This window comes from Equus przewalskii, chromosome 21 (assembly GCF_037783145.1).
Source record: "Equus przewalskii isolate Varuska chromosome 21, EquPr2, whole genome shotgun sequence".
NCBI classification, from domain to species: Eukaryota; Metazoa; Chordata; class Mammalia; order Perissodactyla; family Equidae; genus Equus; species Equus przewalskii.
The window spans coordinates 21,458,622-21,694,626 of record NC_091851.1 but is presented as its reverse complement, the minus strand read 5'-3'; the positions used below and the strand labels follow the sequence as shown (position 1 = coordinate 21,694,626).

At 54.1% G+C, this 236,005-nt stretch overlaps 4 protein-coding genes and 2 long non-coding RNA genes across 11 annotated transcripts; 3 read left to right on the top strand and 3 right to left on the bottom strand.

The window, feature by feature from the left end:
• Nucleotides 1-44,403: 44,403 nt before the first annotated feature.
• SLC52A3 (solute carrier family 52 member 3) lies at nucleotides 44,404-59,220 on the bottom strand. Its single transcript, XM_070589025.1, has 5 exons — nucleotides 59,088-59,220; nucleotides 49,844-50,459; nucleotides 48,043-48,548; nucleotides 46,154-46,277; nucleotides 44,404-45,597 (listed from the first exon to the last, which is right to left on the bottom strand). The coding sequence occupies exons 2-5, from the start codon at nucleotides 50,408-50,410 to the stop codon at nucleotides 45,385-45,387; spliced, it is 1,410 nt and encodes a 469-aa protein (XP_070445126.1). The 5' UTR covers nucleotides 50,411-50,459; nucleotides 59,088-59,220; the 3' UTR covers nucleotides 44,404-45,384.
• A 16,825-nt stretch (nucleotides 59,221-76,045) lies between these two features.
• On the top strand, nucleotides 76,046-87,441 carry FAM110A (family with sequence similarity 110 member A). 3 transcript variants are annotated; one of them, XM_070589023.1, is made up of 2 exons: nucleotides 76,046-76,328; nucleotides 85,872-87,441. In XM_070589023.1, the coding sequence occupies exon 2, from the start codon at nucleotides 85,969-85,971 to the stop codon at nucleotides 86,854-86,856; it is 888 nt and encodes a 295-aa protein (XP_070445124.1). In that variant the 5' UTR covers nucleotides 76,046-76,328; nucleotides 85,872-85,968; the 3' UTR covers nucleotides 86,857-87,441. The 3 variants fall into 3 exon arrangements, with proteins under 3 accessions (XP_070445124.1, XP_070445123.1, XP_070445125.1); XM_070589022.1 differs by lacking the exon at nucleotides 76,046-76,328 and adding an exon at nucleotides 82,278-82,589; XM_070589024.1 differs by lacking the exon at nucleotides 76,046-76,328 and adding an exon at nucleotides 82,565-82,942.
• A 10,066-nt stretch (nucleotides 87,442-97,507) lies between these two features.
• On the top strand, nucleotides 97,508-102,175 carry LOC139078194 (uncharacterized). 2 transcript variants are annotated; one of them, XR_011531037.1, is made up of 3 exons: nucleotides 97,508-98,121; nucleotides 99,627-100,032; nucleotides 101,690-102,175. It is a non-coding gene; the product is annotated as an uncharacterized lncRNA (long non-coding RNA). The 2 variants fall into 2 exon arrangements; XR_011531038.1 differs by lacking the exon at nucleotides 97,508-98,121 and adding an exon at nucleotides 98,818-99,009.
• Nucleotides 102,176-102,928: 753 nt separating this feature from the next.
• Nucleotides 102,929-106,177, top strand: LOC103556913 (uncharacterized). The gene is made up of 4 exons (XR_011531039.1): nucleotides 102,929-103,278; nucleotides 103,561-103,676; nucleotides 104,116-104,278; nucleotides 105,124-106,177. It is a non-coding gene; the product is annotated as an uncharacterized lncRNA (long non-coding RNA).
• A 1,815-nt stretch (nucleotides 106,178-107,992) lies between these two features.
• Nucleotides 107,993-159,753, bottom strand: ANGPT4 (angiopoietin 4). Of its 3 annotated transcripts, none has more exons than XM_008529217.2 (9): nucleotides 158,720-159,753; nucleotides 135,255-135,410; nucleotides 133,642-133,763; nucleotides 130,695-130,927; nucleotides 126,902-127,017; nucleotides 124,767-124,868; nucleotides 122,842-123,008; nucleotides 117,574-117,704; nucleotides 107,993-116,638 (listed from the first exon to the last, which is right to left on the bottom strand). In XM_008529217.2, the coding sequence occupies exons 1-9, from the start codon at nucleotides 159,023-159,025 to the stop codon at nucleotides 116,478-116,480; spliced, it is 1,494 nt and encodes a 497-aa protein (XP_008527439.1). In that variant the 5' UTR covers nucleotides 159,026-159,753; the 3' UTR covers nucleotides 107,993-116,477. The 3 variants fall into 3 exon arrangements, with proteins under 3 accessions (XP_008527439.1, XP_008527441.1, XP_008527442.1); XM_008529219.2 differs by having other exon boundaries at nucleotides 114,400-116,638; nucleotides 117,563-117,704; nucleotides 158,720-159,526; XM_008529220.2 differs by lacking the exons at nucleotides 107,993-116,638; nucleotides 117,574-117,704 and adding an exon at nucleotides 120,877-121,761 and having other exon boundaries at nucleotides 158,720-159,526.
• A 33,762-nt stretch (nucleotides 159,754-193,515) lies between these two features.
• Nucleotides 193,516-231,383, bottom strand: RSPO4 (R-spondin 4). The gene is made up of 5 exons (XM_070589021.1): nucleotides 231,138-231,383; nucleotides 203,472-203,660; nucleotides 202,631-202,771; nucleotides 199,201-199,386; nucleotides 193,516-195,356 (listed from the first exon to the last, which is right to left on the bottom strand). Exons 1-5 carry the CDS (start codon nucleotides 231,214-231,216, stop codon nucleotides 195,235-195,237), a joined length of 717 nt encoding a protein of 238 aa, XP_070445122.1. The 5' UTR covers nucleotides 231,217-231,383; the 3' UTR covers nucleotides 193,516-195,234.
• Between the last annotated feature and the right edge of the window lie 4,622 nt (nucleotides 231,384-236,005).

Below are 236,005 nucleotides of genomic sequence, written 5' to 3'. Positions count from 1 at the left end.
GCAAAGGCCAGCTTTGGCAACCCACTGCCTGGGTTCAAATTCTGGCCGTGCCTCTTCCTAGCTGTGTGGCCTTGGGCAAGACCCTTTGTCTCTCTGAGCCTCTGGCTCCTCATCAGCAAGTGGGCACAAGAATAGGACGTGCCTCTCGGACGGCTGTGTGCACTACATAAGATCACGCATGGAAAGTGCTTGGCTCAGGGCCTGGCATCGAGCAAGCACTCAAGACATATCAGCTCCTATTAGCCAAGCTCTATCTTTCAGTGCCTTGTCCTGGCTTAGTGGGAGGCCGGCTTCCAGAGACCTGCCCCGTGCCTCCTCCATTAACCCCTTTATGCCTCGTGTCACCTGATATAACTGTCAACACAGATAGGATTGAGCCCTGCTACTTCCAGTGGCGCTACAAATGCCGCTGCCACTTGTAGCTGACGTTTAACGAGCGCTTATGGCGAGCCGGGCATTGTTCAAGCCGTTTTAAAACACAGCTCCAAATTCCTTGACACTCTTCCTATCAAGAGGTGGGGTCTCTGTCCCTGCCTGTGATTGCTTCCAGGAATAAAATGTGGCAGGGGACCCTTTGTGACTTCCGAGGATAGATCTCAGGGGACACTCACTCTTGTGACCCAGCCGCCATGTGAGGCAGCCCAGGCCCGAGAAGCGGCCTCGTGTGGGTGTTCCGGCCAGAAGCCCCCGCTGAGCCAGCCTTGATGGCCAGACACGTGGAGGAAGACCCTGCGACATGATTCTAGCTCCCAGCCTTCCCCTCTTTCCAGTCGAGGCCCCGGATATTGCAGCACGCTGGACGGCATCTCCAGGGTGCTCGGTCTGAATCCTCGGCCCATAAGAGTCTGTGAGCGTAAGAAACCGTTAACAACACTGTGTTTCCTGGTGGACTGTGATGCGGCGGTGATCGCTGGAACCCCCGCACCGACTCACTGCAGCTTCACAACAACAGGAAGCAGTTGTTCCAGTCCTCTCCGTCTCATGGAGGAGGAAATGAAGACCCAAAGTGCTTCAGGAAGTTGCGGGAAGTCACAGAGCTCATAAGGGGCAGAGCGGGGCCTGGTGCTCAGGAGTCTGACTCGGGTCTGTGCACCAAAGAATCAAACGCCAGCCTACAGAGGCGACTGGACAGCATCTCGAGGGCTGTGGGGGCGGCGGGAGGGCACTGCGGTGGAATGTGTGGGATCAGGAGGGGGCGCTCAGAAGCTCTCTCGGGTGCTGCATGGAGGGTGGGTGAAAAGGCGCTGGAGGCGGCTCATGAGGATGGACGGTACCATCCTGCCATTGTCCACTGTCCTCTCTCTGCCCTGCCTCTCGAAGCCAAGAGGGCAGCAGCAGCCTGGTCTCAGGCCCCCAGGAGCTCTGCACCTGTCAGAGCTTGGTCCAGCCAGGGACACCAGCCAATTCTGTTGGGCTGACCTGGGCTGTGCCCTCAGATGGGCAGAGCTTGGCAGCCAGGGCCAGGAGCTTCAGGGCCAGTGTGAGCAGGAAGTAAAAGGCCCAGGAGAGTCCTCTGCCCCTGTACACCTCCAGGGATGCCACAAAGATCATTGGCACTAACCGGATCTGTTTGTTTTGGAGTTGGCTGTGAGTGGCAGAGAGCCAAAAGAAGAGTGACTTAAAGAAGACAAACACTGATTTCTCTCTCTTATAAACAGTCTGGAGGCAGGCAGTCCCAGGCTACAAGATGGCTCCGTCTTGTAGGAACCCAGGCTCCTTCTATCTTGTTGTTCCACCATCCTCAAGACCTCACAGTCCAAAATGGCTGCTCATTCTCCAGCCATTATGTCCATATTCCAGCCAGAAAGGGAAGGAGGAAGAGGCAAAGAATGCTCCTCCCCACTTTCTAAAGACCTCCCCCAGAAATTGCATGTGGTACACTACTTACCCACCTTGGCCAGGATGGAGACACATGGCCCCGCCTAACTGTGAGAGGCTAGGAAGTGTGGTCTCTATTCTGGGTGTCCGTGTGCCCAGCTATACCCGGGGGTTCTAACACTGAGGAAAAGGGAGGGAATGGACATGGGGAACCACCAGCAGTGCCAGCTGTCCCTGGCAACCCAGCAGCAGAGTGTTCTGAAACTCAGGGCGGATCATTTTACTTCCCTGCTTAAAACCATCCTGTGGCTTCCGCTGCTTCCACCACAAAGCCTAGATCAGGCCTCGGGGCTGCCTGGCCTCACCCTGGCCTCCTCTCCAGCCTCATCCTCCCCAACACTGAACTCAAACCACGCCCACCCCACCCTCTTTCGGGGTCTCCTCTGCGCTCCGATTATGTGGAAAATCCATCATCAGACGAGATCAGCCACAGAGGCTGATCAGTCGTCAGTCAATGACTATAACGGCTGCAATAAAGCCCCTACTATGTGTCCGCTACATACATACTTTTTCTCATTTTAATCTTCACAATGGCCCTGTGAGGTTGGTACTGTTGGGAGCCCCTCCTAGAAATAAAGAAACAGAAATGTGTTGGGTGGATCCAGGTTGCCACCTTGCTGCACGGCCTTGCTGCTGAGCAGTGTCATCAATGGGCACGGTGCTTTACAGTGTGCACAACACTTTCCCGTCCATTGTCTCATGTAGTCTTCAAGGCTACTGTGCCCCTTTTGCAAATGAGGAAATGAAGGTTCGGAGAGGGACAGTGACTACCCCAAGGTCACACAGCTAGGTGGTAGCCATGTCCCAGTGGGAACCTGGGTTTGCTTGCCCCTTACCTCCTGGCAGCTGCCCCATCTGCCTCCCCTGGAGATGAGTGTGGTTGAGGATGGGCCACACTCAACCCTCCGTGGTCCTGGTGAAGGTGGCAGGGATTCCAAAGGTCAGTTTTCAGATTAGGAATCAAAAGGCCCCAGAGGGAAGGGACTTTCCAGGGTCCTGCACTCCATCAGGGCACTGGGAGGGGACCCAGGGCTCCTGACTCCCAGTGCAGAGACTTTGCACACTTTGCTCATTCATGCAACAAACATTTGTTGAGCACCTACTGTGTGCCAGGCACTGTGCTAGCCTCCGGGATCACAGCCGTGAAAAACCAGGCAGAAATCCTTCTCGCCAGCTGCCATTCTAGGATGGGTGGGGGAGGGGCGACCGGCACCAACCAAATAAATCATCAGCAGCTACAGTCTTCCCTCCGTATTTCTTTCCTTCAACAAATATTTATGGAGAACTGTATTTCTGTAAGACAGACACGGTCCTGACTCTCCTGGAGTGAGAGTCTAGCGGTGGAGAGAGGCGCTGGATGAGGAGACACATAAATAAACAAGATAAACTCAGACTGCGAGAATGGCAGAGAAGAAAACAAGGTTATGAGTTGGGGAAGGAGGGGGCGACAACTCTAGAAAGATGGGCAGGCAGGGCCTCTACGAGGAAGTGCCTCTTGCATTGAGTCCAGGAGGGTGTGAAGGGCCGAGCAGGGTGTTCCAGGTGGAGGAACAGTGGGTGCAAAGGTGCAGAGGCAGGACCAAGCTTGGGATGTGGGAGAAACTAGGAGAAGGCCAGGGTGGCTGGAGCAGGGGGCGAGGGGCCGGTTCAGAGGGGGAGGTTGGCAGCAGGAAGGGGGCTTGAGAAAGGCCAGGGTGCCGTCGAAGGGCACTGAATAGAGAGAAGGGATGCCTAGACCCCCCCACGGGGCACCGCTCAGGGAGGCCCGTCAGCCCTGCATCTGGAGGGTTCCCAGCCAGACGCCCGAGGGGTGGGGGCGGAGCACCTGCCGGCCTGGCACTGCCTGCCTCCGCAGAGATGAAGCTCAAGCCCCTGCGCAGCCGGCACGCCATTGTGCGCTGGCTCTGACGGGCACACCTGGCGCTCTTAACAGCCTGCTGGCTGTCCTGATTTAGGGGCTCGGCCTGGCCGGTTCCAGGGCCTGTTCCCCGGAGTCCACCAGCTGGACTAGGCTGGCCGAGGAGGAGGAAGCAGGTTCTGGTGGTGGCCGTGGACGCAGGCAACCTCACCCTGGCACACCCACTGGACCAAGAGAGAAGCGTCCTGAGCATCTTGGAAACCGCAGAACTCCCTTCTCTGGCCATCCTTCCCCAGTGGCAAAGAGCCTGGGTCTCAGGCAGGAAGCAAGTTTCAAGAGCCAGTTGAACTGCTGTGCTTAGAAATTCTCTCTCCCTCTCTGGGCCTCAGTTTCCCCATCTGTATAATGGATGGGTTGACCTGGCTAAACTCATGATGTGGACTCTAGCACCAGACTGAACCTTCACTCCACCCTGTAATGGCTGTTTGAACCTAGCGAAGTGACTTTCGGTGCCTCAGTTTACCCCTCTATGGCGGTACCTAAGAGCAGCATCTATTTCAAGGGCTGTGTGAAGATTAAGTGAATCATGTGTGTCTGGTACTTAGAACAGTGCTTGTTCCCCGGTAAGTGGTATACATTTCAACTCTGATTGTTGTTACTATTCAAGTCTTTCGAGAATGTTGTGCTGGAAAGACTCGGTGGAGAGAACTGTGTCCATTTGTTTGCAAACTTTTTGGTCTTTGTTTTTAACAGAGAAGCCCTGCATTGCTCAAGAGAAATTTTACTCAGGGCCCCAGCTGTTCCGAGGGGATGGAAGGGGGGGGACGCCTGCCCCACCTGCTCCCCCGTCTCTGTGTCTGCAGCCCCCAAGGGGGATCCGGGAGCATAATTTGAAAACCCCTGCTCAGTTCGTCTCCTTTGGCTCACAGTCAGGGAAACTGAGACCCAGAGACTGGCAGTGACCAGCCCAGGCCCCACAGGGAGTGGCGGTCCAACCTAGCCTAGAACCCAGATCTCCTGGTTTCCTTGATGCAAGAGAAGGGGCAGGGGCTGGGAGAAAAGGGAGGACCAGAAGCAGCTTAGGGAACTGGGTGCATTGTGGCATCAAGTCATTAGCATGCAAATAACATGCAAATGGATGCAAAACAGCATGTTTTATGCTAATTTGCAGATTCGAGAGCGACGACATTTTTGGTAATAGGGCAGCAGTCTTGGTCCCTGGGCATTGCCGAACACGCGTCCCTTTTTTCTTTCTTTCTTTCATTATTATGATCGGGCCCATAAATCTTGGGTTTGGCTGCGATCCTGCCCCTTCTCGCCTGCAAGCCTGGCTCTTGTCACCTTCAGGGGCTCCCTCCCCAGTCCCCAGGTCCTGCCTGGGCCCAGGGACAGACCTGGGCAGTGGGTCAGAGAACCAGGACTCAGGAGCCACCAGGCAGCACCGGGAGGTGACTGGTCCTGGAAGCCGCTTCTTGGGGAGGGGCCCTTGGCAGGATCGGATGGGGCTGGGGACCGGGCAACTGTTCATCTGCGCCAACTGGCCTGTGGGCATCTGGGACATGACCACTAGGCCTCCCCAACGCCATCCCTAACCCCAAGTTTGGCACTTCCCCTGAGCTCTCACGCCTTCCGTGCCATTGTCCATTTAGGGCTGGCCTGCCTCACGGGCTGAGCTGCTCAGGGAGGCCCTGCTCTTCTTCATGTCAGGATGCCCAGGACTTGGGACACAGATATGGGATGTGTTGGGTGTCAGACAACTGAATCCGCACGCTGAGACCTGGCAGCGTCCCTGAGGGTGAGCTCGCAGTCTCTGAAACCACACAGCTTGAATTCAAATCCTGACACCATTACTTTCCGAGAAAATACTAGCATGCACAGCTAACTTTAATCGAGCGCCTACTGTGTTCCAGGTGCTTCACGCTGTGCTTGCTGTCTGTGCTCTCACTGCTAACGGTCTCCTAGAAGGTGGGTATTATTATGGCTCTGTTCTATGGAGGAGAGGTGAAATGACTTGCCCAAGGTCACATCCCCAGAGTTCCGACCAAAGGGGTATTTGTATTACCAAGAATGGGTTCCCAACCGGGCAGTGGCTCCGAGCCACTCAGCAAGCTGCTGTCCCAGGGTCCCAGAGCCTCAACCTGTGCCATCAGCCAACCTCTGACAACGTTAAATCTCCCCAGCTCTGCGCTCCTAGAAAACAGCGATGGGCAAGAAACTCCCCAACCTTGTATCTTCTGAAATCTCTCTACCTTTTCGTGTTCAGGGAAATAGCTTAGTGCCAGCACCCACCTTCCCCATACAACTCAGATAAGACCCTGTCCATCTTTCTCCTGACTCTCATAAAGCCCCACATGATCCCCTTGTTTACCAGTGACCTATGCCCTTTTGTCTGAACTGGCTGACAAGGCCAGACAAAGACCCTCCCCTTCCCATTCTTTGTCTCATGGTTGATTAGCTGAGATTAGAACTGTTTGTCTCATCTGAAACTAGGCAGAGAGATGACCATTTTCTGTTCAGCTAACTGCGGACACTTCCCCTGATGGCAAGACAGCCCCAGCTCTAAGTTCCCCGACCTGTAACCTGTCTACTCCTAGAAAACTCTGAGGCAAACCCACCGGCCCCGGCACTCTGAACAGGGGATCCCCGGGCCTCCGCCTATCGCGAGAGCTTGAATAAAATCATCTCCCCCATTGTCCGGTGTATTTTGTCTTTGACACCTTCTACCGTGCCATTTCCCCCCTAAGGCTCCTGGCCGTGTAAGCACCCTGTGTGTGACCTTGGAGTATTTCCCGAGCATCTCTGTGCCTCCGGCTCCACCGCTGCAAAAGGGGATGCTCGCTGGCCCTACCTCCTCAGGTTGAGACCGAAGGAGATCACGCCAGGAAAGCTTGGCGCCGCGCCCGGCACAGAGCGGGCGCTCCAGAAATGTCAACCATTGTGCGCGCAAGAGAGGGGAGCGACGCTCGGAGGCCGGACGCGACCTGCCGGGGACGCACGGCGGGCGGAGGCGGGGGTCGAACGCACGGAGACCTCCGCCCGTCCCCCGGCGCAGGGTGCGCCCCATGCCCACCCCCAGTTCCACGGCCCCCGGATCCCAAGCTGGGGCGGGGGGCACACTCCTCACTCCTCCCCTCCCCGTCGGCCGCCTTTGATTGTGGCGAGCAGCGAGTCGCGGAGCAAATTAACTTTTTGCACACTTCATTATGCGCCGCCCTGCGTCCCCCGGGGCCGCGGCCCCGCCCCCGCCCCACGCCGGCCCCGCGCCGACAACTTGATTGGGCAATTAATCTTCGCCCCCCCGCACCCCGGGCCTTTGTGCGCCTGATCGCCGGCCGCGGGCGCACACCCGGCCGCCCGGTCTGCTCGCGCTGATAAGGCGCCCCGCGCCCCGGCCCCCGCGCCCCGGCCCCGCCTTTGTCAGGGCGCCGGGAGGCCCGGCCGCCGCGCTGCCGTCTCGCACCCCATCCGCGCGCCCCCGCCCCTCCGGCTCGGTCCATCTGTCTGAGCTTCGCAATCCTCCAGCGGCCGGGGCTGGGGGCGGGCTCTCGCTCTTGGGCAGGGAGCCAGCACCCCCACTCCCCCCGGCCGCCCCATGTGTGAGGGGTGACCCCCCAGCCGCCGACAGACACACGCGCACACACGCGCGCACACACTCGGGGAGCCCAATTAAGCAGCGCGGCAGTAATTAAGAAGGGGGGCGCGGAGCACAGCAGCGGTGTGAGGGAGGGGGAGGGGGCTTCTCAGCCGTATCCAAAAAAACGAGGAGCCCCTGTCATCCGTCCTGCACCCCAGGTGTGCAGCACCTGGCTCCTGGTTTGGGGGTCGACGGGCTCCAATGGCCCCGGCGGCGGTGGTTGGGGGATATGGAGGGAGAGTCCCCGGGAATTTGCCTGATAAATCGGGCCTCTTTGTGCATTTTCCTGGGGTTTTGCCAGCAGTTGACCCAGCCTTAAAAAGGCTGCCTGTGATTCCAGTCATTTTGAGAGCCGGGGTCCTCAGTGGAGGGTAAATTGGGGCTATTGTAGAGGCCAACAGCAGGGTGTTCGAAAGGGGTTCAGAAAGTGCTCCCCACTCGCTGTGTGAGGTTTGCGTCAGGGAACAGCTCTGTGCCCCGGCTCTGGAGCCATGGGCTGCGACCACGTTGGCGCAGCAGTGGGCACGCAGCATGGACTCGCAAGTGTTGGTTCTTGGTATTTTCTGCGGTTTTCCCTGGACCCAGGGCTGAAAACTGGTAGGTGGAACATGGTGCTGGAAACAGGCCCTCAGTTTTATCCTGCACCTGGGCCAGTGGTGGTAGAAAGTGGTGTCTGGGCACGGGCTCAAAACTTGTGGTCTGTACAGAGCTTGGGGCTGGGGTGTGTGTATGTGTGGGTGTCTTTGGGAAATGTCTGCCCCAGTGTTGGAGGGGTGCGAGTTTGTGTAGAGCATTCGCAGCCTTCACCACTCTCACAAGACGGGCGTGACCCAGTGCGCACAGAATACCTGTGTACAGGGCGGAAAAGCAGCTTCATCCATGCAGTCCACCAGCAACACGTGATACTCTCTCTGAGTGCCCAGCAGCACCGCTAGGTACTGGGTGCAGCATGAGCAAAGCAGAAGCTGTTGGCTGCCCTCATGGACTCACTATCTGGTTGGGGAGATGGATGAGAAATAAGATACATAAGACACTGGGTTCAGTGGGTGGTAATAGCTGTAGATAAAAACAGAGCAGGGCAACTGATTAGGTGTGTGGGCCCCACTTGCTGGACACCCCCACCCCTGCCAGGATGTCCCAAGGCTACATTCCTGGGCCTAGAGACCTAGGGCCACCCTGACCCGGTGCAGCCTATCTCCCCATCTCCCCTCTCCTTGGGACCCGGCCTCCCCAGCCTGTTCTCTGGCTGTAGGGTGGGGTCCCTGGGATGATGGGCAGGCTTTAGGCTGCTGTGGCCTCTCCTCCTTATTTCTGTGGGGGTGGGGGTGGTGCTTTCCTCTGATAATGACAGCCTCCAGTCTTGCATGACCGAAAGGCCTCATGGGCCCACAGTCCAGAAGGGGCCCAGTGAGCAGGAGCTGAATTAAAATGGAAAAATACAGCCTCCCTTTCCCCAATCCCTTCCTCGCTCCCCTCATTCCCACAGCCCCTGAGGCCGTGGGTGAATAGTTTCTCAGTCCCTTTGCTTTGCTCAGCTGAGAGAGTTAGCTGTGTTTACCTCCCTATGGGTCAGGGAACTCCCAGAACCAGCAGGTGGAATAAAACAAGTGCTGTTGGACTCTGAACATCCCCTCCCTGTCCACGCCAGGTTTGGATTCCTCATCACCTCTGGTCCCTGGTTCTGATGATCTGGCACGAAACACCCCAGAATCCCAACATCCTAAGCTTCTGACTTTCTAGAATAGTAACATCCTGCGCATCTTACACGAACATTTTGGATTTCTATGGTTTCTGTCCTTATGTTCTAGAATTCCGGAGCTCCAATACTGATTTTGTCGGGGTCTACCCATTGAAATAACAATAAAGACTGCACGCAGAGTCATATAATACTAGTTATAATAACAGCAATTAACAGTCCTTCAATCATGTTTTTATTCAACAAGTATTTTTTTTGAGAATCTTCTAAGTGCCAGACACTATTCTAGGTGTTATAAAAATAAATAAATTAAAATAAATAAATAAACAAGTAAATATTTTGTTAGAAGGTGATATGTGCAGGAGAGAGGGGTAGGGAGCAAAGAGGTGCAATTAAAACTGATGGTCAAGGCGGCATTAAGAAGGTGACGTCTGATTTTCTTTCTTTCTATTTGTTCTTTCAATCATTTAGGTTTGAAATCTCAATCTGTAATTGTGGATTTATTTCTCCTTGCAGGTCTATCAGTTTTTGCTTCACTTATTTTGAATCTCTGCCATTAGGGGCATAAGCATTTAAAATTGTTATAGCCTCTTGGCTAATTGACATCTTGATCATTATGAAATGACCTTATCCATCCCTGGTAAGATTCTTTGCTCTGAAATAAACTTTGTCTGATACTAAACTAGCCACTCTAGGGCTCTTTTGATTAGTGTTAGTATGGAATATCTTTTCTATTCTTGTGCATTTAACTTGTGTCTTTGTATTTAAAGTGTTTTTTTTTTTTTTTTTTTTTTTTGTAGGTGGCATGTGTTTGGGTCTTTTCTCTTTGTATCCAATCGGACAATCTCTGCTTTTTAATTGTGGGTGTTTAGACCATTTACATTTAATGTGATTATTGATACGGTTACATTTAAGTCTGTCATCTTGCTGTTTGTTTTCATTTGTCCCATCTGCTCTTTGTTTCCTTTTTCTTTTTTTCTGCCTCATTTTTTTTCATTTAGTGAGCATTTTTTATAATTCCTTTTTACCTCCTTTGTTGGTTTATTAGTTATAATTCTTCATTTTGTTATTTCAGTGATTGCATTAGGATTTATAGTTCATATCTCTAACTTATCTCAATCTATCTTCAAGTGGTATTATACCTCTTCGCGTGCAGTATAAGAAACTTACAAGAGTGTGCTTCCATCTCTCTCCTCCTGACTTCAACGCTATTGTCATCATACATTTTACTTACATAGACGCTACAACTCCACAAAATATTATTATTTTTATTTAAGCAGTGAATTATCTTTTAAAAACATATACATGAAAAGAAAAAATCTTATATAATGTTAACATAGTTAACATTTCTGGTGCTCTTTATTCCTTTGTGTAGATCCAGATTGCCATCAGGTATCATTTTCTGTCTGCCTGAAGGACTTCATTTGTCATTTCTGATAGTGCAGATCTGTTGGTGAGGAATTCTTTCAGCTTTTGTAAGTCTCAAAACATCTTTATTTCAACTTCAATTTTGAAAGATATTTTAACTGGGTATATAATTTTATGCTGACACATTTTTTTTTCTTTCAGTAAGTTAAAAGATGTTGCTCCACTGTTTTCTCCCTTACATTGTGTCCTGGAAGAGAGCTGCCATTATTGTTATCTTTGTTCATCTGTACTTAGCAAATCCTTTTTCTTTTAAAAATATTTTCCTTTTTGTCACTGGTTTGGAGCAATTTGATCATGATAGGTAATTTTATTCCTGTTTCTTCTTCACAGGTTTGTTAACCTTCTTGCATTTGTAAGTTTAGAGTCTATATCAGATTTGGAACATTTTCAGCCATTCTTTTTCAAATATTTACTTTCCTTTGGGGATTTTGATTGCACATGTATTAGGCTGCTTAGAGTTGTTTCATAGCTCCTGAAGCTCTTCTTGTTTTTTTGATGTATTTTTTCCCTTTATGTGTTCCATTCTGGATAGTTTCTGTTTGTTATATCTTCAAATTCACTAATCTTTTCTTCTGCTGTGTTTAGTCAGCCATTAATCCCAGCGTATTTTTCATTTTTATAGACATTATAGTTTTCATTTCTAGAAGTTCAATTTGCCTCTTTCATATCTTCCATGTGCCTCTTTAACTTTTGAACATATAGAATACAGTTGGTTTTTTGTTTTTTGTTTTTTTTTTGGTGAGGAAGATTGGCCCTGAGCTAACACCTGTGTGAATCTTCCTCTATTTTGTACGTGGGACACTGCCACACATGGCTTGATGAGAGGTGTGTAGGTCTGCACCCAGGATCCAAACCAGGGAACTCCAGGCCACTGAAGCAGAGCACATGAACTTAACCACTATGCCACCAGGCCAGCCCTAGAATACAGTTTTGGTAATTGTTTTACTATTCTTGTACACTATGTTTGTGACAGTTCTGGGTCAACTTCTATTGATTCATCGCTTTCCTCATTGTGGGCCATGTTTTCTTGCTTCTTTGGATGCCTGGTAATCTTCGTTCAGATGCCAGACACTGTGAACTTTACCTCTGTTGGATGCTGTATATTCTTGTATTTCTATATATAATCTTGAGTTTTACTCTGAGATTCAATTAGGGCACTTGGAAGCAGTTTGATCCTTTCAAGTCTTGCTTTTCTAATTTGTTGGGTGCATGCAGAGCAGTGCTCTGTTGAGGGCTAATTCTTTACCAACACTAAGAAAAGACCTTCCTGAGTACTCTAACTGTGCCCCATGAATTATGAATTTTTTCTATTTGGCACTGTTTCTGGTGTGACTGCTGGGCACTGTTCTTTAATCTTTTACCATGGTTTTTCCCAGCCCAGAACAGTTTTGTCACACAAAAGTGCCAACCAGTGCTCAGCCTAATCCCCCAGGGAGACTGTCTGCCGAGCTCTGGATGTCCGTCTGTGCAGCTCCCTCCTCTCCGCCTCTGTCCTGCAGACGCTGATCTCCCTGCCCTTCCTGGGCTCTCAGCTGCACTCCCCCAACACAGGGAGTCTGCTGGGCTCCCCCTCCCTGCACTGGGATCTGGAACCTCCTCCAGGCAGCAAACAGGGGCAATCCTGGGGCTCCCCTTGTTTGCTTCCCATCTCTCAGGAATCACTGCCCTTCATTGCCTGGCACTTAGTGTCTTGAAAACTGTCATTTCGTATATTTTGCCTGTTTTTGGGGGGTTGTTTCAAGTGGGAGAGTAGATCCAGGCCCCACTGCTCCACCTTGGGTGGGAGCAGACATCAGAGAGGGACATTTGAACACAGACTTGAAGGAGGTGATGGAGTGAACCTTGAGGACATGGGGCTGGGGGAGGAAGAGGATTCCCGGGAGTGAGAACAGCAAGTACAATGGCCCCGTGAATGTGTGCCTGAGATGGTTGGAGGAACAGAAGGAAGCCAGTGTGGGTGGAGCACGGGATGCCCTGGGGGAAGGGAGTGGGAGAAACAGGGAGAGGCACCTGCTTGTGTAGGATCCTGCAGGCCATGGTAAGAACTTTGGCTTTTATACCAAATGAAATAGGAGCTATGGGAGAATTTTGATCAGAGGAGGGACATCTTTTCACTTACATTTTATAGGATCTCTGAATTGACTGAATTAACTGAAAGGGGCAAGAGCCGGGAACTGGTGCACTGGACCAGGCTGGAGATGACGGTGACTCAGACACATAAGAGGACACACTTGAGGGGGCGATTAACTAGGAGGGGGTTCGAGGGAGGTTTCTGGGGTGCTGTCAGTGTTCTGTGTCTTTATCTGGGTGAGGTTACATCATGGGCTCAGTGTGTGAAGATTCAATGAGCTGGATGTACCCTTCAGTTGTGTTCTCATCTACATGAATGTAATACCTCAATTTAAAAAAATAGAATAGAGAGATGAGAGTGGCTTGGACCAGGCTGTTATCAGTGGAGGTGGGGAGAAGTGGGTAGATTCTGGATTTCTTTTATAGGTAGATCCAAAAAGATTTGAGGATAGATCTAATGTTACATGTGAAGGAAAGGAAATGGTCCAGGATAATGCCATGGGAGGGTTTGAGAATCTTTTTTTCCATGAACAGTGTGGTTGTGTGATGGATTCTGGAGCTACTGGTGGCCACCTTTGCCTCCATGAAGTTATATCCTCCCTGAGAGTGAAACCAACAATGAAGAAATCAAAGCCAAAATGGAGGGAGAGACAGAGTCCTCACAATAACATGTCAGCAACTGGATCCAGCCATGCCTGAAGCCAGTGCCCAGGGTTGCTCAGTTATATAAATCAATAATTTCTTTTTTTTCTTTCTGTCACTGGTAACAGAATAGTCCAGATTGATACAACTTACTCACATGCTTTTCTCTGTCTATACCATCCATATATATATATATATATGGATCCATACTATAGAGGGTCCAGGGGCCCTCTATAGAAGCCACGTCTTCTCTTTACCATTTTCAACATCTGCCCTATACCTTCTTTCCTCTGGATGTTTGCACCTGTGGGTCCCTCTTTCCAGAATGTCCTTCTCTCCCTTGCCTCCTGCCCTCACATCAAAACTGTCCTCTGGTTCAAATCCACCCTAATGTCGTCAGCAGAAAGTTGGAGCTGGCAGGGCCCTTAGACAACCCCCGCCCATTGTATGGATGAGAACACTGAGGTCACCCTGTGAGACATGGGCAGATCTATGGCCAGGACTCCAGTGTCCTGACGCCTTCAGGGGCCTTCCAGGATCCTCCCTGTTCAGCCTTTTCTGTCCCCACTGTCCCTCAGGGCTGAACAGGGCTCTTCACAATTTACGTTCTTGCTCACACTGCTGGCCTTTGCACATGCTGGTTCCTCAGCCTGGGATGCCTTACCCCACCCCGTCCCTCTGGAAAAGTTCGCACCTGAACTTGGAGACGGGACTCAAGGATCAGACTTCTGGAGCCTTCCCTTATTCTGGGGCGGGGCAGTGTCCTGCCAGCTATCCTGCAGCTGCGTCTGGTGCCTCCATGAGCCATTCATCCCTCTGTGTGGCGGTATCTGTTTCCTGTCTGCCTCACCTTTTGGGCAGGGCCCTTGCAGTGGTCGTTCTGGTAAAGGAGGTTCCCAGTCAGTGTTTGCTCATCACAAACGTGGAGTGAGAAGGGGCCCTGTTGGGGGGTTCGGGGGGAGACCAGTGCTGGGCTTGGAGGCAGGAGGCCTGAGCTCTAGTCCAGCCCCCACCCCTGCCCTCTAGCTGTGTGGCCTTAGGCAAGTCGTGTCCTCTCTTTGTGCACCAGGTTTTCCAGTTGTGAAAAGGACAGCACATTTTAGTGCCTAAACCTCTGGCAGTCTGAATTTGAATCCTGGCTCTGTGACCTTGGGTGGATTACTTAAACTCTCTGTGTCTCAGTTTCCTCATTTGCAAAGTGGAGATAATAAATGTAGCTGCCTTCGAGGGTATTTGTGAGCATTAAAGGAGTGGATATTTATAAAGATTTTAGAACCATAGTGGCACATCGTATAAGCATCCCGAATTGATAATCATTAGACAAAAGAAACCCTTGCCTTCCTGAGAGACAAGGGCTTGACAAACTGTAAAGTGCTGTGTGAATGAACTGTGATCGCTCTCATTAGGAAAGCTGCCTGGGAACGACTGATTCTCACACTAACCAGCTGTGTGTCCTGGAGGAAATCATGTCGCCTCTCTGGGCCTCAACCTCCCCATCTGTAAAGTGGGGGTTGGTCCACAGTAGTTGGAGGTACGGTTGGAGTAGTTGGAGCCCCTCTGAGCTTCGTGCCCGTGTCTGGGGAGTGGGGCTGACAACTGCACGTCCGCCATGGGCTGCTGGTGAGGATGACATAGGACAGTGTGTGCAGGGCGCGCTCCAGCCATGTCTGCCAGATGCTCCATACGTGTGCCTCTCCTCATCGCCGCTATTACTCTGGCCCTGACAGTCCAGGGCTTCTGGGCGGGGCCGGGCGGGGGATGAGCTGGGCTATCACCCATAAAGCAAGGTGATAACGTGTCACCTAACTGCCAGTTCAGAAAAGTGAAGGCAGCTGTGTGACCGCTGGCCAGTATCCGCCAGTCTCTGAGCCTTATCTGCTAGGCTGTGGCATCAGTGAGAAGGACAAGGATCCCACCCACTGGAGAAAGAAGAATGTGTCACCACCGTGCCACAGGGACGGGCTGTGTCTGCTTTTGTGAGCCCTCGAAGGCCTCGGATCTCCAGAGCCGACAAGGTCCCTGCCACATGTGAACACCTCAAAATTGTCACCTGCCACCTGCTGGGGCCTGGGAGTAGGGGCTAAGGTGGGAAGAGAGCAGGGTCCGAATCCTGGCTGCTCCCCTCTGTTGCTGTGTGACCTCAGGCAAGCCTCTGCGCCTCTCTGTCTCCTGTTTCCTCACGTGTCATGTGGTGAAGCTTTGTGCCCTTTATGGGAGAGTATGTTCTGGGTCAGAAGGGACAATTGTCCCGCCGAGGCCGGAAGCATGAACTGCCTGGCGGGGCCTGTCCTCAGGTTAAGCAAGGAGCAGTGGGAGCAGGGAGGCCTCTCTGTCTCAGGTCCTGAAGGTGGAGCACAGACTGGCTGGCGTGGCCGGGCTAGTCTTGGGCTGGAGACAGATTGGCAGACAAAGGGGAGGCAGGCGGGCGGCTGGGTGCCCCTGGGGAGGGAGAGGAAGGAGTGCGAGGAGCGGGAGGCAAGAAGGCAGGGCTGTGTGCAGCCTGACAGACCCAGGCCTGCGAAGGCAGGAGGTTGGGGCTGACCCTTCCCCTGCGTGGGTGGGGAGGGGGCTCGTTGGTTCACCCCTCTGGATTCTTGGAGTCAATGAGGGAGGGACTTGGGGGGTTGGGAATGGGGGAACTGTGCTAAAACATCTCCCCCAGCCCCACGCGTTCTTGACAACAGCTCTCCCATCTAACAGCGGTTCTCAAAGTCGAGTGAGCCTGCCGGGCCCACCCCCAGGTCCGAGGTGGCGCCTGAGTGTGTGCGTGTTACAGTTCCCGGGGGACGCTGATGTGCTGGTTCTGGGGACACCTGGAGAACCGCAGCTCTGTTGGGCGCTCGCTCGGTCAGTTCCGAGGGGCAGAGGCTGCGGTGGAGCTGGGAGAGTCAGAGGTTTATGGGGGCACAATGCCTGTGACAGACAAAGCGGGACAGCGCAGAGCTGGCAGGGAGAGCTGCAGACTCCTGTATGTCAGCCCGTCAGCCCGGTGGGGAGCTCCAGAGGAGAGTTCACCCATCATAGGAGCCCCGCGGTGGGCGGAAATGGCCAGGCCTTATGTAGTTCCCCTGCTGCTCAGACATTGGCTGGGTCACCTGGGAGAGCGTGGCCTCGGCTCAAAGGAGCTGGAGGCTGCTAGTCTGCTTCTCTCCTTGCGGCTGAAGGACAAGTTCTTTCTGGAAGGGGGACCGAGCGCCTCTTCCACAGCTGCCAAGGGCGTCTACTGGATGCCAGGCTCTGGGCGGAGCATTGACCTGGACGAACGCAGTCTCGGACCCAGAGCGATCTGCCATCTCAGATGTGCTTGTCCCCATTTAAAAGATGGGAAAAGTGAGGCGCTGAGGGGTTAAATCATCTGCCCAGTCGTGAAGCCAGGAGTTGTTCGCCTCTTGTGCCATAGTGCTCACTCCCCTCAGCTTCCCCAGGAGGAGAGGAACTTAGCTGCTTTTCCAGCTGGGGACTCTGAGGTGTGGGAGGTCAGTGGCTGCCTGCCCGGCAAACGAAGTACGGGGAGCCTCTGGGATTTGAACTCTGCTCTGACCCATCTCTTCTGATTCATAGCTGCTGGCTCTTGAATACTCCCAGGGGGACTGGAAGGGGCCTCCCTGGCATTTGACCCCCTGAGGCTCAGGAAGGTAACCAGCCATGTCTCAGGGGCTCCTTGTAATGTGTGGGGTGCATCCACCCATCATTCATGCATTCAACACACAGCGACGGGCAGCTGTGGGTCAGCCCTCCAACCCGGGGCACTTAGGGTGCAGTGGGGAGGCAGACGCGGTACAGGGGAGTCTGTGCAGCCATCGGGGCTGCCCTGGGGATCAGGCGAGGTGACTGACACATTTAGGGGTGCATTCCAGGAAGCTTCCTGGAGGCAGTAGCCTGAGAGAAGTGAGAAGGGCATTCAAGGCAGAGGGAAGAGCAGAAACAAAGGCTTGGAGGTGGGGGAATTCATACTGCTTTCAGGGAATTGATGGGAACCAGCAAGTCTGGAATGCTGAGATAGTCGGGGGAAGGTATGTCCAGAAAGGAAGCGGAGCGTGGGCGTGCGGTCTGGGGAGTGTGGTCCAGCTCTGGACTTGGAACACGACTGCAGCTCTGGGCAGGGCCGGGCTACTCTCTGCAGGAGACCTTGGGTCTCCAGGGCTCTGAATTCTCCCAGTTTTCTTCTCTGACTCCTCTGTGGCCTCTAGCCCCTGAGATGCCCCGGTGATCCTCTCCTCCTGATTTCCACACCCTCGTCGAATTCTAATAAAGCTGACCCGAGTGCCCAGTAGGATTTCGTGGAAATGACGGAGGCATTTCCAAGGCTAGGTTGTAACATGGATTGCACCTTCTGCCTTGGTCTCTGGGCTTGACCACCCTGGGGAAGCCAGCTGCTATGCTGTGAAGTCACTCAAGCAGCCTGTGGAAAGGCCACATGGAAAGGAACTGAAGTCCCGCCTCCCGCTGGTACGGTGTTGTCAGTCATGCAAACCAGCCACTTTGGACGCAGGTCCTCCAGCCCCACTCAAACCTTCGGGTGAGTGCAGCCCCAGAACCTCCCAGCCAAATCACACGCTTCTTAGGCTCATTCTGTTTCTCCAGCTTCCTTCTATAAATTGTCCCCTCATTCATTCACAAATACTTATTGGACCCCTACTATGTGCCAGGCGCTGGAGACACAGGTTGCAACAGCCCCCGCCCGACCTCAGAGCCCCAGGAGTCGGGCCTGCCGCTCCACGGTGATTTCCTAAATTGGGTGCATTAACTCCCAGGCTGTTGGAGCTGAGTGTCTCTGAGCGACTCTTCACCTTCGGGGAGACTTAACCCCTTTGGGGAGTCTGATGAAAACCACACACCGTCTTCCAGAAAAGTTCAGATATGCACAGAATTAAATTGGGGTGTAATTTCAAAGGAACCCCAGGCCCTCCAAAGTGAACCTCAGGCCCCCAGGTTCCCCGAGTCCCCAGCTGGCCCCCAGTGGACACCAGCCTGAGTGAGGAAGGGAGGGCGCCTCCACCGGGCTGGCTGACCACGCCCGCCTCGGCGGCCTGGGCTCTCCCCTCCTCCCCTCTGCGCCCTTGGCAGGCGGCCCTGCGGAGACGCTGGCGGCCGGAGCGGGTAAGTTTAAGAGGAAGAGAGCGAGAGGGCCCATCGGTGGCGAACAGGCCGACTTCAGCCGGGCTGTGCGCTGCTGCTCGGCGAGGGCTCCGCCTCCTCGGGGACAGAGCGGGAGGGCGTGACGGCTGAAAGCGTGGCCTGACCGCTGGCCGGCCCGGCACCCACAGCGCAGCGGCCTGTGACCTGGGGACTGACTTCCTCTTTCCCACTCGGGCTTCTTCAACTTTGAGTTGGAGACAAGTTCCCGCTGAAGGGTGGCCCCGGGGTAGAAAGAGGCCCTCCAGGCCGGGCACGCCGCAGGGGCTCCTCGCCGGGGTTCTTCGCCCTTGACTTCCTCTCTCTGCCTCCGGCCGGCTGCTGGCCCACCAGCCCCTCTCGAGGAAGCCACTGTTTCCGGCCGGCCGGCCTCTCCTGGGGGTGGGGGCGGTCAGGGCTGTGCAGGTAGCAGCTCGGTGCAGGGGGAGGAGAGGCCACAGCGGGACGGGGAGGGCGGGGAGGGGCAGAGGGCAGCTTCCCTCCCCCGCACCCCCCCCCCCCCAGGATGGGCCTCCTTCCCTGAAGGTTTCCTTCTCCCTCCTCTTTAACTCTTTCACCTCTCTCCTCTCCCTCCTTCTCTCTTCTTTCCTCTTTGTTTTCCTTTTCTTCCTTTTCTCCCTCTCTTCACCTTTTTTTTTTGTCTAGTCTTTCTTCTGCCTCTTTTCCACACCTCTTCATCTTCATAATGATTAAGAGCACCGACGCTGGCTGTCTTAGGATCATATCCCAGCTCTACCTTGTGCTGGCTGTGTGACCTCGGGCAGGTTACTCAATCTCTCTGTGCTTTGGTTTCCTGAGCTGTGAAATGGGGTACTAACAGCATCTCTCTTGAAGGCTGTTATAAGGGGGTAGTATAGACCAGGGCTCCGCCCTATGGGTGCTGGCGAGTGTCAGCTACTCACCCTTAATCTGCTTCCCTCCCCTCTTCTCCTCACTGTCTGCGCTGGCTCCCTCCCCGCTCTCTCCAGGCCCCCTGCTCCTGCTCCTACCCCTTCTCCGCCAGGCTTCTTGGGCCCGTCCCCACCCCTGCCCTGGCTGCAGCCCCGTCCTTTCACGGCACAGAGAGGAGGGTGCGGGCTCGGGGCCAGGCTGCCCCTGAGCAGTTGCAGAGCCAGGTGGTTGGAGCGCTTCCCCGGCCCCGCCCACGACGAGCGAGGAGCTGCCTTTGTGCCACCGGGTGGCAGCCTCTCTTGGCACCTCATTTGGCAGAACCGTGCATCTGGCCTGGGTACAGCTGAAATGCTCAGCCGGCGAGGCGGCAGCCGCCGAGGGCAGGGTGCTCTGGGGCTCCCTTGTCGTCCCCCAGCATGACCCTGCATGGAGGGTGTTCCCGGCCCCCAGCTGCCACCCCACAGGGAGCCTGGTGCCCAGCACGGTGCCCACCTCGCAGCAGGGCTTCAGTCCGTGGCGGGGCATGGAGAGTGACATCAGCTAAGGCTTCCCTCCTTGCTCTGTGCCCGTCAGTCACTGCAGTATGCGCATTCCTTCCCGCCTCACAGCAGCCGGCAGGCAGGAGGGCCTCTTCTTGAGCCAGTTTAGAGATGAGCACACGGAGACACAGAGAAGTGATCGCCCAGGCTGAGTGAGAACGACATGACAGCCTCGGGACCGAAGGCATTTCACCAAGCAGGAAACCCAGACGAGTGACCGGCGCGCGGTGGCACAGGCAGTAAGCGGAAAAAAATCAGGACTTGAACCCAGGACTCCAACACAGCCTCTCACCTATCTGTAACCCCTGTCAGGACAGTGGGGCTGTGTTCAGACACGTCTCCCTCCCACCTGGGCCTAGAGCAGAGGTGGCACCACCCTGCTGTGGGCATATAGGCCAGTGTCCCAGTCCTCTCCACAGTTCTTGGGGAGTATTGTCCCTATTTACCAGGCCGGGAGCCTGAGGCCCAGAGAAGGCAAGCAACATGTCGGAGGTCACACAGCTAGTAGCTGTGACTCTGAAGTCCCACTTTCTGTCTTCCAGGGAGCAGGGTGGGAGCACAAAGAAGGAAGGGCGTGCCCCACGCCACCCTCCCTTCTGTTTCTGCTGTCCAGGCTAGATCTTGGTGCCCCTCACCCCTCACCTGCAGAAAGGCCTGTGCACAGGCCTTTTCACTGTTCCTGGCAGCCAGGGCTGGCAGGGCCACTGTGCTCATCTTCCTTCCTACCTTTTTACCAAGATATAAAATTCACACAATAAGTACCTAGAGCACACACATCTAAAGGGTGCGGTTCAATGAGTTTTTACGTAAATACACACTCGTGTAACTACCGTCCAGATTGAGATCTAGAACATTTCCACCCCCAGCAGGCTCCCTCCCTCCTGCCCCCCAGGTAACCACTGTTTGGATTTTTATCATGCTAAGTTTTGCTTGTTCTCAAAATTCATATAAATGCAATCATACTCGCTGTGCCCATTGGACACATGCGGAAAGTACAGACCAAAGAGGGGAGGTTGGCCCGCTGGCAGCCCAGAGCCCAGCACGCGTACGCATAGCTCTGAGCAGAGACATGGGCGGTGGGCCCTCCCCAGCCCACCCTACCTTCATTTACTGCATTTGTCTAATCGGGGGAAATGCGACTCCTAGCTCAGTGCCGATAGGACTGCCTATCGCCTGACATTGCTTGTCCAGAGGGTCTCCCGGAATCCTGAGGTTTTTGCAGTCCAGAAAGCCTGGGGCCAGCCGGCCAACTCCCTTCAGGACCACCAGGGAGACGCTTGCTGTCTGTGCTGGGTTGAATAACATCCCCTCTAAAATTCCTGTCCATCAGCACTCTCAGAATGTGGCCTCCCTGTATGTAGAAACAGGGTCTTTGCAGATGTAATCAAGCTGAGATGAGGTCCTATTGGATCAGGGCAGACCCTAATCACTGCCTCGTGTCCTTGTAAGATGGGGGAAATTTGGCCAGACACAGACGTATGGAGAGACGTACAGCGTGATGATGGAGGCAGAGATTGGGGTGATGCAGCTACAGGCCAAGGACTGCCAAGGGCTGTGGGCAGCCCCCAGAAGGCAGGAGAGAGGTAAGGGACAGAGTCTCTCTCGGAGCCCTCAGGGGGAGCAGGGCCATGCTGACACGCTGATTTCAGACTTCCAGCCCCCAGAACCGTGAGACCACACATTTCTGTTGTTCTGAGCCACCCGGGGTGTGGCACTTCACTACAGCAGTCCCAGAGAACTAACACAGTGTCCAAGGCTGAGGTCTCAGCACGGTCCATCGCCGGAAAGAAAACTCTAAACACACAAAGAAGCTGCGGAGGATGCCCGGGGAGAGCCCGGAGCTCAGGCACAAACGCACGGCCTGTTGGGGGTGGAAGGAAGACAAATACCTGTCTTCTCAGGTGCCAGCTCTAAAAGCAAGACCCCAAAAGGTTTCTCAACGGAGGACCCTGACCATGACACGGGCCCATTCGCGCTGTTGGCACAACCACAAAACTCACAGCCGGCGGCCGCCACAGCCTGCCCTCTGCCAGGCAGAGGCTGCTTTCGCCCGGGACAGCTCCTCAGAGTGTTGCTGTTCCCATTTTACGGATGTGGGAGCCGAGGCTCTGAGCCATTAAGTGACTGAGGCAGCAGGAGCGAGAGCCCAGGCTTAGGGACCTTGTGACTGTCGGGACGTTACTGCCCCTCCCCGAGCGTCCTGTTGCTGAACCACAAGTAACGAGATGCTCTCCTGATGGAGTTGCTTTTAAGGCCTCAGCACAACACGTCTTCACACAGCCCTGGGAGGCAGCTACGACCCGCCCCTCCTCACCATCCGAGACCCCGGGGCTCAGGAGGCAAGGGACGCGCACAGGCACATGCACAAAACTGGAAAAACGTGAAAGGGACTCTCCTCGTGCAGTGCAATTCGAGTTGGACAGGAGATGAGAATGTGAATGGGCCAGGTACACAGTAGGTGCTTAATAAAGTCTTGCTTGAGTTCTCACAGCTGGTGAGTGGGGTCACACCCCGTTCCATCTCACTCCAGAGCTGGCCGTCTAAGCCTCTTCTGTGTGAAGCCCTGAGGACGGTGCCTGGCACGGCGTGAGCCTTTGAGAAAGGTTAAGTGGGTCAAAGGATCATTTTCAGGAAGTTGAAACCGTGAATTTCGTACAGATCCGTAGCAAGCACATTACCAGGTGTATTTAACTCAGAGGAAACCAGCAAGGAGGTACAGCTGGTTCTGTGGAGGACGAGACGGCAAAGTTAGGAACAAAACTGCTTCATATCTTCCAGGGCAACAAACCCATGAGCTTATTTAGCATTATTTTTCCTACAGGGCAGAAGTCATTTGCAACTGTGCATCTTTTGTAAGTTAACATGTAACTGCACCAGGTAGAGACTCTGATCGATCATAAATGGCAAAGTCGAACAAAGGTGCATCGTCTAGAGAATCAGGTGAGCCGGCAGGCTGATCAGATGTGCCTCAGGGTGACATTGAAAGGACACAGACCCCCTTTTGTCTTTTTTCTATGTTTTGGATCTTATTTCTTTACAGCTGTTATTACTTATTCCATTTGTCTCTGCTGAAAGGGGCTCATAGCTTCCCGGAAGCCCGGGAACACACAGACCCCACCCGCCCCCATTCACACGTGCAGAGGGCAGAGCCTTGTCCCCAAGTGAACACAGTCGGGGACACGCACAGGCCAGACAGCGGGTCACACTCAGGCTGGCGGGGTGGGTGGGAGCTGAGAGAGGGGACCTAGGCAGTGCTGTTCTGTAAACAACCGTGCCAGGAAGACATCTCTGCCACCTCGCTTGTCAAGTGAAATAAAGGCAGCCATAGATAATAGGAAGCGCGGGCTTCCATTTGGGTTAATACGTGTGTGAACAGGAGCTACATGTGTGCCTGTGCCTGCAGAGAATGTTCTCTCGAGAAATACCCCCAAACTGACCATCATGGGGAGGGGGCAGGGATGAAGGGGGACCATCCTGTGAGATCCACTGCCTTGTTTAAATAGGTCACCTCCCACTGGTTTCCTGCGTTATCCTATCCTGCCGAAAACACATTCACATATGTACGTATACATGATAGGAGGTTTCTGGAAGGTTTTCTGTGGGGACTAGCAATGGGGGCGTGCTTTTCCACCGGCTCGCTCTGCACTCTGGCGTCTCATCATGGTTGTTATTTCTGCCCACGAACGCCCCTCCTGCGCCGTCCACGGGGACAGACCCAGGCTTGCAGGCGGGGATGCCGCCGGCCGCCCTGGGTCCCGGGGCCGAGCGGAGCGGGGGTGCGGCGTCGCGGGCAGCCTCGCCGGCCTCGGGGCTGGACCGGCCCGCAGCTGACCGCGCGGGCGGGGGCGGGAGCAGATGGACGGGGCCCCGACGGCTCGGGGTCCCCGGTCCCGTCCAGGTGGCTCGGGCCGACTCCGGGCCAGCTGCGGGGCTCGGGGAGGGGCAGGCCGCCCGGATGGGGAGGGGACCCCGTTTTCCATGACAATGCCGAGGCGGAGCGTACAAAGGCGCCGCAATCAGCGTTTTATTGGTTCGAGTTAATTATCTGAGGCGAGGAGGGGGCGGGCGGGGCCGGGCGATTCCCTCGGGGGAGGGGACTGGGGGGGGGGGCGAGGCCCGGAGAGGAAGGGGCGGTGGCAGAGCAGCGCTTCCCAGTCTCGCTGGCAAAGCGCCATCGCCCCCTGGCGGGCACTTCATTCATTCGCTCGCGCACTCATTCATTCGTTCACTCACTCGCCCAGTCACAGCGTCGCTGTGCGAAGCGTTGCAGAAACAGTGCCAGAGCTGAGAACAAGGCCCGGCAAGCGGGTCACCTTGCTTTAATGCCCTGTCCTGGCTGGGCGCCTCGTGGTTCCCCTCCTCACCAGCGAAATGCTCTCAGCCTCGTGCTTCAGGCAGACATGTAAACAGACGATTCTAATGCAGCCGGACAAACGCTAGAGTAAGGGCGGCATCGGGGCATTGGGGTAGGGGAGGGGCAGGGGCGGACCCTCGGGAGAGGAGGGAGTCCCGGAGGGCGTACCGAGGAAGCCCAGTCTGAGAGAAGGCCTGAGAGACAGGTGGAAATTGGCCAACTGAGTGGGCTGAGGAGCACATGAGGACCTTTTGGGAAGGGAGTCCAGCAAGTGCAAAGGGCCTGCGGTAAGAGCAGGTGAGGTGCACACTGGGAACAGCAGCTTGTTGGGTAGGGGTCTGGAACTTACCACGCAAGAGGGTGAAGGTGAGCATGAGGTGGAGAAATGGGCCGCCTGAAAGTGTGGGCTGTGGGTGGGGGGTGATGGGAACACACACCAGATCAGTGTATCATTGTCTCCTTTAGGTTTGGAGAGAGTCTGGCTGCCCCTGCCCCCACCTAAGGCCCTCCCATGAGTTCAGGCCCCATCATTCTCTTCCTTTGACCACTTTGTCTCCCTGTCTCCCTTTATTTTGCTCTTCAATCTACATGCACCTATCTCCCAAAATGACCTTTTTAAGAGCAAAGCTAATTGTAATTCTCAAAATTACAAATGCAAGGTGGCTGCATGTGGCAGAAAACCTGTTGTAATAGCGGTTTAAACAAAGTAGAGGCGTTGCTGTCTCATGTAAATAAAGTCCGGAGACAGATAGTCTCAGGCTGGCATGATGCTCCATAGTTTGGGGACCTAGACTCCTTCTATCTCATTACTCCACCACCCTCAGTACATGGCTTCCACTTCATGATCCCATGTGGCTGCTCAATACCAGCCATCACATCTGCATCCCAGATGGAGAAGCTTCCAGTCATTAGAAAGGAGAAAGGAGTCAAGAAGGGAGGGAAGTGCTTTTAAAGACCCTTTTTGGAAGTCACATATGATCTTTTTACTTATGTTCCATTGGCTAGAACTTGATTACATAGCCACACTAAGCTACAAGAGAGGCTGAGAAATATGGGCTGTGTTCTAGGCACCAGGTGTCCAGATGAAAATTGGAGGTTCTATTTCAAAGGAAGAAGTGGAGCCTGGATGTGGAAGGAAAACCATCAGTCTCTGTCACACTTAGGGGTTCCTCTTCTAGGAGTGTGTCCTACAGGTACACTCACCCTGTGACATGTGACCTATCTACAAGGTTATTCACTGCCGCATTGTTCGTGATTGCAAAAGACTGGAAACCACCTCCCTGGGGGACTGGTCACACGAATTATGGGACATCCATGCCGTGGAGCGCTACACAGCCGTCCACACAAAGGAGCGAGCTCCCCCTGCACTGGTGTGAAATGGCGTTTCAGACAGTCCACTTTGGAAAGCAGTTGGGCAGTTTCTTATAAAGTTGAACATACACCCACCCTGTGGCCCACCAACTTCACCCCCAGGTGTTTGCCCAAAATACATAAAAATATGTGTCCCCACAAGGACTTGTACACAAATGTTCATAACGGTTTATTTGTAAGACACCACAACTGGAAACAGCTCAACGTCCATCAGCGAGTGAATGGACACGAACTGGTGAATCTATATCGTGAAATATGACACTGAGTTATACATGTGTGAATTGATGACACATGCAACAACACGGAGGTTAGCTCAGGGCCAGTCTTCCTCAGCAAAAAGAGGAGGATTGGCAGATGTTAGCTCAGGGCTAGTCTTCCTCAAAAAAACCCAAACCAAAACAAACAAACAAACAAAAAAGAAAAATAAACAAACAGAAAAGACCCAGATCGGTGGCCTCCTCTGGGGGTGGGGGTTTGATCGGGAACGGGCAAGAAAGAACTTCTTGGGTGCTGGAAATGTTCTGTATCATGATTGGGTGTTGGTTACACAGATGCATTTCACTGTATGTAAATCATAGCTCAATATTTTTAAAAAGCAAGGTGCAGAACAGTGTGTAAATTGTGCTATCCTTGCTGTGTAAAAGGAAGAGAAATTTGCTTGTACCTGCATAGACTGTCTCTGGAAGAGGCTCGTGACAGTGGGTGCCTGTGCAGAGGAACTGGGTGCCTAGGGCCTGGGGAAGAGGGAGGCTCTTTGCCATATCCTGTTACACTTGTTGACTCTTAAAGAAATAGGTGAATGTTCTACCTAAATAAAAGTTAAAAGCGAAGAGATCGGTTACACGCAGATCTGGCATCAACATGCTGCCCCTGCTTTAAACCCTTCAGTGGCTCCCCATCGTCACGAGGGCAAAGTTCAGAGCTCTTCCTGCCTCATCTGGCCCCATCCAGGCAGCACCCTCTCCAGCCGTCTGCCACCTCCCTGCAGACAGCTCACTGTGCACGCTCTCTCAGTCCTTTGCGCCTATGCTGTTCCCTCAGCCTCTCTGTTCCTTTCCCATAAGACTCAGCTCCTTGTGAAGCTCTAATCAGTCTCCAGTCCGAGCTGGTCCCTCGGCCTCCGTGGTCCTGCTGCACTTGCCCTGCCCTCTTCCTCATCTGACCAGACCACTGTGTTTACTGGTTGTTGCTGTGAGCCGGACCCCAGGGTCCCTGGAGATGGATGGGAGCCCCCTTTAGGGACGAACCTGCTTCTGTGTCTGTTCCCCTCCAGACAGTGGGCTTCTCCTGCCCAGAGAGTCGTACCAGGGCCCAGTTCTTGATAAAATGCGTTCTTTTTAAATTAAGCAATGGCTGCATAGAGAATGCGTCCTGTGACAAGGCCACCAGGTCCCTGCTTTCTTGGAACCTACGGAGAAGACACTCTGTTGTGGGATTGTGTGATATGAAGTCCTGACCCCTGGTCCCTGTGCAAGTGACCTTCTTTGGAAGCAGGCTCTTCCCAGATGTAACTGGGTGTGCGGCCACACTGGTGCCACTAATGGTGTCCTTAGAAGAGGGGCTGTGGACACAGACACAAGAGCGGGGAACGCCACGTGAGGACGGAGGCGAGATTGGAGTGATGCCCCTCAAGCCAAGGATCACCAAGGACTGCTGGCGGCTCCCAGAGCCAGGAAGAAGCAAGGACGCATCTCCCCCTCCCCCCGCCCCCCGGGGACTTCAGAGAGAGCGCGGCCTCGCTGAGACCTAGGATCAGACTTCCAGCCTCCAGAGCCGTGAGAGAGTAACCGTCTGCTGCCTTCAACCACCCAGTTTGTGGTAACTTGTTACTTCAGCTCTAGGAAACAAGTGCACGTATTAAACCACCCAGTACCTAAGACAACTCCAGGCAGTGACAAGTGCTCTGGAGAAACAAAACATGTAAACAGGGCACGTGATAGAGAGTGACTGAGAACAGTCGCATCAGCTGGAGTGGTCAGGGAAGACCTCCCGGAGGAGGTAACATTTCAACGGAGACCTGCAGGAGGAGGAGCCTGCCACGTGAGGATGAGGCAGAGGCGCTGGGGGCAAGGCGACAGCTACTGGATGCAGCCCTGACAAGGGAGGACACCCTGTTGGGGGCTTTGGGGAAGTCCCCAGGAGTGAACGGGGAAGGGACTGGCCTCTCTCCACCTCTGGAGGTCTCGGAAGCTGCCCCGTGGCTGATGCGGGCTGCCTCTCGGCCTGGGCCGGCTGGCAGCCGATGGAGGGGGCCAGCCTCACAGCTGACACTCTGTGCTGTAACTGTGATTGACTACGGGGTCCTCCTCCCTGCTCGGAGCTGAGGCCGAGGGTGTGACAGCTGCAGAGTGAAGCAATGAGGCCAGGAAGGGGTTAATGGGCTGCCCCTCCATCTGAGCCCTTCAGACAATGAGAAGAGGGGGGGAGGCCTCTGGGGGGCTTTGTGGCATCAGCTGGGGTGAGTGAATGGAGGGGACAGAGGCCCTGGCCCTGGGGACAGGGCGTGAGTGCTCTATGGGGCGAAAGGTCAGAACTCTCCCCTCCTTGCTATTATTTTCATCCGTCCGCGTCGTCGCCCACCCCCACCCCCCCAGCCCCGAGCCAGAGCGCCCCAGACAACTGCCCTCTTGGCTCCAGAGAGCCCAGCATCTTCAGCCTCACGGAATTCTGAAGCAGAGTCTGAGAGCCCAGGAATCGTGCCATGTCCCCACTGTGGGGAGCTCACCTATTCCTGTCATTTTCAGACTTTTTTGCTTAATTATTAGCAGTGGAACCCAGAACCTCACCCCACCTCGTTTTCTCCCCAAATAATAAATAGCGCGCTGACTACATTGAGAACAGACTTGTCACCAGCCGGCCTCAGCATCCCCAGATCTGCCACTTACAAATAGGGCACCTCGGGGGAGGCATGACAAACGACAACTGATGGACAGAACGTCTCCGTCACCCGGAAGTCGCCTCATGCCTCTTTGCAGTCAGTAGCCTGACCCTCAGCCCCGGGGTAGTAGTTTGAATAATGGCCCCCCCCAAAGATACTGAGTTCTAATTCCTGAATTTTGTAAATATTACCTTATTTGGAAAAAGGGTCTTTCCAGATGTGATTAAATGAAGGATCTTGAGATGAGGAAATTGCTCTGGATTTTCTGGGTGGACCCTAAATGCCATCACACGTGTCCTTATAAGAGAGAGGAGGAGGCGATGTGGCCACAGAAGCAGAGATTGGAGTCATGTGGCCACATCCAAGGAATGCCTGGGGCCACCAGAGGCTGGAAGGGACAAGGAACAGGTTCTCCCCTGGAGCCTTGAGGGCATGCGGCCCTGCCGACACCTTCATTTCAGGCCTCGGCCTAGGAAGGGCGAGAGAATAAATCGCTGTCGTTTGAAACCACTCAGTCGGTGGCTTCACAGCAACAACACAGCTAACAACAGTAGCCCTAGGAAATGAACACAGCTGACAACCAGGACCTCTTGTCTGCAAGCAGAGTGTCGCCTTTGCAAAAATGTTAGATAAATGGCATCCTGCAGCACGCAGCCTTTTGAGTCTGGCTCTTCACTGAGCATAAAGCTTTTGAGATTCACCCACGTTGTTCTGTTTATCCGAAGTCGGTTCCTTTTTATGGCCGCATCGTATTCCAGTGTGTGGCCACACCACGACTTACTTATGCATTCACCAGCTGAAAGGCATTCGGGGCATCTCCAATTTGGGGGCATTCTAAAGAAAGCTGCCATGAACCTGTGCCTACAGGTCTTCGTGTGGACATAAGTTGTCATTTTCCAGGGTAGATGCCGAGAGCACAACTACAGGGTCGTGTTATACGTGTATTTAAAATTCTGGAAGAAACCGGCAAACTGTTTTCCAACATGACTCTACCATTTTTCATCCCCACCAGCACTGAGCATTGTCAGGTCTGTTTTTAATGTAGCCTTTTTAGTAAGTATGTGGTGACTGTAGGGTCACAGGGTGATCGTGAGGAGTAAGTGAATAGACTGCTAAGAACGATGCTGAGAACGCAGTAGCACGTGGCCCCACTTTGGAGGTGTTGGCTCCTCCTTTCGTTATCATGTGGGGAGGTCAGGACGTAACCAGGGATGAATGCCAGGTGGGCCAGGTGGGCCAAGTGGGCTCGGCAGGGGCCTAGGGGAGCTGGCAAGCACATGCCCTGCTTGAAGGTCAGGGTCCCGGGGAAACAGACCATAAGATGGAGATTTGGGTGCTGCTGGTTTTCTGGGGAGGGCTTCTGGGATCTTCAGGGAGTGAGGGAAACAGAGTCAGACAGTTGCAACAGAGGGCTGGGGCGTCCCGTTGGGAGCTCTGGAGCCGGACAGCCCCTCAGAGACATCACAGTCTGAGGCTGGCAGGTCAGGCGTCTGCACCCCGCACTGGCCGGTCTTTGGAGTGACTGCCCTGGGGGAGACGTAATCTTGGGTAAAGCAGTCCCCTCTCCTCGAGGTATCACAGTGGACCCTGTAGGCAGGTGGGGGCTGGTGCCCAATCCAGGTGACATCTGCCAGGGGGAAAAGCAGGCCCAAGTGGTCAGAGCTTTCAATTTTCCGAGAGTAGCCATAAATCTACATCTTGGTGTTGTTTCCCAATTTTTTGAAATGCTGGAGACTCTTTCAGACTTTTGGAGCCTGCTGTGAGGAGCTGACATGCCAGGCCCAACGGCTGGATGGGGCCGGGGGCTGCCTGCTGATGTCCCCGATAGAAAAGCTGCCCTGTCACCATCTGACATCACGTTGGAGCCTGGGTCCCCATGGAGTGAGCTCCGCAGGGTAGGAACCTTTGGGTTTTGTTCCCCACGGCTTCCCCGCACAGAGGGCAGGGCTCGACAAGGACTGAGGGTGCGTGAAAGAAGGCGGGGCCAAAATGGGGGATTTGCAGGGTGCATATTTACAAAGAAAGGAGAAAACAACAACAACAAATACCAAACAACCCATTGAAAAAATGGGCAAAGGATTTGAAGAGACATTTCTCCAAAGAACATGTACAAATAGGTCAATAGCAAATGAAAAGATGCTCAGCATCACTAATCATTAGAGAAGTGCAAGTCAAGGTCACAATCAATGAGATACCACTTCACCCCCATTAGGATGATTATTATAAAAAAAACCAAAACCCCAAAACAAAAAACAGCAAATGTCGGCAAGGACGTGGGGAAACTGGAGCCCTTGTGCGTTGCTGGTGGGAATGTCAAACGGTGCAGCTGTTGTGGAAACAGGATGGAGCTTCCTCAAAAAATTAAACATAAAATCGCCATAGGATCCAGCAATCCCACCTCTGGGTATATACCTAAAAGGATTGAAAGCAGAAACTCGAACAGATATTTACACACCCACGTTCACAGCAGCATTATTCACAACAGCCAAAAAGGCAGAACCAACTCAAGTGCCCACTGACAGGTGAATATATAAACAAAATGTGGTCTATCCATACAATGGAATACCATTCAGCCTTAAAAAGGAAGGACTTCCTGACATATGCTGCAACATAGACGAACGCTGAATACATTACGCTCAGGGTAATAAGCCACACAAAAGGCCAAATATTATATGACTTCATTTATATGAAGTACCTTGAGTCGTCGAATTCCTAGAGACAGAACGCAGCATAGTGGTGTCAGGGGCTGGGGGAGGGGCCCGGGGCATTACTGCTTAACAGGCACAGAGTCTCAGCTTGGGAAGATGAGTAAGTTCTCGAGATGGAAGCTGGTGATGATTGTACAACTATGTGAATGCACTTACTGCCACTGAACCGTACACTTAAAAATGGTTAAGAGCCAGCCCTGATGGCCTAGTGCTTAAAGTTTGGCGCTCTGCTTCAGCAGCCTGGGTTTGGTTCCTGGGTGTGGAGCCACCCCACTCATCTGTCAGTAGCCGTGCTGTGCCGGCGGCCCACATGGAAGAACTAGAAGGGCCTCCCACTAGAATATACAACTATGTGCTGGGGCTTTGGGGGAAGAAAAAGAAAAAAAGAGGAAGATTGGTAACAGATGTTAGCCTGGGTGAACCTTTCCCCCTCAAAACAAAGATGGCTAAAATGGAAACTTTTATGTTATGTATATTTAACCACAATTTAAAAAATAAAACAAAAAAGAAAGGAGAACATTTTCTCCTTAGGGGGCAGGCAGTGCCAGGGCGGCCCCCAGTGATCCTTGCCTCCTGCCAGTCCTGCCTCAGCAGGTCCCTCCACACGAACGGGGCTGCCTGTGAAACCAAGAAGAGAGTGTAGAAATGAGAGAATGTGACTTCTGAGGCTCGGTCATAAAAGACACTGCAGTTTGTGTCCTCTTTCTGCGTCACTAGCTTGGGGGCAGGCAGCCACTGTGTTAGGAAGACACCCAGCCCATGGAGAGGAACTGAGGCCCTCTGGACACAACCAGGACCCCATGAGTAACCCATCTCATTGGGGACTCCTCCAGCTCCATCATGCCTACAGATGACGCGGCCTCAGGGAAAATTCCAAGCCAGAGCTGCCCGGCTGAGCCACTCCTGAATTCCTGACTCACAGAAAGGGTTGGAGATATAAATGCTTATTGTCATCTTAAGCCATGAAGTTTTGAGTCAATTTGTTACACAGCACTTGATAACTAATACCTTACTGCAGAACATATGTAACATATCTTATTACATATAATAACAATTTCTCTCACGCTCACACATCAAATTTATCAAATTCTCTTAGTGCGTCCTCCAAAACATATCCAGAATCCAAAGCCTGCCACCTCCAAGGCCCCTTGGGTCCACAGCCACCTCCTCCGCTCAGGGGGCCCCTGCCAGAGCTCCACTCTGGTCTCGCTGCCTCTCTCCTGCCTTCTCCAGCCTGCCGCCCCTGCGCCAGAGGGCCTGCCCTCCCCGCAGTGGTGGGGCAGCAACCGAGGGGCGACCTGTGGCCTCTGGGGCTGCAGGGAGATCCAAGGATGGGGCTCCCATGGGGAAATGGGGGTGTTTAGCAAGATCCTCCCAAAGGACCATTTTCCCCCCACTCCCCACACAGAGGCGTGGCTCCTGAGTGGGCTGGGCAGACAGGGTGGTGTCAAGGCCAGATGTGGCCCTGTTCACTTCCCAGCACCCGGGGGACCTTGTACTTTGTACAGTTTGGAGCTGCCCTGGCTGAGCATATGAGTGTGAGGGGTGTGTCCATGCCTACCTGTGGCCCGCTCCCAGCAGGCCCCCAGCCGGCCGGCCCCCAGCAGGCTAGGGCAGCACAGTGCTTTAGAGCAGAGAGGCTGGAGTTAAAATCCCAGCTCTTGTACTCTGGCTGTGTGGCCTTGGGCAAGTTGTCTAACCTCTCAGTGCCTCCAATGCCTCCTCTGTAACAGGAGACTAAAAATACCAATAGCTACCTCAGAGGGCTGTTAGAATTTAATGAGTTAGCATGTACAGAAAGGCTTGGGACAGTATTAGTACATGCAGGAATTATGCAAGGATTGGCTGTTAACATTCTTTTTTTTTCTTGTGAGGAAGATTGGCCTTGAGCTAACATCTGTTGCCAATCTTCCTCTTTTTTTCTTCTTCTCCCCAAAGCCCCAGTACATAGCTGTACAACCTGGCTGTAGGTCCTTCCAGTTCTTCTATGTGGGACATGCCTCAGCATAGCTTGATGAGCGGTGCTAGGTCTGCACCCAGGATCTGAACCAGTGAACTCTGGGCCGTCGAAGCAGAACATGTAAACTTAACCACTTGGCCACGGGGCCGGCCCTCTGTTAATATTCTTATAGGCAAAGATCAAATCCCAGCTCTGCCATGGGCTTGCTGTGTGACCTAGTATGGGTCACTTTGCCTCTCTGGGCTCAGTTTCCTCACCTGTAAAATGGGATGGTAGCGGCGCCATCCATAGGCAGCTGTGAGGTTGCAAGGAGATGGCATATGGAAAGGCGTCCTCTGGCGCAAGGTTGGTCCTTGGTTATGCACATATGTGAGCCTCTGGGTGCGTCTGCCTGTGTGGGCATGGGAGGCACTCGTGTGGTCTGGACTTCTCCCTTCCCTCTGAATGCCCCCCTTCCTGGCCTGCAGGACCCCCCCCACTCAACTCTCCAGGCACAGCCCTTTCTTGCGCCCCTTTTTTCTGCTTCTTGGGTTGCAGCGGCACCTGCTGGCCAAAAGCTGCATCGCACCCAGATCCCACCGCCCGCGTGGACGGGACAGAGGGGAGGGAATACGCGCTGAGCCTCAGGAAGGTCACGCTGAGCCAGCTGTGAAGCTGGGGGTGGCGGGGGATTCGAATCTACATTCCCCGCAACCCCCCCCACACCCCAGCTCCAACACTCGCCTAAGGTGAGTTCAAGTTCTGGGGTGGACCGGCCCCTCCGGTCGACTCACAGAGGGTCCAGGAGAGCGTCCCGGTTGTCCCGCGGGGCCCAGACTGCAGAAAAAAAGCAGCTCCCTCTGGCTGCCGACCAGCAGCTGGAGGACCTTCGGAAAATCCTCACCGGTTTGTTCTAGCACTTATCATCCGAAATAGGGTTACTGTGGGAGAGCATTTAATGTGGGCGCTGGGTTCTAAAGGGAGGAGAAAATTATAAAATTAGACAAAATTTTTAAAACTCCCCCAAATCCTTTCAGTCGCCCATAAGGTACAGGATGGGCAGTTTTCTGAACACAGGCCTGTGCAGTAAGATATGCACTGAGCACACAGAGGGGCGGGAGGAGGCAGCGGAGGCAGGTTTGCACACTGTCATTTCAGATTCAGCCCTCACACGGGGGTGTGGGGACGTGAGCAGCGGGTCCATGCTCCCTCATCCTGCTCACAGCCGGGCTCACGTCCACGCCGAATCGCCCACACCATGTACATCGTTCTCCTGTCTCCTTCTTTTTCTGGGCGCGCACAGTTGCATTTCTGAAGTTACATAATAAAAACAGCTAACATTTCTTGAGTGTTTATTATGCGCCAGGCACTGTTCTGAGCCCTTTACCTAGATTAATTCATGTAATCCTCCTAACAATGCTATGAGGTAAGTACTATTATTACAGATGGGGAAACTGAGGCACTGAGAGGTTAAGTAACTGGCCCAAAGTCACACAGCCAGTGAGCAGCAGAGCTTGGACTTGAAACCAGGGAATCTGGGACCAGAATCCAGACTCTTAGCCATCACGCTACCCACCAAATGGAGGCCCGTGGGAGCCACGTGTAGGTGTCTGCGTATCTGTTGTCAGCCCACAAGCTCCGTGAGGCAGCCTAGAACCCGGTCTGGGTCTTCTTCGCATCCCCAGTACTGGTCCTTTCCATCCAGGGTCTGCTCAGGGTGTATGCTCAGTAATGGCGTGTTGAACCTGTGCTTAAGGCTCACCGAGGCCCAGCTTCTTCATCTGTAGGACGGGGGTGAGAGTCACGCTTCAGATGGCTGGAGGCCCCAAAGAGCTCATCAGTGGGGAAGCTCTGTTTGAGGGCCCTCTGACCTCCCTGGGCCACTTCCTGTTCGCCCCCTCATTGGCCTTCAGGGTGCCCAGTCTGGTGGCCCGCACCCGCTCAGGACAGCTGGCTGTGCACATCTTTTCCCAGCTCTGCACTCAGTAACAGCATGTTTGCAGTTTGAAATCAGCAACAGTGAGAGTATTTACACCACGGAAATTGGCAATGGTACGTAGTTTTTTCCTTTAGAGATACTAAACACTTACCACTATCAGGAGGACATGGATCCTCTGACGACCACGCTCAGGGAGCAGCACAGTGGCGTGATCACGCCTATTGGCTCTGGAGCTGGACCACCTGGGTTCAAGCTCCAGCTCCACCACTTACCGGCTGTGTGACCTAGTTCAGTTACTTAACCTCTCTGAGCCTCATTAGTTTAATTCATAAGACAATTACCTATTTCAGGTGGGATTCGTTCATGTAAATGCTCTCTCAACAAATGTCACTTATTAATATCATAAATCAGCTGAGGAGGTGGGGGAATTCTCTTTTTTCCCCATTCTGGGAAAGCGGGTGACAGGAACAGGACTTGCACTGTCAAAGAGGAACCTTAACAAGAGCAATGCGTAACCCCAGGTGGAGACCTTAATGGAGGGAGTCTCAAGCGCTGGCAGAGCAGATCTTCATGAGCCAGCACGGGCTGTGCGCACGGCGGTTGAGCGATAAGGGGCCTCCTCTGGACCATGGGAGGGAAGGCTGCTCTTAGCTCTGGGGCCTGGATCAGATTTTGGGGGAAGCGCGTGATCTAACCAATGACCCCCTCTGCCCTCCCCTCGCCTCTCTTCTTGCTAGTGAGCACTCCTGAAGGGAGTGTTGTGGGGTTTGTGACAATGAGATGTATTATATACAACGAGAATATTACGTAATGAAAAGGGAGAAGAAATAGAGCTATACAGAAGTAACGTTTCTCCCTCTCCCTGTAAGTAAGTTAGTAGAAATCTGAAGTAGATTCTAAGTGAAGATGCACATGGGAAAATTTAAGCAGTCATTAAAAAAAGTGAAAGAACTATTAAAGAAATTAAAATCTTACACTAAAAAATTACTCATGTAATAGAAAAGAAAGCTGTATAGGAAGAACAGAGGAACAAAACAGACATGAGACATATAGAAAACATACAGTAAAATGGCAGACGTAAACCCAACTCTTCATAATGGGATGAAATGTGAATGGTCCAATCGAAAGGCAGATTTTCTACCTGGATAAAAAACCCACCTCCAACTACATACTGTCTACAGGAGGCACCCTCAAGATTCAAAGGTACAGCGAGGTTGAGGGTTAAAGAATGGAAAAAGATGTATTGTGCAAACAGCAATCACAAGAAAGCTGGACTGGCCATATTAACATCAGAAAAAATAGGCTTTAAAACAATTTATGTTGCAAGAGATAAAGAAGGACATTTTATAATGTTAAAGAGTCAATCCATCAGGATGATATAAAAATTATAAACATATATGCACCTAACAACAGAGCCCCAAAGTATAGGAAGCAAAAGTGGGCAGAACTGAAGGGAGAAATGTACAATTCAGTAACAATAGTCGTAGACTTTAATTCCTCATTTTCAATAATGGATAGAACGACTGTGCAGAAACTCAACAAGGAAACAGGGCTAGAACAACATTGTAAACCAACTAGATCTAAAAGACATCCGTGGAACACCCTACCCGACAACAGCAGAACACGTGTTCTTCTCAAGAGCACGTGGGAAATTCTCCAGGACAGACCACACAGTAGGGAGCACAATGCAGCTCAATAAATTTTAAAACGTTGAAGTCATACAAGTATCTTCTCCAACCACCAATGCTAAGAAGTCTGCAGAAGGTTACATATGAAGATTTAGCTAGAGGATTTCATGCTGGTTGTCTGGAAGCTGGAAGCTTCTAGAAAACTTGCAAGGCATCTGTCTAAGCATTACCCACGTCACCCTGTTAACTTAGTTAACTCATGGAAAGCACTTGGAAAAGTGCCTTGCGTGCAGTAAGCACGGGGTAAATTTTGGTTGTTTGTATTCTCACAATAATTTTATGGGGCAAACTTTGTTATTTTCCCTATATTACAGATAAGAAGACAGAGATTGGGAGAGGCATAGTAAATTACCTGAGGTCACACAGCAAAGAAGCAGGAGAGCCAGATTAGAACCCACGTTCGTTAGACTTCAAAGCCTTGCCCGAGTGTACAGAGAGGCAGGTCTGAGGACTTTCATCACTGTGTTGTTTTCTGTAGTGTAAAATTGGAAACAGTGCAGCTCCTTCAACAGGGGCTGTCCAGTAAACCAGGCGTGCCCAGCCAGCTGGTTACAAGAAACGAGGTCACCCTATACATAGGGACACGGAACCATCTCCAAGACATTTTGTTCTGTAAAAAGAACATCTGAAAAGAAGTTCCCTCACCCACAGGAAACAAAGCCAAAGATTCCATAAAACCTAAGTCTGCGGGTACGTGAGTGAGTGTGGGTGTGTGCCCTACAGAGGCTCATATGAAGCAAACAACGGTGATTTAAACAATAGGATCTATTTAGAGGACCCTTCCTTTCTTTAGACTTTATTTTTGTTGAGTTTTGAAATAACACATGTTCACGGAAAAAATTTAGAGTACAGCAAAGTGTCAAGAAGAGAAAAAAACCGCCGGAAATTCGTCACTCCAGAATTAACTAGGCTAACATTTTGGTATATATCTTTCCAGTCCTCTTGCTGTGTGATTGCGAGTGTGTGACGTGTGTGCATAAACGTACAGACACACCTCATTTTATTGCACTTGGCTTTATTGCGCTTCAGAGACACTGCGTTTTTCACAAGACCCTCCGCCAGCAAAAAGATGACTTGCTGAAGGCTTAGATGATGGTTAGCATTTTTTTTAGCAATAAAGTATTTTTTAATTAAGGTATGTGCACTGTTTTTTAAGACACAATGCTGTTGCACACTCAATAGACTACAGCAGAGTTAAACACAATTTTTACATGAACTGGGAAACCAAAACTTTTGTGTGACTTGCTTTATTTCGATATTCATTCTATTGAGGGGGTCTGGAGCCAAACCTGCAGTATCTCCAAGATCTGCCTGCACACATACAGAGAGATATACATATACGAATATGAGAATTCTGCTGCCATAACAAAATGTCCCCCACTTTACAGAAGTGCAAACAATGTAGAAGTTTATTTCTCTGTCATGTTAAATCTGGGTCCTAGGCGGAACTCGGCTCCACAATCATCATGGTTTCAGCTCCTTCTATATTCTTCCTGTATTCTTATTCTCAACCTGCAGCTTCCTCCTCATGGTCTAAGGCAGCTGCTCCAGATCCAGCCATCACATCTGCATTTCTGCTAGCAGAAAGGGGGAAATGGGAAGTGAAGATCTTGCCCCTGCTTTTTAAGTATATAACCTAGAAGTTGTACACATTATTATTGGTAACGTTTGTCTGAATATTGTCACTCGCCATTCCTGGCCACAAGGAAGCCTGAGAAAATGTGGCCTTTAGTCTGGGCTACCACGTGCCCAGCCAAAAGTCAGGGGTTCTAGGACCATGAGAGAAACAGGAGAATGGACACTGCATAACGAGCAGTGCTGACAGTTGCCTGTCTTCACTCTCTCGATAATGACATCTTTCCCATCAAGAGAGAAAGTTCTGGCTCTTACATTCTAACCGTTGAACCCTGAGAGAGGACACCGCTCCGGGCCCAGCTGTGACAGAGCAGCGTGTTTTTCTGAAGTCACACCCGGGAGCCAGCTGCGCAGCCAGCAAGTTCCGCAGGAAAGGCAGAGTCCTGGCCACACCAGCCTCGCCATGCGCTCCCCCAGCCTCCACCTCTAGAGGCGCCCTGAAGAGACCCGGGAAGGGCCACCGACTGCAAAACCAGAACCGCAAGGCGAGTGTGTGACAGCTTCCTTGGCGAGTTTCAGCCCCTCGCCAGTCATTCTTAAGTGATGCGATGAGTGGTGCACGTGTCAATCATCCTGCTGCAAAGGCATGAATGTCTCATCCTCCTTTTCACGTCCAGAGGAGTTCGAGCATGCGTGTGTCTGTGTGTGTGTGTTGGGGGGTGAGGGAGCAGAGGCCGTGGGTGTGGTCTGCAGAAGACAATGAGCCAGAGGAAGGGCTGTATGTCTCTGTGGCTCAGTTTCCCCATCTGAAGCCAAGGTTTTCGTGACTGGTTCACAGGCTTTGAGTCTCACATCTCTGACACAGAAAGATCAGGTAACAGGGAGCCTCAGCGGCCTGGGTCCCAGTCCTGGTTCTGCCACTCACTGGCTGTGTGACCTCAGTGAAGATACTTAACTTCTCTGTGCCTCATTTTTTTCATTTGCAAAATAGGACCGATATTAATAGAAGTGTTTCATAGGGCTTCTGAGAGGATTAAATAAGTAAAGGCCCAGGAAGAGCCCAGGCCTGGGGAGGCCCTCAGCAGACGGCCGCAGGAGTGACCCCGTGGCCCCAGCATCTGGCCAGCCAGGAAGGGTGGCAGTGGGAGGGCTCTTTGGAGCCAGAAAGTTCGTGGTCACCGTGGTAGACATCAGTGGGGAAGGACAGGGCAGATGCCCCTTTTTCCAGCATTCCAGTGCTGACCAACCTGGAGGAAGCGTATTGGTGTCATACCCACCGAGTCTCTTTCAGACAACTTTGCGGGTCTCCTCTAAGCAGTCCCAGCCTGATTTACATTTCCAAGGTCCTGGGGCCACCTTCCTCCAGAATAAATCTGAAGTGTGGGACCTCAATACTTATGCCAACAGCTCATTACAAAGAACCCTGGATTCAGAGCAAGGATCTGTGCCCCGACTTTGTGGCCCACTTTCTGGGGGCTCTGCCCAGATCATTCCCCCATCTAGCCTCCTATTTCCACACCTGCAGTGTGATACTGGACTGCAGGGGTTGCTTGTGGCCGTTATAATGCGGGTGGATACACTTTACAAGCTTTAGCGGCTGTAGAACTGGGGAGGGAGCACCATTGTGTCAGTTTTCTGTGGCTGCTGTGACAAATTACCTCGAATGGCAGCTTAAAACAATGCCAATTTATTATCTCACAATCCTGTAGGCCAGGAGGTGGACAGAGGTGTCACGGGGCTAATATCAAGGTGTCCACAGGGCTGTGTCCTCATTGGAGACTTTAGGGAAGAATCAACTTCCACGCTCATCCAGGTCATTGGCGAGATCAAGTTCCTTGCGGGTGCAGGACTGAGATTCCTGCTCCTTGCTGGCTGTCAGCAGGGGCTGCCCTGGGCTCCGAGGGGCCCCTCCTGGTCTTTGCATGTGGGCTCCTCCTGCATCTCAGAGCCAGCAATGCAGGTCAACTCCTTCTCAGCCTCGGAATCTCCCTGACTTCTTCTTCTGCTGCATCTTCCTTCTTCCCTCCCTCCCTCCCTTCCTGCCTTCCATCCCTCCTTCCTTCCATCCTTCCTTCCTTCCCCAGCTTTATTGAGGTATAATTGACATGTGACACTGTGTAAGTTTAAGGCGTACAACCTGATGATTTGATACACGTATATGCTGCAAAATGATCACTACAGTGAGTTAACACATCCATCACTTCACACAGTTACCTTTTGTGTGAGTGTGTGTGGTGAGAGCACTTAAGATCTTCTCTCTTAGCAACTTTCAAATATACAATATTGTGAACTACAGTCGCCATGCTGTACATTAGCTCTCCAGAACCTATTCGTCCTACAGCTGGAAGTTTGTACCCTTTGACCAACATCTCGTCATTTCCCCCACCCTTTAGCCCCGGCAACCATATTCTATTCTGTTTCTATGAGTTCAATGTTTTCAGATTCCACATTTAAGTGACCTCATAGGGCATTTGTTTTTCTCTGTCTGACTTATCTCACTCAGCGTAGTGCTCTCAAGGTCCATCCACGTTGCTGCAATTGGCAAGATTTTCTTCTTTTTTATGGCTGATATATATAAATACAGCCACTCTTATCCATTCATCCATTGACAGACACTTAGGTTGCTTCCATGTCTTGGCTGTTGTGAATAAAGCTGCCGTGAACCTGGGGGTGCAGACCCCTCTTTGGGATAGTTATTTCATTTCCTTCAGCTATATACCTAGAAGCTGGACGGCTGGATCATATGGTAGTTCTATTTTTACTTTTCCAAGGCGTCTCCATCCCGTCTGCTACTGCGGCTGCACCAATTTACATTCCCACCAATAGCACACAGGGTTCCCTTTTCTCCACATCCTCGCCAACACTTGGTATCTCGTCTTTTTGATGACAGCCATTCTAACAGGGGTGAGGCGATATCTCACTGTGGTTTTCATTCGCATTTCCCTGATGATTAGTGATGCTGAGCACCTTTTCATGAGCCAATTGGCCATTTGTATATCTTCTTTGGAAAAACATTTATTCAGGTCTTCCCCCTTTTTTAATCAGATTGTTTTCTGGCCATTGAGTTGCATCTTTCTTCTTTTCTCTTTTGCTGAATCTCTTCTGATTCTCTGCTTCTGAGGGCTCATGTGATTAGATTGGGCCCAATCGGGTAATGCAGAATAACTTCCTTATTTTAAGGTCTGTAACCTTAATTCCACCAGCAAAGTCCCTTTTGCCTGTAATGTAACATATTCACGGGTTTTAGGAATTAGGGCATGCACATCTTTGGAGGGGCCATTCTGCCCGCCACTAACTAACAGTGCTGAGGCCTGGGGGGGGTCCAGGGGGAACAGTCCAGACTCGGGCCGTCCCTCATGGAGCTTGGAGACTTGAAGAGCGAGGACCACTGCTCGCACGCTGCCCCGTTAGCGGGGTCCAGGACACACACAGAGGCCCACGTGCCACATGTCTAAGGCATTAGAAGACAGAAATCAAACCACGCCCACTGCCCACCCTGCCCTCTGGGGTTTCCCTGGGAGCCATCCAGGACGTCCCCAAGGCAGGGAAGGGCAGGTCAGGGCCGAAGCCGGGCAAGGGCTGGACTCGCCTAGATCTAGGACAGGTCTGACTTCGCCAAGCTCCCCAGGGAGCACCCCCCGTCTGTGGGACCCCTCCCCGGGCCTCAGAGTACACACCCCAGCTGAATGGCGAGAGGGAATGTCTCCTGGGGACCCCACCTCGGGAATGTGGGTGGCCAGCTTTAAAGCAGAGCAGCCCCTCTGGCTCTCGTTTCTTGGGCAGAGGCTGGGACCCCACCCTTCCCCAGGCTCAGATCCCGTCAGCTCCCGTCCACTGGCCTGGGGTGCAGGAAGGGCTGTTCTGTCCTTTTCCTAGGGTCTCTTTGCTCCATCAGTCACCGACCTCCAGAAAAAATTCTTAGGAGACCACAAAGAAGGACAAGTTGCATATTTCAGTCTGTGTGACGTGCTGGCCCTTTGTGCTGCTCTCCCAGGGCAGGGTCCTCCTGCCCAGGGCGGCCGCAGTAGCTTCCAGCCTCCTGGCATCTGTTGTGGTCCCCTGCGATGTCATCCCACCCCCCACACTCACACAGGCCAACACAACCCTTCACCCCTTCAGAACGCTGCCTCTAAGGCCCCTGCCCTGCGTGCTGCCTCTGGGCTCCCCACCAGCCTCCCTTCAGGGCCTTGAATGTGGCCTGGGCCTCCCACCCCACGGCCTTTGCAAACGTGGTTTCTGCTGCCTACCAGGCACCTTTCTGCTTGTTCTGCCTCCTTCCCTCCTACCGCCTTGAGATACCAACTTGGGGCATCCTCGGGGACGCCCACCGGCTGCCAACCCCAGACTGAGTCCTGAGTCCTGATCTCCGTCTTCAGGGAACTTACTTGGTTGGGCTGTAGAGACATCACATGACTCGGGTCAGCCTCACAACTGGATCTGAGGTCGAGGAGGGCAGGGATGGCACCGGGCGTCCTGGGGCTGTGTGGACATTCTCCTGAAGTGGCAGCTGTTTAATGACATGTACTGAGCACGCCCTGTTTGCAGGGGCAGCACTAAGCACGTCGCACTTATTAGCTCAGTGGATCCTCACATCCGCCTGGGAGAGAGGTGATCTTACTGTCCCCATGGTGCAGAGGGGACTGAGTGGAGCTGACTCATGCACGCTAACCCAAAGGCTGCCATGTCACAAAGACTTCTGAGAACAGTGGGTGGAAGCAAAATCAAAGAGAAGGTCGTCGAACGGAGGTGCCTTTTCCAGATACCAAGTCACTCACCCTCTCACCTCGTCCTTCTCAGAATATATCAGCATGGACAGCACCACGCTCCGCACACTCTTCTGCGTCTACTTTCCATTTGTGTGCGTGTGTGTGTGCAATTAATCTTGGAGCATCTCCCCACGTGAGCACAGAGGTCACCTTCTTGCTCATTATCCACTCCAACATCCTTTCTGGGAGGGAACGATTGGAAACAATGAAATGCCCTTGTAAGGGCAAATGCAGACAAAAAAACGAATTCTCCCTGGTGCGAAAAGGGGAGCGAGACATCCCCTCTCCCTTTTCTTAGAGCATTTGCTTTAGAAAACTTGTCACTTCTTTCTCTGCTGCTTTCAGATATGTGCTGAGTCTTTAGAAAAGCTGAATGAGCCTTGTGCCCATTTTTACCACCCAGGACTGTTTTCCTCAGGGACCTGGGAGTGTCCCTATGGAACGTCAACATCAAGGAAGCCAGCTTGTGCCCCTCTGTGCAGCCTCAGTGGGAGGGTCGGAGCGAACGTCAGTGTTTGGCTTCGAGTTGCAAAACAACCTCCTCTCATAAAGATAGGAGGTTTTCTTTTTTCTTCCTGTAGATAAGGACAATTAGCTGACACAAATAGTAACCCCAGTTACCAGGGGAATTCAGGATGACCTGCGTGACAGACGGGGCAGCCCAGTGCTCTCACTTGAGGACTAGCTGTTGTTTGAGAACACAGATGTAACAGGTTGTATCTGCCGGACCGTGTAAAAGGATGGGCTTTCAATCTCTAGCGGGTTGTCCACGGCGTGCACCACCATCTGGCCGAACGCTTATTCAATAAAACTGTTTTCTTTCTCTTCTACTTTTGTGGAGAGGTTTTCTGGGCTGGTGGGAGATTTTGTTTTAAATTTTGTCTCCGACACCTTCAAATGTCTTCAGATGTTAAACCAAGTTGGCACCTGCACATGTGGGATACTGTGCAGTCCTGACAAAGAACGAGGACACTCCCGCCACATTCCTTGCTGGGTGGAAGTGCGTGGCACACAGTAGTTTACTTCTTCTGTAAAGGGACGCCATGTTTGTATTTGCTTATATTTGCATAAGCTCTGGAAGAGTAAACAAGCAACTAATAAAAGTGCATGTGTGTGTGTGTGAAGAGGAACTGGGCAGATGGGGGCGAGGAGAGCGATGGAATTTTTTTGCTGAACGCCACCTTATATTTTCGGATTTTTGAAACATGTGACTAGATTATCTGTTCAAAATAAATTTAAAAGAAGGGGTGGTGGCAAGTAAATAAAACAAACCCCTAAAGAAAAGAAGTACTGGCACCAGACCTCTAAGCACTTGATTCTGGTCACTTCCGAGCTCGGCTTGGACCTTAGAAAACTGATTATATTGATACATTTTTGGGGGCTCATGTTGGACTTTTTCTCAAAAGGCGGATCTTAGTGCACAAGCAAGGAATGTTTATTTAAAAAAAGTGAAAACAAAGTAACCATCATGTGGCTCGTCCCCCTCCCTCCAGTTGAGAGGGAGGGTCCGCAGAATCCGGTTCTCAGCCTTGGCGAGGGGGGAGGGGACCCACTTTCAGAGGCTTGGTGTGGCCCCTCCCCCAGTCATCTCTCTCTGCTTCCCAGGAGGTCACTTACTCTGCAAGGAGCAGGTCTTCAAGAGCCAGGAGAAGTGGCGGGAAGGGGTGTCTGGGTACAGTGTCCCTCCCAACTGGGAATCGGGAGGCCAAGATGCCCAGGTTCCACCATTAGCCATCTGTCCTCTAGAAGCTCCCCCGTGAGGACAGTGGAAAAGGGACATGGGGCGAAGGTCATCGCTCAACCCCTCCGCCACTTCTGGGCTGTGCTGATCAGCACTTTTGTTATAACTGTTGGTGGGGAGGGGCCATCAGGAAAAGGCCCAGGAGGGCTGGCTACATGCTGGGCGCTTCTCCCTTTTGCCCTGTGCTAAACCTATGAGGTAGGTGCTATTTATTAAGACCTGTTTCATGAATGAGGAAACAGAGGCACAGAGAAATCAAGTGACTTCTCCAAGGTCACACAGCTTGTAAGGGCCAGTTCACCCTCGCAGCCGTCGCCTTCTAACACCCTTGAGCCTGCCTCCAGCTGTCTCCTGCAAGTCAGGGTTCTCTCAAGAGTGGAGGAAAGTTCTGAAATGGTGGAACCCCAGGCGCTGTGCCACAGAGTTGGGGCAGGGCTGTGCTTTGCATTTCAGGGTCCCGTGGGAGGCCTGTGGCATCCCGAGCCGTTCCTACGGGGAGTCTGTGTGGATGATTCTAGTACTCAGGCTCTGCCTGCCTGATCCCCACCGCTTGCCCTGTGACCTTGAGCACGCGCCTTGCCTCTCTGGATCCCAGTCTCCAGGGTTCGGACTCGGGGCGGGGCCCTGGGAGGCACCACGGCCCTGCCGCTGGCCTAGGTGGAGCACTCCAGGCTGCAGGAGTCCCCCGACGAGAAGAGCCGCAGCACGTTGACCAGCGGAAACATGAGCAGCGCGCCGAGCAGCGAGCCCAGCTGCACCGCCGCCCCGCACCACAGGAGAGCGCTGCGGCTGCGGTCGCGCAGGATCATGCCCAGCATCACCTTCACGTAGCTGAAGCAGCCGGCGAACAGCACCCACGAGGCCACCTGCGGGGATGGGGCGGGCGGGATGCAGAGTGAAGGCAGCTTCGCGGGAGGGGGGGGGGCGGCGTTGGGGGCCGGGGGGGGGGGGGAGCGCCTGGGGCGAAGGGCGCTCGCGGGGTGACCTAACAGGGTTAAGGGAACCCCCTGGAATAACCTCTAAGTTCAAGGAGAGCCTTTGGGGAGTGACCCTGCAGGGCTAAAGGGGCCCCATGAGTTGACCCCCACGCGGGCAAAGGAAAACCCAGTGGCTTCTCTGTCCCCCATGAGCAAGGCAGGGGCATCTGAGAGAAGGCCACTGGTGATGTACACATGGTGGGAAGAGTGTGGCCTTCAGGGGAGAGGCTGGACTGTCACCTTGGACCAGCTACCTCAGCGTCCTAAGCCTCCCCTTTCAAATGAGAGGTACCCTCCCCCCGTCCCCAACCTACCCCTCCCTGGGGCTTCCTGAGCAAGCAACCACAACGATTTGGTCAACAGAAAGGGCTGCACCCGAGGTCTCCCCAGGCCTTGGCTGGGTGGGGGGCGGGATGGGGAGCGGCTGCACAGGCCAGATACTTACGATGAGGACTTCTCCACCCCAGTGGTCCCACAAGAGGGGGCAGGGGCTCATCACGGCCATGGCCATGTTGTAGGCCCCAAATCCAGTCCCGAGCACTGAGAGGACCCCCAGGAATAGCAGAGACCTAGGGCAGAGTGCGGGAGATCAGTGGAGGAGGTGGGAAGCTTGACTTCTGCCCCCTACCCACCTCCCGGAGGCCATGGAATGGTCAGCATCTCCAGGGTTAGAGGTTAGACCCATGTGGAATCTTCCAGGCCACCTGGCCCAAGTGGGTCAGTGAGGCTCTCGAGAGGCAAAGCTGGCCTAAGTCACCCTGAGCATGAATGGCAGAGCCCAGCATCTCAGCAGGAGGAAGAGAATGGATTCTGGTGCTACATGGACCTGGTTCAAATCCCAGCTCCACCGTTTAAGCTGCGAGACTGGCCCCTGAGCCTCAGTTTCCTCCCCTGCGAAATGAGTCTTGTGGGGCTCCAGGAACCTGTGGGAGCAGAGTGAGCAGGGCCTGGCCCTGGCTGTGGGTGCCACCTGGGATCTCATCTGCTGCCACTTCCTCCTATAACACTCCCAACCTCAGCCCGGAAGCTGGCTGACGAGCAAGTGGCTTTGGTCCGGGACTGGCACTGCAGGCTGTGCTGTGCGACCTTGGCTGACCCTTCGCCCGCTGGCCTCGGCCACCCTGTCTACAACGTGAGGTCTGCATGATTGAGGGGCCCTTGTGGCTGGCTCAGATGCACTCTACCGGCGGCCTTCCATTTGGCCCTGGGTCTGACAATGGAGGACACCATCCTTCATGTGAGGTCTTTGTCCCTGGGGTCTCTCTGTCAAAACTCTAGGACACCCAGACTGGTCTGCGCCCCCGGGTGAGAGCGGAGGGTCTGCCCTGGCCTCTAAGGACTCTTTTTGCTCCGAGATTCTTGGATTCTGTGACTCGCAGGGGCTGTATTCCTGACATTCTGGGCATCTTGGATTCTACAGGTCTGGAGCCTCTGGTCCTGCTTCCCCAGAAATCTCCATCCTTCTTCCACAGTGTTTAAGCCCCAAGGGAGAAAATTCAGCTTTCTGGCAAACTGACATTTTCTGTCTAACTCTCCTCATTCTCCCTTCTTCCTGGGCTGGGGGAGGTGGGTGTGAGCAGGTGGGGGTGGGCAGGGCCGGGGGAGGTGGGTGTGAGCAGGTGTGAGAGGCTGGTGAGGACAGGCAGGGCAGAGGGGTGGAGGGGAGGCCGTGGGACCTAAAGTTTCATGACTCCAAGGTAGGTGTTTCTCCTACCGGGGCCCAAGGCCCCTGGATCAGAACCACTTGGCTTGTTTATTAAAGTTTGAAATCCCAGGTCCCAACCTAGGCTGGCTCAGTCTGCATTTCATCCGTTTGCCCAGCCACTCCTCTAGAACTGCAGCTTAGGGGAGCCAGCGTGGGCTGGTGGCTGGAGGGAAGGCCTGAAATCCTGGGAATTAGACGGGGGGAAGCCCTTTCTCTGAGACTCAAGTTTCCATTTGTAAACGGGAGCCCCGGTTCCTGTGTGCTGGCTCCTCCTCATGGCCAAGGGCAGCGCTGGTCAGCACTTCCACTGGACCTGCCTTGCACGCGGCATCACTCTAAAATCTTTACAATAGTAGCTCATCTCAGGCTCCCAGAAACCGTAGGAAGTAGAACTATTTTTATCCCATTTTTCAGATGGGTATCCCGGAGGCACAGAGAGGTGGAGTGGCTGGTGCGATATCACACAGCTGGTAAGTGGCAGAGCCAGGATTTGAAGCCAGGCAGTCAAGCCTCAGAAACCATATTCTCAACCACTACACGTAGAGCCTGATCAGCGGGGTGTGGAATTCTGGGTTCTGAAAGGAAGTGTGCCCCCAGCCAGGGTTTCCCGGGGCTCGACGGGGGTGGACCTGTTAGGCAGGAACATGGAGAGGAAGCAGGCGAGGGGGTTGGCCATGGAGCTGAGAGTGGCCGACAGGTGGTAGGCAACGGGCCCGTAGGACAGGCAGGAGTAGGTCTGCACGGAGGGTAGCACGCCGTTGGTGAGCGCGTTCACAAAGGCCACCAGGATGTAGATGAAGGCCAGGTGCGCCAGGTGGAGGGGGGCCGTTTTCTCCTCCAGATGCCCCTGGCCCCTGCTGCTGTCGGCCAGGCCTGGGGGGCCCGGCTCCTGCTCTTCCCGCAGCCGGATGGAGTGGAGGATGACCTGGGAGGAGAGGAGATCCTCTGTGGAGGATTTCCAGGGCCGGGGTTGACGCTGGAGGAAAAAGAACGCGATGAAGCAGCAGGCCATCATGAAGGAGAGCAGGAGGAAGTAGACCAAAGGCGAGAAGTGGGCGGGGAGGTAGCGGGTTTCCAGGTGGGCCACGGAGGGTGCTGTCCCGGGGAGGGTGGACATCAAAATGCTGTTATCTCCCTGCGGAAGACAAAACAAGGGTCAGTCGGATCCCTGGGTGATGCTGGTACATGGGTAACAACAACGTTAATAAAGATGATATATAATAAGTAATAAATATCATGGGTTATTAATAAGTGATGAATAATAGACACATAACTGCTAGGGTTATGGTGATAATTGCTCGCGCTGACTGATTGCTCGCCAGGCCCAGCACTTTGCAGGCATCAGATCGCTGCTCCTGCTAACAGCCCTGTGCAGGGGAGACCATCATCCCTGGTTTTAGAGGGAATGGGGGTGTCTGGCCAGCTCATCTTATTGCGGGTCACTGGGAGAACGCGCAGCCAGTCCCCCCGGTTCTTTCTGACTCAGAAGCTACACCATTTCCCACTCTACTGCCCTCCAGGGCTGGCAGCCACAGTGTGTTCAGAGGAGGGGCTGGCTGGAGACCACCCAGGGGGAGAATCCCCCCCAAGGGGTCCTGTTTCCCAGTCCCACCCAATGTCGCCCTGTGGTGAGATGGCCCGGTGTGGCCAGATCTCTTTTCAAAAGATGCCATACATCTAGATTTATATATGTGAAATTTCAGAAAAATTAAATATCATCAACTAATTCAAATACTTAAAAAAAAAATGCTTGCAGGCCACGGCGGCCCGGGGCTCCTAGTTGGCAACCCCTGCTGTCCGCTGTGGTTTAGGGGACACCAGATGTACGTAAATGGTCCAACATCCAGTGGAAAAAAAGTTTGTTGTTTTACCAGCACAAGGTATTGAAGCAATGTCTAAAGTCTGTTATTCCCAGCCCTGGCTGTCGTGAGTGTCACCTAGGGAATTTTTAATAAATACAAGTTCATAATCCCTCATCTGCAATTCTGAAATCTGAAAAGCTCTGAGAGTCAGAATTTTCTCATGATTCAGTTGGCAGCAACACTTGACCCAACATGAGTTTGTTTATGGCCCTAACCTACCGGTGGGGCGTGCACGTCCCCCGGGGTTTCGGGCAGCGGTGTCCCTGTGCTGGATGGCTGAGTCATCAGCACTGTCACAGGCTGGGGCAGGCGTGTTCTAAAATCTGAAACTCCAGACCCCAAAACACACCTGACCCCCCGGACTTCAGAGAAGCCCCACCCCCAGCGGGTTTGTGTAACTGGATACGTGGGGGGCCCACGGGCGTGTTTTGGTAGCACTGCCAGGAGACCTAAAATGGGGCCAGGTCAGGAGCACTGGTCTACCGACATCTAGGAAACTAGCAGTCTGCATGACCTTGCTTGTGACCCAGCCTGGAGCACAGCCGTGCATTTGGGGGAGGCCAGGTACCTGTGTGGTGTTGGTCCCCCTGGTGGTCACAGGGTGCGGGGTGGTGCCAGATGAGTCAGTGACGTTGGAGCAGGTGGTGAGACCCGAGCCCTGGGCAAGGGCCAGCAGGGCAGGCAGGAGCCCGCTGAGTCCTTCGCCCACAAAGAAGGTGGTGACATAGCGGGTGGGCAGCCGGCTCATGAAGGGCAGGAAGGTGACGGAGGAGGTGCAGTCCACCAGGGCCAGGAATAAGGTGAGGACGAGGAAGATGATACTGTAGCTCTTGCCCTGCAGCAAGGAGGTGACATTCCAGAGGAAGGCGAAGAGGAGGCAGGTGACGGTGCCCACACCCAGCAAGGTGAAAATGACAGGCACGTCGGAAAGGCAGCCGGGCCGGAAGCGATGGAGCAGGGTGACCAGGAGGGGGCCGATGTTGGCCAGCTGGATGACCAGCGTCAGGTAGGAGGGCAGGAACCAGCCCTCGGGCAGCTCCATCACCAGCAGGGGCAGCTCTACCCAGAGCCCGTTGATGGCCACCCAGGAGCCCATCGCGAAGGTGCAGACCAGCAGGTGTGTCAGGAGGGCCATGCTGACGTCTGCCCTGAGCTGGAGGAGGCTGCTGCCTCCCCAGACCAGCCTGCAGTGGGGTTGATAGAGAAAAATATCAGGTGAGCAAGGTCAGGTTCACCGTCTAACAAAAGACGGTGCTTCTAGGTCCAGAGTTTTCTCTTATCTTTCCCCTCCCCATGGACAAGTTGGCTTTTTATTAGCAGAAAACATGGACAAATTCCTTTATAACTAACCTTCCAATGGGGAAGGCCTTCTTAACCATGACTCGTAAGTCCAGAGACCACAAAAGAAAAATTTGATACATTCAACTGCATAAATATGGAAACACACAAAAGCAAACAAATAAACAAACAAAACACTTTCTGCAAACAGTACCAAGAGTAGGATCAAAAGACAGAAGACAACCCGGGGGAAAATATCTGCAATGTCAATCACAGACAAAGGGCTCATCTCCCTAATATATAAAGAGTTTTTAGAAATTAAGAACAAAAAGACCCAATAGAGAAGTGGGCAAAGGATATGAACAGTTCAGAGAAAAAAGTACAAATAAGCCTTAAACATATGAAGAGATGATCACCTTCATTCAGCATGAGAAATGTCAATTAACACCACTCCAAGGTGCCATTTGTCACCATGAGATGGTCCCAAAGCCAAAGGTTGCCTGCCCTGGACAAAATGATGTATGTGTGAGGTGTTTATTCCTTATGGCCTATGTTGGTAAGAGCAAAATTTGGGAAATGACCCAAATGGCTATCAGTAGAGGAGGGGCTGCCGGAAGGGATGTCTAGCTGTTGGAATTGCTCCTGTTAAAGGACCTAGGATGCAGGAGAGGCCACTGGCTGGGAGGGTCAGGTCCTTGAGGCTGTTGGTAAGCGACCAGAATCTAGGTGGGCGGGCAGTGTGCTGCCGTCTGGACACGGTGGGGTGGGGGGAGGATGTGTTCTCTTTGCTTCTATTTGCACAAAGCAGCTCTGGAAGGACACACAGGAACTGCCGGGTGTCTGTGCCCCGTTATGTAGACGTTTTTATATAGTTTTGGTTTGTGAACCATGTGAACATACTACCTATTACAAAAATATGGTCCCCTGATATAAAATTCCAATCTGGCATTTTTCTCCTGAAATTAGAGAACTGCCTAGCTGGACAGGTTCCAAGAGACCACCTCTTGCTAGCCCTCCGGAACATTCTGCCATGTGTTGACCACCTTCCCAATGACCTGTGTCACGCCACCGTGCTGACATTGCCTTCCACCCACCCTCAGTCTGAGCAAAAATACGAGAGAGGCTGGGGGTGAGGCTCTGCTGCCTTCTAGCTGGGTGACCTTAGGCGAGTGCCTTTGCCTCTCTGTGCCTCATTTTCCTCATCTGTGAACACAGAGCAACGATGGTATTGACAAATAGAAATGGCAAGCAATAGGATATATTGGAGTATATGAGGAAGCCCTTTGGAATAAACCTAGTTCAGCCTGGCTTTGGTTTTCCAAAAGGGTCTGACATGGCCGTTGAGCATGCATTGTATGTCTGCTTAAGCATTTGCTATGTCCCAAAGACAAGAACAAAGGCCCATAAGATAAAGATGCAACTTCCCCCATGCTGGCATTTCCTTAAGGATAAACATGTCTCCCCAGGCTAGGAACTGATTGCTGTGCTCACCTGTGACCACTCAGCTCAAGACCACAGATCTGCCACCCTGCTGTGTCCACCGAGACAGCTGACCTACTACTTGCTGTGTCCGTCAATCGCTGTGCCGACAGAGCAGTCTCATGACTATTGTAAAAGGGACATTTCAATCACATATGAAACATCCTCTTTAGGGTATATAACCACTCTGTACACCCCACTTCTTTGGTGCCCTTCCTTCCTTGGGGAAGGAAGTCCCCGGGCTGTGGTCCTCACATTTTGGCTCAGAATAAACTCACCCAAATTTTCATTTATAGATTGGTTATGGATTATTTTCGTCGACAGTATCAAGGAGATGCCGAGATGCAAGTGAGTTTATGCTGTCTCTAACTGCGCCTGGCACACAGTAAGCACTAAGGGTTAGCTATTATCACTATGGGGCAATGCCAGGTTTGGTGACATAGTTTTTTTTTTCTAATTCATGTGAAAATTAACACATGACTATTAAAATTTAAAAAGGAAGAGAATAATTCCCCATGAGGTGCCACATGAAATCACTGGTGGTCACATGCACCATTTTGGAGAGAAATGTCGACTGGGCCAATTACCTCTTTACAGAGGGAAGCGGGGTGGGGTGGGGTGGAGGGACTCCCCTGAAGCTGTGTAGGGGACATGGAGCAGGTCCCTGGGGCACCTGGCTCCCGGACCCCCCCACCCCGCCCATGGTGACCTCTGACCCCTCAGTTCCACTCAGTTCACACAGTCTTTAACTGACACATTCACAAATGAACAAAATCTAGGTAGAGGGAGTACTGCCTCGCTCCTGCCTCTCTTCTTCTAGAACATGCCGGAGCATCCCTTGTGGGGACACCTCACCCAGGGAACTCCCGACACCCCAGTGGCCCTGGCCCAGGCGCCCACACACAGAATATTCTCTCAAGTCCCGGCCTCTCTTCCTCTTTTTTCCACCAAAGGAATCCGACCCGCCCATCCCAGGGCCCCGGCCCTTCCTCTCTGGGAGCAGCTGGAGCAGAAAGCAGTCTGACCTGCTCTCCGGCTGCTCCCTCACCTTCCAGCCGGCAGGCCGAGGCGAGGCCCTCAAGCTCCCTTCTCTCACTTGTCGAGCTGGCCTGACTACAGCCCGGGACAGCCTGGATCTGGGGCCTGAGAGGACCCCTGGAGCGGGCGGGGAGAGGCTCCAGGCCCCCGCGCAGGCCCTGTGGCTCCCGCCTTCGTCCGTGCTGCGCTCCTGGCCTGGGTCACCACCCGCTCCTGTCTGCAGCCAGCTTTCTGCAGGACTGCGTCCCCGGGACACCTCCAGCCGCCCTGCCCTGGGCCCGGGTCCCTCCACCGCAGGTTTCCTGGCGTGCACATCTGGATGTATGTAGACACGTTTCCGGGAGACGAAGCTCTGGGAGGGCAGAGGGCTGCTGTGGAATCTGGCATTTTGAAGGCCGAAGGGCCTTTTCAGATGACCTCACTTAGGATTTGTAAATTGGTAACTCACTGGCCACAGACAGGCAGCAGACGTGCTAATTTGGTTGGCTGCGTGTTTTAAACAGTTACTGAAATCCACAGGTCAGGAGGTGGCATACATGACTTGGGCTGTCTGGTTTCCTGGGAATACTGTGGAAGACCACACCAGACCTCCAGGCCCGCACGGCAACACGCGCTCTGGCCTCCTCTAACTTAGGGTCCCTGCCTGGGCCCCCCAGGCCCACAGGCACTGCGACAACCCCTGATCAAGGCCAGCCCTCAATTCCGAGAGGGAGATGTGGCTTGCCCAGGATTCCTCATTACTGGGGGTAGAGTAGGGGCTGGAATCCAGTCTTGGGCCTCTGTCCCTCCAGGCACCTTACTAGTCTCTCCCGTGGTAGCATCTGGAGCTGGATGTCTGGGTTCAAATCCCAGCTTCACCCCTTCCGAGCTGAGCATATTTGCGCCCAGTTCCTCTCCTGCAGAATGAGGAGGCTCCGGGACCAACCTCAGGACCGTAAGGACCACGGACTTGCAAAATGCTAGCCTGGTGCCTGACACGCAGTAAGAGCTCAATAAACGTGAACCGTCATGATGACTGTTTCAGCAAACATTTTGGTTGCATTTGAAAACGTGTAGTTACCCTGACGCACTTCTGGATACCACACACAAATAATTCCTGACGCCAAAATCCTGTCATCACTTCCTCCCAATCGATCCACAAGGAAGAAGCGCCGACTTTGTGCCCAGGGCTGTGAGGGATGCAAGCAGGACAGCCATGGCGCTGTCCCCAGAGAGAGGAGTGAAGACGAGGGCAGTGGGCTGCAGGCCCCGGGCGCAGTCACAGCCAAGGCAGAAGCGGAGATGGCGAGATGGCGATGGAGAGGAGGGGGAGGCGGCTGGGCCTGGACGGGAAGGCGGGGCTTCCCCCCTCCCTTGGCCAAAGTGATGGCTGCAAAACAGGGGCAGTCCCTCCCTGGAGGACGGATGGAGCGGAGGACGGAGAGAACCTTTTTCAAAAGCCAGGAGGTCGGTGCAGCTTCTCAGCTGCCTGCTCCCACCTGAGACCAGAACCTGGTATAAAGTGGGCAGAATCCCACCGGAAAAAACTGCCCGGGTCAACTCAGGCAGCGTGCCGCCTCTGACTAGTGAAACGATATGGAAGGAAACAAAGGGAGAGCATCGTATGCTTTCCAAGGCTGAGGCTGCCAGCTGCTTCCCAGGAGCCACTCTTCCCCTCTTCTTTAGTTGTTAGAGAGGCCAGAGTTTTGGGCGGACAAATGGCCACCGAGCTAAAGGGCTACGTTTCCCAGCCTCCCTTGCAGCTGGGCATGGCCATCCGATCAAGCCCAGGCCAATGAGGTTTTGAGGGACTTTGAGAAGCTTCCTTAAAGATAAGGGAGTGTGTCCTTCCGCTCTTCCTCCATCCTGCTGTCTGGAACTTGCACGTGATGGCGAGAACTCCAGCAGCCATTTTGCACTATGGTGGATGGTGTGGGGACTGGACAGAGACTAGACTTCCTTGGGACTACGTGGCACAGAGCCGCCATACCAGCCCTGTTCTGCCTGCCACTGAACTACTTTGTTTAATGTTCTTTAAGTTGTCAATAAAGTTCTATCTTGTTTAAGCCACTCTTATTTTATATCCAGCAAAACACTGGCTAAATGTACAGAGATACATATTCAAAGTTATATACTGACCAATTACAGTAACAAAAACTATCAGGTATATTTAGCACCTTTACTATTAACGCCCCGACTCAGAAACTCAGATAGTGCCCCAACTAGGATTCGATCGAAAACCAAAAGCAAACAAAATTAGTTGTTGAGACGCATCTTAAAGAGAAACCAAAATGTGAGGGATAAACTTGAGGCAAAGGCTTTCCAGAGAAATGCAGAGAGAGGGAGAGACGGAGAGAAGCAAAGAGCTCTTGATACGGAATTTGATGCTAAAAGTATCGACTGAGACGCAGCCTCTTTTCACACTGGTAAATACTGTAACCCGTCGTGCAGCCTCAACGGCAGTGACTGGTTACGTTACCAAGGCCATTCCCCCAAAGCTCGGGCGCCGACGGGAGCACAGCCAGGGGTGCGGCACTGGCTCACTTAGCAGCCTTAGCAGAGGAAATGGAGGAGGCGATAATGATACGCCTAATAAAGAGGAATAAGTAAATCATTAAAGGAAGGAGGCCAATTCGCATAAGATGGTTGCCTTTATCATCTGAAAAGCTATTAAACTAATGAGAGAGTTCAGCAACGTGGCCAGTTACACATTTACAAATACGTAGTTTTCCTGCACCGAACCAGGTAGGAAACAAGACTTGTTACTGAGTAGTAATTCGGGAAAAACAAACAAAGCTGGATCTCTTTCTTACTTCTTACTCTCCCCCCAAAATGAATTCCCACTGGATCGAATGCTTAAATATTTTTCAAATTAAAAATATAAAAATACCCAAATGTATGGGCAGAGGGAAGAGCTTCTGCACAGGCGCTGGGGGAGGAAGGAGCCGGGGCCAGGACGGCTGCAGCAGGGCCTGGTGGGGACAGGAGGGCAGATGGGGTGGCGAAGGAGCTTGTGCCAGCCTGCTGTGCAATGGGTGCCCTCCATGCCAGCCTGGGTCCCCCCAGAGCCGGGCTCTCGGGCTTCTGATGGAGCCCCACAGGCTGTAATTCAGCTCTGCGAGTCTCGGCTCCCTTATCTGGAAAACAGTCACAACCCTGGCGTGGCCCAGCATGACCAGCTCGTTTACAGCTCCCTGCCCTGCTTCCTCCTGCCACAGCGAGCGTGCAGTAAACACCAGTTAAACGAATGAACCACAACAGCAAGGTCACTGGAGAAAAAGTAGAAAAGAGAGGTATGCATCTAAAAAAACATCCCCAACATGCCCTGAGCGTTTATTGGGCACTTAACTCTGTGCAGGATGACCAGCTCTGCTCCCGGGAAAGTGTGGAGAGCAGTCAGTGAGCAAAATAGAAACAGATGTATAGAGCAAGTCAGCCAGTGACAAGGGCTGTGGAGGAAAACACAGCTGGGAGTTGGGCAGGGTGGCCACAACTGTAAATGGGGTTGTCAGAGAGAGCCTGAGGGAAGGGTGCAAGCGAGCCACGGTGGGGGAGTGGGGGAAGCAGAGTCCGGGGGCAACAGCAAGTGCAAAGGCCCTGGGGTGGGCCCTCCCCTGGTGTGTCCCAGAAACAGGTTTCATGTTGGAAGAACAGCCAGGAGGCCAGTGTGGCTGCAGCAGGTCATGTGGGGCCCTGTAGGCAAGAGTCTGGATGTCTTATCTGAGTCCAAACGCCCACTGCTGGGAGGCAGCGGGGCCAGCTCTAATTTAGTCTTTGACAGAGCCGTGCTGGCTGTTTTAAGGAGCATAATGTGGGACCAGGGTGAGAGCTGGAGTGAAACCTGTTAACCCCATTAACCCGCTAGGAAGCTGGTATACTAATCCAGGCAAAAATATAACAATAGTATCAACAACTGAGTCAATAACCACCATTTACTGGCTGCTTATCTTTCTAGAACCCACGCTAAGTACTTTACACACACGATCCATCAAACTCCAATCCTGCCGTAGGCATGAGGATGAGCTCCATTTTACAGACGAGAAGGCTGAGGCTCAGAGAGGGAAAGTAATTTGCCCGAGGTCACACAGCTGGTCCTCTGGCAGCTGAGAGTAGAGCCCAGACTTGGCCTGACTGTGGACTCAGCCCTTTCAACCAGCCTGAGTCGGGCCCTCAGGGTGAGGAGGGGATGAAGGGGCTGTTGGGGCCAAGCTGAGCAGGGCCCCTTTCCACTCATGCTTGGCCTCCCTAGCATGTGGGCTGGAAGAGGAGAAGTTGGATCCAGGCCTGCGAGCACCTGAGACGCTAGGACATCTCTGCGTCCCGGGGTCCCTTCAGCAACTGTGGGAGACCAGAAACCTAAGGTTTTGAAGGAGACACTGGAGATGCTCCCGGGACAGGTGGGTGAAACCAGAGATAAGCCCAAACAGCCCCAGGCAAGGCTCTCTCTCCTTTGCATTCTTGACTCTTGCATCAAGAGGTCAAGAGCTGGGAGGGAATGGGGAGGGAGTGGAAAGCAGTCCAGGGCCTGTGCACAGTCAGCGTCAGCGGGGCCACCTCCTCCCCGCCAGGCAGGAAGGGCCGAGGGCACCTGGACCCTCAGAGCCCAGGTGGCCTCCACCCCGCACTCTCTCCTGTTCTCGGCTTGGCTTTACTCCTTCCCAGGCTTGCTGGGCACCAGCTTGGTTACGGGCGTTTATCTGGGTCTGTCTGCTGAGGGCTGGCCCCTCCCCTTGGAGGAGAAGCTCCATGAGAGCAGGGCCCTGGCCTCTCTTCCAGGGTCCAGGTGGCCGTCTGGTTTGTCCAGGGCTGGGCCACTGCACCGGCCTGCTTCAGCCATGCAGCTTGAGTTGGCCAGGGTGGTCCCGGGCAGAGCCAGCTGGCAGCCTGGGCACCGGCCACACCCCGCTCCTGGACAAGGGTCTGAGTCTATGTTTGTCCCAAGTTCCAGGCTCCTGGAGAACTTGGCCCAGAGTCCTTGGTGAGTCCTGCAGGCCCCCACCTGGGGCTGTCACCTGGCCCTGCCCTAGTAAGGTTAGCACGGTGGGGACAGAGGCAGGCAGGAGCGGGATGGCAGGGAGACGGAGGGTCAGGACCAAAAAACCTAGAGGGAGAGATGAGGAGACAGAGAGACAGAACCAAAGCCACATGCAGAAGCAAAGAGACAGAGGCAGGGCAAGAGGAGGAGCTGAGGCAAGGACCAGCAGGAGGCAGAGGAGCAGCTGGGCTGCTGGAAGCCCGTGGGCTCAGCCTCTGCCCTTGAGGCTCACATCCATGTTTGTCGAGCGGCCTCCACCCACCTCTCCTGACTCCAGCTCCAGCTCGGAGTGTCCCCACACCTCATCCTGACTCAACGCTCCCATCTCACAGACATGGGGAAACCAAGGCCCAGAGAGGAGGCAGTGCTTGCCCCACACCCTGTCCAGCCCTGGTCACCCAGGCCTGTGCTCACTGGCTGTGTGTCCTCAGGCCAGCTGCTCACCCTCTCTGGGCCTCGGTTTCTTCAAAGGCTCTGAGGATGCCCAGCCTTGTTGGGCTTGGCTGCCAGGGAGGAAGCAAGGAGAGAGCGGGACTGTGAGTTCCCTTCCTCCTCCTCCTCCCTCCCTGGGCCTGGGAGGGCTTCAAGCCTCCCACGGAGCTGACCTTGGCTGGGTTCCCCTCCCTTCACTGCCCATCCCAACCCCCAGTCCCAGTGCCAGGCGGGTGAGGCTCCAGTCCCGCCTGGCAGGAGCAGCCATCTGGATGTCCCAGTGGAGCGGAGATGCAGGGGCACAGGGCAGTGAGGCTGCCTTTTGGCCTGGGGAGGAGGAGTCTGGGTGCACCCAGCCGGCTCAGGGCGTCCCCACTGCAACCTGATCAGCCGGCCAGCCAGGAGGAGGCCCTTCTTCCCTCCTACCCCTCCGGCCTCCGGACCCAGCACCTTGGAACTAGGGGAAAGGCCACAGGTCCCCCGCTGGGCCCGGCCCCGCGCCCGGGCTCCCTGCCAGCGCCCGGCCCCCCGCGCCCGTCGCGGAGCCCTCACCGCCCGGCCGGCCGCTTACCTGCTGCTCCAGCTGCTGGCGGCGGCTCTGCAGGGGTGGGGCCGCGCAGCCGGGATAGCCTCAGCCCGACCCCGCCCCAGGGGGAAGGCCGGGACGGCGGGCGGGGCTCCCCGCGTCACCAAAAGCCTACTGTGTGCCTGGAACCCGCCCCCGGTCCAATCCTGATGATCCCGAGGATTCAACAGTAAAGATAAAGCGCTCGCGTTATCCAGCGCGCATTGCCAGCCGGATTTTACGAGGATCCACCCGCAGGAGGAAGACCTGCGGCGCAGCTGGCTCTGGCCGCATCCCGGGGCCACCATCTCCCCTCCCACACAGGAATCCGGCCAGAACTCTTGGTTCAAATGCTGGCGCTTAAGCAAGACCCTCGGAAAGTGGGGGTGATAACGGCGCCCTCCTCGGAGGGCAGAAATCCTAACAGCCCGCGGGCGCCGGGCTGACTGTGCCAGGCACAGCGGCGGTATTAATGCATCCATCTTCCCCCAGGCTTTTGGGGAGACACTGCTTTTGCCCCACTTCACAGATGAGGAAATGGAGGCCCAGAGAAGCCAAGAGCCTCGGGACAGTTGGTCTGTGGTGCCCACTGACAAATACTGCTCTGACAAACTGTAATCGTTCGTGTCTGTTGGAATCTCCCCATAGTCCCAGGCAGTAGGCAGGTGTTACCTTTTCTTGTGTGTGTGAGGAAGATTGGCCCTGAGCTAACATCTGTTGCCAATCTTCCTCTTTTTCATATGTGGGCTGCTGCACGGCGTGGCTTGATGAGCGGTCTGTGGGTCTGCACCTGGGATCTGAACCTGCAAACACTGGGCCACCGAAGCCGAGGGCGTGGACTTAACCACTATGCCACCGGCCGGTAGCCCCACAGCGATACTTTTATTCCCTACTTTACAGATGGGGAAACTGAGGCTCAGAGCGGTTAACTGATTTGCTCAAGGTGCTATAGCTGGTAAGTGCAGGGTCAGGATTGGAACCCAGACTCGAACTGGCACCCTCGTGGCATAAAATGTCCCACACGGGGCCTGACCCCTAGCCTAGTAAAGGCCCTCTGCCTGTGACTTCTATGAGAACAGTTCTGGCCTGCTTTTTGCATAGTTCTCTGAGACATTCGTTCACGTGATCAGCACTCACTCTGCAGGCCAATGCTTGGGCCGAGAGGTGACAGACCCCGGACCCCTCTCAGCTGGCAGGGGCCTGGGAAGGGTTCATACCAAACCCTTAGGGAGCAGATTTGCCCCTGAGACCCCGGAGGCAGCCTGGAGCTCATCCTGCCCCAGGACGCCACCGGGAAGGCGGCTTCTGGCCCAGACCCCTCACTCCCAGCCATGTCCCCTCCCTCCTCCAACAGGAAGTCCTGCTTAGGTGGGACCCACATCCCTGCATTGTGGCCTCACCGCGGGCCATCTCACAGGTGCCTCTTATGTTATTTTTTAACTTCAAAACATATGTTTATTATCAACCTTCAAAGACTCCCGCATCACTCACCGAACGAAGAGAAGAGATGTGCCTAAGCGTCGCCTTTCTGCGCTTTCTCAGCCGGGACCCCAGATCTTGACAACTTCATCACTTGCTCTTTCTTATAAGGCGCCTTTGCTGCTTACAACTGGAAGCCAAAATCCCCATACTGATCCCCGCATTAGAATACCCTTTCTGCCCCACCTCTTTCTGGTACATTCCTACCCCTATTTCAAAGCCAATTTCAAATCACACCTCCTCTAGAGAAACCTTTCCTGGTGTCTGCCGTACCCAGTCCATGTCGGAAGTTTAATAAATGTTTGTTGCATACACGAATGAGGGAACCCCAACCAAACTCTTCTCTCCTTCCTTGTCATCTCCAGATGTTTTTATAGCCTTCGTTGCTGTTTAATAGGCTTTATTTGTTATTTATTTATTTAGCAGTTTTAGGTTTACAGGAAAACATCCCACCCACAGTCTTTACACCGTGAAGCAGCCCATCCCTGTGGGTCGGAAGCTTGCTTTTTCCACTTGAGATCTCTTAGAGATCTTTCTACATCCCGGACACAGAGACCTTCCTTCACTGGCTTCATGCATTTAACAAGCTTTTATTAACTGCCAGCTGTATGCCAGGCACTGTGAAAGGTCCCTGGAATATAAAATTAAACAAAAATAGACAAAGCCCTTGTCCTCGGAGGGCTGACATTCTAGTGGAGCGAGATGAACGATATACATAATCAATAAGGAAACGATTTAGTACGTTGGAAGATATGCTCTGTAGGAAAAAGAGAGAGAGCAGGGCGAGGGGGACCTGGAGGGGGATAAGACCGAAAGGGGCCAGGCTGTAGAGTGGGGGGAGCCAGCAGAGCCGCTCCGAGGGGGACGGAGTGCCAGGCCGGGGGGGGGAGGGCAGGACCTAGAGGTGTTCCACTGTCCCAAAGGACGGGAATTTAGCCGCCCCCAGGGCTGGGCGCATGTCATCGGCCATCAGGAAAAATGCTGCAGCAAACACCCTGGCAATTTATGTTTTTGCCCGCGTCCAAACACCTAGAATCAATTCCTAACAGTGAACTGCAACCTGCTCAAAAGCGATCCCTCGGATGCCCTCAAGGGTGCTGCACTGGGATCCTGAGTTCCCAGGAGGAGACGCCTCGGCGCTCTCAGACCTGTGGGCTCTGCCGGCAGGTCAGAGGGCGCTCCCAGTCCTCCCGGAGTTTCCCGGACAGAGATCAGCCAATCCGCGGCCGGGCCCCCGGGGCAGGCGCCGGAGGTCCACACCTAGGCGGCGGGTGGGCGGCGCTTCCTGAGCCGGCAGGTGGATTAGGGGCGGAGGCGCCGCTGCAGTTACTCAGAGGGGCCACCAGGGGGCGCGGGGAACCGCAAACTCCGGAGGTGAAGCTTTGTCCGGCGACTCCGGACCTTCTCGCAGAGGGTGTGTGGGGGCCAAGTGCCAGGAAGGAGCGGGGGGGAAAGGGAGACGCGGCAGAAGAGGCTTAGAGAGAGGGGCTCCCGAGGTGCCTCCAGGCCGGTGAAGGACTAGTTTGCTCCGCTAAGAGCCGGCAGCATGATGCAGCCCCCATCAGAGCGAATGCGGTCTCAGGTCCGTGAATTGAACTCGAGAGCCCAGAACAGGGTGCAGAAAAAGTCCCAGGATAAATATGTACAGTGTGACTCCATTTGTGTAAAAAAAAAAAAAACAAATGCAACATATTCTTTAGGGCTGTGTGTGTGTGTTTACTGCACATACCTCCAAGGAAAAAATCTGGAAGAATGAATTTCAAATTGACAGCAGTGGTTATCTTTGCAACTGTGTATGCGTGGAGGGGGTCAGGAATGGGAAGGGGGTTGGGGAGTGATCAGAGAGCACTTTAGCCTTAAGGGAAATATTCTAATTTTCTAGGAATCTATAATCCTGTAAGTTGTGTAACCTAAAATTACTCAAAAAAAAAAAAAAGAAGAAGAAGAAGAAAAAAAAGATCAAATGCCATCTTGTGTTGCATCAGTAGAGGTCTTACGTGCAGCTCAAGAGAGGTGGCAGCCCCCTCTGCTCTGCTCAGAGCACCTCTGGACCTCCTTTCCTCTCCTTGGCTCCGTCCTGTGTGAACAGCGACAGGTCAGGGCATGCCAAGAGTCGGAGGTGGGGAAATCGTGGTGCCATCCAATTGGGACGCAGATGGGGGAGCGTGCCCTGGATGCTTCCAGACAGACCTCTGCGGGGCCCCGGGGCGGTATCCCAGGAGTGGAGGGTGGCGGGGATTCCGGCGCAGACAGGGTCGAGACTTCCCAGCAGCTCGGCGGGGACGGTGTGGGTTAATCCGGAGATGTGGGGAGTGCCTAGACCTGGAAACGTATGGCCGCCGAGGCAGGAGATGCTTTCTGGGAGTGAAGGAGGGCGGCACGGGCTCTGGAAAACAGTAGCTGGGAGGCCAGAAGGGGCGGCCACTGAGATGGAGATGAGACCTCAAGCCTGGGTGTGGCTCAGTACCTTCGTCTGTAAAGTGGGTGAGGGGTAGAGGGTGCTCTCTGATTTTATCCAGCCCGGGGTCCTCCAGGGTCCGTTCTTGGCTCCTCACGGCCCTCAACCTGAGGACTTGCGGTTCCAAGAATTGGCCACCAGAGGTCGCCTTCGGACAGGCTTGAAGAAGAAAACCCCAGTCTGCAGGGCGCACCGGGGGCGGGGCTGCTTTTCTTCCTCTGCTCCCTCTCTGAGCAACTACAGACCCAGATCAACTCTGCCCCGTGCACTGGGGGTACCGCAAGGAACACGGCCTCTAAAATGGAGCTGCTACCTTCCCTCCCGACTCCTTTATTCCCCTACACTCTGCATGGGATCCCTAAGCACATCCAGAATCGGACTACTCTGTACCCCACCTCTGCCACCACCCCTGTCCAGCCTCCTTTATGTCCTGCCTGGACCATAGCAGTAGTCTCTTCACTGACTATCCTACTCCCGCCCTTCTTCCCCTTCAGCCCATTCTCAGCCCAAGGGATGCTGTTGAAACACAAAATCAGAGCCTGTCCTGCCTCTGCTCTGAACCCTCCCAGCCCTACTCAATCCTCCTCATGGGAACCTACCAGGCCTGGTGTGATCTGGCCCCCACTACACCTGACCACATTTCCCTCCCACGTTCTTTGCACTCTGCACTCCAGCCACACTGGCCTCCGTGCTGTTCTCCCATGTGGCAAACTTGTTCCCTGCCTCAGGGCCTTTGCACTTGCTGTTCCCTCTACCAGGTAGCCCTGTGGCCCCTCCCTCACTTTATTCAGGTGTCTGCTCACTCTCACCCCTCAGAGGTGACCGCCTCATTAAAACAGGCTTGTCGCTGTCACTCTCTACCTCCCTGTACCCCTCTGGTTTTCCTCACTGTGCCCTCAGTAGAGCGTCATGTGTTCACTTAGGCATCTTGTTTGGTGTCTGTCTTCCACCAGCATCAGCTCAACCAGGGGGGGCTGTTTTGTCCATGTGTCTGTTTTGCTCACAGCTGAGGCCCTGGTGCCTGGTTTGTGCCTGGCACATGGAGGGAGCTCAGGAAATATTTGTTGACTGACTGAAGGAAAGGGGAGACCTTGAGGAAGGGCAATAGACTGGACTTGGGGGTGAGTGAGAGGGAGGGGCTGACAGTGACTTCGAGATTCCTTCTTGAGCAACGAGTGGAGGGGACACCTCGCCTCGAACTGGGGAGACTGAGGCTGCACGGATGGAGGGGGCATGACTAAGGAGGGGGGACTCCTCTCCTGCTGGGGCTGGGTCCCAGCCTGCTCTGACTCCCTTGTGTCAGAGACCCCACCCTTCTGGGCTGCTGTCCCCTACCCTCTGACCATGACCCTGACTCGTTGGGGCCAGAGGCCGCTTCTGGTCCTTTCTGTGCCCTGGGCCTTCTCTTCGCCTCTTCCCTCTGTAGGGTTGTGTGTCTTTAGGAAAAGCCCAGGCCCTGGAAACAGGGGACCTGGGTCAGGCCTGGGCCTCAGTTTCCCTGACCAGCGAGAGGACAGATGCCTAGGCCCAGGTCCACAAGGGTGGGAGGGCTGATGTGAAGGGACAGTTTCCTTCCGCCCCCTCCCCACTCCAGACGCAGGCAGAGTGGTCCAGCTTCTAGGGACTCAGGGACAGCTAAGCTGGGGACCTCCCGCCTGGCCCCAAACCTGAGAACAGTTGTGCCGGGAAAACGGGGCAGCCAGTGGCCAGGCCCCCGGAGCCGGTCAGAGCCCCAGATGCCAGTGCCGGGGGTTGCGGGGGGAGAATCAAAGCGTCCCGGGGGTAGGGGCCTCAGACAGGGAAGGGATGCTCAGGACCCGCACACCGGACTGGTGTTCCCAGCCCAGAAAATTCTTCCCACCTCACCCGCCTTCCTCCAATCTCATTTCACGTTCACAGTTTTGGCCATACCCAGGGTCTGCCATAAAGATTGTCTCCTAATGTTTTTCTTTGAATCAACTGACTTAGATTGAATTAGAATAATTTTAGACACACAGAAGAATAGAGAATAACGTTGTGAACCATATGCTCAACGCCCAAATTAATGTTACCATTTTCCACATTTTCTTCACCTGCTTCTTTCTGAGGTGTTTTAATATGAATTATAGACATCATGAATTTTCACCCCCAAATGCTTTTTGCGTCTCTAACAAATAAGGCCAGTTCCCTGCATAGCACAGCGCCACTGACTCTCTCCACAATATTCGTATTTCCTGATATCTAATATTTAGTCCACAACTGACTTCTCCTATTGTCCCCAAAATGTGTTGTATGGTTGACAGTGGTTTTACTGTAAAAGGAAACTTGATACATGAAATGGAAAGCAAGTATCTTCTGCCATAAACGGGAGGTTTCTCTGGAAGTGGACGTAGGCTGAGGCCCGCTCTCCGTCTGTGACAAACAACACCCACCCAGCGGTCCTCATCGCTTGCCTTTTTGATGACAGCCGTTCTGACGGGGGTGAGGCGGTATCTGCCTGCGGTTTTGATTTGCATTTCCCTGATGATCAGCGATGCTGAGCACCTTTTCGTGCACCTGTTGGCCATTTTTATGTCTTCTTTGGAAAGGTGTCTGTTCAAGTCATCTGCCCATTTTCTTGTTGGCGTGTTTGTTTTTTCGCTATTGAGTTGTATGAGTTCCCTGTATATTTCGGGTGTTGACCCTTTATCAGATAAGGGCTTTGCAAATATTTTCTCCCATTCCGTAGGTTGCCTTTTTATTTGTTTGATTGTTTCTTTGGCTGTGCAGAAGCTTTTAGTGTGATGTCCCCCTTCTGGTTGATTTTTGCTTTTGTCACCTGTGCTTTTGGTGTCATATCCAAAAAGTCAGCGCCAAGACGTACGTCAAGGAGATTTTTGCCTATGTTTTCTTCTAGGAGTTTTATGGTTTCAGGTCTTAGCTTTAGGTTTTTAATCCATTTTCGGTTAACTGGGTGAGCGGTGTGAGATAGGGGTGCCTGTCCCTGGTTTGCCTTGTGGATAGCTAGTTTTCCCAGCACCACTTGTTGAAGAGACTGTCCTTTCCTCATTGAGCATTCTTGGCTCCTTCGTCAAATATTGGTTGACCATCTCTGCGTGGGTTTATTTCTGGGCTCCCGATCATTTTTATACCAGTACCGCACTGTTTTGATTGCTGTAGCTTCATAAGACTGATTTATGTTTGAAAAGATCTCTCTGGGCTGTAGAGAGGATTGGATGGGGGAGAGAGGACAGGAGTGGGCCAGAGTCTGAACCAGCGTCTGGGCAGAGACGGACTGGGTGAGCCCTAGTGTGAGGAGTCTGAGGGTGTGCGGAGCATGGGCCTGGCACGCGGGCCTGGGCTCGAGGTGTCAGTGGGTGTCTGGGCCGGCAGGTCCGGCCCCCAGGCAGAGAGAAAGGGAGGCGGGGCTCCCGCAGCAGTCGGCTCATTTGCATCTGATTTGCATGTGGAGTGGAGGGGTCAAGTTGAAAGCTGGAAAGGCCTGCGCCAGCCCCTTGGGTGGAGGATCTTGGGTGTTAAGCTTACACAAAGATTCTGTCTCCAGGCCATGACCTTCCAGTTCAGGAGGGACTCTACTCCCCCTGACCCACTCCGGCCTGGCCCTGCCATCTGGGGTTGGGACGCTAGGAGGACAAAGGCCCCTCACTCAGAACTCCCTTTCCTGCAAAATCCCATCTGTCAGGCCCACCTCTGACCTTGGACAGCTCTGCGGGGTGGGAGTGGGGGTGGGGGGTGCGGGGGGTGCGGGGGAGGGGCGAGCCCCCAGCCCTCAGGGCGCCCAGCTTGTCCTCCCAGCCTCCACCATCTGTCTCAGGGAGCACCGGCATCCTCCTGCTTCGGCCACCTGCTCCAGGTGATCCAGGCCAGTCACCTCCCTTTCTGGGCCTTGGTTTCCCCATGGGTCACAGGCAGAGATGGACTTGAGTGGCTTTTCCAAAGATGAGTGGCTTGTGTCCCACTTTCGTCATTGCTGCCACATCCATGACCCACCTGTTCTATTAGTGACTTCATGTTTTTAAAGTGAATTTACTCTCCTTTGCTTAGACAGATTGAATTGAAAAAGAAGTCTCCTGCTACTTCTATAAGTGAAAATCCAGTATCATTTGCCATAATTAGAAAAATACTGGGAAAAAAATAATGGGATGGGAATAAAACAATGCTATTAAATTCTAGTCTGGCTTCAAGTGAAAGAAGCCAAACGCATTTATATAATATTCTAGAAAAGGCAAAACTATAGAGAAAAGAAAACAGATCAGTGGTTGCCAGCGTGGGGGTGGGAATTGACTGCAAAAGGGCACGAGGGAAGTGTTCTGGGGGTGGAAACTATTTCCTGATTGTGGTGGTGACAGACTGCACACATTTGTCAAAAATCATCGAAGGGCACGCTTGAAGTTGGTGAATTTTGTTGTATTTAAATCTACCTTCACAAGACCCATTTTTAAACAAAAACAAATAAAAATTCCAGTTTAGCCTGAGTCCGAGGTCCCCTCTCTTTGTTAAAATTAGCAAGGACAGGAAGCAGCTAACCAAGGAGACAGGCCAGACACAGCCCTTCTCCTTGAGGAAACCAGAAACAGCTCCGGGGACCGAAGAGGAAGGAGCTAGGCCGTCTGATGCGACAGCCGCCAGCCTTGCGTGCCTGTTCTCATCTAAATTAATTCAGATTCAATAAAATTTAAGTCAGTTCTTCAGTTGTCCTGGTCACATTTCAAGGTCTCAACAGCCACGTGTGGCTTCTGTAGGGGACAAATAGGAACACTCCACCCTCAGAGAAGGTTCCAGGGGCCAGCGCGGCCTGAGATGTATTTGTGCATCTAATTTAAAATAGTCGTCCCTCCTTCCTCCTCCTTCGGGAAACAGTGGGTTTGGTTCCACCCCACTGTGTGCAATCCGCCCTCTTTCCACCCTGACTGCCCCGGGGCGGATGACGTCCTAAGGGCCTGTTCGCTTTTGGTCTAGAAGCCGCGTGTGGGGGTGTCTCGGGGTTTGATCGAGGGGATTCTGAGGACTGGGAGACCCCAGTATTAAAGAATTCTGGGATCTTCAGATTCAAAACTTGTCCCAGCTCCTGGGCCTGAAGGCTTCCGGAGTAGAGAGCTGACGGGGTCGCCGGACCACATCCAGCCCCATCCTCAGGCTCGTCCGCTCCCTCCCCGCTTCGCCCGGCCGCCAGCCTGTCGCTAACCCCCAGGAGATGCGGAGGCCCCCGGTCAGTCATTCTGGTGCCTCTGGGGCAGCAGCGTGTGTGGGCTCTGCCAGGATTTGAGGGCATCTCCGAGGAGCCCAGGTGGCGCTGTCTGATCTGTGACCTCGTCCTCAGCATCACGCATGTTTGTGGAGCCAGGTCCTGTGCTGAGGGCTCTGCTGGCATCATCTTGGGGACTCAAGGTAACACCTTACAACATAAGTGAAACTACTCCTTCCATTAAAGATGAGGGAACTGAAAGTCCAGAGTTTAAGGAACTTCCCCAAGTCGGGCAGCTGGTGGGTGGCAGAGCTTGGATTGGAGCCCAATCCAATCCTGCCTGGCTGACCCCAGAATTCCTGGTCTTGACCTTAAACTGCTGCTTTTTATCTTTATAATCTAAACTCCTCCTTGTGACCTACAGAGTCTCAGCAATTTAACATCAGTCTCTTCCTGTCCCTCCGTTCTGGCCACTGGCCTTTTGGCTCAAATATACCAAGCTCATTCTTGCCCCAGGACCTTTGCACATGCTCTTCGCTGCCAGCCTTCCTCTAGATTTCCACATGGCTGCCTCTTTCTTACCCTTCAAGTCTCACCTTAGAGGAGAGGCCTCTCTGAGGACGCTATACAAAGCAGCCTTTTTTCCATGATGCCCATTCCCTTACTGTGCTTTATTTATTTACTTTTTGGTGAGGAAGACTGGCCCTCAGCTAACATCTGTTGCCAGTCTTCCTCTTTTTGCTGAGGAAGATTAGCCCCGAGCTAACATCCGTGCCCATCTTTTTATATGTGGGATCTATTTTATATGTGGAATGCTGCCACAGCATGGCTTGATGAGCAATGTGTAGGTCCGTGCCTTGGATCTGAACCTGCAAACACTGGGCCGTGGAAGCAGAGTGCACAGATTTAACCACTACACCACTGTTTGGCCCCTGCTTCATTTTTATTTACAACATTTCTCACTTCTTGCCTCCCTTACTGGTCTATTGTTCCGTCTCCGTCACTGGAATGTAACTCCTTGCCTTCCTATCTCTCTTCCTAGTGGTTGGCGCAAACCAGGAACTCAGATCTATCTGTTGAAGGAGTGAACACATCTTGAAACAAGCCGAGAGGAGGCGCAGTGGGGTGGTCGGTGGGGGCAGGTGCAGCAGGCCAGGTCCTCTCTCCAAACCGGAAGCTGCAGTCTCCTAATTGTCCAGACAGAAAGCTGAGGCTCAGAACAATCGAGAGACAGAAGAGCTCTCAGCCCTGGCGGGGAGCTGAGTGATAAGAGCGCCCCCGGAGGGGCCCTGTCTCCACGCTCCCAGGCCCCTTCTCAGATGATGCACCCTGGGCGCGCCCAGGAGGCTGGCTGGGCCCCATCATCGCTGCCATTCGTCTGATAAGAACTCTGCAGCCTGCAAGGTCAGGAGACTTGCCTCGGGGGTGGAATGCTGCCGCGGGAGCACAGGCGGGTCCCAGGTGTCCTGTCTCTGTGCAGGGCGCTGGCTTCCCTCTCACCCTTTGCTGGGGCAGGAGGTTGAAAAAAACAGAATCTGTCCACCCCCGCCTCCGCCGACACCATAGAAAGGGGACAGGACTGACCTGGCCACCAATGGGGCTTTACTCTGATGGGTTCAAACTGGGGTCTTTTTAGGGCAACCAGGTGGGAATTTCACCCTGAGCTGTGTTAACAATAACTATAACAGCAGTAGTGATAGTAATCATAATGTTTGTTGTCACTTCCCACGTGACAAGGTCCGTGCAGAATGCTCGTGCCCATTACCTCCTTTGATTCACCTCACGTCCCTGTGAAGCAGTATTATCATACCTGGTCTGCAGTGGAGGACACGTAGCTCAGAGAGGTAGAGCCACTTTCCCAGGATCACACAGCCGGGAGGGTGTGGAACCAGCATTCGCATCCAGGGCTCCCAGCCTGCCCCACCTCACCTCCTGGAAGCCCCTTGGGAGGGAGAGGCAGGGAGGATGGGGATGAGGGGAGGCGAGCTGTGGGCCCTCTCTCAGTTCTGTTCTCAAGCGTCCATCGAGGGCCTGTTGTGCGCGCTGGGCTGGCCCTGGGGTGTGGCAGGTGGAACGGGCCAATCCCTCCCACCCTGAACGTGCTCACTGTCACCTGTGTCACCCGTGAGGGGAGACCGCGCCTGCAAACGGACACGTGCAACACAACTTGATACCACAGGAGAAACCCAAGAGATGGAGGATCGTGGAAAAGGGTCCCCCAGCTCAGCGGGGAGGGGACAGGAAAGCCTCCAGGGAAGTGACTCCTACGGGGCCTGGTGGAGTGAGCCAGAAGAAAGCGCAGGAAGAGCACTGCAGGCAGTGGCGCCGAGGGGGGTGGCAGGTGGGGGGGGTTGGGGGGGTGGGGGGGGACTGCGCAGAGCAGGGGGGAGAGGAGGCCCCCAGGGCTGGCTCGCAGGGTGCTCCTTCTGAGCCAGGCCCACCCTTGCTGTGTCTCCTGGCTGCACGCTTCGTCCTGGGAGTCCAGGGGGAGGGGGCCCATGACCTCGAGGTGTTGGCAGCCCCATTGCTCTGATCCTGCCTGGCTTAGAATAAAATCCTTTCTAAGGACAAAAACCCAGACCCTCGCTTGGGCTGTGTATTCAGGGCGCTTTCCTGACTCCACTCAAAGTGAGTGTTCCTCCCTCCATCATGTGGATGGAGAAATAGGAGGGGCCTAGCCCAGGGTCACACAGCCTGGCAACTACGGGGTGGCTCACAGTGGGGCTGAGCCTGCGTGGTGTGTCCTTAGACCTGGAATACGACCACGGGCAGCTGGGCTCGACTCTGGCGGGTGGAACTTGGCTGGCTGGCGCACTAGGTGGTATGAGAGGTTCGTGCTGCGGGCGCTGGACATGGAGGACGCCCTGTGTCTGGGTGGTCTGGTCTCGGGGGAGGCAGTCTGTACTGTAAAGGGGGCACCGGCAGAGAAGGAAGTGTTCTTTGTCACGTCCTGGGGACCCGCACTCTGGAGACAGTGTCTTCGCTGCTTCTGTGGGCGGTTCAGTGAGTGTTGCGAGGACACGGGGCCCCAGGCTGCAGTATGTTTGGGAAACGGTGGAGGCAGCAAAGAGAAAGAGGAGCTTCTGCTCCAGGGGCTCGCGGAGCCTTTGCAACTGTGATGGGCCTTGCGACTCTCTCACCTCAGGAAAAGTGGCAAGGGAAGTGTGGACCCTGCCTTCTGGGAGCTCACAATCAGTGGAGACAGACGAGACACAAGCACAGGGACCTGCGAGGTGTCAGGCGGTGAAGCTCTATGAAGCAAAATGTGAATGATGGTGGGGAGGATGAAGGGTTTCCCTGGGAGGATGACATTTGAGCAGAGACTTGAAGGAGGTGAGGAAGGAGGTGAGGGGGCACCTGTGTGACTGTCAGGGGTAAGAGAGGCCCAGGCAGAGGGAATGGCATGTGCAAAGGCCCTGAGGCCTGAGGGTTAAGTTCACACGTTCTGCTTCAGTGGCCTGGGGTTCACCGGTTCAGATCCTAGGTGCAGACATGGCATCACTTGGCACACCATGCTGTGGTAGGTGTCCCACATATAAAGTAGAGGAAGATGGGCATGGATGTTAGCTCAGGTCCAGTCTTCCTCAGCAAAAAGAGGAGGATTGGCAGCAGATGTTAGCTCAGGGCTAATCTTCCTCAAAAAAAAAAAAGAAAAAAATTTCTGGAACAAATTAATGAGTTGAGAGACACAATATCAAAAAATCTTTTCATATCACTTAATATTCTGCAACAGCATCGTTTTTGGTAGCTGTGTGGTTATCCCTTCCAGTCCCATTCACCACTCCCATTGCCCTGGGGCCAGGAAACTAGATTGTAACTGTTTCCTTTCTTTTCGTTGCTATTAATAGCAGTGCTGTAGTAAATATTCTTATTTTGTTAAATTTTTCTGAATCTCCTTCATTATTCAGTTAAGGTTCATTTCTAAAAGTACAGTTGCTAGATCAGAGTACTGGCCTATGGATACAGCACACAGTTTCTCAGATTGTTTTGAGAAGTGTGACTACATTGCCCTCGAGAAAGGACATCTCAATGACCTTCTCACCCTCAGTGTTTGGAGGGGCATACTTGGGCGCAGTTGTCTTTTAATTCACTGCTTTATTTTTTTCTCTCATAGAATATCCTTAAAAGTGTTGTTTATTTTTTAACGTAGATAATACATTCATAAGGTACAAAATCCAAATGGTATAAAAATGTACTTTTCTACAAAGGTCTTCTGCTTCCCCGGTCCCCCAGTCAGGCCAGGAGCCACCATGGGGACCAGCTTCTGGCAGTCCTTGCAGAGAAGTTCAGAGGCAGGCAAATACGTAGAGAGAGAACATGCTTCAAATTAAATGAAACAGACAGAATACAGCCCCGGGGTGCGCAGAGCTGGGGAACTGATATCTGAGGCTGATTGCATCTTGGCTTCGAGCTGCGTGGAGAGAATCCTGCCGGGGTCGCGGTGCTGGGGAGGCCCTGAAGCAGCCAAGGCCTGTCTGCAGGCTGAGAGGCTGCAGTGGCTCACGCGCTGGGTCAGGATAAGGCCATCGGATCCTCCAGCTCCCTCTGATCCGGGCACACTAACGACAGCTTGTCCATCTTCTTGTTCTTGGGGGCTCTCCCTCCTCACCCCCACACGGTGGGGGAGGGGAAGGGCTGGGGTGCTGTCACTCACTCCGACTTGGCATCGGGTGCTCAACAAGTCCTTGAAGGTAGGGGTCATCACCAGTATGCTGCTGGCATGTGACCCTGCTCAGAGTTCTAGAATCTCAGTGTGCCCGGATGATCTCTCTTCGTGTGGCCTCATTTGGGGTCCAGGGGGAGTTCCATCTGCCCTCTGTTGGCCTCACTTTCTTAATCTAGGCTGAGGCTGAGGGGTTTTGTGGTGTTCGTTTTAAGCTCCAGGGAGTGCAGGGCAGAGGCAAGCTCTGAAGATGCAAAGGTCAGCAGGGCCTTTATCCCAGCATCTGAAATACCTCCCAACCCCTGATTAAAGCTGCACATCTCGGAGGAGAATCTGCCCACGACATCATCGCAGTCATTCCTGATTTAATGACAGGGAAGCGGGTCTGGGAGCCACCCCAGCAATGACTTCACATGGTCATATGCTTTAGTAAAATTTTCCAAAGTAAGGTATTTTAACCTCGCTCTGTTAAAACCACCATCTCCTTTCTTTCCAACTTCCCGTTGGGTCAGATGATGCTGGAGCGAGTGCGAGCGTTTTGGGGATCTGGCTAAGAGGACCTTGACATTTAGTTTGGGTTTAGTGGTTTTATTTACGTTGTTTCCAGCCACTTTTGTGAATAGTGCAATTGTTACCAGCTGACCTAGTATAGGAATGGATTCCAGGAGTACGCCTACCTAACACCCCGAGGGACTCAACCAGCACTGCGACAAGGCAATGCAGGGTCAGAGGTCATAGCTCCGTACCTATGGGTGGTCTCACGGTGCCAATACCACCAGGACGTCGTGGTAGAGGAGAGGTCTGAGATGTACACATGGAGCCGGAAGCTTGTTTGTGGAAAGAATTATGGAGGTCTGTCAAATAGATAATAAAAAAAATATGTTCTTTTTCTGGATTTTGTAATGTTTGCAGAATTTGTCATTTGTTGAGGTTTCTTTTATCTTTCTAGCCAAATAATCATTTTATGACCTAATTTTATACTTGTAAGTTTGTAGTCTTTTTCTTAAATAAGTCTCCTCAAATTGTGTAAGCCTCAGGAAGTACAAAGTCTGGATCTGCCCCTGCTCAGTTTTCTTGGGTCTTTTTGGATCACAGGCTCCTCCTTGTCTTTCCTCGCTGCTACAGCCAAACAGGGCAGGCACGCTGACACAGGAATATAACAGAACAGTTGAGAGCACTCCTGCTGGAGCCAGAGAAACCTTGGTTTTCTCATCTGTAAAATGGGAACAATAGAATCTCTTGCCTCAGATGGTAACAAAGTCAAATGAGGAAATGCCCATAAGGCCTGAAGCTCAATCTGTCAGAGGGCGTGGTTCATGCTGGGTTTTGAGGTTTAGCTGGTCCTCACAGACACCGCCAGACTCCCTGTTACGGCACTATCTGCTCTGATTTGGCTGGTGCCCGTGCCAGAACACACAGTCATTGTTAGCTATTGATATATTACTCGTCCTCCTCCCCTATCTGCCCGATGCATGTACACAGTAAGCGCTCAGTCATTGACAATGCAGCCCAAGAATGAAAGACACCAGCTGGAACAGAATACAGAGGCTGGTTCCAGACTGAGCAAGGCCCCAGACCCAAACAGCGGCTCACAGCTGTGAAATGTCTTCATCTCGAAGGGCCCTTAGAGTTAATTTATTCTAATCCTCTTACAAATGTATATATTTTTTCTTGACATGCTTAAGTGTTGGAAAATCCACAAAAACACAAAGAAGAAATTAACTGCTGTCATTATAAATGATTATATATATATACATGTGATATTACAATTATGTATTTAATATATATTTATGTTGTACATAGTGTTTTGAAACATACTTTTAAAAAGCTTACTACTTGGTTAGCATTTTCTCCGTACATTAAATATCTAACTACATTAATTTTTTTTTTAAAGATTGGCACCTGCGCTAACATCTGCTGCCAGTCTTTTTTTTTTTTTTTTTTACTTTCTTCTTTCTTCTTCTCCCCAAAGCCTCCCGGTACATAGTTGTATATTCTAGTTGTGAGTGTCTCTGGTTGTGCTATGTGGGACGCTGCCTCAACATGACCTGATGAGCGGTGCCACATTCATGCCCAGGATCCGAACCAGCGAAACCCTGGGCCACCGAAGTGGAGCACACAAACTTAACCACTGGGCCACGGGGCTGGCCCCTTAGCCACATCATTTTTAATGGCTGCATAATATTCCTCAGTCCCAGCCCTGGTGGTCTAGTAGTTGAGTCAGTGCTCTCCACTGAGGCCCAGGTTTACTTCCCAGTCAGGGAACCACACCGCCCGTCTGTCAGTTGTCATACTGTGGCAGCTCTTTGTTGCTGTGATGCTGAAAGCTATGCCACCAGTATTTCAAATATCAGCAGGGTCACCCACAGTGGACAGGTTTCAGTGGAGCTTCCAGACCAGACAAACTAGGAAGAAGGACCTGGCCACTTCCAAAAAAATTGGCCATGAAACCCTGTGAATATCAGCGGAGCATTGTCTGATAGAGCACAGGAAGCTGAGAGGATGGTGCAAACAGACCGGGCAGGGTTCCACTCTGTTGTACACAGGGCTGCTAGGAGTCAGAATCCACTCAATAGCACTAACAACAAAATATTCCTCATCAGAAAATGGGTATAATTAAGGGTACCTGTCTCAGAGGGCTACTCCACGAGCACGGCGTAATATCATGTAAAGCTGCCTGGCATGGGAAAAGCTCAATAAACTGGTCTCTACTGCAGGAGAGAGGCATATAACCAATCTCCTTTCGCTGAGCGTTGAAGTCATTTCCATTGTTTTGCTGTGATAAATAACGCTGGGCTATATTAATCTTTGCTCATGTCTGTGGTCATTTCCTTAGTAAATTTCAGGACTGCTGGGTAAGCATCTTTCCATATTAACCCACTCATTGTGCAGCTAGGGGAACAGAGAGGGAAAGGGGCTTGCCCGGGCTCACATAGAGTTAGCTGTAACGCGGGGACTAGGAACCAACGGGGGCCCCTAAATGGTGCCTCACCCAGCTGGGAATCAGGGGAAAGTCCCGGCTGAGCAAGGGGAAGAACTAGGCTCCTGAGGCAAAGCGCCGCCAGAACAGCAGGCGGGCGGCGGGGCGCGCGCTCCCGGGGCGGGGCTGCGAGCGGGGGCGCGCTCCCCGGGCCGATGCTGAGCGGTCGCCCGGCAACCCCGGCGGCGCGGCGTTCGAACGGAAGCGAGAAGCCAATCAGGATGTCCGGGGCAAACCATTCCGCTGGCGGCGGGGAGGGCGGCGCGCTCGCTTCCCCTTCCTCTGCGCCGCGGGGACCTTCCCTCCAGTGGGGCCTTGGGACAGGGGTTGCCTGCTCGTCGCAGGTGCGGCGGGCGGCTCCGAAGAGGCGCCTGCGGGTCCTCCCGCGGGGCTGGGGCCTCCCAAGCCGGGTTGGGCGCGCCCACTCCCCGTCCGGGTCCGAGCTGTCAGCCTCTCCAAGACGCGCCCTGGAGGAGCCGGGACTCGCTTAGCGCGGGGTCCAGGTGAGGGCGCGGGTGGTCTGGGGCGCGAGCCCGGGTCTGGGGTGGGGGGACTTCGTTCCCCGAGTGCCTGCTGTGTGCGTCCTCTCCGCGTCGTACCCGCCGGGAGGCGGTGGTACCCCATTTCGTGGATGAGAACGCTGAGGCTCAGAGACGCGAGTGTCCCAGCTTGGCGACGTCTGGCAGAGAATCCAGTTCTGGTCTCTCTGCCCCACCTTGCAGTCTCCAGTCTAGGTAGATCTAGATTTGCCTTGAGAGGCCCAGACGGGCAACTGCTGGTCACTTTCTCAGCCTCTTATCAGCAGGGCCACAGCCCGTGGAGCCCTGGCTGGATCACGCCCCTCCCCCGCGCGTCCTCGGGATGCTCCCTCTGGGCATCCGTCTTCCCTTCTCCAGAACGCCTGAGGTTGGACTCGGGGCTCACTTAGGGCCCTTCTGCCTACGGGATTCTGAAGAATTACAGTGCTGTCCCTCTCAGAGGGCCGCTCTGGGGGGAGTGGGCAGGCCTGACGTTCTGGATTAGGTGCCAGGTGGGCAGCAGATGCTCTGGCGTCGCTGTTGGACTCTTGAGAATCTGCCCCAGGCCGGGGGAAAGGATAGGGCAGCTCCTCAAGCGAAGCCACTAGTCACCGGAGACTTTGGAGTTGGGGGTGGGGCCGAGGACCCCCTCCTGGTGGAGCATCTGACCCAGACCAGGCCCTGCCTCCTGGGGGTGCCCCTTCCCCCACGTTGCTATTGTTGGTTTCCTTCTGTAGGTGGGGAAACTGAGGTTTAAGATAAGCCCCTTGCCCAAAGTCACGCAGTCAGGCTTGACAACTGCTGGAGCTGGCTCCCAGTCCGTCTGGCTTCAATCTTAGAATCCCCGGCACTCAGAATCATGGCCGTGGAGAGTCTTGAATTTCTCCAAAGGGAGTTGCTTATTCTCTCTCTTCTGCACCCTCCTCCTGGCTCTGGGGAGAGGAGCTCTGGGCACTCAGAGAGAAAAGGAGTCTTTCATTCATTCCTTCAACAAATATTTATTGACTTCATATACCCTGCCCTCCCCTGGGTCTATTTCGTTTTCCTCAGTAGCATTTCCCGCATCGGATGTCCTATAATTTCACTTATTAGTAGGTTTATTATCTTCCCTGACTGGGATGTGTCGTAAGGAGGGGCCAGGGTGAGGTGAGCGAGGCACTCGCCTCCAGCACAAAATTGAGGGTGCCCGTAACCTCCGTAACTACATAACTCAAGCTAACGTTTATGGACCATTTGCTGTGTGTTCTGCTGGTGGGAAGATCCACCCGGATGGCCTCCATGGAGCACAGGCCCCCAGCTCTGTCACAATTACTGTGCATCCCTGGACCCAGCAGTCCCACTTCTAGGCAAAATGACATAGATGCGTTGATGCTGGAGTGTGGTTTGTAATCGGGAGAGACTGGACACAGGCTGAGTGGCCATCAGTGGGGGCTGATGAGCTCTTTACGTACTGACGTGGCACAACATATATCATTAAGTATATTAATAACGTTATAATTCATATATTAATAACATTAAGAACAACATCTATTATTGGGTAAAAAGAGCAAGATGAAAACAGTACACACAGCATGTTGCCGTATGTGTAAAAAATAGAATATACGTCCATCATTGCTTGTATGAGCCTAAAATCTCCCTGGAAGGACATAAAACTGTCTGGTCACAGTGGTACCTGCAGGGAGGGGAACTGGGTGACTGGGGACAGGAGTGGGAGGGAATTTTTTCTTCTTCATTCCCTTTATAGCTCTTGAATTTCGAACCATGTGCCTATATTGCCTGAGTGAAAAAAATATACATGTATTCATTATAGGGAATGTATTTAATCATGAGACCACTGTTTTGTCTGTGATCTGTTACTGACTTGCTGTGCGACTTTGGGTAAGTTTCTTCACTTCTCTGGGCCGGGAAAAGCCATGATGGTGAGCTCAGGCCTGGGCAGAGGGCAATCCAGGACGGGAAGTGAGCCTGGCTGTGGGTCTGTCCCAACCCTCACTTTCCCCATCCTGTGTGCTAGGCCCTTCCCTAAGGCTTTGCATGTGGTCTGTCTCTTACTCAGTCTTCACTGCAAGCCCCTTTGTCCCCATTTACAACCTCAGGTGCAAACTGAGGCCCAGAGGATCGAGCTGGAGGAGACGGCCCGTCGGTGTCTGCGCCCACACCCCTCCCTCTTCCTGAGGTTTGTGCGGCCCTGGGCCAGGCTGCCTCTGGACAAGGCTGACTCCAGGCAGGCCAGGGCACAGGCATCTGGGGAGACTCCAGAAATAGCGTGGGGCCTGGTGTGGCCCCGGAGGATGCCCCGCGGGGTGCCTCTGACCCGGACAGCTGGGCTGAAATGGAGCTGAGGGCCGGCACCCTCCCCGCTGCCTGGAGCCTTCCTGATTCTCCTCAGGGCAGGTGAGGGCCTCTCTGTCTCCATCCAAGTTGGGGCCAGGCTTCTGCTGAAAAGAAAGAGAAGCAGGTGGAAGGAAGGGTGGGGTGGGGGGTGCAGAATGTCATAAAAATGATAAATGTCAGAAGCCAGCCCTCTTGAGCACTGACTACGTGCTAAGGACTTTACAATGGTGAACGCAGTTAATTCCCTCAGTTCTGTGACGCATGGTCCTTACTGCTGTTGCCATTTCTACCGTTGGAAGGGAAGCCGAGCACTGGCGAGGTTTAGCAACTTGCACGAAGTGGCCTCGAGCTGGAATTGGGATCCAGGGAGTCTGGCTCCAGACTCTGCCCCGTCTCTTTTTCTTTTTTGTTTGGTTAAGTGTTTATAAAATAAAATAAAGTTAACCATTTTAACCATTTTTAAGTGTCCACTTCTGTGGCATGAAGCACATTCACATTGTTGTGCAGCCGTCACCACCATTCGTCTCCAGAACTTTTCCTTCATCCCAGATGGAAACTCTGCCCCCATTCCACAATAACCTCCCATCCTCCCGTTCCCCAGCCCCTGGCAACCTCCATTCTACTTTCCATCTCTATGAATTTGACGACTCTAGGTCCCTCCTATAAGTGGAATCGTGCAAGATTTGTCCTCTTGTGACTGGCTTATTTCACTTCGCATGTCTTCAGGGTTCACCCATGTTGGAGCCTGTGTCAGAATGTCCTTCCTTTTCAAGGCTTAATAACATTCCATTTCATGAATGTACCATGTTTTGTTTATCTCTTCATCCATCGATGGGCACTTGGGTTGCTCCCACCTCTTGGCTGTTGTGAATAGTGCTGCTGTGGACATGGGTGCACAAACGTCTGTTCGAGTTCCTGCCTTCACCTCTTTTGGGTAGATACCCAGAAGTAGAACTGCTGGATCCTATGGTCATGCTATTTTAAAATTTTTGCCTGACCGCCATACTGTTTCCACAGCGGCTGCACCATTTTATATTTCCAAGAGTGCACAAGGGTTCTAATTTCTCTGCATCCTCACCGACATTTTCTGGTTGTTTTTTTTTTTGTTTGTTTCATAAGGGCCATCTTAATGGAGGTGACATGATGTCTCATTGTGGTTTTGGTTTGCATTTCCATCATGATTAGAGATGCTGAGCATCTTCTCCTGTGCTCATTGGCCATCTGTACCCCTTCTTGGGAGAAATGTCTCTTCCAGTGACTGCACTCTTAGATCCGTAACCTCTGAGAGAAGCCGCTCAACATTCTGGGCTGACGAAGGCCTCACCCAGGGGCTGGGCACTGGAGCATCTGTTTGGTTGAATAGTTGTCACAGCTCCCATTTGGGTGGCGTTTGTCATGCATAGGCCTCATGCTGGGTGGGAGGCACTGTTAGGAGTCCTGTTTCCCAGTTAGGGAAACTGAGGTATGGAGCAGTTGAGTATGTTACCCAAGGTCTCATGGTGGAGCTGGGATTTGAACCTGGGCAGGCAGGTCCCAGAGTCCATGCTACAGAGGTGGCTGGGGATGGAGCGGAAAAGGGCCCTGCAGACCGTGGACCCGGCGTGCGCAGAGGAAGAAGTAGGCTCAGCTAGAAGTGGCCGGATCCCAGCTTGAATGGGGTGACTAATGGCTGGAAGAGGAGGGGGACAAGTGGTGGAAGGTCTGGGGCACAGTCGGGGGTTGCAAGGAGGCATGGTGCTGAGGGGTCTTGGCCTTTGAGGTGGCCTGAGTTCCAGTCCTGCCACTTGCTCCGTGGTGTCCCGTCTTGTGCTTGGTCCTTGGAGTAAGGAAATATGGAAGAGTGTGATGGAGTTCCCAGCCTAGTGGGAGAGACAGGTAACAAGTGATTGGTAAGTGACTATCTAAGATGACAAGGTGTGATGGATGCTTGGAAGGAAACAAATGGGTGAGAGAGTTGGCAGAAGCCTTAGGGTGGCCAGGGAGGCCTCTCTGAGGAGGTGACATTTGAAGTGAGACCTGCAGGAGGTGAGGGAAGAGGTTCCAGGCAGAGAACAGGTGGTGCAAAGGCCCTGAGGCAGGAAAGACCTTGGTGTGTTCACGAACAGTGTGGAGGGCTGCGTGGCTGGAGCAGGAAAGGTTGGACATGAGGTGGAAGAGGAGGGCAGGGACTGGATCCCAGAGGGCCTGAGGGCTGAGTGGAGAGCTTGGATTTTATCCTAAGGTGGTGGGGGCTGGTGAGGTGTGGGAGGGGGATACTCAGAGCTGTGATGAAGCCTGATTTCTATTGGGAAAGCATTGCCATTATTATAGTCTCCTGGTGAGTGGCCAGAGCCCAACACTGAAGACTGTCTCCACCCCTCCTCCCCAGACCCAGGCCTGGGTTCCAATCTAGGCTCTGCCATTCACCAGCTGTGTGACCTCAGGCAAGTGGCCCCACCTCTCTGTGCCTCCTTTTTCTCAACTGTCAAAGGGCATACTGGTAGTACCTACCTCACAGGGTAAGTGTGAGGATTAAATGAGTTGACATATATAAAGAGCTTAGAACAGTGCCAGGGACAAAGAAAGCACTCAGGCAAGGTCTTAGCTATTTTACGACAATGGTTATTGTTGCTTTGCTTTTACTGCTTTAGTGCCTAACTAGCGCCCGCAACCCCACCCTATTGTCACCTCAGTGGAGGGCCAGGCGGGGACCCAGCAGGCCATGTGGGGAATGAAGGTCTCGTAGCCTCCCTCACCCTCTAAAATCAGGCCCCAGAGCCTGGAGGAGGCCTCAGGGCTGACTCTCCCCCCAGGGGGAGGAGCGCTGCTCCTTGGTCACTTCCTGTCCCCTCCCCTCATGCCCTGCACCCTGATCCTGGCACAGCCCCCACCAGGCACAGACGTGGACTTGGGCCCCCTCTGGTCTTCCCAGGGCTCAGGTCTGAGGCCAGTGGTCACTCCCTTCTCTGGGCCTCAGGACCCCAGAGGAAACCAGCCTAACCAAATGAGCGGCCAGAAGTCACCTCTTAGGGCTTGGGCTGGCAGAGGGGACAGTCACCTCCCTCTCAGGGGTTCCTTCCTGCAGGATGACAGCCTCCTCATCTGTAAAATGGGAGTTCAATACTTCCTCCCTTCCAGGGTGGGTCCAGTGCCCGGCCCTCAGAACTTCTAGTTATTATTATTGTTATTGCTGTTGTTACTAACGTTTACAGCTTGCACCAAACTTCTTCAGGCCCTCAGAACCCACACTGACCTGGCCTAGAAGGCGGGACTCTCCTCGCTTGACAGAGTGGAGGGCCAGAGAGGTCCAGTAACCTGCTCAGGGACACGACACACAGCTAGAAAGGGGGAGGGGCATTAAGTCTCGGTCGGGGGCGGGGAGAGAGACCAGGTTGGACTCCTGGGGTGACTTTGGGCACTGACTCAGCCTGTCCCAGCCTCAGTTTTCCATTAGTCAAATGGGAATAATAACAGAGCTCACCTCGTAGGGGCTGTTGGGAAGATTAAAATGGGTTAATTAACACCAGGAAAAGCGCTTTCTTGTGCCGGGCGCGGTGAACGTTAACTGGGGGTCATTGTGACGGTGGGGGAGGGGGAACTCAGTTTCTGCATCTCCTAAATGGGTGCGCGTGCCGAGTGGGCCCCGGGGGCTCCACGCGGCCGATGTGCAGGTGGGGAAGGGAGCCCAGCTCGCGGAAGGGCTTCCCGGGGCCGGTCGGGGCCGCTGGACCCAGTCCTGGCGCCGCGCCGACTGCCAGCGCGCCCGGGCTCGGTTCTCCGCCGCCTGCCTTCCGTTCTCCCCTTTCGGGTAACACCTGGGTTGGCGGGTTCACCTGCTCGCAGCCGGCCGCCGGAAGTTGCGCAAACGCGTGTTACCTGAGCCCCAGATGGGCTGGGCGCAGGAGCGCAGTGCAGCGGCGCGGGCGCAGCCAGGTACGTGCGGGCCGGGGCCGGGGCCGGGGCCGGGGCCGGGGGCGTCCGGCCCGGGTAGAGGGCTGCCAGGGCACTCCTCCCTCCTCAGAAAGGCTGGGACTCACCTTCTGGCCTGGACGAGACCGCAGGAGCCGTGCCGTCAGTCCCCTCATTTGGGAGCCAGGCAAACCCGGGCGCAGAGAGGGGCGGCTAGCGGCCAGAGTCACACAGCGCGCTGCCAGGCTCGCGGCCACCTCCGCCGCCGGGAGTCCCCAAGATTGCTCCGAAGTGGGGAAGGGCAGAAGCCAGACCAAGGATCCGGGCTCCCCCCGCTGCCCTTCGGCAGCCTCCTGAGGCTGACGCCGGGGAAGCAGGTGGGGAGGGGGCACGGTGGGGCTGCCTGCCCCGGGGATGCCAACGAGAAGGGCCCGGGGCCGGCGCATTGGGGGCCATTTGTGGGTAATATTTGAAATTCATGGGTGGGGCGCTGGGTGGGGAGAGGAGGCCTCAGAGAGGACACTGAGTTCCACCTGGGGACTGGGACCCTGGCCTCAACTCCCAGGAGCCGCCGCACCTCCGCTTGCCGGCCTGTGGAATGGGGCTTGTTGAGGTCAACTCACTGACCTTTGTCCGTGGCCCGGGCTTGGACAGCCCTTGCGGAGCGCGCTTAGAGACCCCTGCGGGGGCGCGGTCTGCGGAGGTGGGTCAAACACGATTAAAATAGGGGGCGCGGTTCCCGGCGCGCCGGGTGCTGAGGAATGCCCTCGACCCGGGTTATCTCTCCATCCTCCCAGTGACCTGGAGGCTCAGCAAGGTCTATTTTTAACTGCATGTCACAGATAAGGAAACCGAGTCTTTAAGAGGCGCAGCTGTTTGCGCAAGACGCACGGCGGGCGGTGGGCGAGCCCCAGCGAGCGGCCCCGAAGCCGGGCCAGGCTCCGAGCGTCTGTCCCCGCCGCTCGCCATCAAGGACCCCTGGGGTTGGCAGGTGGGGCCGGAGGGGGCGCGCGGGGCTTCTGCGCTGGCCCTGCCCGTCCGACCTTCCTCTTCCGCGGATGGTGCCCGGGAGCGAAGCGCCGCCAACGACGGGTTGGACTGGTTTGGGAGGCGGCGGCCCGGGGGTGGGGCAGCGTCTAGCTCCCCGGACACTGCGCAGCAAGGCTGCCTTTCCTGTCAGACCCTTCCCGCCTGAGGCCTCCTGGGGGGGCGGCCCTGAGTGGGGCAGCCTTCCTTTCCCACCTAGGCCGCCCCCTCTGCCTGGGGAGCAGCTCTGGGTCTGGGCCACAGCCCCCGAGGTTCTGTTCTCAACCTGCCATCGCCGCAGAGGTCTCAGACTCGGGGCTGGGGACTAGATGGGGGGGAGGGGGCAGATGTGTTTTCAGACATATTTCGTTTGCCCCGTACATGCAACGTTTTTAAAATTATTGTTATTGAATATGCTAACATTTAAGAATCTAGAGTTTTGAGGCACTTCTGGATTTCCAGCTTCCGAGAACATTCTGCACCTACCACTTTGGACCCATATGCCTGCAGTAGGCTGGGTGTGCCCTTGTCTAGTTTATGCCTGACCTGCCCATTCACATTTGGCCCTCATAGGCATTTCAATTCAATAAAAATTTATTGAATACCTATTATGCGTCAAGAGCAATATCTTGAAACTGAGATCCAGCCAACAAAGCAGACAACGCTCTGGCCTCAGAGAGCTGATACTCGAGGGGAATGGGAGCCTCCAAGAGTGAAACTACCATAAATGTGACAGACGAGTACATTAGGCTCCCTGCGAACTTCTGTCTCATCTATTGGCTCTGGGACCTGCGTTGGTCACTTCTCTGAGCCTCAGTTTCTCCATCTGTAAAAATGAGGTGACAATGACTCATCTCACACCCTTGTTGGTGGGTTACAGGAGAGGATGGTGTGAAACGTCTGGCCCCACAGTGGAGGTTCCTGCTTCTCCACCCCACTCCGGACTCTCCCCCTGGAATGCCGGCTGTCTTGGTGGGGCTGTCCATACAGCTTTCAGCTCTGGATGGAAATGCGCTTCTCTGTGCTGTCTAGTACAGTGACCACTGGCCACATGTGGCTGCTGAGCCCTTGAAATATGGCTAGTGTGATTCAGGATCTGAATTGTAAGTTTTTATTTAAAGCTAAGGTTGAGTAGCCATATGTGGCCAGTGGCTATTGAATTAGACACACGGGTCTAGATGGCTTGAAATGCAAGTCCCCTTGGGGATCATCCAGACAAAGTCCCTTTTCCCATTTTACAGACGAGAAGGTTCAGGACTTGGTTTATGGGTTTCCTTCTGGCCCATCTCCAGGGGGGCTGAGCAGGCACTTTGTGGGCCCAGCCCTTCCTTGGAAAAAGGGCCAGGGGTGGCCTGATGCCTGGGGCACCAGCCCTAACGCTTAGTGATCATGTGGACACTTGTGCACCCACGTATGGGCCCTCCTGCCTGTGGGTGCCCATCCCACGGCCGCTGGCAGATCCAGAGTCTGCTGGATGCTCCAAGCAGGGCTGTGCCATCTTGGGTATTTCCAGCTTCTCTCGGAGAGCTTAGCTCAGGGCTGACGTTTCCTTGACAGCTATCCGTGGCTCACCGTGGGCCTGGCATTGCAGTCCCATGCTGGAAGCTGATGGGTGTCTGGACTCCACTGGGGCGGGGGTGGGGATTTTCTACACTCCTCCTCCACAAGCTCTGCTGCTGTGCCTGGGGCCTGGCGTGTCTAGGCAGGTGGATGGCACAGGGCAGCTTCCTGCCTGGGTAGGTGAGGGATAGGGGTGGTACCAGGCTCCCTGTGGGCAGTCCAGGTGGGGTGTGGGGTTGGAGCCCTTTCTCTTGGTCACGTAACCCCACGACCCCTGCGCCAGCACTTCCTCGCTTGGAGGCAAGGGGCAGAGCCACTAACGTGCAGAACGGGCTTCAGTTCCCCCTCTGCAAAATGGAGCTGTTAAGAGGACCCATTGAGGCTGAGCCGGCTGGTACCCACCTTGGAGCCCACCTTGCTTCCTTTACATCGTGTCTTGCTCTGTTTTTTTCTGCTCAGGCCTCCCGTGTCTGTCTTCTTTGGCATCTTTTTTTTCCTCTGCCTCAGCTGGGCCGGGTCCTCGGAGAAGGAGGGGGAGGGTTGTGGGCGGAGCCACAGGCCCTTCAGCTCTTGCTCTCTGCCTGCTGATTGGCTCCCTGTGAATCAGGGGCGTGGCCTTCACTTTTAACAGCGAAGGCGTCTGGAGCCCCTTTCAGTCTTTGCTGAGCCTTTGTCTGAGCGCGCTCAGCTCATCTCATCTCTTTCTTTCCTCCCCTGCAGCCGGTGCCGGTGTCCAGCTGCCAACTTTCTGTCTGGATCTGGCTCCTCATTTCTCAGGTCTCCTCGGACCGAAGCCCTCGGAAGGTATGTGACGGCCATGCCTGTGGACACGCTGACTCCCGGAGCCCGGGACGCCCCCGCCCCACCTTTCCGCCTGCGGACCAAGGTTCCCGGCTACCTGCTACGGCGGCCAGCAGACGGTGGAGTCCGGAAACCTAGTGCCGTGGAGCGCCTGGAGGCCGACAAGGCCAAGTATGTCAAGAGCCTGCATGTGGCCAACACGCGTCAGGAACCTGTGCAGCCCCTGCTGTCCAAACAGCCACTCTTCAGCCCCGGGACTCGCCGCACAGTGCTTACACCTAGCCGCCGAGCCCTGCCTGGCCCTGGCCGCCGGCCCCAGCTGGACCTGGACATCCTTAGCAGCCTCATAAACTTGTGTGATAGTCCCGTGTCCCCTGCCGAGGCCAGCCGTACCCCCGGACGGGCAGAGGGGGCCCGCCACGCGCCTGTGGCCACCCCGCCACGTCCGCCGCCCAGTACGGCTGCGGTCCGCCGAGTGGATGTCCGTCCGCTGCCGGTCTCACCTGCCCGGCCCTGCCCATCGCCAGGCACTCCTGCCGCCTCCAGCCCAGCTCGGCCCCCAGGTTTGCAACGCTCCAAGTCGGACCTGAGTGAGCGCTTCTCGAGGGCAGCAGCTGACCTTGAGCGATTTTTTAACTTCTGCGGCCTGGACCCTGAGGAGGCACGGGGGTTGGGTGTGGCCCACCTGGCCCGGGCCAGCTCGGACATCGTGTCCCTGGCCGGGCCCAGCGCTGGGCCGGGCAGCTCCGAGGAGGGCTGCTCCCGCCGCAGCTCCGCCACGGTGGAGGAGCGCGCCCGCGAGCGCGTCCCCTACGGCGTGTCGGTGGTAGAGCGCAACGCCCGCGTGATCAAGTGGCTGTACGGGTTGCGGCAAGCGCGGGAGACCCCAGCGGCTGAGGGCTAGGACTCCGCTGGACGGGCTTTGGCCACAGGACAGATCTTAGAGAGGCCTTGGCTCCTTGACCTCTCCTGCATGCATTACATGCTTTCGGGCAGACCAGAGGCTGCTGCCTTGTGTGAACTGGGATGGAGGTAAAGCTCAGAGGCTGGACCAGCATCCACCTGGCAAGGACTGACCATGGAGAGTTGCCTCTTGCATTTGGACCACCCCCTACCCCTCATGTGTAGGGTTTTTGATGAGTGTACCCCTGCTTGGTCCCTTTCTGGGTTTGGATTTGGGCCACTTAGCCCTCCCCACTGCGAGTGAGGGGCCAAGAGATCTCGCCAGGCCTGTCTGCTCAGCAGTTCTGTTTCCTTCTTCCTTCCTTGGCCTCTGTCCTTTGCTGACTTCCTCTTCCTTACCCAGTGGGCCCTGGTTCCCTGGGAACTCACCCTGTTGTGGGGGCAGGGAGAAGTGGCCTGTCCCCTGTTCTTTTCTGACCTTTGCAGCCTGGCCTAGGTGGGTAGACTTCTGGAGGGACTGGTTAGTAGTCTCTGCTGCTCTGACTTCTCTCCTCTTGGTTAATAAACACAAATGCTTGTTTTTCAAGGGCTGGGCCATCAGACTCTCTGTGTTCACATGGGGAAAGGGTGGGAGAAGTCGGGGCGGGGCCTTCAAAACTCAGGAATTGTCCACCCCAGGGTCTGGTGGGACATGAGGCCATTGGCTGGGCTGGCCTGGGACTTGTCCCATAGGGTTCTCATAACCGCTCTGGGAGGCTGGGAGGCCTCCTTCGTGGAGGAGGAAACTGGGTCTGGCCACAGAGTGAGTCTGGGTGGACCTGGGACTAGGCCTGGGGTCTTTCCCCTACACCAGGAAAGGGACCTCTCCCACCACCTGCCCGGTTCCCAAGGGGGTAGGAAGTTCAGAGAGGGCAAACCCTGAACTTGAGATCACACAGGCCATAGATTGGAGGTTGCAAGTGGGAGTTTTTGGAGAAAGAGGGACTTGGGTGGACGGCACAAAACTGGTGGCCTTGCCTCCCACTCTGGGTGCTCCTGGACAAGCCAGTCTCCCTCTCTGGGCCTCAGTGGGAGAGTGGGACCGCACAGTCCTCTTTGGGTTGGGGAAAGAAGGAGGTGCCTGGCATTGGGCTTTGAGGTCTCAGCTCCTTCCCCTCTCCCTCCAGGTTAGTGACTTGCTGGGAGACTCCCCTTGGCCCGGGGCACAAAGGGTGAAAGCCGGGATGGCCTCTGCCCCGTGGGGTAGGCGTGGGGAGGACTGGTGGTGCTTCCTGTCCCGCAGCCTGCAGGACTGCGAAACAGGAAGCTCTGATGTGGGCCTTGGTGACAGGTTTGATGTAGGTTTTATTTTAAGCATAAAGAGGAGATTTCCGTTGGGCTGTTGACAAACATCCAGGTCAGCCCAGCTGTCTGTCTGTCTGTCTGACAGTCTATAACCAGCCCCCAGGGGATTGAGCTAGGCCTGAGTGGTTCAGGGAAACAAGGGGAAACTGGGTTATAGACAGATGGTGTTCAAGCTCATGAGAATGGAGACCACCCCCTCGTGATACAGATGGGGAGACAGGCACAGGGAGGGTGATGCCCTGCTCACGGGCACCCAGCAGGTTTGACAGTGCAGGATCTGGGCCTCATGGTCCCCATGTTAAAGGAGTAATGGGGTCGGGGGGCTAATCAGGGCAGAGTCTGCAGAGGGGGCGTCCTTTGGGGTGTCAAAGACCAGCCCCTCGGGGCAACTTGGCCAGAATTCTGTACTAAGCATTGCCCCTTGCTGTGACCTGCCAGCCCCCCAGAAACCCAAGTAGGTGGGTGTGTTGGCTGCATTTCACACATGGAGAAATGGAGGTTCCCATCCCAGCACTGCTGGCTGATGTGCCGGGAAACCCCTCGTCTCTGGAGGAGGCTTACGAGCCGGGCTCAGACTTTTCACACTCATCCTGTCTGTGAATCCTAAAGGTGACCTTTCGGGGTCACCTTAGAAGGTCACCTTTTGTCTTAAACCAGGAGGGGTAGTGGCTTGTGGGTTGTCACAGAGCAGGTCTGCAGCTGGGGTCACACCCCGGCCTGCTGGACACCCCACGGTCAGCGGCAGCCTGGCTCCCTGATTCTCTGGAGACGTGCTCACGTCTCCCCCATCCTGGCAGCCTTTCTTCCTTGTCACTTTATTGAGCACCTACTGGGTGCCCAGCTGTGGGTAAGACAGACGTGGGTCTGGCCATGTCTCGGGGTAGGGAGTGGGTAGCGAAGAGCAAGCACCTAAATAGTCAGTCATATAATGTGGAGCAAGTATGGTCCGAGACTTCTGCCCTAAGACGAGAGCTGCTCCCAGGAGCCGGGCCAGGCGGTAGCTGAGAAGGGCACTGGGAGGGGCTGTTGGAAAGACAGTCGAGAGAGACTCTTGCAAGTGGAGAAGGTGCCAGTCTGAGCCTTGACTTCTCAGATCGGGGTTTCCCGGTTCCAGGAGGGCTTCCTCTCTGCCAGGATTCTGGAGCTACCAGCCTCCCTTATGGGGATCTGTGGAGGGAGCAGCTGGGGGCTTCGGCCACTCCCCCCTATGCCCCAGCCTGCCAGCCCTGGAGATCTGGGGAAACAGCCCTCTATTGTTCTGCCTCCAGTTGGAGTGTGAGGGGCAGCGAGTGGCAGCCGCTGTGTTTCAGCCCCTCTGAGGGCCTGCAGCTGCTGCCCCGTCCCCTGTGGCTCCCTGGCCTCCATCGCAGCTCCCCCAGGCCAGACTGGCCCCAGCTGCCTAGCCCCTAATTAGGCAGAGATGAGATCTGCTCCCTGATCGCGTTCCCACCGGCTAATTATATACACGTGGGCTCTGGAGACCGGCAACCTGGCTGCTCCCTTCTGTCAGGAAGGTGTGATGGGCCCCTGGGAAAGGCACCCCTCCCGGCCTGCTGGACCTCAGTTTGCTCTTTTGGCAGAGGATGGGATGTGGCTGGAGAGGTCTGGTCCCGTCCTTGGGGAAATGGTTCTGGTTTTGCTACTGAGGCATTCGAGGGGAGGCCCCATCCTACCTGACGTCCTGTGTCCAGGGAGAGCAGGAAGGGACTGAGGAATCTATAGGTCCCTGACTCTAGGGTCCCAGGGTAGGGTGGGGACATAAGCGAGAGCATAGTGACAGCTGCCCCCCAGACGGACACGCACATAGGACGGCTTAGAGATGTGCGGGCCGATCCAGGCCCCGGACAGAACATCCAGGTTTCTAAAAATTTAATATTTTTCAGGTAATACATTCATGTATTTCCTCCAACACTTTATTAGGAAAATTTTCAAACAAAGAAAAGTGGAAGGAATTATACAGTGAACACTGGTATACTCAGAGGTATACTACTAGAGGCACACTTCTTAATATTTCGCTGGATTTTCTCTATCAGGCCTCTATCTATCCCTCTATCCATCTAGTCAGACAACTTATTTTTTTGAAGCTTTCCAAAGAAAGTTGCAAACATCAGTGGCCTTCTCTTAAAGGCACTTTAGCTGGAGTTCAATATTTGTTTACAGTTCTTTTTTCTCTTTTTTGCAGGGGGCGGGAGGTAAAATTTACATGCAGTGAAAAGCAGAGATCTTAAAGGTACCATTTGTGAGTTGAGACCGTGCATACTGTACCCCACACCCCAGCCGGGATACAGAGCAGCACCCTCGCCGCAGAAAGTTCCCTCGTGTCCCCTCGCTGTCAGTTCCTGTCCCCACCTCATGGATCTATCTGTGCATCTACATAAATTAAAGAGCACTAAGAAAAACACCCCTTTGCTCTGTCCTTCCCATTTCCGGCTCTGCTCCCCAAAACAGCCCACGTCCAACTCTTTTAGCTGTTTCTTCTGGTACTTTCCTCCGTATTTCTAAGGAACATGCTGTTCCTTGCTGTTTTCTTGATTAATTTTAGGCAAGTATTAAAATCTAACTTTTTTTTCCTTTTTTTTTTTTTAAGATTGGCACCCGAGCTAACATCTCTTGCCAATCTTCTTTTTTTTCTTCTTCCTCCCAAAGCCCCCCAGTACATAGTTGTATATTTTAGTTGTGGGTCCTTCTGGCTCTGCTGTGTGGGACGCTGCCTCAGTGTGGCCTGATGAGCGGTGCCCCGTCCGCGCCCAGGATTTGAACCGGCGAAACCCTGGGCTGCTGAAGCTGAGTGCACGAACTTAACCACTCAGCCACAGGGCGGCCCTTAGGCAAATATTGACTGACTTTCTGGTGTGATGTCTGCTCAGGGTGGCTTTTGTGGCCTGACTGCCTGGGTTTGAATTCCAGCCTTTCCCCTTACTGGCCATATGACCTTGGGCAAGTGACTTAACTGCCTTGTGCCTCAGTTTCCTCATTTGTAAAATTAGGGTGGTAAGAATATTTCAGATTTTGGATTGTTATGAGGATCCAACATGTAAAGTGCCTAGAAGAATGCACATTGCCCAGTAAGTAATTAAAACTGTTTCTTTATATAATTGTTATTATCGAAGAAGATTTAAATTTCTCACCCTCCTCTCCTTTCAATCTGCATTTATCACAGTTTTCCATTAGATGGATATTTAGTGTTATTTATATTGTAACTATACATATGAATATGTTCCTGCCAAGTCAAATTGCATGTGACAGTTACATTTCCTTTCTTGCGAAAGTCTTTGTTTTTCCTGGACTTATTACCTGCTTTGATTTTCATTCCCTTAGTTTCATCTTAACCCATCCTTAGTTCTTTGACGTCCTCCATTTCCCCATAGTTACGCATAGAAGATAATTTATTGGTTCCAGGTTCCTTCCTGGAACCCTTCGAGGGCTTTTTAACAACCTCCCTACCCCCTACTTTTTAAAAGGACGGTGGAACCAGTTTTGAAATTAGGATCTCAAGCACAAATACTATCTGTAAGAGAGCTGGTGAGCGCTCACTGTGTGTCCCTGCCCACTTGGGTCTGTGAGAGGGGTAAAAACTGGAGCCGTAGCTCCCGCTGCCGGGCCTCGCCGTTTACCCACAGGAACCCCTCAGTGCCGTCTGCTCACCGGTGCAAACTCTGGCTCATTCTGTGCCCCTTGCTTGCTTCATCCATTCATTCAACAAAAGTCTGCTGGGTCAGGAACACAGAGCTTGGGCGTCGTTGACCCACCTATTCCCAGATTGGCGTTTCCATCAACATGTGAGCAGCCAGGAGAATGGTCTGGATGGAGGGGTGTGTGGGGTCGGGTCAAGGCTGAGTGTGTGTGTATGTGACCTGTAAGGGGAGTGTCTGTGTGTGTGCTGACAGATTTTCTATGAAGGCCATTTGTGTACATATGCATGGGTGTACAGGTGTTGTCTGCACAGTGTGTGTTCAGGTTGGTGTATCTGTTAGTCTTTGCTGCATAACAAACCCCCCAAACCCAGTGGCCTGAGACAACAATTTGTTAGCCCTTGATTCTCTGAATTGGTGGAAGGGTCTGGGCTCGGCTGGGTGGTTCTTCTGGTCTAGGCTGGGCTCACTCATGTCCTTGCAGTCAGCCGGGGCTGGGTGGTCTTGGAGCCCCTCCCTCACCTGTCTGGCCGTTGGCAGACTCTTTGCTGGGTGTCTCAGTTCACCGCCATGAGGCTAGCTTAGGCTCATTCACATGATGATCCCAGGGCTCCACGTTGGGCAAGAGAGGACAAGCTCCAATGCACAAGAGCTTTTTAAAGCCTCTGCTTGTATCATGATTACTAATGTCCCATTGGTCAAAGTGACATGGCCAAGTCAGTTTCAAGGGGTGGAGAAACAGACTCCATCTCTTAGTGACCTTACAAAAGGATGTGAGGACAGGCATGGAGGAATTGCTGCAGCCGGTTTCCGATGTACCAAGCCTGTGTTCCCGGTAAAGTATCGGGGAAAGTTCCCAGCTTTGGAAGCAGAAAAACCTTGATTTCTGATGCAATCACTTACTTGCTGTGTGACCTAAGTTAAGTTGCCTCACATCTCTGAGCTTCGTAAGCTGGATAAAATGGAATGAAATGAGACGATCTTCATTAAGTGCCTGTGCTAGTCATTTGCTCATTAATGTAACACATATTTACGAGGACCTACCCTGTGCCAAGCAAAAGCCACAGCCTGGGGGTATCGTGGTGAACAAAATGAACCCAAACACCTGCCCTTGGGAAGCTCAGTCTAGGTTGCAGACACGCATTAATTGATCATCCCAATAATTTTATGGGTCCTGGAAGGAAGGAGGGGCTGCTGACCTGGCCAGGCAGGTCTGGAAGCCTGAGATATTTGAGCTGAGATGGGAAGGGTAGGTAGGAATTAACCAGGAGAAGGGATAGGAGTGGAAAAGGATTCAGATGGAAGGAACAGCGTGTGCAAAGGACCTGTGGTGGGAGGAGTAGGTTCTAGGAACAGGGAGAAGTTGGATGGGGCTGGACCTGGAGCGCAAGGGGAAGATTGTGCGGGGTTGTGGGAGCCTTTGAACAATGTGAGGGTCTATCTTGTCAGGCAGCCTGAAATAAAACCCGGAGGTCTAAGTATCCTCTACGAGGCCCTCATGACCTGGATTCCTGTTACTCCACCCACCTCTGCTTTACCTACTCTGCTATGGCCACGTTACGTCCTTGCCATTCCAGAAACAACCAGACACATTCTTACCTCAGGGCCTTTGCACCTGCTGTTTCCATTGCCAGTGTCTATCCTACCCTAGATATCCACGTGACCCGTTCTCTTACTTCATTCAGGTCTCTGCCCACATGTCACCTCCTCAGAGATGCCTTCTCTGACCCACCATCTCACTATCCTCCCAGCTAAACCATCAACATACAACAGTCAGTAGTTCCCTGCCCTGGTTTATTTTTCTTGCTAGAAAATTACACATAACTCCCTGACTCACAGTCGACAGAGGCCACGTGATCTGTGTCTTGTCTGTGTCTCTCACTGGAGGGCAGCTCCAGGAGGCAGGGACCTTACCTTGCTCTATGCCGTGTCCCTATGCCCTGGGGAGCAGTAGGTGTTCCACAGACACTTGTTGGATGAAGGAATGGGTGAAATGAGTGAGTGGAGGGCACACTGGAAGGAACTGGCTCCTGGAAATTGGGAGGTCTGGGTTCAAGCCCCCGCGGGGGAACCTAGAGAACCTGTTCGCCTCTCTGTTCCTTGGTTCCTCCAGCTGTGCTGTGCGGCATTTGTGGTCTCGAGGTAGGTTCCGGGTTTGGACAGGAAGATTCCAGGCTGCGGAGGGGACAGGGCCTGGGGGAGGAAGGGACTGGGGGCCTCCCCCTGGCCCTCCTGGGGATGAAAATAGCCCAGCTCAGCCCCCAGGGTGGCCCCCCCACCCTCACTGTGGCATCCGGCTGGAGCCAGGGGCCTCTGTGGAACCTGCCAGCCTGGCGCTGGGCTGTGACCGAGGCTGCCTGACAGCTGGGCCAGGCACCATGGGAGGGCCTTAAGGGCAAACTGGGCCTGTTGGTGTCCCCAACCTCCTCCCCCACCCATCCCTCCTCCCTCAGTGTCCACTAGCCGGATAAATCCCTTAATCCTCCATGTGCCTGCAGCGTATCCAGCTTGCAAAGCTCTTTCTCTGTCCGTGTCTAATTTCGCCCCACACAGTGGCTGGTTTCCCGATGGGGACGCTGAGGCTCAGAGAAGTCAGCTGCCTCACTGGAGGTGACACAGCTAAGACATGGTGCAGTTACCGTTAGAACCAAGTCTGGCCAAGCCCTGCCCTGCCAGCGTGTGTGTGTGTGTGTGTGTGCACGTGCGCGCGCGCGCGCGTGTGTGTGTGTGTGCCTGTGGGGTGGCATGGCTGCAGTTGAGCCTCACTACCAGCACCTCCCTTCACCGCCGGCCCCCGGGGCTCTGATAGGGTGTGGTGCTTCATGGATCCACAGCCAGGCTGCCTGGGTTCAAATCCCGCCTTTGCTACTTCCTAACGGGAGAGACTGTTGGGACCCCATCGTCCCCCCACCTCAGTGGCTGCCAATAGGACAAATCCCTTAATCTTGGACATTATCAGGACTAACCTTATGCATTGACCGAGTTGAAAAAATTTGTCGCCAGTATTTAAGCGTGTAAACCATTGGAAGAATCACATGTACAAACTAACTAATGAGCATCTGTGCGGCCCAAGCACCAACTGTGTGCCCCGCACAGAGCCGAGTGCTCCCAGGGGAGCTCGGTCCTGCAGTAGGGGCCCCTGCAGGGGAGTCCCATTACCATCTCCTCCTACGGAGGCTCAGAAAGGTGAAGCCACATGGCTGAGATCACACAGCCAGGGAGGAAGGTGAGTTTGGGGGTGGCTGAGGCCCAGCCCTCACCTCTCTGGGCTTCTTGAGACCTAGTGGCGTTTATTCAGGCAGATGTGTCACTCCCTGTCTACATCTTGGTGTTGCTCTTGGCAAAACAGGGTGGGGCAGTGGTGAATGGCGAGCTTGCCCCGGCTCAAGGGGTGGAGGGGCCCCGTCCCAGTCCACGGTCACCCCCCAGGAACGTGGGCTCAGTGGGGTCAAAGCTTCTGAGTTCTCATGAGAGTCAGGATCTTAAAAAATGTTGAATATGTTATTGTCTCGCTGTTTAAATGTGGGTAAGTAACTATCTGAATGTAAAAATACCCCACACAAAGGGTATAATGTTTGTTACGCCATTGTTTGTTGCAGCAAACAATTGGAAATATCCATCAGTGGGAAGTGGTTAAATTGATGGGAGCTCAGCACGCAATGGGATCCCACGCAGCCATGGGAGGCGCCCTGCACACGTTTGATTTCGATGGCAAGACACAGGGCGAGATGTGGAACGGCATGCGCACGCGGTGTGCTGCTGTGTGTGGAACCCGGAGCATGTGTGCATACACTCAGGTACAGGCGTAAAACCTCCCTGAAGAGCCACCCGGGAGCCCTGCACAGTTGCTGCCTGCAGGGGAACCGGCTGGCTGGGGCCAGGGCTGGGCACGAGACTCACTCCTTACTTTTTGTACCTTTTGAATTTTGAACCCTGTGAATGCATATCTGTGCAGAAAAAATAAAAATAAATTTAAATAAAGTAGACAGCAAGAAACCTGAAACAGACGGACAGACAGACAAACATCAGGCCTGCAGGCCCAGTCAGGTCCCCCCTCTTCTGGGGCAACCACAGACCACATTCTGGGCTCTGCCCAACTTGGTTTTGTGGCTCTACCCTCTACGGTAATATTTTGGTTTCCCCACGCACAGCACCAGTGGGAAACTCCAGCCAATGGGCATCAGGTTCCAGGCTGGGCCACCTGCCAAGGTTGGTGGTGGGCAGGACACAGCCCCAGAATGGCGTCATCCAGATGCCTGAGTGATGACATAGCCCCGGATGGAATGATGACACTTCCCGCAGTCTCACAGGCCCTGCAGGTCTGCTGTTTGTCTTGCAACCTCCAGGTGGGTGTATGGACACCAAAACAACCAACCGTATTAACTCACTCTGAGCCTTCAGGGACTGAATTCATCTATCCACCCACCCACCCATCCATCCACCCATCCATCCACCCACGCAGCCATCCACCCATCTACCCATCCATCCATCCATCCACCCATCCACCCATCCATCCACCCATCCATCCACCCATCCATCCACCCATCCATCCATCCATCCACCCACCCACCCACCCAACCATCCATCCATCCATCCACCCACCCGTCGATCCAACGATCCATCGATCCATCGATCGATCGATCCATTGATCAATCCATCCATCCATCCATGCATCTATCCACCCACCCATCCATCCACCCATCCATCCATCCACCCACCCATCCATCCATCCACCCGTCCATCCATCCACCCATCCATCCATCCATCCATCCATCTGCCCATCCATCCATCCATCCAATATCCATTCAGCACCTACTATGTACTAAATCCTCTTCTAGGCACTGAAGATACAGCAGAGAACAAAACAAATAAAATTTCCTGTCCTCCAATGGGGAGACAGGCAGTTGTAGCAGAGAGTGGACATGCTGTGGAGAAAGCAGCAGCAGGGGAGGGAGATGGAGGCACTCTACGTTTTTCCCTTTTGTGTTGAGGTGTAATTGGTATGCAATAAAATTGACCCACTTTAGGTGTATGGTTTGGTGAGTTTTAATGGTTGTATACATCTGCGTATCCACAAGTTATAAGACATTTCTACCATCCTGTAAATTTCCTCCATGCCCCTTTGCAGTCGATCCCAACTCCCACACCACTTCACGTCTAGGAAACTGCCGGTCACTCTTCCTTGGCTGAAGATCGGGTTTGTCTTTTCTGGAGTTCACATAAATGGAATCTGGCTTCTTTCATTCAACATGATGCATCTGCAATTCATCCATTTCGTTGAGTGTTCGTTCCTTTTTATTGCTGAGTATTCCATGGTACAAATGTCCCACGTCTTGTTTAATCATCCAGCCTGGTGACAGACACCTGGGTTGTTTCCACTTTCTGGCTGTTATAAATAAAGCTACTGTAAACATTCATGTACCACTCTTTGTGTGCACGTGTATTGTCATTTCTCTTGGGCATGTACCTCGGAGTGGAAATGCTGGGTGTACGTGTATGTTTAACTTTATTAAAAACAGGGATTGTGCTTTTAAATAGGCTGGTGGGGGAGGGCTTCACTGGCCAGGGTACATTCCAGCAGAGAACAGAAGGAGGTGACGGGAGCCTCGTGGACTCCCATGGGAGAAGAGTGTTCCAGGCAGAGGGAACTGGTGGGGGGTGAGGGGCGGTGCTCCTGCTGTGTTTCAGGAACAGCATGGAGGCCAGAGTGGTGGGAGTGGAGCCAGCTGCGGGGAGAGGGCTAGGAGGTGGGGTCAGCTTTCCTCTGAGAACCCCTGGGAGAGCTCTGAGCAGAGGTGGGGCGGGGTCTGACCTGTATTTAACTTTAGGCTGCCAAGGGGAGAGTGGGCTGCAGGGCTGGAGGGAGGGAGCAGGGGGCGAGTGAGGAGGCCCCCCAGGGTCCTGGCAGGAGAAGAAGGAGCTGGACTGGGGTGGAGGTGGCGGAGCTGGAGGAGTGGCAGAATCTGGATCTACTGTGAAGGTGGAGCCAACAAGGGGAGTACTGGATGTGCAAGGCCACGGAAGTAGAGACATGAAGGTGGGCAGGGACCTGAGGTGGCCTCTAGGAGCTGTGTGACCCCCCCAACCAACAGCCAGCAGGGACGTGGACACCTCAGACCAGCAGCCACAAGGAAGTGAACATCGCAGACCCCCTGAATGAGCTTGGAGAAGACCCTGAGCCTCCACGACGGCACGGAGCCCAGCTGACAGCTTGATTTCAGCCCGGGGAGACCCTGAGCAGAGAAGCCAGCTGTGCTGTGCCCGGCCTTCTGATTGATAGACACTCTAAGGTGGTTTTTTCTTTTTTTTTTTTCTTTTGCTGCTTTTTCTCCCCAAATCCCCCCAGTACATAGTTGTATTTTTAGCTGTGGGTCCTTCTAGTTGTGGCATGTGGGACGCCGCCTCAGCATGGCCTGACGAGCAGTCCCATGTCCGCGCCCAGGATTCGAACCAGTGAAACCCTGGGCCGCTGAAGCAGAGCGTGAGAACTTAACCCCTCGGCCACGGGGCTGGCCCCTAAGGTGGTTGTTTTCAGTTACTAAGTGGGTGATGATTTTTACTGGACAATACGTGACTAATACAGGCATCCTAGAATCCTACTATGTCAGAGCTAAATGGGTCCTTAGCAGCCGTTGAATCCAACCTCCTCATGTACAGATGGGGAAACTGTAGCCCCCAATGCAGACAGGACTCGAACCCTGGTTCCTGCGGGGGGGGCAACCTCAGGCAGAAGCTGCCCCAGCCTGTGGGACCCTTCCAGGCCCGCCTCTCATCTCCTAGGAGGCTGCCGCACCAGCCCGTCTGCCAGCACCTCCTCCATCGGGGCGCTGGCCTCCCCAGAGAGCCAGCTTCTGGCCACCCACTGAGTACCCTCATCTCCCGGGCAGCAAGCTCAGGCAGGTCCCCCACTGGGCCCGGCCACGTAACAGGAGCTGGAACCCTCGCCCCCACAGCAGAGCACGGCCCGAGGGTTCAGGAGCCCGGCCAGAGTCTAGGACCCTAGGGGAGAGGAACAAAGCACAGATTCAGGCCTGGGGACCCTGGCCAGCGTCCCAGCTCTGCTCCTCACCAGCTGTCAGGCCCTGGTTGAGGGTTATTCCTTTGCTGAGCTACAGCATCCACATTTGTGAAGCAGGAGCAGGAATGCTTTCGTCCAGAGGGTCAATGAGCTAAGTGAGGTACGTGGAATCTGGGTGGGGGCTCCGTGGAGGCACAAATGCATGTCCCCAACCTCCTCCTCAGCACGGGCCTAAGTTTCCCCATCTGCTAAATGATCTCGCGCCCTAGATGTGCTTTAGCGGCCCTTGTAGCTCTAACAGTTGACTATCTGGGGTTCAAATTCTGGCTCTGCTTCTCACTAGCTGTGTGACCTCGTATAAATCACTGAAGCTCTCTGAGCGCCAGTTTTCTCACCTGTAAAATGGGGCTATTAATAATACCTACCATGATACGAGAGATGCAGGTCAGATAGCTAGTTGAGTGCCTCAAGAAATGTCAGCTAGCTTTATGATCATCATCATTATTATCGTTCTGGGCATGTGAGCTGGGTCATGTCTGCTGGACAGGGCGGCAGGGCAGAGCCTCCCAGGGGGAGGGAAGTTTGGTTTCCTTGGAGACAAATGTTTGTGGGCTGGGCTGGGCCAACAGCACATGTTTCTGGGAAAACAAAACAATGTCATTTTTCTCCCTCTGGCCCTGCACCCATCTAAGACCAGGCCCGGGATCACAGCACGTAAGCGGTAAAAACACAGGCAGGTTTTGGGAAATAAAAATATGCATTTATTTCTGTTCCCAGGTCCAGAAGCTACTTCCTATTTTTCTCTCGAGGGATGGCAATAGCTTGTGCAAACGCCTGGGGGTGTGCATGTGTGTCAGATGCGAGCTGGGTGTGCCTCACTACGACGTCTCCCCTGGTCGTGCTAGGATCGTGCTCCGGTCCCCTGATCACGGCTGATTCGCTAGTGTTGACAGACACCTGACTGCAGGCTGACAAGTCTCTCCTGGGGATGTGAAACTTGAATGGAGGGCACGCAGGCAGGGGGCGGTGGGAAATGCGCCACCCCTGGCCAGCGCCCTAGAGAGGACAGCCACGGGCTCTGCCACTGAACCCCCTGGACATTCCCGAGGAGTCTTCATGTCTGGGGCGTGCTCTTCTGCCATCCTGGGAACAGCTCTCCATAAATCCACCACTGGGCAACTTGGTGAGTCACTTTCTGGTGTTTGTCACCCAGTTCTCTCTGGCCGATGTGGTGATGGGGGGACAGAGCATTGTAGGGGGGCTGAGGGCAGACTGTGGGAGGGAGCAGTGACCCTCTGGTCTGTGCAGGCAGCTGTGGATGCTTCTGTGCAGAAAGAGCACTGGACTTGGAGTCTGGCTCTGTGACTTACCAGCTGTGTGATCTTGAGCAAGTCACTCAGCCTTTCTGTGTGGTCCAGTGGGGTGGAACCAGGGGGGATCCTGAATGAGCAGATGGGGAAACTGAAGACCAGAGAGAGGAGGGGCTTTACTTAAAGCCACACAGCAGGTTTAGGACAGACCCTGGAGAGCTGCTGGGTCCGCCAAATGCCAGCCCTGAGCGGGGCGTCTGCTGGAGCAGGAAGCTCGTCTCTGACAGCAGGGCCTGCTTCCCCCAAGGAAACGTCACCGACCACAGATTCCCTTCCCCACCGATTGTTGCGTTTGGTCTGGTGATAGCATCAACGTCATACTCGGGGGCAGAGCAAACTGAGCCCAGGGAGGGGCAGAGACTTGTCCACAGTCACACCGCAAGTTCCTGGCAGAACTGGAGTCTGAGCCAGATCTGAAAAGCCCTGAGATTTTGCTCTAAATCAGTGTTTGTCAAGCTGAAGTCCGGGGATGAGCTGGGGACGGTGAGTAACTAGCTCTCCGTAAGAATTTCGTAAATGGTTTACTTGCATTTTGATGATAACCCTGAGAAAGTAACTCAGACTTACTGTGAATCATTGGTGTGACCGCAGGCGAGTCCTGCCTGAGATCGGATGGACTTGAGGTCACGCTGGCATCAAAGAACAACATTTATTGAGAACTGACTATGGGCCAGGCCCCATGCTTTGCATTTTCCATGAATGTATCATGTAGTTAACCCTCACAACAACCCTATAAAATAGGTACTATTATCATCCCCATTTCACAGGTCAGGAGGTTGAGGCACAGAGAAGTTAGGTTACTTGCAACCAGGTCAACAGCGAGTAAGGGGTGCATCCGAGATTTGAAGCCAGGCCGACTCCAGAGCCCGTGGTCTGGACCACTGTGCTTTCCCACTGCCGTCAGCTCTGGGCGATGGGAAAGGGGCAGAGGCGGCCTTGATGCGGAAGGACAAATTCCTGCTAAGGGCAGGCCGAGCGAGGCAGAGGCAGAGAGTGGGAAGGACGTGTCGCTGTGGGTGAAACAGAGCCACCGGGTGGGAGAAGAAAGTCATCAGCTCACGGAGTTGGCTGGAAGGGTGTGACGAACCCGAAAGAAATGGCAGCAGGGCTGGGTGTCCCATGTTCACACTGCCAGTGACAATTCAGGTTTAGCAAAGGCACATTGTCCGTGTCACTAAATTACCGTTGCTGCATTGATGCCATGGCAGCATACCTCACAGCAGCTAGAGCCGCAGGCTTCAGAGTCATGATTCCTGAGTTCAGATCCATCTTCCTCTTCGTCCTCAGACTATGGGCAACTCACTCGGCCTCTCTGAGTCTCAGTTCTTCTCAACTCTGAAATGGAATTATAATAGCATCTGAAAGACTGCTAATTGCCTATGCAGTTCCCTTCTCTCCTTTCACTTTTTTGACCAAACCCTGATGTTATGCCTGGTGGCAACATACCCAGCTAAAACACTACATTCTCAGCCTCTCTTGCAGCTACTGGTGGCCAATGAATGGAAGTTGTTAGGTGAAGATTCTGGGAAATATCTTTAGAAGACACTGATGCAGCTGGGAGGAAAGCCAATTTGCCCTTCCTTCTCCTTCTTCCTACATGGGACTCAGGCATTATGGCTGGAGCCCCAGCAGCCATCTTGGATCAAGAAGTGACCTTGACGATGAAGCCGTATAGTAAGGATGAAGCAACACAAAGCTAGAAGGAACCTATGACGTTGATGACACCGTGAACCAGCCCTGACCTGGACTGATCTTTCCAGACTTCTTTTTTCAAATGAACTTTTTATTTCAGAACAGTTTTGGATTTACAGAATTGTTGCAAATATAGTATGGAGTTCCTATATACCCTATACCCAGTTTCCCCTATTATTAATATTTTACATTAGTATGGTACATTTATCACAATTAATGAACCGATATTGTTACATTATTATTAACTAAAAAGTTCACCCTTCATTTGGATTGCCTCTGTTTTCCTGAATGTCCCTTTTCTGTTCTAGCATTCCATCCAGGGTCCTGCCTGACATTTAGAAGTCATGTCTCCTTAGGCTCCTCTTGGCTGTGACCGTTTCTCAGACTTTCTTTGCTTTTGATGACCTTGATGGTTTTGAGGAGTACTAGTTAGGGATTTTGTAAAATGACCCTCAATTGGGATTTGTCTAGTGATTTTCTTATGGTTAGAGCAGGTAATATGTTTCGGGGGGAAGACCACAGAGGTAAAGCGGCATTGTCCCCCTATTCCATCCAGAGCAGACACTGTCAACGTGACTTATCAGCGTGGATGTGAGCTCTGGTCACCGGCAGGCTCTCCACTGTAAGATTTCTTTCCCCCTTTTCCATGCTGTGCTCCTTGGAACCGGTCACTGTGCGCAGCCCACACTTAATGAGTGGGGAGTTATCTTCCCCTCCCTAAGGGTGGAGTAGCTGCATAAATTATTTCGAATTCTTCTGCATGGGCAGCTTGTCTCTTCTATTTATTTGTTTACTTATTTACATCAGTATAGACTCATGGATATTTATTTTATTCTTTGGGTTATAATTGTTACGACTTTTTTTTTTTTGCTGAAATTGTTCCACCTTTGGCCTCTTTCAGTTAGCTCCCCAGACTTCTTGACGTGACAGAAAAACAAACCGGGGTAGACATTTTGCAACAAGTCTCCAATTCCTCCCGTTTGTGTATGCTCACGCCTTTACAATGTGACTTTGCAGCTTCCCTCATCAGGACCTGAATTGCTCTCTGTCCCTGGAATCTGGGCTGGGCCATGAGACTTGCTTTGGCCAATACGAAAAGGCCAAAGCATGAAAAGAGCTTGTGTGTGGGGCTTGCTGCACCAGGGACCCTGAGACCACCATGCGAGCAAGCCCGGGCGAACCTGCTGGAGGATGAGAGGCCATGTGGCCCGGTTGCCTCCACCGCCCTTGCCTACAGCCAGACCACAGCCATGTGAGGGAGGCCTTTGACCGTAGTTGACTGCAGATGTACGATGAACCCAGAGACCAGCCGTCCCCACTGGGCCCAGTCCGAGCTGCCAGCCTACCGAGTCATGCGCAAACCAACGGTTAGTTTAAGCCACTAGGTGTGAGATAGTTCATTATGCAGCAAAAGCTAACCGCTACACAGCTCTTTTCTGTCATTAGTCTGTGTTATCTGAGTTTTCTGGAACAGGAAGTCAAACCTAGTCCTAAACAGACACAGAATTTATTCAACAGGGAAATTGTGAGAATTTAGTGAGTGAGACAGTACATAGCAGCCCCTGACAGATTACTTATAATAGTAATAATAATGCTTATTATTCCTAGTTTTGTAGTGCGTTAGTATTTAATTTGTAGTCTTGTTTCAGTTTTTTGCTGTTTGAGATCTATCAGCTGGAGCGGAGACCTCATTTATGATTGTGCACAAATAAGTAACCTTCTGGCCATGCCCTCCAGCCTCGGACCACCAGGATCACCCCTGTAGGTAAACAAGTGGGGTTCGTGACTCATTGTGGCAAGAGAGGATACGTGCCGTGGGGAACCCAAGGTGTCCCTGGAAGGGGGGTGAGAGACGGCTTATATGGGATCCGGGCTTGTGTCCGGAGGTTCGGAGGAGAGTTTAAGGAAGTGGGGTTCTTCTCCGGGTTGGATGCTGTCAAGAAGTGGGAGAAACTAGATGGTTGGGATCCTGGTAAATCTTCTCTACAGAGAAGGCAGACGGGAGCCAGGATAACGCTGTCAGGGGAGAAGAGGCAGCCGTCACAGGATAGCCAGCACGGGGGATGTTTGGTCATTTTTGTGCCTTGGAAATGTTTACGTTTCGAGTTCAGACGTGATCACAGAGTGATCTTGCTTTTGTCTTGGTTCATCAGTCACAGAGCGTCTTGTCCGAGGCTGATGTTCTGCGGCATTGTGTTCCACAGGACTCGGCTGTCACCCGAGAGGCTCAGGTGGTTCGGAGCACCACCCAGGCCAAGTGGTCCCGGCCAGCTCCTGGGGGCAGGCTGCCTCCTCTTCCTCCATCTAGCAGACACTGGTGGGTCCCAGAGGATGCCTTCTCCCGCCAGAGGGCCGGCCAGAACTCAGGTTAGAGCACAAGCTCATTGCTGCTCAATTCGGGAGGGCATCTCAGCTTCTTTTCTTCTCCCACAAGTTTTCCTTTGTCATTTACATATTATATCAACAATATCCTAATCATATAGTGATAGTATTAATTACACATGAGTGGATTATATTAAGAATACATTATATTCATAGTCAAGTCCTTACTACGTACCATGTACTGTGCTGAGCATTTTAGATGTATTAATTCGAGGATTCTTAACCTGGGGTCTTACTGGGTCCATGGGTGGAATTTATCTTCACTCACCTCTAATTAAATTCAGCACTTCTTTCAATCGCAAATGTAGGAATCATTAGTGCCTGGAACTTTCTCGCCATAGAAATCATAGTACTTTCACATTCGACCACAGTGGTATTGAGATCTCAGAATATTGCTGACACTCGTCTTGACTTAGCAATTGCAGTACTCATTGAGATCCACCGCTAGGTCTCATGTGTTAGCAAAGAAGCAGACATAAGACTATATCACAACTGTGTTCTTTAAAATATCTTGACGGATCATTTGTGGCCATCACGTGCTAATCCTCACACCTGTGCCTCCTGCATCAGTTATGACAGCTCTGCGATGTTACAAGGAGCCAGGGCAGCATGGAAAAAAAGTGGCAGGAAGTCACTTCATCCCATTTCTTCATTTAAAGGACAGAGACAACTACTTGCGAGTTGTGAGGATTAAATGAGATATTATATTTCCTCCATTCTAAATGGTAGTCTTTACATCTGGTTGATGCTCTGTCTGAGGAAATTTGGGCAGAAAGAGAAAATAATAACTTATACCTTATCTAGTGTCTCATTTGGGAACTGGTTTTTAGATGGCTTTACTGGAGTGACGCTGACACGCAGTAACCTGCACGTTGTTACCGTGAACTATGTGGAAGTTGTCACCCGTGGACACAGCTGTGCAGCCATCAGCACAGTCAAGAGGATGAGCGTGTCCATTGCTGCGCGTATGATTTAGAGGAAGGCGTCGTCTCAGAGCAGGAGCTCTGGGACCTCTTGTTCCTGATTTTCAGAAAAGACGAGAATAGTCGTCCAGTCCGTGTCACTACCTCATGGCTCAGTTTCTAAGCCCAGGAAAGACGACACCAGACACCTGGGCGTCCATCCTCTGCTGCCTTCTGAAACCCCTCACAGCTGAGCTCTTACACCATTTGGGCTTCTTTAGCTTCAAGTGACAGAAAACCAACTCAGAGTTGCCTGGGGCCCGCCCCCTGGCCGAGTGGTTAAGTTTGCACGCCCCGCTTCACTGGCCCAGGGTTTTGCTGGTTTGGATCCTGGGCGCGGACGTAGCAGTGCTCATCAAGCCATGCTGAGGCGGCATCCCAAACAGAACTAAAGAACTTACAACTAGAATATACAACTATGTACTGGGGGACTTAGGGGAGGAGAAGAAGAAGAAGAAGGAAAAAAAGAGGATTGGCAACAGATGTTAGCTCAGGGCCAATCTTAAAAACCAAAAATCGTTGTGTGCGCACACACATACTTAAAATTGCCTGAGCAAAACAGAACTTTTACTGGTTCAAGGAGCTGAAAAGTCCACAGTGATGCTGGCTTCAGGTACGGCTTGATTCAGAACTCCAGACGTCATCTCTGGGCCCTGCTTTTCTCTTTGTCCTCTCACATGGGCAGGCTCTCCTCAGGAAAGCAATGGCAGCAGCAGTCCCAAGCAGTGTGTGAGAAGAGGCTGGAAGGATGAGGGGGCTCAGACCCTCCAGGGCTTTCTTCTTTACTCCTGAGTCAAGTGGCGGTGGGCAGCCATGAAAGGGATTTTAAGCTTGAGAATGACCTAATTAGATTTGCATTCTGAGAGGATCACACCAGCCCTGGGGCACAGCCAGAATGGTAATAAAAAAAAATTCTTTATTTAAAAATCTTTTCCTTTAAAACAATCACAATAGAGTTGGCACTGGGCAGATTCTGGGTTCCTTTCTTGGGATCTCATGTCTTCCCACAAGCCCCTGGGAAAAATGTGTATCACTTAAGATTTTAATCCCAACAACAGTGGCTTAAACAAGATAAAAGTTTGTATCTCTCTTGTGTAAGTTGGCCCAGGGCTGGTGTGGCAGCTCCACAATCAAAAGAAATCTAAGCTCCTTCTATTGTCCCACCCCGCCAGCCCCGTTTGTGGCTTCAATCCTCAGACTCGCCTCATGGTGCAAGCTGCTGGTGCTCCACCCATCACACCTACATCTCAGGTAAAAGGAAAGGGGAGAACAAAGGGGTCCACCTTCTGGTTGGGTCAGCATTCCCATTTTCCTAACATGACATCTCTTCTTACATATCATTTCCCAGAACATGGTCACATGCCATACCTTAACATCAAGAGAATCTGGGAAATGTGACCTTTATATGGGCACATTATTACCCAGAAGTGGTGTGTGTGTGTGGTTTTTTTTAAAAGGCCGTACATTCTTTGACACACAGCGAGAGGTGGGGTCTGTCACCGTCCCCCTGCCTCTACCCGCACTCCGCAAATCGGGGCTGGGGCTCAGAGACCCCTTTGACCAGCAGAACAGGGCAGAGTGATGCTTTTATAAAGTTGTTTACCACACCAGGTCAGAAAAGGCCATGTGGCTTCTTCCAGTTTGGCTCGGAACCAAGACTGGCTTCACGGGCGTGTGACTCACTTAGCTGCACAGGGCCCTGTGCTCAGAGGGTCATTCACTTGTGTCAACGCTCTGCCGCAGTCCTGAAATTCTTAGAGATTTTATCTTTGACCTTGTTTTGTGAGTAAAGTCTGATGGGACAATGGAGCATGCGCAATGCAGAGGACATGGGTGCCCCAGTTCCTTGCCACCCTATCAGTACACGCGTCTGTGATGCTGCTGCACGGCGTCCGTGACACGCTTACCTTGTGTGTGGGCCCTGTGCTCAGAAGGGCTCCTCTCTTGTTTTAATGCTCTGCTGTCACATCTCGAAATTCTTAGCAGTTTTATCTTTGGACTTGTGTGTTGGAAGTGAATTCCGACGGACAATGGAGCGTGCACGTGAGCGGAAGAGATAAACGCAGTCTGGGTGTCCGCCATCCACACAGCGTGTTCACAGCGTCCCACAAGCAGGGAGCTCTGGTGGCCCCACAGTGCAGGGTCATTCAGCGAGACTCCGGTGAGCACAAGGTGAGCATGTGGCGTCTCAGATCGAGTAAGTAGGGGCGCATCCCAGAGGCCACGCTTTCTGTTCGAACCAGGATTTCCTTTGGTCACGGAGACAAAGCCAGTGGTGTTCTAAGAAACACAGACCACCCGGCAACCTTGTCATATCCTTTCTTATCCATGTCACTTCTCTGTATCAGCCAACCGCTTACACTGAAAATGATGAGACACGGGACACAGCACTGTTCCCCTTCCTGTCCTTACTCATCGGTAAGTAGGAAGCCGGGAGTCTTGGCAGAAGGCGTGACTACCAAGAAGTGAGATAAAAACAGTCGTGTCAGTTTGGGGCAGCAGGTCCGCTGTCCTGGCGAGGATGAAATGCACGAGGATGAGCTGTGAAATCCCGGTGGGGTCATTTCAGCGATTCCACATATGAGTTAATGCTCTTCCACTGGCATTTAAAACTGACATTGCACAATAGGACGATGAATAGTAAAATTCATGCTAATCATTTAACATCTTCGTTTTTCTTTACTTAGAATAACATTTAGTAGTAAATTAAAAACACCATGACAAGACGAGACAGGGATTAAAAGAAAGGAGAGACTTTTTATTCCATATCTACACTGGCACTTTTTCCCTACTTTCTGGACAAGGGGCACCGTATTGTGTTGCTGGCCCGGCTTGGAAGCTTGCTGTCAGGACGCTTCGTCTCAGAACCCAGTCGCCATGTGGTGAGGACCCAACCCCCAGGGAAAGGGCGTGTGTGGGTGCCCCGGTCTACAGCCCTACCCAAGCCCAGCCTTTGAGTCACCCCAGCCGAGTGACAGAAATAAACCTCCAGAGGATTCCATTCCCGCCTCTGCCGGCCTTCCCCACACCGCGCCCAAACTTCCAGACGCCTGCGTCGAGCCCAGCCCTCGTGGAGCAGAGATAAGCCATCCCCACTCGGCCCCGTTTGAATTCCTGACCTCCAGAATCGTGCGACTGGGCGAGTGCAATGAGCAGAAATAAACGGGCCGCAGTTTATTCATTTGGGTTGGTTCCAATCTTTTGTGAACACAAATGGAGCTGCAATGACTAACTCTGTGTGTATAATCTGTACGTTCAGAGCAGATTCCTGCAAATGAGGATTACCGTGTCAAAGGGGAAACGCGTACGTAATTTTGTTAGCTGTTGCCGACATCCTCTCTAAACTCTTCTTTTTCCCCATGTAGCTTTCTTTGTGTTTACGGCATATTCGTTCACGTCTAACGCCCGCCCCCCCCCAACATACCTGTGTGCAAACAGAGAAACACACACGGAGAAAAATGCGCAAATAAACGGACAGCTCGACAGATTTGCACAAACCAAACATGTGTGTGTAAATCTCACTTGGGTCCAGAAACGAACATTCCTGGCACCCCAAAGCTGCCCTCGCCCCCTTCCCGTGAGGACTCCCTCCCGTGGTGTGCATTTACCACCGGTGATCCATCCCGTCTGGCCTTTCCAGTTGGGGGCTAACGTGTCCCACGCTCTCTGGCTTCTGTTGGGGTCACCAGAACCTGCTGCACAGGAGTCAGGCTCGCTGCACCCTCCCTGACCTTTCTGTTGGGTTGTTGTTCTCAGACTAGGTTCCTGTGGAACCCTGGGGTCCTTCCCCAAACAACAAGAAAAGAACAAATGGATGGCTCGGCCTCTCTAAGTTTACATATTTCCCTCAAACCTTTGGGGTCCACTCCCACTTGTGTGCTACCGAGTTTCCCTGATGACAGATGTTCAAGAAACAGGAGGTGATGGGAAAACCCAGAAATGCTCCATGATGAGAGGCCGCGTTGGGAATAACAGTGGTCACCATGCATGGAGTGGCGTTTGCAGGGGGCTGGGTCTTCCAAATACAGCAGGTAGATTTTCTCTAAAGCCTCGGCAGGACAGGTATGGTGATTCCTGTTTCACTGGGAGTGAAAACTCAGGTTCTGAGAGGGGAATAAGTTGCTCAAGGTTACACACTCACACTGGAGGGTGGGAAAGCCTGCAGCCTCTGGGCTTCCCCATGGCCCTGGCTTCCTGCTGTGTAGACCACATCTTCTTGTGTTCTCTTCTCAGCCCGGCACCCAAGGCCCTGCCTACCTCTGCCCCTACCAGAGCTCTGGCCTCTGCCCCTTCCTGACTCTCCGAAGCTTTTCCCTGGGCCAGCCCCTGGGCCTTTGCACATGCTGTTCCCTCTTTTTCCTCTTCCCCTGACCCCTCCTCGTTATTCAAGGATGCCTTCCCGGCTGGTTGGCGCCCCTGCTCCAGCCGCACCGTACGGCAGCTCTGTCACATTCATTGTACTTTTTGTTTTCTGGTTAACTTCTGCTCCTCCATCCACTGCAGACGGTAAGCACCTTAGGGCAGGGGTCGGTCTGTCTCATTCATGGCCCTGTCCCCAGTGCCTAGCACAGTTGCTGGCACGTAGTAGGTACTCAATAAATGCTTGTTGAGGGAAGGGACATCTTATTTGAGTCTCAGGGCAACCATGTGAAGCAAGCAGGGCTGGGCTGCTCACTCCCAATTTACAGCTGAGGAGAGTGAGGCCCAGACAAGGAAGGGGTCAGTCCAGTCCCCTGGGATTTGCGGACACAGCCAGGCCCGGGTGACAGTGGTCCTGATGCCTCTTCCAGCGCCAGGGGGCAGGTGAAGGCTGAGGGAAGGGGCTCAGCTGGCCGGGGGCCTCCAGGGCTCCCCAGACTAGAATCAGACAGCGTGGCCTGCCCTGCCCCTCCCCTGCCCAGCGCACAGCGGGGAGGCAAAGAAGGATGCTCAGTCCTACTCGGAACAGAGCTGGGGCGGCATGATGGCCCATGTGCTCTGAGGCCAGGGGGTCAGGAAGTCAGAAGCAGGAAGGAAGGTCCCGTCCCTGCCCCAGGAGGGTCCAGTGGGGACACCGGCCTTTATCTTCCTGTGTGACTTTCAAGCACTGGCCAGCTTGAACTCGGCAGTTGCTTATGTATTTATTTATTTTCTTAACTTTAACTTTGGTCACAGGGAACCTAAGATCACGGTGAACACGCTCTGGAAGCAGGTCCAAAGCCACCTCCGTGACCCCTTGCTGTGTGAGTTTGGCCAAGCGACTTTGCTTCTCTGGGCCTTGGCTTCCTCATCCCCATGAAAGGGGGAGCTGGTGAGAGTACCTATCCCACAGGGTCGTGATGGGGCTTCCACGGATGTTCTAAGGGAAGTTCTTCGTGAGGTGCCTGGCATAGAGAAACAGCCGGAGACAACATCGCAGAGAGCTCACGGTGCAGGGGCCCTGTCCCGGGTGCCGTACAAGCCGCTTGGCCGTCGCGGGGATTTTGGAGGCTCTCCTGTCCTCCCTGGAAGGGCAGAAGTGGGACCTGGACCCAGCTCTCTGCAGAACCTGTGGGCTGAACCAATAAACCATGCCCCTTACAGAGAGCTGCCACTGCACGCTGGGCCCTGCGTTCCATGCCACATAAAGGTCAAGTGGACACGGGCACTTCTCCCAGGACAACCGATGGCCCTCTGGGACCCTTTCTCCAGAAGGAATGCTTCAAGTCTGAAGCTTCTCAACCCCAGTTTTAGACACCCTGGAGCAGAGGTGGAGCTGGAGAAGGATTGAGCTAGGTGATGAAGGGCCCTGAGTGCAAGCTGAGTGTTAGACTTTGTGCTCAGGGTACTGGGGAGCCACTGAAGGCTCCAGGCAGGGGAAGTGACATGACTGTAGGCCAAGAGGGTGCAAACCTGGAGATGAAGCCCTCTTGGGAGGCTGCTGGGCTCTTCCAGGCAGATGAGGCCAGGGTGAGGGGGTGGGGGTCGGAGGGGAAGCAGTGCCAGATGCCCTGGTTCCCTTCCTGCCAGCTGGGAAATGGCACCTTTGGGGGCAGCTGCCCTGGCCCCAGAGAGAGAAGCTATGGCTGAGGATGGCAGAGCCGCCCACTAGCCATGGACTCAACTCCAGACTTATACGGAAGAGAAATATTTGACCCACCGAGTTTTGGGGTCTTTTTGTTATAGCAGCTTAGCCTGTACCCCATCACTGTGTGACCTTAGGCGAGGCACTTTACTTCTCTGAGCCTCAGTTTCCACATCTGTAAAGTGGAGGTCATAATAGAACCCACCGGGACTCAGAGATGGTGCACGTGGAAGCAGCACGGGGGAGGCGTGAGGTCAGTGCCCTGGGTTCGCTGGAGTCCCGCTGGCGGACCCCCTGTGGGAGACTCTCCTAACCCCTACTCAGGCTGAGGGCAAGCCCTGATTTCCTCTTCCTCCCTCTGACTCTCCCAGTGGCACCTGGCTCGGGGCGGTGGACACAACAAGGCCCTTGACGCAGATTTATACAGTCATGGGATCTGGGTGACTCTCAGACAAAGGTGATCCCTCTCCTGTATTTTACAGACTGGGAAACAGGTCTAGAGAGGGGAAGCTCCACACAGAGAGGCGGCTGGGTCCAGTCCTTGGCGGGCCTTGGGGTGGGGATTCCGTCTGTGATGTAGGTGCTCAGAGAGCACATTCTCCAGCACTCTCCCCCACTTGCTGTGCTCCAGCCACTCTGGCCTCCTGGGAGCTCCTTGTGACCACCTCAGGGCCTTTGCACATGCTGCCCCATCTATGGGCCTACTCCTCCCACAGCTCTCCACCTGGCTGCCTCTTTCTCACCTTGTTCATCCTCCATTTAAGTATCACCTCCTCAGAGAGGCTGTCCCTGATCCCCCTAAGGTGGACTCTCTCCAATCTCTTATCTCTACCTCCTGTTTATTTTCTTCATTTACAATATATTGTTAGTTTTTCAAATTTTGAAAAAAATGCGGTTTTGGCCAATCTCTCCCTCTAGCCAGTTAAGCTCTATGAGTACAGCACTGTGGATGTCTGTCTTAGTCACTGCTCCATCCCCATCACCCAGCCAGGCCTTGGTACAGGCAGGTCCTCAATACACACTTGCTATGTGAATGAATGAATGCATGCATAAATGAATAAACGCATGAATGAATGAACCAGGCCTGGATGTCCACCCTCACACTGAACTCACATCACTTCCCCGTGAACTGGATTCCAGTCTCCCCGTTGTGCAGATGCGGAAAGAGGCTCAGAGAGGTCTCACAGGGCAGGGCAGGAATGTGTTGGACGCTAAACGCTGTGTGCCCCACACACGAGAACCTCAGCTACGCAAGCCCATGTTAATGTAACACAAGAAAGTAACGCCCTTATGCTGGATGTGGCCTGGACCAGACTCCATTCCCTGAAGGGCTGCTCCGTCAAAGGATGCTGATGCTGGTGTTGCCAAGGCAACGCTGTTAGCTTTCTGAAGCATCTTTAAATGGGAGAGGCGAAGGCTCACACAGACTCCGAGGGGGAAGAAAATCTGGAGAAAGGGGTTAAATGCTCCAGCCAAAGAGACAAACCCCCCTGATGCTGGCTGCTCCCCCACCCCTTGCCAGGGCCTGCCTTCTACCTCGCCCCTGGATGTCATCCCTGGAGTGTGCACAGGGAGCTCTCTCCCCTGGTGGAAATCGTTTTCGCTGGGAACATGCAGAGATCTTGGGAACAACGTGTTCTGCCCATCTGGCTCCATCAAGACCTTCCAGGTGCCAATGAGAAAGACAGACTGGTCTTTCTCCAGAGAAAGAGAGCTTTCCAGAATGTTCTTCAGCCCTTGATATGGGTGGAGAGGACACCAGCCCAGCATTTCTGTGGTTGGTGCCAAGATGCCTCCAGAGAGCTCTGGATGAGGGAGGCAGCTCATAGATGTAAACGCACTGGAGGAGGTAATTGGCTGTGCTGTCTTGGAGAAAACCCTTTCCCTCTCTGAGCTCTAATTTCTTCATCTCTAGAATGGGGAGAACACTGGTCTGACGTAGAGAGGTGACAAGGATTCTGCAGGAACCAGCAGATGCAGATACCTCAGAAGCCAGTTCTTATGAGCAGCGGCCCCCAGGACACCCTGCCAAGGCCAGGGCCCAGGCCACATGAGCTATGTCCCCACAGGGCCTTGTCCACTGGGGGGCCTCCAGCTGGTCTTGTCTGCAGCCCCTGTGAGTCAGTGTCACTGTCAGTGGGCTTTTAGAGCTGTGCAGTTGCTCCGTCCTTACTGCACAGCTGGGAAACGGAGGCTCCGAGAGAGCCAGGGGCTCTGCCCCAGGGGCAGAGCCAGGACTGTGAACGAGGAACCAGGGTCTCATGTCTCTGGGCAGGACACAGCTGTGCCCCTAATAGTCGGGGGTAACCTGGGGACGAGCCGGAGCCTGGGGCCAGGGAGGGTGTGAGCGGGGGCAGAGATGGAGAGAAGAGAGATGGGAGTCAGAGAGATGGAAGGAGAAAGGGATGACGGTTCTTGTCTGCCCAGCATCACTGCTTCCTGAAAGAGCACCTCAGTTTCCCCACTGCTAGTCGACATGACTTGGGTGGGACTGACCCCAACCCCTGGTTCCAGGCATGATCACGTGACCCAGGTCAGGTCAATGAGAATCACAGTGGTAAGTGCAGGGATGGGCACAGGACCGTCCTGGCTGGAGAGAACCAGGCCTTTGCTAGAGCCACTGGGACAGAGGACCTCTCCGTCTTAGGGATGCTCAGCTGGGAGGACATGAGCCTGGGGCTGGTGGGGCCGTCTTGTCAGGAGAGAACATGACTGAGAATGAAGTCAGCATAGCAGGTGGCGGGGCCGAGAGGGACATCATTTGAGCCCCTGGATCTAACCATGCCTGAATCTGGCCCTAGACCTCCCACTATGTGAGGCAATCCACTCCTTAGGATAGTTTCTATTCCTTGTGCTGGAGAGTCCTGGCGTAGATGGAAAATAAGAAGGAAGGAGGACTATTTAAGAACAGGTGTCTGGGGGTGACCCAAATCAGCTTCTTAGCCTTTTTTAGGAAACTGGAGTGCCATCAGGGATTCGGGCCTTCACCGCATGCAGAGCAGTCTGTCCCTGGGGCTCACAGCTTTGCCCTCACCTCCTCTCCAGCACACAGCCAGCCTATAAACCCTGCTGGGCAAAAATAAGTGCTGGGGATGCAAAAATAAATGCTTACCCACCTGGGCCCAGGAGAAGGGGTGGCATGCACCCCACTCACCTCTCTGGGAACTAACATTTATTAGGCACCTGCTTCACACCAGGCCGTGTTAGGAAGCTGACATATGGGTCTCATTTCCTCCTTGCCACAGCCCAGCGAGGAGGGAGTATCATTATCTCCACTTCACAGATGGGACAACTGAGGCCCTGAGAGGCTGAGCCACTGGCCTCGAGTCCAAGAGCTGGAGCAGGTCTGTCCGGCTGCAAGGCTCCACGTGCCACACTGCACACAGCAGGCGCTACCTAAAGGCCTGCGGCAAACGCTGTATAAGGCCGGGTGAGCCTTCTGGGCCGCAACCCACCCCTATGTACTTTCCCCTCCTGCCTGAGATGCCACCATTAGCAACCACATCCTTCAGTTCTCCCGACGGAAGTCAGCCTTAGTCCGTGCCGGGTTTACTGGGGGCACTGTCTGAGCTGGGACTTGGGGGCAGAGCCAGGTGGGACGAAGGTGCCCTATTCCCACCACCCCAGCCTCACCCGGGAGAAAACCTGCTGAAGACACAGGTGCATCCTAGCGGCAGGGCAGGTCGGTCCTGGCAGGGCCCAGGTGTTGGCTGAAGATGACAGGACCGTGGTGGCCTCATCAGGACAGAGGAGGGTGACACAGTGAAGCCGGGTGGATGGCGGTGGCCCTCTCTGACCTCGTCCTCTGAGAGCAGCTCAGGAGGAGCCCCAGCTCAGGCAGAGGCCCAGTCTCTCCCACACTCCTCCCTCCAGTGGACCCCCAGCTGCAGCATCCCTGCTGGACAGGGCAGGAGGAGGGGCTGGGGGTTCCGGCTGGGAGGCAGGAAGGATCCAGACCGCGAGTGGTGCTCTGCACAAGGCAGAGGGGACAGTCCCCAGTAGTGCCTGAACTCGAGCGAGGGTGAGCTGGGGTTACAGGGAGTGCCAGGGGGCAGCCCCAGGCCCAGAAGGAGCCTAGAAGGACCCCGGTCCACAGCGCAGACAGGGAGCTTAGTCCCAGACCCTTCTTCAGGGGCAGCGTGCGTCTGCTCTAACCCAAAGCTCCCTTCCAGTGGTTTTCAGAGGCTGTGAGACCGTAACTGTGGTCCTTGTAGCCAGAGGGGGTGAGTACAGATAGGGGTGAGGAATGGGGCCCTGGGGCTCCTCCTCATGATGCGCAGGGACCAGCTTTTTCCAGGGGCATCCACAGCCCCAAGAGATGCTCTGGGATAAACAGGACCCATTTTTCAAACAAGCACATTTGGAGAAGGCTGCCCACTCTAACTCTTTCACGGGCAGTCACAAGGCACATGGCCACATTAAAGGCTCTGACAAGTTCTGCAGATAAAAATGCCTGTTCACACTGATCTAACCTGGTGTTTCCCTCTCTCACTTGACCCTAAGTGCTTTTAGAGCAGAGCTGGAGTTATTCTCTCTGGAACACGTTCTAGGACATGCTAGGGCTAAAGGAACCCCCTTAGAGCTCCTGCAGCCCCTGAGAGACCAGGTCTGAGCTCCAGATGCCAGGGCCTCAGAGGGGTGGACAGCGTGGGGTGGAAATAATGATTCCACTATGCGGTGGACACAGCCTTTTCAGCCTTGAACAGAGGTTCAAGGACATTTCAAGGCTGAGAAAGCCTGGAGCAGGAGATGGCCTTCCCACCGGCCCCAGGGACGGAATCTGGGCCTCGATCTGGGCCGTTTCCTGCCTGTATATACCTTCGCATCTGAAATCCCACCGTCAGTCAGGTATTCCTTTGAGGAGCCAACTTAAGCCTGTTCTCAGCTCATTCAGGGTACTGTGACCTCAGGAGCAGGCGGCCCCTGCCGGAGACAGGAGGGAAGAGGAAAGAAGGATGCTGCAGAGGCAGGATCCCCCAAAGGCCATCGTTTCATAACTTGAGGGGAACTGGGAGGCGGCGGACTCTTCTGGACTCGGGGGGCGACGAGGGCTGGCTGGGGAGACCCAGGAGGTCCAGGACAAGGCCCCAGCACTGTGGTCTGTGTTTGGGTCCCGCTCGTCCAGGGGACCCCGAGCCACGGCTCCTCCTGCGGTCCAGCCTCCAGGCGCGGCTGCTGGTTAGACGGCCGCGGGACGCAGCATCATGCGCGTGGCGCGCAGCGAGTAGCTGGGGCCCTGGAAGTAGTGCCAGCGGATGCCGTTGAGCTTGCGCGCGTGGTGGCGGGCTGGGTAGTAGACGCCGTTGAGGTTGGAGAGGCCGCAGGCGTCAAACCACCACCCTGTGGAGGGGGAAGAAGAGGCTTTGGGGACGCGGGGGCCCAGTGGGGTGAGGGCAGTCCCCTCCCCCAGAGAATAATCAGGGCTGTTGCTTCCTCCGGGAAGCCAGCTCCTGGAGCCGGGCTGGGTGGGACTGGGCGAGGGGCGAGGAGACTCCCAGACCCTCTGCTGGGTGGGGCCTTGGAGAGCGGCTCTCTGATGGTCCCCGTGCTGCTGCTGCTGTCTGCCTGTGTGTGTGTCTCTCTGTCTCTGTCTCCCTCTTTGATCTCTGTTGCCCTGCCTTTCTGTCTCCTGCATACTGTGTCAGTCTGTCTTTCCCTGGTCTGCATTTCTCTCTCCATCTCTCCCTATATAGCTCTCTGTCTCCACTGCTCTATGTCTCTGGCTCAGTCTTGGTGGCTCTCTCGTCTCCGTCTGTCCCTGTCTCTGTGTCTCAGGAGGTCTTTCCTTCTATCTCTGTGCCCCCAACTCTGTCGCTCTCACTCATCCCCATCTCCCACCCTCTGACCTCTGTCCCCCACAAAGAGCGCTGCCTGAGCCAGAGTTGGTGGGGAGCCTCCCCTCTGCCCCTGCCTGGTCTCCCCATGCTGGGCCTGCTTGGCCTGGGGGGTGCGGGGAATTCTCAGGTCTGGGGTTGGGACTGATGGAGCATCGTGCCTCCTGGGCCCCACACTCAGTGTTCCTCCAGCCTGGTCTCAGGCGAGAACTGGTGGTGCCCCTTTTAGGAGGAGGTGAGACCATGGAGGGGACCTCAAGGACCCGGTGGGGGAAGGTATGGAAGGGGCACAGCCAGGCTGGCCTGTGGGTGGGGGAGGCCCCGACCTGCACCCACCTACTGACAGTACCGGGCCACACAAGGACCCCGGTGGGGAGGGAAGGGAGTGTCCAGCCAGGTGAGCCTGTGGGTGGGTGGGGCTTCACCCCACCTTGCACACACCTCCAGATAGCATCTGGGCGCACTTGCAGAGACAGTTGTCATTGTCGGCGTCGCGGGTGCTGAAGTTGGTGCCTTGCAGGACCAGGCTGCTCTGGCGCCCTGCTGAGCCGCTGTATCCACTCAGAGAAAGCCTGGAGGCCACCCGGAGGTGGTGACAGGAGAGGGGCCCAGAGTCAGGCTGGGGCTGGTGGAGGAAAGGCCTCCCCAGGAGGCTGTGTCCCAGGCTGGGGCTCCCCTCTGGTGGTGCTGGGAGGGGGCCCCCAGCCTGGGGTGCTTAGGCTGTCTCTCCTCCTGGATTGCCCTCTGTGCCTGCCACCTCCCAGGAACGGAGGACCCACTGAGTGCCAGGCCTCTCTTCTCACTGAACTTGAGTCACAGACAGGAGTGAGAAGGTCGTGATAATACCAACGCCGAGGACATTGGCTAACATTTTTTTAAACACCTACTGTGTGCCAGGCATTGTTCAAAGCGCTTCACATGGGGGTTAACTCATTCTCATTTAATCCTCACAACACCCTCTTATTCCCATTTTACAGATGAGGAAACAGAGATCCCAAGGGCCACAGGAGCCTGCCCAGGTCTCAGAGCAAATGCAGGGGAGAGCCGATCCCAGCCCCGTGTGGCCTGACTTGGGAGCTGTTGCATTTTCCTCCCCAGCTGACTGTTCTGCACCCCCAGCCCCGGCACACATACTCACATCCACCCACCTCCTCCAGGAAGCCTTCCCTGACCACACCAGCCCTCATGGATGTGCTCCGGGGCGCCCCCAGCCCTGTGACTTCTACATCTGCTGCCATCTGGGGAGGGTGTATATTTTTCTGCCAGTCTGTGAGGACTTGGCGGGCACGTCCAAGCCTGTGGGGTGACTATGACCACGAACTCTTGGGGTGGGACACCTGGATTCAAATCCCAGCTCTGCCACTTGCCAGCTGCACAGCCTTGGGTAGATGGCTTCGCCTCTGAGCTTCAGTGCCTTCATCTGTTAAAATGGTGAGGATAGTAACACTGACAGTGATGACCTTGTTGGGCTGCTGTGATGGGCTGACCTCAGTGTGCGATGAGTCAGCACAGGGCAGGCCCGTGGTAAACGCTCAGTGCATTTAGTGCTGGTTGTTATTCATCCTCCCTATGTCCCAGCCCCAGGCTTCCACTGAGCCAGGCTGGGGAGTGTCGGGTGCCTGTGGCAGGGGAGGGCAGCCCTGGCAGCTGAGGCGGGGAGCCGGTTTAGGAGCAATTAAGAAGGTCCTACGGGTGGAGGCAAGTGGACAGCAGATGCAGCCGGGGCAGCTCAGGGAGGCTCTGGTTCCCCAGGGCAGGGCCTGGGAGACGCCCCTAGTGGGATCCAGAAGGTGGGGCCTGTGCATGTGGCCTGGCTCAGTCCCTGTGCCTCACACCCATGGGCTCTGCCTGTCTGTGGTGAGGCAGGGGCCTGGCCCAGGGCCCAGAGGGCTGTGGCCAGCTGTGGAGCCCTAACTGTGCCCTTAAACATGCCACTGGGCTCGCATGACTGGTGTTGCAAACCCCCCTGCCAAGAGGCCCGCCGGGCCAGGGGCTCCCTGGGGTGGGGACAGGCAGCTGACCCCCCTGCTCATATGGCCCCGACTTCTTCCTGTGGCCACTGAGGGTCCCTGGAGGTCTCAGTGATGTGAGTTCAAGGCCAGGCTCAGGGCCCAGGCTGAGGTTTGGGGTCACACTCAGTCTGGGGCTGCGTGGAACCAGGGCTGGACAGAGCTCATCAGTCTCACGAGGTCACTCCAGCAGCGCTGGCCCCTCTGCTGTCCCCAGGCCCTCAGCGCAGGCTCTGCATCTCTTCCCCTCCCCTCTGGGAACCAGAAAGGGGATCTGAAACCTCTGAGGGACCCTCAAGTCACGGACCAGGAAACTCCACTTGATCACTGTTCAGATGCACTTCAAACATGCTCACAGCTCAGGCCCAGGGACCCAAACACACAAGTCTCTGGGGAGTCCCCAAGTTAGACACACCAGGTGTGCTTTCCACACGTCCACGGGGCTGTGCATGGGGCTGTGTGTCTGTAGTTGGGAGCATCTGAACATGGTTCTGCATGCCTGTATGTGCCTGTGTGTGTTTGTTTTGAATTTGTGCAGGTCTGAGTGTGTGCTCTGGAATCTGCTCCGTGCCTGGGATTGTGTTTGTTGATTGTCAAGAGCTTCTGCGAGGCACGTCTGCACACGTGTCTGGGTGTGTGTGTGGCTAGGCACTGGTGTGAGTCTGTGTGCTCTGTAGGCCCTGTGTGCACCCCTGGGGTGTGGGGAGCCCTCCATACCTGTACTTGTGCCTGTGTGTGCATCTCTGTGTGCGTCTCGCACTTGGAATCGGGTCGGGGGGTGCAGGCGCCTCTGGGAGGCACGCGCCCAGTGTCCCTATGTGCCTGTGCCTTGTCTGTGAACCCCACCCCTTGCCGTGGGCCGCTTCCTCTGCATGCTTATGCATGCACTCCTGCCGGGCCCCAGAAGGCCCCATTATTGGGTCTGACAAACAAGGGTGCCCCTCCCATCCCTGTGCCCTTGCCCCAGCTGCTGACTGCCCATGTGTCGCTGCCTCTGGGCTTCCCCATGGGGGTCCTCCCCCCTCACCAGCTGCTGACTCTGCAGTGGGGGCACAGGGGCCAGCGTCTGTTCTCTCACTCTCCCCTTGGCCCTTCTCTGGCAGTTTCCAGTCCCCCTGTACTTTCCAGGCTCTCCCCCTTCAGTCTCCCAAGCTTTTCCTGATTGAGCAGATACTCTTCTTCATGATCCCAGCAGCCCTTGAAAGAGTCTCGCTCAGGTTGGGGTATCTGCGGCCAGCTGGAGGTCAGCTCTCTTTCTGCCTTTTTTCAGAACATCCCCACTGCCTGGGATGCCCTTCCTATCCTCTCTTTTTCTGGAGAATGCCCACCCTCTATAGGCATCACCTCCTCCAGGCAGGAAGCCCTCCCTGATTGCACAAGCATCTCTGTGCCCCTGTGCTTTCCCCTTGGGCAGCTCCTGTCTCCCCGGGAGTATGGGATTGCCTGTGGGCCCGTTGCCCTGAGACACACAGGACACACTGGACTGTGAACAACTTGGAGGGGTGGGGCCCAGGTCTGGCTCTTCCTTAAATGACCAGTGCTAGCCCGTGGCTGGTACAAGGCAAGTATTTGATATACTGTTATTATTTGGGGCTCTGCAGAGGGTCAAGTAGATGTGGGCCCTTCAAGGCCTGGGCATCGCAGACTGGAACCAGGGTAGGGAGCGCTCCATGGCTCAGATAAAAAGCCAGAGGCGGCGCATCAGATTCACATACGAGATCGTGGCAAGGAGCACCAAATTTAACATATTTAACATACATGTATGTGTTTTTCTAGATAGACATAAATAACAGAGATGTACACAGAGGCAGAAATACTATATTTCTGTCTGTGAATATATTATTGGTATATCTCCAACATTTCCTTAACAGTTACCATATGCTGGTGTCTTTCCACAGATTATCTCAGCTATGAAATAGATACTGTACTTTACAGATGAGGAAACTAAGGCACAGAAAGGTTAAGTGACTTGTCTGTGGTCAGGGGGCCAGTGAGGGATCCAGTCGGGATTCGTACCCGGGCAGCCTGGCTCCAGGGCTGTGTTCTTGAGTGCAATGAGATACTTCTCTGGATAGTTCTTCCCCGAGAAAAACGGCAGATCCTGGACTTAGAGCCACAGAAGCTGCTGCCCAAGAACCGGGTCAGGTGGATGAGGCTGAAGTGCTACATGTGTGGGAAAGATGTACGAGGCTCCCCCAGCTTCCTGCTCTGCACGGACCACGTACCGGGCACCGGGGATGGGAAGTGAAGCGAACTCACACAAGCAGGCCAGCCAAGTGGGTGAAGCGCTGCTCAGAGACAGCAATTACAACAGTATTTGCGAAGCATTTACTAAGGGCCATTTACTAAGTGCCCTGTGTACAGCATCTCAGTCAAGCCTCTGACACTTTGAATAAGGGAGGGACACGCAGGGCACCCATCCTTACAGATGTGAAGGTGGAGGGACTTGCTCAGGTCACTCAGGGGGAGAGGGATGGAGTCAGGACTTAGGCCTTGGCTTTGGTGGTCAGTGGCTTAAGTAGAGGTCAGCAGGGTGTCGTGGCTACTCACTGGTCAGCTTGAGGAGTGGGAAGCATCCAGCTCAGCCCAGACCCTGGAGATGTTTCATTCAACTCTGAACCTTGCAGTTTAAGGAGGAATATTATCAGATTGAGGTGAGTCCCATAAAGAGGGATGTCAGAACCACCTAGCTGGAGGCACCAGGGGCATTGACCAGAAGAGAGTGGGGTGGAGACCCACCACGGAAAAGCCCCCAGAAGTGGACTTAGGCATAAAGCACAGGGGGATAGACAGTCATCAGAGATTCCTCAGGAGAACGTGACCTCCCCATCAGTGGAGGCATTCCAGCATGGCTGGATGATGACTGATTCTAGCATCATATGAAGAACAAGACGACACGTGAGGTCCTGTGAGTGTGAGCCTGTGAATTCAATTCTGTCCTGGTTCAGAGACAGCCAGGATCCAGGCTTATCTTCAAGATCCTCGAGTTTCTCAGAGAGGCAACATCACGTAGTGGAAACACTGTGAGTTCTGGCAGCAGGAGACCCAAGCTCTCTGCCTCAGTTTCCACATCACTAGAGCAGGTACAGCAATGCTCACCTTGGAGTGTTGTGGGGAGGATTAAATGGAGAAATGTGCCTGGGACACAGTAGGTGTTTGATAAATGCTCATTCCTTTTCCTAAACAGAGCCAAGAGCGAGGCTGAGGGGGTGGGGGAGACCTTGATGATTTACAGTATATTTGTATTTAAGCCCATCCTGCAGTTAGGAAGCAGAGGCACAGAAAAGCCAGAACCTTGACTTGCCCAGGTCCACAAAGCGAGCTGGAGCAGAGCCAGAAGGAGCCCAGGTCCCCCGATTCCCAGCCCAGGCTCTTTCCACTTCACCTCACAGCAGAGGACAGGCTGGGAAAGTCACCTCCCCCCTTGTGGGCTTCTGTAAAATGACTGACTTGGGGTAGCTGACCTTGGAATGCCCCTTCCTGCTCCTGGGATGGCCGCATCATTGACATTCTCTCCACCCCACCCAGTGGCTGGGATGTGTTGAGTGCTAACCAGCCGCCTCCAGATCCAGTGACGTGCGCCCAAATGGGGGACAGATGGTAGAAACAGGAGACGCCCAGGGACTGACCCTTGGTGCAGACTCTGTAGCCACTAGCCTGGGGACCTCAGCCCACCCGCCTGCCTTGGCCCCGAGCCCACCTGTACAGCTGCCCCTCACTGCCCAGCTGGAAGTGGTCATACTGGGCGTAGGCCTCGTTGCCTTCCCAGTCTTGCAGCTCCACGCGCAGAGAGTAGGCTGCCCTGCTGGTGAGCTGGTGCACCACTTCATTTCCCAGCCAGTGCTCCCCAGCCGGGTCACCGAAGCCCTGTGGGGAAGGAAGGATGAGGGTGGGCTGCATCTCGAGGAGGAAGACTACACCCCTGGCTGAGGAGCTGGGCTGGGCCAGGCTCCACGGCCACTTAGCCAAAACCACTCTGCCTAATGATCAAGTTCATAAAGTACAGTGTGGGGAGGCCTACGGGTGGGAGCTCCCCACCTCCTAGAGCAAAAAGACTACAACTTTTCTAGATGTAAAATCCTGTTAAAAATAATTGAAATCACATTTCTATGAAGTTCAAGAACAGGCAACACTCATCTGTGGTGACAGAAGTCAGAACGGTGACTACCTTTGGGGGAGTATTGACTTGGAGGGGGCAGAAGGAGAACTTCTGGGAATGCTGGAAGTGTGTGTTGTATATCGAGCTTTGAATGGTGGTCACATGGGTAAGTACATAAATAAAAATTCACTGAGTCTTACGTTTAAGTTTTGTGCACTTCACGGCATGTATGTTAAACCTCAATAAAAACTGAAGATTTTAATCAGCTGCATAAACTGTAGAGCAAACTTCGTTCAGTGACATGACAGGCACTGCAAAATTTCAGCAACATAGAAATGGGAAGCTAGGAGCATTTGTTATCACGAGTGTCCCAGGGAGACAAGAAACCAATGCCCGCGGCCAGAACAATAGTTCAGCACCAAGGACAGGGGCACACGTAAGCCCCACTCCCCACTTTAGTCGTGCTATTTGCCTGATTAGCCTAATGGTTAATACCCAGGACTCTTTTTGCATATTTCTGCCTCTGAGCACTCTATTTCTTTCTGCCACTTTAATGATGGTTTAAAACCCAATTGGTTTAAGAACACTCATAGCTTAACTTGGTATTTATTTTTAAGTATTTATCAAATGAACAGCAAGCAGACACAATAATATTGTTGTATTTCTGTGTATCTTTCTCTATTGCTTTTGCTTTTGAAGACTTTAAGAGCTTTAAGTCAGCTTGCCAAAAATTCTTTATTCAAAATTTAATTAAGAAAATTGGAAGACCATCGGGCACTATTTCTCATCTTGTAAAATGCATGGGCTCTTTAAACCAGCAATTCTGTGTTAAAGAATCTGTCTTGCAGGTGTGGTCACATATATGTGCAAAGGCAAGGACATTCATGTAGGCAATGCAGCCAGGAGTGGGTGGGGGAGATTACATTTTTTTTTTTTTGGTGAGGAAGATTGGCCCTGAGCTAACATCTGTTGCCAATCTTACTCTTTTTTGCTTGAGGAAGACTGTCACTGAGCTAACATCTGTGCCAATCTTTCTCTATTTTCTATGTGGGACAACACCACAGCATGGCGTGACAAGTAGTATGTAGGTCTGCACCCAGAATCCAAACCCTCGAACCCCAGGCTGCTGAAGTGAAACACACAAACTCAACCACTACACCACCGGGCCAGCCCCAAGATTACTTTTTTCTGTTTCTGCTTTTTTTTACAAAAAGTAAAGAATACTTTTTGTATTCTTTAAAAATTTTTAGCAATGTACATGCATCATCTTTCCAAAAATTAAGACAAAAATGAAGCTAAATTTTCATTCTTAGGCTATATATCAGAACTTGCAAAAAGAAGATTCCATTTCCGATGATGGGGTCCCTAACAGTGAATGTGCACTGGGCAAGTCTATTTGAAGGTGGTTGGTTTTAGGTGGGCTGATTTTGTCTGGGAAGGGTTGAGGGCAAACCAGTCCCCTGCCTACCACCCCACTCTGGCCCCAGGCTTTGGGGTTGCAAAGCCCCTCCCCAAGGCAGCGTTACCTGTTTGTAATCCTTCCAGTTCCGCTGGAAATTCACGCTGCCATTCTCGCGGCGCTGGATGAGGGTCCACCCGCCTCCATTAGCCTCCATGTCACAGAACACCTGGAGAGAATTGGGCGAGGGGAGTTGGAAGCCCTTGGAGGTCAGGTCTGGGCTTGCCCAAGTGTAGATTTGACTGACAGAACCTCACAGAGCAATGGGTGAACCTGGTGGCCAGGGGCCTCAGAAAGATCCAAGTTCAAATTCCCCACCCACTGTCATCATTTTTCTAAAGTGGCGGGCAAGCGATGCCCTCTCAGAGTCTTCCTTTCCTCATTTGCCAAAGGAGGATCTTAATACCTTAATCTCGTTGTGCCTCAGTTTCTCATCTGCAAACTGGAGTTGCTGTGAGCATTAAATGAGATGAGTCATCTAGAGAACAGAGGCTGGCACATTCTAGGAACTAAATAAATGGAGGCTTTTCATTCGCTCTTATTGCAAGGCTGCCGTGGGGGTTAAATGCCGAGAGGTGTAAAGCACTTGGCACACAGTGTAGATTCAGGAGACGCTCTTACATTCAGTGGACAAATGTTTTCTGAGCACCTACTATGTGCCAGTCTCCATTCAAAGCACTGAGGATGCCAACATGGATAAGACAAAAAGAGGTCTGTCTCTCAAAGAGCTTCCACGCATCACAATCATATCTTTCAGTCTCAGCTTTGCCACATACTGTTTCTCCAGCCAGTTCAGTACATGCTCAATGGCCAACGAGGACAAACTTGGTGGCCGGCCACGGACTAGATGAATCTGGGATAAATCAACCCTTGGGGCTGGCTTGGCCTGGAGGAGGCTATGATACAGAAGGCAGACTATAGATTATGAGAAGCTATTGGGGCAGCTACAAGGAAAACTCCCAAGAAGGAGTCACTGGGCAACCAGGCTCCCCAGAGGAGGTGGCCCGGGAACAGGGACCTGGATGACGATATGTCTGCCAGGTAGAGATGAGTGGGAATGGCATTTCCAAAGGAGGCAGTAGCAGGAGTAGAGGCTCTGAGATGGTAAAGATGCTCAGGGAGAGAAGACAGTGCTATCTGTGTGGGAGTTACAGAGGGGACAGGAAAGGAAACTGAGGCCCAGAGAGGAGAAGAGACTTGTGCAAGGCAAGTGAGTCAGAGGTAAAGCTGAGCTCTGAGCCCAGCTTTCTTGCCTCCCAGGCCAGCTCCTCCCTCTCCATCAGTGTTCCCAAATTCCAGCCGTTCGCACTTTCCCGAATTCCAACATAGCTGAATTACTTAATATCAAATAGAATATTTACCAAAAAAATGGTGTCCTTTTCTTTTTTTTACTTAAATACTCAGATTAAATATATTTTAAAAGGAAATCTTATCCGTATCATAAAGGGAAAACTAGTAACACTTGCCTTTATCCAGATAATTGTAAAAATGAATACAATGAAAACAAAATGCTACAAAATTCCAGCTAGAAATTGAGGGCCTGATCTCTATTTTTTAAAAGGGAGTTAAGCAGGCGTGTGCAAAGTGTTAAAGAAACTCTGGAAACAAATGGAGCCATTCTCCTCGATATATTCAGAAGGGGGGAAAGGGAACCATGAAGTGGGAAGACTGGCTACCTGTTCCCCATACTCTTCCATTTCTGGGCCTGGCCCCCAACCCGCCCTCCTGACACCCCCACTTACCCTCGGCTTCCCTCCCCATCAGAAAACTGCACCTCAAAGCTCGGAGCAGCCTTAGGAGCCGCTCAGTGGAGACAGTGGGCCCCCAGCAGGCTCGTCCCTAATTTCCCGTGTGGGGCAGAGCCCTCACGCCCGCCTTCAACTGGACTATAAGTAAACTAGAAATAAACTTCTTTGTGTTAAGCCCCTGGAATTTCAGGGTTTCTTTGTTACAGCGGCTAGCACTACGTGAACCAACATAGAACTATTTCCTGCTATTCCAACCAAAAGTGCCTGTGGAGAAGATGCAGAAGGATGCACTTCCAGCTCTGGGAACTTCTGCTTTAACCCCATGGTCTGACTGAGTGGGGGCTCCAGAAGGGCCACCCCACCTTCTCTGGTATCTCAGATGTTGGACAAGGCCTGCGCTGATGGGGGGCCTGTGTGGGAGGCCCATGGCTCAGCCCCCAGGGAGCCCCCTAACCTTCCTGGGCTCCGTCACATTGGCCACGTGGATGGTGTAGACGCCACTGGCATTGGCCCCGAAGCGCTGGATCTCTGCACAGTCCTGGAACACCTGCTCGGCTGCCCTCAGGGAGGCTGCAGTGGGACAAAGCACAAGCAACTGGAGGTGAGCTAAGGAGAGAGGCAAGGGGCTAGGTGGGCACTCCTGCTTGCTGTGTGCTAGGTGCTGGGGACAGGGAGGTGAATCAGACCTGGGAAGGCTTCCTAGAGGAGGTGATGGTGAGCTAAGACCTGGATAAGGAGGAGTCACCCAGGCAGAGAGAATGGCATATGCAAAGTCTCCAAGGTGGGAACAGTCCTGGTGTGTGCATGGAACAGAGTGCGGTGAGGGGAACTGACTGAGGCCAGGGAGGGGGAATGGCTCACAGCATGAGGCTGGAGCTGAGGCCAGAGAGCTCCAGCTGTCTGATGAACCTGGGAGGAGTAGGGAGAGGCTGGGACACAGAAGGTGAGCGAGGAAGGAGGCCGGGATCTCAGCAGGGGCCAGGTCAGCCTTGAATGCCAGGCTGAGGAGCCCTGACTGTGCGGAGGAAGAGCATACTGGTCAGAGTGTGGAACAGAGACTGGAGGGGATGAGACTCCAGGCAGAGAGGCCAGAGATGAGGCTGCTAGAGTCTTCTGTGGGAGGGTAACGGGCCAGAACTCCAGTGAGGTACTTCCTCTTTTCATAGACCAGGAAACTGAGGCCCAAGGGAGTAACTCGCTCACGGGCGCCCAGCTTGGGTAGAGCCTGCCCCCTCTCCAGGTCTTACGGGCATTTTGTCTTTGGGGCTCCCTTGGGTGGGAGGCTCAGATCCCCTCCACCTGGATATCCTGGCAGTCTTGGAGGTGGGCCCGCTCATTACACCCTCCCTAGGAGCGGGCCATTGGGCTTAAAGGCCCATGGCTCTCCCTGCTGGAGAACATTAATTTAATGACTGCATCCTACTGGGGCCCTGGGAGCCTCCAGGCCTGGCCTGAAGAATGGGCCTGTTGATGGATAAACTACAGGGGTCTCACATCCCCTCTCTGGCTGCTTTAGTGGGATCCAAATAGAGGTTTGGGCTGTGATTCCAACAGAATCCAATCTCTGGGTAGGTGGGTATCCAAGGAGAGGGCTAAAGTTCCAGATGGATAGGTATCTTCACCAATGAGGAGCCAGAAGGCTACCAAGGGGCGGGACTTCCTATTTTGGCCTCACTCTTGAATCCGAAGGGAGTCCTGGAGCTGGGGCACCTGCTCCAAGGAGGCTGGCCTTCCCACATCTCAAATGCAGTGATTACATCCCTGAATCCATCCCAGCCTGTGCACAAACGTTCCCCCGCAGGGTGTCCACCGCCTCACCTGTCAGCCCCTGGTCTGTGGGGACCTGGAGCCCAGTCGAGCCAGGAGAAGGTGCTGGTCTACAGGGAGCAGGGTCAGGCCCAACTTTAACCTGCCAGGTGAGGGTGGAGCTGGGAGTTGCCCTCAGATTCCAGCCACCCTTCCAAGGCTCTGTCCACTCCTTTTTGCCTTAGTCAACAACATAGCGATAACAACAACAATAACAGTAAAGGTGAAATACCAACCCTGCACTGTAGTGTTTCTTAGTCAGGAACTGCCAGGGGCAGTTTGGGGCCAGGAAAAATATTTTCAGGGAGCATAAGAGTAAGGATGGATGGGTCCTGATATGCATCATAGTTTGGCCCCAGCCTGGGCCCCCTCTGGACCTCTGGGCTGGCAATTTGTACCAGCTCTGCCCCCTTTTGGCCTCAGGCACTGCGCTCAGCTCCTTCACGTGCATGAGCTCATCTGATCCTCTGTGCAAGAACTCTGTGAGACGGGTTCTACTATTATTCCCATTTTGTAGGTGAGGAAAATTGAGGCTCTGAGGCATTAAATGACTATGCAAAGTCCCAGAATTAGTAAGTGAAGGGGCCGGAGCGTGAACTCTGGTCCATCTGACTGCAAAGCCAGTGTCCTTCCTACCACACACCTCCTTGGGTCTCCAGCACTGAGCCTCCGTAAGGCTGGCAACCGGACCACCTTAATGGATTCTGCTCCTGATACTATGCACGGGTTAGGTCTTCTCTCCCTGTGTCCCTGTCCTTCTAACCTTCTGAACCTAAGTTCTCCATCCTTTGCCAGCCTCCACCTGCCTGGGACAAAGCTATGCAGAGACAGGTGCAGGCTTCCTGCTGGGCTTCACAGACGCCTGGGTCCTGCGCTTGTCTCCATCCAGTCCTCTGATCTATGCTTGGTGACTAATCCTCTTTCAGTTCCTCCATCTAGACTAGGGGAGAAACAACACCCGAGTGCCTTTCCCTGGTGACGGTGGGGCAGGAGGACAGGGTGTTCTGGCAAAGGGAGCCCAAGGCGAGGTGCCTGGCACAACCTCCCACCCAGACTGGTGAGCAGACGTTTGCCCACAGCTGGGACTGGGTGAGCAGTGAGCCTGCGGGGCGAGGCATCGGGCCCGGGCCCCACACCGTGGGCTGAGCAATAAGAACCCCACGTGTGGTGCTGATTTAGGCAGCCTCACCACCAGGGCTCTGCACGAGCTGCTGACGGGTCTGGGTCACTCACGCCTCACGGTTTGGGAGGTATCCAGCTCTCCTACCTCAGGCCTCAAACCTCCACCCAGCAGGGCCTGCCCAGCTTAGATGGAGGAGCCGTGGCGCCATCCTGTGTCCCCAGATCACTGCCAGCCACATGGCCTGGGAGCCATCGCTGTTGCTTGAGCCCTTGTGCCTTCCAGCTCCTCCCACGGCCATCTGGCAGCAGTAGGAACGCTTTCCTCCGTCTTTCTCACCAAGCCGCTCTCCACTCCCGGGTTCCAATCGAGCGTCCCAAGACTCAGTCCCACCCTGTTCGACAACCTCCTGCGGCTCTCCACTGCCCGCAGGTTAAAGCCCCTCTCCTCAGTTCAGCTTTTTAGGCCTTCCGTGGTCAGCAAACTTCAGGAACACTGTCAGCAGAGCAGCTGGCACATAGTAGGCACTCAGCAAATATGCATTTCCTCCTCCTTCCCTCAGAGACCCACCGCCAGGGGATGGGGCCCTTCTGCAAGAGACCATGGGGGCCACGACTGTGCTGTTCACGACCATATTCCCAGCACCTGCTCTGGGGCTTGCACACAGTGGGTGCTCAGTAAGTGTTTGTTGACTGAGTGATTGAGGCTGGATCCTGGAATGCCTTGGCCACCCCAAGTGGGTCCCATTAGAAGGAGCCAGTGGGGGCCGGGGTGTGGGCTGGCGTCATTCTCCCTTCTGGAAGGAAGCCAGGGCCAGGGACGCCTCTTCACTTCTGTTCGGCCCTCTCAGGCTTAAGGGGCAGGGGCCTTAGGGTGGGAGAAGTCCTCAGGAAGCATCAAGTCCAACCTCCCCATTCTAAAGGTAGGGAAACTGAGGCCTGGGAAGGGTGGGGTAAGCCCAAGCAAGTGAGGATGAATGGTGGATCCTGGAACCCAAACCCGTCAGTCTGGGCTAGTGGTGTCCTTGTTATCATCATTACCTCCATTAAACAGATGGGGAAACTGAGGCCAAGAGAGGGACAGGGGCATGTCCAAGGTCATACACGGAGTCAGCCAGTAGAGCCCAGATTGGCTCCTCTTAGGACTGTTGTCGTCACCATTGTTATTATTGTTTGTTGTTATTTCGATTTCACAGTTGGTGGGAGAGGGGTGGGGATTTTCCCGCGGTGGCTTCCAGGCCCCTGAGTGACCCGGGACGGGAAGCAGGGTCTCCCTCTGCTGTCCTGCCCTCCTCCCGCACCCGGCGCACCCGCTGGCTCACCCGGGCCCTGGGCCACGACGCGCACCAGGCGCTGCACCGACTCCAGCAGCTGGCGTTGCTGGCGCTGCAGGAGACTGGAGTTGCTGCTGGCGGCGCGCAGGCTGCGCTCGAGGCCGGCGAGGGCGCCGCTCTGGCGGCCCAGCAGGCGCCGCAGCCGCTCCTTCTCGCCGCGGAGGCTGGCCAGCTCCGCCTGCTGCTGCGTCTCCAGGGCCTGCACCCGCGTCTCCAGGGCGCTGCGGGCGGGGGCGCAGAGGTAAGCCCGCCGTCCCCCCACCAGGCAGTCACACGCGCGCGCTTCCCGTGCGTCCCGGGGTGACTTCGCGGTACAGACCGACCCTGAGGCTCAGAGAGGTAGAGCGTCCTGCCCGGGTTACACAGCCTGGAGGTCCGAGCCCACCCACGGCACAGAGTGAGAATGGTAGGAAAGAGAGACGCGGCCCTGGAGTAAGACGGATTTGGGTCCGGTAGAGGAAAAAGGCGGAGGTGGGAGGGACACGCCAGCAATGAGGTAGCCATTGCTAAATCCCAAATACGCTTGCCCTTTGCCCTAGCAGTCCACTCTCAGGAGATGACCTCCAGGGAGCTGGGCTAGAAGGCCCGTTGTGGGATTGTTTGTAACAGGGAAAAACGAAACAGCCTAAATGGCCAACAGCCAGGACTGGCTGAGTGTGCTCTGTTCTGGCGTCCCTGGAAATGCTCTGGAACCGCGAAGAGGAGAGAGGCAGAGGGCGTTTGCCCAGAATCGGAAAGATGCCCAGGACGTGGAGTGAACACCTGGCACTCAACTGCTTCTAGTCGAACCCCACCTGTGGGATGATAAAAAAGAGACAAAGAAGAAAGATTTTCATGTAAACGTAGAGGGATACGGGTGAACTTCTGGGAAAAGGTTTGGAAAGACATGGAAGGACACAGTGGTGCCTGTGCTTGTAGAGAAAGCGAAAGAAAATCCACTAAATTGGCTGCTTCCACAGAGCAGGGTGGAGGGATGATGAAGGAGAGAGAGGAGGAGGGGGAGGGGGCCGGCTTTCCCCTTCATTTTATACGGGTCTCTACTGTCTGATGCTATAATAGGTAGGAGGCATTTTTGTAATACGTTAAAAAAAAAAAAAGAAGAGTTTTAAAAGAGAAAGAAGCTTTTGACGCAGCTCTTCCACTTTTGGCATTTTACCCCACAGATTTGCTCACATGTGAGTGCAATGAACTGTGGGAAGGGTATTCATCGCCTCACTGGTTGGAGTAGCCACAGACTGGAAGCATCCTTAATGCCCTTTCACTGGGGACTGGGGAGATAAATGCCGGGACAGCCGTACAGAGGAGCGTGCTGCAGGTGGAGGAGAGAATGAGCAAGTGTGTCAGGCAGATATTAGAACCATTTCCAGGACAACTGAAAAAAAAACAAAACACAAGGTGCAGAAGAGTGGTATGCTACATTTGGGTTTAGAAAGGCCAAAAAAAGGGACAATCCATATGTATGTATTTACATATTCGTAAGAAACCCCGGACTATCAGCTTATAAATGGCAGTTCCACAAGGACAGGGATTTCTGTCATTCGTTCACTTCTGTAACCCCAGCGTCTATAATAGTGCCTGACACATGGTAAGAGCTCAAAACATAATCGTGGATTGCATGCACGGAAGGACACACAAGAACTAGGAACAGGGTCACCCGTGCTGGGGGGGGGGGTGGCGGAGGGACAGGGGAGGAGGGAGACGCTTTCCTACGCGTGAGCTTATGCTGACTATTCTCCAGACAAGAAAATGAGTCCAGCCAGGGCAGCAGGAACTTCCCTCGGACCCCACATTATGCCACAGGAAGAGAGAGAATTTGGGCACACTCGGGTTCTAGAATTTTGGCTGTCTCCATGGGCCAAAAGCTTACTGGTGACACCTTCCATCTTCACTGATTTCTAGGCACTTGGTGCCAGTTCAGAGTGATGGAAAGTGTTCCAGCCCTTGCCCTCCCTCACCTTGGGGTGAGGGAATCAGAATAAGAAGGTGGACACGCCATTATTAACTGCACCCAGATCCGAGGGGGCTGGGCGAGCCTTACGGCCTTATCCTGACCCGACACGTGAACAGCAATCGCACCTCGCCCCGTGCACAGGCCCGTGGCTGCTTCCGTTGTGGGTTTGGCCTTCTCCAGCACCCTGATCTTGGCAGATTTTTCTCTACTCAGCTGGAAACCGAGATGAAATCAGCCTCAGATGTCTGTTTGTTTGCCTTATCTGTACCCCATGACTCTTTTTCCCTTTGTAATTTCAAGGGTGTTCCCTTGTGCATATTTGCTTATAGAGGCAGAGAGTCTGCTGGTGCAGACCAGAAACTGATAACTGCGGTTGCTTCTGGGAAGACAAATTGTCGGATGAGGTCAGATTTGCTGATTTACAAATAAGGGCAGCAAATTAAAATTTACAGGGTGAATTGTATGGTATGTAAATTATAGCTTGATAAAGCTGTTAAAACTTATAAAATAAATAAATAAAGGAAGAAAGAAAAGAAAGAGAAGGACAGAAAGAAAGAACGGAGAAAGAATCAGGGTGTCCTGAGCCCCAGGAAAATGCCTGTCCCTTGTCACCGCCCCGTGGAGGGTAGCCAGGCCCTGTGCCTGCCCAGCCCCCAGCCCCAGCCTCAGCCCAGGCCCAGTGGCCGCTTCACTCCTAGCTTCGGTCTGTCTCCTACCCTGGCTTCAGTCCCTACCCCAGCTCTGAGCCAGTCGCAGCTCCTGCTCCAGCCCTGGCCCCCACAGATCCTCGCTCACTCGCTCCAGCCCTAGCTTGGCCTGTAGCTCTGGCCCCAGGCCCTGTCCCGGGCACTAGCCCAAGTCCAGCTTCCAACCTTGGCCTGGCCGCAGCCCAGCCCTGGCTCTGGTGCTCACTCTGGGTCCCAGACCCACTGAGGTCCCAGCCCAGCTCCCATCCCAGCCCAGTGCCAGAGTAGCAGTGCCCACCTGTTTTGGCCCTGCAGCCGGTGGAGCTCGTGGCCCTGCAGCAGCAGCTGCTTCTCCAGCTTGTTGGTGGACAGTGAGGTCTCCAGCAGCTGGATCTCCATTCGTGATGTCTGGTTCAGGACCTGCCCGGAGAACAGGAGGGGGTGGGGGGTATGTAAGCCTTGCAGGAGTCCTGCCCGGTGGCTGCCCACCTGCCTGTGGGCCCTGCCGTTTCAGAAACTTGCCGACCTACTTCCACCCTCCCAGTAGGTAGTGCCTGTGGTCCTTCATTCATTCACTCACTTACAGGCCCTCACTGAGTTTGTAATCTGCTTTCTAAATTTGCCTTTCCCCATCATTGCACGGTGGTGGTTCCATTCTTCTTTCTGCTCAGACCCCAGGAGGAGTCATCCTTGACCCCACATCCAATCCATCAGCAAGTCCCATCAGCTCTGCCTTCCAGATGGGGACCTAACCACTGCCCTCCCCCTATATGGCCTACCCTCTGGTCCTGGCCTCCAACATCTCCCACCCTGTGTCCTGTGCCAGCCTCCTCACAGGGGTCCCTGTTCCTGCCCTTGTCCCCTACAGGGCAGAAGATAGCCTTTTAAAAGAAGCCTGAGGCAGCCTCTTAAAATGTGGCCTCTCTGCTCAAAATCTTCCTGTGGCTCCCACCTCCCCCAGTGGACAAGCCCCAGTCCTTGCCATGGCCTCCAAGGCCCTGTGAAGCCATCTGCCCCATCGCCTCTCTGACCTCTTGCCCACCACTCTCCCCCTGGTCACTCCAGCCACACTGGCCTCCTTGATGTTCCTGGAGCTTGCCAGCACCATCCCGCCCCTGGGCCTTTGCACATGCTGTTCTTCCTGTCTGGAAGGTTCTCCCAGTAAGCCTGGCTCCAATCCTACTTCTCAGTGGTGCCTTCCCAACCTTGCTGTCTAAACTCACATCTCATCCCACCCACCACTCCCAGCACACACTCCCCATAGCTCTTGTCCACGCTATTTTCTCCTGAGCACTATCACCATCTCACATCTATAAGTTATTCATCCTGTTCGTTTTCCTGGTGCTCGTTAGGAAGGAAGCTCCGTAGGGGAGGGAGGCGTGTCTGTTTTGTTTACTGCCGTAAACTGGACCTGGGCACCTCCAACCGTGCCGGGCACATAGCAGGGGTTCAACAAACTGTGCCCATTTGTTGGTCATCTTTTCATCCATTCACTCCCTCACTGTCCTGTTTATACGCCTGTTCTCGCCCTCCCTCCCTCTACTCCCACTGCCGCCTCTCTCAGCGCTGTGGCGCCCTGGGGTCTAATGACTTGTTTATTACCATCTTACCCTGCAGCTCTGTGGGCCCCCGAAGGAGGGGTGCTGCTACCCCCTCATCCCCGTGCCCAGCACAGACCTGTGCGCTGGAGCCACACAGGCAAAAGATCCAAACCAGGGTCCCCCTCCAGGGCTTGGGGGATGGCAGGGGACGGTTTGTGACAGGGTCATCAGGGAGGGGCCCCAGGGGACTGGAGGTCCAAAGGAGGCCCTGACCTCACCCAGGGACAGAGGTCAAGGTGAGACAACCCAGGCTGTGAGCCAGCCTGGCCGGCCGCAGGCCCCCCAGTGCCGCCCGCTCACTGTCCGGTACCTGAGCCTCCACGCTGGTCAGCTTGCGGGTCTGGGCGGTGGTCTGGTTGAGGAGGCTGGTGCCCAGCTCCAGCATGGTGGCCGTCTGGTTCTGGACCATGTGCCGCTGGGCCTGCGCCAGCTCCGACCTCAAGCTCATCTGGATGTACCTTTCTAGCTGTGGGGAGACCGTGGGCTGGGGTCAAGGGTAGGGAATGGGGGAAGGCTCCTGTCCCTTCCGTGTGTCCCCATGGAAGGACACAGAGCAACCAGGGGAGGCTTCCCTGCCAGGCCAGGCCACCGTGACCTCTCTCCTGGACTCTTCTAGTAGCTTTCTCCCTGGCCTTTCTGCCTCCGTGCTTGTCCGTTACAAGTCCACCCTCCACTCGGCAGCCAGAGGGATCCTGTTAAACCTAAGTCAAATCGCGTTCCTCCTGAGCTCAGAACCCTCCCCAGGTTCCTATCTTACTCAGAGGAAAAGCCGAGGTCTCCCTATGACTGCAGCTTCCTCCATGACCTGGCCTCCTGCTACCACGCCGATTTCCTCTTCTAGTCCTCTCTCCCTCATTCCACTCCAGATGCACTGGCCTCTATGACATCCCTCCAACATAGCAAGCATGCACCTACCTCAGGGCCTTTGTACATCCTGTGCCCTCTGCCCGGAAGCCCCATCTGCATCGCTCACCCCCTCATATCATTTCAGGTAGCTTCCTACCACTTATCACTCCTCGACTTTATATTACATATTTATCTGTCTGTTGCCTGGTTCACCCTCTGGAATGTCAATTCCACAAAGCCAAGGGCTTGGTCTTGCTCACCACTTTATCTCCATGCTTAGCAAAATGCTTAGCACACAGGGGTGCTCAGTAGACATGTGTTCAATGATTTGATGGAAAAAGAGGATCCGCAAGGGTCAGAGCAGAGCCCCCGGTGTCATGCCGGTTACCCAGCTTCCCAGGGAGCCCAGCCATCAGGGAATGGGAACACATCTTTCCCCATACAAGAATTTTCAGATCCATCGGCCAAGCTGAACTTTCTATTTTCTGGCTCTCTTCATCTGCCAAATGGGGCTGACCCAGCCAGGCACCAAGGGTCCTCCAGCTCGGATGTTCTGGGATCCCATAAGCTAACACTCATTTCTTTGACAGGGTTTCTTTCTTTCCCAGGAGCGGGAGAAGCTGGTCTGGCACGAGACCAGGATCTAGCTGCAAAGGTGAACAGCGCGTTCTCAGGGCTCAGTGCCCACGGGCAGAGTGGGCGCCTTCCTCCACTCGCTCCCCATTCTGCAGGCAGACTGGCCCCTCACCAGCATCCCCACCCCGCGGCCTGGCTCCTTCCCTCACCCTCTTGCTCAGTCTTCCAGGAGGTCTGACAGGGCAGCTCCCAGGGTCCCTGGGAAGACTGGTGCTCCCTAGGGAGAGGTGGTGACCTTGGCTGGGGGTGGGGGGAGGCTCTGGCTGCCCCCTCCTTGGTCTCTTCTCCCCTCTTCCAGCTCAGCGGTCTGCTCCCATCCCTTCCTCCCGCGCATGCTTTTGAAGGAGCACGCTCCTCTGTAATGCAACGTCAAATCCTGAAGGGGGCGCAAGGGGCCGGTGCTGGTATTGACTAGAGCAGTGGTTCTCAAACTGTGGTGCTTGGAGCAGCATCCCTGGGAAACTTGTTAGAAATGCAAATTTCTAGATTCCACCCCAGATCCACTGAATCAGAAATTCTAGGGTGGTACTCAGAGCTCCAGGGGAATCTGATGCTCGCTGAAGTATAAGCACCCGGATATTGAGGTCAGAGGGGACTGAGGACCAGCGAGACAAGCCTATCTGAGCTTCTCAAGCCTTTGTCCCATGGGCCCCCTCTTCCTCCCCACTGTGCCCTGCAACAGAGGAATGTGTCCCAACAGCTCCCATCTAAAAATTCAAGAAAAAATATACCCTTGACCCCACAGTGCCCTCCAGCTGCCTCCAATTTCTCTGCTCCCCTCAAAGACAAAAGTTCTTGGACAAGTTGTGTCTGTTTTCTCACCTCCATCCCCATCCCTAAAAAAAATTAATAATACTATTATGGTGGATGTCACACGTACAAAAAAGGCATAAAGAATAATATGATGAAATCTGTGTATTTACCACACTCAAGAAAAAAATAGAACCCAGACTGTTGAATCCATGCCCCCCCGCCTGTCTTCTGGCCCCGGGGGCCCCTTCACTCTTTAACTCGCCCCGTGGTGACCTTCTTGACAAGGGAGGGCCAAGGGACACTGCCGTGTTCCCCTCTTACTCTCTGGCTCACAGTGGTCAACCCAGATGGCCACTCCCTTTTTCTGGAAGCACTTCCCAGATGCAGCCTCTCCTAGTTTTTCTCTGACCCCTCTCCCGGTAACCCCCCGCTGACTCCTCCTTCGCCAGGTCCCACATGTTGAGGGGATTCTCATGGCCCAGTTCAGGGCCTTAGTCTCTCTGTCACATTCTCTCTCCCTGGGTCAAAGGTCCTTCTTGGAGGACCACAGAGTCAGTGAAGAGAATTCAGGGGGACTATGAACTTGGGTGAGAAAAAAAATTACATCTTTTGTCACTAACCTATAATTAAAATTTGGCATTTCCTTCAATTGTGAGCATAGGCCACAAACCATAGCACTATTAGCCGATCCCATGACTTCGTACCCATAGAAATCATAAATATTTTCATATTGCAACACAGGTGTTATATATCTTAAAATACTGTTTCTGTTTTTAACTCATCATGACTTCAGAATTATGGACGCTCTCAAACCCACCACTGGATAACGCTAGCACATTATAGCACAGATTCAATTTTTAATGTTTTGATTACAATTACAATATTATTGGGTATTCTTATTCTTTTATGCCTTTGGAAGTATTATTCTGAAAAAGGATCTGTAAGCATCACCCAGGACCAGAGAGATGCCGAAGTGTCCAAGGTCCACATGTGAGGGTTCTGCCATGGGTGCTCCAGTTGGTCCTGGGAATTTCACCTCCCTATGTGCCGATGGCGCCATGTCCATCTGCCACCTAGACTTCTCCCCTAAATGTCCCACCAACTCGCCATCTCCACGTGGATTTCCAACAAGCGTCGCAAGCCAAAGCATCCGACGTGGAGCCCTGATTCCTCGGCTCCCACCACCGCTGTCCCTGAAGGCCCACCCTATCTCCCCTCCTCTTTTCATCTCAGTGAATGGCCCCACCGAGTCTTAAGCCCCCAACCCAGACCTCACCCTGGACTCTTCTCTTTTTCTCTCCTGCCACCACTCAATCCGCTAGTGAGTTCTGGCCACTAGGATCCCAGCGTGAGTTTCGAATCTGTTCACTTCCGTCCACCCCTGGCCAGGCTGCCGTCATCCCCACGGGGCAGCTTCTCATGCTCTCTTCACCACACCTCTCAGCCCCCGGGGATTCTAACGTGTGCCTGGCTGGGGAGTACCGGGTGGGTAAGAGTAAGCAGAGCTATTCTGAGGCTGCTCTAGGACTTTCCCGAGAGCCACGAACCTCCTGGAATCTAGTTTAAAATGCAGACTCCCAGGCCCTGAGCTTCTGCAAGTTCATTCCTGCCGTGAGACCTTCTCAGGCATCTCCTCCAAGCTTCTCATCTGCAGATGGACACACTGAGGCCCGGATACTCCCCAAGGTCATCACCTGGTGGGCTAGGTTCCGAGACTCTTTGCCCATGGGCTTCCTGAGGTCTGCAGAGCTGGGCTGGTGCCTCAGGGTAGCTTGAGTTCATCTTGAGTGATAGGAGCTCCTTTAGCACCCTCACTGGTACCCCCGCTTGTCCTGTGGCTGCAAGTGGCTGGTCGGGGCAAAGGCTGCCCACAGCTGGGGCCCATCACCCAATTGGCCTCACCCGCCCACCAGCATGGGCCCTGGGATGGCTAATCTGGGCCACATGGGCCCAGTTTGGCTAGGCTGGGGCTCCGGTGACTAATGTTGGCCTGTGTAGAGGGGGTTGGGTCTGTCCTAGGGCTCAGACACCAGCTGAAGGGTCGGGGGAAGGATCCCAAAGGAGGAAGTGACCCTGGGTGAGGTCTGCTGGAGCACCCAACCCCCAGGATTGGACCCGCCCCTTCTCTGTCACCCTCCTGTTGGCAGATTCTCCAGGCTGAGATAGGAATGGAGGCCTGACCTCCCGCCACCCCTCCAGCCTGCAGAGAGGCTGACCCTTGGCCCTTGGACCACCTCACGCTCCCCTTGGCCTGGGTTTGAGTTCTGGCTCTACCAAGCTCTAGTTGTGGGCCCCTGGGGAAGGAGACACTTCTCCGAGCCTCACTTTACCGATCTGTGACGTGGGGACAGTAAACCCTGCTCCTTGTTGGGGAGAAGGCATTTGGAAAAAGCCTTGAAGGACAGGAAAGGATCTCTGACAGGCCAGGGCTGGAGGAGGACGGAAGGATGATCGGATAGATGACAGATGAGCGTCTGTGGACGAGCAGTCCCAGTGGCCAAGGAGGTCTGCTCAGGCCTGCCTTCTCCTGCATTTTTTCTAGAAAAAAGACTTCAACTGTGGACAGGTCACTGTGGTCCATCCATCCAATGGACTCTATTCAGCAGTAAGAAGGAAAGAACCGTTGATGCACAAACACGGGTGAAGCTCGGCTGTACCATGCTGAGAGAAATAAGCCAGACTCAAGAGCTACACACTGTAAGATTCCATTTACGTGACTTTCTGGAAAAGTCAGAATCCATAATTGCCAGGGACCAAGGTCTGGGGGTGGGAACTGACTGCAAAGGGACACAGGGGAACCCGCTGGGGTATTGGCGATGTTCGCATGATTATGGTGGTGGTTACATTTGTCGGACTCTTAGAACTGTACATTAAAAGAGTAACTTCACTGTATGCGGACTATCCCTCCATAAAAAGCAAACTCACCAACATAAAGTTCTATAAATATGTTTGTAATAAATACCTTTCCTCAAATTAATCCCTCGCCCTCTGAGTTTCATTTGAGTATCCACTTGGGAATGGTTCTTGAGCACCTACTATGTGCTAGGCCTTGTACTGAGGACTAGGGAATCAGTAATGAACAAAATTAGCAAGTTTTGTGACTCCAGGGCAGTTCTGCTAAATACTTCCATTAGCTTCCCATAGGGATGAGGGCCATGAAGACATAAGACGGTGATGAGTGGGGTCGGGGGCAAGTTTAACCAGAGTGGCAGGGAAAACCCTCAGCAGAGAGGCCATCTGGGCTGAGAGGATGAGCCAGCTGTGGGAGAGTCAGGGGGAGTGGAATTCCAGATGGAGGGAAAGACGAGTGCAAAGGCCCTGGGGTGGGAGAGTGTCTGGTGCATTTGAGGATCGAAGAGAAGGTCAATAGCAATAATACACCCTGCCCATCTCTTTCCTGGAAAATGGTGCATGTCGCTCATATTTGGGAAAAGCATTTTGTCAACTACAGATAAAAGCCAACGCAGAGAGAGTAGTTCCTTGTGTCTGATGAGCCTGGGTTTGAAACACAGCTCTCAGCTTAGTGGCTGTGTGACTTTGGGCGTTTACCTGTCTGGGCTTCTTCTCTGGAATGGGGATAATCATAGTTCCCATCTCTGGGCTGTAGGGAGAATTCCTAAGACAACCCATGTAAAGAGCCTGGTGCGTGGTTACAGGATTGACACATGACAAATTCCAGTATGTCCATGTCACGGACTACTATGCAGCTGTTAAAAAGAATGCACTGATCTGAAAAGATGCCCCAGATGTAGTCTTGAGTGAAAACAGCAAGATGCAGAACATTACCTGTGCTGTGGACCCATTTGTCTGTAAGAAAGATCCAAATAATGTACTTTTCTGTATATATGTATGATGTATTTTTCTATGTATGTATGACGTATTTTGTCTGTATGCCTAGAAGACACAATCTACTCACAGTGGTGATTTACTTCAGGGGAGGGGATGACAATGGGGGTGATGCTGATGGTGTTTTCTTTCTATGTTACATATTTCTAAATGGTTTGGATTTAAAAAATTGAATGAGAATGCATACAGACATAATTAATATAATATTTAAAATCCAGTATATAAACCAAGTGTTCTTAACGGATGTCCCTAGACCCCGAGGGATCTGTGACTGGAGAAACGTTACGTTTTATTTTTTTTCACCAATCTCTAACTGACATGGCTTTTCCTACGGTGATGAATATAGGCCACGAATGGCCTTGGTGGTGGTGGCCAGTGCCCGTGACTTTGTCACCAGTAGAAATCACAGATATTCTCCCGTCTCATCACGGTGGCTGTGGACATCTACAACATATTGCTTACACTCATCATGACCTTGAAACGGTGGAGGGTGCTAGATCTACCACCAGGTCTTGTTACGTAATCAATGTATTAATTTATTATGCAATGAATTTAACATATTAACACAAAGGCGATATATGACTGTATCATGAATCTGTTTAAAAAATATTCTGATATCTATATCTCAAGGCAATTTGTTTCCTTTATAAATCTGTGCATTTAATTTTATGTTTTTAAAAATATTCTTCTGAGACAGGGTCCAGAGCTTTACCAGATTCCAGAGGGGCCCAGGGCCCAGGAAAGGGTCAGCCCTCTGATGGCCCCTCCACACGGGCCTCAGCGCCCAGCGGGCCGCCAGCTCGCAAGCAGGGGCTTTGCCTATCTTTCCTTCTGGTGCCGGGAAGGGTGTCTGGCAATTCATAGGTGCTCCATGGATATTTGTTAAGCTGAATGAATGAATGAGCTGGACTCCCTGGGAAGAACTAACTTTGAAATAAGCCACATCATTTGGCTCTGTGGTGCAGCCACTGGGAAACAGAGCAGCGGGAAAGGAAAGAAACGCATTTACAAAAAATTAAGTCTCGCCCTGAGCTGCCTCATGGCTTGTCACTTCCAGCCTTTGTGCCTCTATTCCCCCACCCACAGATGGGGTGATAACAGACCCAGTTTGTGGGGCTGAAGTGGGGAGTGACACATGTGGAGCTCCTAGGAAAGGGCCCTGCTGGTAGACATGCTTGGAGCCTCTCTGGTCAAGGATGCTGGGGGATGGCATGTCATGCCAGCGGGACAGAGCTGTGCTGGGGCAGGTGGCTTTGGGAGTTGAGGGCATCTCAGCACAGTGTCTGGCTCTAGGTCACTGTTGGTGGGGTCTTATCGGGAGGCCTGATCTGCTCGGGAGGGTGCGGGACTGGCCCTGGGGTGGGAACGGGACTGGAGGAGGATGAGGCCCAACAGCAATTCCTCTGGAGACTGGCAAGACTTCTAGCATTAGAACTCTAGGCTCTGGGTTCGAATCCCAACTTCTCCACTAACTGGCCATGGGGCCTTAGCCAGGCATTCTTTGCTCCAAGCCTCAGTTTGCTTATTGGTCAAAAGAGGGACCCTAAGGGGGCTGGCCCCGTGGCTGAGTGGTTGAGGTTCTGTGCGCTCCACTTCAGCGGCCTGGGGTTCACAAGTTCTGATTCCGGGCACAGACCTGCTCCACTCATCAGCCATGCTGTGGAGGCATCCCACATTCAAAATAGAGGAAGATTGGCACAGATGTTAGCTCAGGGCTCATCTTCGTCAAGCAAAAAGGGAAAAAAGAGGAAGATTGGCAATGGCTGTTAGCTCAGGACAAATCTTCCTCACCAAAAAAAAAAAGAGAGAGACTCTAACACCTCTTTCTGGGCTGAGTGTGATGAGGGATAAATGAGGCACCTGGGCAAAGAAGGGTGCCTGGCGCGTAACAGATGCTCAACAAACATTGTTGCTCTCCCTGCCTTCACTCCTTGAGAGGCTCTGGAAACTTCCTTTTGCTTTACCAGTACTTTTTCTGCAGGCCTGGATGGGGCTTCTATTTATATCCAGCCTTGGCTCCTCTTGGCTGTGTGGTCTCTCAGAGCCTCAGTTTCCCCAGCTGTAAAATGGGCACAGTAGTAGGGCCTACCACGGGGTTGTCGTGGGTTAAACGAGGCTGTGAGTGCTCAGTCTGGCATGTGCTGGGTGTGCAGTAACTTTAGCTGTAGTTATTATTATTGTTGTTGTTGCTAAGTGCTCACGCTCCGGCTGCCGCCTGGTCTGCCGCCTCATCGCCATGGGCAGCACAGGCTGGGGACTGGCACACCTTGGAAAGCTGGAGGCTCTGTCCTGGGGTTAGAATATTTGTCCTGACCTCTGGCCCCTCTGTCCTTTGCTGGCGGGACTTTACCAGGAGTGGGAGTGGGGGCAGAGGTCAGGGGCTCTTAGAGGATGCTGGTTGTCCTGGTGACCCTTTACGGCACCCCTACAATGTGCCAGGTATGCTTGGGCACCTTAGAAACAGCCTCTCATTCACTCTTTACCCCCATCCCCCACATGGAGGGTCTGCTAGGGACCCCCTTTTTTAGCTGAGAAAATGGAGGCTCGGACACACGGAGTCACTTCCCCCAGGTCACCCATCAGGTTGGCAGATGCTAGATTCGTACCTGGGTCTGCTGATTTTGGAGGCCGGGAGGTCAGGTCCGGGGGCCACAGGAGGGCCCGGGCAGGGCTAAGCAGGTGGAAGCGGTGCCTCCCTCACCCAGTGCAGGACCCAGGGGTCAGCCCTCCAGCCAGGGAGCCCAGAGGACCGGGCCAGCCCCGCTGCCGGCTTCTGCCTGTTGACTGACTTTCTGGGTCCCCTGCCCAGGTCGTGCCTGAACCAGACCAAAAACGAACCCGGGGTTTCTGAGAGTTGGGTGTGTGTTAAGGTGGAGGAAGGCCAAGGATTCGCCCCACAACATCCCCCATGTAATTGCGGGGAGGCAGTGGGGAGAGGAGATGAAGGCCACTGGATGGGGGGCGTCAGGAGACCCCGGGTTCTGTTCCCAGCTCTGCATCTCTGAGCTCTGTGACTTTGGTCAAATATTTCATCTCAGAGTAAACGCCATCCTTCTAGTTGTTCAGGCCCAAGCCCCCAGAGCCCGCCTTCACGCCCCTCCCTCCCCTGCCCCACATCAAATCTGCGGTCTCTACTCTGAATCACATCCAGAATCTGACCGCTTCCCCCCAGCTCACCACTTCCGCCCGGGTCCCAGCCTCCATCATCTCTGGTGGGGCCTCACAGCCTCCGTGTTGTGCTCTCGGCTTCTGTCCATGCTCCCCGGACCCCAATCTATGCCCCACACAGTAGCCAAAGAGACCCCAGTAAACCCAAGGCAGGTGACAGCACCTTCTGCTCAAAACCCTGCTGTGGCTCCCAGATCGCTTAGAGAGAACCCAGATTCTTCGCAAATTTCTTTCCAGGAGAAAAAGGGTCCTTACTTTGGAAACAGGTAAAACCTCCCCAAGGAGCAGGGTCCAAACGGGGCTGCCCTGGAGGCGGGGTGGGAACCAGGGGGGGCAGCCGGACAGGCTGAACCCAGGCACCCCGGCAGAAGGGGGTTAGAGCCCAGCCTGATGACGCAGGGGAAAGGGTCCCAGACAGGGAGGGAAACAGGGAGCAAAGACAGAGAGAGCCTGGAGGACCACACAGCCCAGCCCCATTTCACACACAGGGAAACTGAGGCCACAATGGGGAAAGTAACCTGCAGGGGGCTGCACAGTTGCTAGGGGCTCGGTCTAGCCAGACCCATGAAAATCTGGAAGGTCAGAGCTTCAATTGTTTTGTGGGGGAGTTTCCATTTAAATGTAAATTTTTGTAATTTTAACTTTTTGGAATGGGTGATATAAGCACATGGCTCAAAATTCTGAGGAATGAAAGGATGTGGAGTGAAAACAAATCTCCTCCCACCCCTGCCCCTGCCCATGGTTCCCCTCCCCACAGGCCAGTGAGGGGCTATCCCGGTTTCCGTCCAGAGAAGCTCTCTGCACGGACCAGCGGTGCCGATATCCCCTGCTCTAGTCTATAAAGTGGCCGCTCACCGTTCTGCGCCTGCTCCTTTTTACTTAATGTAATTTGCAGATTGTTCCACATTCATCCAGACAGACTTCCCTCGCTGGTTTAACGCCACACAGCATTCCATCTGTGGGCCACCACGGCTTCCTCACTGGGTCCCCTACAGCTGGGTCGGTAGGTTTCCCAGCTTTTGCCATTGCACCCGCGCTGCTTGTCCCCCTGTCCTTTAGTGCTCCTGCAAGGCTGCGTGGGGATCAATGCCTTGACCCAGAACTGTCGAGTTAAAGGGTGTGTACACTTGTGCCTGGAACAAACTGCCCCTGGAGAGGTCATGTCTGGTTTGCACACCGCGTTTGGAGGAAGGGCCCTGGGGTCTGCAGCAGTGGCTACGGGAGCCTGAGAGTTGCCCACCAGGGTCCCCCGAAACACAGCCACACCCTCTCAGCGTCGGGAGCACCCAGGGCTTCTCTCGTCAGCCTCCTTCTGACTTTCAGGTCAAATGCCCCCTCCTCCGAACACTCTCACCTCCCTGGCCGCCCCATCGAAGGCAAGCACCTGCCCCCTGCCCTACTCCACCCACGAGACCGTCTGGTTTCTTCAGGCAAATGAAATTGCCACAGTCACTTGTTATTTGCCTGTTTCCCCCGTGGGAAGATCAGCCCCGGGAGTGCTGGGCTGCCGTGCTCAGGGCCACATCCCCCGTGCCTCGAACAGTGCCAGGCACGAAAGAGATGCTCAGCAGATATTTGTTGAAGAACAAATGGGTCGGTTTTATGCAAGGGTGCCAGGTCTCCACTGACTAACTCTCCGGCTACTAGAAATACGTTTGGGGCCCCCGACCCAGACCAGCTGCTGCTGGCACCCCATGAGAGACGAGGCGAGGCCGCAGAGGCTGGAAGACCAGAGAGCGGAGAGACGACTGCACAGGGCAAGAAGGAAAAGGAAGAGATGCCAACGCGGAGACTGGAGGGTGGGAGGAGGGCTTCCAGGAGGAGCAGGGGGAGGCCCACAGCAAGGGAGGGAGCCAGCCTGGGGGTATCTGCAGGAGGAACATTCCGGAAATGACATGACACAGTCTCAGTGCTCATTTGTCTGTTCAACAGACTCCTTCAGGCGTGCCAGGACCTGTGCTGGGCGCTGGGGAGAGAGCGGGAGCCAGAGCAGGCCACGTTCCTGCTTGAGCGGTGGGCCGGGTGGGTGGGACCCAGCTGCCTGGGTCTCCGGAGGCACACTTGGGGCGCTCACCGCGGCCCTGGAGGCCTGGCAGATAGAGCTCACTTTGTCTTGGCTTCCTCATTGTCCCCATTTTACAGACGAGGAAAAGAAAGCACAGAGACGAGCCCGTTGCCCATGTCATACAGCTTGTGAGTGGCAGAGGCTGGCTTGGAAGGCAAACCCGCAGGCTCCCGAGTCCACACCCTTTGCCTCTCCAGTGGGCTGCTGGTGGCAGCCAGACTCCAAGACGGCCCCAGCGATCCACCCCCCGGTACTCATGCCCATGTGTCCCTCCCTCACCGAGTCAGGACTGGCCCGTGTGAGCAATAGGATATTACAGAATGCTTGGAGTGTGATTTCCACGGCTTCGTCATCACATTTTGGTTTCTGCTTGTCCCCTCTTGTATCACTTGCTCTGAGGGAAGCCTGCCACCGTGTCCTGAGGACCCCCAAGCGGCCCTGTGGTGGGGCCCATCTGGAGAGGAACTAAGGCTTGCCACCATCCAGCACCAACCTACCAGCCTGGTGAGCAGGCCCACTCGGAGGCCGGCCCTCCAGCCCGGGCCCAGCCCTCAGATGACCCCAGCCCCGGCTGAGAGCTGAGTGTAACCACATGAAAATAACCCGAGTGAGAAGTACCTTGTTAAGCTGCTCCTGAATTCCTGACCCTCGGAAGCTGCGAGAGATAATAAATGTTTGTGGTTATTTTAAGCTGCTAAATGTTTTAGAGTAATTGTTATGCCATGATAGATAACTCATGCACTGCTTTTGCAGAGGTCGCAGAGGTCAGACCCTCTGGCTTCCAAGTCCTGCCCCGCGGCTGGGCTGCAACGCTCCCTGCCATCCCAGGTCTCAGTTTCCTCTTTTTACAGTGGGGCTGCCTCTGTGGCCTGGGAGCCCCAGGGCCCAGGGTTGGCTCCTCCTCCCCTGCCCTGCTCCGGCCCCTCCCATCCCCTCTGGCCCACCCAGTCCCTGACCCCCGTGGTTTAACCCAGACCAGGGTTCTTTGTCTTGTTTTTTCTGAGCAGCCAGGCCCTGCCTTCCTCCGCTGTTTTCCTCCCTGCGAGAGATTCCACTGCTTGCCTTCTGGTCTGGGCTCCAAGCGGGAGGAGCGGGCGGGCAGGGAGCCAGGGGTGGAGGGTGTCAGGGCCCAGCGGGCCGTCGAGGAGGGATGGGCTTTTCAACTCAGCTCAACCCACAATTCCCGGCACAGGCTGGCTCCACCCCACTGCCAGCTGCCGCCGAGTCTGTGTGGGCCTAGAGCAGTGCACCGAGTCAGGCCTGGATCCCGTCCCACCCGGCCTTTCCTTTCTGTGCCAGTGATGGAGATGCTCTGAGGCTCAGTGGCCTCACGGGAAAATGGGGCTCATTGCTTCCCCCTCACAGAGGGGCGGAGGGGGATAAAGGAAATGGGCACTGGATCTGTGGTCCCCGGGAGCTGGGATTCTCTGTCTTGTTCGTGGCTGTAGCGCCAGGCCCAGCTCACTGCCTGGCCCTCAGTAGGAGTGTATCAATATTTGCTGAAGATTTGTGGCTGTCCTGCCTTCTGAGCCTCAGCTCGCGTGAGGTGGGGTAGACCCAGTGTCTGTCCAAAGTAAAGGGGCCACAGAGAGAAGGCAAGGAGGGGAGGAGCAGATCCGGATGTCCGTGGCCACTGCCCATCACAGAGCAATCCTCACTGGGGACAGGGCAGCAAAGTGGCAGCATCAGTTGCCAGCACCCAAGATCCCCGAGAGCAGGGTCCCGCCCAGGGAGGTCTGGTCTGGCCCCTGATGGGCATTCCAGTCTCATCTTGACCACCTTCTTCTGGCACTCTGTGCTCCAGCCACACTGAATGCTTTTCACTTCCTCCAAACCACCTTGCTCCATTCTGCCCCAGGGCCTTTGCACTTGCTATTCCCTGTGCCTGGAATGCTTTTCCCTTCCCTTCTCTGCCCAGGAACTGCCAATCCACCTTTCAAATCTCAGCCCTGTCCTAGTGCCCTCCTCCATCAAGGTCAGGCCTCCCATTATTTACCCCTAGAACTGGTGGGCCTCCCCTTCACAACGTGTATCACTGTCAGTTATTACATGTGAGAAATTACTGGGTTAGTGTCTCTGCTGCTGCTCCCTAAGGGGTAGGACTGAGTCTTCCTCGCTCAGTCCTGGCACTGTAAGCTCTCAGTAAACACCAGGGGCAGGAATGCTTCAGTGAGTGGAGGAATGAACACTCTCACCTCGCAAATGAAGCTCAGATTGCACGTGTGCGTGTGTGCACGTGTGCACACAACCCCAGAACTTAGTAACTGTGAGGACGCGTGGATTTGCCATGAGGTGCATGACATGCTGTGTCTCCTGTCGCCCTGGGGAGGAGACTCAAGATATCCTCAGCCGTGTGTCGGGAACCCCAGGTTCTGGTCCAGCTCCTGCCACTGACCCCGGGATGAATGTGGCTGAGTCACTGCCCTCCTCGGGGTCAGTGTCCTCCCTATAAAATGGAGGCAGAGAGAGGCGGTCTGTGCAGTGGTTCACAGTGGGAGTCTGGAGCCAGCCTGCCGGGGTTCAAACCCACCTCCCCCACTTCCTAGCTGTGTGAACTCTCTGGGCCTCAGTTTCCCCACAATAAATGGGGATCATAACAGTCCCCACCTTTTAGGGTGTCGTGAGGTTTCCTGAGTCAGTGTTTATGAAACATGACAGTGAAAGTCCCATACGTGTATCCGCCACAGCAGCACACTCACCCCGAAGAGAGAAGAAACAGGAACAGCTCGTCCCACATCCCCAAGAGCTGAGGCAGTGCCGGGCCAGTCCCCAGACCTCGATGCGCTCGTCTTTGGGCCTCCTGGCAAACCCAGGCACGCGCTCACCATCGTCCTCAGTTTACAGATGGAAAAACGGCGGCTCAGGCCCTTCCCACGTTTGCAGAGCGGTAAACCTCACAGATGTAAGGTTGAGCGACTAAAAGCAAATTGTAGACAGATATAATACTGTGACATCATTTATACAGGAAACAATATCCACAGGTTCGGGAGGGGGAGACGCAAGTAAGAGGCTGTCTCTGCTGAGTTCACAGTGCATCCCTGGCGGGGAAGGAGGCAGGAGAGCGGCAGGGGCTTGAAGGCATCAGTAAGGTTTCGTTTCTTAAGCTGGGTTGTGGTGAATTTTAGGTGACTTTCCTCTCTACCTTTTCAAACATCTACAACACTTCAGTAAAATTCTGAAACGCACAGAATAAACGGCAAGGAAATTAACCGAGAGATGATCAGGGCATGGGGACGACAAGTGGTTCTCTTTCCTCTGCGACTTTACACACCTCCATGTTTCCTAATTTTTGCACACTCAAAATTAGTCAAAAGCTGAGAAAAGCAACAAGGCTGTAAGGCAAGAGGGAGAGCTGGGACTGGCACCGGGGTCAGTGGACTCTGGAGGGAGAGGTCCAAGCTGCCCATCTGGGGCCCTGTCCAGCTCGTCTCAGCTCCCGGTGGGCCCCTCGGCAGCCCCCCAGGGCTTTCCTATGCGGGTTCTCCTCAGCTGCTGGGAAATCGTCTTCCTTCCTTCAGCCCCACGTGGTGGCCACGCTAGACCAGAGTGTCGGCCTGGTGTCAGGAGCGAAGGCCCACAAGGCTCTGCCAGCCTAAGCTTCCTCTGCCCAAGGGGAGGCGGTTTGGCTTTCAGCTCGAGTCCCCAGTCATCTCCTGGCCCGCAGACCCCACCAGACCTTTGCACACTCTGCCTTCTTTTGTCCTCACTTGAGCTACTTGTTGTCACGATCCCCACTTTGCAGATGAGGAAACTGAGGCCCAGGGAGGAGAAAAAGGGACTTTCCCAAGACCACACAGGGCAGGATGTAGAGAAGGTGGGGTCAGATTCCTGTGCTTCTGACTCCACACGGGTTTGCTCCCTGCGCCGCGCATTCCAGGCGTGTTCTCAGCAGCGGACGCTGCCCGGGCTCCCACTCGATGCCAGGCACTGTACCAGCCCTGCACGTGCATTAATTCACACAACCTCCATGGTAACCTGCAGAGTGGCCCCGTCTCATAGACAGGGAAACTGAGGCACAGAGTGGCAGAGCGACTGAGGACACACAGCTGGCCAGGAGTGGAGCTGCAATGCGGGTTGAGTGAGCGGGGCCCACGGCCCCCGCTCAGGCTCTGTGGGGTTTACCCTAGGCCCCAGGCCAAGGATGGGAGCTGCAACGGTAAGGACACCCAGCTGGAGGTTCTGGGGTCCCCGCAGCTTTCGAGGGCGCCACTGCTGGCTCAGGCACTGCCTGAGTCTTCTGTGCTGAAGACCCTAGAGAGGTTCCTCTTGCCTGAGGGGCTCCTGGGGAAGGAAGAATGTAGCAGCTATGAGATTCCCCTTTGGTGGCCAGAGCCTCTCTGTTCCCAAGGCCCCAGTTGGGTACCCAGGGACCAGGTCACAATGGCCATGTCTTGTTTATTAGCCAGGAAACTGGCCTAAGTGCTGAGAGCGTGGCTTCTGACATCACACAGTCTGAATGTGACCCTGACCTCACCTTTCCTGGCCGGATGGCCTTGGGCCAGTCAGCCAACCTCTTGGTGCCTCAGTTTCCTCATCTGTTAATGGGCAAACAATCTTACTTCATAGGCTCATTGTGAGAATTAAATGCAATAATTCTCACAAGGCAGGTAGGACAGTGTCTGGCACACAGGAAGTGCTTAATAAATGCTGGCCATAAATTCTGTTCTGTTCTCTTTCCTTCTCCCACACTCTCTCTGGGAGACAGGGCCTGTTTTGAGTTTCTCTTTACAGAGGAACCAATCAAGGCAGGTGGCTTCTCCAGCGCCCCACAGCTGGTCAGTTGCACCACTGGGACGTGACCCCTTGACCTAGTTCAGCCTGCCTCAGACCCCACAGCAGCTCTGGGGTCCATTCCAGACATTTCAGAGCCGGCTCTGCGGTGAAGCAAATGCTCTGAGGCCGGAGTCTGGGCAGAGGGGCAGGCTTAGGGGGCAGACCGGGGGCCTGTTTTCTCACATTTCCTGCCCCAGGAGAGAGAGGAGAGGGTCTGTGTACATCCCAGCCCAGCCGAGCTCTGGGAACACCCCCGTGGGATGGCCTGGCCAAGCCCCTGAACAAATGAACCTGTCCCTGGGGGGAAGCCGTGTGAGGGGCTGCTGCTGCCGCTGCTCCATGGTCATCGCTGGGCCGAGCGCATCTGGGCCAGCCGTTACAACCTCATTCCTCCAAGAAGGGGAGCTGTTCCCCCATCCCAACCCCCACCCCAAACAGAAGGAGCCAGCGGTGAAGTTAGGAAATCAAACCCCAAGACAGTTTGTTCGGCAATCGAGACTCGTTTCTTGTTTGGATAACCGAAGGACGAAAATGCCAAGAATTTACGGGCAGCTTGGGGAGGCCGAGGCAGCTGGGAGTCCTGGGCCAGTTAGGGAGGGTCTTGGGCTGGGCCAGGACCCCACGCTGTGCTCCCGCTGGATGTGGTTTTGACCCACGTCCAGCCAGGCAAGGCCTCGAGTCCGCTGGGCTGAGGGGTCAAGTTATTCTGAGGTTTGACGTCAGGGCCCTGGAGCGAATGGCAGAGGCTGGGGGCAGTGCCAGGCTGGGAGGCTCCTGCCCAGCCCTGACCCCTCCACGCTTGGCTTTGAGTGTAGAAGGGGAAGAGAAAGAGGCCCCAGCTGGGAAGCCTGGCTGAGGGGTGGGCACTGGGAGTTGGGCAGGTGTGTCCTGGGTCCTCCGGTGTGCACAGAGCATGTGGATGCTGGGGGAGGTAGAGGCAGGAGGGATGCATGGCCTAGGGGTGAGAGGAGGACCTCAGAGAGAGACAGCGAGAGATGCAGGGAGAGATTCAGAGAGATGCCAGCCAGACAGGAGAATCAGAGAGTGACGGAGACACCCATAGAGTCAGAGATCTGAGTCAGCGCCAGCGTGCGAGCTCCAGGAGAGAGACCCACAAGAGGCAGAGAGACACAGAGCTGGAGAGAGGCAGAGACAGACAGCGAGACAGGTGGAAAGGGTCTCGGCACCGGTGCAGGCGAGAAAGTGGAGGGCCCCACAGTTTTGGGGTTCTGCCCTGCCCCTGAGACCCCAGATTCAGAGGGAGCTGTACTGCTCTTGGGTGCTGGGGGGGGTCGGGGGCTGGGGGGCTTGTGTCGGCCCTGGCTTCCGCACTCTCCTCATCCGCAGGACGGGTCCCCGCGGGGGGCACGGAGAAGGCAGAGGATGGCACCTCCTGGCACGGAGACCCGGGGTAGCTGGGGGAACGATGGAACAGGAGGAGCGTTGGTTGAGCCCCTGCTGCGGGCAGATGCTCTCCTGGCTCTGGGAGGAGGTGGCTTCATTCTCCTCGTCACACAGTTGGGGCACTGAGAGCAGGGCCGGCCCTGGCTCACAGAGCTAGTCCTGGGCAGACCCAGGAGGCCGTGTGACTAACCACCGTGCCGCACGGCCCAGCCGCAGGAGCCTGCTCTCCAGCTGGCTGTGTCCTCCCACCCCCTCGGCATTCCTGGCTGCTGCTTTTCTGCTTTTCACCCAGATGAGGGGGTGGAGCGGAGCCAAGAGCTGATGTGCAGCCCACCACAGCGACTCCAGACGTGAGTCACTGGGGCAGAGGCTCTCCAGGAGGAGGAGGGGAAGGAAGAGAGTGGAAGGAGGGGGAGAAGAGTAGAAGGCAGGGAGGGGGAGGGGTGCAGAGGAGGAGAGAGAGGAGGAAGGAGAGGGAGCAGCCGACCCTCCCTGCCATGCACTCGGGGTACTGGCGGGAAGACATCAGCCCATTGCATACTGGGAGAAAGAATGGGCATCGGGGGGTTTGGGAATTTTGAGGCAGAAGGCAACAACCCAGCGTCTCTCAGATCTTGCCTCCCCCACCTCCTTGACACCCTCTAGAGTGAGGAGACAGACCCTGCAGTTTGGAGTGAGGATTCCAGGTTGACTCTCGCTGCCGCGTGACTCTGGCAAGTCCCTTTCCCTCCCTGGCCTCAGTTTCCTTGCCTGGAGAAACAAGGAGAAGGGTTCGGGGCATGGGCTGGGTAGGTGTTGGCTGCTGGGAGCTTGCCACAGCGCCCATGTGCCCACCCAGAGGAAGAGAATCGTGCCAGGTGCTTGGTCTGGGGAGGCCGGGCACCTCCAGCCATCCCTGGTCACCCCTAGTGGTGACGGTGATGCTACTAGATAAAAATATTTTGAAACTAATTTTTTTTCTCCTTTGGGATATTACAGCAGAAGCCAAAAAGAGGCCTTCAAGTTTCAAAGGCTCTGAGACGTGCCAGACCCAGAGAATGCGCGAGAGGAGAGCCAGAGGAAGGTCGCGGCCACAGAAGGTAGCCAGCATCTCCCTGAGTGGGGCCGGGGAGAGCCAGAGGGAGAGAGACGAGTGTTCACAGGCTGTGTCTTCCTGAGCCAGGGACCACATGTCTCAGCTGCGGGAGGAGCGACCCAAGAATTTCAGGACTCATGTTTCTATTCCCAGGGAACTCTTAATAGAAACAGCCAATGTTTATGAAGAATTTACTACATGCTTGACACCGGGCCAAGGACTTCATGCACATCATCTCATTAAATCCTCATTGAGGCGGGTAATGTTGTCATCCCATCTTACAGGTGAGGAGACTGAGGCTCAGAGAGGTGAAGCAACTTGTGCCAGGTCACACAGCTAGGAAGGGACAGAACGAGTCTCGAATCCCAACAGTTGGGCTCCAGAGTTGGGACTCTCACCTTCCAGGCTATGCTGCTGCCCCAGGAGGTGACAGGACCCAGGGGAAAGTGACTGCCAGGTGTGTTCAGTACGATGGGTCTGATCTTGTGGCAGGCTCCACGGGCACAGGGTGACTTGGTGGTGACCCGACACCAAGGGGCATGAAGGGAGTGCTCAACCCCATGGGCCCCTTACCCAGGAGATGGCGCAACAAACCCCTGCTTGGACCCTCCCAGAGACCAAGCAGAATTGGGGACCCCTCAAGAACACCAAGTTGGATAGTGACAGTCCCAGCCCCGAGGTTGCCTGCCACCCTTGGACTGACCAAGATTGAGCTTCCCCACCCAGGCGTGCAGGGCTCAAAATAGAGATGATGCAGAATCACATAAAAGTCCGTCAATCTACTGTGTTCTTGCCTGGGTGGGCTCCCCGATGTCTTCACGAAGCATGTGCGGCAGCCGGGCGGCAGGCTGAGAGCAGTGAGTGAGCCGTCCCACCACTCTGCCCGCCACCCCCTGACATCCTGTTCTTTTCTCCATTTCGCACATGGGGAAACTGAGAATTGCTCATCCACAGCCACGTGGCAATTAAGTCCAGGGCCGGGATGTGAACTCAGGTCTGCCTGACTCCCACATCAGTGCTCTTTGCTCCATGGTGCTCTATGGTGACCCCTGCCCAGGACTGTTGGGCTAGGGGGACGAACACCTGGAGAGGACATTCCACTGCAGGCTGAAGAGGTGAGCTGGGTGACCTTCTGACCCGAAAGCCATCGATTTCAATCCATCCCTGGGCTCGGCCAATGTTGCCCGAGCACCAGGCACCCAGGGGAGTCAAAGAGGGACGAGAGGGTCAGACTTGGGGTAGAGAAGCCAGGTGGGAGGTGACGAGGCCTGAGCCAGGGCAGCACCCGGGGACAGAGGAGGATGGATGCCAATGAGAGAAGCTGAGGTGATAGGATGGATGAGACCTGCTGCCTGGGCGTGAGGTGGGGTGGAGGGCCCCCTGGGCCGCGGAAGCCCTGCTGGCTGGTGGTAACACCTTAAACAGAGAGAGGTGGGCAGAGGAGGGAAGAGTCGAGTTTCAGGCAGCTTTGGAGTTGAGACCCCATGGGCCCTCAGAAAAGAGATGCCCGGAGGTGGGGCAGGGTCATGGATTTGGGGCTCTGGAGCCCATCAGACGCCAATTTGGTGTCGTCACGGAGCAGGTTGGAGATGGTGCTGCAGGAGTGGCGGGGGCAGTGCCGCGAAGCATGAGAGGAAACAAAGTGTCAAGACTCAGTCCTGGGAAACATCAACATTTCAGGGGAGGAGGAGGAGTAGGAGCCACCTGGGAGATGGGAGGAACATCCAGTGTCCATGCATCTACACACCCACACATCCACACATCCACGCATCCACACATCCATGCATCCATGCACTGATGCATCTACACATCCACACATCCATGCATCCACACATCTACACATCCAAGCATGCACGCATCCACGCATCCACACATCCACGCATGCACGCATCTACACATCTACACACCCATGCGTCCACTCATCCACGCATCTACACAACTACACACCCACATGTCCACACACTCACACATCTGTGCATCCATGCGTCCCCATATCTGTACATCCAAGCATCTACACACCCACACATCCACACAGCCACATATCCACGCATCCATGCATCTATGTATCTGCACACCCACGCATCCATGCATCCATGCATTTGACAGCCATGTATTGAGCACCTACTGTGTACCAGGCACTGTTCTTGGCCATGGGAACCCACTAGCGAACCAGACAGATGCAGTCCCTGGCCCCCTTGGAGCTCACAGACCTAGAGAAATGCTTTTAAGAACAGATGGGAGAAGTGTTAAGAGAGAAAACCAAAGCCGGGTGACAGGACAGAGGGTGACAGGAGGTGGGTGGCTATTTTAAATGGTTGTGGACAGGGAGGGCCTTTCTGAGGTGACATCTGAGCAGAGACCTGAGGGAGGTGAGGCGTGAGCCGTGCGGGTGTCTAGGGGCAGCTGTACTGCAGGCAGGAAGGACTTTCGCTCTTGTTCTGAAGAGACGGGAGTCCTGGGAGTTTCTGAGTAGAAGAGGGCCAAGATCTAACTTAGGTTTCAACGGGATCCCTCTGTCTGCTGAGTGAAGAATGGACTGTGGGGGCCAGGGTGGGAACGGGAGCCCACTGGCTGTGATGACTGTCCGGGTAGGAGCTGGAGGCGGCCGGTCCAGGGTGGGGCCAGGGAGGTAGGGAAAGTGGTCTGAGCAGCTGTGTTTTGTCGATGAGGCCTTGCTGATGGAGATGGCTTCTGGAAGGATGGTGTTGGTCAGCAATGTCAAATCTGTCAAGAGGTCAAGTGAGCTGAAGATTGGGCCGTGGCCATCAGAAGTGGGAAATGGGATGTGGGAGGTGGCCTTAGGGGAAGGAAGAAATGGGAAGTGAAGAGGTGGAGCAGAGTGTGGGGACTTCTGAGAGCCAGGCCGGAATCTGAGGGGCTGTGGCTGGAGAAGAGGCTTGCCCCCACTCTGCTTCCTCCTCCTTTTCTAATGGGAGATATTTGGATGAGACTAAACCCTGAGAGGAAGGACCAGCAGAGAGGGAGGAGTTGTCAGGTACGCAAGAGGGGATGGCTGGTTTGAGGAGGTTGAGGGGCTGAAGGCGATGGGACCTGCAGCCTAGGAGGGAGAACAGCCTTGGCCTGTGGAGGAGCCCCTTCCTTCTGAGCCAGAGAAAGGCTCTGGGAACTGGTGGGTGCATGGGTGAATCTGCAGGTGTGGGGCAGGCAGCTGCAAGGTATCTGTCCCCTCAGCCCCATTTCTCCCTGAAGTAGGAGGCCTGTGGTCTGGTGAGAGGATAAGGGGGCTGAAGATGGAGCCTCAACCAGGAGGTGAGATTTTGAATGACCCTTAAGGGGCGAGAAACAGCTGCCTGAAGAGACACACACAGATTTCAGGGCAGCACGGAGCTCCAGTGTGTGAGGCCAAGAGCTTCCTTGAGGGGGGATTGAGGGTGGGCAGGCTGGACACGCTACAGGGCAGGTGGGCAAGACAGTGAGTGAGGGCTGAGGAGACAGGGGGCAAGGCAGGAGTGAGAGGGGAGGTCAAGTGTGCACGTGCACGAGTGTGTATGCAAGTGTGCACGACACAGGTTGGTTACATAGGTGCAGCCTCTGCATCTCGGGGATGGATCGACCCAGGGTGTGTGCACAAGGCCATTCTTCAGAAAACAGTAGGAAAGTACCAGAACTTCAATTCATATGATTTCCTGTCATCTTTTTAAAGTTCTGTCTTCATTTGTGTCATACCCTGTATGTATTATATTAATAAGGGGTGTGTGCATAAGTACTAAATAAATACGCATGCATCCGGGGAGTGAACGTGATGTGAACAATTTGGAAACCACTGCTGAGAAGGGGCGACTCCTTGGAGAGGCACCTGGGGAACACACTTTCCCTTCTGCTCTCACCCCACAGTCTGCAGTTAACACGTTCTTGGCTCCAGGAATCCGTCTGCTCCCACCACCCCACGCCACCACCCAGACCAGCTCCTGTGCCTGGGGCCTGGGGCCCTTGCTCTCCCTCAGTCACTTCTACTTAGGGGCTCCGGTCAGCCCCATCCTGGACCCCGCAGGACGCCTTTCCTGCCCCCATGCCCACCCACGGCCAAGACCACCCACGGCCAAGCCCACCTCCGTCGCCTCTGCACCTCTATGCCTCACCTAGGGCTTGGCACACAGTAGGTGCTCAGAGTCTTTGCTAAAAGAATGAGGACAGAATGTCCTAGAGCAGCCCTGGCCTTGGGCTGAAACGGTGGTGGAGTCCTCAACTCCTAGACCTCTGCCACCCCATATCCAATTCATCAGCGGGGCTGGCCTGTTAACTCACCCTTCAGAATATTCCAGAATCTGATGGGACACACGCCCTCCCCGCCCGTCCTGCTCCAGGCCTCCGTTGTCTCTTGCCTGAGGCCGCAGCAGCTCCTCCCTGGGCTCCCAGCATCCATCCTGCCCTCTATGGCCTCTTCCGTTAAAACTGAAGCTGGTGTGTCTTTCCCAGCTCAAAACCCTGCAGTGTCTCCCAAGTCGCTCAGAGCAAGACCCAGCGTCCTTCCAGTGGCCCCTGAGGCCCGACACGTGCCCTCCCCTCCCCTCCCTTCTCAGCTCTCATCCTCCACCCCTGCCTCCCCCTCCTTCTCTGCTCCAGCCGCCCTGCTGTCCCCCAGGCGCCCCACTGCATCCCACCCCATAGCCTTTGCTCCTGCTGCCCCTGCGCTGGGAAGCCCTCCCCGGGTCCCTGCCTGGGCGGCTCCATCACTTCACTTGTTTTCTGAATTCAAATGTCACCTCCTCTGAGAAGTCCTCCTCAATTATCTGACCTCACATAGCCACGCCAGTCACTCCTTGCCCTCTTCGCTCCTTCATTTTGCTTCACCCTCTGACACAGTAGATATTTATCATTCATCTCTTTCTACCTCTTTCCCCTACTAGTCCAGAAGGGCACCCACTGTTCTGTTTACTGCGTTATCCCAGCATCTAGGACGGGCCAGGCCTGTGGTCAGTGCTCAGCAAGTTTCTATCAGATGAATGAATGAATGGCTGTTAGGGAGCCAGGTTTCCAGTTCTGACTCTGCCCAGTCTTGCTGTGTGGCCTCAGGCTCATCCCTGCCCCTCTCTGGTCCTCATTATCCCAATCCGTACAATTCAGAGACAAGGGTCCCATCAGCCTGGCCCTCTGTGCCCAGGGAAGGCCTCTGGGGTGGCCACTCCCCCTCCGCATTGAGACAGACCCCAGAGCCACCCAGCACCCCCTCTGCAGGCCCAGCTCTTACCTTCTGCAGCCACTGCGTGTTGTTCTCCAGCATCTTCTCCAGCTGCCGCACCCGCTGGGCTGACCAGTCCCCGAGGTTCAGTGTGGCGGCGGCCGGCGAGTCCCTCTGGAGGCTGTTGGAGCCCCCGAAGGCCTCAGGCTCGGACGCGCAGGGCTCAGGCAGCACGAAGGTGTAGCTGCACTGGCCGTGCTGGACACGGTGCGCCCGCCGGCGCCCGCCCGCCTCCTGCCCTCTCCGCTGGGCTGCAGTCACGGTGGCCACCATAAGGAGGAGGCTGCCCAGCAGCATGGCTGGCCAGGAGGGCATCCAGAGATGTGGCGATGGCGAGGGGTGTCTGGTCAGAGCCCCCAGGGACTCTGCCTGCCAGCGCCCCCTCCGTGCCCGGGATGTGCTGTGTGGCCGAGCGTGGACAGGCCTGCCCGCAGAGCCGCGGCTGCAGACCCTGCTCGGCCGAGCGCCGTGTCCAGGCGGCTATTTATACTTGCTCCAAACTCCACAGCTGCGGCTTCCTCCACCGCCCCCCGCTCCCGCCCCGACACCCCTCACCTCTGTTTCCCTTCCCTTCCTTCCTCCTCTCTTTTGCCCACACACTGCCCTGTCTGTCTGTCCTGCCGTGCACCGGCCTTGCTCTGCCCTCCTCTGAGTCCTTTTATTATCCAGCGGGGGCCTGGCCTCCCTCCGAGAGAGAAGGCAAGAAAACAAGACACACAGACACGTGCGTGCACACTCACACACACGCACACACAGTGCTGCCTGCCTCAGAAAACCAAAAGCAACAGCAGCCTCTCTTCCTGTCTCTGTCTCTCTGTCTCTCCCCAGCCTCCCCCAGCCAAGGCTGGGATCTCAAGTTTCAGCCCCCCACGCCGCCCCCGTCCCTCCCTCCCTCCACCTTCCCCGCTCAGGGTCCATGTTAGCAGCTCGCTGGGAACACCAGCGAAGTGACCCCCAGGGAGACAAAGGGAGGGGCAGAGGGGTGAGGCTGGGGAGGACGCAGCCAGGCCAGTCTGTTCCTAGAGGCAGAGAAAGTCCTTGCCAGGACAGGGAAGTGGGCGCCCCAGCCAGGAGCTGGCTCCCATCTTCCCTTCTCCCTCGGGGCCTGGGGGACGCTGGACTCCAGGGTGGCCCTGGCTTGGTTGCTGTGACAGTAATGAGAGGTTGTCTTGTCCCAGGCCAGCTTGTTCTGGGGCCGCCTTTGGCTAGAGCAGGGAGGTGGGTGCGGGGAGAAGAGCTTGGGGTGCAGTGGTGGCTGGCCAGCCTGGAGTGGCTGGCTCCAAATCCCGCCCCCACTGCTGGCCATGAGACCCTGGGTGGGCAGCTTCGCATCTCTGGGCCTCTACATCTTGGGTAAGCCCCATCTCTTGTGCGAGGAATGTGCTGAGCATGGGGACTCAGGAATTTTTGGTTTACTCGTTGACCCATTTACTGGTAAAAATCCTGGCTCCACCGCTTACCAGCTGTGTGACTTTGGGCAAGTCACTTAACCTCTCTGTGCTTCTGTTTCCTCTTGGGGAACCAAAGGAAATATATCATCCATTTCACAGGGTGTGAAAATTAAGTGAGTCAGAACAGTGCTGGTACAGGGTGAGCACTAAATAAATATTTTTTATTGTGGTTGTCAGCATCACAGTTATAATGTAGCTCCCCTCCCCCAACCCTCAGGAACGTAACACCCACGAGGGCAGGGGTTTGTCCCTGGGGGACATGGTCACTGGGCAGGAGGTGCCCGGGAGCTGGTTGGGCCTCTCCTGGGTGGGCTGCCTTCCGGCTTTCTCTGCTCGTTTTCCCAGCATGGGGGCCAGTCCGTCTGTGTGGTATTGTTTTTTTTTCCCTTTGTTTTCCCCAATGCTGAGGGCAGGCAGGCTGCTTGGGGGGGAGGGAGGGGGAGTGGTCTAGGGCCGCATCCGGGGGACTGAGAACGTCGCCCCAGGTGTGTGGGGCTATGGCAGGAAAAGGAAAGCAGCTGGTTATCAGCCACCGGCGTTCCTGGAGCTTCCTGTGTGCTGGAGCCCTGTGCGCCCACCTGCCGTCACTGTCTCGGCTGTGAACGGGGTCACTGCACCTCCGGCCTTGCGAGGAAGAAGCGCGTTAACGCAGCCACAAGTTTATCACAGCGCGCGGCCCAGACGGCCGGCCCTGGAGAGGGCGGCTGTCATAGGGGTGTGTGGGTTGAGCCGCGTGTAATCCCAGCGAGGCCAGCATTCTTGTTTTCCCCGTGTCACAGGGGAGAAAACCAAACCCCAGAGCAGGGGAGCAGTTTGCCCAAAGTCACACAGCCTGTTGGTATTTGACCCGAACTGACGGTGGGCAGGCTCCACCACCAGGCTGAGCCCAGAGCCCATCCCATGCCTCCCAGTTACCCCCTGGGGCCGTGGGCCAGGACACTCACCCCTCAGCCTCGTTCTCCTCATCTATGCACTGGAGAGGGGTCCTCTGGGGCTCCCAGATGACAAAGGGAAGCTCCTGGTACCGGCAACGCCTTTCATCTTATTGATCGAAAGAGTGAGTGAACGAAGGTAATCTCCTTGCCTGCATAGGCTTAGTTAAATAGACACGGGCCTGGTAATTGCGCCAGTGGCCCTCTGCACAGAAGAGGAAACGGAATTACCTGTCCACAGAAGAAATGTAGGTAGGATCCAGAGAAGAGTTCTGGAAAGCCTGGGGGACAACCCTGCCAACTCTATACCTCCATTTCAGTACCTCCTTCTCACCTCAGGACCTTTGCATATGCTGCTTTCTCTGTCCAGAACACTGTTGTCCACCCACCCTCACCCCCACCTTTCACCACTGTTCCAGTTACTGTGGCTGCCAACAGATTATCCCAATACTTAGTGGCTTAAAACAAAAATAGTCGCTTATTGTCTCTAAGGGTTTCTGTGCATCAGGAATTTGGAGCAGCTCAGCTGGGCAGTCTGCTCGGGTCTCTCACGAGGTTGCAGTCAAAGGGTGGCTGAGCTGGGGTCATCGCAAAGGCTTCTTCCCTCGCCTGTCAGCACCTGGGCGCCCAGGCCCACCATGGTGTCTCCAGCTGGTCTCTCCAGCGTGGCGGCTTCCAGAGAGCAGGCGGGAGTTCCATCGCCTTCCTCTAGGACACCCTTACACCCCATAGGCTGTGACCTGGCCCTGAAGTCCTTCAGTGGACCTTCTACCACATTTTATTGGTGGGGGTTTGCCCAGGTTCAAGGCAGGGAACACAGACCCCGCCCCTCGACGGAAGAGCTCTTGGGCCTGGAGGAGCGTTGCCGCAGCGGGCTCAGGAAATGCTACAGCAGGAGCCCTGACCGTGCTCCCTCGGAGCCCTGTGCCAGTCTTAAGTTGGGAGCTCCCGTCACCTAGTCCTGCCCTCTGTCTCAACCCTTCCCAAGGGGCCGGAAGGCTCATCGCTGGTGCAGTTACTCACCTCTCTGTTTGTCCCCAGCATTGGACCTACAGTGTGTCCTCAGCAAATATCTGCTGAATGAATGAATGAATGAATTAATGAATGAGTGAGGGACTGAGATGCGGAGCCAGGCTCTCCCTGTCTGGCTGACGGGGCACCGCCATGGGGCTGTTCTAATGGGGCAAACCCGGGAGGACGCAGAGCCGGGCGGCCTTGGGCAGATGGCCGGCCTCAGCAGGGGAGCGTGGACAGCCTCGCGGGGGAGCCCTGGGGAAAGTTTGCAAACAGTCAGGATCTTTAAACACAGTGCCCAAGGTCAGCGTCCCAGGTGGCTTGAGCATAAGTCTAGCCCCAAGGTGGCGGGTTGACAAAGTGACCTCCTGGCCCTCAGGGAAACCGGAACCGGCCATTCCCACAAGAGGCAGCAGGTGCCACCGTGGCAGCCGACAGGAGGAGCTGGTGGCAGAACCCAGAGACAGAACTGGGAAGACGCCGTCTGGGGTCAGCTGGCAAGCTCAGGGAGCTTAGGAGCCTGTACCGAAGGCAACACTGATCTTTGGACCCAGAAGGGCCTTTGGTAACCCACGTGCTCTGTGCGTGGACTCGTGGCCCCGACCTCCTCACTTCTGAGCATCAGACCCAGGACCATCTGCCTTCTGGACACGACCTTCGAGGCCTCAAACACAGCTCCCCATTTTCTACTCTCCCACCCCGCCCCAAATGAGCTTCCCCTGGATTCTCCCGTCACTGGAATCGCCAGACCTTGACCAGGCACCTGGGACAGGAACCAGGGAGCAGGGTGTGTGACCTCTGCAGTCACCCAGGGCCCCACGCTTGGTTTAATGCCCTGCTATCACTATCTTGAGATCCTTAGCAAACTCTGCACAAACGGTCCAGCAGTTTCATTCTGCCCTGGGCCCTCAAGTCGGGTAGTTGGTCCTGCCAGGGAGACCTGGGACCCCCTCCTTCCTCACTGGCCCGGCCCTGCCACCCAATGAGACCCGTTCTTCCAAGGTGACCCTTTACATGTTTCTCCCCTCGGCCCCCTCCTCACTGCTCCGGGCATACTGGAGCCAGCCTGTCCGGGTCGGAATTCTGGCTTTCCCGCCTCGACAGGGTCGTTAAAAGGATTGGGAAGCTGATTCCTATAAAGGGGTCAGCACAGAGCCTCGCACACTCTGAGTGCTCCGTAAGTGACAGCCCAGTACCGTCCTCATGCCCCCACTGTCGCTCTCAGCCCGGGGTGCTTCATCCTGGGGATAGAGGGACGAGGCCCCAGAACCGCGCTCCTGTTAGCCCATCTCGGATGCGGCCGGCAGAGTGATCTTCCTAAGACGCAAGTCCAGTTCCCCACTCTTCTGCTTAACACCCTTCGGTTTTAAACTCCAGGCTTCTGACGTGGTTTACAAACCCCTGCGGGATCGGCCTCCTCACTCTTCCCTCCAGCCTTGTGCTTGCAACCTGGAATTGGCTTGACTTCCCACACGCTCTCTGCTCTCCCGGCCTCCAGGTCTTCGCTCTCGCAGTGACGTCTGCTGAGTCAATCCTTCCCACCTTTATTCCCTGGCTTCCTTCCATGGGTCTTTTGGGTCATGTCTCAGGCATCACCTCCTCTGGGAAGTCTCCCCTCATCCGCCCCTCTCCTTTGGTGGGAACAGGCCCTCTGTCTCGGGGAGCCTCGTGGCCCCTGCCTGTGCACCCCTGTGAAAGCACTCACCCTGCGTGGGCCTTTATTCCTCTAGACGGAAAGCTCTTCCGGGGCATCGACCGCACTTTCCATTTCTGTGTCTGTTGCCTGTTCCAAGGTCAGGTTCACAGTAGGCTCTCATGGGTATTTGTTGAATGAATAGTCTCCACCATAGGGTGGGGGCTGGAGCTGCAGTCCCAAAGTGGAAACTAAGGAAGTCATCCTTCTCTCGCCAGGGCAGGGGCAATGGGAAGTTTCTATTTGGGGTATTTCAAGTGTCTTCTCTCCAAATACTGGAAACGACCCCTGTTCCCCCTGGTTTATTTTCCCTTTGCTGGCCTGTTGTTGCCTTGGAGGCAGAGCATGGAGAAAATCCATCTGGAGACTTTGGCTTTTGCTTAACTGGCTTGGGCAGAAAGAGAACTTATTGGCCAATGTAACTGAAAAGCAGAGGGGTGTCTATCTAGCTTCAGGCATAGCTGGATCCAGGTGCTCAAATGATATTAGGAATCTTTTTTTTTTCCTTTTTCTCCAGCTCTAGGCACTTGCTTTCCTCTGTTGGCTTCATCCTCTGACAGTTCTCACGAGTGTCACCTCCACCATTGGTGGCAATAACTCCAATTTATCAACTTAGCAATCCCTAGAAATGGGGTGCTTGTTTCCTGATAGCACTGGGAAAAGTTCTAGCTTGGGTCCCATGGACATTCCTGAACCCATTACTGCAGCCAGAAGGATGGGATGCTCTGGTTGGTCAGTCTTGGCCACGTGTGCACAGACCTGGAGCCCTGGAGTAGGGTCAACCTCATGAGACCCGAAGGGATTGAGGGAGGGTGGGCTGGTTCTCAAGGAAACAAGGGGCAGAGTGACCAGAAGGGAGAGGGATGTCGATGGGTGTGAAACACCTGCCACCTGCTTCCCCATCCTTGCCTCTCACTGTGTGGATCAGCTTCCTCCCCCAGCCAGTGGCACGTTGGCATAACCGGCGATGCCATGGATCCTTACCTTGCATTTAACTACTGAGGAAACTCAGCCAGAGAGGGAGGCGACTTGCACAAAGTCACACACTGGAATCTATTTTTCCGGAAGAAGCGATCTCCCTGTGCCGGGGAACAAAGGCAGGGAAATGGGACAATTCCTGGAGAGCCGCTTGCTGACTTGGGGCTCCTCGAGTATTTGGATCTGTTGAAAACAGGCCCCAACGGGCCCCAAAGTGGAGTCACTTACTCTAAGCCCCACGTCATCAAACCAAGACTTGATACCTAATTATTTACAGTTCTAACTCTCCCAGGAATGGAATCTTAACCCGGTCAGTCAGGAACCACCTGGTCAGCACAGTGGGGTCATCGGCCTGACAGACCCGTGCCGCCCCCTAACGGAAGGTGACCTTGTCACAATCAACCCCCCTCTGCTGCGTAGCTTCCTTGTCCCGTCCCTTCTGCCTGCGTGTCGTCCGTTTCGCACAGCTCTTCGGAGCTCCTTTCTGTGGGCCGGATGGGGTGCTGCCCGACTCGTGAATCCTTGAGTAAAGGCAGTAAGATGTTTAAAATGTACTCAGTTGAATTTGGCTTTTTAACAGAGCCAAAGAAGAGGATTAAGTCTCGGGTCTGAATCTCCCACTCCTGGCCTAGTGTCTACAATCCCGCACATCCTCCAGCCCCTCCGTTTTCAGCTCCCTGCACTGCAGCACCCAGGGTGATAACTGAGGGTCGCAGGCCGGGCAGCTTACAGTGCACGCAAGCCCCCTGTACTGTGCTGTTCACCTCCCTGAGCACAGGACCTGGACCTCCCCTGGGGACAGGTCCTGGCAGGAAGCCCCAGGATGATCCATCAGTGTCCCCAGGAGGTCCAGGGGTGAATCTTGTGGAACAAGAGTCACAGTGTCCCTGTGAGACTTTGCGCCCAAGACAATAGTCTGTTTGTCCACTATTCCTCGCCTCCACTTTCCTCCACCCCACACCCAGAGCTACAACACAATTGATGGACCCGAAAGGACCCCCGGCTGGGTTTTGAGTCACCCGTGTGGCCCAGGCCTGGCAATTAAGAGCCACTCGCTCCTGGTGCTGACTCCTGATTCCACTGTGGTAGGTGGGACTCAGTTTCCTCATCTACAAAACGGAGAGGACGGTCCGTCCCTAGCAAGGTGTGGGCACAGCCTTCCAGTTACCAAGGCTGTGGAACAAAGTAGCCTGCACTCAGTGGTTTAAAACAACGGGAACACCTATTTCACTCATAAATGTGCAATTTTGGCCAGGGTCAGCGGGGACGGCTTGACTCTGCTCCACTCAGATCAGCTGGGGCCCAGAATCATCTGAGAGTGCATCCGTTCGCACAGCTGAGACATCAGCTGGAAGCATCAGCTGGAACGATGACATACATCCTTTGCGTGTGGCTGGGGCTTCCTTGCAGCCTGGTGGCTGGGTTCGCAGGGCGAGCATCTCAGGAGAGTCAGGCAGAAGGTGCATGACCTTTTATGACCTCGCCTCAGGAATCTTGCAGGGTCAGCTCTTCTCCTTTCTGTTCTCAGAGGCAGTCACAAAGCCCCACCCAAGTTCAAGGGGAGGGGGAGTAGACCACCTCTTGACGGGGAGTGGCAAGCTTCTGGAAGAGCATGCGGGTGGGAGATGTTGTGGCTGTGTTTGGAGAATACAGTCTGTCACAGGAGGGCAGGATGAGAAAATGCCATCTCAGTGTTTAGCATGTAGGTGCTCAAGAGGTGGCAGCCGTTATTATCCCTGCTGTTGGTGGAAAGATCCAGCATCTCTTGGCATAAAAATGTCCTTCAGACCCTCTGATAACAAAAGGTGAAGCAGGAAGTGGAATTATTGCCATCGGGGCTGCCAGAGAAACCGGCCCAGAAAGGCACTGGGATTTGTCCAGTCACCCAGCATATCAGCACCCAGTCCAGTCCCAGCCACATGGGCCTCAGATACAGCTGCCTCTGCTGTGACCAGCACTTGCCTCCCGCCTCGGTATCTACCCCGGCCTCAGTTTCCCCTCTGAACAACGAAAGTGCCCTGGCTCTGCCGGCCCAGAGGCCGAGGGGCCCAGATGGAGGACGCGCACCCTCTTGGCTGTGCCGCTCAGCCTGGGCCACCAACCACGCCGGTCCTTTCTCAGGCCCGGGGTGCGCGGCCGCCTCTGAGCCCGCCTCTGGCACTCACTCCAGGACGTGAAGAACAAGCCTGCCAGGTCGGAGGGCAGGTCTATTTTGGAAGCTGGGACCCCGAGGAGGCCCAGAGGAGCCCGTGACCCAGAGAACCCACAACCCAGGGAACCCACAGGCCCCTCTGTGTTCTGTTTGTTTTTATTAAAGAAGCATGGCATGTGCCTCGTAGAAAAGTCAGAAAATACATATGAGCAGGAGGGAAAAAATAAACGTTGCCTGTGCTTTGCCAGAAGCAAAAACCACAGCTAACGTTTTGGAGTATTTTTCCCCTAATCATTTTCCTCTACATACAGATGTATATACTTTTTGGTGGGTTTTCCAGAAAAAACCCCCAAAACTTAAAGGAACATTCTCTAAACCATTTTTTATTTTATTTTACTTATTTTGGATTCACCTTTTGAAAAAAGAAATCAGAAAGATGCACAGGATAATATAACCCCACTTACCCATCACTGCAAATGGGCACATGTCAACATTTTGCAAATTTGTCTGAGATTTTTTAAGAAATGAACTATTATTACAGGTAAGTTGGTGTCCGTCACATCCGCTTTCCCAGTCTTATTTCCTCTCCCTTCCTGCCCCTTGGTTCATATATATGTATCCATAAATAATGTATACTACTTTTGTATAACGTATAATGTATACTACTTTTGTGTTTTCAAAACTCAAATATGGGGCCGGCCCTGTGGCTGAGTGGTTAAGTTCACAGCTCCACTTTGGTGGCCCAGGGTTCACCAGTTCAGATCCTGGGCACAGACCTACACACCACTCATCAAGCCCTGCTGTGGTGGCATCCCACATAGAAGAACTAGAAGGACTTATAACTAAGATATACAACTATGTATCGGGGTTTTGGGGAGAAAAAAAAAAAAGGAAGATTGGCAACAGATGTTAGCTCAGGGCCAATCTTCCTCACCAACAAAAAAAGAAACACACATAACTCCAATATATGCTATTAAGCTTTGGCAATGTCCTGCTTGCCCACTATGTTTTCCAGATCTATCCAAATGACACATATAGATCTTGTGACCCGGTCCTCCTCTTTTCACCACTGTGCAGCATTGCATCATATAATGACACCACTCTTTATTTATCCAGTCCCTGGAGGATAGACATTTGGGTTGATTCAGTCCTTCTGCTATTCCTAACGAGGCTTCTGTGGCTATTTCATATGTGAGCCCTTGTGCCCACGATCCAGGGTTTCTCTAGACTGCTCCTCCTGGGATTTGGGGTCTGTGTATTGCCAGCTTGAGGAGATTGCAAACTGTGCTTCCAGCGGCTGCACTGAGTCGCCTCCGACCAGCAGGGGAGAAGAGCTGTCATTGCTCTCCACTCCCGTCATCCCACGGTATTGCCAGGCTTTACACTATGGCGATGGATGGCTGTGAAGTAGTACACGTATTTTACAGCTGCTTTTCCTACCCGACAATATGTTATGAACTACTTTCCTCAGCAGGAGATGCTTCTATAAGCACAGTCTCATGATGGCATAAGCCTCCCCTGGCCCTGCCAGATTTTCTTAGCTGATTCTCTGTTGCTGCACGCGGCGCTGTGTTTTCGTGGCAGATTGCAAAACTGACCACAGATTGCTCGCTTCCTCTAACCACGCTCCTTTGCAATAGGACTTTGCAGCTCCTCCCACTGAGAGGCGGAGTCTACGTCTTCACCCTTGGATTCTGGGTTTGGCCACGTGACTTGCTTTGGCCAATGGGGTCTTTTCAAATACAGGCTCCAGAGGCTTGAAAGGGGCTCTGCCCTGGGCCTTGCTTTCCCGCTCACCTGAGTCCATGGGACCGCGTGGGAGCGAGCCCGGGCTAGCCTGCTGGGTGATGAGAGACACATGGCCAAGTCGTCTTGTCACCCCATCTAGACATTGAGCCAACCCCAGAGTGTGGCCATCCTAGACCACTCAGCCCTGACCAGAAGAATCGTCCACTCGACCCACAGAAACATGGGGAACGAAAAATGTTTGTCGTTTTAAGCCAGGAAACTTTGGGAATGGCTTGTTAGATAGTCCGAGCTGATACGACTCCAGTCAGCTCTTTCCTTTGCTCAGCTAATTCCTGGTGCTGAACTCTGGGCACGTTGCTGAGTCTGTTTCCTCCTCACTGAAATGGGGGATGATGTCTGTCCTTCAAAGCCATCATGAAGATTCAATGAGACGGCGCACGTCGGCATCACCGGGGAAGACTCCATCCCCGGGGGGTCCTCTCTCACGTCCTGAGGATCTTGGTCTGGTACTCTCGCCTTGGTTCTCCCTAGTGCCCCTCTTTATCCAAAACTTACTCATCCTTCCAGGTTTTCTCGAAGGTGTCAATATTTAAACGTAAATGCACACGTGAGGATGTAAGTATTTAACGGCACTGCGGTAAACATCCCCCGCGGTCTCGTCTCCTTCCAGGACACGCCCCCTTGAAGTTCTGCGTGGCCACGTGACTAGATTTGACCAATGACTGTGAAGGGATGCTTTTAAGACCCGTGTGGGGGGGCTTTGAGCTGCTTTCTCTGCAGCAGAGACCCGAAACCTTGTATTGAGAAAGCTGCAGGTAACGTGGCCAAAATTCCCTCAGCCTCTGTCCCTGAAGTTTTCCACGAGCGTAGCTCATGATCCCCATGGGACAAGAGGAATGAGAAAGAAAAAAATCGTTGCTGTATTGGCCTGTTTATTATGGCAGCATACTTTAAGTATTTGAGGTTGAACTCTATCCCCCCAAAGTACATGTTGAAATCCTAACCCCAAGAATGTGCTGTTATTTGGAAAAAGTGTCATTGTAGATGTAATTAGTTAAGATAAGGTCATATGGGATTAGGTGTGCCCTTAATCCAATAAGCCTGGTGTCCTTATAAGAAGACGACGATGTGAAGACAGGAGGGCAGAACGTCTTGGGGGCAGAGACTGGAGCGATGCGGCTGCAGGCCGAGGAACTCCGGGGACTGATCCACCAGCAGAAGCCAGGAAGAGGCGAGGAAGCATTCCACCCAGAGTCTCAGAGGGAACACGGCCGCGCTGACGCCTTGATTTCTAGCCTCCAGAGCTGTGAGAGAATCGATTTCTGTTGTTTTAAGACGCCCGGTCTGCTGTGCTTTGTTCTGGCAGCCCCCGAAACTAAGATGCCAGCTTACCCCGGTTAAGACAGTAGGGGACGAAGGTAACCTCCCACGGCCACCACAGCGGCTGTTTAGTGCGACTTTCTGTGCATCCGGCACAATGCTCAGTGCTCCACATACACTATTCATCATTTTTATTATTTCTTATTTGTTTATTTTATTTAGCTTGTGCCTGCTGTGTGCCCAGCACTTCTCTCTGGGTGGGAGGGAAGCACATGAACAAAACAGCCTCTGCCTCACGGAACTGGTTGACGAGAGGGGTGGACGCTGCTCAGGATGACTAGGTGGTGGGTGTGTGGCTTTTCTGAGGAGGTGGACAGAGATCAGGAGGAGACTCCCCATGTCCAGCCTTGGGGATTTAGAGACCCTCTGCCTGGACCCTCCTCCGCGGGAAAGAGAGCAGGAAACATAGCAAGTTCATGGGCAGCAAAACTAAGGAGCTGATAAGAGTGAGGTTGTAGGGGCCGGCCCCGTGGCCCAGTGGTTAAGTTCCTGTGCTCCCCTTCAGTGGCCCAGGGTTTCGCTGGTTCGGATCCTGGGCGCAGACACGGCACCGCTCATCAGGCCATGCTGAGGCAGAGTCCCACATGCCACAACTAGAAGGACCCACAACTAAAAAAATACACAGCTGTATACTGGGGGGATTTGGGGAGAAAAAGCAGAAAAAAAAAAGTGAGGTTGTAGGAGAGATTCATGACATGTTGTTAAGTTAAAAAAATAACTTCAGCCAAGATTTCTTAGCAAGGACACAAGACGCCTGAATCATAAGAGAAAAGATTGATAAATTGAACTTCATCAAAGTTAACTGCTTTTATTCTTCTAAAGACATGATTAAGATGATGAAAAGGCAGGTCACAGACTAGGAGAAAATATTTACAAAATATACATCTTATTAAGGATTTACATCTAGGATATATAAAGAAATCTCAAAACTCAATAATAAGAAAATAACCAATCCCCCCCCCCCAAAAATGGGCAAAAGTTTCGAACAAATTCTCAATGAAAGCAGAGACACAAATCGCAAATAAGCACAAGAAAAGGTATTCAGAATCAGTAGTCATTAGGGAAATGCAAGTTAAAAGCACAGTGAGATGCCACTGCATGTTCACCAAATGACCATAATCAAAAAAACTCACAATGTGTGCTGGCGAGGTATGGAGCCACTGTGACTCTCATGCGTTGCTGGTGGGAATGCAAAATGGGAGAGCCATTTGGCAAACAGTTCGGCAGTTTCTTAGAAAGTTAAACATATGCTTACTATACAACTCTGTAGTCCTCCTCCTGGATATTTATCCAAAAGAAATGAAAACATATGTCCACACATATGCCCGCAAATGTTCCTACAAACAGCATTGTTCATAATTGCCCCAAACTGAAAACAACCCAAATGTCCATTAACAGGTGCATGGATAAACAGATTGTGGTGTATCTGCCCAATGGAATATTACTCAGCAGTGAAAAGGAAGGAACTGTAGATACGTAGAACAACATAGATGAATCTCAAAAGCTCTATGCTAAGTAAAAGAAGCCAAAACCACAAAGAAGTTCATACTGAGTGATTCCTTTCATATGAAACTCCAGAAAAGACAAATTAATCTATAGCAACAGAAAGCAGATCAGTGGTTGCCTGGCCTGGGGGCTGAAAGGTAGAGACTGACTGGGAAACGGCACAAAAGAACCTTTTGGGGTGAAGGAAGTGTTCTATACTGGATCAGAGGAGTAGCTACACAGGTGTATAAATTTGATAAAACACAACAAACTGTAAACATAAAATGGGTTTTATTGTATGCAAATGAGTGAAGCTGATTAAAACAATAAGACGTAGTGTCAGTAAGATGGAGGTTGACTCTTGCTGATCAACAAAGTGCTTGACCATTGCCTGCCTGTGAGAGGGCAAGTCACTGCACCTCATCGACAAATGAGAGCCACCAACGTCCTAGTGCGATCCCTCATGGGGATTAGAAATGATGCAGGGAGAGAGCTCAAAAGATCATTGTAAGCGATGGTGACAATTGTTACCTTTAATGCATAAGGATGAGTCAGATTCCTTAAAGAGCCTTAGCATCCTCTCTCCGTCTACTAAGAATTCACCCATCTATGCATCCATTCATATAGCCACTCATCCATGCATCTATGCATCCTTCCATCCATCCATTTATCTACACATGCTCCCACGCATCCAGGCATGCATGCATGCATCCATCAATGCATTCATCCATCCATCTAACCATGCACCCATGCATCCATCCTTCCATCCATCATGCATCCATCCTCCCATCCATCTATGCATCCATCCTTCCATCCATCTATGCATCCATGCATCCATGCATCCATCCATCCATCCAACACATATCTACTGAGCACTTGCTATGTGCCCAGCACTGTGCTCAGCCCTGTGGATTCAGGAACACAGAAGAAATGTTGTCCTTGTTGGTTTACATTTTAGTGCAAGAAAATAATACCAAGCAAAGAGTAGACAGAAAATGAATTCCAGCATTGAAAAATGCTCAGAAGGAGGCTCTAGGGAACCCTGGACTAGTAAAATTGGGTCTTAATCTAGTCAGGGTCAGGAAATACTTCCTTAATAATGGAACCTTTGAGCCAGACCAGAGGGTTGACTAGGAGTTACTCAGGCCTAGGACCCGGAGGCGCCTTCCTGCAGAAGGCACAGCATGGGCAAAGACTCGGCGCAAGGAAGGAGCCGTGTGGAAGGAAGACTTCCCTTATGCATGGGCAGGAAGTTGTGCGCTCCTAATGGGAATATAACAGCCCTCTGTCGCTCCATCTCCCTGCAGGGCTGGGATCTGGCAGGGCAGGCTGGGTGGCTGCTCTCCAGCTTTCTGTCCAAGAGCTCTCCCACCCCCACCTACTTTGGGAGCAGGGGAAGTCAGAGCCAGGAAGGTCTGGGGGGTGTCAGGAGCCGCAGGGGGCAAGGTGGGCGTAGCAGGTGGGCTCAGATCTGGACCAGGTACATAGACTGATGTGGGATGGGGGAGCTGGCGGCAGGACCTTGCCCAGCCTGGATGCCCAGGTAGGGAGGGAGTGGGTCGGCAGGAGAGGCGGGAGTATGGCATGATGCCACAGTTTTGAACTCTGGCTTTTCAAACAGACATGGTTCAAGTTCCACTTCTTCCATGATAATTATGAGACCTTGGGAAAGTCAATTCACCTCTCTGAGCCTCAAATTCCTCCTCTGAAAAAGGGGATGATAAGAACATGGAGAAGTTAGTAATAGGATCTCCCTGGCAGCTCAGAGAGGCAGCAACCCCCCTGTTAGGGGCTGGCCTGTGCTCCCATCACATCTGCACTGCTGACCAGCAGTGTGACCGTAGCCAAGATCCTTAACCTCTCCGTGCCTCGGCATCTTCTATAAGATGATGTCTCAGAGAGTTAGAGACCATGAGTTGTTCCTAATATCTATATCTCTCTTCTTTTTCAGTAATAGAATCCCTGGATTTTAGCTGGGCTCAAAATTTTAGCTGAGAATAAAGAGTGCATTTCCCAGCCTCTTTTGCATAAGTTGTGAACTTGTGATTAAATTCTGACCAATGAGATGTAAGCCAAGGTGTATATAACCTCAGGGATAGGGATGGGACTCATTTTTCTCATTCCCTTTTTCTCTTTCTTGCTGTCTAGAATGCAGATGTGATGGCTGGTTCTGGAGGAGCCACCTTGGACCATGAACTGAACCTGGGAATTGAGGCCACACATGGCAGAGCAACAAGATGGAAGGAGCCTGGGTCCCAGAACAGATTGTCTTCCTCTGGCCTTTAATTGGGATAGAAACAAATTCTCTGTTAAGGCAACTCACTCCAAAGGCTGTAATTTCTACCTCACGGAGGTTTTGTGAAGACTAAATGAATTAATACCTGTGACAAGACAGAGCATGGCTTCACATGGTCCAAGAAAGGGCAGCATTACTGTTGTTACTGATGAGGATTTTAGGCTGGTTAATTTTAAAACTGCAGATGAGAAGTGGGGCTGGCCCCGTGGCCGAGTGGTTAAGTTCGCGCGCTCTGCTGCAGGCGACCCAGTGTTTCGTTGGTTCGAATCCTGGGTGCGGACATGGCACTGCTCATCAGACCACGCTGAGGCAGCGTCCCACATGCCACAACTAGAAGAACCCACAACGAAGAATATGCAACTATGTACCGGGGGGTGTTGGGGAGAAAAAGGAAAAAATAAAATCTTTAAAAAAAAAACTGCAGATGAGAAGCGAACTCCGAGGTCGGGAGTTTGCTTGCCCTTTGTTGGGAAACATTTACATTTGTAAGGGAAATCTCCATCTGCACCAGGAAGAAGGTGGGATGGCCTTATCTCTGGAAACTGTTAATGGGGAAGGCAAGGACTTAAGTTGTTTACTGTCTGGCAACCTCATGTAACTGACCCACCCACCCCCCCCCCCCCCCCGCCCCCCCGCCACTCACCCAAATCCTCCTTTGTCTTTAGCTGAAGATAATATTTAAGTGGTGGCTTCTGCCATTTACTCACTCCATTTGATTCTTTTTTTTTTTTTTAAGATTTTTTTTTTTTCTCCTTTTTCTTCCCAAAGCCCCCTGGCACATAGTTGTATAGTCTTTGTTGTGGGTCCTTCTAGTTGTGCCATGTGGGACGCTGCCTCAGTGTGGTTTGATGAGCAGTACCATGTCCACGCCCAGGATTCAAACCAACGAAACACTGGGCTGCCTGCAGCGGAGCACGTGAATTTAACCACTCGGCCATGGGGCCAGCCCCAATCCATTTGATTCTTATCTAAAAGTTGTGGGACCACCCAATGGCCAGACTCTACCTTTTTAACTTTTTTACATATTCTTTGTCTTGTAAAGAGATAACTCACATACCTATGCCTTAAATTTAGCCTTACTCTCCACCCAACTTTGCAGCAGCAGTAGCGGTGGCAGCAGCAGCATCTCTGACTGCCCGTGGGTCCTGTCCCCACGCAGCAGCAACATGCCGGCACCAGCTCTGCCTGCCCATGGGTCCTGTCCCCATGCCAGCAGCACCACCTCTTGCCCGTGGGTCCTGTCCCCATGCTATTCCACACTGTTCTCTAAATAAAGGAGCACTACCACCAGATCTTAAGAGTCCAAGAAATCTTTCTTTCGACTCCTCGGCTCACTGACTCCGCGTCAGTTACCTCTCAGCAATGCTGGGAGGAGTAAGGAGATAGTGACAGCCACGGGCCTAGCACAGTGCCTGGCAAATAGTAAGCCCCACACGGACGATAGCTAGGATTATTATCGTTGCTGATGTTATTTCATTATCGTCACCCAAGTCCTCCAGCCTTTTCATGGGCACGCTTTAACCACTGAATGAATAGGAATATGAATAACAAGCGATATTTATTGTGTTCTCTGTTCCACCCACTGTTCCAAGCGCAAACGCTAACTCATTTATCATACTTTGTCCATGCTAAGTCAGCAAGTGTTTACTTTTTCAAATCCTCCAAATCAGGATATGCTTTACAATTGTTGGCAGCTCAGCTAATAATATTTAATAAAATCACCGCAGGCTTCATGAGGCCCATAATCTTGGGAAGTTCAGGTTGCTCTCCAATGCCCAGAGGGCAAGGCTTCCTCTTTTTGGGGGGTTCCTGCTGTCACATCTCCCTTGACCTGTTGGCTCCAGCTGCCCAGGGTGCCTACAGCCACCTTGGGGGCCCCTGGGCACCCACAAGCCTTCGCCTGCTGGCTTCACTGTCTCTGCCTCCCGGGAGTGAATTTCCCATCCCTTCTTGCCCCTGAGCCCCAGAGGTGGGGATGACAGCAGGGGACCCAGCCTGGACTGGAAACAGCAGGCATTCGGCCATCTCAGCCACTTGGGACACCTACCCTACCTCTTCCTCCTGGGCCCTTGCCTCCCTGCCGTGCCACCCTGCCCCCACACTGTAATCTGAAACTTTTCCCCAGCAACCCACCCAGGCCTTTGAACAGCCCCATCTGAATCTCTTTTGTTTCAAGCCAAAGGGTATTGTTCCTCCTGACATGAGAGCTTCCCACCCCAGCCCAGGTGAATTTGGCAGCTGTTCTGGGCTGGGAACCTGCTTTTCACAGGATTGTTCTCCCTGTGATCTGGCGGCGGGGGGGGGGGGGGGGGGGGGGGGGGGGCTGAGGGGACCAAAGGCAGCGGCTGAGCAGAGGGACCTTCCCATCCTGGAGTCCCCATCTTCCGGGAAGCCAGCCCTAAGCCCGCGCTTTGCAGCATCCTCTCTCCTGTTCCTCATCTGGCGTTGAACACACGCTGCCCATCATCGCTGAGGATGTTGCCGCTGATGATAAGCAATCACAGCGTTGACAGGAACAGCAGCATCAGCAGTGAGAGATGGAGAGAGGAAGGAAACAGACTCTGGAGTCAGTTGAACTGGGCCTCTCTGAGCCTCAGTTTCCTCAACCGTAAAATGGGTTTGTTACCGAACCAGGTTCGTTTTTGCCTGCCGCCCAGAAAGCCAAACACCGAAATGAATGACGAGATTGCAGCAGAGAGAGGGTTTGCTCACGAGGAAGCGAGAGCATGAGCCTCAAATCCATCTCCCTGAAAACAGACTCAGCAATCTTTATGGGATGGGGGCAAGGCGGTCTGAAATGTGGAGAGAGATGATCTGAGGGGAGGAGAGATGAGGTAATTGACGACCTGCACAAGCACAGTAAGACGTCATGCCTCTTCATAGGACCCGTGTTCACAAAATGGAGGCGTTAGCATGATCTGAGGGTGGAGTTTTTAGCCTCTTGACGTCAAAAGGTTGCCTATCAGACATCTGCGTGGCCCGGCTGATGAGTTGGTGGTCTCCACCGGCCTGAAGTGGACAAGGAGTTCTTATTCCTGAAATACAGCTCTCTCACCCATTACCATGGTGACCCAGGCTCCAGGGAGATGTTATCTATAGGAGCCTAGTGGGAGTCAGATAGCATACTGCAGCACAGTTAACAATGGGTGGGTAAACAGCTCAAAGCTATAATCAGTAATTACAAAAAGGAAAAAACTTTAGTTCCCAGCTACTTAATCATCAGTGGCTAACTCTTTGCTTTTTAATAGAGCAGCTACCTACCTCCTGTGGCTGCTGGAGGATGACATGGGATCAACATATAGCACCCTTAGCACTCAGCAATGAGGGCAATTGTTGTCATTATTGTTGTTGCTACTGCAAGGAACATTTACCGAGGGCTTACCTCAGCCGGGGCCTGTGCCAGCACCTGCGTGATCACCCACAAATAACGAGGTGTTATGATACCCGTTTTCTGGTTAATGAAAACTGAGTTTCAGCAAAGCTAAGGGACGGGCTCAAGGTACCACAGCTGGGGCATGCAAAGCCAGCAGTGCATCGAAGATGTGTGCTACACCAAGGCCTGGGCCCTGACCCAGCAGACTCTGAGCCCTGGGGCGGGGTGGGGGTGGGGGGCCGTCTCAGTCCACACTGCTGCATGCACCTGCCACAGGCGGTGCCAGCCTCACTGGGCTGTGGCCTCAGACATCCTGGGCCCCCTGAGTGATCCTGGGCAAGCCACTTCACCTCCTAGAGCTCAGGGTCGGCTTTGGAGGTGAGATAATAGCCCCCAACTCACAGGGGTTGGGGGGGATTAAGTGAGTAAGTGGATGGGCAGCCGGAGCCCGAGGTCTGGCACCCAGTGGGGCTGAGGGGGGAGGTAGAAGCCAGCAAGCCAGGTCTGGAGATTTGGGGGGTGAACACATTTCCCCAGATGTCACCTCCTTGGCAGAAACGGTTCTCTGAGAATTGGCAGCAAGATGAAGCTCTGTGAGTGACAGAAATTCTCAAATTGGCCTATTTTCTTCAATGGGGCATTTTTTCATTCCACCTTGGGGCAAGAAGACTGCTCTCGGCCGGGAGATGCTGTAACAGGTTCATTCACTTATGCAGACATTTCCCACCATGGGTCACGTGAGGCCAACTTGGGCATCTTTGTGTCTGCTGTGCCCCCAGTGGGGTCTCCTTATCATTCTAGCCCAGGTTCAAGCACCTGCCCTCCAAGAGGCCTTCCCTGGGCGCCTGGGAAACAGACCCTTCATCCCCTCCCTGGGGTTTCTTCGCGGCTCTTGACTCTCTGACGTCGTGTTTTAAGTTGATTTGTCCGTCTCCCGTCTGTCTCCCACACAGGACATGGGCTCCTGAGAGCAGGACTGAATCTGAGGCTCTCGCTTCTGTATCCCCATTGCTACAACGTCCCTGGCAGACAGCAGGTGTCCATAAAGACTGGCTCAATGGCTGAATGAAGTATCGTGCTTTCTCGTTTACAAATTCCCTGAGGCCTCTGGCCTGTGGATACGGAAATAGGTCAGATGCAGTCCTCGGCCTCAAGGAGCACCTGGTCTAAAGGAAAAAGAAATGTCGACAAATGCCAACTATAGCTGGGAAACTCACCTCCACGTCCACAGACTTCACAGAGCTGAGTGGATGGAAGGAAGGAGGCAGGTGCTGTGTGCTGAGGGCCCGCTCGGTGACTGGAAATTTCACACCCCACGTTGGCTCAGTCTTGACAAAAGCCCATTTTACCGATTAAGCATCGGGAATTGGGAGAGGTGAAATGACCTGGCCCCAATCAGACTCATGGCACAACTGGGATGGGAAACAGGGTGGCCGGATTCTGAACTCGGAGCACTCTTCCCTCTACATCTGGCCCAAGAGAAAGAAGTTAAGTCCAGCCTTATATATGCATATATAAAATATATAAATTATACGTTTAATATATTAAAAATATATATTTATATATAAAATACGTAAATATATAATGCCAATTATAAGATATACAAATCATATATTTTTATATATAAAAGTACTTTACAAGGTATTTTATAAAATATATTTTTCGTATTTTAATTTTTATATAAAAGAATTTTTAATAAAATATAATATTTTATTATTATTATTTGGTCATGTAATGGCTACATCCAGAAGTATTAGCCTTCAGGCATGGCTGGATCTAGGGTCTCACACAGCGTCCCCTGAATTGTCTCCATTCTCAGGTGGCCTCTCAAGTCATAGAGGCAAGATGGCTGCCTTCAATGCCAGCCCTCTCATTCCCTCCCCAACTCCCCAAAGAAGCAGGTCCCCAAGGAAAAAGAATGTCTCATTGCAGGCCTTGGGGTTGGCTGATCCAGCGCCCGTTGCCATCAGCCTCCTCCCCGGATAGAGGCTGTGTAGCGGGGCACACGACACTGTCCCGGCCAAGGAGAGTAAGCCAAAGTCAGCCTGGGAGGAGAGGTGTTGTTGCTCTGACAGCAGGGGCGCTGTGGCTGGACCTGCCCCTCCCCACTATATCTTGCCTTGAACACAGGCCTGATGACGGAGCAGGGACCATCTTGTGACCAGGAGGAAAAGGCCAAAAGTCATCCCATTAGCCCTGGCATCGCAAAGCTGCTTACCTCCTACCTTCAGACTTCCTCCTAAGAGAGAAGAATAAACCTCTATTGTTTAAGCCGCTGCATTAAATTCCCTGTTCCTTGCAGTGGAAAGCATTCCCGTTGCTACACCCTCTGCCAAGGCCCCAGACAGTCCCTGGGAAGGCACCACGGGGCTCCCATGGGGTTCTGTTCCCACTGCTGAACTGACAGTGGTACCGAGCAGGGAGGGGAGATGCCAACTGCCCAGCCCAGCTCCGCCCTCGCCACACAGGCCAGGAGCGGCAGGGGTGGTCCCCAGGGAAAAGCGAGGGGCTGTCAGTAGAGGAGGGAAGTGATGGCTGTATTCCCTATGCCCCAGGATCCGTGGAGGAACAGACACCTCGTTCTTGGCCTAAGCCTTCTTCCATTATTTCCTGGAACATGGAGATCCTGGCTCGTTGATCCTCCAGGCTGTTTACTGCGGAGGTGGAGGAGAGGATAATTCAGTGGGACTGTCCGGCAGTCGGGGCGGGGTGGGGGGGGGGGGGAGGTGGGGATCCTTCCAGGAATGAGGACAAGCTGCAAAGACTGCATTAGATGCGGTGTGCATGATGTCGTTTCTTCGCAGCAGGACTGGGCCGTGACCTGTCACATCACAATCCCGCTGCCCTGAAGGATGAGGACGACCCAGCCCAGCCTCCTCTGTCCGCTCCGCTTTCCCCGTAAGACTTCCTGAGCCAGACGGCCTGAGTTCCAACCACCTCCCTCTGGCCTGCAGGGGGGCCGCCTCAGGCTGTCGCCCTCCCTCTCTGCACCTGCGACAGACCACCCTCCCCAGGCAGGACAGCGTGAGAAAGAGGGAACGGGGGCCATGTGGCCAGCAGCAGCGCCGAGAGCACGTTCTCTGCAAACCCTTCCCCGACCATCCCAGGATCCCAGGTAGGAAATCCGCTCCCGCCCAGGCAGGACCCGCCAGTGGTGACAGACCCGCTGCCGTCTCCTCCTAGGTGCGAGGCTTGGCCATAGTCCCAGGCCTCCCTCGCGGGTAGGACGGTCATGGGACTGAGTCCCATTTCCCCACACATCTCCCCCTTCCGTGGGCTTGGTGCACACAAACCTGGAGACCTTGGGAGCCACGGTGGGAGACGGCGGGGCCACGAGGTGGAGGAGCTTGGGACCTGGACCTGTTGCTTGGGAGAGCTGCTCACTCACTGGGGGCACCCGAGTCGGACTGTCAGGAGTGAGAAGAAGACCCCAATGTCTGAGCATTCCACCTTACAGGCTGATTCACATTGCCCTAACTCACCCCCCGCCCAGGGGGTGGCCTGGAAAGGCTTGTGGGATGGCCGACGGATGGCCGGTCAGGGAGAGGCTCCATGTGGGTGTCAGCAAAGGCAGAGGGTGGGAGGTGGGGGGCCTGAAGAGCCAGCCGTGACCACACTGTCTGGTGCTGAGACCAGACTCTCCTTGAGCCCTCCTCCCTTGACCGTCAGACAGCAACCACGGCGTCAAGCCTGGAGTGGGGGGTTAAGACTAAGAATAACAACAACAACAACAGTAATAATAATGGGAGTCATTGCCAATATTCAAGAGCACCTACCACTCCCAGGCCGGGCTGATTGCTCCACAGGCCTGATCTCACTTAATCCTTGTGATGACCCCCAAGGAAGACACTGCAGCGGTCCGTCCCATGTTACAGACGAGACGACAGAGGACCGTAGGGCATCTGAGGACCCTTTCCAAAGGGCAGAACCTGTGCAGGGCAGCATCTCCCTGAGATCAGCTCCCCCACCTAGCGCAGCCTTCCTCGGGGCTCTGCCTTCATCCTACTCTGTGCCAGGCACTATTGATGGCGCTGAGGACACAGTAGTGAACAGACGGATGGAGATCCTGGGCCTTGTGGAGCTGGTGTTCTAGTGGGGAAAACAGGCAGTAAACACACAGACACGTAAGAGGAGTTCAGAAAAGGATGAGTGACATGAGGACAAGTCAGGAAGCTTCCCTGGGCAAGAGGAAGAGGTGGGGCCATGAATTTTGATATGAGAGGAAACCTCCCTGACAGGGAACTGAGGGCAAAAGGAGGGAGCCACATGAAGATCTGGGGAAGGGTGTTCCTGGCAGAGTGAACAGCACTTGCAAAGTTTAAGTGCAAAGGCCCTGAGGCTGGAATGAGCTTGTCATCTTCAGGGAATGGAATTGAGGGCGGTGTGGCTGGTGTGGACCGAGCAGGAGAGGGAGGGGAGTGATGAGGCTGCAGAGGGGGCTGGGATGGGACAAAGGACAAATTTGGGTGGGCAGTGGTGGGAGGGGTAGAGGACTCCCCTGGAAGGACTCTTCCGGGTGTCAGCTTTGGGGGAGAAGCAAGGGGGCATCCAAAGATGGGAAAGAAGACAGGGGTCTCAGCCCAAATTTATCCTCCCCCCTTTGACTTCTCTCTTTCTTTCTCTCTCTTGGCACAAGTGGAGGCTGGATCCCTCGGGAGAGTGAGGCCCAGGCTTGCGTCCACAGGCCCTGGGAATGACAGGGCACACTCTTGCCTTCCTGGAGAGCCTGACTTGGAACAGAGGAGACGGACAGACAGCCCTGAGAGTCAGGGCCCTCATAGCTTCTTCTCTGCTTCTAATTTGCTGTGTGACCTGGGGCTGGTCACTGCCCATCTCTGGGCCTCCCTTTTCTCCTCTGAGGAGGGAGCTGGTCTGGCTCCACTGTTTGCCAGCTATCTGTCCTTGGGCAAGCTATTTAACCTCCTTGTGCCTGTTTCCTCATCTGCACAACAAGGATGGCCCAGTCCCCAGGGTTATGGTGAGGATTAAATGGACAGTGACCGGAGCTCAATAAGTGCCAGGAATTACTGTTATTTTACCATTCTATTGCTATCGTTCTTGTTGCTATCAGCATTAATGCAGATCCTTTCTGAGGCCCCTTCGGGCTTTCAGGTGGGCCGGGAGGTTGCCTACGCTGCCTCTGGGCCAGTGTTGAGGGGCAGGTCCATCTTCCTCACCATGCTCTGCCTGGAGAGGGGTGGGGAGAGGGCTTGACGTCCCCTCCAGGAGATGGGTCCGGTCCCCTTCCTGCGCAAGCCCTGCAGAGACCCCAGCTTTCCTCCCCGCAAAAGATCGGTTCCCCAAGGAGGAGAGTTGGGATCAGAAATCACCCCCCAGGCCTCAGTGACCGGGTGGGGGCGGGGGCGGGCGGGAGTTGTGAGCCTGGAGGAGCAGGCAGGAGCCGGGAGGAAGTGGAGATGACCCCCAAGCCCAGTGGCTACCTCCAGGAGGACCGGCCTTGTCAGCGCCCGGGGCGGGGGGGGGGGGGGGGGGTCGTCCCCCACATTCTTCGTGCTTCCCTGCCCACCTCCTCTGTCCCAGCCTCCCCCTGCATTCCTCCCCTCTTTCCTGAGGGGGCACCTTCCCTCCCCCGAGTCCCACCCCAGCCCCACTGGGGAGCAGCAGCTTGGGCTGCTCTCTGGATGCCCGCGGATTAAAATGCAGAGGCGCCTCTGTCCAAAAACGGGACGAGCCCTAATCGCTCCCAGCCTTCTTGGCCGAGCGCCCCGGCTGCTGGCTGCCCTCACCCGAGGCTGGAGCGGACTGACGGACGTGGGACAGAGGCCGGAATAGATCACAGGCGGCCTTCAGACTCCTCGTCCAGCGATCAGGCCAGGTGGGCAGGATGGGGTGTGAGTGGAGTGGGGGCGGGCAGCCCATGCGTCACTCGGAGCTTCAGTTTCTTCATCCGCAAAATGGGGGTGATGATGGGAGCGTTCATGCTCAGGAGGGTGCCGGCCCGCTGTGAGCACTCCATGAATCCTCCAGGGGGTCTCAGCCCCCGGACTCTGCTGTCCCCTCCTCTCCGCTTCTCCGCCCCTCTCCCGCCACCAGCAGACACTGAGGCCGCAGTCCAGGGCGCGCCTCACTGTCCTCTTCGCAGCTCAACCCGGCACCCAGCGGTCACCAGGGCCTCAGAGCGCCTTCGGCAATTCGGTTGAGCGCCCTCCCATGCTGGGCACAGCGCCGTGTGCTGCGCTCTTTTCTTACTCTGCTAAAACAGTTATTGATTCAGGGAAAGTTCTAGAAGGATATAGAGCAAAGAGTTACAGTTGTATCCATCCCCCGCCCCGCTCACGGCCCGCTCGCCTCTCTCTGCACAGACAGCTCAGGGCCGCCCTGCGCACGCCCCGCGCCCCCCCTGCCCTTCTGCGCCGTGGGCCCTGGACGCCCCGTCGGTGCAGGAGCCCAGCCGCGGGCTTTTCATCCGCTCACAGTTAGCCGCAGCGTGGCTGGGCCCCCCCTCGGAGCCGGCGCCCCTGATGGACCGTGGGCTGTGGCCTGGCTCCTTCTCTTGCTAACAGGGCTGCGGGGAAGGCCCTCGCTGTGCCTCTGTGCCCACCGCACGGTCTCTCTAAGGCGGATGCTGGCCGTGAGGCTGACGGACGGCACGTGCTGTTTATGTCTGGGGCACCGTCAAATCCCACCTCCCCCGCAGGCTCTTCTAGGCTTGCACACCCTCCGCCCCCAGCCCGTGGGTGAGGGTGCCCGTCGCCCCCGCTCCTCCAGCCTGGCAGTTCCCAGCCTGCTTGCCTCCCTCGTTTTCTCGTTCCCGTTCGAGGTGACTAGAGGGCCGGGCATCTCATGGCTGTGCCGCTGGCACTTGTCAACCACACCAGTTGAAATCAGTGTTGGTGGCTTCTCCGTCTCAGGAGACACTGTCACAGACACCTGAAGGAATCAGGGACCAGTGGGGGAGAGGTTTGGGTCCACAGAGGCAATGTTGGGAGAGCTTTGGAGTGGGGGTTCTGGAGCCAGGTGGTGGTTCGAATCCTGACTATTCCCTTCGCTGGCTGTGTGACTCTGGGCAGGTTACTCAGCGTCTCTGAGCCTCAGCTGGGTCATCAGAAAAGCCGAGCTAGTAGGAGCGTCTAGCCCAGACGGCTGTTGTGCAGTTTGGATGAGTCAGTACAGACTCAGCGTTTCAAGCAGCGCTGGGCACACTAGCTGTTGGTATTATTATTTGGGCACCTACAGTATGGTTACGGGAGCTCATGGGATCTCAGGAGACGGCACCGGCTGCTGTTTACTGAACGCCGCGGCGCCGAGAGCTGTGCGTGAACTGGTTTTTCTAATCCTGACAACTAGGGCAACCCAGAGCTCCGAGAGGGAGAGGGACGTGCCGGCCTGGACCTGGAAACCCGCTGCCCACTGCTCTCGGGCTGTTCCCCCTCCTGCACTCGGGTTCAGGTCCCAGTGGGGAGGCCGGCTGGTGGGAGGGTGGCCGCCGGGCTGGGAGGCAGGATTTCCAGGCTGGTCCGGAGCATGAGCCTAATGAGAAACAGATGCGCGAGTCGGCCCCGCCCAGCCCTCCCCGCAGCCCGGATGCGGGCGGCGATCGCTTCCAGATGGGCTGGGCTTTGAGCTGGTACCTTAAGTGACTCGGTCTGGGGCCCGAGCGTGGGACGGCAGGCCTCTTCCCTGGCCCTCGGCCCCTCTGACCCTGCTAGACACCTGATGAGGTAGCTAGGTTTGGGGCAGGTGACCTCGGAAAGGTCTGCCTTGCTCAGAGCCTCAGTTTCCCCATCTGAGAAACAGGCATTCTCCATCCGGCTGGCCAGGCACGGCTGCTGTGTGCTGGGAAACCCGAGCAGGAACGTGAGAGGGTTTCCCAAACTGTGGAGGGCTGTGCACACTGGATGGAGTCTCCCAGAGCTGGCGCCCCTGGAGAGGTAGGGCTTTTTCATTTGTTTTTTAATTTTCTAGTTGTATTTATTTTTGGAATATATAATATATTTCCGTATTCCAAAATCTCAAAGGTACAAAAGGGCCCATAGTGAAAAGTGAGTCTCTCTCCCGCCCCTGTCCTCCAGACTCCCAGACCCCCTTCCCCGAGGCAACTCCTGTCACCAGTTTCTTGTGAACCTGCCCCAAGATATTTTATGCACATGTAAGGAAATACAGAGGAATTTTTTACCGAATGATGACAAACTTCACATACTCTTCTGCACTGTTCTTTTATTATCTAACAACACACTTTAGAGATCTTTCTACATCGCTCCATAGAGAGCACCTCATTCTTTTTGATGCCTGACCAAGATGATATTCAAAACATCACACAACTGTTCATCGCAGACATTGACCAATCAGAATGGACTCCAGCAGTGTGCAGCCCCTACAGCTGTCCAGGGCTGGTGGCTGGTGCCAGCTCTGTGTCTGCACAGCTCTGTCAATGTGTACTTACCCAGTCTTCAAGTGATGGGCACTTAGGCTGTTCCCAATGTTTTACCTGATTTACTTTGAATCAAGGTGGCAATGAATATCCACTTTCTACATTTGTGGGAGGGTATACATAGGAGAATTTTCTAGAAGCAAAATGGCATTGTACATCCATATGTTAAAAAAAAATTATTTTAACCCATACCTCACACCATACACAAGAATTAACATGAAATGGAGCACAGATCTAAATGTCAAACTTAAACTCGTAAAACATCCAGATGAAAACACAGGAGAAAATCTCTGTGACCTTGGGTTAGGCAAAGATTTTTTAGATAAGACACAAAAAGCATGAACCATAAAAGAAAAAAATATGTAAATTTGACAATCAAAATTTAAAACTTCTTCTCTTCTAATGACACTGTTAAGGAAATGAAGACCAGCCACAGACTGGGGGAACATATTTGCAAAAGTCGTATCTGATAAAAGACTTGTGTCCAGAATATATATATTAAGATGCTTTCACATCTTTGTAATAAGAAAACAAATAATCCAATAAAAAATGGGCAAATGATTTAAAAAGATACTTCACCAAATTAGATGTGGACGGCAAACAAGCACCTGAGAAGATGCTCGATATTATCAGTCATCAGTGAAATGCAAATTAAAACCGAAGTAAGACACCACTACACACCTATTAGAACAGCTAAATTAAAAATAACTGGGGGCGGCCCGGTGGCATAGTGGTTAAGTTCACGTGCTCCACTTAGGAGGCTTGGGATTTGTGGGTTCAGATCCTGGGCTCGGACTTAGCACCACTTGTCAAGTCTTGCTGTGGCAGCATCCCACATAAAATAGAGGAAGATGGGCACAGCTGTTAGCTCAGTGACAACCTTCCTTAAGCAAAAAGAGGAAGATTGGCAACAGATGTTAGCTCAGGGCCAATCTTCCTCAGCAAAAAAAACCCACAAAAAACTGATAATACCAAGTGCTGGTGAGGGTACATAGCAACTGGAACTCGGGAAACAATTTGGCCATTTCTTCTAAAATTAAACATATACTTACCATACGACCCAGCAATCCTACTCCCAAGGCATTTCCCCAAGAGAAATGAAAATTGTGTTCACACGACAAACTGCACACATATGTCTATAGCAGCTTTTCTCATTATCACCAAAACCCAGAAATGATGGTCCACCAACAGGTGGATGGATAAACAATAGAATATTACTCGGCAATGAAAAGCAACGAACTACGGATACAAGCAAAAATATAGATGAATCTCCAAGGCCTTGAGGAATGAAAGAAGCCAGACTCAAATGGCTGCGTTCTGTAGGATCCATCTACACGACCTTCTGGAAAACCATGTGGACAGAGAGCAGCCCCATTAGTCTTTGCCAGGGCGGATGGGAGAGGGACGAGATCAACCACCAAGAGGCACAAAGGGACTCTGGGGACTCCCGGAGCTGTTCTCTGTCCTGATGGAGGTGGTGGTTTCATGGCTGTATGTGTTTGTCAGAACGCACTGGACTTTACATCTCAAAGGGGTGAATTTTATTTACTGTAGTAAATTATATTTCAATAAGTCTGATATTTCAGAAACTCACCCATATGTCTGTAGACTTGGTAACTATTTCCAAATGCCCTACACAGACAGAGGTTGTGCCGGCTGAGTTGTCCATCACAGGCTGAGAGCCAGGGCAGGATTCGAGCGGCGAGCAGGGAGTGGCTTTCATGACGGGCCTGGAGGCCGCGTGCGGGGCCTGGGGTACTGGCTGGACACTGATCCGCTGCAGCCTGTGGGTGAGGGCAGCTGCCTGTCAGGAAGCCCCAGGTCTCACTCTTGCCCAAAGCCACTGTGGGCTCATCCATTCATCCATTCAACAGTGACCAGGGCCTATCCTCGTGCCAGGCTGGGCCTGGGCACTGGGACCTGGAGATGTGTGGGACCCCGGCTTTCCCCTCATGGGGCTCCCAGTCTAGGGGGAAGACAGACATGTAGAGTCAGAGACCACTCGGCCATGTGGGCGGGGAGGCAGCGGGAGAGGCACCTGGCCTGCCTGGGGGCTGTCAGGGAGGGCCTCCAGGGGGAGGCGGAGTCAGAGCTGAAACCTGTGGGATGGTGGGAGCCGACCAGGTGAAGAGGAGGCAAGCGCACTGTGTGGAGGAGGCGAGGGTGAGGCAGGGCGGGAGCTGCAGGGGTGGTACCTGCCACCGGCCCTCCCAGAGTGGCCGAGAAGGTTCAAGATGACGGGTGTTCCTGTGCCTGGAACAAAGGGAGCGCTCAGCAGGTGAGTGATCCAGGTCCCACGACGCATCCCTTCCTTCGCTCTTTCATTCACCCCACTGATATTGATTGGGGTCACCGTGCCCCTGGGGCTCTTCTCAGTGCTTGGGATACGGCAGTGCTCAGTCCCTGTGCGTAGTCTGGTGGGGAAGACAAGCACGGTCAGATGAGGAGGCAGACACAAAGAGTCAAGAATTAGATAAACAAGATCATTTTAAATCACGATAAGGGCTATGAGGGAAAAATTTAAAAGGTACTAAGTAGAGAATGATTTAGGGGGAGGGGCATGATATCTAGATAAGTTTATCCAGGAAGAAGGCCTCCCTGAAGAGGTGACATTTGAACGAGACTTACAGGAGGAGAAAGAGCCAGCCATGTGATCTATACAGAGAGCATTCCAGGCAGAGGGCATAGCAAGTGCAAAGGCCCTGAGGCCAGAATGAGGTTGGTGTGTTTGAGGAACAAAGGAGGCCAGTGTGGCTGGAGCAGGCAAGGAGGAGAGGGCAGGCGATGAGGTCAGAGAGCGAGTGGGGGCCGATTAGGTAGGGCCTGTGGCCACCACAAGGAGTATGCATTTTATTCTAGGAGTAGAGAAACATCTAGCTTGCACCAGCCCTGACATAGTGCAAGACACCCTCCAGGGCCTTGTTCCTGGTGGCTCCTGGCCTTCTAATTCCTCCTCCGTGTTTGCCAACGTCAGCGGGCTGGTTGGCCATCCCTGGAGGCTGCTCCCCGTGTCCCGGCCCACCCAGCAGCGAGGCCCACCCTCCCTGAGCCCGCTGTGTGCAGGCTCCCAGGAGATCCTGAGATCACAGAGGAGCCAGCAAAGATTCATTAACGGAGTGGACGACGATACGTTCTTGCTGCTGTCAGAGGCAGCCCGAGGTGAGGGCTCTGCTATTTGGGCAGCTAAGCCTCAATGGCACCCCTGTAAAGTGGGGGCGAATGTAGCCCCCCGTGTGTGATAGATGCCCGTACAACCTCCAAGAAACGTGAGTTAAACAGTGAGGTGGGCCAAGCCCTGTACCTGCCCCCTGGACTGGCTCAAACTGGGAAGTCGGGAACCAGCGAGTGTTAGCGAGGGTGTGAGAGACGGGAGTGCCGGGTTCCGCTGGGCGTTTGGACGGGTGCAGGACCTAGGGCCGGTGAGCAGGGCTCCATCCCATGACCCAGCCACCCTCCTCCCATGTGTGTGGCCCAGAGAGGGTCTCCCACAGGCCCAGGAGGGGCCCTGAGAGGCGACGGTCACTGTCCTTGTGAGGAGGCGTGACATAGGGCGCAGTGGACCATAATCCACTCTAGTGCCAGGGTCCGTCTTCCTCACACGCACACAAAAGTCAAAAGGAACAAAAGGGAAAAGCCAGCCTCTCTCCACCGGCTCCAACCCTGGCCCCACGCACCCTGCGCCCTGTTCTGCAACTTGCCTTTTCCACTTGACCGTGCGCCCCGGCGATGGCTCTGCATCAGGACCTGGGCGGCTTCCTCCGGGTGCTCTCGGCGGCAGGGCGTCCTTGAGTGCTGGAGACCATATCTGAGCCAGAGCTCCCACGGACCTGCAGGATGTGCCAGGTTTCTATGATCACACGCAGGCTGCAGGGGACAGCCGTGTGCCATGGCACTTGTCGTTTCGCACGTGGGTGAGGCTAACCTGAGGATCAATCCCTGGAGTGCTGGGTCAGGAGACATGTCATCGCAATTCTGACAGCTGTCAACTCGCCTTCTGCAGAGGTTGGACCACGCCCCTCCCCCAGGAAGGTAGGAGATCGCCAGCTCATGCACAGCCGGGGCAAAGCCCTAGTGTTGCAAATTTTGTTTTTTTGCCAATCAGATAGGTGAAGAATGGTGGCTCTGTGTGCTTTTATTGTCATTTAATCTGACTGAGGTTGACCATCGTTTCCGGTGTGTGTGTATGTGGAGCTCCTCCTCCAGATGAATTCCAGAGCAACACTGAGCGCAGACAGCAGAGGAGCTCCGGACACGCTGCTCCCACATGATGCTCATCGCCCTGGGCTGACGGGGACAGCCCCGCGGTGCCTGTTCAAGAAGTGGCCACCTGGTGAAGGGCAAGGTTTTGAGTTCCTTTCTGCGACTTACTTTCTGAGGCTCAGATTCCTCATCTGTAAAAAATAAGAATAATAATAAAATCCACTTTAGAGGGCTCTCGGAAAGATGAGTTTAAGTTTTTAATGTTAAGTACCTGGCACAGTTCCTGGCTCAGACCCAGTGCTTAAGAAATGTTTGTTGAGTGAATAAATGAAATATATATGAAACTTTTATTGAGCCCTTACTGTGTATAAAAACCCTTTCTAATGTATCAACTTATTTAAACCTCACAGCAACACCCTGAGGGACACTTTTAATATGTCCTTTTACAGATGGGGAAACTGAGGCACAGAGAGATGTACAAGGTGTTGCCTAAGGGCTCACAGTGGGTTGGCGGGGAGACGGGACTTGCGGCCTTGCTGTCTGGTTCTTCCCTACCTTGCTCCTCTGCTCCTCCCCCCGAGGATCAAGGTGCAGCTATTAACCCCGTCCCAGTTGTCTGTCGCTGCAGAGCAGACCTGCCCACCTTGCAGGCATGAAGCAACAGCCACCCTAGGATGCTCGCAGGCTCTGAGGATCAGGAGTGAGGACAGGGCAGAGCGGGACGGCTTATTTCTCTGGGGCCTCCACTGGGAGGACCCTACTGCCAGGGGCTAGGACAGCCAAGGCTAGGGGACCCACTTCCCAGATGGCGTCGCTAGTCGCAGGTCTGGCTGGCTGATCTGCTCCGCCGTGTGGGCGGCAGGCTGAGGGGAAAGGCAGGGCTGTGGCGGGGGCTGCGGGTCGCACAGGGTAGGGTGGGAGCCTGCACACTCCAGGGCTGAGTCCGCACGTCCCAGGGTCTGGCAGCCTGGGAGGCTTGCAAATGCTGGGGTCGGCAGCCCCACGAGTAGCCTCTCCTCCAGCCTTTGCACACGCCGTTCTCTGTGCCTGGGACCCTCCCCACCTGTCTCAGAAACGCCTCCTCTTTCTTCTCAGTTCTCAGCCCGGCTCTCCGGTCCTAGAGGACGAGCTCCGGGAGCCCCGCGGGCTGTGGACGGATCCTCCTCCTGGATCTGACCTCTGAGCAGGGCCTCATCACACCATCGTGACTGAGTTGTCTGCAGGCCGGAGCTCCAGGGACATGCCTGGACCCTTATCACCAGCCCCCAGCATGGCACCAGGCACACAGTGGGCTCTTCACGCATATTTATTGAGTGGATGAGGAGATGAGTGATGAATTTTGAAGGACTTTAACTCGAGCCTCAGTTTCCTCTTCTGTAAGTTAGCTTGCAGGTTGCTGTGGAGGTGGCAGGAGATAAAGGATGTGAAACTGTAGGGCATGGGGAAGTCAGAAAAATGGTAGTTACTGGATCTACATCGAGGAGAGAAAAGCAAAGGAAATGAGATATTGCACCTAAAGCGTTTGCAGTGTCTGGCACATAGTAGTGCTCAACGGACATAAGACACTTTTTTTTCTTGCTGAGGAAGATTGCCCTGAGCTAAGATCCTTGCCAATCTTCCTCTATTTTTTTAGTATGTGGGCCGTCAGCACAGTATGGCTGCTAACAGAACAGTGTAGGTCCCTGCCTGGGGAACGAACCAGGTAGCCCAAGCAGAGCGTGCTCAACTTAACCACTAGGGCACTGGGGCTGGCCGGGACATTCTTATTAATCATTATTATCATTATTACTATTGTTTTTGTTATTATAAGAGTACACGTTTCCTGAATCGGAAGGACCGTATAGGATGGTTTGAAATTTTCCTACAAGTGAAAATGGAGAAGTATAATGCTCCACGAGTCACCAGGAACGCCCCCCCCTCCCCCCCCCGCGGAGTCATGGTGACCGGCTGTGGGACGATGGACTGGTGTCCTCAGAGTCAGTTTCCCCTCTGAGCAAGAAAGGGCCTGAGTCCTGGACCTCCGAGGTCTGACAGTCTCTGCGCTGCTGTGAATGCCACTCCGCGAAGCCACCATCGCAACTGTGGTCGTTCAGCCCGAGGCGGGAGCAGCCTGTCCCTCGCCGTTCCCCCGCCTCTGGTCCCCCCGGGAGAGGACGTCCCCCGACCCCAGAAAAGCGCCCGGGTTCTATGCGGGCTTCTGCGCTGTGCCTGGGTGGGCGGCGCCCTCTAGTGACAGGAGTGGGAACGACGGGCGGGGCCGCGGGGTGGCGTCCGGCAGGGATAGGGACCGAGTGGGCGCAGGCACAGGGATGGGGACCGTGTGGGCGCAGGGCGGGGGCGGTGGGCCTGCGGGGAGGGCCCTGGTGTGGCCCAGCTGGGGTCGGGCGGGAACTCCTCAGCCCGCGCGGGGCCGCGGTTCCCTCCCGCTGAAAGAGCATCCGGAGGTGCCACCGCTGGAACCGCCCTCCGGGCTCTGCCCCGCCGCCTTCTCTCGCTGGGCTCCGCCGGCTTCGGAGCCTGAGTCTGAGCTTCGCCGGCAGGTAGACGGAGGGTCTCCTTCCCAGGAAAACGCCTCAGTCCTCGAGGGGGGGCGGGATGTGGGAAAGGCCAGGATTGGAAGGGAGTAGGAGCTGGGGGCAGGAGACGCCTGAGATGCAAAGGTGACAGGAGGGGCTTACGCCATGGGGGAACTTCGTCTCCTAATTTGGAAACGTTTAGCAAAACCTGGTCCACAGCCCTCAGTTGGGGACAGAGCACCAAGCCCCCCGAGGGAAAGAACATGGCCAGGGGACTGTAGGACTGGAACCTTCCATTCCTATCTTGGTCTCTTAGAATTGCAGAATTTAGAACCTTCCACACACTAGACTTTGAGTCTTATCAGAAAACTCTATATAGAGTATATATACACTAAACTCTGTAGAATCAGATCCTTGAGCCCTGAGGTCAGGCAGAATTGCAGCCCCCTCAAATTTAGCTGCCCTGCACTCTGGGGCTGGCGGTCACCAGAGAGCCGCTCACTCCCTAATCTTGTCCTGGAATGAGTATTTGCTCTCAGTAGGCTCCTAAACTTGTTTACAATTAGTAAGTCTGGGGTGGGGCCCTGAAACCTGAATTTTTAAAAAGCTCCTCAGAGGGAGCTGATCGGCCAGCCAGATTGGGGCAATGGATGTAATCCAGTCGTGCCTCCTCTTCATCCATTGCATGGGGAAACTTTCCTCCCAGAAAGATGAAATGACTTGGCCTAGACCCCACAGATTGCTCATGACAGGCTGGGACTCAAACCTGTGCCTCCCAATGCTGAGACCACTCTCACCAGCAGCCCAGCGTGTTTAGATGGCTCGGTGGGATTGTCACACCTCCTAGATGTCCCTGGCCCCTCAGACATGTCCTCCAGAGCACAGATGGGTTCCTGGGGCCACTTCTGTGATTTATGGGAATGAGAGGCCCTGGGGATGGGGATGCCCAGTGTTGCTCTCTTCTCCCCGTGGCCGAGCCCCCGGCTTGAGAGGGGCCTGAGGGGCGGAGGGCCCCTCCTCTTCTTTTGGCATCATTCCCAAGCTGAGGTCCCCACAGTCCCCGACACACCCTGGCCCTCTCGGCCCTGAGCATTCCAGCGGAAACCACTCCACATGGTTTAGATTCGGCAACTCCAAACTCATAAGCATCATGGTTTTGTAACACCCGCTTGATGCCCACGAAGGATTTGCAAGTTTCATTTTTCTTTTCCCTTTATTTAAAAAAAATGCTGTGGTCTTGAAACAACAACAGAGCATTTCAGAGGCACAAAGTTTTGCAAAGAGAAGCTGGTGGCCTGGCCAGGCGAGGAAGGGCTCTAGCTGTCCTCAGGGAGGCGAGGGGGGAAGTGAGAGTGAGGTTGGCCTTGGGGGTCAGCCCCGCCATGGGTCTGTCGGGAAGCAGTGCTAGGGGATCCCCATGGGCTAGGCAGGGGGTGGGTCTGAGGGTAGGCACTCTCCTGTGGTGGAGGAGTGCCATTTCATTACCTTTAGCCTCTCCTCCATCCTGCGCAGCCCCCTGCCCCAGGCCACCCTGGGCCCCTCGGGTCTCAGACTTCCTGATCCTGGATGCTGAACCCTCTGGTTCAGGCCAGCCGGCAATACCAGCACAGATCAGGAGCACCCCTTTCTGGGGACTTGGGGGAGCCAAGGAGGAGAGGGGCTATGCTGGTGGAATGACAGGCAGTGAAAACAGACTGACTTCTAAGCTGCGTCTAACATGAGCACCCTCCCACCGCCCTTCCGGCTGGCCTGTGCCGTGTCACGGTGAAATACAAATGCTCAGGTGTCAGGGTGGTGTGGGTACATGGGGAATCTTTCCTGCTCCTGACCCAACAACTTCCTTCAGCACCTCCCCAGAGGCCCCCAAAGTTCCCCCTCAGCTGTGGATGTGCTGAGCAGGGCGACCAACAGGTGGAAGGCACAGGAATTGGCTTCCCCATGTGGCGTTCGGCAAATCCCTTCTCAGGCCTCAGTTTCCCCATGGGCACCATGGGCAGGAGGTGCCAGGGTAGGGAATGGAGTGGTCCTGTCAGCTTCTACGGCCTCGTCTAGGATGAGCCTGTGGTTCCCCCAGGGATGACAGCCCCACCTGAGGCAGCGCTTGGGTGCCCAAAGGACGTGGGAGTCCATTAGGCCCTGGAAGCGGGGGCAGGGAACAGTGAGAGGGAGGGCGCTAAGGGAGCACTGGTTGGGGGCTGCAGGCAGCTTACAGGAGGGCAGACTGGGTGGGCACAGGGCAGGCTGTCCAGCCGTGGCCCTGGGGGCCTCCTCTCCGGCCAGCTGAGGAAGGTATCTGGGCTGGGCTCTTCCAGGGGCTTCCTAGAGGACCTGTGGCCCACACTGTGGAAGTGGCCTCCAGATTAGCCAGAGCAGGAGGTGCTCAGAGCCCGGGGTGCTGGGGTGTCCTCTGGAGCAGACGCAGGGTGCTCAGGACTCACGGCGCTGCCTCTGCGGTGGCCCGGGCCCTGCCCTTGGGAACCCCTGCTCTGCAAAGGTGGGGTCAGGTCGGGGTTAGGGAAAGGCCTAGAAAAAGACGTTTACTCTCTTTAAAGAACAGTGGAGGGAGTGGCTGTGGGGCGGGGCAGGCAGATGGGGTGTGTGTGTGTGAGAGACAGAGAGAGAGAGAGACTGAGAGAGGGGGGAGAGGGAGACAGAGGGAGAGGGAGGGAGAGAGAGAGGACACAATGAAGAACAGGAGGAAAGGGAAAGAAGGGCAGACAGATAAACGGAAACTGAGAAAGAGAGCACAGAGGGGAGGGAGGAAAAGAGAGGTGGACGACACTCAGGAAAAGGGGAAAAGACAGGAAAGGTAGACTGACAGAGGAAAGCGCGAGGAGGTGGCGAGGTGGGATTAAAGACCGGGGGCGGAGGAGGGGGTGCGGGGCCGCGAGGGGTGGTGGCCGGCGCAGGCGCTCAGGCGGGCGGCTGGCTGGCCCTGACGGGCGGCTTGCGGTCGGGGTCGGGCTTGCGGTCCGGCTTCCTGTCCTTGCGCGGCCGCTGCTCCCGCCGGCCCTTCTTCTGCCCCGGGCTTCTCTCTGCAAAGGGAGCACGGACAGGCGCGGCGTCGGAGGCCAGCCAGGCCCGGAGGCGATGAGGGTGCCCTGCCCGCGCCAGGCTGCCGGAACCACCCACCCGCTCCTTGCTGGAGTTGGGCTGCGGGTAACCCATCCCAGCGGACCCCGGACCCCTCTCTCAGTCCTTAGCGGGGGAGGAGGGGCTGACTCGCCGAGGACCCCCAGTCAGGACTCGGGGTGGCCTGGTGGGGGCCCATGACCCTACCACGTGCACTCGCTTCGCGGGTTAGGGGGCAATTCGCTGGAGACCCAGCACCTTCCCGCGGTCCCGCACCAGCTTCCCCACTCACCCCGGGCCCAGCTCTGCCCCCCAAAATGACAGCGACAGCAGCAGCGTTTAGCCGGTGCTCTCAGGCCAGCCACTTCCAAGTGCCTTCTGTACGTACGGTACGTTAAACTCAGGACAGCGCGGGAGGCCGCCGGCCGGGCCCCGCCCCAGAGGACAGGCAGCACAGGCCTGCAGTTCACCCAGTGCCCACTGGGCGGAGTGGATGCAAACCCCAGACCTAACTCGGAACCTTGACCCCGCTGTGACCTCTCCCGCCCCCCCCACCACGCCCCCCCAAAGCGGAGCCAGATGAGCTTCTAACACAAACACCTGATCAGCCCCATTTCTCAGATGAGATGACTGAAGCACAGAAAGGGGCCTCGCTTGCTCAGCGGCACAGCCTGGGTGGAGCTTCTTAGCATCACTTTCAAGTGACTCCCAGCTCACTTGAAAGAAAAGACCATGTCCTCCCCGTGGCCTGCAGCCCCTCCTACCCCCTCCTCCCCACTCCCCTCAGCCCCTCCTCCTCGCTCACTTTACCCCAGTCACGGGCCTCCTCATTGTCCCTCCAACACAGCCGGTCCAGCCACCTCCACACCTTTGCACAGCTGTGCCCTCCCCCTGGGATGCTCTTCCCAGGTGCCCTTTGTCACTATCATCTACAGGTGAGAAGACCAGGCATGGTTGGGAGCAGAGCTAGCCCTAAATTTCTGGTTTACAAAGTGTCTCCACACCCCAGCTGTTTTCATACATTGTTATCCCAAGGCAGCTGTGTGCCACTTGAACAAAAGAGACCCAGGCTCAGGGAGTCACTTCCCAAGGTCACAGGGCGAGGCAGTTAGAGCTGGGAGCAGGGAGGGGAGGGTGATTTTATCTCTTCAGTGTCAACTGTGTGCCTGTCTCCCCAGGAGTCAGGGCTCCCCCTCTTCAGGGCAGACTTAGGGTCATCCCCTTAGGTCATGCTGCCCACCTCTGGGGCCCCTAGTCCCATCCCTGAGCTCACAGGGGGCACTGAAGCCAGGCTCCCTCTCTAGCTCCAGGGTTGATGGTATTGGCCCTCAGGTGAGAACAGCACTGGGGAGACGGGGCGTGGGTGCTGCCTGAGCAGCCCCTGCCAACTTTGAAGGGGGGAGCATGGGGTGAGTGGCTGTGGGTCCCCATCCCTTCCCTATGCCTGCCTGATATCTGCCCATTTACCCATCCACCCACCCACCCACTTACCCACCTATCCACCCTCCCATCCACCCACCTACCTACCCACCCACTCACTAGCCCACCTATCCATCCTCCCATCCACCCACCTACCCATCCATCCTCCCATCCACCCACCTACCCATCCATCCTCCCATTCACCCACCCATCTACCCATCTACTCACCCATCCATCCTCCCATCCACCCACCTACCTACTCACCCATCTATCCTCCCATGCACCCATCCAACAAGTGTTAACTGAGCACCTTCTATGTGCCAGGCCCTGTTGTAGGCACTAGAGAGGCAGCCATGAACAAGGCAGACAGAGAGCTAGCTCTCCTGGGAGATCACATTCTAGTAAGGCAGACAGACACTAAAGAAGCAGATACAAGAATGAGCGCCATCACATCAGGAAGATGTAAGCGCTATGATGCAATGTGATGGAAAGGGCCTCTTGGTAGGGGAGGCTGGGGGAGGCCTCTCTGAGGAGGAGACGTCTGAGCTGGAACTTGGGTGAGGCAGGGAGCCCACAGGAGGGCTGTTGGGAAGGTTAAAGGAGTCGTAGTCACAAAGCATTTAGCTCCGTGCCCAGCACATGGTGAGCGCTCCGAATGTTTGCTGCTGCTGCTGCTGCTGTTATTATTATTATTATTATTATTATTATCATCTGGGGGAAGAGCTTTCCTCTCTCCATCTCTCCAGAGCCAACCACCACCAGCTCGCAGATGCCGTGAGAGGTGTGGCCACAGCACGAGGGCTGCAGCGGACTGTCTGGCTGCTTCCCTGGGTCTGGGGTCTTGGTTTCTCTGGCCCCATTTCAACCTCACCCTCTGTCCCCAGCTGCCTACTATGATTCCCAGAGGCCCCCCGTATTTGCTATCTGCACTCTCAACCCAGACACAAGGCCTTCTGAAATCAGGTATGTCCCCAGGTTCAAGGCCTGGCTCCCCATATTTGCTATCTGCACTCTCAACCCAGACACAAGGCCTTCTGAAACCAGGGATGTCCCCAGGTTCAAGGCCTGGCTCCGCCGCCTCCCAGCCGTGGGCCCTGGGTGGCCCCTCGCTCTTAAGCAGGACTTTAGATTCCTCTTTGCACACAGACCTACGTTTGAATTCCTGGTCCATACTTCCCTAGCTGTGCAACCCTTGGGCAAGTGACTCAACCTGTCTGGCCTCAATTTCCTCATCTGTAAAACGAGAATGCAGTCATGTGTTGCTTAACGACGGGCATGCGTTCTGAGAAACGTGTCGTCGGGCAATCTTGTCGTGCGAACATCACAGAGTGCACTTACACAAACCTAGACGTGGAGCCCGCTACACACCTAGGCTCTACGGCACTAATCTTATGGGACCACCATTGTATAAGTGGCCTATCATTGATTGAAATGTCATTATGCAGCACACGACTGTAATAATCCCTACCTCATGGTGTCGCTGTGCAGATTAAATGACTTAATGAATGTAGAGAATTAGCACAGTGCCCAGCACACAGCCGGTGCACAGTCAGCATGAGCTACTTCACTCTGTGTGGTGATCTTGGTTGCTACCATGAGGGGGGACCAGTGGCATTCAGTGGACAGGGATCAGAGGCTGCGTGGGACTGTCCCCACAGAGGAGTCCCCATCCCATCCAGTTCTCTAGCGGCCGGCCCCACCCTCACGTGGCTGAGAAACCTGCTTGCTCAGAGCTGAACTCCGTCTTGTGTGTGAATGCCAAGCGCTTCTGAACACTGTCCCATTCGCTGAGCATTCTGGGGCTGCCAGGGTGCTGTCAAGCAAGAGATCAGGCAGTTTCCTTGGACTTTGTTCAGAGTTGGTCGCCACTTGGGAAACTGCATTTCTGATGTCAACGCGGCTACGCATGCAAGGCCTTGACCGCGTCTATCACTCCACTGCGACCCCACTTCACGAAGTTCTCTGGTGAGGGCCTGAGCACTGCCAGAAGCCTCTTTTCTATTACAGTGAGGGTGCTATACAGATTTAAGAAACAAGGGCCTGCGCAAGAGGGCTACGTTATCTGTGAACTCCATTTCAGAGCAGCAAAGAGGGCGTTCCAAGATCCTTGTTATGAAAAGGGAGCTGGTCAGTCTGAAAGGGTGGAGAACTCCTGATGTCAAGGACAAGCTCAGTCCTCCGAATGTATCTGGTACTGACCCCAGCAAAGAAGACCCTCCTTTGAAAGGACAGCGGGGAGGGCAAAGCTTACCCCACAGGAAGGGATGGCGAATGGTGGACTGGCAGGCAGCCTGACAGGTACTATTAGTGGAGGCAGCATCCTGAGGCCGCTCAGAGTCACCCAGGGGCCCTGCCTGCTGCAGCCCCGCGTGCCTAGCTGGTGCTCACCTCCTGGGCAGGGCCGCTGGATGGAGCATTTCCTTGACTCGGACAGCACCTGGCAGGCTGCCGCCTCTTCCTGCCCGGCCCGGCTGGCCTCTCGAACCCGGGTCTCCAGGCCCCAGGCCGAGCCGCAGGTCTTCCCGTGGTACGTGCAGGGGCTCCAGCTGCCCCAGGGGCCCAGCTCACACTCCTCTGTGGGGTGGAGAGGGAAAGAGACAGACAGACAGACGGGGTCAGCTGGCACTGAGTGTCCTTCCGAACCAAGGGCAGGGTCTGAGGTTCAGTTCCCTGAGGACACCATCTCCACATGCAAGGGACTCACAAGCTACTACAAGGGGCAGAGGGGAGACAGTTAGTTCAACAGCCATTTAGGAGGGCCTGGATGCGAGCTCTCTAGTAGTCCGCCCTTATCCATGGTTTCGCTTTCCACAGTTTCAGTTCCCTGTGGTCAACTGCGGTCCAAAATATTAAATAGAAAGTTCCAAAAATAAACAGTTCATAACTTTTAAAGTGCATGCTGTTCTGAGCAGCACGATGAAATCTCGCACCGTCCCGCTCCATCCCACCTGGGACGTGAATCATCCCTTTATCCAGCGTGTCCTCGCTGTGTGTGCCAGCCGCCTGTGGGTCACTTAGCAGCTGACTCCGTTATCAGATCGACTGTGGCAGTGTCACAGTGTTTGTGTTCAAGTCACCTTTATTTTACTGAATAATGGCCCCAGGGTGCAAGAGTAGTGATGGTGGCAATTTGAATATGCCAAAGGGAAGCTGTAAAAAGCTTCCTTTAAGTGAAAAGGTAAACATTCTTGACTTAAAAAGGAAGAAAAAAAATCATATGCCCAGGTTGCTAAGCTCTATGGTAAGTTTTACTACTGTATGTTGTTATAATTGCTCTATTTTATTATTAGTTACTGTGGTTAGTCTCCCACTGTGCCTCATTTAGAAATTCATAGGTACGTATGCACAGGAGGAAACATAGTCTATCTAGGGTTCCGTACTATCCGCGGTTTCAGGCATCCACTGGGGGTCTGGGAACATAGCCCCCACGAATAAAGGGGGACCACTGTGCTAAAGCGCGCACAGGCTGCCGGGGCCCAGAAGCCAGAGTGGCCAACTGGCCTCAAAGGGGAGGGCTTCCCCGAGGAGGCGACACAGGAGCTAAAGGGAGAGAGGAGTGCATCAGACTGAGATGGAAGGACGCACATCCCAGGCCAGCGCGCAGAGCCTGGGGCCCGGTGAACCGCGATTCGGGGACGGGCAGCTGGAGCGCGGGCGGGGTGGAGGTTCCAGACGGAGGGCCAGGAGGTGAGGCTGGAAGGCCGCACGAGGGTTTTGAACCTGATCATGTGCTTTTGATCAGCCAGAAGGAGGAAGCTACACGGTGCTTTTGTGAGGAAAGCCGAAGTCCTGGACATAAAACTCCTTAGTACGTAATAATTTTAAAATATATATAAGTATATATTTTCTTTCACATTTGATTCTTTTAAGAGTTCCTGAGAGGAAGCCAGAGAATGGGGCAGCTATTAATATCCCTTTTTGCAGATTGGGACACTGAGGCTTAGAGCACGTAGGGGGCCTGCTGGGGGAACATGGGAGGGGCTCTACAATGGAACACAGCACGTGTGAGATCCCGTGGGGCCCAGTAGGCAGGTCTCCAGCCCTTAGAATGGTGGTCCTTCTGCTGGATGCATTCATTTGACAAGTAAAGACTGAGCACCTGCTGCGGGCGAGGTACCGAGGTGGGTGCTGAGATGCAGCAGGGACAACACAGACCTGGGTCTGCCTCCTACAGTCCATCATCCAGAGAAGTCAGGCTGGAAGGGCAGAGTGCTCATGCAGTCATGGGGGCTCAGGTCCCAGCCTGAGGGACCTGGAAGGCTTCCTGGAGGAGGAGCCTCTTGACCTGAGTCTTGAAGTAGGTGCAGGGAGGTTAGCCAGGCTCAGGGAGGGGCAGGAGGGAGCAGTGCTCCAGGAGGAACGAAATAACCCCAGCAAAGTCCCCAGGGTGACTCGGCCCTTGACACTAGCGTAGAACTCAGGAAGTTAGAGCATGGACTCAAATGGGGGAGGCAAAAATGATAGGGGTGGAGTGACCGGCAGCTGGGGACCGGATTGTCCACAGCCTGGGAGGGCTTCAGGGAGGACAATGGGAGTCACTGCAGGACCTCGAGCAGGGGAGACACCTGATCAGACTGTCACTTTGCAATAGTCACTCTTGCTGCTGGGATGAGAGCCAGCGTGTGCTGGAGGAAGTGAGGCCTGAGGCAGGTAGACAGGCGGGAGGCCATCCATAGTCCCAGCGATGGGCAGAGGGTGGGGAGAAAGGGATGTGGGGTGGGGTTGGGAGCTTTATTCTGCTTCATTTCCCCTGCCAAATTTCTGTCTGCCACGTGACACCCGTATTTATTCTTGTGTGTCTCTTCTGTCTTCCCACTAAAATGTCCTGTCCGTGAGGGCAGAGGTTTGTCTGTTCCGTTCACCAGCGTGTCCCCAGCTCCTAGGAAAGTGCCTGGTGCACAGCAGACGCTCCAGTAAATCTCTCTTGAGTGAATGAATGAGGATATTGGATTGGATGTCAGGAGAGGGAGAAGAGGAGTCAACAGTGATGCCCATGTCTCCAGCATGGCCACCCATGGATTGTGGAGCTGGTCATTGACAGAAGCAGCCCAGAGGAAGCACCAGGCCGGGGATGGGGAGGGAGGGGAGGAGGCATCCAGAGGGCGGGGGGGGGGGGGGGGATGCGGGCCCGCTGCTGAAGGAGCGATGAGGCTGGGGACAGCGAGTCAGGAGCCATCAGCTCTTGGGATGACCACAAACATGAGCCTAGAGAGAATGTGTGGGCAGAGATAGACAATTCAGGTGAGAACACTGGGACCAGCCTCATGATAGGACAGAGCACCAAAGAGGAGCTCACCCAGGAGTCTGAAAAGGAGCAGCAGGAAGACAGAGCAGTAATAACAACAACAGCTGACATGTAGTGAGCACCTGCTGTGTGCTAGCGACTGTGTCAAGTACTTTCAATTGTATTGACTCGTTTAGTCTCCATAACAACCCCTGCCCCCACGCATAATGAGGTGGGTTCTATGTTCTGTTGTAATCTTTTTTAACATTTGGAGAAACTGAGAGACAGAGAGCTTAAGGGACTTGCTCAGGGTCACTAATGGGTACGTTTTAGAGCTACGAACTGAACGCAGTTCTGTCTTATTCTAAAGTCAATGCTATTCTTCCGTTGTCTGCTGCCTCCCTTGGTAATAATAATGATGCCAATGTCGGGAGTAATAGTAATCATCATAACAGTGCTTCTGATGGTTCCAGGGTATTGAAGGATTCCTCTGTGTACCTGACATGACCACGTGACATTCTACCATTGTTGCTTCCAGGTCTCCTGACACCCCCCGCCAGCCCCCTGCTCCAGAGCGAGGAGGCCCCCACTCACCCTGGCACTCCCGGGTGCTCTGCTGGGCCGTGGTGCCCGGCGGGCAGGTGGGCAGACACTTCCCCTTGTACAGGTAGAACCGCCTTTTGCACTGGATGCAGAAGTCCTGGCTGAAGCAGCTCTCACACGTGGCCCCGCATTCTGTAACAGAGCCAGGGCCACGCCCGGTTAGGGGGGCTGCCCGGGTAGGGCCTCTGAGCAGCCCCAATCTCTGCAACACTGGGGTCAGGACTCAGTGTCTCCTTGAAAGCCCAGGCTTGTCCGAGGTCAACCTGGGCTGCATTCAAGGGCAACTCCGTTTCTCAATGGAACTGAGGCTCAGTGGGGCAGGTGACACATCTAAGGTAACATGGACATATGTGAATTTAACGTATTTGAATTTAAAGGTCAGGATTCCCTTTCCCATTTGAGCTGAGGCTCAGAGAGGGCGAGTGACTTGCCTGAAGTCATATAGCAGGTCTGGGCTGGGAGTGAGGACTCTGTGCTCCATTTCCATTAAGGCTCAGGAGATGATCATGATTTGTCCCAGGTCACAGGGAAAATTAGAGTTAGGACTCCTTTTCCCATTTGAGCTAAGCCCAGAGAGGGTGAGTACCATGCCCAAGGCCACACAGCAAACTAAGGTAGAGGTGAAGGTCCCCTGCCCCATTAGTGCTGAGACCAGAGAGGGCATTGACCTGCCTAGGCTTTCAGAGCCAGCCTGAAACCAAGCAAGTGTCTCAGAGTCTGGGCTCAGGCACACGCCTGCTTCCCCCGTGGCTGTGCTGGGGTGAGAGGTGGGATGTGGGCCAGAGGGGCCCAGGAGAGCAACGCGAGCACAGGACAAGGGGGAGGCACGTACTTTTGCACCTGTTGACCTCCTGGCCGCGGATGCCGAAGTAGCCGGGGGGACAGTCGTGCACACACTTGCCGTACTGACGGATGCCCTCCCGGCGGATGAACAGAAACAGCCTCTGCTGGCAGGTGGAGCAGCCGTTCTCCTCTGAGCAGATGACACAGCCTGTGCAGTTGCCCCCCTGACCAGCTCCCACTGCCAGCCAGACGGGGGTGGGGGGAGGAGAGGGAGAGAGAGATGGTCAAACAGTATGTCAGCAGCTCAGAGCATCTCACTGGGATATTAACTGAGCATGTAGCCAACCATACAAAAGACTACATTTCCCAGTTTCCCTTGCAACTAGATATGGTCATGTGACCAAAATCTGGTCAATAGGGTATAAGATAGAGCAGTGTGTGCAACTTCTGGAAAGCTGCCTTGCAGGGCAGGGGCATGCCCTTTGTCATCCGCTCACCCTTCCTGTTGGGTGGAATGTGAACATGATGCCTGGAGCACCAGCAGCTATTTTGGATTATGAGGTAGCAACTACGTGTTGAGGATGGTGGAGAAATAAGATTTAAAAAGCCTGGGTTCCTGAGGAAGGCGGAACTGCTGTAACAGCCCTGGACTCCCTGTGTGGACTGTTACATGAGAGAGAAATCAATGTCTATCTCATTGAAACCACTGTTATTTGGAGTTCTCCGTCACTAATCTTTACTAAAAAAAGTGTATTTTTGAGTGTGTGTATAGTGCATACGCATGTGGGGGTTGAGGGAGACCCTCACCCTCCTGCTGTGTTTCTGAACAATACTCCGTTCCCTGCTGTCGCCATCATCAAGGGCTCCCAACACCATCATGTACAGCATGTTGAGGGAAGGCACTTTTTGTTGCCCCAGAATTGGCAACCAGGACCGAAAGCTGGGAAGAAAGAGGTGGAAAATACCCTAGACTCTAAAGAGAGCTTCTACATAGCTCACAGGAAGTCTCTGATTAAGCTGACCACTTGGAAAGAGGGACCCGTGGGAGCCGGGAGTTGTCAGCCTGGGGAAGCCATGAGGGAGGAGGGTTGCTGTGGCCTCCCTCTGTTCTTAAACCCTCAAACCAAGTGAGGTGTGATTCAGGGGAACCCCTAACAGAGACAGGGGGTGCCTGCAAGAAGGGGTGACCAGCATCTCACACCCCGCTTGGACACGGGCTTGTGTGGCTGCCCCACAGATCTGCCTGTTCCCTCTGAGCAAAGAACAGAGCCCAGGGGCGGGAAGGGCAGAGCTGAGAGGGGAGGCAGCGGTCCGAGAACCTGCACATCCTTCACGGCAGGCCTGGGGGGCTCCCGGTGGCAAGGCCCCTGGAAGAAGCAGGCTTAAGTGCTGTTGCTGCTGCCTCGCCTAAAAGCCTGGCTGCTGGCATGTGCCCCTGCAGCAGGGTAGACCGCCGGGGGTAGGAGCTGGGGAGAGTCAGAAAGTGACCAAGTGTCCTTAAGGGACAGAAAAGGACCGAGCGGCCTCGTAGAGGCAGCGCTTGGGGAAATGGGAAACTGTTTCATGTTTAGACCCCATCAAGGTCAGACTGGTTAATAAATCGGTTACACACTGGGGCTCCCTTGACCTCATGGCCACCCAGTAGGGGATGTTCTTGGCTCTCTGGCTGCCAGCCCCTCCCCCATTCTTATTGGTGCCCCAGCTTCCTTTTCAGAGGAACTCCCCATTGCAGGAGGCCCTGTTGAAGGGCAAATCCCGGTGCCCGCTCCCTGGAACAGAAACCAAGGAGGAACCACCCTTCTTCGTTTTGACAGTTGGTGAGCGTTGATGGAAACCTGGCCAATCAGACAGACACTCCAGTCACCCCGAGTCCTGGGAGTGGGACACAAAGAGCGAGGGGACACGTGGGGACAAGGTTCATGGTGGAGGCAGAGCTGACTCTGCTTCATCCAGCCTGGGTCCTTTCTGTCTCCCCTTCCTCCCTCCCTCCCGCTCTGGGATGGGTACTGCCGTTTCCCCAAGCCGGATCTCGTGCCACCTGGATTCTGTGAGCCCCTACATCCTGCTGATAACTCCCACTGCTGTTGCTTACACCCGAGAACCCGAGTGGTCCAGCGGCTCATATGGAGGTACACAGTAACTAATTTTTACCCTGGGATCCTGCCCCCAGGCAGCAATCAAGGGTGGCAAGGCCTCATTGCCCCTGGGAAGAGAAACTGGCACAGGAGAGCAGAGTAAAGATTTGTGTGTTTCCAAAGCAGTAGCCCTGGCAGGGACCTGAGCACGGAGAGAAAGCGTGAAATCATAAGAGGGATTCCCAGGGCCAGAGAGAGAGCATCAACTGAGAAGTGAACAGAGCCCTGGCTTCCCAAACGACTGGCGAAAAATTTAAATTCTAATGATATCAAGGGCTGGCAAGGATGAGAGAAAAGTTTCACTTCCAATAGGAGTGTAAACTTTGGAGAAAAATCTAGCAGCATCCAGCAAATTTGAGGATGTGCCTTTTCTAAATGTAGCGATTTGGCTTCTGGTATAAACCCTAGAGCGGCAGTGCTCAAACTCTAGCACGAATCAGCATCTCCTAGGAGACTCATTACAATGCAGGTCGCTGGGCTCCACCCGCGAGTCTGATTCACTGGGTCTGGGGTGGGGCCTAATAATTTGCATTTCTGACAGGTTTCCAGGTGATGCTGATGCTGCCGCTCCAGGACCACACTCTCAGAACCACTGGCTTAGAGAAACTCTTGTGTATGTGCATAAAGAGACAGGTATGAAGATGTTTATTGCAGCATTATTTAATAGCAAACAATTGACAAAACCTAACTGTCTATCAAAAGTATAAACACACAGTAGTCTAGTCACACACCACAGCCATAGTCCGCTTATAGGACCCAGCCGAGCCAAATGGCTGAGGGAACGTTACAGTCGCCATTGTGGATACATTTCAAAGACAACGCTGACAGCAAAAGGCAAACTGCACAATGAATCATATGGTAAGAAGCCATTTATAGCAAGTCTGTAAAACAATATTCTGTAATATTTATGATACATAAATTTGCATGAAGAGTAAAAGACATAAAAGGGACTGATAAACACTGAATTCAGGATGGTGGCACCTCTGAGGTGAGAAGTGGAGAAAGGGATTCAGGAAGAAGTCTGAGGACTTCACTTGTATCTGTGATATTTAATTTCTTAAAGTCTGAAGCAAATAACGGAAACGGTAAGATTTGATAAAGGTGGCTGGCAGGTACACAAATGTTCATTGTATTATCTTTTTATTCTTGCCTGTAGGCTTAAAATATTTCGCAGTAAAAATACTTTTAAAGAAATAGTTGAGCCTCTATTGTGTCCTGGGGGGAGAGCGAGAGGGAGGGGACCTCATTTTTTCCATGCCTTCTCCCTGCAACGCCCAGCCTCAAGCCGAGGTCTTGGGTAGGAGAAGTTGACAGAAATTCTGAGAGCAGTGGAGACCTGCGCCCCTGAGCACTATGCTAGTCATCCCCGTGTCCATTCTCCACCTCCTCCTCCTCCAATTAGTAATGGAACCCTAATTTTTAGCGGAATGCTGGTCCGAAAGTAAAGACTACATTTCCCAGGCTCCTTTGCAACTGAATGTGGTCATGTGTATAAGTTCTGGCCAATGGGCTTTAAGTGGGTGTGTCCTGTGCTACCCCCAAGAAGCGCCTCTTCCTCCCGCCTGCGGGAGTGCGGGCTGGACAGCTGGAGCCGTGGCAGGTCAGATGGCGGAGGGAACTGGCACAGACACCGTGGCGCGGCCGTGCTAACCCAGGACTGTCTTCCTAGACGGTTTTATAGGAGCGGGAGGAAAGTGTGCCCCGTGTTTAGGCCACCAGGCCGTTCTGACAGATACCGAGGACTACACGATAATGACCGAGGCGGTCGGGTCTTCGGCCGCGCAGGTGAGGTCAGTGGAGACCCGCGTACCCGCGTCAGCGCCTCGGCACTATTAAGCCCACTGGACCTGAGATGCGACCCCCAAAAAAGGGCAAGGGGAGCCTCCCGTGGCTCGAAGTGACCTCTGCCACCTGGCAGAGTAGGAGTTCAAATTAGAAATGATGCTCAGTTACAGAAAAACAAAGTGGTGCAGACTGAGACTCACACCCCAACGTGGGTGTCGTTGCCCGTTTTGCAGCTGAGAAACAGAGGCCCAAAGAGGTGAGATGACATGCCCAGGGTCCTGCAGAATCAGTGGGGGCAGGCACCCACGTCAGCTGGCCCCACACTGCCCTCTTGGAGCATTTGTTCAGGATCTTCTCCGTGTCAGGCACAACAGGGGCCACCGGCGTGAGCCACACACGGTCCCTGCGTTACCGCACCTCACAGCCTGGTGGCAGGGCCAAAGCCCGCAGAAGTGACTGACAGCAACACAAACGGACACAAAGCAAAACTCTTACTGACCACTGTCTCTCGGAAGAGCCTGACCCCTGCAGTTTCACTGGGGACCCCGAGGCCAGAAGGGGTGGAGCCTGGCCCAAATCAGGCAGCCAAACAGCAGAGAAGCCCCAATTAGAGCTACAGCACTATTTGTAGAGTGATATTTCCCCGTGCTGAAGACAAAGGAACCCGACGAGGACCTTCCTCTGACCTCGGCAGGTGGTGTGGGTGTGTGTGTGTGTGTGTGTGTGTGTGTGTGTGTGTGTGCACAGAAGCGCGCGCACAAGAGTGGAATGTCAACTAGCGTCTTTCAACCCCAGGTCTCCGCAGAGAGGCGACTCTGCCTCCCGCATCCTTGGTGCTGACAGTTGCTAGCGCGCCCTCTAGTGCCTCTATGTTGTAATTGCACTTCTTACTTTGAATCCTGATGGTCTCACTCTGGCTTTTCATCACAACATCTCTATAACTCGTTAGAAAGAGCAACGCGATTTCCAACCCCTCCCCAAGGTCACGAGTGTACCACGAGGTCCTGAATGCTAATTTTATGAATAATAAATGATGACAACTAGAGTTTGTACAATCCTGCTTTGCAAAGATCCAAACTTAATGATTCTTAAACTTGGCTGTGCATCAGAATCCCCAGGCAAGCTTGTAAAGTGTCTGGTTTGGGCCCAGGAATGTGCATTTTAACAAGTCCAGCATCAGTGTAATAGGCATATTGGAAGTGTCTCCCCTGCTTACAATTTCCTTTCCCTGAGAACCAGACTCAGACAGCATGCTTGTCCTCCATGACCCTGTCCCCCGGCCAACGGGGGGCAGACTGCACCAGGGGCCGACAGCTCATCCAGGCTGAGCCAATTAGACTGTCTGTCTTGACAATTTTGACTCCAGGCCAACAGAGAATGGTCTGGGCTGGCCTCTTGACCTAAGGACATTTGCAGGCGGGCAGGGTGGTCTGTTCTGGTGCACATGTGTGAGAAGCGAGTGGGAACTGGCATCCGTGGTCCCCCTCTTTGCCAACAGAGGCCCCTCTGCGCTCTCTGACTTTGAGGTTCATGTGGGGCCACCTCCACCCAGAGGCACTCAGCCTGGGCCTGGCCAGTCAGCACCAGGGCCCCTTGACTGCGGGGGCTGGTTCAGACACAGGCACGTGTCTCAACAAGAGCAAGTCTTAGGATTTTTGGTGGGGTGGTCAATGGGTGTGTGTGTGTGTGTGTTTTCTTTTGTGCTTTATTTGGATTTGGAAAGATGTAGACCAGAGCTGCTGGGCACCACATGAGGGAAGAGTGTCCCTAGAATGGAGGCCACACTGGCAGCAGAGCCCAGAGATTGTCTGAGCACCTGGATCCACCCCTGGGGGTGTCCATAAATTCTCTTCTTTTCTCACACCACTTTGTGTTAGGTTTTCCGTCACTTGCAACTGAAGACTCCTGACTAATACAGGAGCAGAGAGAGAAGAAGAAACGGTCAGACGCAGACAGAACAGCAACCAGAAACCCCGTGGGCCCCAAAGGACAGAAGTTCTGACCATCTTCTAATCCAGTCCCCCCAAGGCTTGGCTCACCTCACAGCTCCAAAGAAAGTCACTTTTTCACTTCAGCTGGCTCTCCTCCGGTCAACTTACAATCTAAATGACGTAGCTCACTAGATGGGACACAGATCATGGTGGGGCTCTGCTTCAGCAAGGACGAGGGCCCTGAAGCACCACCCACCCAGCCCGGCCAACGTGGCACCCAAAGGGGCTCTGGGATTCTAGGGAGCACACTTTGAAAACCCCTGGGTCCTTTTACACCTCAACTGGGTCCTGGCCTTCCTCGCTGCCCCCTCCCAGCTCAGATTCTAAATGAAAGCGTTTGAGCTCTAATTGCACCCTCCTCGAGTTTCCTGGGGGCATCAGAGGGGATGGCACCTCATGTGATTCCCCTTAGCAACTGTCTCCCATAATCGAGACCACTCTCGCTAGTCAAAATACCAGTCAGCCCAAAATGTATGGCTTTGCGTTGCTCCAGCAGCTGGGGGGAGGGGGCCTTGGAATGACATCACTTCATTTTTCCCCAAGCGCCCAGGGGATGAGCTGAGAGCTAGATGTCCATTTTATGGAGAATGACAGTGGAATTTATCACACCAGGCTTGGCAGTTTACAAAGGGATGCAGGCTTAAAACAACTCTGAACGCTTGCATTAGCCCAGGGTTAAGTGATCCATCCATCCATCCATCCATTCATCCATCCATTGAACAGATAGTTACTGAGCCCCTACCCTGTGTCCGATCCAGCACCAGGGGCTTGATGGTTATGAGCTTTTAGGGGGCTGGCTGTGTGATCATGGGAAAAGCACTTGAATTCTCTGAGCCCCAGTCATTCTGGCTGGAAAAGGGGGTAATAAAGCTTATCCTGCAGGGTTGTTGTGTTTAAAGGAGATGGTACATGGTGATCTCTTAGCTTAGAGCCCAAAACACAGCAGATTCCCGAAAAACTGGAGCTGTTGTTATTATACGAAGCAGATGACATGTTTTCTGCTGTCAAAAATCTAAGGACATGTGTTATGGACAGGTACCCAGGTTCAAATCCTGCCCCCACCACTCACTGAGTGAGCTTGGACAAGCACCCTCATCTCTATGGGCCTCAGTTTCCCCATCTGAAAAATTGGGGGAGCAATTCCTACCTCTGTGGGCCTTGTTATGAGGTCTGTGCAGACAAACCAGCAAGTGCCTGGCACATAGTAGGTGCTTCTCCATACACATTCCTTCCTTTCCTGTTCCCTCACCGTCACGAGACACGGTGGCATTGTCAATCCACATTTGGACCCCCCTCCCCTTTCACAGGGGAACACACAGAGGCCAGAGGTGCTAGTGGCCAGCAGGGCCCAGGAGATGGTCTTTCTCCCTCTGGAAGGTGACAAGCTCAGGGCAGAGACGAGGGGACAGCTTGGGTCTCTGGTGAAGGGCAGGTTTATTCTTTCTGCTGGGGTCAGGAAATGACCTGTGCTCAGGGTGACCCCCATCCTGAGAACAGCCCTGAGCCCCTCGTTGTGGCAGGAGTCCATGGCTCAGCGTATGCCCGTGGGCTCTCGCTTTTCTCCATCTGGGGATGTGGATTGGATGTAGGGTCCTCTCTGCAATATCACGCCTCCTACCACCTTCGCTCTGCAGAGCTTTCCTCGAGGGGGCCAGAGGCACAGGGTGACGACATCTAGGACCCTGAACGTTACACGTCCTCCCAGACAGGTCCCCTCCTCGGCAGCCCACAGCAAGTCTGCCACTGAAACATCCTCAACACCCGATTCAAGAACGTCAGCCCCACACTTAAAGAAAACTAATTTGGATAGATTGCCAACATTTAAAAAGTCAGATTTCACATAAAAAGCTGGAAATTAGGTTTCTCTGGAAAAAGCCATGCTCTCTGCCAACACCGGGTCTGCAATCTTGCAAGGCAATAATTGGTTGGATACAGAGATGGGGCACAGGCTCTCCAGTTTGCTGCAGTCCCCACCACTCCTTAATATTATCCCTGACACTGAGGACAAAGGTCGGCTGTCCTGTACCATCCTTGAGCTGCTGCTTCTCTAACCCCCCTTCACTCACTCACATTAGAAGACAACGTAAAGCGGGGGTTCTCAAACGTGGACATGTGGCAGCGTCACCAGGAGCGCTTGTTAAAGCACAGATGGCTGGGGCCCACCCCAGAGTGGCTGATTCAGTAGGTCTGGGCGGGGCCTGAGAATCTGCATTGCTAACGGGTTCCCAGGGGTTGGGGATGCTGCTGGTCCTGGGACCACACTTTAAGAGTGGAGTCGGGTTAAGAGCCAGACTGCTGGGGTTCAAACCCCGCTCCGCCCCTTACCCTTGCCCATGTGACCTTGAACCAGTACCTTAACCTCTCTGTGCTTCAGTTTTTCCATCTATCAAACAGGAATCATAGAGGCTAACCTCACGGAAGCTCGAGGCCCTGAGCAGGGTCTCAGTAATGTGACTGTCACCATCTGCCATGCCTCCCTGGGCACTTGTGATTTTGGCCTTGCTTTGGCAATTAGTGCAGAACTTTTTATTTTGATGTCAACATTTTTGGGGTAGAGTTTCTTCATAATTGGGGTGTGCCCAGGGAAGTGTGTCTTGCATGAGAACATCGTGTGTCACGGTGGACTAAGGATTTAACACAGCTGTCCTGAAGGACTCCCCGGAGGTGAGAAGGATGGGGAAGGAGAGAAAGAGACCACTGTCCCCTGCTCCAAGGCAGTGCCACCTGAGGTGGGCCAGGCCCTGCCCCGGGCCCTGCTCTGTCCTTGGGAAGGATCCAGAACCATGTAGGAGGGCCGCGTGCAGAGAGCACTTGGCAGTGCCCCCTCGGATCCCTGGCTGGCCGTGGGGAACGCATGTCACCGATGAACAAGGGAAATAAACGACTCTTGGGCTCCCGCCTGCCCGCTGAGGCCACCACATACGGGAGGCAGCCACTGCCACTGGAGGCTGGCTCAGAGGAGCCCAGGGCACATTCCTGCCTGGGGGGCAGATGGCACCATCCCCAGCAAGGCGGGGGCGCCCTGGAGATGACTCCTGGCTTGGAGACTCCCCAGGGGTGCGGGGCTAGAGGTCTCCATCCCACTGGACCCTTCTCAGTACCCCGGGGGGACCTAGAGGGCTTCACGCGCAGCGGAACATTGAGGTGATCTTGGCTTTCGGGCCTCATGAACTAGCACTCCCTGGCTGGGGGATCTTAGGCAAGTGGCTTCACTACTCTGAATCTCAGTCTCCTCTTCTGCAAAATGGGGACAATGTTTGTAACCACCTCCCAGGCACTTGTGAGGATGACGTGAGCTCATCCATTGAAAGTGCTTCGCACAGCTCACAGCAGATGAACGGGCACATTTTATTACCTGATTCACGGGAGGTGCATGGGAGTCCCCCCGAGGTGCTCCCTTGAGGGCTTGGACCCAGTTTGACTTGTTCTCCTTCAAATTTCTGTCGCCTTGCACATTGTGGGTGCCCACTAACTATTTCTTAAATGAGTGAATGGCTGATGGATTGATAAACGTTCTCAGAACTGTTCCCAGGGAACCTGCAGCCTAGCGGGAGGACCAGGCTCAGACGTTGCAATGAAAGCTGATGATGTCCGCCCAGCGGGGCTCAGAGCCGAGTGAAGGCCCAGGCAGGCGGGCGCTGGGCTCAGAGACGGGAGTCATCAGATGCCGGGGCAGAGCTGGACTAGTTTGTGTGGGAGGAGGAAAGCTCTGTAAGAGATGGGAGGGCAAGGCCGTGGGTGAGTGAGCGGTGGGGAGGGAGCTTGTGCAAGGAGCACAAAGCAAATCTCCGTGAAGGCACCCACGCAGCACCCCCGAGGGGTTCATGGATGAGACCCTCCAAATGCAGTAACAGTCTGCATCCCACATGGACACTGTTCAGCCCGTGCCCTCCAAGCCTGCCTCTCCTGTCGCCTCAGTCCACAGCTGTTCCTCTCACGGCAAAACCCTTGCAGTCACCCTGCCTCTTCCTTTCCCTCATTCCCACCTGCAATCGCTTAGAAACCGATCAGTTCCACCTCTGAAATAAGTCCAGGATCCAACCACTTCACTGTGATGCTGTCACCTGCCCCCTCTAGCCCGCCCCCTCCCATCTACGGCCACCAGCACCCTGCAAAGACCTAGAGGCTCCACGTCCCCCGGCCCTGCTCCTTCACTCACACGTTCTGCCCACTCCCTCCAATCGCCCTGCTCCAGCCACAATGTCCTGGCCTAGCTGTGCCTCAGACATGCCGAGACCACTGCCACCTCAGGGCCTTTGCACTTGCTCTGCCCTCTGCTGGGAATGCACCCCCCCCCATTCCTCCACAAGGCTCACCCCCTCAGACCTCTGCTGGAATGTCCCCTCCCTTGTGAGACCCTCTAACCACCCGACCTGAAGTAGCACCCACTCCCCTGCCCCTCTCACCCCGCTTTGTTCCTCTTCATTTGTCCCCACCTGCTATGTGATATATTTGCTTGTTTGAGGTTTTGGTGTCTCTTTCCCACCATGGAGAGGTGAGCTCCAGGAGGGTGGGAACACACCCCAGCACCCTGCACACACTGCTCAGCACCTGGCTTTGCTCCCTGAAATGATCCTGGTGAGTGTCGCACGTCGCTGCCTCATTCTTTTTATAGCTGCTTACCATTCCATGTAGAGATGCCGCCAAATTCATTTAGGTGCGTCATCACACCCGCTTCAGAGAGGGGGGCGCTGAGGTCGAGGCAGGGGTGCTGCTTGCCCCAGGCCGCCGAGTCAGAGGTGCAGGGGACAGGCAGACCCAGGCCGTGGGACTGCAGAACCTGGAGGCTTCATCCTGAGGCCACACTGCCTCCCAGCTGCCAGCACATCCTAGCCTCCCCTAACCCTCCACCCAGAATACCCGGCCTTGCTATGTTCCCAGCGCTGCGCCAAGGCCCTGCCTCCTTCAATGTCCATTTGGCCCTGACTGAGACAGGAAATTGACCAAACAGTGGCAGTACAGGTTGACCCAGGACTGACCCACCCATCTCTCTCTCGGCCCATCTCCCCTCTCCCCCAGCAGACATGCAGTGGATCAGCACGCGCGTTCAGTCCCTGATGAAATGCCCGTGTCCCTGTCCTTCAGGTCCCTCCAGACTCCGCATGAGTGATGCTCTTCCACCCGGCATGGGCTTGGGGAGGTGGGGCCTGGAGGCGGGTGCGGGAGCCAGGGTTCACACCCACACCTGTTGTTTCCCAGCCAGTGGTGACCCTGGGCTTTCAATCCACAGCAGAATCACCAGGTTGCTCACAAACGGCAGAGGGGCTGCCACCTCTCATATACATTGCTGGCTTCACGCTGACAGCGGGGAGCCCAGTGTCGCGTGCAGGAACTCGTGTGATGCCCAAAACGCGCCCTGCCAGGGCTCCTAAACTGTAATGTGCGCACAAAGTGCCCTGGGATCTTGGGTTCGAACATAGATTTTGATCCTAAAAGTCTGATGCCTCAGCCTGAGTTTCTGCCTGTCTCCGAAGCTCCCTGGGGGACGCTGGTGGCACTGGCCCCAGACCTCAATTAAGAAGCACAGAGAGGGGCTGGCCCCATGGTCCAGTGGTTGAGTTCGTGCACTCTGCTTAGGTGGCCTAGAGTTTCGCCGGTTCGAGTCCTGGGTGTGGACATGGCACCGCTCGTCAGACCATGCTGAGGCAGCATTCCATATGCCACAACTAGAAGGACCCACAACTAAAAATACACAACTATGTACCAGGGGGCTTTGGGAGAAAAAGCAGAAAAAAAAAAAGATTGGCAACAGTTGTTAGCTCAGGTGCCAATCTTTAAAAAAAAAAGCTACGAGGTGGTGCTGTCATCACTGCTCATTTTACAGGTGAGGGAACTAAGGCTCGAAGGCTAATGAATGTAAGTGGCAGAGAGTGATAGGGTCCCCAAACTCATGATGCCTGGTGACGGATGAGAGGTGGGGTGACATTAGGAAGGGGCAACGTGATTCCTCTTACCACTCATAGGAGGGGTATTTTCCCAAGTGGCCCAAGTTGGGGACAGTCCCTGCCAAGCTCAGCATGGCAGGAAGGGGAGGGGCTGGGTTCATGTGTGCCTGAGCATGTGTGTGCCTCTGGGACAGTGGGGGGCGGGGGGGTGACAGTCTGGCGGCTGACAGATGAGACCCACATCAAAAGGATCCTAGTGCCTGGAGGGTGAAGCGTGGGGAAGGCCTTGCCCTGTGCTGCCCCTGCCTGGCCTCCTGCTAGGCGGGCAGGGGGACACAGTCCCGAGCAGGCTGCTTGTGCCCAGCATCCCTCCCCAGCCAGCCCAAATCTCTGCCTTCTCCATCCCCTAACCACCCACCCAGACCCACCAGATGCGTCCCGCCCTCCAATAGCTCCTCATTAAGAGCAGACACATTTGTGTTCCCGGTGGGAGCCCTGGGGATGCTGAGCAGCCCAGCGCAGCCACCAGTGACCTTCAGAAAAATCACAGTTTTTTAAAGAAAGGATTGTTACTGGATTCCTCATCATTTGGCAGGCTGCCCCGCCGGAGGAGCAGCCGGCCGAGACCGGGACGAGGGGAGGCAGTCTAACCCTCCCGCCGGCTTCTCCGGGATCCTGCTCCCCAGAGCTCGGCACCCTGTCATCCGTGAACACAGAACTGTCACCAAGCTGCCCCGAGTGTGAAGCCGTCACGAAATCAATGGGCCTGTGGAATTGTCACAAGGCTGTCTTGTGTGTGGAAGTTTCATAAAGTTGTCAAGAATGTGAAATGGCGTAAGAAATCGTCTTCAATCGTCCCATATGGAAAACGGCCAGGAAATCGTCAGGTCTCTGTGGCTGCCACTCTTTTGAGAACACATCCAGAGGACGGTTCCTTTTCTTTTCTGGTTATAGGGACAGGTTTGCTGTGTGTGTGGCCTTCAACGAGCTGCTGAAATACTCTGTGCCTCAGTTTCCTCTTCTGTACCTACCTCAGAGGGCTATTTTGAGGATCAAATGCATTATGCTCAAAACAGTGCCCGGCACACAGTAGGTCCTCAGGAGTTCTCACCACCGCCCTCCCATACACACAACTAGAATGGAATCTCCTGAGGCAGGGCTGATTCTGGCTTGCTCATGGCTATGGCCCCATTACCTGGCAGAGTAAGTGCCTGGTGCACAGTAGCTGCTCAATGAGCACTTGTGGGCTGGGGAGTGGACTCAGGTTCTGGCTCCTTCCAGTTCCAGCACTGTCCCACAGTGGGGAGGTCTGGCTGTGTGACCTTAGGCAGGTCTCTTGCACAGAGAAGGGAAGTAAGTTGTCCAGGACCACACAGCTGGTAAGTGGCAAGTTGGGATTTAAAGCTAGGCAGTCTTAGTAACTAGGAGTTATTAAGTATTGGGGAGAACATAACCTAGCCCATGTCCACTGGGGCGAGGGGAGAAGGAACGAGAGATGCAGCAGGGGCCGTCAGGCCTGGGGGAGCCTGCACTGCCACTTGGTACTTCTCTGCCCTGGTCAAGGGGACACTGAAGGAGGCACTCAAGCTTGGTCCAAGCTGCAGATTCCCAACCCAAAGGGGCAAGAGGCTGGGGGCCCATGGGGTAGTGAGGGAGCTGGGACGATCAGATGGAGCCCACGCTCCTCCGCAGTAAATCACGCTTGCGCCATAATCAGGGCACCTGCCACACCTGGAGGGAGGGCGTGGAGGGAGGAGGGGGACGTTCAGCCCCACCCCCCTTCCCGCGGCTCACTGGTGACAGGCCCACGTTTTCCCAGCGCTGGGAGTCATGAGGCCACAGCAGCATCAGAGAAGTAAGAGACTGCTGTCCCTGTCCCCATCCCTTCTTCTGCTCCCAACACACAGGGGAAGGAGGGAGAGAGTACGACACATCTCCCCACACGGCAGATCAGTGGAGTCAGGAGCCACGTCGGCAACGTGGAGGGAGAGAGCTTGAATTAGCCCTATGTTTTCACAATGATTTATTAATTGTAAAGAGCATTGGGCTGGTCTCTTGGATACCAGAAAGCTCAGAGATCTGCCCAAAGTTACTAAGGATCGGGTTTCAGAGCTATAACAGAGAAATAGAAGGAAAAAACCACCTGTCATGTTTGTAACCCTCTGCTGCACATGTTCAGTCTGATCACTAAGCCAGTTACACACAAAGCTGGCCAAGGACCGCCATCCTTAATATACTAAGAGCTCCTAAGGAATCAATAAGAAAACCAGGAAGAACCCGAGGCGGGAAAATGGGCAAAGACATTACAGGTAATTCAAAGAAGAAAGACAAATGGCCCTGTAACCACAGGAAGAGCTGTTCCACCTCACCAATAATTCTCAAAATGAAGTTTAAAACAGGAAAGAAATATTCCTTGTGACTAGACAGGCAAACTGTGAAAGACTGACACCCAGAGTTCCACTTTTGAGAAGGGAATTTGGGCAGTGTCTATTGAAATTTAGACTCTGTAGCATGGGGGTAGTGACGTCATTTTAGAGATGATGTCCTGAGGCTCAGAGAGGGGCAGGCACTTGTTCAGAGCCACACAGGGGGTCACTGGAGGGCACGACTGGAACCCCGGGCTCTGGATGGGTGCCTCTGGCTCTTCATCTCTGGCCAGCTGGTCCTCTCCACCTGGCCATGTGCACAGCCTGGGCTCTGGCCCCTGAACGGAGAGGCCAGGGCTGTTCTACCCATTGCTGCACCTGCTCTGGGCTCAGGACGGCTGGGGCCTTGCTGTTCCAAATGACTCGTGTCCTGTCATTGCCCCTTGCCCACCACAGCCAAGGCTTCCCCTCAGTCCTGCTCACCTGGGGTGGAGTGTAGTGGTGGGAACGCAAGGTTAGGGTCAGACAAACCTGCTCTCCATCCCAGATCCACACTTGACTCCCTGGACAGTCCTTTATCCTCAGTTTGCTCACATGTCAGACAGAGACAATCACCCACTCCCTGGAGAGCCTGTTCCTTCCACGGAGACTTATGGAGGGCCTACTATGTGCCAGACCCCGCTCTCGCACTGTGGACACTTCGGCGAATAAGACAGTCCTCCCCCTCAGAAAGTCTGCATCCCGAAGGAGAGAGAGATTGCTTGACATAGAGGCAGGGAATGAATGAAAGCGAACAGTGAGGGGAGGAGGGCCTGGGCCGCCAAGAAAGGCCCGGCTGAGACGTGCAAGCAGGGACCAAGGTCCAGAGGCCGGAAGGAGCTTGATGCGTAGGAGCCCAGTGAGGCCAGAGTGCAGCGACCAAAGGACAGCGGTTGGCGTTGAGGTCAGAAGGATGGACGGGATCAGACCCGCGTGTGCGGGCTCAGAAGGAGTCTGAATGGTGCTGGATTTTCCTGGAAACAAGACGGGGACAGGCCAAGGAGTGTCCCCACTTGGAAGCTCCCTCTGGTGGTCAGGGAAATGGACGGTAGAGGGTGGGAGCGGGAGCCGGGAGCCCAGGTCAAGGCCTGTGCTCATCCAGGTGGTCTGGATGAGGCTGGTGGCTGTGAGCAGCAGGGAGGGAGGATGGACAAGCTTTGCACATGGGTTATTCTGAGAATTAAAAGGCAAACAGCTTAGTCTGCAGTGTAGCATGTGGTTGGTGCTTAGCAGATCTGTTCCTGCCCTCAGCTCTAAAGAGAGCTAACTGGAGAATCCATGACTGTGTCTGCCCCACAGCCTCCCTTGTAAATGCCCCAATGGCTTTTACTTCTCCCGTCATCAGTTCAGGTCCTGCGCCCTTGACCTGCTATTGCTGTTGACTTTCACAGACTGCTGGGATGAGAGACCTGTTCTGGTTGTTTTTTTGTTTTGTTTTGTTTTGGGGTTTTTCTTGGTGAGGAAGATTGGCCTTGAGCAAATATCCATTACCAACCTTCCTCTTTTTACTTGAGGAAGACTGGCCCTGAGCTAACATCTGTGCCCATCTTCCTCTATTTTGTACGTGGGATGCCCCCATAGCGTGGCTTAATGAGTTGTGTGTAGGTCTGCACCTGGGATCCGAACCTGTGAACCCTGGGCCGTCAAAATGGAGCGCACAAACATAACCACTACACCACTAGGCGTGCCCCCTCTGGTTGTTTTAAGCAGCTTTGCAGTTCAGTTGCGCCCCCTGCATCTGCCGCCCACCCTGCCCCCAAGCTGGGGAGCAACCCGAGGTCCTGACTGGGTGGCTCCCTAAGTCACTCAAAGCTGAGAACAGGTGGTGAGTCACAGTGACATCTGTCCAGGCCAGGCCCCCAGACCAACTGTGCAGCCCCAGGAAATGGGGAGATGGGAGGCCGGGCAGGCGGGAGCCCAGGTCACACAATGGGGTTTGAATCCCAGCGCTGCCACCTTGGCCCTGGGAGACCCTTTGAACTCTCTGAGCCTCATCTGCCAAATAGGAATGATGCTCTCCGAGGGTGCCTGGAGGGCAGAGGGAGGTAGTGACCCACAGGGCACCTGGCTGCGGGCCCGGCTCATATGCCAAGTACTCACCAAGTGGGACCCAGCTGTATCCTATATGCTGCCCTGGGTTTAGCTCGCCAGTTCCTGGCACAGAGAAAAAGACCCGTGGCTTCAGAGCCCCAGCCTGGCTTCCCACCCAGACTCTGAGGGCTGTGGGGACCTGGGCAAGTGACGTCACGCATCTGGGCCCTACTTTCCTCTTCAGTAAAATGGCTCCAGTCTCCTAAGGTTGTGGGGAATGCACACCAAACACCTGGCACATAGTAGGTGCTCAATAAACGGTGTGATGCCAGTGGGAGGAGCTGGATGGAAGACGGGGAGACAGGCACAGTGTGTGCTGGGGGTGGCAGGAGCACAGGGAGGTGGGGGCTTTGGCCATCTCAGCTTGACCTTGGAAACCTCTCGTCGCCCTCGGGCACTGTCGCCACCAAACAGAAATCCAGGTGATCGGAGAGACCTGGGCTCACACGGGCCTGGAAAGTCTGCACCACTGTCAGCGGGTCTCAGTTTCCTCATCTGCAAAATGGGAACCATAATCCTTCTGGCCCAGTTAAAACCAGCCGGAACCGAGCTGAGCAGCTGCAGCGGGAGATGCTGTTCTCTGTGAGTTCTGGCACATCCTCTGAGGGGCCAGGACTGCAAATGGGCAGAACCAGCCTAACGTTGCTGTGTGTCTGCACCTGTAGGACCCTGTGCTACCCGGGTCCTCGTGTTAAATCATTTCAAACCCACCACAGCCCTGCAAAGCTGGGGCTACACCTACCCCATTTTCATGGATGAGAAAACTGAGGCTCAGAGAGGTGAAGTGGTTGACCCAAGAACTCACAGCGAGGAGTCACGTGGGATGCAAACCGGACACCCAGCTCCTAACTGCTGGGGGCCGCACCACCCTGGTGACCTGTCGGCCCCTCCCTGCTGACTCCTGCCTGGTGGCTCTCCAAAATCAAAGAAGTGCCATGGAAAGCTATACATCTCTCGGGGCCCAAGGTCCACCAGAGAGGGGCCCCAGGCTGTTTGCAGGGACAGACAGGAGTCACTCTCTGTGACATCAGTGGGCCAAAGTGGAAGGAGAGAGGCACAGCTCAGCCACCTTCAGCCTGGAACTCTCTGCACTGCAGGAGGGAGCCGTTCAGACTCCCCAGACCTTCACTAAAGTGGGTTTATGCACAAACGTCCTGAGCCCCTGTTTCCTTTTCCTTCTTTTGCGGGGGCGGGGAGGATCCTTGATGCGAGAGAATAAGACGACCCACAAACAAGGGATGCAGCCAAAGCAGCCCTGGGAGAATGGCCGCGGTTGGCTGGGGATGCCCAGCCTGCGCGGAGGACTTCAAGCCTGGCGGGGACCGGTCAAGCCCGCCTCACCTGTCTCCAGGGGCAGGGGTCTCCCGCTGACGGCTCTGACTCTAACATTGAGACCCCCTCTGTTGGCCTGCCGCCTCCATCAGTCTGGGGCCCCCAGGGACAGGGGCCGGCTGACAGCAGGCATTGAACACTTGTGCAGACTGGGACTCGGTGACCCAGGGGACCATCAGGAAGGAGGCGAGCAGAGAAGCGTCCCCCACATTTGTGAGCGCCAGGAGTGACCTCAGGAAGGGTGTGTCGCTGTGTCAGGACTTTGCCCCAAGGAAGAATCTCTCACGGGAAGCCGGGTCCGTCAAGGAAGAGAGAACCAGGGGCTCACACACGACCTTCTGATGAGCCCTTCTTATAAAGACATTTTATCAGATCACAGAGCCCAGACCATCAGGCAGAAGGACCCCCGAAACCCTCAAGGGATGTGACCACGTGAACAGCGTCATAAGTGACGATTTCTATTCTCCAAAGGAAAGAGTTAGCAGATGGGCGTCAGACTGAAGAAAGAGATCTTCAACGTCAAAAGCAACAGGGGTTAATACGTAGGGAATACAAGGAAGTCCTATACATTGCCAAGAAAAATTCAAGAAACCCAATAAATAAGATATAATAAAAAATGCAAAAACTAAAAAGCCAAATAAAAAAATCAAAATAACAGGAATAAAAGTTGAACAAAAATAATTAAAATTAATCACAAATTCAAAATAAAATAGCATTTAAAAACTAAATTAAATGATAAAAATTGAAAATAACTTAGAAAAATAAAATGTAAAATAAAAATACATTTTAAGGTGAATTTAAATAAATTACATTAAGATTAATAAACATAAAATAAAACAATTTTAAGTAAAATTAAATTAAATTAAATGAAAAATGAAAAATTTTGAGTCAAATAAAAAATCAGCAATTTGTAACAGTTTAAAAAAGAAAGAAAGAAAAATAAAATACAACACAAGAGCAGGGTCTTGCAGGACTGATGCTGCTAATGTGCTATGAATTAAGGAGTCTGATGGACCCAGATGTCTGCCAGCGGGGGCAGGGGAGGAGGAAGGAAGAGCATGTCCTCAGGGCAGCATCTGACTGGGGTTTTCCAGCCCGCCGTGGACATCAGCTCCACCACGGTCCTCTCCACAAATAGCCAGCACATCATTTATACATTTATAATGTGCCAGCACCATACACACACACACACACACACACACACACACACACACACACACACCCTTCCAGCCTCACTGGAGTCCTCTGAGGTCCACTCTCATAGAGGAATGAACAGAGGCTTAGAGAGGCTGAGTCACCATGCCACGGTCACACAGCACTCAGGACCACCCCATCCTCTGAACCTGGGCTCCTCAAAGTAACCTTCTGGTCTGCTGGGGACGTTCAAACTGAGGCAGGGGCATGTCCGATATCAGGCTGGAACGTTCTGGACACTAGAAAGAGCCAACCCTCCATGACGCACGACCGTTGTCACCACTGACTAGGCACCTACTGTCTCCCAGGTGGGGTACAGGCATCGTCTTCTCCGGGACAAGCGTATGATGTAGATGCTCTTGTGGTCCCGTCATACTGAGAGATGGCACTCCCCCAGGCACGGCAGTAGCACAGCTGGGAGCTGAGCCCAGGCCTGTCACAGCCCAAACCCCACACACCCTGGCTCTGGACACCTCAACAGTCGCTAACTGAGTGCTCCCTGTGTGCCAGGAATGCGTTTCAGGCCCCATTTTGCAAATTAGCCAACTGAGGCACAGAGGGGAGAGAAGACCTGCCCAAGGTCACTCAGCCAGTGAGCAGCAGAGCTCATGGCCTTCGTGACAGCCTGCCGGCCTCCCGCTGCTCATCGGGGACTTGTGAGGGCCAGCTGTGCCCACTTGCCAACGCCAGAGCAGTCTCTGGAAGGGCAGTCTGACATTCCTTCCCTGTGTGTCTCCGCCCCTGCGGATGTGGGCACCGCTGTCAGGCTTCAGGGAAAGTGGAGGCTTCTGGCGAAAGAGAGTGGTTTGCCCCTGTGATCTGGGTCCCCCAGGCTTGGGAATGCCTTTCTTTTGAGCTGGTGAAACAGAACCACCCCTCCCCTGCCTCGTCCCCACCCCACAACAGTGCAGTGGATTCCCCACCACGGGCCACAGAGCAGCAACCCTATGAATCACGTGGCACCACTACAAGAAACCATCCCAGGGCGGGCGGTGGTGGCCCAGCCCGGCACAGCAGTGCCCGAGAGGAGCCAGCTTCACTCATGTGGAAGTCATGGGAACCGCTGGGAACCAGAACCTGAAGGAAACCCCAAGGCTGGAGCTGAGGGCGTGCGTGTCCTGGATGGTGCTGACTGCCACACAGGGCTAAGAAAGCAGGCTCTGGCCCACGGAGACCTGGGGGCATATCTTGACCTCTCCCCGTCCCGGCTGTGTGCCCTTGGTAAGCTGATTGCCCTCTCTGAGCTTCAAGGGCCTCCTCTGTGGAGTAACAGGATCAAAGCACCTCATGGGCTATTACATGGATGAACTGGGAGAAGGCCCAGCATATACCCAAGCTTTGGGACCAATTGCTTGGGTTTAAATCGTGGTTTTGCAAAACTAACTCTGTCAAGCTATCAGATTGAAACATATGAAATTGCTAATATTTTGCTGTTTTCAACCTACAAAAACGGCAATTTCATATACTTCAACTAATGCTCCTCTCTCTTAATTCAGTTTCCTCCTCTGTAAAATATAGATAATAACAGTCCCCTTGCAGGTTGCTGTGAGGATTAAAGAAGGCTGAGAGGCAACTGAGCTCAGTAGTTAGAGCTCGGGCTCTGGGACCAGGCAGGAGTTGAACCTTGGCTGTGTGACCTTGGACAAGTTACTTAACCTCTCTGTGCCTCAGTTTTCTCATCTGTAAAACAGGGATAATAATAGCACCCACGTCACGGGTTTATCAGAAGAATTTAATCCATTCATATGTATAAAGTATTTAGAAGAGCGCCTGACATTGTTAAATAGAGTAAAATAATACAGGTAACATCTGACAGAGGGAATGCTCAACCATAAAGTCAAATCAAAAAGAGACTTTTCTAAACCTTTGATGCTGGTGAAAATTAAGAATTTTTAAAGAAAGAAAGAAACATATATATATATTATCTATATATATATAATCGATACATAGATGAGGAGTGTGCTCCTGGATGTCCACCGAGCCCAGCGCCATTCTGCATCCTGATGGGGGCCACAGCCCGAGGCTCTGAGGAAAGGACTGGCCTCAAGGCCACAGTGGCTCAGTGTCTGGCCCGGGCCTCCACCAGGTCCAGGCTGGAACCACACAGCCCAGCCGCACACCCCACGTGGCCCCAGGGAATCTGGAGGCCTCTGGTTATGCAAACCCTCTGCCGACAGCTTTCAGGCTGAGCGCCCCTCAGCTCCATCCTCTCATCTGAATTCACCCCAGACCCAGAGAGAGGCAAAGCAGGTGGAGCATTACCAAGTCTCACGGGGGAACTGAGGCTCTGAACCAGACTTCCAGGCTCTGCAGCAGGCTGCCTTCGTCCACCTATCCAGAAGCGTCCTCACCCACGACCTCCCCGGCACCCTCACTCCACCCCAGCCGGGGGACCTCGGGTGAGGCACTCCCCTGCTTGAGGCTCCCCTTTTACAGGTGTTGGTCTCAAAGGTCTCAACTGGCTTTTTTGACCCTAAAGTTCCTTTATTCTCCAAGCCCTCTCCAGAACGCTGGAGAGAAGAGGAACGCTGAACTGCTCCGCACAGTGTAAAATGCCGTGCAAACGAGGCGGGGGTTGATGGCAGCACCAGACAGGTTTTCTGGAGAAGAGCACAGTAGTAGGATGTGCTCCTGTGGTTCTGGGCTCAGGAAGACCCGGGTCACACACACATTGGCTATGTGACCTTGCACGAGCCACGTCCCCCTCTGGACCAGCCTTCTTCTTCTGCAAGGGGCGAGGGGACGCTGTATCCACCGGCAGTGCTGGCTGAGGATCAGTGTGAAAGGCCAGGCGGGTCGGTGCTCCCCAGCTGCCCGGGCGGGGGGCGGGGTCTGACACAGGAGGATGTATTAGGGCCCCAGAGGATCATTCCACCTTCCAGGGGCTAAAATCCACATACCTTGGGAAGGACCCAGGTGCCGGATTCAGGGCCATTAGGAAAAAAGCATATGAACTAAGGACCCGCAAAATGTGTTGGGGGCAGCTGCTGCGTATTGAGGCAATTTGGCATCGCGTCTGAGCTCCAGAGCCAGACGCCCTGGGTTCACGTGCCTACTGCTGTGTGACCACTGGGCCTTAGCATCTCCATCTCTAGCATAGGAGTGCTCGGATAGCCGGCCTTGTGGAGATGTCATGAGGCCGGCTTTGGGCTCAGCTGAGACAGCGGCCTCCACGCTGCTTTGACAACAATAATAATTACATTTTCATATCAGTGCACACAGTACACATATGACACACACACTTTCACACATATCCACACCCGTGTGCACACACATCCACACTTGCACACACATCCATATGCACTCTCACCCACTCACAGATTCACATATATGTGTAAACCCTAACACACTTCTCAAAATAACAATTACTCTTAACACTTGCAATGCACTCTGATATCTTCTAAAAAGGAGGCCGGCTGAGTGGCCCATGGGCCAAATCTGGCCTATGGTCTGTTTTTAAATGGGCTATGAGTTAAGAATGGCTTAATATTTTTAAAGGGTTGTAAAAAAAAAAAAACAAAGCAAAGAAGAGCACGTGACAGATCAAATGTGGCCTGAAAGCCTAAAATATTTACTCTCTGGCGCTTTACCAGAAAGGTTTGCCGACCCCGCTCTATTTTATTCTATTGTTTACTGTTGTGTTCTATTCGTTCCAGTCCACTCCATCTCATTCAAAAATGCTGTCTACACTTACTCAGCTGATGTCCCTGATCTGCTGATGGGTTACAAACCTCAGCTTGAAAAACTGTGAATTAATTCGAGCTTCAATTTGTTCACTAGATGAAAGGATGGAAGGACAGAAGGATGGATGAATAAACAGCAGCCTGATAGACAAGAAGGGGCAGGGGGACAAAATGAGTCAGGTCACCTTATCCATGCGACGCCTCAGCCAAGCGACGCCCCCTCTTTGAGTCTCAGAGTCCTCAGCCACAACTAGGAGCACCTCCGACCTGTCTCTCAAGGCTGTGCCAGGGAGCAGCGGGGTCCTGTCCACGGCAATCTTCCTGGTGGCTCCGTGCCTGGCATGTCAAGGAAACCCTGGGCCCCCCGACGGCAGGGATGGTGAGCACATCTCTGCTGTCCTTGTCAACACCTAGTCCAGGGCCTGGTCCAGAGGACGGGCTCCATAAACGCTGCTTCGTGACGATGGTGATAGGCAGGCGGCATCTGGGGCCCTTCATCTGGGCTCTGGTCCTGTTGGCAATTGGACCACCGCTTCCTCTGGCCACACAGCTCCTCGGACCCCTCCCACCTGGCCAGCCCCTCCCCTCCGCTCCTCTCCTCTCCTGCTCTGCTCCACCTGGGCCTGACAAAACCCCACCCCTCTGATGAAGCTCTTCTCAGAGGCCTCCACCTTGAAGCCCTCGGCAAGTCACTCACAGGATTCATTTCTTTTTCTGTGCCCGGTCTCTGAAGCCTCCAGAACTCTGGGTCCCCAGCCCAGCTCAGCTGTTGGGGGTTCCCAGGCAAGTGGGGCTTTCCTTTCGGAGCCTCATTTCCTTCGTGTGGGAAACGGGTGTAACACCAGGCAGTGTTACAATGAGGAGTCACAACCCATACGCAGAGCTCCGGCACACAGCAGACCCTCTCGAAGGGGCCTCATGGGTCTCCTTTGGTGGCTGGATGGGGGCTGGGAAGTTTCCATCCACGGGAGAGGGAGGTGGGCTCCTCCCAGGGGTGGGGGACGTGTGCGGTGACAACAGCATCCCCTTTGAGCCCAAGCTTGCCTCCAGAACTGGCTGCAGAGGGAGAGGGTGGGCGGGCAGAGCTTGGTTTACTGAGCACCCACCGTGTGCCACCTATTCTGCTTCCCTTCTCTCAACCAGCCCCCACTTTATGCAGAAACCCACGCCCAGAGGGGCAGAAGCACTTGCCCAAGGCAGCATCCTACCGAGGCATGGGGCCACTCCCTGAGCCCTCCACGGGCATCATCAGCCCTCGCTCTGCCCTTTCCGAGGCCGTTTTCCCTTCCAGAACTGCCCTGACATGCAGCTTCACCTGGCTTCACCTGGGTGCCAGAGTTTAGGGGGACACACCTGGTTCTGTGCCCAGCCACGGCCCCTACCTGCAGACAAGAAACCCAAATCCTCCCCCGTCTCTGCCACCGCCTGCACCTCTGGGCACCTGCCTGCCAGGTCTCAGCTTCGCTGTCTGTGCACGGGGACAGTCCCGCCTGCCTGGCCATCCACGGCCGGCTCTGCAGTTTACAGAGAATTATGCTATTCACGCCACACAACAGGCCACTGGAGCGGGCGCTGCCACAGTCCTTTGACAGCTAAAGAAAAAGCAGTTCAGAGAGGAGGGAAGGGCAGAGTTGAGAGCCAACCCATGGGAGACTCTCGTCCCCCGAGTCCAGGGAGCGTCCCGCTCTGCTGTAAAATGGGAGGGGAAGGGGCTGAATTCTCATGCAGCACCTACTGTATGCCTTGGGCACCTTCCCTCTGGGACTGTGGTGGGTCTTCCTGGCCACCAAAGAGGCCAGCGCACCTGTTCCCATTCCACAGATGTGGACCGTGGACTGGAGAAGGCACGTGGCCTGCCCAGGTCACACATCTAGGCCAGGAGAGGGCTCAGGATGTGAACTGGGGCTACGTGAATTCCAGACCTCCGCCCTCTGCCCCGTGCTGCCTCAGGTCTAGAAGGATCTACAGGCACCACACGAATGTGGGGCTCTCTCTCCTGCACCGAGCCCCCTCCCCAGGAGGCCTCGCACGTCAGCCACGGCCTGTCTTCTCCTCATCGCCACAATGGGGCTCCAGATCAGCCGGGGAGAAGACCCCTCACTCCGCCTGACTGTCCCACTGCCACGACACCTCAGCATGTTTCAAGAGAAACGTCCCCATCTGGTTCTGATTCATTTGTACTTATTTAAAATGTTCTTTTGTAAGAGACACTTGAGATCCAAGAACCTTTCTCAAGTCTTGTCTTTCATTCTTTCTCGTCTTAGACACAGAAAAATTGGGTTTCATCAAAAAACAGTGACGCCAGAGCCTGAGGATGCGCAGGTCTGCGGGAGCCGGGCCCTGAGGGTGAGACAGCGCAGCCCAGGCAGTGGCTGGGCTCTGCCTGTGGGGCGGGGCGTGGTGGGCAGGTGGGGAAGGCAGGGGAGGGCTCACTCCACACGGGCAGCTCCTCCAGGGTGGGCCCCAGGGCTGTTCCCCTGGGCACCCCACAGTCCCCAACACAGAGCATGGCACAGTGGCTGCCCTGTGACACTTGTTGAATGAACAAGTGAAAGGAAAGAAAGGAAGGAGGAAGGAAGGAAGGGAGGGAGGGAAGAAGGAAGCACGGCTAATACCCAGGTACCTTGAGGACACATTCTCCCGCCAGAGTTAGACCACAACATCAAAGCTGGTAAGATCCTCAAGGATCTTGTGTGGGATTTTCCAAGCAGCTGTCTTATGAAAAATGGTCTCTGATGTGTAAGCAGTTTGGGAAAAGTCCTATTCTCTATCCCCAGCCTCTTTACCATGAAGGCTCTGATAAGTCCTGCAGTCAAGAAATCTGTTAAACTCAGCATTTCCCAAACTTATTTGGTCAGGACTCCTCTAACGACCTTGCACAACATGCTACAGGAAGGGGCTTTTCTACCCCTCACCCCCACTCCAGTGCCAATGGAGAAACCGAGGCTGTGGGCTGGAGCGGGGGTGGAGTCCACGAGCCCAAGGTCACACAGTACCAAGGGTCCACGGTGGGACTGAGATCCAAGGCTGTCTCTGTTGCACCTGACAGATAAAAGGAGCCAAGAGCCTCTCTCTGAAGATGCTGGGCTGGGCGTGCGCGTGTCCCAGATGCAGGAGATCGAGCACCAAACCTGCGCAGTGTCGGGACCAGCCTGCCTAACTCCGCACTGAGCAGTGGGGGAGCTGCCGGGGAGCTGGGGATGGGCAGGGGCTGAAATTTTTCCTTTTCTTTGTTCTTTGCGCACGTGTGTGTCTTTTTAGAACAAAGAAGCATCTTAAAGATCTTCTAAACCAGCTCCTCTTCAGATGGGGAAACTGAGGCTCTGAGAAGCTCAGGGGACATCTTCTCAGCGTCCTGCCAGATGGTTTGGGAGTCGAGCCTGCTTTGTGACTTACCTGCTGTGCAACCTTGGACAAATCAGTTTCCCTTTCTGAAGCACAGTTTCCTCATCCAGAAAATAAGCATCTCCCCCTCCCTCTGTGAGGCTGCTACGAGCGGCCAAAGGACACGATGGACGGGAAATGAGAATGACTAAGGCAAGTGCCCACCAGGAGCCTGTGTACTTGGCAACTCATTAACATACGCCCTAACGCATTCAGTCTCCCCCACATCTGCCCTGTGAGTTGCATACTTAAGATTATTATTCCTATTTTAAAGCGGAGTCAATGAGGAGAAAGTTTTTATTCTTTTGGTCTCTCTTAGAGCTGAGAAAGACCTTAGAGATCTTCTAAAAGACCCTCAGATGGGTAAACCGAGGCTCAGAGAGGCAGAGTGACTTCCCCAAGGTCACTCAGCTGATAACTGGGGAAGGGGGATTTGAACCCAGGCAGGCTGACTCCAGAGCCCAAGCACTTAACCTCTAAGCCAGGGCCATTCACAGAGAAGTGTCCCTAGGAAGTCCAAACTCCCCCAGCTCCCTGAAGCCCACCCACTTCTCCACTTCCTGGGTCCCTCTGCGCAGCCCCCCCAGCGTTGGAGCCCTTCTGGCTACAGTCTCCCTGTCCCACCCAGCCCCACCTCCCAGTTCTCCCATAGCCCCCTCCGCTTCTGCTCCACTGCAGAAGGGACCATGTCCATGCAGGGCTTTTCACGCAAATAGACTAGAAGCCCCCAGAGGCAGACTCTCGTCCTCTTTCCTATGTAACTCTGCTCAGACCTAACACTAGAGCCAGAAGGAAAGAGGACCCTGGGTCTTCCATTCACCTGCTGGACAACTTAGCGAAGTTACTTCACCCGTCTGAGCCTGGACACCCGGCTTTAGAAATGGGATGACCCCTAGGTCATGAGGATGTAGCGGGATTCCATGAGACAGTGCACGGAAAATCTTTGGTGCAGGGGCGGGCGTTTGACTGTTGATTCTCAGACTGGCACCCAGAGGCTGAAGGGCTGCCGGGCTCAGGCAGGAGACTCACTCACCAGCTTGCCCTCCTTAGCCCCACCAGCTCTGCCACCGCCGGCTCTGCAGGAACAGCCTCAAACCCACCTCCTGGGGATGTTCTGACTCTCGCAGTGAGGGGCAGTGGCATAGGACCCTGAGGTGAGGGTGCAAGGGACCCCTGGCTTCATGCCCCAGTTACATTTAAGGTCTGAACCTTGGTTCATCTTCCTAGTGGCCAGACGAGGTCAAGATGGAGAAACTGAGGCTCTTGGAGGGGCTGGACTTCTTCCAGGTCAGAATAAATGGACTTGAACTCAGGTCTCAGGTCTCCGAGAATTCACGGAGCTCACCCAAGGGGGACTGCAAGGATCAGTGACTTCTCGGAGGCGACCTGGTGAGTCCGGGTTGGTAACAAGATTGGGGCATCTGGACTCCCAGTCCATGGCTCCTTGTCACCTCCTGGCTCAGCATGGATGCTTGGGATGGCTTCTAAGCCACTAACTCTGTCCCCTAGTCCCTGTGCCCTCCAGGCTGGCACCTGGGCTTCCTGTCTTTGCACAGAGCCACCCTCCTTCCTCCCAGCAACGCTGCTACCATAGGGAGTGGCATCGGTGAGAAAGCCCTGCCAGCCCCCTTCCTCCTTGGAGAGCCTCCTGGGTCTAGCTCGCTCACTGGGTGCCCTGGGGCCTCAGTGTCCCCATCTGTGGAGTGGGACCGACAGCTCTCTGGAAGAGTCAGTGGCCCCGGCTCTGGGCACCAGGCAGATGCCCCAAGGGCCATCCCCCTTTCTGTCCCGCTGCGCCCGCCCAGCCCCCTGCCCGGCTGCCCCTCGTACCTTGCTTCTTCCTTCGGTTCAAGGGCAGCATGTCCACGGCGTGGGCGACGAGCAGCAGCAGGCACAGTGGCGCCCGCATCTGGGCAGCCTGGTGCGGGGGCGCGCGGGGGTCCCGGCACCCAGGCGGCGCCCACAGGGGTTCCCCGGGAGGCCAGACGGCCGGGCGGCGACCCGGCGGCGGCGCGGCGGGCGCGGGGGATGCTCCGCGCGCATCCGGGGACGCGGGGTCCGTCCCGCCGTCAGGGACTCGCCGTCCGCCCGGGGGCCGGCCGCCAGGTCCAGCGAGGGCGTTGGCGGAGCCGGGACACGGCCCCGCGGGGAGGAGCCGGCGCGGCGGGGGCGGCGCGTTAACCCGCGCGGGCCGGCGCGGCGGGCGGGGGTCCCCGGCCAGGGGCCAGGAGGTCTGCCTGTCCCGCAGTCCGCGGTCTGGCGTCGTCCGCCCCCTGCACTGCCCTGCTCACACTCCCACCGCCAGCCAGCCAGACACAGGTACAGACCCCCCGGCCCCGCCCCCAACACGCAGGTACAGAAGCGGGGACGCCCAGGGACCCCCAATCTTCTGCTCTCAGCACCTCCCTCAGCACCACTCCCCGCCCCCGGGTTTTCTTTCTCCTCCTTTCGCTGTTTCTCGTTTCCCCTGCGCCCTTACGGGCCACTCCATCGCTTCCTCTGCTTCTCTGTCTTTGGGTCTGTCTTCTGTTCCTCCACTCGCGGCCTCTTCCCTCGACCCCCGTCTGGTCTGTTCCCTCTCCGCCCTGTCTGCTTCTTTCAAGAGGGTCCTAAGTCTCTTCTGGCCGCTGACCCTGAATGTTTCCGGCCAAGCCTGGCGGGAGCCCCTAATCTTTGACTCCAAGTGACCAGCACCTCATAAATTCGCTTGTGAAGGGGCCGGGGACCTGGACTGTGTTTCCTCCAACCTCATCTGCAGGACTGGGAGCAGCTGGCTCGGTTTAACCCTTTCAGGGCTAGATCCCTCCTCCTACCCCTCCGACGGCACCTTCCAGCCTCCTGTCGCCTGCCCACTAAAAACAATAACAGTAATAGTAATGCTTGCGATCATTTTGGAGACCTATGCGCTTGGCGTTGTGCTGAGCACTTTACACATAATAGAATCTTCAAAACAACCCAGCAAAGCTCTGTTCTGATTAGCCCCACTTTACTGGGAGGAGAGGGACTCAGAGGCAGAGACTTGCCTAAGGCCACGCAGCTGGTCAGTGGTCTGTCTGGGTCCAGGGCCCGCCCTCTTAGCCACTACTCGAGTCGCAGAGGAACTGACCCTTGACACTCTTGCTGAACAATTGTCCTTCCTTTTTCCTATGTGTGTGGGTTCGATCCAAAAGAAAAGGAAGGTAAATGCTGTATCTCCTTCTCTATCCCCTTCTCCCCATCCTTACTGAGTCCCCCCAGTGCAATGAGGACCTTGGAGGGCATGTCAGGGGGAGTGAGGCAGCCCTGGCCTGGCCGTTCTTCTGTGGCGCTCCGTGAACACTGGCAGACAACATCCTGGGGTCTCTGTGGAGTGTCAGACCCATCCCACCCAAATGGCTCCATTTCACAGATGGGGCCACTGAGGCCTCGGGATTGGGGGTGTGTAGCTCGGGTAGCCTAGCAAGTCTAGGACTGAGGTGGGATGGGCATCCAGGTGTCCCAGCATGGTCCCTCCATCATGGCCTCCAAAGCTGTCTTGTTCTGCCTTCTCTGATCTCAGTCTTCCCCACCACCCTACCCTCACCCCTTTAATCCCACAGATCTCAACTCCTTGCAGTATTTCACAAGCAGCTCCAGGCTGTCGTACTTCTTCGGAGCCTTTCACATGTGGCCTCTCTATGGAATGTTGGCCTACACTCCATCCGCCTTGTCCACTCACTCCTACAGGACCCAGCTCTGGAGGGTTGCCTCCTGGAAATGCGCCTCATCCAGGAGGCCTTCCCTGATTCTCAGGCCGGGTCCAGGGCCTCCTCTGGGCTCCCACAGTCTCTTGATCACAGCGTTGATAAACTATACTAACTATAGATGTGTCTGTCTGTCCCTCCTTCTAAATTGTCAACTCTGAGGCCAGAGATAAGGTCATGTCTGGGTCTCTGGAGCCTAGCACATGGAGCAGGGCGCAGTATGTTTGTAGACTGAATGAAAGAATAAATGATGAGGTCTCCAGGTGCAGGAGTCTCCTGGCTTATACACGGAATTCAGGGACTTGGAGACATAAGGTGACCCCTGAAGATCAAGCTTTAGGAAGCTGGAAAGTCAGCCCCTGCTCCACTGTCCCCAGTCCTGAGGGTTCCCCCAGGTGAGCAGGACGGCCCCCAGGCGAGCAGAGGGGAGCAACATGCCTCGTGAGTCGTGCAGAGGCTGGGGCCACTGACAGCCACCCAGCTCTGCGGACGGCGGCCTCTCTCCTTCTCCCCACCCGCTCCCTCTGCTCCAGCTACTCAGGCCTCCTCCTGTCTCTCAAACTTGTCGGCTGTGCGTCCCCAGCAAGGCTTTTTGCTGTTCCCTCTGCCTGGATGAGTCTTGGTCAGATATCCTCAGGGCCTGTCTCTGCTCGTTACCTCCTCAGAGAGGCCCTCTCTGAGCACTCCAGATAAAATACCACATCCCTTCTCTGTATCCCCTCATCCTGCTGTACCCGCCCTGGTACCAGGCACTGCCTGGCCTGTTCATGTTTGTCACTTGCTTGTCTGTGAGTTCCATGAGGCCAGGAATCTTCTGTTTTCTCCCTAAGGCTGGCACGTAGAGTGCTTAATGAATATTTGTGGAATGAACAAATGAATGAATGAGTGAGCAGCCGCTCACCCTTTGATTCATTGTGGCCTCTCAAGTGTCTCCTGCTCTCGGGGGTCAGTTTCCCCGTTTGTTCAGTGGCACAGAGGGGATTTTGTGTTCTCTGAGAACCCTTCCAGTCCTTTCAGAATCCCATATTTCTAGGGTTCTAAGAGCCAGAATCCCACCCTGCCCTGAGGTGCTCAGAGGGTCTTGGGTTCTCTGTAGCTCCAGGGGGCTGTCTGGGTATCCTAGCCTGCCACCAGTTGCCCTCCCCCAACATAGGTGCCCAGGGAGGACATGGAAGCCGGTGGTGCTGACGGCATCCCCAGGAGGTGTGCACACCAGGGGCATCGGTTAAGGAACCACTGGACACTGTCACAAATAGATGAAGATGGGTATAATGGCTGCAACACGTTATACTCATAGCCCGTTTTCCTGATCAGCAAATCCTTCTCCTGCATAGGAGAGCCAGGACTCAGGTTCCTTCCAACTTGTGCTCTGCTGTCTTCAGTACATGGTTTAAAGCTCCGGGCAGAAGGGTCAAGGCACCCGAGACCACCTATGGGAGGTACAGAGCTTGTCCCCCCCATCCCATTGGCCGGAACTCAGTCGTGTGGCCACACCTACCTGCAAGGGTGGCTGGGTAATGTAGTCTAGCCATGTGCTGGGGGTGTTGAGGGGTAGGGGGTGGACCGAAAAGGTTTGGTGAACTCTGGCCAGTCGGCCACATTGGACCACTCTCATTCTCGCCCCAGTGATGCAGCGGCTCCTGCCTGTGTTGGCCCTGACCCCTACAAGCTCTTCATCCTAAGCAGCCAGTGGACCTGGATTTTCTTCCAGATGAAGACTGAACTCCTCCTCGGAGCCACAGGGCTGCAGGATGGCCCCTGCTGGAGTGACCAATTGTCCCACTTTGAGGGATTGAAGATGCAATTTTCAATCTGGGATGCAATTTTATCTCATGTATGGCTTTGTGTAACCACCACCACATCAAGGCACTTAACTGGACCATCACTGGACTCCCTCGTGCCACCCCTTTATGACTCCACCCACTCCCTCCCCGCCACCCTGACCCCTAACGACAACTAATCTGTCTCCATTTCTATAATTATGTTGCTACACAGATATTCTGTGATGGAATCATGTGTCCTTTTGAGATTGGCTTTCTTTGCTCAGCATACTTTCCTTGAGATTGGTCCAAATTGTTGCATGTATGAATAGTTGCTTTTTACTGCTGAGTAGGATTCCATGGTATGGATGTACTGTAGTTTGTTTAGCCATTCACCCATTGAAAGACATTTGGATAATTTCTAGTTTTTGGTTATTAAGAATAAAGCTACTATGGACATTTGTGTACAAGTTTCTGCATAGTGTCTTTGGCAAAATGTCTGCCTGTCTTTTGCACATTTTTAATTGGATATTTTTGTTTTACTGTTGCAGTTTAAAACTTCTTTATTCTACCCAGAAATCCTGTGTTGGATATGTGATTTGCTAATATTTTCTCCTCGTCTGTGATTTGTCCTCTCACCGTCTTCCCAGTGTCGTTACAGAGCAAAGGTTTTCAATTTTGATGAAGTCCACTTTATCAATTTTTTCTTTTTATGGATCATGCTTCTGGTGTCAAGTCTAAGAACATTTCCCTAGTTCCAAGTCTCAAAGATTTTCTTCTATTTTTTTCTACAAGTTATATAGTTCGACATTTGAGTCCATAATCTATTTTGAATTAGTCTTTATAGAAAGGGTGAGGTTTAGGTCAAGGTGTACTTTTTGCTTATGGATGTCCAATTGGTCCAGTATGACTTGTCGAAAAGGCTGTCTTACCTCCATTGAATTGCTTTTGCTCTTTTGTCAAAAATTAATTGGGCATATTTGTGTGGATCTATTTCTGGGTTAACTATTCTGTTCCGTGGACTATGGGTCATTCTATCCACCAATATCATGCTGTCTTGATTATTACAGCTTTATAATAAATCTTGAAACTGGGCAGACTGATCCCACCCACTTTATTTTTTTCAAAATTGTTTTAGCTATTTCAGTGCCTTTGCCTTTCAATATAAATATTATAATAATTTTGTCTCTATCTGCAAAGAATTTTGCTGGGAATT

Excerpts from the sequence above, each read along its gene's own strand:
- SLC52A3 (XM_070589025.1), bottom strand. The coding sequence starts at position 50,410 with ATGGCCCTCCTGACACACCTGCTGGTCTGCACCTTCGCGATGGGCTCC. Across the intron at positions 48,549-49,843 it reads GGGGGACCAACACCACACAG|GGAGATAACAGCATTTTGAT; the intron begins GTACCTGGCCTC and ends TGTCTTCCGCAG. Across the intron at positions 45,598-46,153 it reads GGGGTGGAGAAGTCCTCATC|GTGGCCTCGTGGGTGCTGTT; the intron begins GTAAGTATCTGG and ends CCATCCCCGCAG.
- FAM110A (XM_070589023.1), top strand. The coding sequence starts at position 85,969 with ATGCCTGTGGACACGCTGACTCCCGGAGCCCGGGACGCCCCCGCCCCA.
- ANGPT4 (XM_008529217.2), bottom strand. The coding sequence starts at position 159,025 with ATGCCCTCCTGGCCAGCCATGCTGCTGGGCAGCCTCCTCCTTATGGTG. Across the intron at positions 117,705-122,841 it reads AGTGAGGGGCAGCTGTACAG|GCTTTCTCTGAGTGGATACA; the intron begins GTGGGCTCGGGG and ends GGTGGCCTCCAG. Across the intron at positions 116,639-117,573 it reads CGCCCAGATGCTATCTGGAG|GGTGGTGGTTTGACGCCTGC; the intron begins GTGTGTGCAAGG and ends CCCCCTCCACAG.
- RSPO4 (XM_070589021.1), bottom strand. The coding sequence starts at position 231,216 with ATGCGGGCGCCACTGTGCCTGCTGCTGCTCGTCGCCCACGCCGTGGAC. Across the intron at positions 203,661-231,137 it reads GAACCGAAGGAAGAAGCAAG|TGGGAGCTGGTCAGGGGGGC; the intron begins GTACGAGGGGCA and ends TCTGGCTGGCAG. Across the intron at positions 199,387-202,630 it reads GAGCACCCGGGAGTGCCAGG|AGGAGTGTGAGCTGGGCCCC; the intron begins GTGAGTGGGGGC and ends TCCACCCCACAG.